The 264877-nt window shown below is 40.4% G+C and overlaps 18 protein-coding genes across 35 annotated transcripts in view; 7 read left to right on the forward strand and 11 right to left on the reverse strand.

Annotated features, from left to right (window-relative positions):
* The window catches only part of LOC122765483 (diacylglycerol kinase zeta-like), an 80733-nt gene extending 59970 nt beyond the window's left edge, over nt 1-20763 (reverse strand). For 4 of the 6 annotated variants that reach the window (XM_044019741.1, XM_044019740.1, XM_044019742.1 and 1 more), the window contains exon 1: nt 4789-4860. Coding sequence is in view for 2 of the 6 variants with exons in the window: in XM_044019745.1 (XP_043875680.1) it covers nt 19696-19814; nt 20148-20276 (248 nt within the window). In the remaining 4 variants the exon portion in view is untranslated. Of the gene's footprint in view, nt 1-4788; nt 4861-8747; nt 9885-19695; nt 19815-20147 lie in introns of those variants that run through there. The other 2 variants (XM_044019745.1, XM_044019746.1) reach the window with 2 other exon arrangements.
* Nucleotides 20764-26613: 5850 nt separating this feature from the next.
* Nucleotides 26614-28947, forward strand: cryaa (crystallin, alpha A). The gene is made up of 3 exons (XM_044048965.1): nt 26614-26959; nt 27170-27292; nt 28011-28947. The coding sequence occupies exons 1-3, from the start codon at nt 26762-26764 to the stop codon at nt 28218-28220; spliced, it is 531 nt and encodes a 176-aa protein (XP_043904900.1). The 5' UTR covers nt 26614-26761; the 3' UTR covers nt 28221-28947.
* A 3130-nt stretch (nt 28948-32077) lies between these two features.
* Nucleotides 32078-33505, forward strand: LOC122765239 (trace amine-associated receptor 13c-like). Its single transcript, XM_044019394.1, has one exon. The coding sequence runs from the start codon at nt 32078-32080 to the stop codon at nt 33107-33109; it is 1032 nt and encodes a 343-aa protein (XP_043875329.1). The 3' UTR covers nt 33110-33505.
* A 7414-nt stretch (nt 33506-40919) lies between these two features.
* Nucleotides 40920-56198, forward strand: LOC122765454 (vascular endothelial growth factor C-like). The gene is made up of 8 exons (XM_044019705.1): nt 40920-41967; nt 46553-46799; nt 47554-47744; nt 48279-48409; nt 48503-48606; nt 49756-49890; nt 52569-52770; nt 55531-56198. Exons 1-8 carry the CDS (start codon nt 41866-41868, stop codon nt 55640-55642), a joined length of 1224 nt encoding a protein of 407 aa, XP_043875640.1. The 5' UTR covers nt 40920-41865; the 3' UTR covers nt 55643-56198.
* Nucleotides 56199-59074: 2876 nt separating this feature from the next.
* LOC122761524 lies at nt 59075-72678 on the reverse strand. Its single transcript, XM_044016767.1, has 10 exons — nt 72396-72678; nt 70058-70203; nt 69285-69366; nt 69074-69209; nt 68522-68724; nt 68265-68401; nt 68022-68163; nt 67636-67917; nt 62168-67541; nt 59075-60235 (listed from the first exon to the last, which is right to left on the reverse strand). The coding sequence occupies exons 1-10, from the start codon at nt 72519-72521 to the stop codon at nt 60225-60227; spliced, it is 6639 nt and encodes a 2212-aa protein (XP_043872702.1). The 5' UTR covers nt 72522-72678; the 3' UTR covers nt 59075-60224.
* Nucleotides 72679-73764: 1086 nt separating this feature from the next.
* Nucleotides 73765-83380, reverse strand: LOC122765284 (cystathionine beta-synthase-like). The gene is made up of 15 exons (XM_044019451.1): nt 83259-83380; nt 79641-79944; nt 79176-79282; nt 78808-78942; nt 78248-78327; nt 77421-77625; nt 77227-77318; nt 76995-77120; nt 76431-76515; nt 76222-76327; nt 75991-76068; nt 75762-75896; nt 75513-75621; nt 74981-75065; nt 73765-74278 (listed from the first exon to the last, which is right to left on the reverse strand). Exons 2-15 carry the CDS (start codon nt 79934-79936, stop codon nt 74148-74150), a joined length of 1770 nt encoding a protein of 589 aa, XP_043875386.1. The 5' UTR covers nt 79937-79944; nt 83259-83380; the 3' UTR covers nt 73765-74147.
* Nucleotides 83381-84820: 1440 nt separating this feature from the next.
* Nucleotides 84821-93040, reverse strand: LOC122758265 (splicing factor U2AF 35 kDa subunit-like protein). 3 transcript variants are annotated; one of them, XM_044012304.1, is made up of 8 exons: nt 92972-93040; nt 92103-92190; nt 91683-91749; nt 87637-87686; nt 87219-87317; nt 86870-87003; nt 85270-85362; nt 84821-85182 (listed from the first exon to the last, which is right to left on the reverse strand). In XM_044012304.1, the coding sequence occupies exons 1-8, from the start codon at nt 93013-93015 to the stop codon at nt 85017-85019; spliced, it is 741 nt and encodes a 246-aa protein (XP_043868239.1). In that variant the 5' UTR covers nt 93016-93040; the 3' UTR covers nt 84821-85016. The 3 variants fall into 3 exon arrangements, with proteins under 3 accessions (XP_043868239.1, XP_043868230.1, XP_043868249.1); XM_044012295.1 differs by having other exon boundaries at nt 84821-85185; XM_044012314.1 differs by lacking the exon at nt 92972-93040 and adding an exon at nt 88781-88850 and having other exon boundaries at nt 84821-85185; nt 92103-92170.
* An 864-nt stretch (nt 93041-93904) lies between these two features.
* On the forward strand, nt 93905-99076 carry LOC122758254 (B- and T-lymphocyte attenuator-like). Its single transcript, XM_044012282.1, has 6 exons — nt 93905-94329; nt 95173-95487; nt 96777-96824; nt 96946-97068; nt 97163-97197; nt 97300-99076. The coding sequence occupies exons 1-6, from the start codon at nt 94224-94226 to the stop codon at nt 97558-97560; spliced, it is 888 nt and encodes a 295-aa protein (XP_043868217.1). The 5' UTR covers nt 93905-94223; the 3' UTR covers nt 97561-99076.
* A 138-nt stretch (nt 99077-99214) lies between these two features.
* LOC122758279 lies at nt 99215-102771 on the forward strand. The gene is made up of 6 exons (XM_044012324.1): nt 99215-99543; nt 100562-100876; nt 101395-101421; nt 101739-101801; nt 101907-101999; nt 102156-102771. The coding sequence occupies exons 1-6, from the start codon at nt 99474-99476 to the stop codon at nt 102272-102274; spliced, it is 687 nt and encodes a 228-aa protein (XP_043868259.1). The 5' UTR covers nt 99215-99473; the 3' UTR covers nt 102275-102771.
* Nucleotides 102772-105848: 3077 nt separating this feature from the next.
* On the reverse strand, nt 105849-121926 carry LOC122758234 (poliovirus receptor homolog). Of its 3 annotated transcripts, none has more exons than XM_044012271.1 (8): nt 121741-121925; nt 119860-119925; nt 119580-119742; nt 117872-118195; nt 117175-117504; nt 115187-115468; nt 113191-113292; nt 105849-107917 (listed from the first exon to the last, which is right to left on the reverse strand). In XM_044012271.1, exons 3-8 carry the CDS (start codon nt 119668-119670, stop codon nt 107913-107915), a joined length of 1134 nt encoding a protein of 377 aa, XP_043868206.1. In that variant the 5' UTR covers nt 119671-119742; nt 119860-119925; nt 121741-121925; the 3' UTR covers nt 105849-107912. The 3 variants fall into 3 exon arrangements, with proteins under 3 accessions (XP_043868206.1, XP_043868198.1, XP_043868190.1); XM_044012263.1 differs by lacking the exon at nt 105849-107917 and adding an exon at nt 110306-110341 and having other exon boundaries at nt 119860-119922; nt 121741-121926; XM_044012255.1 differs by lacking the exon at nt 105849-107917 and adding an exon at nt 110306-110341 and having other exon boundaries at nt 121741-121926.
* Nucleotides 121927-124073: 2147 nt separating this feature from the next.
* LOC122785485 (OX-2 membrane glycoprotein-like) lies at nt 124074-129676 on the reverse strand. The gene is made up of 6 exons (XM_044051310.1): nt 129585-129676; nt 129386-129475; nt 128449-128700; nt 127182-127511; nt 125762-125858; nt 124074-125257 (listed from the first exon to the last, which is right to left on the reverse strand). The coding sequence occupies exons 1-6, from the start codon at nt 129619-129621 to the stop codon at nt 125209-125211; spliced, it is 855 nt and encodes a 284-aa protein (XP_043907245.1). The 5' UTR covers nt 129622-129676; the 3' UTR covers nt 124074-125208.
* Nucleotides 129677-133470: 3794 nt separating this feature from the next.
* Nucleotides 133471-160675, reverse strand: LOC122761290 (prolactin receptor-like). 4 transcript variants are annotated; one of them, XM_044016483.1, is made up of 11 exons: nt 160112-160675; nt 159813-160007; nt 153320-153593; nt 143958-144067; nt 141871-142000; nt 140071-140240; nt 137669-137847; nt 137442-137595; nt 136712-136799; nt 136374-136443; nt 133471-135339 (listed from the first exon to the last, which is right to left on the reverse strand). In XM_044016483.1, the coding sequence occupies exons 4-11, from the start codon at nt 144046-144048 to the stop codon at nt 134674-134676; spliced, it is 1548 nt and encodes a 515-aa protein (XP_043872418.1). In that variant the 5' UTR covers nt 144049-144067; nt 153320-153593; nt 159813-160007; nt 160112-160675; the 3' UTR covers nt 133471-134673. The 4 variants fall into 4 exon arrangements, with proteins under 4 accessions (XP_043872418.1, XP_043872409.1, XP_043872402.1 ...); XM_044016474.1 differs by having other exon boundaries at nt 143958-144063; nt 159786-160007; XM_044016467.1 differs by having other exon boundaries at nt 159786-160007.
* A 76-nt stretch (nt 160676-160751) lies between these two features.
* LOC122761313 (dynein light chain Tctex-type 3-like) lies at nt 160752-164249 on the reverse strand. Its single transcript, XM_044016504.1, has 5 exons — nt 164085-164249; nt 162814-162855; nt 162081-162204; nt 161811-161888; nt 160752-161266 (listed from the first exon to the last, which is right to left on the reverse strand). The coding sequence occupies exons 1-5, from the start codon at nt 164109-164111 to the stop codon at nt 161193-161195; spliced, it is 345 nt and encodes a 114-aa protein (XP_043872439.1). The 5' UTR covers nt 164112-164249; the 3' UTR covers nt 160752-161192.
* Nucleotides 164250-166537: 2288 nt separating this feature from the next.
* On the forward strand, nt 166538-174987 carry LOC122765337 (NLR family CARD domain-containing protein 3-like). 4 transcript variants are annotated; one of them, XM_044019533.1, is made up of 13 exons: nt 166538-166607; nt 167803-167934; nt 168020-168133; nt 168316-168399; nt 168570-168692; nt 168924-168977; nt 169629-169707; nt 169820-170024; nt 170806-172612; nt 172695-172868; nt 172973-173146; nt 173678-173724; nt 173815-174987. In XM_044019533.1, the coding sequence occupies exons 2-13, from the start codon at nt 167843-167845 to the stop codon at nt 174402-174404; spliced, it is 3543 nt and encodes a 1180-aa protein (XP_043875468.1). In that variant the 5' UTR covers nt 166538-166607; nt 167803-167842; the 3' UTR covers nt 174405-174987. The 4 variants fall into 4 exon arrangements, with proteins under 4 accessions (XP_043875468.1, XP_043875467.1, XP_043875470.1 ...); XM_044019532.1 differs by lacking the exon at nt 166538-166607 and adding an exon at nt 166615-166743; XM_044019534.1 differs by lacking the exon at nt 166538-166607 and adding an exon at nt 167587-167669.
* A 2287-nt stretch (nt 174988-177274) lies between these two features.
* On the reverse strand, nt 177275-190857 carry LOC122765469 (carboxy-terminal domain RNA polymerase II polypeptide A small phosphatase 1-like). The gene is made up of 7 exons (XM_044019726.1): nt 190018-190857; nt 183445-183593; nt 182121-182216; nt 181844-181900; nt 181352-181444; nt 179542-179727; nt 177275-179429 (listed from the first exon to the last, which is right to left on the reverse strand). The coding sequence occupies exons 1-7, from the start codon at nt 190088-190090 to the stop codon at nt 179301-179303; spliced, it is 783 nt and encodes a 260-aa protein (XP_043875661.1). The 5' UTR covers nt 190091-190857; the 3' UTR covers nt 177275-179300.
* Nucleotides 190858-191551: 694 nt separating this feature from the next.
* LOC122765468 (striated muscle preferentially expressed protein kinase-like) lies at nt 191552-244082 on the reverse strand. Of its 2 annotated transcripts, XM_044019725.1 has the most exons (41): nt 243551-244082; nt 226414-226512; nt 223798-223948; nt 221945-222796; nt 221369-221754; nt 220616-220762; nt 219872-220054; nt 217102-217250; nt 216262-216350; nt 215952-216127; nt 215676-215862; nt 214792-214865; nt 214365-214523; nt 214096-214285; nt 213456-213685; nt 213227-213346; nt 212478-212582; nt 211659-211865; nt 211444-211567; nt 210839-211011; nt 209734-209846; nt 209468-209636; nt 207765-207864; nt 205753-205953; nt 205209-205266; nt 205049-205126; nt 204765-204937; nt 204632-204658; nt 203547-203699; nt 203394-203436; nt 203207-203272; nt 200277-202926; nt 200028-200195; nt 198545-198667; nt 197582-197746; nt 196162-196819; nt 195381-195620; nt 194355-194578; nt 194172-194247; nt 193529-193678; nt 191552-193108 (listed from the first exon to the last, which is right to left on the reverse strand). In XM_044019725.1, exons 1-41 carry the CDS (start codon nt 243930-243932, stop codon nt 192877-192879), a joined length of 10050 nt encoding a protein of 3349 aa, XP_043875660.1. In that variant the 5' UTR covers nt 243933-244082; the 3' UTR covers nt 191552-192876. The 2 variants fall into 2 exon arrangements, with proteins under 2 accessions (XP_043875660.1, XP_043875659.1); XM_044019724.1 differs by lacking the exons at nt 223798-223948; nt 226414-226512; nt 243551-244082 and having other exon boundaries at nt 215676-215859; nt 221945-223556.
* A 3460-nt stretch (nt 244083-247542) lies between these two features.
* On the forward strand, nt 247543-250227 carry inha (inhibin subunit alpha). Its single transcript, XM_044019522.1, has 2 exons — nt 247543-247836; nt 249219-250227. Exons 1-2 carry the CDS (start codon nt 247563-247565, stop codon nt 249947-249949), a joined length of 1005 nt encoding a protein of 334 aa, XP_043875457.1. The 5' UTR covers nt 247543-247562; the 3' UTR covers nt 249950-250227.
* Nucleotides 250228-250555: 328 nt separating this feature from the next.
* LOC122765456 (gap junction gamma-1 protein-like) lies at nt 250556-260189 on the reverse strand. 2 transcript variants are annotated; one of them, XM_044019707.1, is made up of 6 exons: nt 259869-260189; nt 259683-259770; nt 253803-254075; nt 253475-253703; nt 252719-253384; nt 250556-252229 (listed from the first exon to the last, which is right to left on the reverse strand). In XM_044019707.1, the coding sequence occupies exons 3-6, from the start codon at nt 254040-254042 to the stop codon at nt 252216-252218; spliced, it is 1149 nt and encodes a 382-aa protein (XP_043875642.1). In that variant the 5' UTR covers nt 254043-254075; nt 259683-259770; nt 259869-260189; the 3' UTR covers nt 250556-252215. The 2 variants fall into 2 exon arrangements, with proteins under 2 accessions (XP_043875642.1, XP_043875643.1); XM_044019708.1 differs by lacking the exon at nt 259869-260189 and having other exon boundaries at nt 259683-259862.
* Between the last annotated feature and the right edge of the window lie 4688 nt (nt 260190-264877).

The raw sequence follows: 264877 nt of genomic DNA on the forward strand, positions 1-264877 counted from the left end.
ACCTAATAAAATGAATGTCAGCTGAGGTTGCTCTATTTTAGGAATATGTTTGCCGCTCTATTATGTTATTAGCCATTGTTGCACCAGTTCCGTCATAGCAGTTACATCCTGTCAGATTATGTTTTTGATTAACCGTGAAGTTACAAGGTAGTTTAATACAACAAGGTCTCTTACCACAGTTTTTTAATACTAAACATGTTTGAGTTAGTGACTGAAATGTATTAATCAGCAATAACAACCAAACTGCTGCTCTCCTACTCTGTACTCATTACTTTATCACAGTCACAGATTTCGGGCCAATTTTTCTCATTAAGGTTGCTTGAATTCCAAGTTTTACAATAACCTATTGGAAGGAATATCTTTAAGTTGTCTTCTCTTCAGGGTTGATGGCTAAAGGAACCCACTGGAGCCTGTATTAAGCTAAAACCAAAGCATGCTCGTGGTATCAGGCCTAGTTTCTAGGTTTCCAAACATGGTGTCACTGAAGTGCTTGGCTAAATCTAATAGGCTTCTCATAAAATGATTACCACTAAACCAGATTTCATCCACTAAAAATGGATGGTAACGTCAATCAAGAAGTAAGAATATAATGGCAAAACACCAGGGGGCGACTCGGCTGGGCTGTCATTCAGACATGGATATATGGGGGTTACAGCCTGAGCCATCCATCCATGGAGGACTCACAAGAATACTTTTGTTCTAAGATTAAAAACAACAACAACAACACAAAAAAAGTAGTGTAAGACCTCAGCCGAAAGAACAACCAGCTGACACTGACCTTCATGGAAAGCAGTGTGTGCTTCTTTGTGACACTATCCAGAGCTCTGTGCCTTTGTATTAAATATTTACATAAACACAGTAGTGTAATATGCAAATGTTTGGACATGAAAACTGCTCCGCAGCCAAATGTACTGACACCAAACTTTCCAAAGAAAATGAGAGCGGTGGGAGGTTTAACACCTTCACAAGGCTCTGACATGTTTATTGTAATATGACATATAGTATTATCTGTCGACAATATATCAGTTCCAAAATGGAATGTGATGTATGCCTCAGCCTGCTGCTTCTACTACACACAGGACGAATGGAAAGGTTGAAGCTCGGTTTGGCCACAGGCTCTGACCTTCAGAGTAGATGTTGTACGCTGCTGAATGGAGCTACTTTCACGCGCCACTCAACTTGCATGCGGCAAAAATAGAGAAATATTCAAATCGTCAACAGCAACTTGAGCAACAGTTCTCCTCCTTTGATAATGCAGTTCTTTCGGCGATCAGTGTTTTTAATTCGGCGCTAGTTTGCTCCGGGACTATTCAGATTTTGTTCACAAGTAGGTAAGAGTCCGCCACGTGAACGTGCTAGACCAATGCGGTGACTGCTTCTTGTAAACGGAATCCAATATGGATCCATGGTTTCAGAAGGTAGTAGCGACGATGAGGAAAATACAAGTATAAACATAAAGAACAAACATGCAAATAGACAATAAGGTGATCTAAGAAAAAGTGTCTTAAATGCTATTTCTATCTGGGCATAGCCTATGTATTTTTACAGGTTACGACCCATAAATGTATTTGCACCCTCCATAAATGTGTATATATACTTCCCCGATCCCTCCGCTTACAATATTATTGCACTGTATTCTAAAGATTTATTCTGGCATTGGTATTTCAGCAATGGATATGCTCTCTGGAGGCTTGTTTATTTGGGAGATGCAGGCGTATGGATGATTTCCAACAGTTTTCTTACTCACCTAAATGCATTTTCTGTAAGTATCTTTGAACAAAACCATCTGGTAATTTACTAATGTAATGGATGTGAATAAAAAAAATTGCCACTTGGGGATGGTTCTTTCGCAAGTTTATTATCACAAGAACCACAAGACGACTTGTGAAACCGTCATCTTTGTGAGCAGTTAGAGCAGATGTCATTTAGGTTCTTTGGTGTTATCTCAGCATACTGTATGTATGGTACAGAATGAGGGTGAACACTGATCAAACAGGAAAAAAACACCATCTTCATGTATAATAATTGGGAGAATCTACTTTTGGAGATGACAGTTGAGTATTTTCCTCACCGTCACTACAGCTTTCTGCGACCACAGAGTGATCCATTTGCAAAAAGCAGTCACCATATCGGTTCACCACTCGTGAACAAAATCTGATTACGCCCAGATCGAACCAGTGCCGAATTAAAACACTGGTCACAAAAAAAGTGCAGGATTATATTATAATTTTCTTCCTTCTACACAAACAGATCTTGTAAATCAAGTAAGAATTATGTATGAATGTTTAAATGCAAACTCCCCTAAGAAGGTGCAATACATGCAGAAACTGAGAAAGCAGAATGGAACTCCATTATTCATTTGATGAGTTACACCTGTAATTTTCCCAGCGTTACCCATCTGCTGTGCAAAGGGCCCATTTTCTACAACAACATAGAATTACGTTTAACAACAACGTCTTTCTTACATTCATCGTCCACCATTATTGGCTGCTCCACCACTGGTGATCAAATTCAAAAATAAACAAGCCTTTTTCTTAACTAAGTGTTTTTTCTGAAGTACATCATGGACAGGACAGTTGCCTGGCTGTTGCCACTTCAACTGAAATTAATATTTGGGATGGTAGAGCCATAATATTCTCTATTACGCACTAAAACTTGATCTAAATTTCTCTCATACTGGATATGGTGCGTGTTTACCAGGCCCACACATCTTTCCTTTCCTTTCCCTCTCAGGTTGGAGATGTTTTTACTCTAAACAGAAGTTCTTATTAACAACCGCTCTCTCTATTATCAGTCTAAATGGGGACATGTTTTTAGTCCAAACACCTAAAAAGGGATAGTTCATGGTTTCTTGACGTGAGATAGTATAAGGCACTGACACATACCCAGCGTACCAGATTTTAGCCACTAAACAAAAGGCTGATCTATTACAAATCTATCTTATCTCACAGTTAGACAGAAAACTGATGCTTGTGACACCCTGTAAACAAACTTGACACTCTCCTGAACCAAAGTCCAAAGAGGAAGTCAGTGATTTTACATCACAGCACACAGGAGTTGTTGATCCACTGCTGGTTCTTTCAATAAGTTCATATTTGTTTTTTTTATTTCAGTGTTTGAAATCCTTCATTTGGATTTACCTCAATGACTCAAACTTACCAAATAAGGCAGCAGTAGACCAGCAGCTCATGAGTCCCCATGAGGTAAAAACACACATTTTCTCTATGGACTTTGGTGCTGGATTAAGTCACGATCCGTTTACCTCTTCTTAAAATTAATTACCCACTGATTTATTTAGTTGTGTCTTGTCATGCTCTTCTCTTGGGCCTGAGCCAAAGTTAAAAAAGCATAAAACACCATTCTCCTTGTACGTCTCCCTTAAGTCCTGAGAAAAACATCTGTCTCTTGAGCTTCTCAAAGCTCCACTGCGTTCAGAATCTGCAGTCTGCTACTGGACTGTTGCTGTAAGCGCTGCTGAAATACCAGTGGTGTGTTTATACCAGCATTCAGTCATGTCTGGTCCTGCTGTTATTACAGATAATCACAAAATTTCCTCGACATGTGTAAGGACTCGCTTCTTTTGTGTGTGTTTTTTTTCCACCGCTGAAGGAGTAAAGCAGCCATTCCCAAACATAGGAATGCTGCAGCCCTATTTACATTTGGGAAATTATCTGTGACAAAATTCACACGCACGTTCCTTTTTCCACCTAAAAGCCACCACTGGCACACAATGAAGAGACCCAGTTTGAACACGAGTGGCCTACAAACCCAATGACACCTGTAATTCTTGACTGTTGATGAAGAGATCAGACCATAGAAGAAGAATTTTAAAACAATTTAAATCAAAGGCTTTACTTTATTTCTGCCACATGTGGATCTTTTTCATTGCTTTTGATAGAAGTTGAGAAGTATTCAACTTTCCAACAGCAGCCATGCCTTTACACAGCCACTTTCAACTGCTTGTCTCATAAAATCTACGTCTGCTCACAGTCAGACAGTCTTTTATAACTATAAACTGAAGTTTACGTTGCTTTCTAAAACACTCCCTGCACCAAACTCTGTAGAGAAAATCAGTGATTTTACACACTGAACACACAGGAGTCATTGAACCACTGCTGTCTCCATCTGTCTCCAAGTGAGAGGAAGAAAATACTGTCATATACTGTACATTTTCTGAAGATATTACAGACTAAGACAAGAATACATTTTATTAGGTGAGCCTCTTTTGGTAAGAGGCTAAAATCTGTTTTTCCTTGTGTCCCCACTGGCAGACACTCAAGTTCAAGTGAGGCTTCTTGTCTCAAGGCTGGTTTTGGTGCAGAGAGCATGCACAGCATTCAGCCCTCACTTAATATAGATCAGTCACACCTCACGCAACCACACAAAAAAAGGAACCATCCAACAATAATCACTGTACGACGGAAGGATATACCAGCAACTCCGGTAAATGCTAAATGCATGGTACACCATAATAATACAACTTTGTGTGCACTGACACTTCCACAAATGATTTGAAAACTAAAGCTGTGACAAACACTGATGTGTTTCCATTGACATGTGAACCACTGAGGTAACACGACCTTTGCAATGGTAGGTTTATTGTCATAGATGAAGAGGAACACAGCACTGCATCAGACCACTGACTAATCTGTTCAACCAAACTGGTGATAATCCAGCACAACATGAAGCAGCACCAGATACAGATTACTACATCTGCCTGCTATATTCTAGTCTAAACAATCTACTTTATTGTCATTGTACTAAAAGATTAGGAAATAAGAAGCCGACCTGAAAAAGAAAGGAGGTCTATCCATCCATGCCTCCACTCTTGCCTCGCACTAAACCACGGTCAACAGTGACATCGTGAACAGAGCAGAGAGAGAGAGAGAGAGAGGGAGAGAGAAAGTGGGCGTGACCCAAACAGGGAGCAAGCCTGAGGACGAAAATAACTAAATGCACTTCCTCGACAAGCTGAGTGCAGAACTGTCTGATGAATGTTCACACACATGCACACACACACACAGTGAGAAAGAGGAAACGGAAAAAGGCCCGTGAAAGAGCAATAGCGACGTGACACCGCTTTCATGCGGCACTCTGTTTGCGTGTAAGTCAAAAAGGAATGCGGTATTCTAAATAGATGGGGATTTAACTCAGTAATCATTTCATCACCTACTGCATTTGTGCAGTTTTAACAATTAAATCTTTAATCTTATTCAAAGTTTTTTTTTTTTAAATTACTATGTTTTCTTTCCCGTTGTTGTACAGTTGCACTCCCAAGAGCACAATTTAGACTCCGTCGAACTCTGCAACACTTTAAATTTTAGTTTGCTTTGACCTTTACTCGCCTCCTGTTCCTGACTGGATGTAGCCAAAACAGGGTCAGCGGTGTCAACCTGAAAAATGTGTCACTTAACACTCTGCTCTCATGATGTCCCGCACCGGTCCAATTTTCTTGTGTCACAACATCACCATATTTTGTTACGCAGTGTGACTGTTAGTCACCGTCTTTATGGAGACGTTTCTCCTCCAGCTGCTGAATCACATCACTAAGCCAACGGCTTCCTCTTTGATGGTATCGAGAAGTCCATTCACTACCAAAACAAAGAAAAAGTAGCACAAGCATGCGTGGAGACAAATAAACAATGATATCATGTAAAATGATAGATGGAGTTGTGACCACAAGCCAAGGACGGACGACTCAAACCTTTAGACATTGCATGACTCATTAATTGTCCAGTGTGTGATAACTAGTTAGATTTAATGGTGAGACTTCTCCCCTGAAACACAGACTCTGGCTGGTCTATCTATTCACACTGCTGTAGAAGCATGATGGCACAAGATGGCGACGCTTTTTTATTTATCCATCTATTGTCCTTATTTCCAAAAAATAGAAAGTCAAAGACATAATTCATATATCCTTTGAGTGTGGGTATAGCTTCCTTAATGAGACTTGACTTGAGTTGAAACAATTACTCGATGAACCGATGACTAAATTAATCGCCAATTATTTTGATTAATGATTAATCGGTTTGAAGCTTTTTTTCATTATTAAAACAAGATATCTGATCGTTTCAGCTTCTTATATGTGAATATTTTCTTCACTTTTTGCTTCTTCCACTGATCAACTTTTTTTTAACATTTTTTCTGACATTTTATGGACCAAACGATATCGTGAAAATAATCAAAAGATTAATCAATTATGAAAATAGTCTTCAGTTGCAGCTCTAGACTTGACGTATCTAACAACATGTCTTGACGTCACCAGATAGTTTTTTGGAACGGGTGTTGCTTGAGGAGTTTGTAGGCCTAACACTGAAGAAGAACTTTAACAAGTGATTGAGACCATAACATTTCATGTGAGAGGTCTTTTTTTTTTTTAGGACACAAAACTGGACACTGTCCCTTTGATAATCAAACCAATGGCAAACTAATAATGAGCACAAGCCTCTGACCACAGCATGTGAACACGACACAACATCTTCTGTCTTCTAATCAGGCCCCAGACGAGGCAAATTAGTTGCAAGTGCTGCACAATAAGACTGTGCTCCCCACCCGTGAACACTGACAATGGCTTCATGGAGTGTCTGGTCAAGCTGAAGGCACAACTGTCACCGTTGTTTCTGTTGGCATGACAACAGCAGCCAGCCCCTGTTGCTGTGGGAATCGTGTCCCCTGTCCACATGATGACGAGCGACCCGCTGGCAAGGTTATACACACAAGAACACACACAAATATGATCCTTATCCTGCCCTGATTTACCGGTACAGCAGGAAATAGCACAGTGGGAAAAACCCAGGCCAGATTCTTTCTCAAATGTGTGAACTGCATCTTTAATAAGATCTGACGCCTTATCAAATTAGCTTCTTATCTAAAGTCTACAGATGTGGAAAGGGTGAGAGGTGATGGTCTAGTTCGACGTCACCACATTTATTATAAGTGAGCAAGGTTAGAGTCTCTACAGCAGTCTAAATTAAGGTGTGTGTGTGTGTGTGTGGTCTCTGTACAGCATTATTCATTCAAGTGTGTTTACACATTCACATTCTGGAGACGTGCCTTCCTTATTGGGGAAAAAAACTGCAAGTCCACATAACATACATCATCTAGTTTTATGGTTAGGGCATGTTTAAAGTGCTGATAAGATTAGGTTTCGATTAAAGCTATAGTAAAGTTGACGGTAAAGGTAAATTTAGATTAAGGTCAGGTTTGGTTTAAATTAAGGTTAGGTTTATAGTGAGGTTAAAAAAAGGTTAGTTTAAAGTCCCTGTAAAGTGATAAAATGATCACTTCTGACCACCTTACCTAACTTGAGTGATTAAAAAAGTTACAAACAAGGTTTTAAGTCTGGTCCACCCTCTCAAGTGGGGACCAGAGTTAGCGAACGTCACAATTTGTCAGTCTTTGTATAGAATATTAACGTAAACTCCCGGGTAACCCAGACACCCAAACCCCAAATGCTCCCCGGGCATAGACAAGTGTAGCCCCCTGTTCCCCTGAGTGACGTCAGTGCCTCCCAAAATGCTGAAATCCCAGACAGCAATTGTGGAAGTCCAGAACCTGGTCCCGCTCACAAACGTTTATGTAAAACATACAACAAGCCATATCCTTTACTTTATTATAACCTGCACATGCAAGTTTGACATGTGTTCATTAAATTAGGTCCTTGCTTGTATACAAAAAAGTAAAATTACAACATAAATAAATCATTAACTACAGCTCTCTTTGAAATGTATATTGGAATTCACTGAGAGATTTGGGACTTATTTGGACGGTTGAAAATACTGTGACACCCCAATGTTGAACTGATGGTGGCGCCAGTCATTAGCGGCACCTGCAGCCTCACAGCAGCACCTCTTTCTGTTCAACTTCATTTCCTCAGTGTCAGAGCTTTTCTGTGCGTTTTTACATCCAGGTAACAGACATTTGCGGGACATAGACATCTCAACTAGCTAGCACAACAAAGGCAGTAGTGTAGAAGCAGGTGCAGTGACTCACTTGTAAAAGCATGCTGAGGTTTTTTTTTATTGACACCATGTTTGAGGAGGAGTTGAGCTCACTATGGCTCCTGTGTGTCTACTGGAGAGAAACTATTTTCAGCTTTAACTCCAGAAATATTTACGAGTACACGCTACACATGTCATTTTTGTTCTCGGCCACTATTTTCTAACATATATAATGTGTGAAGACAAGAAATGCTGAATTTGCTTACAGGATATTTAAGTTAATAGTAGGTCTAGAATTAAGCGATAGTAAGGTGAGGTTGAAGTTAAGTCCTCCACTACTGCCTTTGTTTTGCTAGTTAGCTGAGATGTCCATGTCCCACTAATGTGTCTTACCTGCATGTAAAAACACACAGAAAAGCTCTGACACTTCATCTAAAAGATGAAGTATCTAAAAGGTTTATGTTAGGGTTTGGTTAAGAGTAAATTAAGGTTACATAAAGGTTTAGTGTAAGTTAAGATTTAGGTTAGGTTTCAATTAAGGTTAGGTTAAAGTCTAGCTGAAGTTCAGGTTTAGGCTAGAGTTACAGTAAGGTTAGTCAGATTATGATTAATATAAGGTTAGCTTTAGTTGTATGAGTGTGTGTGTGTGTGTGTGGTAGACAGACAGACAGATAGTGTAGATAAAAAAGGCTTGCACATTACAGCCTGTCACATCAGTTTTTTAACCAATGGCTCCCCCTGCTGGTCACTGTCACAGATTTGAAGCCATTTCATGCATCCTCTCTTCTCTCTCTCATTCCTTCTTACCTGCGGGTGAAGATCTTGAGTCCAGTGAAAGACTTGGAGCAGCCACTCAGCATCTCCTTCTCCTCCTCCACACAGAGCGGGGGGTACGGCGGAAGGAGGGTGAAGGAGGAGCGGCGAGAGGTATTAGAGGAGGAGGAGTCCGAGCTGTACTCTCCATCAACTTCTTGTACAATTGAAAACACTTCTTCGTCGTCTTCACTCGCCACTCCAGCCTCCTGTCCCAGGTCCATATCCATGACAGACAATGTGTTCAGTTGCAGAGGTCACATGACCTGTCATATTCTGGCAGGATAAGCATTCTGAGCAACAAAGATCTACAAAAAAGAGTCTATTTCCTTAGATTCCCAGAAGAATTCTTGCTGTTTGGAGGTATCCAATGTATACGAGTCTATAAAAATGTGTTTAGCTTCCTCAAACAAGACACTCTGACCACAGGTGCTTCACTGCAGTCTATTCATTTGATTGCTGTGACCTCCGACCTGTACCACTGAGGCTAAAATGTGTACACTGCGCTCCAAAATCTAAAACCAAAGGCAGAGACTTTACTTAAACTGCTAAGGAAAGCACTGAAAACCTGACTTGTGTTGAAACAAAGTCGCACTTAAAAAAGTTAACACACACGGTAAAACTAAGAGACGAACAATGAGCGCTTTTACTACACTTTTATGACATCAAACATGGCTGCCCTACACAGGAACGAGGCAATAATCCAAAGGTCTTTTTACAAGACGCACAAGGTGTGTGTTTGTGTGTGTGTGTGTGTGTGTGTAGTGAGGGATTAGTGTGGAGTCCTGAGGGAGAGATAATCCCCCCACATTCCTCTCCACGTCTCCGCTCCGTACGAGCGCTGTCAGACACAGCACTATTACTATCAGTCCACACTCTTCCTGTGACTGTCACTCACTCTTCTCCCTCTTCTTTGTTTCCTCTTGCCTTCCTGCCCCGCTTCGCTTCTCGCACTTCCTCTTCGTTCTTGGCTAAGTTCAGCTTGTTAGTGTCCTCCTCTTCTTCTTCTTCTTCTTCAGTTTCTCACAACAGTCACCTCCACGTGAGGCAGACCCGGACACACACACACACACACTCACACACACAGTCTGGACTTCAGCTGCACTGCTTGCCCGGCTAAAACCAGGAAGTGCAAACTGACAACAATGAGGGCCTCACTCTTAGCTGCTCTACCACATGCCTGACTGGAAATCTCTCACTTACTTCTTCTGACTAACTCCTCACATATACTTGACATTAGATTATATCCAGTAAAAATCTGATACCGGGCCACAGAAATGACATAAAACATACATTTAGGGTACATATGTAAGTGTTTTCTTATAAAATAGTTTGATTTCTGTCTGAGGTTTTGGGCTCTTAGATAACTTGACGGCAACTTTCTCGTGCCAAGATTGCAAAATTGCAAATTTTTTTGTAATAATATTACAAAGGAACACAAACTTTAGTCTAATTATGAAATCATTTTCGTATTAAATAAATCTTAATACAAAAACAGAAAGCTGACGCATATCTCACTAAGTATATCTTCTTTACACTTGAAGGAGGTGGAAAAGGTTAATGCGAATGACTGCAATGGAAACAGAGTCAGTAAATAAAGGATTATGTTTAGAAATCACATGACTGTAACAACAACACTCAGGCTTCTATATTTTGCTGCACTGGGAAAATTGGGGAAGCAGCAGACGAGAGGAGGGATGTGTGAACTGATGGAGAAACACAACATTCCTTGACATTTAGTGCTATTACTGTAAATACTTTAATTGTATCATTATGTTGTGCCTTCTTATCCTGTGATGCACCACCTACAGCTTATCTTGGTGAACTAACTCCCATTACTCATTTCACAGCAGTGGCTAGTGATAGTGAACCTCCCTATCTTGAGTGATATAAAAGTAAATAATTATAAAATAACAAATTAATTAAAATTATAAGTCATTAAAACGAATTAAAATTTACAGTTATGAATTACAGTTTTATTTAGTCTGAAGTCAATTATATTATATACTATAATTTGATTATATAATGAACATAATCATTAGTTATAAGCCATAATTTGAACACTTGAACACACACACACACACACACACACACGCAGGCCCTTCTCTATGTGCAACCACATGAGGGTGCTGTGTAACAGAACTTGCAGCTCTTCCATTTCCTGTAGGATTCAGTATCCGCCTATTTAGGAGTATGTATTTTTATTTACGGAGAAAAAAGGAGCCATTTGGGAAAAAATGACTTAACTATTGCTTAAACTGTTGATTATTTTCTCGATTAAGCATTAAGAATGTGTTGTTTGGGACATACAATGACAGAAGACTGTAATAAATATAATGCCCAACATTTAAACTGATGACATTTTGAAACAAAATGAACATAAGTGTCACAGAGGAGCAAAGGAAGCAGAATGCATAAATGGGTTAGAGATGAGTAAATTTGGATACTGTTCTAAGTGTTTTCCCAATTTTACATGAAGGTGAAGCATTCTCATCACATTTCATCATGGATGGAGGCATTAAAAAAAGTTATAATATTACGACTGGATTCTCCAAAGCTCAAATATTTTCTTCAATATGAGCCTACTACTCCATTATACTACTACTCCTTCATATTTACTCCAGTGATATTTGTTTTCTGATAACTTGTGAGGCAGAATGTTGCATATAGGGCCTTCAACTGTATCTTACTGACAAAAAAAAGAAGATGTGTTTTCAATATCATATCATGGGTGTCCAGACTACTGCCCACTGGCTAATCATCACCCTCGGTGAAATGTTGTAGGGCCCGCAGCTTCGGTTTTGCCTTGAAATAATTTTTTTTTTCTTTTTTTCACTCCTGCGCATCTTAGATTTGGTTACATTTCCATTTAAAAATGATAATTTTGACAATGCAAATTACATTTTTATAAAACAGTGCATTTGTATGTAAATGTTACTGTTAAAAAGAAGGAAAAAAAGGCCCCCAGTAACCTTTGGACACCCCTGTATTATATAGTATGTATTTTTGGTGTGTAGGCGCAGAAATCAAAGTAAAACAACATTTGAAAAATGGCTATTATTGCTGTTATAGTCCAATGTGTTTATGGTTCCGATCCACCTTGATACACAGAGTGCATCTTAGTGCTTTTATGTCTTTTGCACGCACGCACACACACGCAGACACCTGTCTCTTCCTCTGGTTATCACTGTCCCCTCTCATCTGCCGCCCACTCTGGATTTCCATGACAAACAAAATATCACTCGACAGCACGACACACAGTTTAGAGAGAGAGGTCCTTCAACACCCCCCAACTGACCTGATTTTCTCTGTGCCTCTGCGACTGATTAAAAATTGTCACATTAATCCTAAACCTGACCTCACAGCAAACAATGTTCCTAATGAGATGGAGAACACAGCACAGCAAAGCACTAAGCCCTTTTCTCTCATTAATAACACTGGAGAGACAAACATGTGATACAAGACATGAGCAGGGTGATGCTGTGGTGATCACAGCTAAAGATGCAACCGTGTCTAAAAATATCACTAGACTTTGTTTTATTGATCAAACTGCCAAAGTAGACTTGATTTTATCCAAATATATGGTTTAATGTTTCACTTTACAAATGTAATTACAGTACTATAGGAATCATACATTACATTATTGTCATTTATTATGTATTATTAATATGCATTATTATGTCATTTAGCAGACGCTTTTATCCAAAGCGACTTACAAGGGAATTGAGTTACAACCTGCCAAGGGTGGAGTTGAACCAGTGACCATGATGTCTCTGCACACAGGGGTACCGGTCTAAACCACTGAGCCAATCCACCCCCATTGAGTCATAGAGTTGCTACTATTATTATACAAATTATTTTCATTATTGGTTGGTTGTTTCCTCAACTCATATTTTTGTAGTGTAATAGATTAATAAATTATAACTCAACTCAACTCAATAATATATTGACATTGAAAATGAGCAGAAAATTCTCTTACATGTCAAAATCAATTAAATTACCTTAATGTTTCACAAAACAAGGGGTGTATGTGTGTATGTATGAACAGAATTAAATCATATTTATTATTGCTAGTATTAATATTATTATTATTATCAGTATCAGTATCAGTAGTAGTAGTAGTAGCAGAGCAGTTGTGGCAGTAGAAGGGGCAATTGTAGTGTAAGTAGTGGTAGTGGTAGCAGTAGTAGTTGTAGTAGTAGTAGTAGTAGTAGTAGTATTAGTGGCAGCAGCGGCAGTGGAAGTAGTGTCAGTAGCAGTGGAAATAGTTGTAGTAGCAGACCGAGGTCAGCAGACCGTAGGTTCCGGGAGTGACTCTGACCTTTTGTGTCACCTACAACCACACTTTAAAAGCCTGCACTGTCTCTTTAAGCTTGCCTCGTCTGTTTTGGGGTACCATTAAGGAAACAACTTAGGCCTTCTTTAGACTGCAACTCAAATCAGATCACAATTAAGTAAATCCAGAGGGATGGAAGTTAATTGGAGGCACGTTAAAGGATCAACGCGGTGGAAGACAATAGTTGGATAGCGTGGAGTACAACAATATTGCATCTTCCAACATCAGCCTCACATCATAATTAAGTTGGAAACTTTCTAATCTTAATCTGTCACAACAGTCCAACTGGATGGATTCTAGGGAGAGACAGAGTAAAGACAAGATGGCAGCAGTAATGCAATATTCTGGACACCAACTGCTGTGAAACACCACCACTATAAATAACCAGCTGTAACTAACTAACAGCCCAGTAGAATGAGCAGGGAAGCAGATTAGCTCGCACAATGCAATGGTCACGGGCAGTTCAGCAGTGTGCTGCTCCTGTGGTGTCAGTGTTTACAAGGTTTTCCACTGTCGCCCACTCAAACCAGGTCATCAGTTCACTGTGTGCAGCACAGTGGAGTTGTGTTGTTACTTTCACACTGGTAGAGGAACACAACTGCTGTATTGTATTGTACCAAAAATACATTTTTAAGACAAAAGATTAGAAAATTAATGAAATAACAGCATATAGCAAAATACGTTGGAGTAAAAGAGGCTAAAATATAAATTACAGGAGATATAGATAAAGACATTTTCAATTAAAAGCCAGATAAAAAGTCTTGGGTCTGCTTTGAAAATGTTAAGGATTAATGCTACTGACAGAGAAAAGGAGACAACAAAGGAAGCACCATGACACCGACACAAGCTCAGCATGTTGGACACAGATCTGACCATCAAGACGGTTTAAGTGCAAACGAGGTTTTTGTTATGAATTCTCTGTCGGCTCAGATGCAGAGACACCAAGGTCATCACTGAAACCAAATGTCCTCTGTGTTTTTTCAGCTTCAGTCCCAGCACATCAACAACTCAAGGAAAAATGAATATTCAGAAATGTTTTTGTCCAAAACAACATTTTCTTAAGTGGCTAAAATATGTTTATGCTTGCTGGCAGCTATGTTTTATCTGAGAGATGGCATGTGTTTCTCGGGCTTGTTCTGTGCATTGGGGGTGAACACATCGCAGTTGGCGCTGACTATGCAACCACAACTCAAAAAAACCTGAACTGTCACTGTAAGTGCAGGATTAAAAGGTATTCAAATGAAAACAGGAGCTCAGGAGATTATATGAATGCATTAAATAAAGGAGGAGAGTAAAAAATTAAACATAAATACCCAACAATCTAGCTTGGATGGACCCACTAACTGAAAGTAATTTTACTTTTACATAAGTATGTGCTGATTCATTACTGAGTAAAAACAAAAAAGCAATGCAAAATGAAACCATTTGCTTCTTCTTTGGATAATTTAGGGAAAGAAATATAATTAAATTTATACATTTACAGTTGACTGTTCTTTTTGCACGACACAGAAAAGAGTGTCCAACTGCTGTCAAAAGATTAATTCACTTTTTGTGTGGGTACATTACAAATAAGCTATGGTTTTAGACCAGTAACTTTACTTGTACTTTATTAAAAGTCCATCAAAGTATTAAGATAAGAGATAAGTAGCCTTTTATTAGTCCCACAACTTATTAATGTATAGTGTTAAAGTCCAAAACAGGTCAAATTGTTGTCTTTTTTGGGTTAATTTATGTTTCATCATCGAGAATAAACAAGACAGGAAACTCTGAGTTTGAACATCCTAGAAAACTGTACATTCACACTGAAAACTACTGAGTCTATAAAGAGTTGGGACATTTCTGGGTTGTTGGGCTAAAACTCCTGCTATTTTGGCTTTTTGTCTTTGCCATCTGTGGACGCTCCACCATCTGCCGTGCTAGTGTGCTACATTATGCAACTTTTTATTTTTGGCTTGAGGCAAGAGAAGTCCATTGTTCTTCACCCACTCCCACGACTTCTGCCGGTCAAGTCAACGTATCAATATGTGTCGATCATGATCATCGCGTTGGGAGCATCAGTGTGTTTGTTGCCCGAGGCGGATGCAGAACCACCACAGACAGTATGGGAAACGCAGATAATGGAGACAGTTAAAGACTTTTTTTTAGTTGCTGCCAGACGTTTAATAGCATTAAAAGAGAAATAACATCCTCCACAAAGATTATGTCTCTCCTTAATTTATACACCCCATCCACTACTGTCAGCTCTCAGGTCAAAGCTACGGCGCCCAAACACTGGAAGTTGTGTTTTTTTTTGTAACTGCAATATTTACACAACAGTTTTTGGTCACATTTTGTTGCATTAGTTATGTATATGAGGTCATATTTCCTGTATTTGTATGCTCTCTATAGCTGTGCACGAACGCAGACCAACAAAATAAAGGTCTGTTTCCATTAATGCTAAAAATGTAAGGTAAATGAGTTTGAAGCAGATTTTTACAGTCATCACAGCACTATTATAAACCATGGGATTTTTTAACAGGATAATTATGACATGAAGTATTCATGCCGCCCCATGCCTACTCAGTGTCATCATGAAAATTAAAGATAATTACAACTTCCATCTCCGCTGTCAACCCTGAACCTTCTGGAGTCTTCTAGCTGCAGCAAAAGATGTAAACTTAACACAAGCCACAGCATTTCCTGACAACTGATGATGATTCCAGTTTCCCTGAAGTACAGTGTGTGGGTGCTGCTGATATCTCTTTCAAATCCTGCATGCTCATCGTGAAGTTCAGGATGTTCACACACACAGGTTTGCGCAGCAATCCTTTTAAGGACACTGCATTGAATTCCATTCATTTGGACAGCCTAAAACTGACCTAGAATTCAGAGGACCGGGTTTTGGTCTCCATGAAGACTACTGGTCCTGACAAGGTCCTTAAGAGGTAACAAATACAAAAACAGAGAGAGAGAGAGAGAGAGAGAGAGAGAGAGGGAAAGAGTACCAGTGCCACAGATACAGCTGATCTTTACATAACAGCATAGTGAGTCAGGGAAATTGACAAATTTGACAGCTGGCACCACCCCCCAACAACTGACACGCACAATAATCCTGTCTGGATTACAGATTATATTGAGATTTTTCCTTCTGTTGTTTGTGACATAAGAAGCCGTGTGATGCCCAGCTTCACCGCGTCTCTGTCTGACCTCAAACATCCAGCCTTTCAAGGAAAGATTCACCTGAAATCTGACACAAGTGGAAGCAGCTGAGAGACGGGACCAATCATTTACTTATTTAGTTCAACATCTCACATGCCTAATACTGAATCGCACCTCCTACCTATAATGAAAACCAAAGAATACATTTTCTTTCAGAAGTTTGTAACATATTCAAAGCTCCCTCTCCCTGCACCAAAGTCCAAAACAAAGAGAAAATCAGCGGCACACAGGAGTTTTTGATCAAATGTTGCCTCCCTCAGTAAATTCAAATGTGTTGTTTTGTGACTGGTGTTTGGAATCCTATGTTCAGATTTACCTTGGTGACAAAACCTACTAAATGAGGCAGCAGTAGACCAGCAGCTTCTGTTTTCCTGCAAGCTAAAAATGTTGATTTTCTCCATGGACTTTGGTGCAGGACAGTGAGCAGGTTTACAAACATCAAAATCAGTGCGACAATACCGTCTAGCTTCGTATTACGTTACTTTCTGAATAATTCAGTCTGCGTAGCTCTGTTTGTCTGAGACAAGAGCAACAATTAATCAATTAGTAATCAACTACAAAATGAATCTTTGATGATCAAATAATCAGTGTTTCTTCAGCTTGTTAGATGTAAACATGTTCTGCTGTGTTGACAGGAAAGCGGATATTTGTTTTTGTGGGTAAAGCAAGTCATTTGAGGACATTATAATTAGAGGTTTGGGAAACAATCTTGTCACATTTTTAAATGAACTGAGAAATAATCATTGTCACTGTTCTTACAGAAACCAGCAAGGTACAGTGTGTCCAGCTTTAATTTAGCAGGTTTGAGAGGAGCAGGGACGAGGACAGCTGTTGAAAGAGAGGCCCGTTTATGAGAAGTGACCACAACTAGATTAGCGATTCACACACCCATGGTGACCAAGGCAACGGACAGCCCAATATTTCATTCATAGAGATGGCAACAGCAACAGCTACAGCATTAATATTTAAAAAAACAAAAAAAAAGAGAGGACTGCAATGTGAAAAGAAGTCTTTCTGACTGGAAACTGAAGTACAAGTACAAGTGTATGTATAGTACTTAACTCATTAGGACAAAGGAGCTGCTGGTTTAATGAAATGAAAACACTGAAACATTGAAATCACATTTGAACAGATTAAAAACTCCTGTTTGTCATGATGTAAAATTGCTGATTTTCTGTATGGACTTTAGTGTAGGAAGTAAGTGGTTCACAATGCAGGGGCTTTTAGTTTTTCAATATTTGAAAGTAGCATAAATTTGAACTTTAGAGGGATACTGGCTGCGCTATTACCAAGCATCAGAAAAGGCTGTCTAACATGAGATAAAGTGGCAAGATATTTTTGACTTAAGATGGTGTAGGTGGTGTATTTTATGAGCTGAGCTTTTAGTTAAAGGGTAAAAATCTGTTGGTTTATTGTGTCTTCTCTAGCAGCCATTTACTTTAAGCTTGAAATTCAATCGGTTGCATTGAACTGCATCGCATATAGTGTGCACGTCACTCTGTCTGTGACCAGCACACTAATACTACTCACAACGGACAGTGAGTCAGCCACAATAAAAAAAACATGGCTAGAACTGTACAATCCATTATTTTTCCTATCAAACTATTTAAATCAGGAAAATTCAAAACTGTTGTGTAACTTGTAAATAAATTAAAATCCAATCTGAGGCGGAATAATAACATCATGAAACAAAAAACACTTACATGTTGCTGCTTTAAGTCGCAAACAAAAGGCAATATCTGTAGTTTAAGGAGAATGACCTATTTATTATCTATACACTGTATGTAGCACGCGGTATCATAAAAGTAACTTTTATCAGCGATATCGGAACCACCATCATTTAACATGAGCTCAATTATCAATAATTTTGTTTATATCAATCATATCAAAACAGAATAAAATTGACCAAGACCATGAACATAAAAAAACCAAACAATCTGAGTTGAGGTTCACACATTCTCACTGCACATTTTGTATAAATAGCAGTATCTGTGTAGGTTGTGCTCATGTATGGTTTTACACGCATGCATTTGTTCTGCTCCAGTCCAAGGACTCATCCAACACAGGGAGACTGATAAAGGTAACCAGGCAGCTTTGATCATGTGACCTACATATCTGGAGTCACATGGTAACATGTGGTTGTATGTGAGGTGGGTGGTTAGAAACATTGATCGGTGGAGAGACTTGTGAACACCTACCGAAAATCTGTCAACCTCAGTTGATTTTTGTTGCATCAGTCACACATCTGTTGTTTACATACAAGCACAGACATACATGCGTAAATGCAATAAGTGATGCTGCTTGGGTTAGTTCTTTAAAATAGGGTGCTCGAGGTAGGATGCAAGAGTTGGGAGTTTGCACTGCAATGAGAGGTAGTTAGGTTGCTATAGTTAGGGTGCAAGGATGAGGATGCTAGAGTTGGGATGCAATAGATAGGGCTCTAGCACTAGGGCACAAGAGGTATGTTAGGATGCCATAAATAGAATCATGGTATTAGAATTAGGAAATAAGGGTTGATAGAATGCAAGAATTAAAGTGCTATAATTAACTAGTGTTTGGATGCAATTGTTAGGGCTCTAGCATTAAGATCAAGAGTTAGAACACTAACATTATATATAACTAGAACCCTGGAGTTATAGGTGCTAGAGTTAGGGTGCAAGAATTAAGGTGCTACAGTTGGGATGCAACAATTAGGGTTCTAGGTTGCAAGATTAAGGTTGCTAGAGTTAGGATGAAATATTTTGGGTGCTATAGCGAGGATGTAAGAAACTGTAACTTAAAGTAAGTGTTAACATTGTTTTTGGTTCATAGCTGATAGTCAAGTCATGGCATATGTCAACCAAACAGAAAGTAAATGTGGGTCACTGTCACTGTCTCCAAAGGTCTTTGTTTGTGCCTGTCTAGACTAAAACATGGCATGGCATTTTCAAACTGAAATGGAGCCAGTTTTTATGAATTTGAGCAGCCTATTAGCATTAAAACGATCTCTCTAGTAGCAAAATTGGTTGTTGTTGCTAAAATAACGATAAAGCAGCAGCATGCATCGCACACAGTAATCCTCAAGCATCACATCACAGTGCTCAATAAGAACGTTAGAGTCAGGATGATGGATTTGCAATAGTTTTTGCGTTGACAAGAGGATAGACTTTGGTGTACATTAAACAAAGGTTTAATGCCTGGTCATGAAGTAAAAGTCATCTTCACAGTTTCACTTTGAATGAGATTTTAAATATGCATGCCAGCTCGTGTATGTGATACATATCACACACAAGTGTAGGTGGATACCATCACGGAATGCAAGTCAATCAAGCCAGGAGCTGGCTGCTGGAGTGGAACATTCAGGTCAAACTGGTTGACAGCAACAGTGGGCCACATTCCACCTTGTAACTGTACAGTTTCTTTTCCTACCTGTAAGACACCTGCTTTCTGAGGGTCAGCTGGAGAAACTCCTCCTCCATCTGGGACAAGGACAGCTTCTTCTCTTTCTCCACCTTTGCCGCGTCCACCACCGTGGTCTCTCCTGGCACCTACGATAAAACCCAAGCAAGGTCAACGCACTAAAACATTTCAGGAAACAAGGTGATATTTTCCAAAAATAAGACAGCATTCACAGCATTTCACAAAACACATGTCACAACACACGTTTAGCAAAACAGCATTTCACAGAATACTTCCACATTTCACAAAACGTTGACCACCAGAGAAACCGCATAGTGCAGCTTTAATACCACTTATATGAGCTTTAACACAGTATAAGTGCACTAATGGAGGACAGGACACAAACTCTGAAGACGACGTCCTATATATATAAAAATACAGTACTTTGTTTACACACGTAAAATATGACAACACAGCCTCACCTGGCTGCTGGTTGGTTCCCGCTGCCTCGGGTGCCTGGGACTCTCGTCCGCGGCGAACACGTCCTCCTCCTCGGACACGTCCTCCAGTCCAGGCCGCTCCAGCAGCGGAGCAGCGGAGTCTCTCATCATCCCTGCGGTTCTCTCACCGTCACCCGGTGTCCTGGTTTGGGCTGATTGTTGACACTCTGAGCTGCTTCCTGGATTTTTTTTCCCCCCCTTTTCTTTTTTCTTTTTCTTTTTTTTTTTTTACAAGTCCCTACTTGGTGCGTACGTGTGAAAAAAACGAGGCACAGCTCAGTCCCGCGTCCTCCGTGGATTTTAGCTGTGGACCGGCTCCGCTGCGAGGACAGCGGGTCACTGTGGGGGGAAGTCAACACAGTGGATGGAGTGAATAATGACGTCCACGCGAGCTCCACGCAGCGACGAAAATTCGCAGTGACAGGTGTCTGAAGCGAGAAGTCAGCTGTGGACACTTTCTCTGTGTGTGTGTGTGTGTGTTAATACAACTACTCAAAACGAATAAAATGACAGGATCCTGCAACAGCTTCGGTCTGATTGGACAGCAAGGTGAACCCGCCCCTCATCTGTTGACAGCGCAAACGACTTGCTAATAATATCAATTATTATCATTATTATTATTAGAGAATGATGGTGCGTAACAGCGCTGCTAATGAGTTTTTTGTTTGTTTTACATTTTATCATTCCATATATATTTTAGTTGCCAACCACCAGGGCCGGCCCAAATCTTTATGGGGCCCTGATCTGAATTTGATTTGGCCCCCCACCACCACCTAGGACAGGGGTCTGCAACCTTTAGTATGAATAGAGACATTTTTTGTTTTCTCTCCACCTGAATAAATTGTATATTTTTATATACGGATTGTTGCATTTGTGAAATTTAAGTATCTATAAAAAAGAAAACTGTTGACATTGCAATGCTGTTTATACCCACATTTTTGGGTACACAGAATTTAGATCTTGTCCTTCCATTGTCTGTGGAAAATTCATGAAATTAAAAGTAACCCACTTTGGAATAAATAAGAATTTGTATTTTATGTAGTTCATACTTTGAGAAAACCTGCCCGGCATAAACTGTATGTGGATCCAAAGATGGACAGGACGCCAAATATTTCAAGAGTTTGGTGAGGTTTTCAATTTCACATTTGATGAAGACATTGGCTGTGATGCAGAAAATGTTTAAAAAAAAACTCGAAAAATTAAGGTGAAGAGGAAAAGAAGAGGAAAATAAACTGCAGAGGGGCTGAAGAGCCACAGATTGCAGACCCCTGACCTAGGAGCAGCCTGTGATTGACTGTTATTGATAATGTAACACTATAGATTGCATTAATTATATTATAGCTGTGTTATTTATTCCAAACCAGTGGGGGTTTTAAACATTAGAGGGTAGAAAAATCACAAAAAAATGCCTAGATTTAATTTGCACATTCATGTTCAAAGTGAAGCATTAAGTGTGGTGATACTGAACTTGAATGGAGAAATTTAGTGCATAAGTAAACTAGGAACAATGCGCACTAAATGTGCAATTTTCAACCACTGCTATTGTGTAAAAAATAGCAAAGCAGCTGCTTAGTTCACATATGCCTTGAGCCAGCTGTGCTAACCTCCACCATAAGCTCCCGATTTCACTTATTCCGGCTTTTCCTGTTATATTCCCCCATTGAAAAGGAATGGTAGAGATAGAATCGCGGGGCTTTTCTAAAAAACTTGGGGGTTGACTTTTTTAGTGGAACAAAGCACACAATGGATGATACAGATGCCTTGCAATGAAAGGCATCTAAAAATAACTTTAACAATGATGACGACGACAACAAGAGAAAGCAAGGTCACTCATTTTTCTAAAGCGGTGATACACTCCCGTGTTGGATGGAAGGTTATTAGGATAACACACGTTTTGTTTGTATTTTTCTGGATTTCATGTCTGCAAAAATCTGTCCTTTATTTTTTGAGTTATGTCCAAAGATAGACAACCGTGACTGATGATATAATATCCTTGACCTTGACAGTTCTCAGGCCTCAGTTCTACTTTTTGCACCCTCTTGCAACAACCATTATTAGCTGAAACACTTATGAACCATGATGGCAATAAGATATTTTGAAGATCAAGTACTTATTTATTTATTTTTTACAGGTACCCACAGCAGATACAACTTATATAATGACTCCCGTTTCTCAAAGTCGATGAACTGGGGCAATTAATTCAAGCAGTCACAATCAGCCCCCTGTAGAGAGTAAAGTGGGGTTTAGAGTTTCACCTCACTCTTGCTGCTTGATTATGAAGGACGGGCTGCTCAGTATGAGTCACTCTTTTATTCATGGACTCACATAAAAGAGAACACCCAGTGGACTCCAGTACATTCTGCTCCCTGCATCGTCACCCACTCGTCCTCCTCGCCCCCTTGTTTTGAGGAAACTTTCCAGCAAATTTTTTAACAAGACGATTTGGCAATAAATTGGAATTTATATGGACTCAAAAATTAACTAGTGCCGGTTTTTTTTTGAAGTACGGTTGTATAAAATGAATGCATGCTTATGTCTACAGCATCTTAAGAACGCTGTTAGAGAAACTTGAGTTTGCTCTCCACACCAAAGTCCATACAGAAAACGTGTGATTTTTACATCCCTACACACACTAGGTTTTGATCCACTGCTCCTTCCATCAGTGAGTTCAAATGTTTTATTCTGCTTCTTCAGCGTTTGAAAACTTTATATGGATTTCTTTAAGTGACACAATCTTAACAAATAAGGCAACAGTAGACCATGCGGCTCCTGTGTCCCTGTGAGTTAAAAGTATTGATTTTCTCTATGGAATTTGGTGCTTAGTGGTGAAGTGAGCAGTTCACTGCCAGTGAAGTAAATTTGTGTGGAAAGCAGGATGGTGATTTACTCCTGTTCTGCCTGACCAAAAGCTTTAATTGGCAATGACATAAACCTACTCATCCAGGCTATTTATTTGTACACAAGAGGATACCACACAGTTATAATGATGGCTGACCTTTGGACCTCATCGAAAATGTGTGCTAAATGTCAGTGCTACGTTTTTTAACTGTGCACTGTGTGCGAGCCGTGCTGCCTCACAGTTGTGCAGCCTGTTCAGGATCTGCAGGGAGAGCACCAGGAAGCCTCCCACTGCCTCCTCCGAGCTGCTGAGCTTGTTATCGCGCACTAAATATATCACACGGAACATGAGTAACAGAGAGACTATACCTGCTTTCATAATGTATGTAGAGATGGAGGATTTATCCATTTACCCTCAGCCTTTACAGCAGCAGGGGATGTTTACAGTTTACTGTTGATGTCATTTTTTTTGTTTTCTATAAACGTGTCTCAGTGACAAAATATTTACCACTGCAAGCTGAGAAGTGGTTAAAGTGATAGTTCAGGCTAAAATCTGTTGCTCCTTCCCAACTGGCAAAAGGAACTTTAAAGGGACAGTTCAGACTAGCAACAATCACTGATAGCATGAAAGAAAAGGCAGAGTTTAAGGCACTTCCCAGTGGATCTCCTGATAAAATCCATCCACCCACAAATCAAAGTTTGTAAACCATGTACTCTCTCCTCCAAAGTCCATAGAGAAAATCACCATTTCACATCCCAGCACATAGGAGTTGTTGATCCACCACTGCCTCCATCAGTAAGTTCAAATGTGTTATTGTGGAATCCTTTGTTCAGATTTAATTTAACCATATGTGGCAGCCATAGGCCAGCAGCTAACATGTCGCTGTGAGCTAAAAACAGCAATTTTCTTTATTGACTTTGGTACTACCTGAAGCTGCTGTGTGACCCATGGACACCGCTTTTGTCCCCACATGACTGGTTATTCATTTAAAAAGTGAACAGCTACATTTGCATAGAAGGCTTCAACTTGCAAAATGCTTAGGTTGGTTTTTCCATGGCTGCAAAAAATGACGACCTCCTTCAAACAAGGCCCGAGACATATCACAATTATGGGTGAGGAAATCCAGGAGTCCATTTCCACTGCACAAGGCCTATTTGTGTCGGTGGAGACCACTGCTAATGTTATTACTGTGAATAATCACAGCAATGAACGTCCGTTACATAAGCCTGTATGTGTCCAGGAGGCGTTTGTCACTGATGCTGCCAGCAGGGAGTCCTTCAGCAGTGAGACACCTTCTTTTGTGAATAAAATGTGCAGTATGTTATAGTCACAAATGAAGAAATATCACAGCTGAACATATAGAGCTGTCTGAAGTGAAATCAGTGGCTTCTGAAGCTTCACGTGGCTCTGAGAGATAATGAGAGTGCAGTGTGGAAGTGATATGATATCCGTACAGCAGGGGGCAGCAAAATTCCAAGTTCAACCCCAGATATCCAAGGTTGTCATGCACAGTTAAAGGAAACATTATGTCTACTGATTTATTTCAGCAAGCCTACAATCACACGTCCATGCAATGATAGCAAACACAGCCAGTAAGACTTAGCAGGGGGCAAACCATTGCATAGAGATTATTCAGAATTTGAATTTTATGAATAAAAAATAAATAACATGATTCCTTTTGTCATTTTCTGAAAAACCTATTCTAGTGGGCAAGAGAATAATATAGTGACAAAAAGCCTTTAATCTTGGATGATAATTAATAATGTTGCACTGTGCAACCAGTTTAGAATTAAATAAAAGTTATTATTCCAGCTTTAATTCCTCATTCTTTTATCCTTTCAAATTTTTCAAACAGGGGAAAAGGCAGTAAATGAATAAAAGTGAGACTGTTCACTCTGCTGGTGCCAGGTTGTTGGCAAAAACAGCTTTTCAGAGCCACGGAAGGACTGAACACACAGCCTTTGTTCGTCCCATTGATAAAAACCCCAAACTGCTGATGTTGCTGTACGGCAGCCAGTGTAACTGCATCGATGTCTGGTCTGCGGCAACGAGCAACCATTTATACCAACACCTTCTACAAATTGGCCCCGAAACTGCCCCAGCCGCTGCTGCCCAGTATCTCTGTGCCTGTACGAGCACGATGCAGCTAAGCCCCTGTGCTAACTGACCAAAGCCCTGTGGGATTAGACTAATGCAGGCGGCGGGAAGCCACTGGTTGTGAAACAACAGGCATGGGAAGTAACCATCATCTTTAATTAACTATCACATAACTGTTTTCACACTGCCCTGAGGTTTTATATTTTTCTGTGTTTGTATAAGTGTATAACTGCTTTAAAAAGAAATAAAACAATTTAGCTACAATCTGCAGTCTCACCATTAGATGTCACTAGTGGCGTGTTTCCACCTAGTGGACCGGTTCGGTACAGGTTTTTGTTTTTTTTTGCGTTTCCATTAGGAATAGTACTAAAATAACCAGCCCCAACTGTTTGATTTTTCGTTACCCATCCCTTGGAGTACCAGAGCAATGGTACCCAATAGTACAGATGGAGCCAGACCCACGAGAGTCAGTCGACTGGGTGTCAGAAAAGCGGACCGGAGTTTCTTCAATGCCCGCAGTCTATTGTCATTCAAAGCTTGACGTCTAGTCGAGACATACAGCCACACACCGAGCAGAAAAAAGCTGCTGGATGTCCTACGTTATTGTCCATTGCGTTGTTGTCTGTTTTGTCGCGTTCAATGTTGTTACGTACTACAGGTTTAAGTCAAATATTAATAAAAACATTTCCTTCCCAAAACCCAGTCTTGTATAAAGCACCTAAAAGACATACTTGAGTAAAAGTATCTCACCAGAAATGACTTTGGTAGGATTTAGAATGTAAGTCCCTTTTTATAATATTACTTAGTCTTGAAGTGTATGACGTTTACTGTATCAAAAATAATTTTCTGATATAAAATATAGTTAAGTTTTAGAAGTAAAAGTATTAAAAAAGTACTAGTCTATATGTGCCCTTGAGCAAGACACCACATCATCAAGACTAGAAAATCCCTATATAAACACAGACCATTATCAACTCCTCTTCTTCTGATTATATGTGGTTGTCACAAATTATTAAGATAGTGAGAGGAAATGTAGTAAAGGTACAACTTGCTAGAAATACAAATAATTAAGTAAAGTACAGATACATGAATTTTGTACTTAATTCCAGTAACAAAGTGTTTGTACTTCATTACATTACCACACTGCCAAAACTTCCAGTCCAGCCCCACAGGAAGAACATCACAGCAGAATGATGTCATGATGTCACTGACAGACAGACTGCATTATCACTCAGGTGAAATCCCTCTGCATCTTTAGTTGGCTTCCCAGCCTCATTGTTTCTGTCATGCGTTCCTTCAGCGGGGTTTGTTTTGGCAGCTCTGGGTGTCTGGTGTGTGAGTGGCACTGGGTCACAGCAGGGTCTGGACCCAGTAGTGCCCCCCGGCTTCCACTATCCTCACCCCGGATTCTGCTGACGGGGCCCAACCCACCATGAGATAATGTCATTCCAGAGGGATCGTGGCTAAAGCCGCTCTTTCTGGCTCTCAGGTATATAAAGAGGAGGCAGCTGGAGAGCAGAGGACAAAGCAATTTGAGAACATTCTTCAATTCATTGCTTTTCAATCCTCAGTCTTCTCTCTCTCTCTCTGACTCACCTCACCTCCCTTCCCTTCACCTGCTGGACTCTGAGCCGAGCAGGTCAAAGTGCCTCCTGTCACTATGGACGTTGCCATCCAGCACCCGTGGTTCAGACGCGCCCTGGGCTCCGTCTACCCAACCCGACTCTTTGACCAGTTTTTTGGAGAGGGGCTGTTTGACTACGACCTCTTCCCCTACGCCACCTCCACTATCAGCCCCTACTACAGAAACTCAGTCTTCCGCAACTTACTGGATTCTGCAAACTCCGGCATCTCTGAGGTAACAACGTCTTCAAGCTAAAGTATTAAGTTATCTTCATATACCTTGCTGACTTTAGAACCTGTCCTGTTCTTTGTGCTGTTTCTTATTACATTTCTTTGTATTTATTCTGTTCTACATGAACATAACTGTCCAAGAAGGGGAAACTTTAAGTTAGGAGTCTTTGGATGACGATGATGATGATGCAGTGTTTGTGTGTGTGTTCCTCAGGTGAGGTCTGACAGGGAGAAGTTCACAATCCACCTGGATGTGAAGCACTTCTCCCCTGACGAGCTCAGTGTGAAGGTCACTGATGACTATGTGGAGATCCAGGGAAAGCATGGAGAAAGACAGGTAGTGCTCTTCTTCCCTTTAATAAACACCTTTTTTTTTTTTTAAGGGTAGAAGGGACAGTGTGTGGGCAGCTCCATCAAAAAGTAATGTTACCTTGATTATGTCCTGGAAAATACAACACAACTGCTCAAAGATAACAATGTTTAACAGAATATAATCAAAGAGGAGGATCAACATTCCACAACTTAGCCTGTGATATCAGTGATCAGTGTTTTAGCAAATGATTGATTTGATGTTTTTTTTTATATATATATATATTCTCACATTCAGCTGGAAGAATGAGACCTCCTAATTGTATAACTTTAAAAGCTTGTAAAGGGGAGAAATGGCAGAATAAATGCTGGGTAAGTCCCAGTGCTGACTACTGAAACTAGTGCCAGTCCATAAACATTGCAGAATAGCTGTATTCCTACGCTGTTATGGACCAACTTTTCTGCTGTATCTGGAGAACACACCTGGTGTTCAGAAGGCCTTGTTTTGCTGAGGCTGCTGTGGAAACAAGGACTTTACCGGATGTATGAAAACCAAACTATTAATGTGATTACACTCATAGGATGTATATACAATTCCTGTCAATAGGCCTTCCTAAAAGTTACACTGCAGCTTTAAAATAAACACAGACTTTCCTTCTTGGAGTGAGCTGTTCCTTAAAGAAAAAAACAAACTTCTATGTTGCCACTGTTGCCTCCATCACTGCATTAAGCCTGCTGTTTTCCAGGACGACCACGGTTACATCTCCCGCGAGTTTCACCGCCGCTACCGCCTGCCCTACAGCGTTGACCAATCAGCCATCACCTGCTCCCTGGCCGCCGACGGTCTGCTGACCCTGAGTGGTCCAAAGGTTTCCGGCGGGAGTGAAACTGGCCGCAGCGAGCGCAGCATCCCCGTCACCCGTGACGACAAGACCAACACAGCACCATCCTCTTAAAGGCCAGGTGCTGACCAGGGTTGCTGGAGAAGCCCACGCCTCCCACAACAACCCGCGTTGATTGGGACGGATGATTCTTCTTCTACGTTTCACTCATCCGAGTCCCCCTTGCTTCACTTTCCCCCTTTTTATAGATTCCTCTTAGCACTGTATCATTAGCATTGTTGTTTTAATTTAACAAACATCTCTTCACGGGGGGTAGTTAAAGGTCCAGTGTTTGAAAATTAGCGTCATCTAATGGTCAGACTGCAGTTAATGGCCAACGGAGGACGATTTCATTCAGCGACACGTTTCCCTCATAGAACTACGGTGGCCTTCACAGGTTTGAGAGGGCGGCCTCGATAAAGCAAGAGCATTGTCAAAAGTACATATTAAAGGCAATGAAAAGCAATTATACGCAAACATATTTGGGTAGTGGGGGAGTACATTTGGCAATTAAATCTCCATAAATGTTACACACTGGGCTTTTAAGTGAATGGCGAGGACGAGCTTCATTCTGCTGATAGTCGTTGATCTGTCAAACATTTCTTGTCCCAGATTTGGCAGCAGTGAAGCTCGCCGAGCTTGTGCTGATTCTCTGAACCCTCTTTTTTTTCTCTCTCTCTCGTCTTCATCATATCCTGTACTGTATTCTAGGCCTTTGTTCAATGGAGACCATACCTGCTCATTACTGAGAAGTCCATGCTAAAGAAACATACAATAAAGGTGTACAATTAACAAAAAGCAACCCCACGGTGTCTAAGGTTTGTTCCTTTTCTTATCCTAAAATGTAATAATAAAGATCGCGCAACATTATTAATGATATGTAGCCGCAAAAAGAGTTAATGTGTTCGATATTCACTTAGAACAATAGACCTGCTGATAAATACATCACATCACATACTTTGAGACTTCATCCTCCACCGTATGGAAAATAGTTTCTTACATTTGTGGCATTGATACCTTACCTACCCTACAATGCAGTATTAATACTTAATACTTATTAATACTTATAATAAAAAACACCTCTTGAAATACAAAAGTATAATTCCATTTGCTAAAGGCTATTTCTTGCATTACAGTAACTTAGTAGCTTTGTTTTTGTATTTTCCATTGTAATACATTGCGTATGCTGCTATACTGCATAGACACAATATCAAGAGAAATAATCGTCTTTTTATATTAAAACTCGTGAAAAGATCAGCAATAACTAAGCAAAACTAAACTGATTATTATATGCGACGGTAATTATGTGTAAACAGATAATATAGATGGGGTTTGTTGTAAAACATAATTGGTCTCCTCTCCACCATATTACACAAACACAGACGGTAATACCTGTGAGATCAAATTATAGCTTCTCACCCAAAAGTTAGGTAAGCTGACATAATGTTTAGTTACAGTTAGAGTTTACATGAGTGTCTCATTAGCACAAAAGAGCAGGTTCCTTTTTCTTTTTTTGTTTTGATGCCTGTGAGGCAACACCTCTAACCCGCCGAGGCGCCGAGCCAATCAGAGGTGTGAAAAAACATCAACTGGAATGATGCAACAGTGGGCAAAGGCAAAACAACAACTTTTTCCTCACTAAAATACTCACTAAAATACTTTTAGAGCAGTTTTCTTGGTTTTACACACAAAAGAAATCTAATTTAAATTCTGAAAATTAAATTTTTTTTACAAATTTTATTAGTACATTTATTAAACATGTACAACAGCGACCTTTCGAGTTTGAAAACAGTAAAGGCCCTGGTATACTTCCGCGCACATGCCACGCTCATCACATTTCGCTATGTTCCTGTAGCATCCCACTTCACCATCGGGTGACGGTACAAGTCTGGAGGCAGGGAATAGGACGCAAAAACGAGGGGTTTTTGTTCCCGTTTTTCATAAGGGTATTGTAGGGGTACCGCATTTCCGATCCATAAAGTCAGCCACTGCATTGGGTGAGTGGCAGTGGGTGGAGCAACAGACCAAAACACCAAACGAAAGCATAAATACAGTTTGCATTGTTGTCAGTGAAGCCGGTATTTTCATTTCGAATGTTTCCTAAATCTCTGTTGACACATCATGGTCATTTTTACAAAATAGCCCCTTCAAGAACCGTCCTTAAAGTGCCAACAAATGAAGGCAACTGGACTTCTGTTCCTGAGGACGTCTGGCCTCTCATCCAAAAGGTTTCTTCAGTTCTGATTTTAATGTATGTTTAAAAACCCTTGGAGGAACCTTGGGGTCATTAACATTACAATCATGTGAGTTGTTGAGGTGCCCTCATGACAGCATTGTAGGTGGCAGACAATTTGTGTCTTAAACCACCTCCTCTGCTCAAGGAAGGTCACTCAGGAAGGACATAGATGGCTTCCTTTACCCCTCTGTCAAACCATCTGTCCTAATATGAAAATTGGCATCCTCAAAAGAGTATCCCGTCCCCTTTAGATGCAGGTCTATGTCTGAGTCTTGTCCCACAGAGCAATGATGTAAAGATGAAGATTTCCTTCATCCACAGTGGCTGTCTGAGGTTCTTTGTTGTGCTTCTTTGAGGATTTAATAAAATAGATAGGGCTTTTGTGATGTGTGTTTGTTCCTTTTGTTTACCCTCTGCCCTGGAGGGACTTTTCTCTGCCTGGTGTTATAATGCTCTGGCTGCACATGACTCTCTCTCTCACGTCTTGTGTGATTTGTTTTATGTCAAGACAGAAGGAGGCGGCAACAAAAACTGATGTAGTTAAGTAGTAAAGTGAGGCGCCCATTAAAAAGTTCCAGAAGTCAATACTACAGCTAAAAACAAACCTAAAACCTAAAAATCACATAAGTGATTCTTGTCCCAGTTCACACAGAAACGCTACGTTTGCAGCGTACAAATAATGTGACATTGTTTCTGTTCACAAATACCAAACAGAGGCATAACAAGAATAACAAGCTGGAAAAAAAGCACATGTCAAATCAAATGCATTTATGTTCGCCTTCTAATGGCCAATGCAACTCTTATACCTACTTAGTGACATGGATTTGATCCACGATCACATGATTCTTTTTAGACTGCTGCAGTGGACGATCAGCGCTCAATCCAGTGACCTCATGGTGAGGTTACATGCATTTTAAGTCTTTCATTTCAAAATACCACCACTTTCACTTCTGTTTCGGCCTAATTCAGTTCAGTAGCCGAGCCCACCCTGCAGATTGTCTTAACCAGTGTAAATGCAGCCTTAAATTATACACTGGAGCTTTTTAATGGCCATATGTATCATAATATGTTTGTTTTTCCCTCAGGTGTCTATGTGACCTAAAAATAACAAATAGAATATTTGAGAGTGAAGGGACAATGACAGACCATAATGTCATTCTTGGTTTGGTTCAGGCTGCTGTAGAAGCATAGCAGCACAAGATGGTGGCCTCTGTAAAGTAGCATGTATGTTCTTTTGTGAACGGACGTGTGTATAACCCTGAACTTTGAACTTTGAGTAGGCCAATGTTGATATTTAACTCATCTGAGGCTATTCCATGGGTAAATTCAATTTATGAAACAAGTATCCATTGCTTTCACTAATATAAAGTATAAATGTATCTATATTTAATCCAGAAGCTTGCTTTGTTCTGAATTATACGTCATTTGACTGTCTGAGCCGTGACGTATATTCAATTTCTGCCAATAAATCCTCCTAAAAGAGAGACACAAAACTTGACCTGTTATGAAATGGACAATAATACAGTTATGAAACTAAATAACATATGAATGTAAATCAAGTTGTAGGAGGGAGAGATGATGATGATGATGATGTAAGTGGTGGCATCAGTCACGCAGTGTTGGAGGAGGATAAATGAAGAGCCTGATGGTGGACCTGCATCTCTTCTCTCTCCCTCCCTCCCTCCTCTCTGATCTGATGGAGGACACCGGAGCCCCCCTGCTCTGCTTCCCTAGCATCAACTCCTCCTGCCGCCGCCGGCTGCTGCGGCCTCACTCTGAGACCACGCTCCTCTATGCCCTGGTGGCCTCTGCCTCTCTGCTCACTGTGACGCTCAACCTGCTCGTCATCATCTCCATCTCTCACTTCAGGCAGCTGCACAGCCCGACCAACACGCTGCTCCTGTCCCTGGCAGTGAGCGACCTGATAGTGGGGCTGCTGGTGATGCCCATCGAGAGCCTGCATTACACTGAGATGTGCTGGCTGCTGGGGAGCTTCATGTGCGCTCTCGCTCCTTATCTGTCCTTCTGCCTGATCTCCGTCTCAGTGGGCAACATGGTGCTCATATCCATAGATCGCTACATGGCCATCTGTGACCCACTCCTCTATTCCTCTAAGATCACACTGACTAAGGTTAGGATTTCAGTGACAATATGCTGGGCCTGCTCTATCATCTACAACGGCCTGATTCTAATGGACCACATCACGTGGCCGAACAGGTTCAGCTCCTGCCATGGAGAGTGTGTGGTGGTTATTAGCCACCTCTCAGGCACCGTTGACCTCTTTGTTACATTTGTGGGGCCCTGCTGTGTCATGATTGGTCTGTATGTGCGGGTGTTTGTGGTTGTTGTTTCTCAGGTGCGTTTGATTCGCTCACACAGAAGAACAACAACAACAACAGCAGCTGCGGCTGCAGCAGCGGCGGCGGCTGCCAGTCAGAAAAAGGCCCCAACTGCTAAGATATCAGAGAGGAAGGCAGCCAGGACTCTTGGGATTGTGATGGCTGTGTTTCTAATTAGCTTCTGCCCGTATTACTACCCGTCTTTCACAGGTCAGGACATCTCATACACCCTGTCCTACATTGCCGGTGTGTCCTATGTGATGATGATGAACTCGTGCATGAACCCGTTGATTTACGCTCTCTTCTACCCGTGGTTTAGAAAAGCCATCAAACTCATCGTGACGCTTGAGTTTCTGAAGCCTCACTGCAGGGACATCAAGTTTCTGTAGACATTTTCTTGTACAGCATAGTTTGTGAGGACACATACAGACATAACCCTATTGTAACTTTAACCATCACAACTAATAACCTAAATCAGGCCAATTTTTTCCGACTTACACGAAATGTCCTCACTTCCTGTAGTTTAAAGGTTTTCTTGGTCCCACAGCTCAAAAACTCTAATTCCAAATATTGAAATTACTTCTCTTTTTTGTTGATATTTATTGAATTTGTGTGTCATGCAATGAAGCGCCTCATGGATTGACAAGATACCAAACATATTATCATTTCAAATAATGAAACAAAAGTTAAATCCTAAAACTTTTTTTTTCTGTATTATAGTACATCTTTATTTTCTGAACCTACTCTTTGCTTTTTCTTTCACGTAATAATCGAACTTTGAATTATTTATTCTAACTTCTTATCGTTATATTTGTAATATTTGTATATCTTTTAACTTTTATATTATTTTTAGATATATTTTTAAGCTTTTTTTTATCAATTGTCTTTTTTATCCGTGTTGATGTCTTACAATTCTGTCTCTGTGCTGTTTTTAAATGATTTTCAAATACAAAACTGCCTTCCCTATAGCAAAGCTCATATTTACAAGAAATCAGCACACATTTAAGGACATTTTTTCTAAAGAAATAAACACAAAAAGGACAATACAACAAAATATGAACCTCATTTCTAAGCTCACAGTAAACTCAGCTGTGCATGTATGGATTTTTTTTTTAACTGTATGTGACTATAGGTTATTTATGTGACAGTAATGTCAACATTTTGGTTTATTACGCCATATATCAACTGATCTTTACTTTTCTTTATACGTGACAAACATGTTAATATCACAAAGTAACTTGTTCTAAAAATGATAAGATACAATTTATTAGATCTATATAAGATTAACTGTATATAAAAGTAAACTAAGAAATACTCCAGTGTCAAGATACACTGCTTTTTCTACATTATTTAATTCTATAGATACTATCGTGTGTCATTGTTGTAAACATTTAAAATGTCTTCATGATTTCTGAGTGTCTAATATATTAACTTGCATACTCTATCTTTTTATGGGTGTGGTTACAGGTATCTATCACAGCCTCACATACATTTTTCTTGTATTTATTGGTGTGAAATAAATTTAATTAATATCATAGAAATGAAATCAACATTTCATCTCATTCCCCCAGAGATGAATATATCAAAAATAAAAATAAAAAGCATTTGATTATGTGTGATATATCGCCATTAATTTCTTTTATAACTCAAAAGTAGTGCTATTTTATGACTTCAAAACTTTGGTAACCTTAATTAAGATTTAAATGACAAACATTCAGTTTCAATTCTGCACTTTATGGTGTAAATAAAATGTATGATTACATTACTATTCATTCAATCTTATAGCAGTACCTCCCACTCTGTTGTAAAGCCACAAAGAAATACTACATGTACATGACATAGACCTACTGTATGAGTTTATTATATGACATTTAATAAAGACTTTTATTAGATGAGTCAGTTTGCTTTGTTTCGTCTCTTTCTGTTTCATATTAAAAGTATAAGTCAAACATCTAATAAATAAATAATAAAATCATACACATTCGGATGGCACAGTACGCCATTTAAAATTTTCATTATAATCCACATGATAAATGTCACATATATTTTTATGTGACACAAACACATACTTTTTTTTTATTTGTCATGCTATAGTAAGTGTTTGCTTTAAATTAATGAAAAAGAAAAATACAAAAAAAAAAGGGTAATATCCTGGTCGATTTATTTGAAGCTTTATTTTATCTATATTACGTCAATTTACTTTGTTATTTTATGTTTTGATTAAACGTATTCTACTTTTTATTTGTTTGTATACCTACTGTTATATTTTACTCAATTGTAGGCTACTTCGTCACTTATCACTTTACATTATTTTGTATGAATAATTGTGATACAAAATAAAGTTTGATTGAGTTACACTTGAAGTGACTCAAGACTGAATCTCTTTTTCAAAGCTAAAAAGTCTGCCAGCAGGTGGCGCCATTTATCTTGACCATGCATGAAAGGGACAATACAGCTTAATGAAAGAAAGAAAGAACTCAGTCCACATTCTTTATTCTTCTTATGTACCAAACTGTTTCCTCTGACAGTCGAGAGGATTATCTTGTGTTAATGTAACTACAGTATGTGGTCGGTGGACTGGTAAATGCTATTATGGGGTAAACAAAATGAGAAAAAAAAATGGGCTTAATTCCACACACTTGGCCTTGTGAAGCCACAACAAACATGGGAACTTTGGACGGTGGTGTTTTGAAGAGATCTGGGGAGTTTGGTAGTTTACTTTTTCACTTACTCTTTTGAGAAACTGTGCTACAGTGAAAGTAAATGTGTTTGAAGTCACAACATGGTTTCATTTCTCCTAATTTTAAGCTCCCAAACACATGGTGGTTTTGGGATTTTCTTAGTTGCCCTGAAGAAGAAACGTGACACCTCTGTTCCTTGATTAACTGTATGTGGAGGCTGGAAGCAGCAATTAACATCAGAGGGTTTCCGACGAGCCCGAGTGCTGGTGATTCAGCCAGAGAAAAAGAGAAAGTGAGAGGGAAGATGACTAAAGCTGCTGGATAGTGCAGATGATTTTAACCTCAAACATTCATCATAAAAACTCAGCTACAACCCAGTCTGAGTCAGACTCACAACCTGTTCAAGGTCCAGTGACAACTAATGTTGAGACTACAGATTATGAAGAGTCTGAATGTTTTCGTCCATTCAGATTCTGCTACAGAATCATGGCAGCACAAGATGGCGGCTTACATAAAGCAAGGCCCTTGCATTTAAGAACATAGAAAAAGATTATTATTGATCATCTATTGATGATGAACTGTCACTGTTGCGCTGTGTTCAACGCAGATTTATCGACAGCTTTACAGACAAAGTCAATTCACAGATGCAATTGAACTGTTATAAATATCATTAACAATTAAACGAAAACATTAAATAATTTTGTCTAAGTGTTAAAGTGCTGACAAAATAACGTATGTAAACACATAATGTATCAGTCAAAATGGGTCAAAGGTCACTAATGCTTTAACTTTCTCACTCAGGGACCTTAACGCTTACTCACCTGTCCTCATCATTCATTCACCTGTCCACATCATTCATTCACCTGTCCTCATCATTCACTGCCAAAGATTCCAGTGCATGAATTTTCCTTATTTATTTTTTTACTCAGTAATGGATGTGATTTAAAACATAGCAAAGTACAGCACTAACAAAGTTAAAGTAAAATTACAATTTTAAAAAAGTACTTTAAAAAGTATTCAGACCTGTTCAGTTACAGTAACGCAAGTAAATGTAATTCCTTACTTTCCACCTCTGGCAATAACATTGAGTTTAAAAGCCTCTTATAAAGTTAATTCAAAACAAATCTTGTTGTGTTCAGGCGAGGCCCGACTGGGTTAGCCAAAGCAGAAAACAAGCCCAAGGCCTTTAGTCGGTTGTCAGTAGATTTAAAAGCTTTGTTTATTTTCTTTTTATTCATTCAATATCAATAAGAAACTCTTGTGCTGTTGGGAAAGAAAGGAAATGCCACGGCTTCACTGGGTGTTGCCGAACTAAACGTTATCTTCGCCAAAGAGGCCAAAACTGTGCGTGTGCCTGATGTCAGCAGAATATGTCACAATTTCTTTTCTACTTAATAATACACCAATCACGAATGTCTTCAAATGAGGCCTGTAGTTTGGGATATTTTGCTGATATTGTGAGTGCTCTATAAAAACCTTTGTTATTATTATGGTCAGAGGAGTAGCCTGACAATCTGGGAAACGCCTTATCCTCAAACGTCACTTTCCATGTCATGATTCTGGCCTCAGACCACGACTATTTACAACAGTGTTTTCCACACTTTTTATGTGGGGACTCACTTTACGATCACAACACAATCACGAACTGTGACAAGTTTCTTTACTGCAATTTCTGTAACACTTAACATTACTTTGAATAGGTAAACCAGAGGTATGAAAAAATGAAATAAAAAATCTCCCACGATTCATCTGTGCCTTTCCGACCCCGTCTCTGGAAATGGCAATGAGTTGATGGAGAATGCCAGAAAAAGAGCCTCCAGTCCAGGAGCAGAAGCCAATTCCAGTGCAATAACTGTCACACAAAGACAGAAGAGGAATAATTTTTCCATAATTTTGGAGCACAATGGCTCTACTGTGTGACTTGTGCATCTGTTTGGAGCAAAGAGCGTCTTTATCTAGAGCAGGGCACAGGATGTCGACATGGAAGGACGGAGACTGAGGACTGACTGCTAAGCAAGGACAGATGGGGGGGAAATAGCGAGCATAAGTTATTTTCCTGGTGTTGTCAGGTGTTAGAACAGTATAACAGTAACTCTTGGTGGTAATTTAACACTATACGAGTTAAATAAACCCAGAAACAGTCTTACATTAAAGTGACATTGTAAGACTAAAAGAGTATTATTATTATTATAATAATACAGATGGTACTGTATGGTGAAGATGCAAGGAGTAGATGTAGAGAATGTGAATGAGTTTAAATACCTGGGAGCAACCACCCAAAGCAATGGACGGTGAATTAGAGAGTGCAGGCAAGGAGTAATGTACGACAGAAGGATAGCAGCTAAAGTGAAGGGAAGGTCTACAAGACGGTAGTGAAACCAGGAGGTGTCAGAGTTGAAGATGAGGAGATCTTCATCAGCTCAGGTCGAAACAGTTTGGTAATAAAGTACTAACTGTCAAGGTTGAGATGGTACGGTCACGTACAAAGGAAGGAGAGTGGTTATATTGGACAAGGGATGTTGAAGATGGAGCTGCCGGGCAGGAGGAAATGAGGAAGACCACAGAGAAGGTTCATGGACGTTGTGAAGGAGGACGAAGATAACCGGTGTAACCGAAGAGGACACAAGGAAGAGGATGAGATGGAGACAAATGATCCACTGTTTCAGTTATGGTGGAAAAGCCTGTGACAGTTTACGTTCTAATTTTAACTTCATAACCTCCTTGAGTGCCATAACTTAGAGAAAATTGATTATTTGATGGCTGTTAACAATGATAGATATATATATATATATATATATTAGTATTAATAATATAAAAAAGAGTCACTTTTTTGGTTGTGTTTCTATTTCATTACATTTAAATATTTTATTCATTGTCCTTTCTCCAAAACAAGGGCTTCTCCAACAAATGACATGATAACACATACTGCATAATTAACAGGATTTTTCTTCTGGTTGGTTTTCCCAGTCACATTGTTGCCCAATAATCCTTTCCTGACGGCAGTCTTTCGGTCTTTTTTCAAGTGAACAGCATAAAGCCTGGCATTACACACTCCTCCACCTCCTCATCTCTAATTCTATTCTCCAAACTCACGTGATGAAATGGAGAAAGCAATGACTGGAATGTGGAATTTGGTTGCACAGATTTCAACACATAAAAGCGTAGTGTGCAAGCAGACACTTGCCACCGGGTGCGTGTGCGTCTTTAATCCCTTTCAAGGCTGGCAGTGACTGGCCCAAAAATCGGATGTTTTCTCATTCGAGCGTTTCCCAGACACACCTCTTTCTCTCTCATCGTTGTGTCGTCCTCCTCTCTCTCTCTCTCTCTCTCTCTCTAACTCCCCCCTTCCTTTACTCTACTCTCCTTTATCTCCTGATATGTCATTTTTTTCACAATTCTATATAACTGCTTGCCCTGGGACAGAGAAAAAACATACACATATACTGTATATAACCTATATCTATATCATAATAGAGACAAAGCTGCTCACCTCTTACCCTACCCTCCTCCACAAGACACAAAGCCTTGGGGCAGTGTAGTTAAGGAGGTATGTAAAGTCTGACTCTTTTAGGACCTTGAACAGACAAACCAAAGGAGAAGAGGTGAAGGGGGGAGGGACAGAGACAAAGATGGAGTAGATGGAGGCGTACAGGCAGGTGTGACACCATTTTTGTTGTCTAATTCCTGCACGTTTCTCACACAAGTCACATAAGCATTAACGTCTCAATCACCACCCAGATTTATTTATTGGTATCTTACTTAAAATAGAACTAGAAAATACGGAAAATGGGCACACTAAATTAAAAGTGACAGTTCCCACTGGTAAACTCTTGAGGAGACCGTCTTGAAGTTTAGGTCTGTACATACTCCTTACATCTCCTCTCTCTAAATCATCACATCTTTTTCTCGAGGTGGCAAAAGCAAGAACAAAGTTACTTCTGGCCAGGACATTTCAAACTTCACGAGAAACTCGAGTGCAGAACTCCTGGGAAGTCCTCATAACGAGAAAAACGTTCTGCCCAAATGATGATGTCAAGAACAAGCTTCAAGAACTCCCAAACGAGGGCTGCGAGCAAATAATGACGTCATTCTTTTCTCGGAGTACTCACAGGCCTTTAGTCTTTTAATTTTTTCTCAGTCCAGCTCATCCCCTACTGCCAGTAGTATAGTATATGTGATAAACACTGTATAGCCACTAAGTCGCTTTCACACCCAACAGTCCGCCAGACTCGGTACGATCGGGGACTTGCAACATTCAGCTGGTCCGAGTTTGCTTTCACACTTCAGTGAAACGTACCAAACGTTTTTCAATAATGCATTCACCTCCTCGCCTGAGGCGGCGCTGTATCGAGAATTACTGAAGGAGAAGACAAACAATGCAGGGCAACTTCCACTACATAAGAGCAAAACATGGAGCTACACCACATCAGTCTTGGTGTGTTTATTTTTGTTTTGAACATACGACACATATACGCTGCAACAATGGGCTCAGCCATTTCTCCCAGCTATCGCTCTACACGCACGTATGTTTTGGTTGTGCTTACCCACAATGCCCTGCGCTGTAGTCCGCTACTGTAACAACTCAGGCTTATGTACACTGAATATATTTTACTCACTTACTTTATCCAGATATGGTTTAGCTTGACTATGTCATTTAATTGGACCGCTTCCTTCGATTTAGTACAATCTCAATCAGACTAACATGATTACATGTTTTTTAAAAAGCTAGTTTTAGTCGGACTAACAAAACCATTCAGTTTTCATTCGTGTTATCAGCATTTTTCAGGCATATTCCAGGGAGCACTTTGTGGAACAAATAGCTTTACATTAAAACATTACAATGCTATATTTGGTGTTGGACTTGGTAATTTTTGGCATTTTCTATGGGATGATGATATTAAAAGTTGGTCTTATACATTAACATTATATAACACATAAACCTGGCATTGGGTTAGGGTTAATTCAGCCATTTTAACACAATGTTACCAAACCAAAAGTAATTTGGGGTCCACTCCATTTAGGTTTAAAAGAGTCATGATCCTGAAGATGGAGGTCCCATTTAATTACCTTACCTAAGACTTTTGGACACACACACACACACACACACACACACACAGTCTAGACATTGACACAGTTATTGAGGGCAGCTGATATAAAGCAGAAACAGCAAAGACAGAAACAACAAAGATATTAGCAGTTCATATAAAAGGCACTTAGAGCTGCAGTGAGGCATTCATGTACATTCATCACCACTGGCTGCTACTGAACACATGCTTTTTTAAGTGTCAAAATGGCAGCTGCTCCTGTGACATTGAATTACAGACACAAAGATAAGGAATGTGTGAGAAACAGAAGAGTGATAAAGGGCGTGGGTGGATAATCTGATTGAACAACTGGCAGTAGAACCTGCCTGCTGCAACCAGCAATATCTAAAGAGGGGGCAGTATATTCAAATAAAAATGCAAGATTCATCTTTATCAGATACACTCCACCCACCAGACAATCCTTTCTTTCCTTTATTTCTTTCCCTCTCATTCACTCCAGAAGGACATCCATGAGCAGGATGCACGTTCCCTCTGTTTGGACAAGAACTTAATACCTAAAGCTTTTTTCTTGACTGAACCTCCTGCTTTTATTGAAAAAAACTAAAGTGCAGAACAGGATTTTTTTTCCCCTTTCCTCTTCTTTGATCAGAAAGCCTGACGGAAAAAGTTGTGACGGATTTAGAAAGTAGCAAAAAAGGAAGAAGAAGAAAGAAGGAGACGGTGTGAGTGCTTTGCCCTGAAGGTTCGTAAGGAAAAAAAAAGAGAACAGAGACAGATATAAAGCCAGAGATAATCTGAGAGGGAGACAGAGTGAGAGCTGGAGAGACAGACAGAGAGGGAGGGAGGGAGAAACACAGCTGGTGTGTGAAGGGAAAATATAGATAAAGGAAAGAAAGGAGGTGCACCAGTGTGACGGGCGAGAAGACTGAAGAGCACAACCAAGGCTGCGGAGAGAAAAGGAGCACTAAATGAGACAATCAGCAAATAAAAGGCAGCAATTAAGATAAAAATTCAAGTTCAAGGTCAAGACAAACACAAAGAGCAGTGGACTCGGATGCATAGTTGAAAGAACATCCCATTGATGGTAAGAATGGACGGACAGCAGAGCAGGAAAGACTTCCCCTGAGGAACAAGGGAAACAAAAAAAAGGAGGCTGCTGCGTTTGAAACAGAAGAGGAGACGATTTCTTCATCATGATTTATACAGAAGAGTTCCTAAATTCAAACGACCTGCGCCAGAAGAGCAACTTCGTCCCGGGATAGAATGAAGAGAGGAGCGAAGAGATACCTGCTGAGTCTGTGATACCTTCCTACTCCTCAGACTCTTCCACTTTCCTCTTCCTTCCTGTCTGTCACAAACACTAAGTTCTTCCTCCTCTGGCCTGATATCTCCCTCTCCTCAGTTCTTCATCTCCTCACTATGTGGAGACCAGCTTTGCTCCTATGGATGCTTAATATCAGCAACTTGTGCTCCGGAGACGACTACACAGACTATTACTCAACTGGAGACATGGGCACTGAGGTGAGACGTTTGATTCCTTCATCATCCAGAAACATGCATGCTTGGTCTGAACGCTGGCATTTGGCATTGACTCCAAACCAAACAAGGAGTTTCCACTCATTCTTTCACTTCATCAATTAGAATCAGCATTTGACTTCATCCAGGCGACTATTAAATAAGCGAGCAAACTAATTGAAAGCAGAAGATCATAAAACACATTCAGACCAATGTAATTGACGACAATTACTAGATTTTAACCCAACTGTTGACCATATACAGTGATCACAGCTATCAAAAACTAGTTTTACCACACATACCAGTCCAGTATGGATCTTTTGAGGTTAGTATGACTACTACATTTAGGATTGCAGACACTGAATATACTACCTCTAAACGCTCTAAAATGAAATAAAAATATTACCATCTCAACCCACCGTGTCGCCACAGTAGTCCGCATGGACGAAGCAACAGAACTTGCGTTTCACATTTTGAATGTGAATGTGAATGTGAAAGCTTACTATGCTATGCTACTAATCTGCCATCTAACCAATGTTCTGTGTCCACAGTGCCAGTGTGTTAGAATTACATAAAATCTCTCTGCTCTTGTTTCGAGCAAGTTAAAGATAAAGCCTGATTTGTAGTACAGCCAAAAACTAGAAGGTATCATCAGCATAAAAATGGACATTGCAATACTGAGATTGGAAAAGGCGACTTAAGTCTAGAGTAACTACCAGGAGGCCTAATTAGGCTGTGTTTCCACCAAGTGGAACAGTTTGGTTCAGTAAGGTGCATATTTTTTTTGCATTTCCATTAGGAATAGTACCAAAATAACCAGCCCCAACTGTTCCATTTTTCAGAGTAATGGTACATTATGGTACTGGTAGAGATAAACCCATGACAGTTAGCTGATTGAGCAACAGAAAAGCATCACTCCCACAACAGCCACAAAGCGAGCAGAAAAAAACCAAGATGCTCCATTGTTGTCTGTTGTATCCCATCACGCGACATATCTCACTGATTTGGCCATCGGGTAAAGGTACTGTTCTCAGTTGAAAGCAGGCCTGACTGAGGGCTTTCCCAAGCCCAACAGGTAACTACGGTGGCCTTTGCATACCAGAAATGATGTAATGCTTTTTTCTGCTGGGCTGCTGTAGAAACATGACAGTGAAAAATGGCAGCCTAAGTAAGCCTAAGGCTTATAGGCTATATAAAAGGCTTATTGTACGACTACAACATAATCAAAACTATTTTTTATTTGACAGTGAGTATTCATTGATGTGAACTCGTCTAAATGTTAGACTCTGGACATTTAATGTATTACTGTAAAAAGTTGTAGAACGAATGCAACCTGACGATATTTGCATTACTCATGCGTACTGCATGTAAACTCCTCATTTCACATCAATTTCTTGAGATAATTCCCAACATTTGATCTGACTGAGCATTTCATGAAAGCAAAATTCACTCATTGAGGTTTATTTACATATTTGCTAGTTAGTTAACCAGTAAACAGAAGGGAACTTGGTCTGTTGAATTCTGACAATAAGCCACTGTGATTACCGCTAATGTCAAGACTTATTTATTCTTTAGATTGTGGCATCAAGACACTACTATTATGATCTTTTAATTTGAGCCTCATGGAAGAAAATATTTTGAAGGGCCTGGCTTGTTGTCATTAATTTAATTCAGTTGCGTAGAGAACAAGCTCTCTACATACAATCTTAATGCAGGAAGACTGATTGACAAATTCATGGGTGTGTGCATGTGCCTGTCTGTGGGCCAGCAGTGTCTAGCAATGGACACACCCCAGTGCAATAAATTAATGCCTGGTCCATCATGAACTCATAGTCCCACAGCAATGACCTCATGTCATGTGACCACCTAGCACAAAAGGGGGGAAAAAAACACAAAGGGAAAACTAACTTTCAGTTATTATTTAGAGATTCTCCAGTATTGATTAATGCTGCGGGCGACATCCACAGGATGTTACCGCTCCTGTGCAACTCTTTGTATGTCGACATAATCTCACACCACCTCCTCGCACGCACCAGCTGTAATCAGCTGATCACAGCCACTCTCTCACCAAGGTGGTCCATTTCAACCAGACGCCCTCCTTTCTAAAACCTAGCTTTAGTTTTTACTTAGTTTTTGAAATTAGTTGTTTTTATTAGGTTTTACAGCAGGTTTGCTAGTTTTTATTTTTTGTAAATACTTAGTATTAGTGTAAGTTTTAGTTTTTTGTAATATGAAGTATTTGCCAGGTGCAAGATGCAAAAAGGTTTAGTGCACCAGGTAAAAATAAAATAGCCATAGACTAAAGACACTCGTGAACATAACTTAAATAATAAATAATATACATAACAATGTACCCTCATTAGACACATCACCTAGCTTGTGAGCCACGAGTCTCTGAGGAAAAACATGAGCAAAATTAAAAACAAATAAACCCCCAGTTTGATGATCAACTAAACCTAATTAACTACACAATAAATTATTAATAATAATAATTAATAAAAATTAAGTTATGTTTAACTTACGTAGCCTTACGTCCCACATTGTAAACAAAAACTAATTGAAAACCTTTTGTTATGGTGCAGTCTCAAATACAACCCTTCAAAATTGCTGGCAGAGAAAAACTAAATTCATATACACAAACAAAAACTAAGCACATTTCTATTACAATTTTAGTTTGTTTTGTAGACACACAATTCAGTTTGACTTAGTTTTTCTTTTTAGATTTCTTTGCAGTGTAGGCAGTTAGCAGTGCTAGAGTACTGTTATTTCCACTGAAGGGACCTACATTCTCTCTGAATTGTCCAGTTGTCTTCAAGCTTGGAGAAAAATGTCTCAACCACTTTTCAGCCATTAAACGCACTAAATAATACGCACACATATAGATTTAAAGATATGAAAGGGGAGGGAAAAAATAAACATAGAGATAGATAGGGAGGTAGGGAGAGATGCACGGCGAGGTTGATAACGCGGAGGTCTGGTTTCTGTTTAGGTAATACCAGCTGTGCCAGTTTGCTCCTCCTCAGCCTGGGAAGTTAAACAGCATTAATATGTGACACTCAAACTCCCAGCTGACATTTCGTGACCCCATCGGATGATACAGCAGCTGCTATTAGCAAGTCCATTATACAATTAACATTTTGTCTTTCATGTGCTTTATCTGTACGTAGCGTAAAGTCATCATTCATAATGGCAGCAAAATCATTATGATGATGACTCACAGCAGGAACGGTTTATAGACTGATATTCCCAGCAAACTGCAAATTTCTTGCATCGACCTGATCGACCGCATAAAAGGACTCACTGTACACCAATCATTATGTGGGTGTTGGCTGAGCTGACAATCTCTTTATGCTGCATTTAAGGACTCCTCGGGTTCAACTGGTCATGGAGGGCAGAGATTTGGCACAAAATTTAAAAGTGGCTCAGATTACAGCATCTGCAGGACACCGCTGGAGCAAGCACTTTTTAATTTTAATCACTTTAATAGCCTCAGGTGAAGCTTTTTTAGGTGCAGAGTTTAAAAAAAAAAAAAAAAACAGGGACTGAGGCATCAAGGAAACAGAGTTTGTGTTTATGAAGGCAACAATGAGTGTGTAGGTGAGATGACACGGAGACCCATAATAACAACAGTAGCCAACAGCAACATGTTACAACACATTGGCAGCTGAGGTATTCACTGTTTATCCAGCTCAAAGCAGCAACGCTGATGCTGTCAATTCTCTGCCATCTGTCTAATATTTTTCTCCCCAAACAGCAGAACTCAACAGTACGACCTCAATATGAAACATTTTTGAAATTAAAATAGATGAAACAGCCAAGCACAGGAAACGACCCACCTTTTGATATGTTTATGGATTCTGTTGTGTCTCACTGTGAATTTATATCATCATTTCTATTTTCCCCAACCCCATTACAGCTCTCACCCCTGGACAATAACTGAGGCTTACTGAGTCTAAACGTCAATATTTTGTGCATTCGTTAGTAATTTAACTAGAGAAATGTCACTAAATTCAATAGAAGTCAGTTACATGAGTTCTCACAAACTTTAAGTTCATGAAATTAACTAATCGAGCAGTGTCTTGGAGACAGAAGTTACACACTGGAGCTTTAAAACAAGTCCACTTTATACCAAGTTTACACCGTATTTAAAGCTACAATGCCTAACTTTTGGTCATTTTCTTATTTCTTATATTCTGCCTCTTTCTGCTCTTCGTGAACATAAACGGTCGAACATTATTGGTATGCTGTGCCCTTTATTTGAAAGCGGGTTCTGTCAAATACTATCAGACCTATCTGAGGGAGCGTTTGTGTGTATGCCGCAGCAGTGCCGGGGTGGGCGGAGGCATTTATCCCATCAGATTGCAGAACGACGGGGTTCATTGAGCAGTGGAATTCACTTCTTTGTGGCTTCAGTCATTCTCCAACCTTTTTGCAGTCGTCTTCCTTTAGTAGCTCAATGTTTCTGTTGCCAACTGTCTTCACATAAAGCAACTCACTTCCTGTGTGCAGTGCAGGAATGTAATTTCATACATAACTTACTGGATTGGTTTTATGTAATTACATTGGTGTGGGGGTTTGTTTTGTCTTCCAGGCTCCAGTGTTTGACAACCAGCCCAGCATTGAGACGGTAAAGACTGTGGATGAGCTCCTACAGCTTCTGTACCCTGAATACAGTTTGCTTCAGCGCTGCTTGAGCAGGAAATCGTGGCAGTCGTCGTCCCCGTCATCCCCCTACGTTACTAGCACCTCTGCGAGTCCCGCGGCCTACTCTAACGATGACGACCTCTGGGGTCAGCCACGGAGCGGTGCTCTTTACAAAATTGACGGCACCTTGGCAGGTGATCATTCAGACAATGACACTTGCAACCAGACGGGTGGTATCTGAGATATAGTATAGTGAGCAAGTTTAGGGGTTTTGTTGTGGGGTTGTACGAGGTCATACGTGCATATATAATATACATATACAGTATTGTTTTGAACCACAATGCACCAAAGTCCATTGAGAAAATCATCAACGTCATCACAGCTCACATGTGTTGTTAATCCACTGTTGCCTGCATCAGCTAGTTCACATGTGTTATTTTGTGTTCCCAGTGTTTGAGTACCAAATAAGGCAGCAACAGACCAACAGATCCTGTGCACCTACAGGCTAAAAAGGCTGAGCGAGAGAATGTCAAAAGTCATATATTCATTTATATTGTCTGTCTATACTATGAACAGTGTGTGTAGTGCTTTGTCTTGCCGTCTGAAACTTAATGAGCTGCTCACTTCTCGGAGATATTTCTCTGTCGTCTACTCTGTAAAAGATCCTCACATCTGCAGGATTATATTTGAAACTTTCATGTTTTTTAGTCTCTGCAGTGAACTTCAACATCACAGCAGTGGTGATGTAAGCAGAGAAATCATGTTCACAAAAAGCTGCCACACAGGTGTCATTGCACAAAAACAATGTTTGGAAACTGCAATAAATTGAGAAAAGAAGCTGGAAAGACGACTGGAAACGTGAAAGCCAGATAAATGTTTCCCTGTTTTTGCCCCAACTCTGAGTGCCAAACCAGAGTCAGTCAATTTCACAATCCCATTTGTTTCCAGTCATTCTTGAGGAGATCAAGCGGACCTCCTGCCAACCCAGAGAGGTGTGCGTCGAGGTCGCCAAGGAATACCCAGAATCCACCAGTCAATTCTACCTCCCTCGATGTGTGGCACTGCATCGGTGCGGTGGATGCTGTCCCAACGAGGCCTATTACTGCACAAATACAAGTCACTCCTTTGTAAATAAAACAGTAAGTTCTGTTTTTGTTCCCCTCCCCTCTCTCATTTTGACCTAGTTTATCTCCTTATGTTGCCTCAAGGAAGAGGAAAGAAATCAATTTACACTGTTATGTAAGAAGCATGTCTGTATTAAATCCCACCCTACTGTAATGGGACACACTGGCTGTGAATGGACACTGATAAGATACACTATTGCACTAAAGCTGGTTACAAAAAAGGTTATACATTTAAAAGATCTTGTGACACCCTGCCACATCCCTGCACTGCACACAGGAAGTGGTTCATCTTGTGATTACAGACAGAGGCAAGGGCAACATTGTGCTAGTAAAGCAAGATGACAGGAAACAGGCTGGTTATTCAGCAGTTTGATGGTATAAATGCATCTTGTGTCCCCATCCACCCCTGCTGCTGTATACGAATCGCTCCCTCTGTCAGGTCTGATAGTATTGTATGACAGAGCTTAAAGAGTCATTCGCATTGTTGTAAATAGACAGCATATAACAAGTGATAAAAACTATTCTGACCTTGACTTCTCTTCCCCTCAGCTAATGGAACTGTCCCCTCCCCGGATGGAACGCTCCGCCGTCATGGTAACCTTCGTCAACCACACCTCGTGCGACTGCCTCTCCAAGCGGCCTCTCCACTCGATCATAAGGCGAGCCGCAACAGATCACCTGTGAGTAGAAGCGCAGACTGACATTTATGGTCCTTCACAGCCTATTTATGAGTCAGCGTTCGTGCAATGCGTAATGTTTGTGTTGATGTGTAGGTGTTCCCCACCCGAAGTTCCCTGCACCTCGGGGTCATTGTGGGATCCAGTGAATTGTGTGTGCGTTCCTGCAAGTACCATCAACTACTCCGAGAGAGACACAGGTGATGTGTAAAGAAGGCAAAGCAAATCTGTCTGTGAAGTTCATGTCATACCAGTGACCAGAGCACAAGCCGAATTCAAAGAGCACACAGAATTAAAGCAATAACAAATGCCATATTTCAACATTTTCCTGCCAAGAAAACCCAATAACCCTGAATATGCTGACTTGAGGTCTTGAGGATTATGTACTGCTGTTTAAAGTTAAGTAAAGATAAGTCAAATTTCTTTTGAGGATGCTGATATTCATGTCTGAATCAAGAATGACTTTATTCTTTGATGTTAATGTTGGAGGATCACTTTTGCTGTAATTTAAGAGGAAATTCAGAAAAATCACTGCAGGAAAGGAATGGCGATTGTTTGGATGTTTTTTATAGTTTAATGACCACAGTTTTCAGGGCTATTGGGAAAACTAGGGAAGTAATGACCATCTCTAACACGTGTAATGCAAAATCTGCTGATTTCTTTTTTCACAATCCAAAACATGAAAATGACAATAATCAGTTAAAGTTAAGCAAGAAATCAAAAATGCCTGTGCAGCAAATACAATAACATAATCAAAATGAGGCAGGGCAATGCTGTCAAACATTCTCTAAATTGGGTGATTGGATTTATATTGGTTAAAATGCTGAAGTTTTATCTGCAGTGTGGCTTCACATTAAAACCCCCTTAAGCAGCGGTTTTTGTTTTATGTATCAGATTTCAGCACTGACATTTTTCCCCCAAAAACCACCACACCACAGCCACATGATGATGACTCCTGGTACCGTAAATGAAATTATATGAAACAAATCCCGCTCGAGGGAGAGTATATTTAACTGTAATGTGAGGAGCCAAGGTATCTTTGCGGCAACTCACTTGTACTATCATGTAGTGAACCACATCTCATGCCATGCTCATCTACTTTTCATTTTTATCATAACAGAGTGAACAATATCAGACTGTTTACAAGAACTTACCAAAAGTAGATGATATAGAGATAAAGATTCTGATCTTTTACAGAAACTGTGCTCAGAGTTTAATAGCAACAGCAGATACGAATGTAAACAATCTGGCACCTAAAACACTGAACTGAGATCATATGGCTAAAACAAAACACAAAGAGGGAGGAGTACAACAGTTACACTGACATTGTTTATCTCCTTGACTTCCAGATGTGATGGACTCAAGTCTGCTGGCTCTCTGTGGGCCAAAGCGAGTTCTGCAGGAATCCACCTGCGAGTGCGTGTGTAGAAACGGACTCACCGAGGACAGCTGCGATCCAGGCTGGAAACTGGACCGCAACACCTGTAAGAAAAGCCACAGTTACCATCTTAAAATATAGTGTTGTATAATCTGAATTTCATAAGTGTATTACGTTTTCAGGAACTGCAGATGCAAGACACAACATGTGGGTGCAGTGAAGAGTATTACCAGGATGGTTCAGGTTTTTGGAAGTGTGGTTAAATAACATGGCTGCTAGGCAGGGACAGAAGTAAATACTATTTTTAGCCACTTTAGAAAAAGGGTTGACTGATAAGATTTATGCCTACCTATGTCTATAATATCTTAAGAATATTTTTGCCACTTTATCTCACTTTTAAATAGCCTTTCCAGGCAGAAACAAGACTCTCTCACACCAAAGACCTTTGAGAAACCCAGCGTTTTTAGCCTGTGTGCTAAAATCGCTGATTTTTTCTATGGAATTTGGTATGAGGTGAGCATTTTGTTCAGTTGCTGAAATCAGTTTTCACTTCTGTCCCTGCTGGCAGCCATGAGATCAGTAAAAATGAGCAGCAAATGGCAACACTTCAAAGCTTGAATTATCACTTTAAATGTGAACAGCCAGGCTTACAGTTGACCCTTTAGGAGTCGATCATGACAGTTCCCCTCCCTTTGTTAATCAGTTAACACACAGCTGAGCAGCAGAACAACAACACGGTCACATGTTCTTCCATTTTAAAGTGGATACAGAGCCCATGTGGAGGTAGAGCTTGAGCTTTATGCCAATGGAATTGGCACGTTTAAAGAAGACTGCCACCAAAACATTGAGGTGCAAGTCAGTGCAGGCCAGAGTAAAGGTAGACCGCCGCATTAGCCGCTGGTTGTTAGCTGTGGCTGGACGCCAGGGAGGGCAGGAGTGGCAGAAAGACAAACAGGAGCTGGTGTCGGCTGAGCCTCTAACTGGAGATGAGATTAAACTTAAACAGGAGCGTGGAGAAAGACCAGGACTGGAAGCACTCGTTCCAAAATAGAGGGAGTTATAACTGGACACAGATGAAACATAAAAGGTGGAGTAATCACACAAGGGAATCAACACAAAGACATAAAGGAATACAGCAAAGCTTTCATTGGCCACGAATCACACAGATGGAAAATCTTGACAGCCTTTGGCATTCACAGACAGAGAACCTCTGCAGGATGGTCTGGACAGGAAGCTGGGGTTGGATAACTGGTTTGTCATCGATGGCCAATTGTACCACTTCGACATCAACACCGTTGACATTCAATGGCACAAAGATTAAATCCACCATGGGGAAATGGATAAATGGACATGGATGAATTTACAGGAGGGAGAGCTAAAGGGAACCAGGGGCATGTAAAGCACATCATCATTGTGTTACATACAACACATCAGCACACAGTCTGTTTGGAGGGAGAATTTGTGTTGTTTTGAAAAGATATCTATGCTGAAAATATGTTCTGCTAGAAGTGTAGATGCTATATGAATAGAATCGATATTCTTTTCCCTCTACACTTCCATTGGTTTAAATTTTTCCCTTTAAGCCCGAATGTACCCCAATTGGGATACGCAGAGAGGCTCTGGGTAAAAATATTGTGGAATACTGCACCGTACACGAAAGAATACCGTATAGTGATGTTGCACATACTGGGATACAGTTTAGTCCTGCCACCTTGTGTTCATTTCTGGAATGGAACATATATATGATGCTTGAACTTTGAAACAAAGCCATAAATTGAGTTATTGAACACAAATATGGATACAAACATGAAATAAGTCGTTTTATACCTGAGAAACAACAAATGGCATCATTCCAAAGAGATACTCATCCCGAGAGTCATTTTCATTTACATTACATTTATGCCTATTTTGTAGAGAGATCAACTTGGATGTCAAGATGAGTTTTGTTTGAAAAGCAGTTGTTTCCAGTGTAATTGAATCATTAGAATCAGTTCATTAAAAATATTTGTCCAGTACTTCCTCCATGACCGGAGCACAGACTCCGTCTGACAGTAACTGGACTGAAATACAGCAGCAGGGTTTGTGACGCCGCTCAGCAGTGCTGTCGCTAAATACACCAGACTCCTCCGTTAAATACTGAGATTTTAGACATTTCCCTGGTAATTGTTGGAGATTAACCCACAAGTCTTTTTAACTGATCTACAGTTCTTATGTCGGACGTCTCTTCCTCTGAAGGCACTCTGACCAATCAGTGGCCGGCAGTCTGGCGACGTCATGCATAGTATCGCCTCAGCTTGCTTGGAACCTCGCCAGAGCAGGTACTAAAAAAAAAAAAGTAGCTGGTACCAGGCACTATGCTAGTAGGGAAATGCAACTTAACTGTGCCGTGCTGTGCCGAGGCGAGTCAAGTCGAGCCTGTGGAAACACGCCGTAAGAATCCAAGAAAGCAAATAACGCCAAATAATGATCACCATCATTCTTCTGTTACATGCAATGACAAATCGCCTCTCTTGCGCTCAAATAACTTTTTCTGATGTTATTACTTTGGTTTCAAAGATCGGTTTACTGTAAATACTCACCATTTATGAGGAAAGGGCTGTCAGTCAGACAGCAACTGAAGGAAAGACAAAGGATAAAGGATTAAACAGAGGGACATGTTTGGGAGTTTATGGAAATATGTTACAAGTAAAGACATGATCACCACAAACTTATCGCAATGCCTGTTCCCTGAGAGAGGTGCACAACATTTGATAAAGCCTGGCCTTGCTGTCATTCTTCTCTCAGGTGAATGTCAGTGCGAAGGTCAAGGTGAAGGGAAGTGGTGCCCCGCCGGCCAGCGGTGGGATGGAGACCTGTGTGGCTGTGTGTGCGCCGCAGATTGTCCCGGGAACCAGCCGCTGAACCCCGACACCTGCCTGTGTCAGTGCAGAGAGAGTCCACAGTCGTGTCTGCGGCAGGGCAAGAGGTTCAAGCCCAACACCTGCAGGTAGGCCCAACAAAAAGGTTTAAAAACATGATCAAACCATCAAGTGTGCATCCTTGCTTTAGTGTTCCTGAGCAAAATTATTTTTCAGCTCAGCGTTCTGACCTCCCTGTGGAGACGGACAAGCTAAGAGAATGTCTCCTTTGGGGGATAGAAGTAGCCAAAATATCCAACACTGAGTTCCTGCCAATTGAACTCACTGTGCTCAAGTCAGAAGAAAAACAAATCAGCAATATATACAAGTTTGTGGTCAAAATTATATTTGTTAATTATAGGAGATGATTAAATGTGGTATTTACTCTATGATGCCACCATCTACTATAGCTTAAGCATACGTTTGCCACCTTTTATCATCATTTGACAGCCTTTTCTGGCTGGAAACACAAATTTGTCAACCACTCACTCTTCACACCAAACTCCATAGAGAAAATCTGCAATTTTACCTCACGGCACACAGGAGTTGTTAATCCAATGCTGCCTCCATCAGTCCAACCTGCTTATGTGTTATCTTGTCACAGAGTTTGACATCCTAAGTTCACGTTTAATGAAGTGAGAAAAACTTACCTAGCGAGGCAGCAGTTGAACAGCGCCTCCTGCAACACTGAGCTTAAAATGCAGATTTTCTCTATGGACTTAGGCGCTGAACACCTGTTTAACTCCAGTGGGTAAACATAAACAAAGTGGAATATTTCTGATGAGTTAGATTTAAACCAGTTTAATGCAGTTCCTTTAATCCCAATCACACACTTCTGTGCTATGATCTTCTGTCCTTTTTCAAGGATTTTAGAGGTTAGTTTTAGGACGATAATTAGCAGAACGTCCAGGTCTTAAACACTGTGGAAAATAGCCTGTAAGTTACGATAGATTTATCTGATACAATATGGGATTGTTAATTAGACGTAGAACTTGAGGGGGCAACGCAATCTAGTGTTGCACGTAATGAAGGCCTCTCTACAGCTAGTACAAAAGTAAGAGTTCTGTGCAGTTGAGTTACCTGAACCCTTTCAGTGACTTTCAGTGGACGACTGGTCCTGCGTGCTGCGTTTTAGGCACAAGCTCTGCATTGTTGATCTTTGGGGTACAAACAAGTCAATCAATCTGAGAGGAGGAGGAGGAAAAGACTGAGAATCATAGCCGAGAAGGCAAACAAAATCTCAATGGACATCTCAAACATTCCAGAGGAAAAAGTTCTACATTTTATTTCGCCAACAAGTCTCCACATGACCTTTTATGGACACAGGGCATCCTTAACATCCAACCACAGTCTCAGCTGCATGTGTGTTGTGGTTCCCACAGCCAGCATGCGAGGGATCAACCTCCCTCTGAACCCAGAGGCCTGCAGAGAGACAGAGAGGCCGGCTGAACTTGATGACAGTGAGCAGAGCAGAGACATTAGACAGGCAGGCAGCCTCAGAGACGGATGGAGTGACACCGTCTAAGAAAAACACTTGTCCAACGTCCGCTTTGATATGATTGATTTCAAATTGTGGCTTTATATTTATGAGAAAGTTCACAGAATTCACACACAAGTCATCTTGGAGGGCAATTTTTTAAACTTTCTCAGCTTAACAGCGATGACATAAACTGAGTCGTAACTCAAACTGAGAATATATTTCCTTTTTTGTGAAGTTCCAGTCAGGGTCAGTGTGTGAAAACGAATGACATCTAATAGTAAAACTGCAGAGGACTTCTCCACTCATCCTTCAAAAGGTAAATTAAGCACCAGTAAATGTTTGCATACAGGTCATACAAGTGGCCAGAACAACTTCCCATGCTGAAAAGAAGCTCCCCAAAAAAGAAAGACTCAGAAAGAGAGACGCAAAACAATGCAATTAAACACAAAAATGGAGGTCATGCTGAAAATATTAGTATTTTAACAACCTGCGGATGAAAACTCAACTTCTTTTTTTCCTACCTACCGCAGAAATGAATTTCCATGCTAACTTTAGCATGTAAAAAAAGAATAGAAAAGGATAAAAACATAAAGACACACCCAGCCACAACAGCTACAGTTCAGAAAGCACATGGAGATCACAGGTGCTGCGATGGAGGCGGAGTCAAGCTTTAGGCTACTTTTGAAAACACGACACATAATGGGAGCTTTCACTTCTAATGCTAGGTTGGCATTATCAATTATTTAACCACAAATTCTCAACTGCACGGCAGTCACTGAAAGATTTCACCGCGCTTCAATTATTAGTTGAGTTAAATACATTGTTTACCCCTACATTGATACATTTTATAGTTAATCTCTAGCCATCTACATATGGTTGTATGGATTTATGACTAGCTGCTAAGAGCCAGTCCAGCTCTTTGATACAATGTGAGAAAATGTTATTCTTTCCCCTCATTCTGCTCATTGTTTTGTCTATTTTTTGGTTGAACTCCACATCTGGTCACAGGAGGCGGTGCCACAGAAGACCATACACCTACTGTGATTTTGAAAAGCAGCGTTCCCAGAATGTGGCCTTATCCCTGCCCTCTGTGGAGAGATCCTCTGTCTCTTGCACACACACACACACACACACTTTCTTTTGATGCGTGCACAAACAAAACTTAAATCAGGGTTAATCCAAAAGGGATGTGAAAGATCTCACTGATCAATAGCAGACATGCCAAGAGAATATTATCTTTCCGTGTCTTCCTCAATCTTTCGGTCGCTCCAATAGTCTCAAACCGCTTGCACTCGCCTAACTTTTCTGTCCTTCTACCTCCTCTGTCTTTGTCACTAACAGCTCCCTGTCTTCTTGTCCATCTGTCCAGTTGCTACAGGTTGCCATGCAGGAATCCCAGACGCACGTGCTCGGCTGGGTTTTACTACAGTCACCAAGTTTGCCAGTGCATCCCCAACTACATGAGGCCCGAGTGGAATTAACCAATCACGGCCGAGCGGGACCGCAGACATTTATTGCCCTTTTGACCTGAGGCTTGGCCTGAAAACAAAGGCGCGATAGAGCAGAAGTGGCTCAAGAAAGGAGGACAGGAAGGAGCAGCCACACATTCCCGTGTGTGTATTGGATTACAGCAGATTACAAGTGGCACTTTTCCGGGGTTTTTTTCCAGTGCGCTGCCTGTGCTTTGACACGCCTCCGAAAACAAACTCAGTGCAACAAAAGAGAACGGGAGTGTTTTCGAATGAAAAAAACCGTGAGATACTTGACTCTCTGTCTGTCAGCTGGCCTTCTTCCTGTCACTCACAACACCATCTCCACTGGAGTCACACTTGACTAAAAGCCCAACAGCGAGAGCAGGACGGGACCAGTAAGACTCAGCATCCACCTCAACAGCGCTGCGACGTGTTGGAGCAAGAAACACAAAGCGTGTGAAATGAAAAGTGGAATGGGATAATAATAGGCCCAGTTCCCTTGAAGTACTGAGATGAATTATCTGTAGGAGAGGCGGAAGGATTTATTTTTGCAGAATTCTTCTTCTTCTTCAAAAAAAGAAAGTGATGTCGCCGCGGCCTAATGTTCACTCTTTTTGGAAAACAAATGTTCAAAGAAATCACATTTTTCCACTAATATTAGTGAACATGGAGGGAATCCCATAATAAAATGGTGTCTCAGATCAAAGTCTTAGCTGGAGGGGCTTTACTATATATATTTTACAGGCGAGTCAATGTTAAACACCAAAGTCTGTTTGATTCAATGCTAATTTAAACCCTTCCCACAGATTTTTTTGTATTCCAGTTTCTACTTGCCTCTACTGCAGTGCTGCTCTTTTCCTCCACATGTGGCTGAATCCAATAATCACAGTGGACATTCAACACTCGGGTGCAGTTTTAGGTCGTCTGCTAATTTAACTTTTCAATGTAATATATACATCTTTATATATTTTTGTACATATTTAATAAATCTTTTTCTCATATTTAAAACAGTGATCATCATAAGGATGGAATTGCGTAGTCGTAAAATGCAGTATTTAAGTCACTAGCCACTAAATAATGTTCTGGAATCAAAGTCATTTCCATGTCGTATACTCTTGGTTTAATTATAATGGAGATATTGATTTTATTTCTAATGGTCAAATTTTGCAGGCACTGTATACTAAATCATTTAGACACCTTAGCTTGATATCTTTTAATCTACTGGTTCAAAAATACACAAAATTTTAAAATGAAGATTTACTGCAGCGTAGCGATGATTGTCGTGCCTGTGCGATCCTGATGTACAACCAAATTCTTTGAACGTCATTGCTCTGATTAAATATTTAAAGTAGTTTGGAAGATTCAATGTTTGTGTCCCTTTTTGTTTCATTATTTTAATTTCTTTAATTAGATAAACTCATTTTTATAACCCTAGAACAGGGGTCTGCAACCTGCAGCTCTTGAGCCACATGTGGCTATTTATTTTTTCTTTCAAAGTGAACACCTCTTATTTAGAGATGACGGCGATAAATTAAAGTGTTTTAATATTCTGTGCATCACATCCAATGTCTAATGTCAATGAAATATAAATCTAAACAGAGGCCGGAGCTTCCAGACACTCAAATCATGCGCTCACCTCACATTAGCTAGCTAGCTAACTAGCTAATAGATAGCTTAACTATCTGGAACTCTGTTAATTTAGGTCATGTGAATGGCGGTGGATATTAATTCAACCATATTTCTTGTTAAATATGATTCAATCCGTTGAATGACTTTGTCAAAATCTGTTTCCACTTTGACAATAAAGATTTTAATTTAGCAAATTCTTGTAAAAACCCTCCTTTTACCCTTTCTCTGTAACAGAATCCTCAATAAGCAACCATGTAAACATTATCCAGAATAAGGTCAGTAAATATACTCACCGTGTGTCATGGCAGGCATTTTGCCAGGTCACAGTCAGAAAGCCACAGGTGTAGATAATCAAGTTAACGACAGCTGAGGCAGAAACACCTGTGCTTTTCCTGCTCAAACACGTCAAAACGGCTGCCCTGCAACAGCCTGATTGTTAATCATTTGACAATATATTTCAATCTTTTGTCACAAGTAACTCATGTTTAGTGTAGTAGTGATGACTTTCATTTTCTGTATTACATTTTTACTGAAAGCTCTGGGGGGAAAAACCCACATGTGAAATGTCCAGGAATATAACACATAATCCAGTAAAAGTAGCCGTTTCATAGTCACATTGCTCGCGTTTCAAATGACAACACGGTGAAAGGGAAAACCTCCAGCCCTCAGGACGCAGACACACACTCACACGTCTATGAGCGGGAACTTGACTCTTCCTGCGCTCGCATTTCCTCCTCACACTGGCATGGAAAATAATGGTGATTGTATTTCCTGTCTGACCCCGTGACCTTCTGTCTGCATTACTGCCCCGACTCTCGTATGTCTGCTTCACCAGCTCAGAGTAACAGACGAGCAGCCTCTGTGACTGGAATCAAGAAATTAAATAACAGGGATTTTAGCAGTTCCATTTAAAATGATTCAGAGATTCCTGTGATGTTTCTGGAAGACAGAGCCCTGGGGGGACAGTTGATGTAAATCCAGGTTTCCTGGATACCGGTGTGGGCTGAATTCCTGTGTAGTGTTACCACCAACACATACCAATGTATGTTTCATACAGCGGAAATAAATTTTAAACTCTGAACAATGAGAGGGAATAAAAAGCCAGGTAGATTTTGAATTAAGGTCTATTTAAACCACTTTAAACCTCATTTTAACTGTTGCAAGACCATGTTTAAAGTTTCACTATGTAAGAAAAGAATGCTTTACAAACACTAACACTAATATGCAGATTATGGATATAATCGAGGGAGCAGCTTCAGTTGCTGGCATGTAAACCTTTTCATTCATATTTCAAAGGTCTAGAGTGTAAGAATTAGTGACACCTAATGGTGAGATTGGAGATGGTAGCTTATCTACGACAACTCCGCTCGAGATGTCATGTTGGCTTAACAAGCTTCCACTGGAAGCAAATCAATTGTTATGCAAGTAAACAGCAAAAAAATCTAAATCTGGAGGAAAAAACTCTGAAAGAAAATGCTAAACCTATTGAAAAAGTAAACACTACAAAATCACTGTGGTATATTCGAGTTTTAGAAATAGAAAATAAAGATTAGCCCAAACATACAATTTCTGCCAATAAACTCTCTTAAATGTTACATACTGGATCTTTAAAGTGATATTCAAACAAAATATTTAATTTTGCTGTTTAAAACGTGCACATTTGTTTCACAACACACTGCAAATAAAGTCAACAGAAGTTACAATTTGAAATAAGTTTTATTTTATCTTCAAGAACAAAATATAAACCCAGCGGCAACAATCCCTCCCATTTCTTTTCTTTTTTTTTTTATAAGCCATTGAAATTCTTCAAATATTTACAAAAGATAGAAAATAAAACAAATAAATATAACCTGCTGCTGCTCCAAGTAACACTTAAAAGTGTGGTAGTTTGGACTTCCACATCCCTGTTCCTCTCTCTGAAGGAAAACATTCACCCTTAAAAGAGAAATCACAATGTTTCCATGGTCTTGGATAATTCACTCAAGATTAAAAAAAGAAAAAGAAAAAAAAAGAAAGAAATATTGAGATTTAAGTGAGAACATAATCACAGAAGCAGGAGCATTAGATGGCGACTAAAAGACATGAACATGGGAAGTGAGAGAATTTGAGTGGGATACTGGCTCATTAAATGGTCTGTAGCTGTTATTGCTAAATGAAAACGAGGCTTGATGAACGTGACTGGAAGTCAAAGCATTTGTTGAGACTATACAGCGATGAAAGCAGCAGAGCAACATCCTCATTGTTTAGTAAAAGGGAACTTTCTCAATGTGATGAGGAGCTTGGAATTGGTGCACACTGACCCCTGCTGGTCATTAATGATAGGAGAAATCCCATGTATATTCAAACAGGAATTATACATAAAAAAAAGAAAAGAAAATACTACTTACAGCCATAGCAAGTTAAAAACATGAAACTTTCATGCTTCTTCCATTGTGAAATCTGCTCAAGAATCAAAGCAGAAACAAACATTTTATGGTGAGTGCAAAAAGCAAATGTGTCATTTATGGCTTACTGGTGAGAAAAAGAATGTATCCTAGTGACAGCAGGAGCAGCCTTCCATCATCATTGTAAGTTTTTGTTTTTCTTCACAGCTTTCCAGAGTCCAGACTTTAAGCCATGACGCTTAAATGTCCACACCAGTCGCAGCTGCTGGAAACAGCACGGTAGTTCCAGAGCAGGCACTTCAGTACTCGCTGTCCGTCTCGACAGTCTGACTGGGGATCAGTTCAGTAGTCTTTGTTTTTAAACCGTGTTCTGGCCGCTCCCCGGCCTAGCATTACAGTCACATGCAGCAGCTAAAGTCAGGGAACCCATTATTGTCGTCAACTTCCTGCTGCGATCCTGCCCATGATAATAAGCAATTCTCAAGAAAGCAATCAAGAGGAATTTGAGGTACAATGCATTGAGGGGCTTTTGTGCAGGTCCACTGCAAAATAATCCAAGCCGAGTGAAGCAGACCTGCTCAACTGTTGCCTGAAACAGAAAAAAAATATGGTTTTATCAACAGAACTTTTGTATTTTCAATTATTTAAACCATGACACTTCGGGAACCCTGAGTGATGGTCACTAACTGTCCGCTAGATTCGGTACGATTGGGGACTTGGTCGGAGTTTGCTTTCACACTTCGTATGAACTGAACCTTTTGAATAACATATTCCCTTCCTCGCTGCATCAAGAATTACTGAAGGAGAAGACAAGACAAACAAGCCACTCAGAGATGGCAGACTTCACCCCATTCACGCAACAAGCCTCTGTCAGCCTATACATCTAACAGACTCAGTGGCGCAACGGTAGAGTGTCTGACTCCAGATCAGGAGGTTGTATGTCCGAATCAATGACAGGGTCAAAATTCTAAAAAAAAGTTATCGTTCTAACAAGACTCTGTTGCTCATATTGCAAGCAAGTGTGGAAGCAGACACACACACACACAGACCACCAAAAACAATACTCTGTGGGAGGGAAATAATGGTTGTTATAATAGACAGATAAGGTAATATTTTCATCTTCCTTCAGAGAAACACCCTTTAAGGGTGCATTCACACCAGCTCCATCTTAATCGAAACACTAGCTTGTTTGCTCGGAAGGTCTAGTTTGTTTGGGGAGGTGTGAATGCGCAACCAAACTGATGTGCATCAAAGAAGCAATCTCTCAACCAAAACATACTCGCGTGTATAGCGATAGCCAGGAGAAAAATGAGGTAAAAGCTCTGAACAAAAATATGGTCAGACGAAAATACAACTGCTGGTAACTATTAACCAACAGATGAGCGAGTTTTCTTGTTCATTGTTCGTCTTGTCTTCTCCTTCAGTAATTCTTGACGCGGCAACTCCTCAGGTGAAAAGAGGAATACGTTATTCACCGAAGTGCAGCGTGAAAGCAAACTCGGACCTACTGAATGTTGCAATCCCCATTTGAACATTGTCCCCAATCTTACTGCGTCCAGAAGACTATTAGGTGTGAAAATGATGAACTGCTGCAGAGTGTTAGTTTAGGGGTCTCTGAGCAAAACAACTACATACGCACTATTTAATTTTCATCCAAAAAAAGTGTAATTTCCATCTGCCTTCCACACTATAACAGTTTTTTTTAAGCCCTGAAAATGGAAGAGTTTGAAAATGCTGCCGACTCCGTTTTCAGAAAACTCAGTGGCTGCATTGTGTAACAGAGTTAGGGGCCTGAAGCGTCTAAAGACATAAAACAAGCCATTGGTCTTTTTAACCAACCAGAACACATGAGCTGCTGAGGTAGCTTCCGTTTACTGCAGCCTCACTTACTAACTACATGAACCTAAGAATAAAATCAAAAGAAAGAAAATGGAGCTTTATTTGTGTGCATACAAATATAGCTATTGCCTTGACCAACTAGTCAGTTCAGGAGATTCTTCTTGATGGAAGTTCAAAGCTGTTTGACCTACTTCTTTGACCAGAGTATCAAAAGACGCTCTGAAACTCCCAAAATGTTGTGCTGTGTGTTACAATTGACACGTGTTCTCACGGTGTGCGCATATTCTTTTAAAACAATGTATTTGTTCTGGGAAAAGACACATGTGAATGGGCCCTTACCAACATTCACTTCCTGACTTGCTTAAAGGCTTGGGTTTAAATAAAAATAAAAATCTCTTTCTTTCCTTTCCAGTTTCATCTTTTCGAGCTGCTGTTGTTTATCTTTTAGAAGTCCAAATCCAAGTAAACCACTGCAAAGAGAATCAACTTCCTGTTTACTCTCTTGAGCTTTTCTAATCGGACAATGCTACTTTCAAAGACAGTAGACGGATAAATAAAATGCTTTCTGTATACAAATATGTTACATCACATCTACAGGATGTTCTTCTCAACACCACTGTTTGAATAAAATTGTCGATACAAAAAAAAAAATCTAAAAACAGACTTCATAGTTCAGACTTACCCTCATCATCAGAGTCGAACCCAAAGAGTTTTGAGCACTTCTGCAGCTGCAGATGTTTCTGTAGATCCTCGTTACTGGTAAAAGTGGCAAAACAAGTGGCACAGCGTTGCCGCTGCGGCGTCGCTATCTCAGGAGGTGGATTTATCCGAGACGGCTGGAAAAACATCTCCTTTCTCCGTTTTGGCATGGTGGTGAACTTCTCGTCGAGGTAAGCCGTCGGTGGCGGACGCATGAAGGGCTTCTTGCTGTACAGGGAGAGGGCTACCGTGCTCACTGAAGTTTTGACAAGTGGAATTTTCAAATTCACCTCCTCTTGAGTCTTCCTCTGTTCACATGCAGAACTCCTCTCAGCGTCCTCTTTGACCTCAGTGAGTGGTTGGATTTCAGGTTCTGACTTGGCAGGCTCCTCAGAAGCTGACGGAATTTCTTTGCGTTTTCTCTTCTTCACATTCTTAGCGTCACCATCCACATGATCACTCTTGCGTTTCTTGGCTTTTTTGTTTGGGTCAGACTGCTTTGCTTCCTTAGATTTCTTTACTTTTATTTTATCTGTTGTCATCTTCCGTGATTTCTTCACTTTTATTTGATCTGTTGTTAGTGTCTGTGTGTTGTCTTCAGTGGCAGTGGGGGGACATGTCTTTTCAGTGGAGCTGCTGGAATCAACAGAGATGGAGGGACCAGAGGTGGTAGGTGGTTCATCCTTAATGCTCTCTTTGACATCAGTAGTACTCTGTACCTGTGCTGCTGCTTTGGCCGCATCCGGTTGTTGTTCTTCACATTTTGGCTTCTTCATCTTTTTTACGGCAGGCTTCTTGACTGTCGTTTTATTACTTGCATCTTTCTGCTTCTTTTTTCCTTTACCCAATTCTGAAGAATCGGTTTTCTTCTTCCTGTCCTTTTTAACAGTGAGTGATTTCTTTAATTTGTCCTGCTTGGGTTCCTTCTGTATTTCCACTTCCGGCGCACTTGCCTCATTTAAACCAGGGTCACTCATGTCATTTTGTGCCGACTCTGTGTTTTTCACCTTTGTGTTTCCATTCTCATCAGAGCTTTCTAACGCAACAGCTTTAGCATTGACCTGCGATGCCACAGATAATGCCTCTGCTGGCTTTTCTGATGCAGACTCTAGTTCCTTCAGGGGACATTTTTTCTTCCCCGCCTTTGTGCTCACTTTGCTCTTTGAAAGCTTTTCTTTCTTTAAAGCCTTGACTTGAAATCCATTTTCTTGAGTGGAGGACTTTTTCGTCTTGTGCCCTTTCTCAGTGGTTAATGTCTGGGTTTTGCTTACTGAGGCAGATGGCTCAACAGTTGTGGATTTATTACGTGAACCCATTTTTTGTTTAACAAGTTTCCTTAGTTGATTGAGGACTGATTTGTTGCTCTTTGATTTATCTCCAGATTTTTCTGTAGCTTTGACGATCTCTTGCTGTCCATCGTTCACATTTGAGGTTGTTTCTGTTATGGATGGGCATGAACTCTGAGGATCCTTTTGCAAAAGAGATTTTTCTTTGTTAGTTTCATTATTTTGACTGGTTGAAGTGTTTTCATCAGGCACCGAGTTCCTTGATTTCGGAGGACGGCCTCTTCTCTTCGGACATTCTGAGTTCACATTCGCTTGTTTTTTCTTTAACCTGTGCTTTAATTTGCTGTTGCGTCTTAATGATGATGAGATGACTGTGTGGGTTTTGGGAGCTGCTGTTGTTGAATTTGTCACTTTTCTTAATGATTGCCTCAATCTCAGATTAGGAAAAGAAGGCTCTTCTGAATCTTTGTTGGAAAGATTTTGTAGGACATTTGAATCGTTGCTTTCATTTCTTCCTTTCAGCTCTCGTCTCAACACAGATCCTCGAATTCTGGGCAGAGCCTTAACGTGTTTCCTTGACAGGTTACGCTTTGTGTGTCTCCTTAATTTACGAGCAACCTTTAAACTCAAAGTCTTATTTACAGCAGTGTTCAGAGCACCATCTTTTGACTCATTATCCTGTTTCTTCCCCAATCCCACATTATTTTGTTTGTCCCCTTTTTGCTCACTTGTGATCTTGTTTGGTTTAGTGGGTTTGGAGGCGTAGTGCTCTCTTTCATGTAGGTTGAGTGCCCAGAGACATATAAATAGTTGAGAACAACCAGGAAGACAGCACACTGCCTGCAGTGGACTGTGTTTCCTGGTGTGACGTCTCATCTCCATCCCAGTTTTGAATCTGGCTGTGCAGCCTTGATGAAGGCACGGATGCCGAGGAACCATCTTGTGTCTCTCAACGTGGTGCAGAAAGTGTTCAAAACTCCACAAAACCCTCATGCATATCGCACATTTGCTGTTACTGACACGAAACGCCAGTTCTAATGGTTTGACCTCATCATGGTGATTCTCCAGGGCATGGTACAGGAGTGCAACACGATTTTTCGCCAAGTCTGTGGACCAAGCACATTCATCCACAGGACAGCTAACTTTCTCTTGAGGCTCCACATTTTTGACAGCCTTTCCATTTTGTTTTGTAGCTTCCTTCAGAAACTGCAGAGATTCTGCCTCTTCCCCGCTTTCAGTGGAACAATCTACCTGAACTGCAGATCCAGAGGAATTCATCCCTCTAACCTGGTTTTCTGACAACTTGGGAAACTCTGATGCAGCTCTTGTTGTTTCTTGAGTCATCTCCTGCTGTATAAGTGGCTGCTTGGGTTTTGGTCTTACATCCTGAAGTTTTTTCTTTTTGCCAACATGTCCATTAACTTTATGAACAGGAAGTTCACTATAATTTGATGTGTTTTGTTTGTGTTCTTGCAATGATGATGATGCTTTTTGTTGCTTTTCTTGTGATGATGTGCTCCGTTGCCTTTTCTGCGATGATGTGTTTTCTCTCTTTTCTTGCGATGGTGTGGTTTGTTTCTTTTCTTGCGATGATTGACCGTGCACTGGCTTGTCATTCGATCTCAACTTTCTGAATCTAGTTGGGCTTGAATCATTAGGACTTGCCAATTTAGGAAAGACAGCAGATTTTCTCGGCCTCCCACGACTTCGACAATCAGGGGACATATTTGGCGTCTTGTGTTTGGCAGAGGTTTGGGGCGTGGAGATGCCTTTGGTCTCGGAGACACCGTTTTCCTGGTTTTTGTTAGCAGCTGCTATGGTCCTCTTTAGTTTCTCTATATGATCAGACAGGTGCATCATGGCTAACAGGTCATCTTTGAACATTGTCCCACAGAACATGCACTCATCTTTGCGATAATGGAACATGGCATGTGCAACAACACGACAGCCCTTAAAGTCCTTGTTACAGAAGGTGCAGCAGAAGTCCAACTTGGATTCCTCCGATTCTGGTAGTGTTTCCATTGCCTCACTGTTTTCGGGTATTTCTGGAGCATCATCTTCCGTTTCCTCCATCCTTTCCTTGAGCTGCACATCAGCAACTGCAGAACGCTCCTGTGTTGGTACAAGGCAGCTAGACGTAGTCCAGGTTTTGTCAAGTACTTTAGCTTTACTTCTAGCCATAGACTTCTTGGAAGCACTATTTTCCTGAGCAGGCCGTTTGCCATTCTCCAAATCTCGAGCAAGCACCTCAGGTTCAAGTTCAGTAACCATCTCTGTTACTAACGTCAGAGAGGATATGCCATTCATACTGTCCTGGTTTGAAGACAAATAAAGCGCACCAGCCTCTGATACCTTATTGAGAGTAACCACATCTCCCCGGATGCTTGTGTCCTCACAAGGTCCATGTCCTGAGTCTGTGGGGAAGATTTTGTCAGTTTCAGCCTGTGAGGAATCCGATTTCTCTTTTTCTCCATCTCCAAGAACATCCTGGGACTGGGAGGTCACGAAATCTGCAACGCCAGTGTCTGAATTGTTGGCTGCCTTACAGACTGAAGGAATTTCATCAGTGTTCATCTTTTGATTGCTGTTTGCAGCTGTGGTTTGTGAAATCTCAGCTGACGTGGTGATTACTGAAAGACCTTGTTCACTTTGAGCTTTACAGACCTTCTCTAAAGCTGGTGAATGTGACACTTTAGCTGCAGACGTTTGTGAGGCAATGGTAACTTTCATCTCAACAGCCGGTTCATCACAGAGCTTTCTTGCTGGCACTATGGTTTGAGCGTGGCGGACTGTATCTAACACCGGGGCTTCTATTACTTCAGCTTTTGCTGATGTTTGTGATGCATTAACTTCTGCAGGAGACTGTTCATGGAGCCCTCTTGCTGAAGTTATGGCTTGCAAGTCTTTTTCTTTGCTAGGTTGAGGGACCTCACCCAACACTGAAGAGTTTGTCACTTGGAGCAGCGGAGCCTGATCTGGAGGGACTTTTTCTAAAAGTGACAGTGCTGCACCACCAGCTCCTGTTATTTTACGGGAGGCAGTTCTACTTTTTAACTCGTGTTTTTTATAGCGGTGTTTTGGTGGATCTTTAGGAGGACATCCCTGTACAGAGGAGCGTGTGATAGTTGATACCGAGCCATGGACATTTAATCCGTTCCCTTTTCCTTTCTGCCGCCGAGCATAACAGTGCAACTGTTGTACAAACATTGGTACATCCCGTGCTCTAAGGATAACCTCTTTGCGATGTACAGCCTTCACAGGTTGCGATGTGGTGGAAAGCTTCACTGTGGGTTTGTAAAGAAGCACTTGAGGCAATCCTCTCAGTCTGTTACAAGAATCTTCATTAAATGTGCCCATCAGTTCATTGTCTGGTAAGGACAGCTCAAGAATGACTTGAGGGGGAGGATCTGGTTTAGGACAAACAGAAAATCCTCTCTGGTGCTTGTTCATTTCCATTGCCTTTAAATGAGAGTTTATTGATGGTTTGTGTTTTGCAGTGTTCTTCTCCAGGTCAATTTCTGACCTCTTTACAACAGCGGATTGATGATGTTTCTGGTGCTTCAACCATTGCTTTTTGATCCTCTGAGGAGCCCTGTTCTTTTCAACAGTTCCTGAGTCTTCCAGAAGCCACTTGGGCGTTCTAATCCTTCGTTTTGGTGGGTTCTTCTCAGAGAGTCTTGTTGTGCGTCTATGTTCTCCATACCTAACAGTGACACCATCTTGTATCCTGTCCAGCTTCCAAAATGAACGCCTCAAAGGTTGAGATAATGATTCCCTCCGAAGTCGTGACCCATGGGTGCCTTTCTTCTTTGCAGTATGATCAGTATTGCCGTCTTTATGGTGTCGGTTTTTCTCAGCTGCCTGAATTTCCTCTTGACTTCCTTTCTGACATAATGATCTGCTTGACTGAAAAGTAGACTCTTTGGTGCAATAGCTTGGGATCCATTTGTCCTCCATGATCTCTTCAAGGGCAGCACCAACCACCCTCTCACTCATTAACTTCAAACAATTGGTCCGCAAAGCAATGAGGTTCCAAAACTCTGGGTCAAAGTGGAGGTCTTTCTTCAAGATCTGAGGAGAGACAGACAGACAAAATAATTTTTTTGGCACAACAATATGGAAAAATGACAAGCAAGCATCATTACTAATCAGAGCGATCCTTTACCCGCAGCAATTCAAAGCGAACATTGTTTCCAATGAGGCTGTATTCCACGTGGTATTCCTGATCAGGATGCATGTAGAGAAGATAGACCCTCTTGTAGGCTTCAACTGTGCGTTCCAGGAAGAAGACGAGAAGGGCACATAATCTGCAAACCTCCAGGTCGTTGGGAAGCAGGCCAGCAATGGTTTTGTAGATGAGGGACTTGGTGATGACATCACAGGGAAGGCATGACTCCAGGGCATTAGCACAAAGCTCCACACAGAACTGCTTACCATCTTCACCCAGCTAGCAAGTCACAAACAAAGGACAAAAGATTTTATTAAGTCTAAATTAAATCAACTTATAAAAAACAAGAGTATCATCAATGTAGAGAACACATAAAATGTCACCTCTTGCAGTACGGCCCTGATGAATGGAAAGATTGAGTTAACATTGGTGGCGGACAGCATGACCTGACCAATCTCCTCAAGTAGAGCTTGCTTGGATGTATTCAACCGACAATGAAGTTTGCTCCATATGAAGACAAGATCACTGCAAAGGAAAAATACAATAGTTTTCTTACTTCTGTATAACTAGGCAGCTATGGCTTCTAATTCTTTTTTTCAGTAACATCAACATTTTAGCTTACTTACCACAAGTAGTACATGTCTCCTCTGCTGAGCTGCTGGGAGAGAAAGGCTCTGCTGAGGGCGAGAAGCAGGTTGTCCTTTTCTTCGCACTCCAAATTACAGATGATGTGAACTGCATCTTTACCATTTATATCATCCACCTGAAAAACAACAGACGCTGCTACTTCACTTGTATCTGCCGTACAGTTGTGTAGTTCCCAAATGCATTTCAGACAGAAACATTACAACAAATCTTTAAAAATATGTGACACGCAACCCACCTCATTTCGTAGGCGGTCATGCTGTGAAGTTTTGTAAAGCCACGTGAGGTAGATTTGGAGGAAGAACGAGTGTTGTCCTGCTGTGGGATGACGGGCACAACACTGAGCCAGGGCCATGGCTCCACTGACGCGTTCACAGGACAAAAGGTAGCGCACACGGAGCTCGAAGAACACTGGCAGCTCCGAGCTGATGCACTCATCCACTGAGCAGATAAGTAAGAATCAGAGGAGTGACAGACATGAACAGTGCATAAAAAGAACAACCACAGAGACAAACAAAAAAAAAGAAAACTGAGAGAATTTATTATTTATATTGGGCTCTGGATGAAAAGATAAACCACTTAATGGAGATTGTTCCCCTCAAGATTTTAGGTTTTCTAGTACCAACTGATGAACAGAAATCTCTTATCAACCACAACTACATTGTAGATAAAACAGACAACAATAAACTGACTTTCTGAAATTCACATTAAATAATGGAGAACAGACAGTAAATTTATTGCATTTAAATGGCAGTGGAAAAGTGTTTTACGTGTTGACAGTGTTTCATACCTTCATTCTGAGGTAAACTGGACTCACTGAGGATTGCCAGCAAGACCTGACTGGCCCACGGCCCATTGTCCTGGACCATACGCGCCACCTGAAGCAAGTGAACATTCTGATGCCTCGCAAGGACCACACAACATTCCTGGAAAAAGTAAAGTGGATTTAGCACAAAATTACACGAAAAATTAGACCACACACCACCTGCTCTTTTTCTCACCTGGAATGTAACAGTGAAGCTTTGCAGTGGCTCCTGGTAGAAGTCCTTCTGGTCAAAGAACAGCAGCAACTCAAAAACACTCCTGTGAGGACATCAAAATCCATTTGCTCTATCAATAGATTGAATAGATTTTGCAATTGAACAGTGAAAAACAGCTTTATGACTGTTTTGTTAAGTTGTTTATACAGGGTTGTGATAAAGAATCGGTTGAATGCAGTTTAGCTGAGTGTGTGGGCGTGCCAGAATAGAGTGAGTGGTTGAGCGAGAGAGAGAAAGCAGCACATCAGAGTGTGTCTATTAACTTATACATTCTTGGTTCCCTCAGGTGTGTTTTCTGCTTAGGTGGTGGAGTAAATAGGTAATTCCTACAATTAATACTACAGTTACTTCTTCGGCTCAACCCAAAACAAGTGTGGTGCAGCAGTGAAAAGGGTTCCCTGTCGAACAGTTTTTTTACTGCATTCATGTATCTGTGTTTGTCCCTTCGGCGTGAGGTTGTTTAACAGATAACTGCACATATGTCTGATATGTCAGTTCATTTACAGTTAGATGGATAAATCAAACCGTGTGGGAGTACATCACATTTGCAGATAGGACAGTCTTGCACTTTGGTTCTTATAGAGGAAGCGGATTCAAATGTTTACAATTACTTGAGAACACTTGCAGAGTGAATGGCTCTGGCTTTCATTATTAAATTATGGTGGGATAAATTAAGACGACAACGGGCTGCAACAATGCAGGTTGAGTTAAGAATAAGGTCTGCGTGTACTCACAAGGCCAGACTACTGAGTGTGTGGAGCACATGATCACAGTTTAATGTGAAGAAGGTGGAAGCTCGAGCAAAGTAGCAGAGAGATGTCTCAAGGATCCTGAGCTGAGGCAGTGGCACCTGCCAGCGAGAGGTGAACTCCTCCACCAGCTGCACAGAGAAAAGACAAAAGGGAAACAAGTCATAAACAAACACTGTGTGTCATTTATCATGTCTGGGTCTACTCTAATACCACATGTTTTGATTAGTCAGCCTGGTGGAAATTGTGCAGCAACACCATGAAAAGCTATTAATAGCCAAGCATTGTAAAATACAACTGCAGATTATCAGTTTGATGATATTGTTTTGGTAATCCTTTTTCAAACATGTTAATGTTTTTATGTGATGAATATGATATATTCGGGGGTTGGATTGAGTCCAAAAGAATGACTGTCATTAATCAGATTAACTGTTAACTGCAGCAATACAATTAGCAGTGGTAGGAAAGAGCCACATTCTTCATTATGTTGTCAAATCAGTGGAATGTCAACAAATTTGGAATATAAGCGGCACATATTATTGCCCTTTAACAGCAGAGATGCAAGGATCAATGTTAGTCCCATGGTATTGCCCAGACACTACATCTCGTTTCCAAGTAAATTAAATACTCACAACCTAACCACCTGAATTTAAACAAAACGCAATTATTTTTGGTGCCTTTCATATGCAATACAAGTAGTTGAGCAACTAAAATAAAAGATTTTAAAACAATTTGCTCAACCATTTTACACTGTAGTCTATGAATGTATCTCAAACTACTTTGTGTCATTGTGAGATTTGCTATCAATCTCGCACAAAATAAAGTGAATGATTTCAATCCTTTAACATTCTGATATTATGAAAACATCATGGTATAAATGTGTTGTTATCTATTATGATGGTATCAATGCTTGCTGCAGATTTGTGGCCTATACATCCCAAATGCCACTCTTACATTGGCTTGAGAACTGGGGCCATTTAAGCGCAGTGAAACCAGTCTGAGACGTTTTTGAGCTCTGTAACACGGCGTGTTATCCTGCTGGGAGTAGCCGACAGAATATGAGTACACTTTGGTTATCAAGAGATGGACACCGTCTGAAACAACACTCTGATAGGCTGTGGCCTTTTGACAATGCTCAAGTGGTACTAGGGGGCCCAGAGTGTGCCAAGAAAATGTTCTCAACACCATTACACCACCAGCAGCAGCCTGAACTGTTGATACAAGGCAGCATCGATCCACACTTTCATGTTGTTTATGCCAAAGTCTGACATGACCATCTGAATGTTGCAGCAGAAACAAAGACTCAGACTCTGCATCATTTTCCATCTTCTATTGCACAATTCCAAGCTCGGAGCTGACAAGAGTGACACTGAGTGTGTTCTTCTGCTGCTGTAACCCCTCGTTCCTGAAGGTTTGACATGTATGTCCAGAGAAGATCTTATGCGTACATTGGTTGCAACAAGTGGCTATTTTCATTATTCTTGCCTTAACCTGTCTGGTCGAACTCTGGCTTACAAGGCACGAACGGCCACTCACTGTATATGTTCTCTTTTTCTCGTACCAGCCTACGTAAACGCTAAAAACAGTTGTACTTGGAAATCCTAGCAGATCAAAAGTTTCTGAAACATTGGTACCAACAAACATGCCACGCACTTAAATCACATTCTCCAACATGCACAGATTGCACTACAGCAGTTTGTGTTGACTATGTCCACCAGAGTAAATGTTACAAATTACAAAAATGACAAATTTACGTTAGCTAGCAGTGGAGCAACACTAAATACAGTGACTGAATGTGGCGTCTAGTGGCTGGTTACGTGCTTAAACGGATCATGAAGAAACAAGTTGCGCTTTATAAACACGTACATGATAAGACAGGCTAAAACTCACAGCACAGTCTTTGGTTAAACATGAGTAAGAATGTGAACAGGCTCACTGCTAGATAAATGGTTGTCAAAAGTTGGTCCATTCAGTTGCTCAAGATAGCAGGCTAACTGTTGGGTTAGCTGGTCAGCTGGCTATGGCGAGTAGCCGAGTTAGCTTATTAACTGTACAATGAACAACACATTACACATGTATTGACTCCAACGCTACGACAACATGATCTGAACATGGGTCCGTGTTGTTAGACATAACATTCAAATGACGTTACAGTGATATGTTAGTGTTTTAGGCTACAAAACGCCAGCTAGATTGTTGCTAACAAGGCTAAGTGCTAATGGTAGCCAAGCAGCGACCAGTTCTGGGGGAGGGGAGTAGGCTAACATAAACGCTTCTATCTTCGACAACAAGCCTGTCACAAACTTCAGCTTTCGCTCCTTACCTTGCTAAAGTCGGCGCAGAATGGTTTACTCTCGTCTCGCAGGTCATCACTTGAATATCGGCTTAATAAACTCTGTAACTGTGTTTCTAGACCCTCTATCTCGAACTCACTGCCCTCCTCCGCCATACTGCCTGTCTAGGCTTGCGCGTAGCAGCAGCAGCTACCACACAACACATACATCTCCACCGTCAACCAGTCGCTTTGACAGCGCTGATTGGGCGCTGCGAACGTGAAGGAGCTCGCTTCTTCCCAATACCGGCGTCTGCCGAAGGAGCGCTAATTAGGGCGGAGTCTTAAGATCCACTGTTAATCAAATGCTTCTCTCATTATGCCCCGCCGACTCGGTGCTTCAAGAACGTCATTACGTGCGCCGAAAACCACATGGCAGACACAAACACAGTGCGCAAACGACTGTCAATATTTGCGTTCACGTTCCATTGTAAACAATTGGAAGAAAAAAATGAGTGCAGATAATACATTTTCCTCCGTAGAATATATTACTAAAGAGATGGTGCAGTATATGAGGAACAGAAACATGAAATGAAATGAAATATTCAGAAAATATTTCGGAATATGTAAATAAATAAATGAGGAACAGAAACATATATGTGTGTGTATATATATATATATACATATATATGGCATGTATAGTTTATGCCAGTATTTTTTTATATATTTAAATATGTCTAACAAAAAGATGGAATTTCAATGTTGATAACATTTATACTTTGCATGCTCACATAATGTATTTCCAGTTATGACCAAATGGTAATCACAATTATTTTTTGATCAATATGAGATAGTGTTCAATTATTGGCAATTGGATCAATGTGATTGTGGAGTAAAATCATGTTTGTGTTACCCTGCTTAAAACAACTCATTTGTTCAACATAAAAAGGATTTAAAAAAAATACTGTAGACAGTTTACATATACAGTAATTTATTTTAATTATGTGAAATCATTACACATTCATGAAGAGGAAAAAAAACTATTTCATATAAAATGATTCTGCTAGACATATTTACTTTATAGATACATAACTGGCTCTGCTTTGAAAAAGGAGAAAGAAATACCACAACATAGTTGTGTCATGTGATTAATTTGCAAGTTTCTTATTGTCTACGCTCTACCCATCTTCTTCCAATAAGTTCTGGAAAAAGACGCCAAGACCCGCCCTCCACCGTTCGAAATCACAGTTCAAAGTTCTTAGACACAGATTGAAGTTGCCCTTCCTTCTCATCCTTAATCTCTCCACCCGTCCACACATCCTCAAATGTAAAAGCACCACATAACGAACAGATCACATTATATACAGCAACTCTGCTTGTCTTATGTTGATAAGTGAGATGAATTCTGCCATTTTTTTTAAACTGTAGTTTCTAATGTTTGATTGGTAAACAAGGCCACAGAGAAACATGTAAACAGACAAAGGGTTCTAGTTTGAAGACCCCGATACAAAACAAAATCCTCCAACAAATTACACATTTACAGAATATTGATTTGTGCACTACAGGCAGATAAAATAAGAACTCAAGTTGAAACGCCTCAAATAAGTAATATCACAAAATGACTGTATGCATATGGTTTCTTATTCATGTAAGACTAGTTTCTATGGTTAAAAAAAACAAACCAAAACAATCCTTGTAAATCAGAAAGTTAACAGGACTCATTTTGTCATCTTCTAAAATAAATCAGTCATGCGTTTTGTGATATTGAAAAGAGGACGCAAGTGTGTGTTCTTTATCTAACGATCACATATCATCAAAGGATTCTGACATGGATCGCTCTCTCCTTTCCCGCACTGTGACGAAGTTGAGGAGGTCAACGGCCGTCACCACGCCGAAAACCATCTTCTTCAGACTGGGAGAGCCGTCTGTCAGGTCTGGGGGAAGGACAGGAGGAGGACAGGTCACTATGACAACATGTTTAGCTGTGTACAAATCTCCCATTCACTCGTGAGTCACTACACCTGCTCATACAGAAAAGCTCTGACATTTTATCTAAAACTCTCAGAGATGAGGAAATGCAGTCGAGAAGAAGAACAGAAAGCAGAGCAGACTCCTGCAGTGAGGCTGCAGGTGCTACTGATACTGATACAAAAACAGAAGAGAGAGGGAGAGAGCGGGTGGAGGACAACTGCTACACTAGCACTGTTTATGTGCAGAACGTCATTAAACCAAAATGGCGAAAAATGTTTCTCTACATGTTATTGGAGTGTTTACGTTCATATTCTGTACAAAAACTGACGAACTGCAAAATTAGCAGACTCTGGTCCCCACTTGAGAGAAGCCCACAATAGTATGTGAGTGAGTGTTTGCAAGAATGCAGTGGCCACGCCCCCACTTTTTTTTCCCCCAAAAATTACTCAAATTTAGCAAGGTAGTTACCAACACATTTTTTTGTGGGGGGACAAAGTCAGAAGTGATATACTTTTAATGACTTTACAGGAACACAAAACCAGATTTGCATGTAGACACTGGGTGGTGCTAAAAGTCACACTACACTGACTTTGATAAGCCCTGTGAGTGTGTGTGTGTGTACATGTCCTGTATTTATAGATGCATTCAAATGTTGCCGTGCTTACATTGGATCTGTTCGTGCACCACCAGGGCAAAATGGTCAGTTTCCAGAATGCGGGAGAGCTTCCCTAAATTATCAGTCAGGCGGATCTGTGACAGAAAAACAAAAAATAAGGTTTGTTGAACAGAGAATACGTACATCGTAGTTCCCACACCTCAGTCCTGGAAAGTCCTTGAATTTGATGTCAACCAATTCCCTCAAATTAAAGACCGAATGTGCCGACACAGCTGATTTGCTCTTTTTATTAAACGCCCACAACAACACTAGTAATTGCGACTTGACATTTGTTCTGCACAGGCCTAGTATTGGCATTTACCTAAATATCAACTTAACTTCTTTCTTTCACAAAATTCAAGCGCTTTCATTGACCCATGTCTATTTAGGGCAGTTTTCAAAAATGTTCAAGGTCCTGAATAGTTTTTTTCTAAATTCAAATACTTTGAAGGATATATGGAAACCCTGAATAATTCAAAATTTAAACTAGCAAATGCACAAGTGGGTGTTTTGTATGTGAAAATACCAAAGATTTAACACACCTGTTTGAACTGCTTGTAGAGCACCTTGCTGACCGGGTCCGACAGCTTGATCTTCCCTGCCAGAATCGAAGCCAACACGTTCCCCAATGTCACCATACCAAGAATTAACCTGCAAACACATACACATACACACACACACACACACACACACAGGGGTTTAAGTGTGAGTGGAGAGCACAGTGGAGCAAAGGTCTGCAGATATGTAGTATATAAAGTGTTTAAGTGAGACAGTTGGCACAGAACGCTCACCCAGACTCATCCACTACTGGTGCCTGGTCGAAGCCTTTCTCCTTGAGGATTTTGATCGTCTTCTGACAGGTGATTGTGGGCAGGAGAGTGAGCGGGGCCGACAGGTTCAAACCCTGCAGCTTCAGGTTCCACCACCTATCAAGATAAATAAAGATAAATGAGTGTGTGTGTGTGTATGTGTGCGGCAATTTAGATTAGGAGAGAAAACAGTTTTTTTGTGTACACATACCATGGTTTCTTCACCATGAGGTCCTCCTCCCTCAGGAAACCCTTGTCCACCATCCACTTGTCACTCAGGAACTTGGACCTTGAGAAAGAGAAATGACACACTGAATAAATATTTGATAATAAAAAATAACTAATAGTTGATCTCAATAGTTACAAGTTACATGCCCTTGCTTTAAGTAAACAAAAATCCCATTTAAGCAAACATCATCTGTTTGTTGGACACAATTCTCACATGTAGTTACGGACGGAGTCGGGCAGGAGGACCACACAGCGCTGGCCCTCCTTCAGCTCTTTCGCAACCTTCACCGCTGCCGCCATGGCTGTTCCAGAGCTGCCTCCTGATGAAGAAACGTGCAGAGATACGAGTTGTATTTAAAAAAAAAAAAGCACACAGGGAGAAGTTCTGGCTTCACACGAGCGGAAGACGTGACGTGGACTCACCGCACAGCAGCCCCTCATCTCGAATCAGCATGCGAGACATGTCGAAGGATTCCTCATCATTGACTTTTTGCCACGAGTCAATCACCTGATTAAAGTGAATATTGTGTGTAACTGCATACAAGTTCCATCAGTATCAAAATGTCAAGTATACTTTATTGTCCCCCCACGTTTACACAATGATGAGGTTCTGATGATTTCTGTTAGTTTTGTTGTTTGTTTTTGGAGCAAAGAAACTAAGAAATATTCACATTTAAGAAACTCAATCAGAAATCTTGTTTTAATCATGAAAAAAAGCTTCAAACCAAAACAAAATAGTTGACAATTAATTTAGTCATCGATTAATTGCTTCAACAGCCTATAATTCAACAGCCTTAATTTAATGTTTTAAGAAAACATATCAACTAAAAACTAATGAATAAATGTTATCAGTTTTTGTTGACTAAAATTATTAAGTGCATAAAATGTGACTAATTAGGATAAGCTGCCAAACTCAACACTGCTTTTGAGCTCGGTAAACATGAGGAAAATACAGGTGGTCGGGGAAGAGAAGTCACTTGAACTCACTGATCTGTCGAGCACAGTGGGGATGAAGTCGTACCCAATGCCCTCGACCTCGTACTGGGTCTTTTCAGTCTTGTTAAGCTCTTCTGGCTCAGCCAGGATGGAGCCTTCTGGGTCAACCCCAACAATCTGCACACAAAACACACCATTGATAAAATCGTAAGTGGCTCAAGTGCTACTTTAAACTAATAAATAAAAAGCGTTTCTATTTGACGTGTGGACAGAGGCGACTTACTTTGATGTTGGGGCACCTTTCCTTCAGCTTGCGGGCGATACCTGTGATCGTGCCCCCTGTGCCTGCTCCTGCTACTAACATGTCCACTTTACCTGGAGGAGGGAGGTGAGTGTGTGGTAGAATGAACAACTGAAAATCCAAAATTCACTAAAACAGTCAAATCTGGAGGAAAAAAAAGCCATCGTGTTTCATACCATCGCACTGCTCCAGGATTTCTTCGGCAGTGGTGTCGTAGTGAGCCAGTGGGTTGCTCGGGTTGCGGTACTGGTCCAGGATGTGGGAGTTAGGGATCTCGTTCTTGAGGCGCCAGGCAACACCGACGTGAGACTCTGGGGAATCAAAGCGAGCGCTGGTGGGAGTACGGACGATCTCGGCTCCGAGGGCTCTCAAGACATCCACCTGTGTGGGAACAAACCACCGGGATAAAACTTTCAACAACAGTGGATCTTTGTAAAAAGTTAGTCAATTAAGATCATGCTTGATTACGTGTTATGACTTAGAACACAGAGCACTCAAGAGCTAATGTATTAAGGTTACATAGCAATGTCAATTTTATCATAGGATGAAATACCTGAACAGGTACTGAACTCAAACTTCTTGACACCATCTAATGTCTAATGGACATGAAAACACAACAGAGTCAGAGACTCATTCTGATGGATCACTATTGACACTGGTGAATTTGTCAGTTAGTGAATCTTTTTCCTGCAATAAGCAAAACAAAAACTAGAAAAGGCAATTTTTTAAGAAATTGCAGTGATTGCTGCTTTCTACCTGAGCTGAAGCTAATCCGACATGCTGCATTGAAGGAGAAGTTGTTCATAGGTTCAAGTTTCCAATGGAATGTTAGGAGAGAAGTTGAAAATTAGTGATTAGAGGGAAAAAGAGGGATTAAAAGGTAGGAACTCTGAATACATCCATTATGGCTGTTATGTGGGTTATAGTGGGATTGTTTACAGCAATCTCGCCAGTTACAAATTACAAATGGGGCACATGTGAGGGTGTGATCGATTAAACTCACCTTCTCCATGCTCATTTTCTCGGGCATAACGATTATGCAGCGGTAACCTTTCACTGCTGCAGCCAGGGCCAGTCCAATACCTACACAACACACATGAATGCAACACAAACACTTGAGACTTGGATTTATTGTCCAAAAAATGTTTAATGACTACTTCTGCCCCTTCTATCTGGCAGTTATTCAACCGTTTAGGAATTACAGCACTGAGAAGCTGACGTCAGAAACATGTGAGGCGCTGGTGAATCTTGTCTGCGACTGGACGGTCGTTCCACAAGTCCTGAGGGCTACCGTAATGACAAGTATATTTGCGCAAAGCTCTATTTCTCTGCTTTCTGGTATCCATCCATCCATCCATCCATCCTCTACCGCTTTATCCTCCATATGAGGATCGCGGGGGATGCAGTGTCAAACTAAAGGTGGGGTCACACCCTGGACAGATGGCTAGTCCATAGTTTTTGAATTTCTGAGATATTATGACGACAGGATTGGTAACAATAGGGTTAAACACTAAATTCTCTTTGCAAACACGTGCAGTCTGTGCACAGACAGCGGTTAGTTACCTGTGTTTCCAGACGTGGGCTCTATGATGGTGTCTCCAGGTTTGAGGAGGCCAGCTCTCTCAGCGTCCTCCACCATCCGCAGGCTGATCCTGTCCTTAACACTGCCACCGGCGTTGAAGTACTCGCACTTGGCCACTGAAAACACAAAAGAAAGATTTGCTGCATTTTCTTACATTCAAACAATAATAACTGCATTCACCATTCAAGTCAACTAAAACCTTATTTGTTTATTTGACAATAACAAATGTGGATTGTTTCTAACAAAATGCCTAGTGCATGTTTCTGCCAATAAACCGTCCTAAATGTTACACACTGAACTTTGACCTTCTGCCTCAGAATGTGACATCATTGAGTGCTGGGTGACTCACGCAATTCACATCGAAGTCCAAATGCTTTGGGGATTTTATTGATGCGCACCAAAGGAGTGTCACCGATCCTGTGCAGGATGTTTGGGAGAATGGCTGGGGTAGTTTCTCTGGGAGGAAGAAAAAGAAAAATATCAGCCAAAATGTATGAAACTGAAGACAAATCAGTGCAGAGCAGGTGTGTGTTTGCAGATCCACCAACCACGGAGATAAAGACTTCCTTTTGTGTAGCAACGACACATGTTTCACTAATGTGAGGACATAATGACATAGTGTGCGAGTTATGCCTGAGTTTTTAGTTTGAGCTATTTTGTTTTGCAGGAGTCAGCTCATCTGTACATGACTCAGCTGTCCATCAACAGTGAAGGACAAAGAACATTAAATCTAAATCTTATACTTTATTTTTTATGCTGACCTGGATGACTGAGAACACAGACATGTTTATCACAAACTATATATCTGACTGACCTCCGAATTTGTGTATGAGGAGAGTCGGCTTTCGATGCTCCCAGTCTCCAAGTGCAGCGACTGGGAAGGTCGGGCCGGATCCATTTCCTCTCAGGGGAGGCGTCCTTTGCGTGGATCTGAATGGATCCCTCCGACTCCTCTGCGTCACCCTCTGCGGGCATGTTCTCAACACCTTTCACCGGCAACGAGCCCTCACGGAGTTTGGAGTCGCCGTTGGTGTGGTTGAGCAGTTTGGCGGCGTGGGGACACACAGGAGCCATGACGGTAGGCTCTTTAGAGGAGGGAACTGATGGCATGGCTTATCCTGAAATAGGATGGAAAACGTTTGGTTTACAGCTGTAGTGTGCAACTCTTAAACAAATGAACAAATGTCCATTACATTCAAACCAGTGTCAAATTGGTTAACACAATACTGATTGAGTCCATCAGCACGACACAACTTTGTGTTTCTCAGTAAAGCAGTGTTTTGTTTTTGTTTCCCTTTCATCCCTTTCATGTGATGCTGTACACCTGAGAATACCCCTGATGTTTTGCTGACTGGGAGGCATTTTATTTGTTTTATTTTGACAATTATTTGGGGTGATTTGTTAGACTTAGGCAAACTAAATAAAATGGATGACTGTACGGCTATCACAGCAAGTGCAAGAACTTCTTCTCCAGACAGTTAATGAACAGTCATGAATAAATATTGACATGGTTTACAATATCAACAACAAGGAAGTATTGAGGTTCTAAGCCAAGCAAAATAACGTTTTGTTTTCATAATCATAACACTGATCCTTAAGGGATCAGTTTTTAACTAGACTGAAGAGTGTTAGTCATAAAAGCAGCACAAAGCATGAAAAAACAAAAAACAAAAAAAAACACTCAGACACTCCCATCAGTAGTTAATGCCGAGTCATATTTGCACAGTCAAATAGTTACCTTGTCATGCTTAACATGGACATTTGGCAGTCTCGCCCTCCCTTTGTGGACCAATAAGGTTTTAGTTTCAGCCACACACCCATATCAACTCATAATTTCAGCAAGATAGTGCTCAGGAAAACAAACCAGTCAGACCAGTCAAGCCTGCGGTCTTTGCAGCCACGTGGGGAAAACTGGACAAATGACTAGTTTATAATGGACTTATTCTTTTATTGTTCAGTCACTGGGAATCAAGGAAAAGACAGGAAGGTTTGCAGACACGTACTGTAGCTGCAGATGGAACCACTTTATACTAGAGTTATAGTCACGAACACACAACCAGAGACCAAGCCGTGACCAAAACCAGAGTGTACCAAGGCCAAAAATAGATCAAGACCTTTAGAGACCATGACTGAGTGAAGACCAGAGTGTACCGAGACCAAGACAACCACGACACAATAATGATGACGATTCATGCAAATACAGCAGCTGTGGTCTTATCCTGACCCCTCTATGCCCTCAAATGTCCAAAGTATGAGGTGAGCTGTTGAGACCAAGACCAGTCTTGAATACTACAACACCATCGTTTTATCAGTGTTTGTGGATTGTAAACCTAAAACAACACAGTCACTGGTTATGATGAGCTGTAAAGAGTCATAAAAGTCAGGGATATATAACTTAAAGTTATACATTATCCAGACTGGAGAACAGCTGTTGTATCATCCAACATCTCTCTGGTGGTCCAGACAGACCCTGAAGTGGACTCCTGTTTTTAAGTCTAAAAGATTAATGAATTACTGAGTAAACAAAACAATTTTCGTTGATAAAACCTTTGAAGAAAAGGAGATCAGCTGCTTTATGACTTTATGACAGGATACAAGTGTAATATTTTGCTATATCAGCTTATGACTCACTTATTAAAGTTCCTTAGAGCTGCTGGTTAAAATGACTTAGCACATCGGGAAACATTGGAAAAAAAACACCACAATATTACATCTGGCACACATTTTAAAAATTAAGGAAAAGCCTACTGGCTGTCATCTGATTCCATCAATATCACAACACTGTTTAACTAGATAAAAGCCTTCTCTACTGCCCTGGGCTCCTATGAACCGTTGCTTAAACACTGCACAAACACAAGAAGCAGATGTTCAAAGCCTGAATTAAGACAGGTCCTCACAGTAAAGTCAACAGAAGCCATATATGAAGAGTCCTGTTGATGTGAGTCATGAATGAGACAACAAACATGTTCAGACAGTGCTGTGTAGGAAAAACTCAACGTTCGGGAAGGAAGTACTGTGAAGACAACGAGATTTTTGTGATTTGTATTCTTTAAGGTGGCCTTTCTCTGTGTTTCATTTTCTGTCCACATGATTACTCCACAATGTGGTAATGGGATGCATGGAGGAGAGGGGGTGATACAGTTATATGTGATGGCCTCTCATGGCTGTACAGGGGGCAATTTGATCCTGCATGACAGAACAAGCAGGCCAGAGAGAACACGGCAGTTAAAAGAAGTGAAACTTCTACACTCTGGCTTGGCGAGTATTTAAAGACTTAAGCGGCGTAAGAAAGCAGCACAAAAATCACCTGATCCGAGTCTGGCAACTTCAAACCGAATCTGATTACAACAATCCCTGAAGTATTCTCACCATATTAGACATGGTTTAAACTGCTCAGGTTATTCCTAATCTCTTTTCCCATGCTATTCCCCAGGAGAAAGTGTTCATCAGATAACTGCTTTTATCACAACACAGACAGCACAGAGGACAAGAAGAGTGGACTACAGATTTTCACTCAGCCATAACAAATGGTGGAACTAAACGTGAGCTGCAGAAATGCTGACGACAGACACATGAGTGTGAACGTGTACACTTGAAAATCAGCCACTTGGACAGTGAGGTGAATAAGTTTGACTAAAGGGAGAATGGACGGTGTACAACACTAACTATTCAGTTAATTTATTCATTTAAAACTAATTTTAAGATCACATTTATGTAAAAAAAGCTTTTATTTCATATTTAAAGGAATATTTTGAGCACTGCTTTTGCCATTCTGCACTAGTTTCTTAAATAAAGGATTAATCAACATGTCAAAAATACTTTTATATAAAAGAAATAATGTATAAATGACATAAAACGGGTAATTAATTGAAACAATAAAATAAAAATATGTAGCAAGGTCACGAGGAAAAGCAAACATTAAATTATTCTTTTTATAAACAGTTGTCCTAACAAATTTCCCTGATAATTGGCCAATTGTGTGTTTTGCGACCACTTTTATCAACGTAAACATACAGTATGGTACAAGTGAACCATTTCCGACTGTCTCGATATGAAACAGAAACATAAAAAAGACTAAATGATATGACAATGACTAACGAATATAACCAGTTACGTTAAAAGGAGAACCTAACAAAGCTAGTCGTAGAGACATGTACACGATATACTGAGCAAACATGTAAACCGCACAGGTGTTCTCAATTTACAAACAATAATGACATAAAAATCTGACATATTCTGTCTGTTACGACTTCAAAGGAGAAACATAAGCTAGAATCAAGTGAGTAAGCAAATCTGTAGTGTGCAACGTTGCATCAGAAAAGCATCCGCGGTGCCGGATTCAAACACAAATTCCTCAAAATACAGCGTGTCCAGAGCGTCGTGTTGACATTTTCCTCGGCATTTTTCTTCCCACTCGTGTTGTCCCACTCACCTGGTGCAGAGAGATGTCGAGAAATCCCGGGAGAAGTAGTCGACACGGAGGCTCGTCAACGGTCGGTACCACACAGCGGAATGAGCAGAATCGACAAAGACTGAGGTTTTAATGACGACACACGTGGACGGCACCGCGCAGGAGGAGGTGGCCGTGGGTAAAGTTCCAACACGCTCTCCCATTGGCTACAGCGAGGGCGTCTGTTCTGACCGGGGCAGGACTCTAACACCGGGAGGGGAGATTTGGGGAAACGGGGGGGAGAAACGCAGTACCATGACTGGATGCCCTGACCACCTGTTTACTCTTCACTGACGTCACGAACAACACGTACTTTAGGGCCTGTGACATCTTGACCACTTCTCATGAGTGGTTGTTGTGGGCAAATACAGTCGTGGTACTTTTTAAATTCAACTTGTTAACATTCTTTTTATCACATAGACATACAATTTGAAATGTTAATGCCATTAATAAGTTTGATTAGGTGCTAATTTGAATTTATACATTTATATATCTGTTCACAAATTACCTATTGTTACAACTGGTTTAAAGGTCAAAGTGTGTAAAAATACTGACAGAAAATTAACATACTACATATATATATATATATATATGTTTAAATTAATCTTCAATTTAAAATAAAGACGGTTCGGTTTTTGTAGCCTTAAAAATAACACCTGCATTCCATTTGACATCAGAACTCGGAGGTGGGGCTAGCCATTATAAGCAATACCAGTCGATGACAAAGCTGGGATTTGGTGGGAAACAAATGCAACACGGGTGGGGTAGCTCAGTGGTTAAGACTGGTACCCCTGTGTGCACAAGGTTAAACTCCACCCCTGGCAGGTTGTACTCAATACCCTTGTAAGTCACTTTGGATAAAAGCGTCTGCTAAATGACATGTAATGTAATGTAATGTAATGTAATGTGATATGGACCATAAAAGTAGCAGTGTTTGTAGTTGTAAATCCCAGTTCCGACATCAACTGGAATGCATACTTGAGGCAGAGGCCTTGCTTTAAGGAGGCCGCTGTCTTGCGTGTCGTCTTCCTATAGCAGTGCACACTGAAAAATCAGCCAGAGTATGCGTTTCTTGTTTTCGACGGAGCTGCGCACTGTGCAAAAAAAGAAGAAACTGATCCTTTCTGGTAAACAAAGGCCACTGCAGTCTGCTGATGTGCTTTTGAAATGAATGGATGAGTCCTACATTTGTTGCAATCTGCAGTCTCACCATTAGATGTCACTAACTGCAACAGACCAAAATCTTTAATCAGAACTCGTTTTTTACGAACAAAAACAAACAAAACAGGGTCAACTTTCACCAGAAACTGAATATTACCCTGTAACAAATATTAAGAGGTCCTTTTAAAAGGTGTAGTATGTAAGAATTAACACACAAGCAGATAAGACCTTTGTGTACCTATCCCTTTCCCTTGAACGTCAGGGCTCCTACTATTAATAAGGCAAAAAAATATAAATAAAAAGATAGTTTAGTTAACAAAAAGTACACCGCTCCTTTCTTAGAAAACTTCTTCTATAAACATACATTAAGACTGAACCGATTATCTTTTGAAGCAAGTGTTGCCAGTGCAGAGTTACAAATCTGTTTTTATTGAGAAAGCGACACAAGCTTGTCTTTAAAAAAAGGGAATAAAACAAAAAAACTTCCAACAATTCACCAAAAAGAAAATGTTTCTGTCATCACTGCTGGGGTTAACAGGAAAAGGACTGATGGGAACACCGGGACAGTTTTGACTTTGTTCAGAATCTTCCAGAGCGTTCCCGGTCCCTCGACCTCCTCCTTTCACGTCCTCCTCCACCTCCGCCACCTCCACCACCTCCACCACCTCCGCCGCCTCCTCCATTCCCTCGCCGTCGATCCCTGGAGCGGGAGCGTCGTTCCCGGGATCGTGAGCGAGAGCGGTGCCTGCTTGGAGCGAGATGATTGATTTATTAAACAGACACTTGAGGTGTGCTCAAGCTGAAATCTTTTTAACTTTAAAGACTTGTGCACCTTTTCCTGCGGCGACCATACAATTCCCTACGAAGTTCTCTTGATATGGGCTTTAGGTGCATGAAGTTGCAGAAACCACCTCTGGTGCACTCTCTGTGGATAAACAGCACATCAAGCATTAAAAAATGTTGGCTTTGTTTTATGTGCGACATTTTAAACACTTGGACAGAAACCTGGCTCTCCAGTTGCATATGCTGGAGGAGGTTGGGAGAGCAAACAACTCCTAATCTAATAGAAACTCATCAAAGTTTCAAGAAAGTTATATTTTATTCATTAGGACAATTTGCCTTCATTTGAACAATGTTTTGTTCAGGTTTTTCTGTTCCGTCATAAGAACTGTGTCAGTGGTGTACAGTTCACATTCCCTGGCAATTTGTAAGATGAGCGCCATTCTACAAGGAATACAAATGAAGCCAAAACATTTCTTCAACTCTTAAAGCTGCAGTGCATGCATTTGAGTGATTTTCTGTTGTCAATGTTAGGAGAGAAAGTGTAACAGTATATAAAGTTAGGACCATATATACTGTATTTGAACAAAGACACCCATTTTGTCATTTTTCCTCTGTACCACTTCAATGAATTTGAAAAGAAACAATTTGTTATTAAAGTGTAAAGGGATTTTTCTTCACCATCAGAAAAATTCTGCAATCCACTTGACTGCAGACCTTTATCTGCTTGTCACAGACCATACCTGGCCATGACATGACCTGGCTTTTTAGTCAATTGCCCAATTATTTTTGAACACTGGAAAATGGAAAATAACGTAATAAAATAATAACTTACAAAATCTGAGCTACACCTCAGAGACGGGCACAGAGAAAGTTACATAGCTTTCATAGTCACAACATTAGCTTATCTGTGCAGCATAAAAAGAGACACATATAGAAGGAGAAGCGTGGCCTCGGGGCCTTGAAGCAACAAGATTCTCAAACAGGGAGTAAATCAGTTCATGTGTGAATAATCAGTTTGTGTGAATGTCTAACCTACACATGGCATATACAGTATGGTGAAACAAGCAATATAAGGAATAATGATAATTTTCCATTACATATATAAATAAAGAAACATGATACGAACCAATTTTGTGAACCGTTCCAACCCTACTGTAGTTTGGTGTTCTGTAAATGGGTTGCTGATGCAGTAACAGCATTTTATTCTGGCACACGATTTTGTAGGAAACTGCTCCACCAGTTTATTTTTGTTTGTTTTTTTTTGCAGAGAGGCCTGAAATTGTACGTGAATTTTCTTTACATCGTCACCAATCTCTTGACAAACTGATCATCTCTTGTTATTATCTTGACACATCTTTATCAGTTTAAACACTAACAATTGGCTTTTGTCAAATCTCTGTTTTTTATTGATGTATTTATGTTAACTGCCTATTCTAGGCAAATTCTTTGGTTATTTTATTTTCCTTGTGGCTTGATGTACATGTGCTCTCTAGACCCAACAAATTTTTTTATTTTTGAAATTGTTTGTATTTAAATGTTGATGAAAACATTATCTTGGACATATTTTTAAATGTTTATGCTTAAATCAATGTACTACAAGTCTGTATGGCAGATTTCAGCATCACAACAGTTTTGCAGGTGTTACTCACCCCATTTCATACTGACGACAGCAGGCTTCCCTGAAGTCAGTGACCGGCGAGAGCTCTGCATGGATGGGTTGAGCATTAAACCAGCGGTTGTTCAGGTCCATGACTGCTTTCTCTGCATCCTCCTCACGACGAAACTACACACACAGGATAATCTCACTTAGGACATAACTGGAAGCTACTAAAATGACAAATACATTCACCCTCATAAGCATCCATCACATGAGATGACCAACATAAAAAGTTGTAAATTATAAGGTTGACATTCAATAAAAAAATGAAACTCAAACCATATCAATTCTCAATCATATTAGTTCCTACTCTTGTTAATACACTTCTATCCATCACCAACCTTAACATAGACATTGCCGACAAGGTGGTCACCCAAGTTATCACACACATTCATCTCCTCCACCTCTCCATACTTCTCCTCCATCTCCGTGAACACCTCCTGTGAAGAAAATAAGAGAAAAAGATCAAACCACTGGAATCATCTTATTGATTTTGTTTCCCTCAGATCACCATCAAATGTTTAAAATTAGTAATATTCAAAACGTTCCCACAGGCAAAGTGTTTAAAAGGGCAAATTCTGTTGAGCAAATATTTGCCTGAAATCCAAATGAGGGATTCTTGCAAAAGCCACATTTGGACACAAATGTCATGTTGCACCTTTTGTTGGAAGTGTGTTACGAAAGGCAGATAGAGTAGTTGTGATGTCCTGTCCAGCAACGTGGAACAAGGACAAGGAAAAAGCACAAACGGTCACTCACCTCGAAGAACTCATCATAGTGCTCCTGCATTTCCACATCACTGACAGCGCCTGCAAAATGTCAACAAGGGAGAGTCAAGACAAAGCTGGCATTGCATTCGGAGAAAAGTCTTTCAATTAAATACCTTAAATACCTAATTGAGAAAACTAACAGATGCTACAATATTTTCACTCTAATAATGTTACCTCTAAATAAGGATGTGAAGAGGCAAGATTCATATTACTGGATGCTACAAGAGTGGCCTCCTCTCCTAATACAATTTTACCTATTTCATTTGAGGAAAATAAGCCAACTATGGAGACTAAATCCCATTTTAGTCTCCATAGTTCTGTTAACTTTAAGCGAAACATGACATTTGCCTGTATGTTTTTCCACTAAAGCATTTATGCAATGATGTGCATAGGGGCTAGGGCTGAACAATGAATGGAAATCGTAATACGGCTTGCTACAATTTTTCAAATCGCAGAAGTGCAATATTTCTTAAAGCCAAAATGTGTAAAAAATGACCTTTTTAGATTAAATATTGTCCTGGCCTATATACATCATATTCTACAGACTGAAGAAAACATCTTTGTTTTTCACAGATCTGCACAAATATCTCACAGTAATGATTTTCAATATGTAACTCAAATGAAAATGAAAATAATAATGCGAAAGGTACCATTCACAATTAGATATTTCTTCCAAATGGTTAAGCCCTAATAGGGGCCATGATGAATATAATGTCAGTTATTATTCACTAGTTCATGAAAACCCCAGGCTATTACTTGAAGGACGAGGTTGATGACAGCACTGGCAAAAATCTGCCTTTATGAACAAAAGTGAAAATTGTGTACTCAATGTGAACGTGTGTAAAGCAGAGAAGACAGGAAAAGTGGATTAATTATGTCTTTTAAAACTGTCACAGCTGTTCCACGTTAACAAAATAAAGGATTTGTTTTTTTTGGTACATACTGTGCACATTACTGAATTAGGCCAGTAAAACATCCAAAACAGCTACAGCAACTAAATTTTTTCTAACTCCAGGAAAGAATATGTTGCATTTGATGTCTCCTACACTAAGCCAGATTTATGATGGGGACATGTGACACAGTAGATAGAGTGGTCAGTGCTGGAGGGTCCTGGAGATGAAGGGAAAACTTACAGTGAAAACCATCAGCAGACTGGGCAGAGTTTTCAAGGTAATGAAGGTAAATGTTCAAGAGGGAAATGGTCTGAAATACAAAACGTAAACTTCTGTAATATAAATCCAACCAAATAAAGAGCTGGGGAGGAAAAAAATGTGATTAGATATTTTGCTTTCAGGAAAATGTACTCGAGCTAAAATATGTGAGACATAAAGGCATCTTAGAAATAATTGCTATGGAGGGGAGGCCCATTGTTCCCCATAGCTGTTTTTAAATTGTGTCCCTCTGGGAAATGTGTGACCTAATGCAAGTTTTAACGTGTCTTACATTGTGTACGAAGTATAACATGCCTAACAAAGGTTTTGGAACAGATTCAGAATAGTACGAGGTGCCATCCTGTGTGGAAAAAGATGAAAGATCTTAAGTCTCCTGCCATGACTTATGATGATGCGTAGATTTCCCGCCCCTCATTCTTGGTTCTTGCTTGTGAGATATATCAGGGCTCTCCTTTGTTGTACAGATCTATGTTTTGCTGATTTGACACTATGAATCTTCATAGAATTCTAACAAAAAGTTATATATATATATATATATATATATATATATATATATATATATATATATATATATATATATATATATATTATATAATGATATATATAATATATATTTTCCTCAGTAATAGTTTTAATTGGCACTAGTGTATATATTTTGGAAACTGTCTGTCTATAGTGTACATTATACGTTCTATTTTTTTTATAGTTGTAGTTTAGGGTTCTAAGGGTTAAATCTAGGGTTAAAAATCACTTTGGCGAGCGGTAATAAAAACTTACTAGCCAGTTTAGCCGGTGATGCATGAGGCAATCATCCACTGTTCTCGCTTTCTGGGCAGTACTGACCACATAACTCCAGTGTTAGCTTCTCTACACTGGCTCCCCGTACAGTTTAGAATTAAATTTAAAATCCTCCTCCTCACGTACAAAGCACTTAATGGTCAGGCCCCTTCATACCTGAAAGACCTAGTCGTACCCTATCACCCTAATAGACCACTTAATACAAGACCACAAAATACAGGTTTACTTGTGGTTCCCAGAGTCTGAAAGAGTAGAATGGGAGGCAGAGCCTTTAGTTACCAGGCTTCTCTCCTGTGGAACCAGCTTCCAATGATAGTTCGGGAGGCGGACACTCTCTCTGTATTTAAAGTTAAACTTAAAACTTTTCTTTTTGATAAAGCTTATAGTTAGAGCTGGTTCAGGGAAACCTGGACCATCTCTTAGTTATGCTGCTATAGAACTAAACTGCTGGGGGATTTTGCTGTGGTACACACACATTCACTCTCTCACACTCAGAATATGATTATGACTTTTTATATGTCATGAACCTTCTCTCTTTCTCTCCCTACTTTCCTTCCTTCCCTTTCTCTCTCTCTCTGTATTCTCATCCTGCAGGTTGCAGGATCAAGATCCAGTTTTCGAGGCTACGCTTATCACCACCATTATTATTATTTTGTAATTAAAAAGTCGATATCAGTAACTGTATAAACTTGTAACCTGATACAGTTGTTGTGTATCTGCTGCTGGTCTCCCTCTCTCTCTTCTGTCTCTACCTCATCTCCCTCTTGTCCTTTCTCTCCCCCCATTTTTCCTTTCACCCCAACCGGTCGAGGCAGATGACCGCACATCTCTGAGCCTGGTTCTGTCAGAAATTTCTTCCTGTTAAGAGGGAGTTTTTTCTCTCCACTGATGCCTAGTGCTTGCTCATTGTGTGAACTGTTGGGGTTCTCTGCTCTCTTTGATGTTGTCTATGTACAGTGCCTTGAGATAATGTATGTTATGATTTGGCGCTATACAAATAAAATTGAATTGAATTGAGCTGAACTGAATTGAATAGAATTGAATATATATATATTTATTTAATTTTTTACCTGAGGTCTCTTTTTTTGGCTGAATGGTGATAGAAGAGATCATGTTGGTGTTGTGTGTTTTGCCTCAAACATTTTTTGAATTCATGCATGACGATTTTTTTATTTGCTGAGTAATTAATATTTGCGAAGAGTAATCCAACAAGCCTTTACATTTTCATGTTAAGTAGTGAATATGTGCTTGTTATTTTCATAATCTATTATAATTAGGACTAAACTAGATGGATGAAAGGGACAAACTGCCGGAGGCAGTGTTTAAATACAGAGACAAAAGTGTAAAAACTTAACCACAGAGGCTGTCTTACACCATTACACACCTACCTGTATGTAAACTTGAGATTCAACTCGACTAAAACCTTTTCAGACATGAACTCTGAAGAGATGAGTCGTGTATGAATGACAATGTCTGGACCAGTTTCCCAGACATTATCATTCATACAAGATGAACACAGTGGGTTTTCGGGTGAGATGTGCTCACAACAGCAGAAGAATCTTTGGAGGATCAGGCGAGGGAGTGGTTCATGAGAGTATGCAATTGGTAGGATATTTGCTTATTCAGGTGTGCTGATTATACTAGAGTTTCTCCTGCTGCAGTCTCAAATTTCACATCTCATATTATTTAGAGATTAGTGTTTGAAAGTAACTATGCTGCACTTGACTGCATAATACAAGTACACACACACACAGACTTGAATGTACTATAATTTTATCTGTTCTTACAGTCTGGTTTGTGTTTCTGGGGTCTCATTTGTTAGACTTGTGGAATCACACTGTGATTTATATTGTCTTGGGTATACAACGGTGAAAATAGACAGTGGGGAAATAAAGAAAAAACAGCCGTTTATGCTTGTTGATGGTGGTCGATATTCACAGAAAACTGACTGATATCTGGGAAATAATAGGATGCCAACTGGGTCTCCAGCTAACTGGGCTGAAGCAGTACCTTCAATTATGTCGTCTATTGACATGTGAAGATAAGAAATAGTTTTTTTACTTACAGCGAGAAGCATCTGCAGTCTGTGCACTATTCTGGGGATTTCGGTAGATGTTTTGAATCAAGATGGTCTGTGGAGGAACGGAAGTTACATTTCTCTTACAAAAGAGGTACATTTCGTTGACAATTAACAAAACGTTAAAACACATGATTGAAAACCAAACTGCTGGGAATGAGATATCGCAAAAGAGAAAGTCACCAACAGCACACAGTTTTTCCTTGGGTAATTTGCCAAACAGATGATATAACAAATGATGATATTCATGGGTACCTTTGAAGTACTGTATTAAAATTTGTATTTGTATTACTTATCTATAATATCAAATAGTTGAATGAGTTGCATTACCTATTAGAAGGGTTATATAGGTCTAATAAGAACAAAACAAAACATGGACTTTGGTGAATAGCTTAACAGGATCCTTACCTGGCTGAAGGTTGGTTTGTTGTGCAATCTCGAACAGCGGTCTCCATGTCTACAAGCTCCAATTTTAAAATAGAAGGAACAATTGACCCTGAAAAATAAGTAATTGTCTTAATCTATGTATCACGAGTGTTTGGTGCACCAGGACAGAACAGTATCATGACTTTGTGCTTCACAAGTTTACGATTCCTGATTTAAAAAACCTGAACCAATACAGGGCATGGTTGCTCACAGACAGAGTGCTGTAAATATGTACTAAACATTATGTTACATCCTTGAATTGGTCTTGCATGGATGAAAATAGGCTACATTGTTCTGTTAAAAATCAGTAAATATAGAAGGTTCTGTTTGACTAACAGAATTACTGCTTTGAACAACTCTGCATAGAACGTCACATTCAGTTATAAATTTACAGTATCCAGACAACAAAGTTTACTTTTGTAATTTGCCACTCTTTTGCTGCACTCCAATGATGCAACGGTACAAAACAAGTTGACTGGACGAGGTAGCTTCCCAGCTAACATCTTGTATTAACCAAGCTACATATTCCCCGTCTGTCTCATAACATAAAAAAGTCTTAAGTACTTATATGTGCACAATTTAACTAATGTGCATTGCATAAAGTGAGCCTTATGGTGCAAACAAACAACAAACAGTCGCTATAAGTTAGCTAAAGCGCCTTAATGTATTCCATTCAATGCAGTTAGCTAAGCGTTAGCTTACTCCTGCTAATGTAAGCTGTTTCAAAACATTCAGCGGTGCTGCGTTGACCAAATGACCCCGTCGCCAAAGGAGAAGAACAGCTGCAAAAATAGCTTTTATATAACAAATTGTTTTGGAAAATAGTGTAAGTAATTTAGCATAAAACTTACTTGTCTTTCTCTGTGCCGAAAATGGATGCCAGGTACTCCGCCATTTTCGGCTCGTCGGAAACGTAACGTTGTGCGTCATTACGTAAACGGTAGGAGATTGCGCAGTCGTCACAACGGGAGCCGACGAGCTTACACTGACCTCTATACGCCTCATGTCCGCGCTGTTGTTCCAAACAATATTAATATTCTTGGACTGTGACTATTCTTATTCTTTGGACTGAAGAAAAAAACATCCATAATTTATTTTATCAATGTACATCACAATCATTTGGATCTATATTCAACATAATACAAGGAGAATAATGAGAATTTTTTTTTAGTACATTTTATTCATTTGAAGACAAGGACATGGAACAGCTGATTTTGACAATGGGGAATGTTTTGTATTCACAGGAAGTGGACAGATTACACATATGAACACCATCTGAGACATGAGTGTGGGTGGGTGTGTGTGTGTAATAAACAAAAACGCGTCATCATCGCTCCTGGGCAAAGGGCCCATTGAATTGATTTAATGCTGACATCATGAGGAATAAAGCCAAGGTAAAGTTTCCTGCAAGAACATTATACGATTGGTTTGTCTACAGTGAGTCACCTGAAATGCTGAAGTGCTATTTAAAAACCACAAAAAAGTGGTTTTATTGGTGTAGAAGCAGTCCACAGAGTGATAAGAAAAAACACATGCAGATACACACATCAACAGAGTGGGCATTAAAGCGGTCAAGAGGCCACAGCATCCTTCATTTCCCCCTGAGTGCACTGTACTATAACCTCAGATGAAACCACAACCGTGCATAGGGCCACAGCAGTTTGCAGATGCAGACAGCAGATAAAAGGAGGGGAGAGAGCAGAGGAAGTCAGCTAAGAAGTAATGAAAAAGACAGAAAGGTGTACAGGAAATGGAAAAAAAGTGAGTGTGAGGTTGTAGTAACACATAACATGTCTGCTTCTGCATCTGTGGCAGTCATTTTGTGCCCCACAGGGACTGTGGGAAGCCCCCTCCACCTGCTTTATTTCACATTATTGGACCTGCTGCATTTGCAGAACCAAGACCACCCACTTTCACTTACCTCCACTGCATTCATCAGCCCTATGCATTCAAGGAGGAAAAAGGAGGTTGGAAGGTAGAGAAGCAGACGGCAGAAAGAGGAAGCAGCATTTAACAACCAGCAGCTCGGAACAGTGCTCATCTATTTTGCTTAATGATGCACTTAGATGAACATAACCCTCTTGGACTGTCTGTGACGGGAAGATGACAGGAGGCTTTTTGAGTGTCCCCATCATGAGGCCTAACATTTGCTGGAACTACTTGCATGTGTCCATCTTGGTAGTGCTGCTTCTCACCGCGAATACCGACAGTAAGTTGTTTTTTGTGCCGTTTCAGTATTTATGTGGCGTTTCCGTCCATTCCCTTTTTTCCTCCGAAGAGTGAGTGCTTGTCATTCTGCCTGGAAAACGTTTTTATCCAGTTCTCTGACAAAAATGATTGACGCTGGATTTCTGTGAGGGCTGTGAAATTAAAAGTGCGGAGTTCAGATTTTTTAATTCTGCCTGAGGTGTCTCACTAAAGCTTGCCTTTAATTGTTTTAACCCCGAATGTCAAACGTTCAACTGACATATTTTAGGAGAAACTAGTTTCAATCACAACAGGATGATATTTTTCACACATGTGGGATGTTGATGGAAACAATCAGCTTTTTCTTTCTCAAACTAAGCAGAAAATAAGTCAAAGTAAGTTAGAAAATGACTCACTTCACCATCCACCCATTAAATGATCTCAATATTTACAGCCAATGGCAGGAAAGGTGTAGGATGCATGTTTTACCATTTTTCTCCACACTTGATCACATATTTTTACAGAAACTGAAAATGATTGTTCTTATTTAGACATAACATAACCTTGACATTTGGCATAGTTGTGTGTTTTCCTGGACAACACTACGAGTGTTTATGGAAGAACTCTCAAACCATGCGACATGTCCACAAGTCCAACAAGAGCAGCAGCTAAGTGGAGCTTTTAGTGAGACTGCACTGTCAATTTATGTTTCCACGCTCCAGTTTAGCATTTACGGTAAAATTGACACAATGAAACCGTGAAACATTGACTATACAGAAGTTCAAGTTCACTTTCAGTTCCTTTAACTGCTGCAAAATTTGTTCACAAGGGGGAAAAAAAAATAATAGATATTTTCATCTTGCAGGTGAAGGCTCAGACTGTTCCCCTGATATCAGAGTACGTCGCCACACAGCTTACGAGATCCTTGTGGGACGAGACCTCGTCATCAACTGCACAGTTGTTTTCTGCAGCAGTCCACCACCTGCAGTATCCTGGTTGAAAATGCATGTCCCCGTCGATGTCAGCAATCAGAGTCACATTAAAACAGAGTGGAAACTCTTTAAAGAATTAGAAGGCGTGTCGTATTTGATATTCCAAAAAATACGCAGTAATGACTCAGGTCTGTATCAGTGTCGAAGTGCGAGCGATATGGGTCACGCTATCAACGTCTCAGTCCGTGGTGAGTTTGAACCACGGCGACTTCATCTATGTTCACACAGTGCATTACACCTTTCTTATTAAAGGTCCAGTGTGTAAGAGTTAGGGACACCTGATGGTGATACTGCAGACTCTTAAAACTACAAACAAAGTCAACACATTGTTGTGATGACCACTTATGGGCGTGTTTCCACCGCCTTGGCACAGCACGTTAAGTTGCGTTTCCACTAGCACAGTAGCAGGTACTGTACTTGTTTTAAAAACCTGCTCTGGCGAGATTCCAGGCGAGCTGAGTAGGTATTATGCGTGATGTCGTCAGACTGCCGGCCACTGATTTGTCACAGTACAGAAATAGTTTTAATTAACTAATTCTAATGATTCAGTTACACTGAATTACTTAATTAATTAAGTCACTAGTCACTCGTTTGTGTGTGTTTGTGTGTGTTTCATGCAGCTGTGCATGTTGAGTAGGTAGGTTGCAGTGGAAAACCAACCTAAACTGTGGCGAGTTGTGACGTGTCGTTACCCGGAGTTGTACGACTATTTCCACCGCTACTTCAACCATTATTGACAGAAAATTATTGCCTGCCTCTTTTCTTCTCTTCTGGCTTAAATACACAAGCTTCTGGAGACATGCAAGCTGGCGGTCTCCATAAAGCAATGGCTTTGCCTGAAGTACATATAAAAGGCTTACTCTTAGGCTGTGAAAGCGAAAGGGCTTTTATTTTAAAGAATAGGGTTATTAACACCGAGTTCGCAATTCCTGCAATTACGTGACGGAAAGCTGAGAAGTTGCAAGTCAAAACCGACGTGTGGTTATTGAAGTAATTTCCCTCGCGTTGTTGCAGGAAGCCAGCAAATCAGAGTCTTTGTCACCAGAGAGGAGAGTTGGAAAAACAGGTGTACATACAGTAGTTTCTATTTATTTTTGGGCCTGTTTCTGCACATTTAGACAAACATAAGTTATTTTAAATGTTTTATACTGTTCAAATTTCAAACTTCGTGTACAACTACAGTGTATTTTCGAAATAAAACTTTGTTAATTGTTAATGCACCATTTTACCATGTAGTAAATTGTAAATATAGCTGCCAAATATTGAAAGTTATTCTGGAAAAATGGGCAAATGCACTTCGTCACAGGACATTTTCCAGAAGGACATTTTGAAAATGCACTTGTGGGTAAATGTTACACACTGGACCTTTATCTGCTGTCAAATGAAAAGAGGAAAGTGCAACGCTGCAGAATTTTCCAAAATATTGCAGTGTTCAATCTTGATATCATTCAGACTATAGTCATGTATTCTTTTACAGGTGGTGGTGGTGGGGAACTTAGCAATGTTACATGGAAGAATAACACAAGTAAGACAAGTTAATTTATCGTGTTTTGCGATTGCCTTCCACAGCATCAACTTTCATTTGAATCCTCAAAACATGTCCTTTATTACACAACTAGCATTTACTGTCAACCATTTCCTTTCAGACAGCACAGACTTCCGTGGAACTTCACCAGAAATATGGATGTACGTGTACTCTGCAGCTGGGATCGGCGCATTTGTTTTCCTGGTGATCGTTGTATCCGTCATATTAATGCGAGGCTGCAAAGGTGAGATGCTTTTTAATTCACTTTAAAATAATAGTGTCACGCAGTACGCAAGGGGTGAGCGTGTAAATCTCACATGCATGTCTTTGTCATGCAGGGAAAACACGGAAAGAGGCACAAAGTGAAAATCAGGTAAGACACTGAACATACTTTAAACTTGTACACCTCGCGTCCCGTGTCTGTTCTTTTAAACAGTTCAGTTCTTTTTCCGTTCCTTTTTTTTGATTTGTGCAGTACGTGGCAGTCCCCATGGTCGAGGAACTATCCCCAAGACAGAGTCCCTCTGACCAGTCCAATGTGTCAACGCCACAGAGACACAACAAGTGCGCTTATGGAGAGGTCAAACAGAACAGAGAGAGGCCGAGGCCGGCGGCGGAGGACGGGGGTTCTGTTGTGTATGCTGCGCTAAACCATCATCTGCCACCGGGGGCAGCTCCTCGGCCACAGAGGAATCAAGAGGAGAGTTCAGTATACGCAGCAATTCGCGTGCCTTAGAGACAACCAACAATCACCAGATTGAATGTTTTCGGCTCTTATAAAAACCTCACACTAGAGGAGCACGGAAATTTCATATTTTACATTTTTTGTTAAATCTGCTCTTTCATCTCAACATGCGAATACTACAGCACAGGCCGTTTCACCTGGTGTATCCAAGAATTGGGACTAATACACTTCCAGCACACTTGCACAGACGATTATAGCTCTGCTCAAGTGTGGCAGAGTATAATGTATTTTCGTGGTGTCACGGTTTGCCATTTTGAATGTTTCCAAAAATGTACAGGAATTAAAGGTCCGGCGTGTAAGAATTAGTGGTGAGACGGACAGATTGTAATGCAATGGACAACTGCTCTGCTCAGTCCTCTCTTACCCAAGTGTGTCAGAGATATACTGTATATACGGTGTCCCTTGCATACTAGAAAGCACAGCTCTCACACTCTTGCTGGTTTGTCCATTCAGGCTGCTGTAGAAAAATGGTGGCACAAGATGCCTGCCTCCGTAAAGCAAGGCCGATGTCTAAAGTACACATGGAAGGCTTATTCTATGGCTACAAAATGTAAAGTGTTGTTTTTATTCTTATGCAATTGTATACTTGCTTATCAGTAGTCTTCTAAATGTTATAAAACTGACCTTTAAAGACACATAGCGAAACTTTAAGTTCCGATTTTCTTTTAATCGTCCAACCCGTGGACAAATTAGCAATTGCAATATGAAAATGTTTTACCCAGAGTTGAAAGAAAACAATAGCTTTACAACCGGGAGAAGACACCAAATCAGGCACAGAGGGTATACACAGGTGTGAAAATAGGTGTGTGTATTTTTTGTATTTTTTAAAAAAAAATTATGGCAATAATTTAATCTTGTGAGAATTATTCCAGCTTTCTAAAGCTAAAGCACACAAAAGGCCAAACGCAACACTCAGTCCAGTCAAACTGAATTAATTCAACCACTTTTCGGACCCATTTGTAACTAATGTGGCTTTAAATTAAGAGTTTCAGAAACAAGTGTTTAAAAAGCCTTTTGTTTACATCGTATCCAGAGGTCCTGTTCACATTAAAAGGAGTTTTTGTATATGTGGACGACACGTGTATCCAAAGTAGAATATATGCATGTTTTTTTTTCAATGAAACCTAATTGTATGGATGTAGCCTTGGCCCAGTGCTACTCACATACCTGTGCGTGTACATGTAAAACAGCTAATATACCGTACTATACATGTCAGACCACATGAATGAATCATCAGCTTTATTTGTTTGTTTGATTTTTACAATTACTGGTTGTGTGTATTAAACTTTGAAAAAAGAGAATGTAAAAATAATTATCTAAAGTGGGTGTGCAGTCAGATAATATCACATGACCATGATTGCTTGATTTAAAGTGAGATCATGCATGACATAACTTTGCTGTACTTTGTTTTCTCTAAAACATTTTAATGTGCCATGGAAACAAAACCTGGATTTGAAAATCAGATTTTCACATTTGCAGAAGCTGTAATAAAGGTGTGTGTGCTCCAGGTATTGCTCATCATTTAGGGAGCCTCAATCTGTTTACACAGTCTTATGGGGACAAAAAGCAACTTATAACTTAACAGCTATTTGTATTTAGCTTTGTACTTACTAGATTTACTAGATTAAAACAAATACTACCCCATGCTAGTAATACAAAGCTAAATGCACATCGGTGAAATATTCCTTTAAGGTTAAGGTGAGTGTAAGTCACCAGGAAATGAATGTAAATCAATATAATGTGTGTGCGTGTGTTTGCATTCAATGCATAAACTGTGATGGAGATACACATAACCCTAAAAGCAACCAGACCAATGCAATACAAACAGGAAGTAAAGTTAACCACATGACATGAGTGATACATAGACTGACAGGACCGATGGTTGCTCTTTTAGTGTTGCCACTATGAGCCCGGTCTACCTGAGCCTGTTTTATGTCTCCGTCTTGATGACTGTTCATCCTTGGGAAGCAGAGAGTAAGTTCAGTCTTTGTTTTTGTGGCTATAGTGTGTTTGCCAGTATGCTGAGTTTCTTGCTACAGATGCTTTGTTTTACTTGAATTCTTGTGAAAAATGGAGGAATTAATGGGAAAAAAAGAAAATCAGGATACACACATAGTTGTTGGACAGCGCTTATTTGACTGTTTATTCGTTGTTTATAAAGTCTAATCTTCTTTTTTTAAATCCAAATAAAATGAGTTTCCGTGACAGTGGACACACCCACTCATGGAAGCTCTTTGTTCTTAAACTTGTGTCCATTTATTTAACTTTAATGCAAGCTTTGCTCAGTTTAATTTAGTTTTTAGCAAAGAAATTGAAAAAAAGAAGGAATAATCATAAAGTAATGTGATAATAAAATATGTGGCACAATGTAAGAGTATTTTATTTACAATTGTGAAATGCACTGTATGTGGAAAAACAGAATTTCAAAATGGCAACACAACGTGAAACCACTCAGCTCAGAGCAGAAAACTGCATTCACCTCAGAGACCACAATACTTTCAAGGCTTGACCTGAATACAACCATTTCTGTGCATTTCAGACTCAATCCCATAGGCAACATCATTTTTATATCGCTATATTTTCTGTTTCAATCATTTTAAAACACTATGCTTTTTGTTATTTTCCTTTGGATAGGTGAAAGGTGCACCACAACACAGTAAATGAAGGTTTAGCAACATACATTTTATCATTAGTACAATTTTTCCATGCATTTCCTCGATTAATCATTATACATTTTGCACGTGAACTGATTCTGTTGGAATTCAGAGACCATGTGACATGTTCTGAAAACTCCAGATCAGATACAAATAGTGAATTGCAGTTGAGATTTAATGGAATAACTCGAGTCAGGCATGTACTGTAGATCAGGTTGACTACACTTTCAGTTCCTTTTTGCTCATGTAACATGTCTTTTGTACATTAGGATCTCCAGTATCAATCATTTAACGGTCTATGATTAGAGTATACATATGTTGTCATATCTCTCCTGCAGGTGAAGGCTCAGACTGTTTCCCTGATATCAGAGTACGTCGCCACACAGCTTACGAGATCCTTGTGGGACAAGACCTCGTCATCAACTGCACAGTTGTTTTCTGCAGCAGTCCACCACCTGCAGTATCCTGGTTGAAAACGCATGTCCCCGTCGATGTCAGCAGTCAGAGTCACATTAAAACAGAGTGGAAACTGTTTAAAGAATTAGAAGGCATGTCGTATTTGATATTCCAAAAAATACGCAGTAATGACTCAGGTCTGTATCAGTGTCGAAGTGCGAGCGATTTGGGTCACGCTATCAACGTCTCAGTCCGTGGTGAGTGTTGTCTCTCCACACAGCAGGGCTAAGGCTGGGTATCAAACTTCAATATTTTTGTTGTATTAACCAAACTTTGGGCTGGGTATCACACTTCCATACTTTTGTGGTACAGACTAAATTTCGGACAGGGTATCACACTGCAATACTTTTGTGGTACCAACTGAACTTATGCCAGGGTAACAAACTCAAATACTTATGTGGTATTAACTTCCTAGCTACCTGTCTTCCTACTCAGGGAGTTAATCTCATCAGTGTCACTAAACCAATGAGCACTGACTGACATCTAACAGAGCTTGTGATTGGCTGTCAGAAAGGGAAAAAAGTAAATATTTTTGACCATATTGTGTAATGATTTGTTGTTGTTGTTGCCATATTACGATATCAATAAGGTATTGGACATTTCCACTCAATACCCAGCCCAAAGCAGGACTGTATCTCTATGACTGATGTAAGAAAGAAACAGAACAGTATTTCTCACTGCTCGTCGCAACTAAACAATCTGAATATTTTTTTAGGTGACATCAAGTCCACTCTGGAATCAGGTAGACACTTCATTTGCTCACTTATAGTTGTATCATCATAAATACATTCATGCAGAGAGTGTTGTTTAAATCAATTAAGATACATCAGAGTTAAAATACCAACTAATTTTTTTTTTTTACCATATTGTTTAATGAATTTTCTTTTGATAAAATGGATTTCATATAATTGGTATTGAAAAAGGTATAATTTCCAGGAATTATTATCAAAGCCATACTACGATATCAATAAGGTATTGGCAGGACTGTATCTCTATGACTGAAAGAAACAGAACAGTATTGCTCAAGTCTTGTCACAACTAAACAATCTGAATGTTTAGGTGATATCAAGTCGACGACTGTTAAACCACAGTTGAACTATAGTTTGTCCACTCTGGAATCAGGTAGGCATTTCATTTGCTCACTGCTCATTTATAGTGGTATGAAGAGTGTTTACATCAATTAAGATACATCAGAGTCAAACTCCCTCTCTCTCTCTTATCCATCAGCTCTGTGGCCATGTGTGTACCGCGCTGCTGCAACCATGGTGTTCTTCGGCATAGTGGCAGCGATATGCGTTACATCAAAGCTACAGCGTACAGGTGAGGCCAGATTTGACTTTCTAACTGTGGTAATTGTTTTAATCTCTGTTGTCAGGCAACAGCAAGCTCTGCAGGTCTCCTGGTGAAATATAAGTAAAATACTATATAGTTGTGAAATCGGTAACTGATTTTTTTTTCATCTGTGGTCTGTCCAAGGGGTCTGCTGTGTGGGACAATCCAGGAACAAGCCAGACCTGAGCCTGCAGCCTTCCCATGACCCCAGGCCTACTGGCCACGTATATGAAAACGACATGTTTCAAAATAGATCAGCTTAGGTTCATGTTCTCGTCATTAAATTTCAGAATGACACATTTGCATGATGTTTCCTATGTAAAGGTGTCAAAGTTAGCGCTTCTGTGAGACTGAGTGACTGACAAACTGACAAACAGGAAGCAGAATTAAACCACACGTCACACAATGGAAGAACCAATGCCTGTGAGGAAGCCAGATTTTGTTTTTTTACAGAGGCAGACACATAGACTCGAGTTCAGGTACCGGCCAAATTTAAACGGAAATAATGTTTTACTATATTTAAAAAAAATACAGTAAACAAAAAAGACAAATCCTCTCATTTTAAAAGATCCAGTGTGCAAAATTTAGTTTAAAGTTATTTTATGATTTAAAAGTTGTTCTGCTGTATTCTTTGTTTATTACTGTTAGTCATTTGTGACCGTTTTAAATTGCTCTTCGTTGTTTTGCCTTTCTTTGTGTGCCATGTAATCGCAATACATTAAAAGTGTGTATTTCACGGATTATAAGCTTTCAAACAGCACTATATTATGCCTATTTGGAATTTCTGTTTTAACATAAAAACACAGGAGAACATACAGGGGGAACATTTACTACAGACCACAGATTGTTCTAGTTGAGCTTAACACAAGGTCAATTATCTATTACAAAAAAAAAACAACCCACTGAATCCAGGAAGTGATACTTTTCAGTTCAGGCTGAAACCAGCGCGAAGTTCCATTTAAAACTGAACCAACATCCTCACAAATGAGCCCACCATGAAAGTGACATTGCAAACCACATGCAACGTTATTTTATCTATTTTTAAAGGTCCAGTTTGTGGTGTTTACTAGCGGAAACTAAATATATTACCCATACATATGATTGTATTAGTTTACCGTTACATTTTTAAATGAAAACGGAGGCCGATGTCAAGTTTCTGAACACTGAGACAAACCAGCGAGCCTTTTTGCATTTTGATGGTCGACATTGACGTCCTTTGCGGTATGCCAAGGGCACCGCAGTTCACTGACAAGTGTAGGAAAAGGAGGGACGAGCAATAAGACGAGAAATGATGAGGATGGCCGGATGATGCGACGTGCTCCTGGTCTCTATCTCTCCTCTATCTTTCTGATCTTATTATTTTTATTCTTGTTGGCTTTCTTTTTACTAATTGAGATAATGTATATTATGAATCTGTGCTATACAAACTAAATAAGCAGCTGCATATATAGCGCCATGATTTCAAAGTAGTTGTGGCAGCAAAGCAAAGCCGTAGCAACAACACTGATATCTCTCATTGCTTTTTCGATCGTGGATGATGACAGCTGTGAGAAGTGGTGGAGCAGCGTGACCTGTGGGATGTGCTATCTCTGTGGTTTTGAAATGTTCTGAAGGGGAAATCATGCACATCACACGAGCGCATGCTCTCACTCTCTTGCATTTCACACATAAGTTACCAGCACCGGCAAGAAAGTGCAAACAGGGTTGTTGTGGTGATCAGTCTTGATTGAATGGATATTGGAGGACTAGTGTGTAAAAATTGGTACAGCAACACTATGCAACTTTCTAAGCAGGGCCGTGCTTCGGGGTTCGCCTAACGTTGAAAGAAGAAGTGTGAAGAAGATGTATTACTAAAGTTGAGTTTCGGGCAATCCCAAACGCCACACGTCGCATTGGGATTCTAACCCATGGCCCCCGAAGAGACTGGAGACCAGCCCTCATCAAGCAGCGTGTCCATCGTTCCTCCCCAGAGAGACAGGTTGAGATGGAACGTCTCAATTGCAGTGATGATCAAAGAGTTTTACACCCCCTACGTAGCATTGAAAGTAGAACAACAGCGTAACCAACCACAACGACACTACGTCAATTCAGAGGGGTACAACTGCTCGCATGCAGGAATAACAGAAGTAGGAAGTCTACATTGCAATTAAAATCTCTTGTAAGTAAGACCTAGAGCAGGGGTGTCGAACTAATTTCAGTTCAGGGGCCACATACAGCGCTGGACGAGTAAAATAATAACATAATAACCTATAAACAACAAGAACTCCAACTTCTTCCCTTTGTTTTACATTTAATGAAGTGTCTTTTGGCAAATGTAAAATATAGAACTATATTTTCAGTCATTTTCACAAATTCATCCTGCGGTCTGGATTGGACCCTCTGGTGGGCCAGTTCTGGCCCGCGGGCCGTATTTTTGACACTCAAAAATAGATAAAAGATGTAATAATATGTTTTATTTGTCAATGAGTTAGGGGAATGTAGGGTGCATACAGGGAGTAAAAGGGAAGAGCTCACTATTCTACTTTTAAAATCCCTTCATGGGATGAAGAATTCCAGGTTGTATTCAGACAGGAGATCGTTTCAGGACCAGGGATTATCGTACAAGTGGCTCTGCTCAAACAGGGGCCACCTTTAAACTTGAAACTGAGATTGTGACTGCTTTGAAAGAGTGAAACCGTGTGACTCAGGTCGGTTGGAAACTTTGGAAATTGAAACGCGCCAGTGAGGGACGGCCACACGAAAAGCGGTTTTGAAGTGCAGTGATGGGACCTGAAAGCAGAACTGGTGATGTGAGCTGATGGAAACCACCAAAAAAAAAAAGACCCACAGGCCCACAATTAAAATGGACATGAGACAGCAGTACATAAAAATAAACATTAAGCTCCATTTAGCCAGTGAATTTTAGAATCAAATGACTGTTTATAACTATTAAAATACATTACCCAGCTTCAAAATCCATGTTGATGGTTCAGGGTCAGAGCCAGCCTGGCAAGTTCCAGAGAAATGCCGACATTACAGTCTGTTAGATAAGACTTTAGACGTCAAACACTGTGGCGACAGCACATCCAGCTAAAGTTATTTTCAGGCTGTGGTCAAGGGAAGACCTAAGGGAACACTCGAGGATGACATCTAGTGTTCTGAAAAAGCATAGAAAGGTGAGCAGATGCATGTTTTTGATGTGGGACTAAAAAAAATGACTTTATAGTCAGTTCACTCACTGTTTTCTCCAGATAAGCCTCGAAAGGTTTGTTTTTCATCAAATAATTTGCAATCATGACATCAGGTGCTACTCAATGGCTCCAAGTTGCAAAGGAACCATTTTCCCTTTCCTGTCTTTGTGAGGTTTGTGGAAAGAACTCCTTGTTTTATGGTACATGAGCGACATTGGGGTGGAAAAGGTTACAATGGCTCAAAAAAAAAAAAAAGACACAAGAAGAATTGAGGTTGCCATTTGAAAGCTCCAGTTATTGGTTTCAAAAATGTGTGTATGAATAATGTAGGGAACATTAAAACAATTCAATCCATTTGACATCTAAGTGGAAACAAAAACTGGCTGTTAGTTAGTTCGAGGCTATTTTAAGGCTTTTCATTGTTTCAATAGATTGTGAAAGACACCATTAAGTCACTCGCAGTGTCTGGGGGTGCAAAAGCAAAGTCACTGGAGTGGGCTGCTGTGGAGGAAATGAGTTTCCTGTCGATGTAACTTTCTGTTGAGGTTACTGAATCCACCCACAACCCTTCATGTTCATCACCAAGACCTGACATAAGCCACTTACAAAACTGAATATAAGAGAAGATACAGATTATTAGAAATATGCAACAAAAAACAAAAGCAGATAAAGTCTTGTTGTTTTATTTGTTCCAGCTGGCACTGATTCATCAGCATCAGCCCTGGAAACAATAAATACTGCTCCGAAACAAAACAGGACAACAACAAAAAGACAGAAGTATTATAATAATAATAATAATAACACAAATAAGAAACATTTTTACAGCAGTAGAGCACGTTTGCATCATCTTTATATACAGACAGAGAAAAGACTTCAGTGACAGTAGATGTTAATGTGTTATAAATGACATTTTCTACTAAATTAGCTGCAGCCCATGACAGCCATGTGGTGCTATTCACTGCAAATAGAACTCTGAAATACTGTTAGAGTGCAATGATACAAAACACACACACACACTTAAGACACCGTCTCACACACACATGCACTCATCACGGGATCAGTTTGGGTGGTCGCGTTCACCCCCACACAGCACGGCGGCTGTGAACAATAAACCTCTCATTCTGTGAGACACAAAACAACTGCTGCATCTTTTCAGCTCAGGAAAAATTGTTTTTTGTTTTTTTTTTTGTCTGGGAACTAATCAGTTGCTCCCTGTGGTGTCTTTGAACCACTATTTACACCAAATAACCAAATAAACATTTCTGCAACACCACTGCTTCACGCTCAGTTAAAAAGTGCAAGTGACATATGTGGCAGCAGCTTGTTTACATCCGTCTGAACTGTGGAGGTACAATAGTATTACCGACACCTGTTTCCGTGGACACACCTAGGCCACGCGAACCCACACTGAATGATATCATATTGTAGACCACACTAATGGAAACCACAGCGCCCAGAGACCAAGATGAGACTTTGAGGCACCGAAGCAGGGCGAGACAACTCAAGACCAGTGTATGCATGCGCACTTAACAGAGATTAGCTACAATCTTAAATAAATTCATAACAATTTACAGGATAATGAATTTATCTAAGATTCTCCAGGGCCAAATCATTTAGAGTCAAGGTTTGACTAAAAAGATGTCATTAGATGAGTCAAATGTCCAGGACTAGGTGGGTAACCAGCTAAATTTGAAGTATTATTTTAAAACTTTCATAGAAAGCGGGCTCAGTGTGTCAAAAGGTTAATCTACTTATGATGTGCTAGTATCAGTGTGACATGGTACTGGATCGTGTAATGTGGCTGCCAGCAGTGACACAAGGAACAACAGATGTCAGTATCTTAACATAAAGCACGTTGAATAAACTATATAACTTGAGAGTACTGCCACTTTTAGACAACTTTTTCCAGCTGGAAACTGATGTTTGACGTCTTCCTCTTCCACACCAAAACCCATTGAGAAAAAAAACAAGAGATGTTAATCCACTGCTGCCCCATCAGCCATTTCAAATGTTTTTCTTGTGTGATTTCAGTGATATTCTTACATAAATATTTACCTAAGTGACCAAAACACTACAGTAGATCAGCAGCTCCCATTCCCTCTGTGAGCTGAAAAACATTGGTTTTCTCTATGGTATTTGGTGCAGAATAAAAAGCAGTTTAAAAACTTCAGTTTCAACAAAAATATTCTTAAGATATCGTAGAATTAAGCAGGTGTAGAGTTTGTGAGGTGAGCCTTTTCTTAATTAGCTGAAATGTCTTCTGTCCCTGTGTTCCGTAGCCGTGTTATCAGTATGAGTTCAGTGGTCTTAACCAACTTTAAAGCAAGCAATAAATGTTTATATATCACACTGTTGAGTGCTTGAGAGTTAACCTGATCACACTCACACACACTCACATATACAGCACATGGACAGCAACAGTGGTGTTTAAGGTTAGAGACCAAAACTGTGGTTATGATAAATTGAGGGAACATTAACTCACAAATGTCCTCAATGAAATTAGCAGTTTTTCTACTGTTAGCATTTAACAAGGTGATTTTAGTTCTGTTGACACTGTAGTGAATGTGTGTCTGCTCTAGCAGTGTCGACCCTGCACATGGCAGCAGAGGCACGGTTAGAGCTCTGTTCCCTTCCTGTGCACACTGAGCTGGACGGCACATTGCTGTGTGCAGCGAGGTCAGGCCCAGAACTCAGCTGGACACTCATCAAAGCGGTGGCGACGGGATCCAAATCAGTCTGGACAGAAGAGACAGACGCAGAGTTAGACACATGGTCAGTCTGCCACTTTTGTCATCAGGCCATCATTCTCTCTCCTGGTTAAATAACCATTACATAGTGTGGAGAGGTTGTGTTTGTGTCCCTGTCCCTGTCCTGTTGAAAAATTAACGATGGTCCCACTAAGAACAAACCAGATGGCATTGTCGCTGCAGAAAGCTGTGTGGTAGCCATGCTGGTTAAGTGTGTGCCTTGGATTTTGAATAAATCACCCAACAGCGTCACCAGCAAAGCACAGCGTATACGTCACACCTCCTCCTCCATGCTGCACGGTGGAAACCACACATGCAGGAAACCATCCGCTCACCTTTTCTGCGTCTCACAAAGACATGGCAAGAGGAAACAATCATCTCAAGTTTGGACTCTTCAGACCAAAGGACAGATTTCCACTGGTCCAATGTCCAGACCTTTGCGTTTCTTGGCCCAAGTAATTCTCTTGTTCTTCCTCAGGATTGGCTTCATTGCAGCAACTCTGGTACACGCATTCTCCTCTGATCAGTTGATGTTGACATGTGTCTACTACTAGAACTCTGTGACGCATTCACGTGGGCTCTAATCAGAGGTGCTGTTAATTTGTAGTTTCTGAGGCTGGTAACTGTGATGAACGTATGATCTGCAGCAGAGGAAACTCTCGGTCTTCCTTTCCTGGGGCGAACCTCACGAGAGCCACTTTCATCATCGTGTTTGATGGTCTTTGCAACTGTAACTTGAGGATACTTTCTTGATTGACTGGCCTTCATGTCTTAAAGTAAGGATGGACTGTCGTTTCGCTTTACGTAGCCGAGTGGTTCTTGCCATAATATGGATTAGAACAGTCATCAGACAGGGCTGTTCACTGTCCAGACCTTTATACCAACACTACCTCTGCACAACAACACACTGATCATAATCACAAACATATTGAGAACCTCTGGGAACTCCTTCGAGACTGTAGGAAAACATGTGCAAAGCTGTCATCAAAGCAAAAGGTAGCTACTTTGAAGAATCTTCTCAAATATATTGTGCTTAACTGTGTTTACTACATAATTCCATGTGTTCCTTCATAGTTTAGATGTCTTCAGTATTAATCTACAATGTGGAAAATAAAAAGGTGTCCACACTTTTGATTGGTACTGTATATACACAGTCTATTTAAAACTATCAGTTGTATGCATACACAATGCACGGTTTTCTATTTAGAGTGAGAGGAACACATCCTGCCATCTAGTGGGCGGAGGCTTAACTACGACACAAAACCACCCCGAAGAATATTTGAGTTGATACTCGTACTATCTTTTTTAGTGGATCAGTATTTTGTCACACCGCTCAAGCCTATTGAGTACAGTATACAATTTTAAAATGTCTTCTAAAATACACTGTGAGCAAAGGATGCAAATGTGCCTCCCCAGCACTTGCAGCACGTGACTGAATCTGGCTGCTGGATTTTTAATTCCATGTAAGATACTGGTGTTTTGCTGGGAGATGGAGTTTTCTAAGCAAAATGAAAGGATGAACGCATGAAATTCTAAAAAAAAACATGATTGTCCAGCGAGATGTCACCACGTTACGCACAATATTATGTGAATATGTATCAAACACGATCACACTTCTTGATAAGAGGTGCGACTGTGTAGGTGTTTTGTATTTACTTGATATGACTCACACAGAAAAAAGCCCAACACCGACATTTGAATGCCCCCTTTTAAATCCAAGATGACACACACACACACACACGAGAATGACACAGGAATTCCACAGTGGTGATTAAGTGGCTTCGACACCTCCATGTACATTTTGCAGCGGTGTGTGTTATTTAGAGGTGGTTTGAAAAAGTGCATAGTTCTGATGGTAAATCTGACATTTTGTGGGCGCAGCTGTGTGTGACAGATAACCCGGTGAAATTTTTTGGTCTTTGTGCAGTGTTTCGTAACCCACAATTGTGAAGATTTTAAGGTTATACAGGGATTTTTCTTTTTGCAGTGTAGTGACCCACTGTTTGATTGATTTAAAGGCGACATAGACCGGAAGCTCCAATTAACGTTGCATTTGTGTGTGTGTATCTGCGTCATTACCTTGTTTATGAAACCCTAAAGTTTCAGAACAACAGTTCAGCCACTGCTGAGAAAATAGTGTTGTATTGTTTTCCTGGGCTCTGCGAAGCGGATCAGCACTTCCTTAATTTGATGTCGTCATCAGAAATCCTCACCACTCCTCTCACCACTGTAGCGCCTCCTGGTGCGGGCACTAGTCCGGGCACATCCGGTTGCGTACATTCAACCGCAGAAGAAGAAGAACTACTCTCGCTGTAGCTGCTGAGATGCAGAGCATCCACCGTGCCAGAAGGGGAGCTGTGTATCTGAGAGCTGGCCTATCGATTACGTCACTTCCAGGTACCTGGCTAATCACCTGGACAGTAGGACAGTAGGATTAAAGATTACAAGGTGTTTTATTTTTATTCTTTTTGCAGTGTAGTGACCCACTGTTTGATTGATTTAAAGATTATAAGGTGATTTATTTTTATTCTTTTTGCAGTGTAGTGACCCACTGTTTGATTGATTTAAAGATTACAAGGTGTTTTATTTTTATTCTTTTTGCAGTGTATTGACCCACTGTTCGATTGATTTAAAGATTATAAAGTGATTTATTTTTATTCTTTCTGCAGTGTAGTGACCCACTGTTTGATTGATTTAAAGCTTATAAAAGGTGATTTATTTTTATTTTTTTTAAGTGTATTGACACACCACTTGGGTGGTTTTAAGGTTATTAGGTGACTTTTCTCTTTTTGCAATGGAGTGACCAGCAGGTGTCACCTTCATCAGTCTTTCCTATTTTAATCTCCAAGGAATAATCAGTAACCACAACACAAGGACCGATCGTGTTAGTGTGCCGGACAGGATGAGGTGCCTCCCTTGTACTTCCTGCGATGTCACGGCTTGAAAGGTGCCACTGAAAACATTTGCTTTCATGAGTAAAAGGATTTCTAATCTGTGGTCAGCTTCCTGCACCACCCACGCTATACCCTACAGTCTGGGCATCTCCACCCAAGCCATGACAGAAATCATAAAAAAAACACAGACACAAATAAACCAGCAGCATTTTACTGGAACAACCTCAGGCCCTGGCCTTTACTTCCCAGCTGTGACTGAAGGGAGCGTAGGCTCAGCTCAGCCCACTCATTCAGAGGAAAACCACAGAAGCCATTTTGTGGTCAGCTCCTAGTTTGACCTCAGCCACAGACATCACAACCTTTCCTCACAAAATTCCTCTGCAGACACACTTTAAAATATTTGTTGACACAAAGTTTAAAAACCAGACAGCAGAGGATCTCTCTAAATCGTCTATTGGTCACAAGATCTGGTCAAATATTTAATAGGGGAGATATGCTTTGACACACATTGCATCACAGCTCCTCTGTTCATCTCAACAAAACAATCTGCATCACATCACACTAACAGCCTGTGCTTTCCGCCGATTCTGAGCCAAGACTGGGGAATACAGTATGATTGTGTCTGTACAGTCAAGTGTGAGAGGAGGCGTTGTTATCGACTGGGCAGGCTTTCAACTCTGGCCTTCGGGTTCCTCCTTCCTTGTCACCGCTCTTCTAATGTCTTCCTGCCCCTCTCTCGCTCGTCTTGCAAGAGATTAAACTGAGAAAGAGTCTTTTTTTTCTGGCTGCGAACTCAAGACAATTGACACAACCACTTGGTATTCTAGTCAGGAGCCACAGAGTTGGGAAACAAGGAAATGTGGGCAAAGAAGCCCCACTTGCAGAAATAAATAAACAAAAAAGCTATTCTCGCAGCGAAACCAACTACAATCTCTGTCCACAAATAACCGAGTATGTCAATCACGTGCAAAAACATTGTTTTTTTTCCTCCCCTCAACTCTCGACAATCTCAAACACATAACTTTAGTCCGCTACATGATTGACACCCTTGTTGTTTGCAACCCATGGACGATATGAGGCCACGAGGAAAGTAGGACAGCAGAAGAAGTACTGCGCTCTGGGCTTTCTTATCGCACAAAAAAACAAAGACGAGGAGGAGCTGAAGGAAAAAGGAAACCCATTAATCACTGTCTGATCAAAAAGGGAGTATTTTGGAAACTGCTTTGGAGGAATTTATGGACTCATTGGCATTTCTGTTCAATAACGGCACAAACAGACCTATACTAACAAGATAAATTCTGTGTTGTCAAATTGCAAAGCATCGTGGGACCATCCTAACCTTGTCACATCAGCATCGGCTCCTGTTTTTCTTCCTTTTCAGCCACAGCTTTGGCAACGGCCACCACTTCTGTGATTGCTCCAATAAGTTCCCCCGCTGCTCTTCGGTGGGCAGAAAATTTATGATTAAAGGGAAGTGGGCCGAGGTCCACACGCCCCATTACGCCACTGGCACTGTGTTGTTTCCATGACACCCAGAGAAGTCTGGAGGTCAGGGGAGTGCGGATGACACATGACTGAGCATCCACCCCGCCACCTCTGTGTGTGTGGAGAAGTAGCTGAGGGTCGAGTCCGTCCGTTTGTTTTCAGATATGTGAAGTATTTCACATGTGATGGTGTTTTTGGTTCACTCTATAATGTATTGTTTAAGTTATTGCAGATGCAGAAGATATGGAGAAATTATGTCAAGGGTTTCTCTCAGCCTCACTGAACGACCTGACAGCAGTATTTACGGTCCTGGTATAGCCACACTTAATCAATTAAAACGAGCACTGTTAAATATCAACAAATGTCTGTTAGATTCAAACTGTCAAATTAGTTCAGACAATGTTGATTAAGTCTATGAGATCTCTATTGAGATCTTGGGTCTTGGTTCTTTGGGTTTGTCCCCCCTTGTTTCATCTAAAAATACTGATAACTGCAGATTTGTGGGGAAAACATGTTTTTTTTGGGTCAAACTTTCTGACTGGGCTACAGTATTTCTTGGGGTTAGAGCTCATGACACACTCATAATCACTGCAATGACAAGAGGCACTCAAAACTTGGCCAGACCACAGAGAAAATGTGAATGCCCTTTTTTTTCTCCCAGGAAATGATCATAGAGATGACTACAATCTTAAAATAGCCAATTTTAAAGCTCTGGAAACAGACAGCCTCCACCTTCACATCCTCTCAACACAGTATTTTTGATTTCATGGTCTTTTCATCTCATTTTCTGTGACTGCCCACCCCTGCAGTTCCTGTTAAATGCAACATGGAGGAGCAAATGTGGGATTATTTTAAGTTGGAACTGCGGCGTTTTTATACTCACCGTCGGTGCAGACAAAGTGCTTGCACAGACACACGCACAGACAGAGGAGGAGCACCGCCGCCACACCGCACACGGAGAGGAGGATAACCATGGCTGTAGGCACTGCAGCACACAAACACACACTTAGTCACTCGAAAGGAACTCTGTGTGTTTAAAATAACACGTAAAGTGTACGACATGTGGTGTAAAAATGTTGAATGACGAGATACGAGACATTTTTGCTAAAAATAAGCCTCACCGCATGCTGCGACATTACAGGACTGAGGGACCCCAAAGTAGCCACAATAACCAATGACAAAAACAGCTGAGAATACACACATTTAGAAAACAAGTATTGTTTTCCCTGCTCCTCATCACTAAAAGACAGGACGTGCAAGTATTGTTTAAGAAATGTATTCTTTTTCATTCATGTATACTATTGTATATCCTGTAAATAATAAATTTGGTCCAGGTTTTCTGCAGTGTTGTTATATGGAGCGCTATATGAAAAGCTTCGGCAGTCAGCGGTCGACCACGACCGGCCAGCTAAGGTACCGACAAGAAAACGCACTCTGCAAACTTTGGCAGCAGTTAAATGTGTATCCACATTCTCATGTTAATGCCTTGTAGTTCAAAAATGATGAGTACTGTTTACATTAGGGGGAAGTGTCAGTTTAAAATGCTCTCATGATAGTTTTTGTTGGTTTTGCAATATTTTATAAAGTAAGTTTAAGTTGATAAATAAGATCTTGTTTTTGGCAATATTATCATTAACATCTAATATACTATTAACAAAAGAAAGCTGGTACAACTGGCCTTTGATGCTTTTACAAACACATTTTTCAGGATTGCAAAAAATCGCTAATTATCGTTATCGTCAAAATATGTCGGGATATTGATTTTCATCAATATCGCACACCCCTAGGTATGGACATCGCTGAAATCACGGCCCACAATGATGTTGGTCCTATTCCGCGACTGGAACACACACAAACACACTCTAACCACTTAAATAAAATAAATAAATAAATAAAATCTATATCGGCTAAAGTCTATCTTAACAATATGTTTACTATATGGGTTTTCCTTTGCTGTTAAACATTCTGTTCTGGCTAGAAACTGAAGTTTGTAAACCACTCACTCTCTTACACCAAAGTCCAAGTGACACATGTACCTAATGGGGCAGCAGAAGACCAGACACTCCTGTGACCCCAAAAGCTAAAAATGCTGATTTTCTCTTAGACTTTGGAGGATCTTACATTTTATTCAATATCAGGTACGTTTCAATATGTTTTTGATGTAAAACATCACTGTATTTATTCAGGAACTAGTGCAGTGCCTGTGCAAAATCTGTTTTGGTGCGTGTTTTTAGTAATTGTTGGTTTGGTGTGTTTGAGTGCTCATTGTTACTATTACACAGCAAAGGTTTGGTGACATTTTTATTTGTGTATGGTAAAAAGCAAATACTGATAATGACATAATGGCATACAATAAATACGGAAAATGGAACTATGTGGTTGCATAACAGTTGGTTGGTTGTCACCGGGATGCAGAGCTAGAGTTCAGTAGGGTGATAGGTGGAGGAAAGAAGCTTCCTCTGAACCTGCTGGTTCGGGTTGCGGAGAGACCTGTAACGCCTCCCGGAGGAGAGTGGGGTGAACAGTCTGTGGTTGGGGGCACTGCATTCGTCACCTGCCTCAGCTTGACGGCGCCTTATCTGACGTGCAGCGTCACTTGCCAGTTGAGCACTGCGCTCGTCATCTGCCTCAACTTCGCCTTGTCTCACTCACAGTGCCGTGTGAGCGGCGAAAGCCAATATGTGCTTCTTTTACCAATATATTTGACGGTATCTTTTAGCCTTACTTATCCAAACAACGTCAAACTTGACACTGCACTTACTTGTGCCCGTAGCAAGACACCCGTCAAGTGTGCAATCAATCAGAACATTGGCTCAAGAGATATGTGAGTAACAGACAGACACACACTAAATGGCCCGACATTAACGCACGTTCCTTACCATTTGTCGTGACGAACACCGTCAGAGGATTCTCCAAACCCTGGTGGTGCACAATGCACTTGACTGTATCACTTAGCAGTTCAGAGTGGAACAAAATCGAGCTTGTCACTATCGTTGTGCCGTCTCCCTGATCATATGCAGATGATATGGGTGGTCCTATTGTCCGGTTGTCGCTGGCAAGGTTCCACGTGATGTCCGCTGCGGGGCGGGACTGGGCGGTGCAGTTGGCCTCGGTGACTCCTGGAGAGGAGGTCACGTGGTTCACCTCTGGTTTGGGTAAAACTGGAGCGAGAAAGGTGATGTTTATTCACTATAATTCTGATTTTTAAATCAATTAAAAAGGTTTTTCAAGGCTTATTGACATCAGGAAACTACAGTGGCTTATGCTAGCTTGCTAAATCCAACAAGACGTTATGGCAGAAAAGAAGCCAACAACAGCTACTGCCAAGAAAAAGGCTGATGCAGAGCGATCCTGGGTCAGCTCTACAGTTTTCTAATCTTTTGAGTTTAAAAAAACATAAAAAGGGAGTCTGAGGTGAGAGATATTCAGCTGCAACTTCACCATTAAACATCGTTAAACTTTACACACTGCACCTTTAACGAACCATAAAGAGATTTTTTTTTTACTTTCAGTCCAAGAGCAATGATCCACAAATCAATCGCTGTCAATGGAAAGACACTTGTTCTTCTGTTGTCGCTATGGAGATGGACAGACTGAGCACGTCCCCGGTCAATGTCTGTGCCCCGAGGACATAATGTCACAAGTCATCCTGGAAACAAAACCCTGACAGAGGACAGCAGCGAGGAGCGTTAACCAGCTTTTTCCGTGTGTTTGGATGTCTGCATCTTAGGCTTCGTCACTTCAGACAAATGCAAAGCTTGTTAAGGATAGCGGGGAGGACACACACGCACACGCACAGGCACACACGCCTTGTGTTCCTCAGCCATCAACAAAATTCTTCCCCTCAGTGACACATACTTCTGTCAACAATCTCACTCACACTCACTCTCTCTTCACACCTCTATGGGACGATAACAGGAAAAGAGAGCACGCCCCTTCTCCACAGAAGGTCAGTCCAGTAGCTCAATGACCCAGTGCAGCAACTCTCACCTCACCACTGCTGCTGGGTTTGTTTATAGACACTGCATCCTTTTCCTGCATACACACACACACACACGCATAGACACACACAAACTAGCACACGTTTCCTCTCAGACCACACATACACATACACTCAAGTGCAATGAACAACAACAACTGAGAAGGCATTGTTTATCATCTCATTTAAATTCCAAGAAAGAGTGGTGTCACCTTGACATGACTCTACTACAGTATATCCATGATCATGCTGTCAAACATATGTATCACAGTGGTTAATACAGGGATCAGAATTCAGAAACAGAGCCATCATTGTTGGGTATTCTCGACTTTGGTTCAGAAAATACAGAAGCTTTGGAAGAGGTTAAAGGCACAGCAAACAGGATGCTCAAGTATTGTGGATTAAACTCAACAGTCAATGGTTTTTCTAGTGATTCTGCTTACTGTAGCTTCAGAGATAAGCAAACCCCTCATGAAACACCAGAGTAAGGAAGGGAATCTGACTTGTTTATTGTGTCACTATGGGGGCAGCCCATAGTCAACAGGTAAGGGTCAAAGGCTTGGGTGCCTCTGGTTAGGTACCCCATCTCCCACTGCTCCCCGGGTACAGATAAGTGCTGGCCACGCCTCCTTGGCTGTGTCTTCTGGTGGTTTTTAAAGATAAATGCAATAAAATTCTATTTTCTGCTCTAACCGTAGTATCACAAATGTACCAAAACTACACAAGTCCTTTAATTATGTACACATTTTGTCCCCCATCCTAAATGCTTTTTGAAAGATCTCGTTATTTTTCCTTCTTTAACTTATTTGGTTAAAATGTGCTTAAAAATGCTGCAATAAAGCCAAATGAATTCCTTTTTTAATTGCTGTTGTTGGACATGTGACTCACCGTAGACAGAGAGGCAGGTGTTGGCTCTTTTGCTGCCGTCTGGGTATGCGTGGAACTCACACGTGTAGCAGGCCTCGTCCTCTGTCCTCACTGACTGGATGGTCAGTTTGGTCTCGCCCAGAGTTTTACTCAGGCTGACACGACCCTTGAACTGCTCCTCAATCTTATAGTAGTCCCTTTTGTTGTAGGAAGCCATGGTGGTGGTGTCGCCCTGCTCCGCTGTCTTCCTCCACATCACCTGTTCCACCCTCTCCGGGACACTGTACTGGCAGGAGAATGTGACAGGTTTCCCACTTATGGCCGTCTTGTTGACTGTCGGCCACACACTGCCTGGGAGAAAGAAAGTGCTCCAGGTGTTAAATGTCAAAAAAGACAAGGAACAGTAACAGATCATAACGTTACATTCTCAGTGATGCTCTTCAATGTTGAATAAGTATCTCTCCCATTTGAGTCTGTATGATAGGACCTCCACGGCAGTCTGAACCAGGCCTATGTGAGTCTAAGGGAGTCTTTATTGACAGAACAAAAGTTCAACTGTCATGTGAAAGTTGCAGTGAGTTCATTAAGATAACACAAAAAACGATTCATCGTCTTAAAACATGCTCGTAATGTCTCTTTAAATTATCTAAAATCTAAATTTATACTTGTGTAAAAATTCTCTACAGAGGAATCTGAAGCTTCTCAAATGTGGACTCACTGGTGACTCTGATGCACGTCCGTCCTTCTTGTGTGCCTGAAGGGTAAACATCAAATATGCAGCGGAAGCAGCCCCCGTCATCATCAGGCAGCACCCTCTTGATGGTGATGTAGCTGGCGTTGTCGCGGGGCTCGGTGAACTGCACACTTTGGTTGTGGTGGGTGATGCGGAGTGGTTTTCCTGGCTGGTACGCCAGCAGGAGCTTGTCCCCGTACTGCCAGCGGACTTGCAAGACAACGTCATCTGGTGCCATGGTGATGTTGCAGCCAAGCACGAGAGGGCGACCGGCTTCTGCGGCCAGGCTGGCAGGAGTGATCACTTCACCTAAGCACAAGCAGTTAGACACAAACCAGGTTTCTGTTAAAGCAAGAGATAAGAGTGGACAAAATTCAAGTCTCGTAAGAGGAATAAGAGGGTGCGACTAGAAAATGTATTTTCAAGAATCACATTTTCTCTTCCCATTCAGGTATTTAATGCAAATGATAAATAAATGTGGATAAAAACAGGCTAAAAACATAAATACATCCTGTCAAAAAGAAGATTAAGCAGTCAGAGAGCGTGTAACTGGACTGCACTCCTCACTCACACACTGGTCACGTTAATGATTTATGTTTCTCTTTAAGCCTGTGGTTGCTGAAGCACTTATGTGATATTCAGGTGATTTTTCCTTTTTCTGATATCCAATTCAGTGATTTTGACCAGTAGTGGGTATCATATTGGCTCATCCTTATTTTTCTTTGCTTTAACCACGTGAGGGTCACGGGGGCAACATAAAGACAAACAACAATCCACTCTCACAATCACACCTACAGTCAATTTAGAGTGTCCAATTAACCTAATCCCCAAATCTACAGGTCTTTGGACTGTGTGAGGAAACCTGGAGAACATAAATCAACCTAAATGTTACGCACCGGACCTTTAAAGTCTATTTATTAAAAGGGCCAGTATATAGGATTGAGTAGCATCTATAACTTCTGAAAGATACATTTTGCAACCACTTCAACTCATGTGCAACTATAGTGGCATTTTAAAAAGTACAGTGTGTAAAATTTGGCAACATTTATTTTCATATTGCACCTGAATATTCCTCAATTCACTCTTGTGTTAGAGACGCTATGTAGCCTTCAGTTCAAAATACAAAATATGTTTAGTGTTTGGTGGACTTTTGTAGAAACATTTTGTGAAAAACAATAGTTAATACCGTCAGACGGTGGTGTAGTGGTTAGCAACTCGCCTTGCAGCGAGAAGACCCGGGTTCGAGCCCCGGTTGGAACAAGGGCCTTTCTGCTTGGAGTTTGCATGTTCTCCCCGTGTGTGCGTGGGTTCTCTCCGGGTACTCCGGCTTCCTCCCACAGTCCAAAAACATGCAATGTGGGGAATAGGTGAATTGGACACTCTAAATTGACCGTAGGAGTGAGTGTGAGAGTGAATGGTTGTTTGTCTCTAGTTGTGTGTGGCCCTGCGATGGACTGGCGAACTGTCCAGGGTGTACCCCGCCTATCGCCCGATGTAGCTGAGATTGGCACAGCACCCCCCGCGACCCTCTGGTGGAGGATGAAGCGGTTAGATGATGACTGACAATAGTTAATACAATCACGCACTGAAACTTTAAGTAACATAAACAAACAAAGTTGAGTTTGTCCTCTCTGGGCAGTGCAACATGGCGGACATTGTGAAATCAAAGTGGGCTTTGATCTGCCGAACATACCATGAGTCGTGAAAACGGCTGCTCCTATGATCCACAGCAGCAGAAGCAGCAGACAGTGGCGGTGACGCAGGGGGAGAAAAGGTCCACACATCGCACAGTGAGGTTTTTGATTTTCCAACTCACTCACTCACTCACATCCAGGCTGCAGCTGCAGACTCCCACGCTGTCACAGAGATTTAACAGCTTTAGATGCAACCTAAACCTCTAAATGAAACCTTACATGTAAGTCACAACAGCTCGTGGCTACATAAAAGGTCCTCGTAAAAGAATCAAGAAATACCTCCAGTGTAGTGACTCGATGAGCTGCTGTAGGTCAGCACAGCTGGATCTTCATCTTACCTGTCTGCTGTGAAAGGGAATATGCTTAATAAATGCATTAAAAAGTACAAACAAACAGTCTGGATTAAACTGCTTTTTATGCACATGTGTAACCAACACTGTGGTAGGTTCATTTTAAAGCTTGTTGCCATGGCAATTCAATGTGCAAGTGTCAACAAAAGAAGCTGCTGAGTCAAGAAACACAACCTGTGCCTGGGGTCTAATTGGAGATTTTACATGTTAATCCACAGCGTGCGCCCTGCCCCATGCAAACCCATAATCACCCGGATGAAGTCTAGACAAGCAACCAAAGCCTGAGCTTCAAGACTGAACCCAAACGCTTATGCAATGCAGGGTGACGAGGTATTAGTCACAGGTGATCACAACACGCGTGAGTACACAGTGAAACACAATTGTAAACACAAGCTGAACCATGGTTGTTTATCTATAAAGGTCTCACCACTCATTGTTAAGAAAACAACAGAAGAACGCAACATGTAAATCAACTCAATGATCAAATCAGTCCTCCATAATAAGAAATCAGACTCTGTACAAGTGAAGTGGAGTGGACGGGGGGAGAAACCACATCAAGGACAGGTCCAGACCCCAAAGCCTCATGGGTATAATTCTGCTCTTTAAAAAGGCCAAACATCTGGCTTCCATTGTGCAGCCTGCTCCTGTTGGGCAATATGTAAAAGACTTTTCCACTACAAAAGCGCCACAGATGTTTGACAAAATCTGATTAAATCAATTAACTGCTTCTCTGCTGCTCTGACAACACATCTGCCACAAGAGTTTCACTCCCAGTGGACAAAATATTATGTGAAAAGTGCAGATTTGTGATAATAGCAGCATAAAGCTGATTGTTTTACCACTTATACATACACATGCTTTATTTAATCAGGTAAAGGCTCATTGAAATTGAAATCTCTTTTACAAGACCGACCTGGCCCCGAATGCAGCATGAGAATTATGATTAAAACAATGACGATTATCACACACTGTGGTAATAAAACACACAATTGCATCTGTGAATAACTAAAGAATAAAAGGAACTAAAGAAAAAAAATCATTGAGCAAGAGGGCTCTTTAAAATCCCTTAAAAAGGATTAAAATCTCCCCAAAATGATCACTTCAGAAAGTTGAAGCTCCATTTTGTCCATCATTAAAGCAACAGTAGCGTAATTGCTCTTCCACATGAGGCAGAGTAAGTTAATTTGTCCATGTACATAATAAAATTATTATAAAAACACACAATAGCAGGAAAAACTCAAACTTAAATAAATTACTTTTAAATTTAGAATCAACTAGGTCTGTGATTTAGACTCATTCGGGTGAATGAAACGTGTCCATCTATCAGTCGATTCATTAATTATGTAGAATGAATGAAAAGTATATTTGTAATAAACCATCTTTTCCCACATAATACAGTATAATCTGTTCATGTAACTCTCCCTCTTGTCTGGTTGACCGCATGGAAATCATGATAAATGGACAAAGCAATTAAAAAAAAAAAAAACAATACCCTCTTTCCCTCAAAAACTTTAATCTAACAGGTGCAACAAGGAAATCCTTCAAATTAAAATAATAAGCTAAATCTAGAGATTAGGTCAATTAAACGTCCATTCATACATAAACTGGTGAATTAATTAATTGGTTAAATGTCCATTACTCTACAAATACTGTTTTATCATTCATGATCAAAAAAAGAGTAACAAATGCAGAAACAAACAAACGTCAAACATAAATTAATTGACACATCATCAGCTGAGAGCTCAACACGGCGTACTTGTCACTTCATTTAGCAGGAAACGAGAGCAAAACAACGCGAAATCAAACTCACCTGCTGACAGAAGAGAGAGGACACAACAGGACAGTTGTTGGTGGTGAATGTGCGCAGGTAAATGAGACAAATCCACGCTTCAAACTTTTACTGCGACAGCGTCGAGTCTCTCGCCGTTGCACGTTACTCCCTTCTGCTGCTGCTCAAACTGTGTCAATCCTCCCTCACACGTGACATTCGAGAAACAGCGACGCCCAGTGGCCTTTATGCGCAGTGGCTCCAGTAGAAATCTGCAAAAATGTAAAAAATTCATCCAATCCATCAATCACACACTTTTTTTAAAAAAAAGTTGACAGATTTTTTTTTCTGGTTTTCTGGTTACATTACACCTAGAGCACCAAAATGTGTTCATAAAAAAAATAAGCTATAAAGATTGTATGTATATATACATACAGTTATATATACACACGAGTTATTTGCGTGACTTCCACGTAACAGCAGCAGAGCCTGTTTCTTTTAAACCTCAGTAGATTGGATGTCTAATTAATGTCATAAGTAAAGCCTGTATGTGTTTATCCAACGAATTTAAGAAACTCTGCAGCATCGTGCTATATATATTTTCCTAATATCTATATATATCATCATAGCTATCACATCAAAGGTCCACTTGGTCGACATTACGTCACATGACACGTCCATCTCCTGTCTGAACACTGAAGGATACACTTGGAATTGGAAGACCATGAAATCATGTTATATTTGTGGTCATTATTCTTTCTGTGTGTACAGTTCCATCAATAATCATAAATAATCAGAGTGGTTTAAACGGTGTATTACATAAAGAGACTCCATTTGAAAACTAAGTTGACAAGTCTTCACTACACAGTATAGAACTGAAATGCTATTGTCCCCATACAGGGAAATTGTTTGTTGTAGTGAGGACTACTGTATTCTTGCACTAATCACTAATACATAATACAATTTACCTATGGTGGAAGAACCGAACTTTCCTCAGGCTCTAACAACAACTAAATCCAGCCCAGTTGTATCTTCAAGTTCATGTTGTAACACCAATAAATAGACAATTTGAATAGCAAGTCGGACAGTGCCGCAGATCCCTGACCTCACTGTCACGTACGAAGTGTACAAACCGCCAAGATGGACGCCAAATTCAAAATGGCCGACTTCCTGTTCAGTTGAGGCCGTGGTCCCAATTTACTTTTTTGTTATTCGTGCCACGACAAGTTGTTCCCACCAACTTTCGTGAATTTAGATTGAACTTGCTCCATCCACGTTTCGCCTTAGGGGGCGTTATAGAGCCCTGGTGCAACACACGGTCAGAGCGTATGCCAATATCGTATTTTCACCAAACCTGGTCTGAGTTTCAAGAGTTTGTAAGCACGTCAACCCGCTCTAATATCACCGGAAAGCCACGGATATAACAATAATAACACGAATCTGAAGGATAACAACAGGTTCCTCGCACGTTCATGCTCCTAAGTATATGTATGCTCGTGACTCACCTCAGTATGCGGTTCCTCCCTCAGCTGTTCCACCTGATTCCGCCGCCTGCTTTCTCATTAATGTGACGAAATAGGGACATCCCGTGGCCATACTGTGCAACTGCACCTGAAACTCAAAGATGGAATAAATGACATAGAAATATAGTTGCATTTGCTCCATTGCTGTCTAAGGAGCCTCGGACATGACATGGGGAAAACAATAATAAATTGTGCCCACGAAATAGCTATAACGTGTGTTTGTCCAACGAATTTGGACAAACACACAGATGGGTAAGCAAATCGAGCGCACCTCCTCTAAGGTCAAAGGTAGAGGCAGCCGAGTGGCTAAAGATACATGATGGACAGAGATAGAGTTTTATTTTAGGCTGGGAATGAGCTACAATGACATTCTGAAAGCCTGTCATTGCAAGGAACCATTATTACCGAGAGGCATTTAAACAGAATATTGACAGGCATGACTCTACCGGTGCAGGTACGACAATAACAACACAACACCGCTCGATTTGCTTACCCAGGTGTCCAGGAATGATAATATTATTAATTAGTATTTCGTGCACACATTATACCTACTTCGTGGCCACGAAATAAGTATAACGTGCGCACTTTATACTTATTGACTTATTACCATGTCATGTGTAGCTGTCAGGAACACCTGGAGAAAATAAGTCCAAATGTAATACAGACTTAGACTGTCACTATATTTAATAACATAGTAATGGCAACTGTTTAACAACGTATATTTCCAATACACTGTAGTAGAAATGCGCAAAATCCCTACATTTTCTTTACATTCCTTTCATGATTTTGTTTTGTTTATATTCACCAATATTTAATAAAAAAAAAAACCTGATTTAAATTTGTGGCATCCAGAACTGATTGTTTAACAGAACCTCAGTTAAAAATAAGTTGTAAAAAGCCTAAACCCTAAGCACAGCTGGATTTCATTTGATTTCATTTATTTATCCTTGTAGTTATCCTTACAGATTCATCTTTACATAATTTTTTCCATCAGGGTGGAGGAATAGTAGCAAATAAATTATTTATACACACACACACAATTTTATTATTTTCAATTTACACTGCAGACAATGTGGAAATATGCAAGTTTACTACACATTTTATTTCTCATATAATTACGATTCACAGAGACAAAAAAACACCCCCCACAAGAGAAATCACTGAGCACACTTTATTTTAATTACCATTTAACAACAAATAATACAATTACAACATAAATACGTTTTTCTTTTTATGGATGAACATATATATTATATCACAGGCTTTAACAGGCATAGAACTCATGATATATTTTATATAACAGATTTTTCACATTATATAGTTTCATTATTGCATGTAAATTGTGTCGACCTCATCATAAAATAAAGTTAAATGCATGGAGATTAAGTCAATTATTAACATTTCCAGGCATATTTTATATATTATTAATTATAATTATTAAATGTTATTTGCATAAAAAGACGCATGAAACAACTATGTTGAAACTGTTAAACACTAAAGCATACAGGACGTGGGTGTGCAAACAAGCAATAAATAACATTTAAATCTCACAGAAACGTCTATAGTGCAAACCTGCAAGGTAAAGTGCGAATAATAACCCAAGTGAAAATCACAGAAGAATTATATGTGTTATGCTGTTTACGCTAATGTCTCATATGCACTAGCTTTACATAAATGTCCTACTTTATTGATCCTGTTCCTGATTCCTTACTTTTTTGTTTCTACAACAAAGTACACTAGATGGCACTGTCGTCACAGGAAAAGTAGATTTGTGAAAATTGCACTGGACAGAGGTCACTGTTAAAAGTGAATAGTAGAAGAACATACAGATCTGAAACTTGTAATTCATTTTACATTCGTCATGTCGTCTCTGTGGGAAATGTCTTTGAGCTCAGTACACTGTCACATCACTGAAGGTTAGACACAAGATATTATGTTTTTCTTTCACTTTTTTATAAAATGCTCACGTGTTTCAGTGTCCACCGACTCAATATAACTCCAGATCCTGACACATTTTCATTCTGTTACACTTAAACCTGTCAGAGAGAGGGATGGAGAGAGAAAAAAAGACATCAGGTATTGTCCTTGGCAGGACATTCGTCGTCCCACATACTGGCTGACCTATGACTTTTTGAATATATGATAATAAGGTGATCCATGGCCCAGCTCGATTATATCAGAGAACTCTTAACCTCAGACTATCCAGCCGTGCAGGCCATGCTGACTCCACTGCTCGTTTGATTAGAATCATATTTACACATTACGTCACATATTATTTGATATGTGAGTATATGTCTCTTGACTGTTTATATATATATACATACATACATACATATGTATATATATATATATATATATATATATATATATATATATATATATATATATATATATATATATATATATATATATATATATATATATATATATATATATATACACACATATATGTGTGTATATATGTATATATACACATATATACATATATATGTATTTATATATATGGCACCATATACATGTTTATATAAAGAAAATCTCACCTTTTCCACATTGTTGCAGCAGCAAAAGCAGCAATGAGGGATATCAGGCTCACAGCTGTAATGATTATTGCGAGTCCTGACGGTGACAGTCCTTTCACTAGAAAGAGAGAGAGAAAGAAAGAAAGAAAGAAAGAAAGAAAGAAAGAAAGAAAGAAAGAAAGAAAGAAAGAAAGCACAGTGTTACTTTGGTTCAGAAGAAGGTAGCCTCGAGCTAACCTCACTTCCTCAAAAGGGTAAGGTTGGAAACTTCTAGAGAAGCATTCCCACATGTATACTCATATTATTCAAGGATAATTTCCCCCTCCCTTATCGACAATACTCTGGAGACTCATTGAGGGAGTTTTCTTTTTCTTCAGCATGAAACCTATCAAGTGAAACTGAAACAACCCTGGGCCAGCAGTGATGCGCTGTTTACACTGAAAGTGACTCAAAACAATGAGATTTACAGTGTGCACCTTCCTGTTACAGTATATCATGTATTGTGAGCATCACCGAATGACGAATGCTGGGAAACTTCAAACAATGTGGATAGATTTTGGTCACGTTCCACATAACTTTACTTTTACTTCCTCTTACTGAGAAATGAAAACCTGAGACATGACAAGACAACAACAGCATGCACTGACGCAGGGACTTCCCGTGGTGCATTGCTCACAGATGACTCAAAGAGCAGAAAGCATCTGAAGATAAGATAAGCATTAAGATACGATAGATACTTTTATGTTTAGACTACAACTATCTACACAAATCACGTGAGAGAACAAAGACAACAAGCACTGGACATCATTTCATTATGTTTCTTTGTCATATTTAGACTTCTCTTTTATGATTGAATTTGTTGTGAGGCTCCACGTGTGTCTGGCTAGTGCTTTTATGCTTGTTTTGTGCACTTTCGGACAGAAATTAATCAGAAACTGGTCCAGCCCTGATGTGTGCGACACCACAGGTTAAACAGGAAAAAAAAATGCTAAACAAAATTTGGACCACCACCCAAAGCCACAGCTGCCCTAAATAAACAGCTGTGAAAATGATGTAAAACATTTTTTTTTTATGTTTCTGTAATGGTTAATACACCAGTATGTAGAAGCTCTTTAACCAAAATTATATCGTTAATGCTAATGAATGCTAAAATGTTCTTAATATTGTTCACGATGATTATTATTTCTTGATTAAGATGTCAAATTATAGTTATTTACTTGCATTCCTTAACAGAAAAACTAGTTTTAGTGGTTGAATATTATGCTTGAGCACTGTTAAACACTGTATGCACCTGTATACATACATGTGCATGCAATACACCTGTGCATCATGCACAACTTGTCCCTCACTCCACTAAACAGTGTCCATGTTTGCTTAAAAATTAAAAACACAGCTGCGGAGGCTGTAAAACAGTAAAAGAGAAATGATAAAAAACACGTACCATCATTAACTTTTGGATGCTCTGCACGTTCTAAAACGAAAGGAATCTTCTCCCTCCTCTGTCCCGGCCGTCCTGTGTTCAGCAGACAGTCCACGTGTCCGTCCCAGTCCACGGGCAGCCGCAGAGTGATGTTGTCGCTGATGGTAAACGTGTGGTCACTGTTTGCGACCGCCACGGTCTGTCGTTGCTCGGAGTACGTGGCACCAGGTGAAATGTCCCACTCAATGGTTGGCGCTGGTTTGCCTGTGGCAGAGCAGCTAAAGCTGACCCCCACGTCCTCTCCGTCCCGTCCACTTCTGTGATGGAACTGTGTGTCCACGCTGGATATTCCTTTGTGGACAATTGAAACGTGTCTCCAATGTGACTCCTGACAAACTGTCAAACTTTACAGTTTGATCACTTAAATGCCTCATGACATGTAATCATCAAAAACATCAAAGATCTTGAAAAAAAAAGGGTCACAAAATAAAAGACAAAATTCAAATTGAAATGCAAAACCTTTGTGTTACTCTACTCTTTAAGGGTCCACTGTGTAAAGTTAAGGAGAGTCTATTGGTATATGTGAATAATCACTATAAAAGGTCTTAGAATAAGCATCTTCTGCTTAAAGGCCCTGGTATAATTCCGCGCAGGGTACTGCGAACCGTCAGCCAGTTCGTGGGTCCCCAGGTCGAGGCTTAGATGACTATCCTTGGCGACTACTTCTTCTGCTAATGAAATGTTTTTTCTGCTCGGAGAGCAGGGCTTGCTTGGAATGGGCACATTCCTACCAATAGAAGAAGAGAACGATGCTACAGCTCTCTCGGACACGTCTGGTTCGAGCGGCTCCGTGGGGCAGGCCTTTAGGCCTTTAGGCAATGGCCTTGTGTCAACAAGCCAGCCATCTTGAGTTGCCGTGTTTCCACGGCAACTCAAGCCCAAAAGGCGCAAAAGCCCAAAAGGACAGTGTAGTGGGATAAGATTGACATCATTTCTGGTACTTAAGAGTCACCATAGTTCCCCTGATGTGATTCTGAAAGAGTTTTTCAATGACAAAGAATGGAAGTATGACTGAGTCATACTTGGGGAGTAAGTACTTGGGAAGACTCAAGTACAGAGAACTGAGAATTGAGAAAGCTCTGTTTAATCTAATCTGCAGTCTGACCACGAGATCGCCAAATATTACACAGTGAACCTTTAAAATTTGACACCGGATTCCTGTAAAGTCAAACTTCACCCTCAACTCATCTAACCATCCATCCATATGTATGACAGTGCTGCAGTTTACCTTGCACGCTGAGGCAAGTCTGCTTTCTTTTGGACCCGTCAGGATACACATTAAAGGAGCATATGTAACAACCCTCATCCTGCCACGACACATTCTTCAGAGTGATTGAAGTTGAGTTGAGGGACGCTTGCGTGAAGACCACCTTTCCCTGATAAGGCCTGTTCACCCGCTGCCCAAAATGTTGGCTGTAGGTTGCCAGGTTTTCTATTGGCTCATCTTTCATGAGCCTTTGCCATGTGACCTGCAGCACACCTGCCGGGAAACAGACAGTATGAGGTAAATCAATATTGACAGTAAAACTGGTGCCGCTTATACTGGTGAGAGGAAAGTTCAATAGTAATCAGTCTAGCTGCAAACTAAGGACATGTGCTCATATATATATATATATTTTTTAAATAACAGAAAAAGTCTTCAAGTTATGAAAGCTAAAGCTGAAGTTTTAATACAAACAATCAGACCATTCATTGTCAGCTCCACACAACTCTCTCTGTGTTTCTCAGTCTAGTGGTGTTTAGATCTTATACACTTATAAAGCGAGTACAGTCAGTTAAAGTACATTGAATAGCCACCAGGGGCACACTTTGCTGGTTGTTGCACTTAATGTTAACGTCCGTTAACATTTTTCTATGATGGTCTATGGTTAGGTCTTTTCTATGATGATAATGGTCTCAATCACTAGCTGTCCTTCAATAGAACATGATGCCAGTTTTGTAAATGATGTTCCCATTTTGAGGAAAATTGACTATGACACATATATAAGTGGACGCCAGTGTGATTAGCAACGGGTATTGGCGCACGAAAAAAATTCTGTACAGAAAGTCTCCCTCAGTCAGCCAAAGGGTGGCAGAAATAGCAACAAACACTTGCACACCGCAGCTTTAAGACACAGTTACACAGTTTCACAATAAAAGTAGAGCATTTAAAGTGTGTTCCACACCTGTTTGGTTGTCTACAGTGCATTTGTAATGACCCTCCTTGCCATATTCAACCACTGCATTTCCATATCCCTTGAGTTGCATGGCTGATGCTAAAAAAATAAATGCACAGTGAATGAAAGCAGACTCAAGAAGAGGTCAAAAGTAACATTTCTCCTTGTTTCCACAAAGCTACACTGAATATAAAAGGGAATCTCTTACCTTTAAAAAGCAAAGCAAGTATCAGGATATACAACATCTTCCAGTGCAGCCTTTAGATTGAAGACTGGAGACAGACTGAAAAAACACTTGTGTTTTGTCAGCCCTTTAAACTGAAAAACTGAAACTAAAAGTGAAACTAAAGGACATGCCTCACCCACCTCATCTGTCTCCTCCTCACCTGCCTCATCACTGCCACACTTACCTGGACCATACCCCTAATCCTATATAATCCTATTTTCCCTCTAAACAATCCACGAGAACAAAGGAACACTGGCTGTGAGTTTTATGGACGTTCACTCAGTTAATGATTCATTTGGTTGATACTACATATTGTTTGAAGATTTACTTATTGTTTGTGTTTCATTATACTAGATTCCTGAGTTTAATCCTTTGTTAAAGAGAGGAAAGTAAGAGTGGATGCATTATTGATGTAAGTCTAAGACAACCTAATTTCTTATTGTATATTTGATACTTGCTAGATTGTAATATTTCCTTTATCATTTTCATATGGACAAATCATCCACCATTACCCCTCATCACCAACTACCGTTACTTGGAAATAAAATATTGGAACTTGGAAAGCTGCCTGGATCCTGTGTTTAAATGTGCACCCAACATTTGATGTTCAGTGAATCACCGCCACTATAGTGTACAGTTTTTTTCAACTGTTATTACTACTGTTATTACTACTAGATGCAAATACAACAACGCAGGGTGGAGAGAAAAGGACGACGTCTAAAGTCCTAAAGTAATAACCCTGTTTTAACTTTGAAATAAACCAAAAGATGCTAATTAAAACAGTGAAATACAACACAGGGTGGCACAAAAATAGGAAAAGGCTATAGAGTCAAGAGGTTAAAACCTCCTGTGTTGTGCAAATAAAACACAACACACGGTGGAATAACAAGGAGCTAGTTGAAGGCTAGAGTTAAAAGATGTCTAGCGAGTTTAATAACCATTATGTGATGCAGAAACACATTTCCCATTGTTTCACTAACCTGTTACATGGTAATTAGGCTACTACAGAAAAAAAAACAGGTACTTCCCTGTGAATGATTACCACATAATCTGTCTTCTTGATAAAAATTAAAATATGAGTTATTATTGCTCTGGCTTATGGTTGTGTAATTGCTCTTTAACTGTCATTATTGCTTTCAGTATTGCATTTATTGACGCTGTTAAACCTTTATCAGGTGACACAAGAAGCAATCGAGCTTTGTGGATGTTCGAATTAAGCTTGCGTTTCTGAACAGCATGTTGAATCTACTGCACACACTTTATTAATAAAACTGCCGTGTCTGGATGAAAATACCAAACAGGATTATTAATAACATGTGGAAAGTACCCAGCTATCAGTTGAAAAGACACTTGATAGTGATATGTATCAGGTAATTTGGTGTCAGTCTCCTCGATAAGAGTACCTGCGTTACATGTGTTATACTTTAAGGTACAGTGTGTAAAATCTAACGCCATCTATTGGTGAAGTTGCGTGTTGCAGATTGATATCGCCTTTCCTTCCAGGTGTGTGGGACAACCTATGTAGCCCTTAGTTTGCATGAAAACTCAAAAGTTGTTCAGTTTAGCCTCTGAGGAGCTGACAATCTGCCCTATAAGAAAATGATCTTACCTAAATGTTACATGGGTCAGTATGGCAGCTGACTCATTTCCCACAAAGTCCCCACAGGTCAAAAAGGAGAACTGAAAAAATGTAAACAACACATGCAGCTGTCTGTGCGAAGAAGGAGTCTTGTGTACTGTATGGTCGCGGTTGCAGTGGGGTTTACTTCTGTTGTGCATAATCACGTAGTTCCACTGTAAATATACGGGAATCATTTCTTCAGTTCACATAAATGAACAATATTGAGTCTTTTGAAGTTAGTGAGTTCATTTCTCACGGTGAATTCAGGAATTACCCCACGCTTTATTCTGCTCTAGAGAGACTTCTTCGTAAAGGAAACAACACATACTCACATATCGCATAGCAAAAAGCTCTAGCTAAGTTAATAAATCATCTAATAATGACTGTATAAGTACGGACCTTTAATATAAACATCCACATATTTTCTACTACCTGAAGAATTCAGGTAGCCACTAGAAAGGTGAACTAGGCAGTGAATATTACATTTTCCACAAAATTACAAATGGAGGGGAGAAAATATGTCTCACACGCATCTTTGTTCAATAAAATATCTTCCCAAAAGCTAAATCTTCTTGGGTTTTGATATTAATATAAACATTATTTTAAATGTGTTATTTGTTTCCTCTAGCCTGTAATTTCCTCATTCCTTTCCTCATGCCACTCCCCCAGTTCTGTCCAATCTTCATTTCCTTCTCAATTTCTTGCCTTAGTTTCCCCCAAAAAATATCCATTTACACTGTCGAGAAAACATTTAATCTGATTATACTTTCCTCTCTCTAAATGAGTGAAATAATCCTGATTTCACTATCAAAAAATACACACACATACACTCACTTGTGACATGTCCACTCAACACAATCACAACATTATCTCCTGATCCTGAACGCAGCTTGTGTTTTTCTACAGTCAGCTGATAATCCGCACATCATTTAAATCACATGGTCTATAACAACACCCGTTTATTTGGAATAAATTGGAGAATAAATTGGAGAATAACTCAAAGTGCATTTATCTGAACTGAGAAAGTAATAATCAAAGTCTGTGTTGAAGTGAAACATTTGACGAGAGGGTTAACTGTCACAATAAACTTCAGTCATTTTAGAATAGAATAGAATATTACAGAAATACTTTTTTATTCATCCCCAAGGGGAAATTGTTTTCCTGACATGGAACACTTCCACACATGTATGGCACATTAGCCGGTCGAACAGAGGAACACATACTGCATTGTGAACAAAAAGGCACACGAGGAGGTCACATGACAAAATATCAACAAGAAAATAGAGACGGCTGGTCAATAGAGAGTTTAAAGGGCAGGAGAGTGCTACAGGAATTTGCTCCACAATCTCATCCCTCTCATTCTCAAGTTCATTAGGAACTACAGTGGCCTCAAGGTACCAGAAAGTAAAAAAACATTTTTTCAAAGTCAAAGATCTTTCGTTAACGTAGCCTGTATATAAAAATGGATGTAGTCTTCAGGTTGTAAAACAAGCCTTGTGATTTGCAGGCACTGACAGGTGTACACTCATCCACTTTCCTACAAATCAAGTAAGAAGTAGGTTCATACACATTCATTCAAACGGAGTCCTTTTTGCAAACAGTGCACTGGCCCCCTAGTGGCAAATTGCTACCTCCATCATAACGTCCTCGGCTTCAATTTTCAACCCAGCAGACGACATCCATTTCTTTTATTTACAGTCTATATTTCCTAATAGAGACAAGGCAAGATCATCTTCTAGTATTCTGGGTACATTTAAGTATGCTGCACTGAGGATAAATGACATGCCTCCTTTTAAATGAGTAGAATGACAGATTCAAAGATCCATTGTTGACTTTTAGAAACACCTACTCGTTTAAGACCATCATTTCCTACTTCTTTGTTGGTTTATGCATTGGGTTTATGTGGGCTGAGCCATTCTTTATTTGTGCAGAAAGCTTCTGCTTTAAAATGCAAAAACACATGTACGCAAGATGGCAGACTCCGTAACCCAAGGCCCTTGTCTAAAATAAATATCATTTTTTTATATCAATTTTTCTAGGGATACAAAAAACAAACCTACTCATGGGTGATGTTACAATGTTACAAACTAGACCATTAATCCATCTCTGAGTGGTATAACAAACACAGTTCACATAGCACCACAGGGACACTTAATGAATTACAGCCATTTTAAGTATATTTCCTGAAAGCAGATCACTATATATATATATATATATATATATATATATATATATATATTTTTTTAGTTTACAGTATTTCTCAGTTGGCAATGCAAAGCAAGGAAAAATGTCACCACAGAAAGTTTCCACAACACCTGAGTTTACAGCATCAGTTGAGACAACAAGCAAAGGAAAAAACAAAAAAAACTCACACAGCATGTTTAAAGCCACCAGCGTTCAGTGGGACAATTAGCAGTTTAAATAAAATCTAATATGAGGTTGGAGGTTTAGGGCGAGGATCTTAAAGTCTAACATTATAATTGCAGATTCCATGTGGCACAAGTAGAGGTTCGTGCCAGGTGTTCCTCTGGACTATAATGAGCTGGCACATGCGAGTATCTCAACATGTAGTGTACAAAAACCTAAAAAAAAAAATCAGAAATATGGTAATATTAACAGGAGTCTTTCAGGATTTAAAATGTAATTTCTATGCGAGCTTGTTTAGCGACGCAAAAGACACACAGAGGTTTGTAAGGAGACACCGTCTGGGGTGGACGGTTGTGAAAAAAAAGAAAAAAGATAACTGAGCTTTTAAGGGCACGATAAAGTATGACAACAGATATAAATAACTTGGAAACTACCAGAAAAATGGTAACATTAACAGGATTTCAAATGCAATTTCTTTGTGAGTTGAACAGCAACTGTTTGTATGGCGACACATAGAAACCACAGCAGGAAAACTAATATATGAAAAGCAGCTTATTGTCTTGTGTGAAACACTTGGTTAAATGCAGGATGGGGGAGGCTAGCGGTCGCCTCGCTGCATAACCAACAGAGCAACTGGAAAGAGGAACATGACTTTGCAGTTTTTCTGTTTTTATCCTGAGAAAGATACACAACCCTAAATGAGAGGTTAGACAGATACTGTTTTTCTTCTTTGTTTGTTTTATACAGGAGGCAAATTTACAACCCTCTCCTTTTTGAATTTTTACGTTCTTTCACCCGCAATGTCATCGTGAAAATCTTAAAATCTCGGTCACCCGTGGCTCTAACAAACCACAGACTCAGACTGTGAAAGGTATTAACGGCTTCTGTGTGGGATAAAAGACTCCAAAGACAGAAAGGTCACGGTCCAGAGTTTGTCACCTCAATGCAACACGTTATTGCAACAGAAACATTCTCCTGTAGAGTTCGTTGAACTGGGATTGGGATATTTTCAAGCTTCAAAGCTGATTCACACCGTTTACCATATTCCAGCACATCCCGCAGTGTTCATCATAGTGCTAAAGTTTAGCACTTGTTGTCAACGGCAACAGGCAGCAGAGGGACAGACGCCTCGCTCATCTCGGCCTTGGCGTCATCCCTCGATTTCATCAAACAGGCCTTGGCGTGGTGTTCCGCTAGCTTCTTCTTCTCCTCCTCCTCTTCCTTTTCACCTCTGTTTGAACCGTCGCCGGGCAGAGTCGGGAACTCCCTGCAGTACGGCATCGCGATGTACGGCACCAGATGCAGCTGACTGCTGTCGTTGACGAGGTGGACACAGGTGTACAGATCGGGCGGCGTGCGGCGGGTGGCGACATCAGGTGCGGCGAGTGAGTCTTCTTGTCCGATCACGTTGTAGTCCTGCAGCTCAGGTCGAGGCAGGGCAGCGGGGATGAGCAGCGGTGGAGCAAAGGCTCCGGGATGTGAGGAGCAATAGGGCGACAGACTCTGCACGTATGACGCTGGGTTTTGGTTCACGAACTCATGGCGAGCAGCGACGGGCTTCGCGTCGCACGGAACGATCAGAGACACTTTCTCCTCGTCCGTGGAGTCTGCAGGAACACCGGAGTCTTTCGGTGCGGTGAGACAAACGCTGTCCACACTGACCTGCTCCCAGATTTCCTTGGTGTAGCTCGGCGGTGTGTAACTGTGGAAGTTACTGAGGTGGAAGTTGATTTCATCCAGATGCCCCTTCTTTGGGTGGACGTGAGGGGGTGTGGGGGAAAAAAAAAAGGAAGAAGAAATGACAAGAGTCAAAAGGAGAATAATTTGAGGGAGGGGGATTGAAAGACGGCAGCAAAGGCAGACATAAGAGGGAGGAAAAGAGCAACTTGATGCAAGGGGAAAACAGGAGAGAAGAATGACAGAGGAAAAGAAAAATGGCAAGGTCAGATGAAAAGAGGGGGTAGGTAGGAATTGAAGAAAAGAAAGTAAGTGAAGGATACATAGAGTGGAAGAAAAAGGAGTGAAATGCAGAAAAAAAAAGTGTAAAGAAAACAAAGGGAGGAGGAAAAGAAAAGGGATTATTAGGGAGATGAGGAGGAAGGAAAGGAGGAAAAGATGAGGATGAAAGAATAAATATAGGCGTCAAAATGAAGAGTGCAAAGGGTTTAAAAAGCAACAGCGGGCAAATGGGATGGAGGAGAGAGGAAATCAACAGAACAGACGAGAGGAGATGGAGAGACAACAAAAGGAAAGTGGGTGAGACACGGGTGAAAGTGGCAGGACGGCAGGCAAAATACAGACGGAACACAAAGTCAAATCAAATCATAAATGATGGAAAACAGTACTGTGTCTGTTTGAGTTCCTCTGTTTTAAATTTTCACAACAATTCCAGTGCATTATTCATCCCATCTGGGCAACATATATGTGAAATAATCCCGGACCTATTGCACATCTCCTGTAGGTAAAGATTGAATTGTGTACCGTGTCATTACTTTTATTTTCTCATTCTTATTTTACTCCTATTTTCCACAGTCTCGTCCACCTCTGGATCTTTGCTGCTGGAGCAGATCATCAGTAATACGGGGATCAATAAAGTCTAATGTAACATCATTTAATCCAATCTAATAAATGACATATTTCAGTGATATGGAAGGTCCGCCGGAGGCAGATGATGATCCAATAAAGAAACGCAAGGTATTTAAACAAAAACAAATAATAATAATCTGACCAGAGCAGTGACACATGATGGTCTGCACAGTGATCCTGTTCTCCTATATCGTTACCTTAAGGAGCTGAGGGTCGATGCCCAGGATCCGAGGTTTCGGGATTGGCGGCAGGAAATACTCCTTTAACCTGAGGTGAAAAGACATTTTTGTTTAAACCTGACTTTTTCATAAACTAGTCGTTGTCGTCCTGGGGACCTAAAAATAAAGCAATACAGGAGGCCTCAAAAGTGGAGTTTAGGTTCTTATGGGTGACGTCGTCACCACAGGTTTTCTGCTTGTACATTGGGTTGTATATTCAATTATAAATTCCAGACCATGATAGATTTTGGTTTGGCTGTATAAATAAACAGACTCTAATTAAGTCTCTCATAATCTGCACAAATGTTTTTTCTTACCTTCTACTCTGTGGAACAAAACCAAAGGCGATAACCAGCAGAGCCATGACACCAACGCCCGTCACCAGAATCAGCCCCAGCAGTTTTCCTGCACAACATTGGAAACAAAAATAACATCCCCTAATGAGTCAAGTAATGATGGACTGTGGCCACCTGGTGGGGCATGGTGGTACTGCAGTTGGGCCGTGAGAGGTTATGCACAAAGTACGCTTCAAATGACGGTAAAATATATGTGTGTGTGCTTTTCAAATTGCTTATTTCACATGGACAGATTATTGTGGACAATTTCTGGATGATTTAAGGATCACTCTGTGTCCTATTGTGTATTTCTGACAAAGAAAAATGAAATAAATTATTTGAATGGAAGTCACCGATGCACTGGTCTTGATCAGACTTAAGGTTTTGGTCACCCACTTCAGATTTTCAGAATTATTTCATTTCATATCACATCAAACATGAAGTTATGCAAGAATCGATTAAAAGAAAAGCAGAACATCTGAACAACAAAGCTGTGATACAGTTTTAGCAGGAAAGCCGGTCAGAGGTGTTACTGAGCTGATTAAAAAAGAGTCAGTGCTCACTGTGATGATGTGGTTTTCAAACACTCATCAATACTTGAAAATACAGAGAATAACTCCACTAAAAATAAACTGAAGTTATGTGCAAGTGCGTCACTGTTGCCATGGAAAACCCTGTGTGTGTGTGTGTGTTTGTGTGCGTGCACGCGTACCTGCAGGTGTCTTGGAGGGAATGCTCATAATCAGCGTGAGGCTCCATTTGCTCCACAAGCCGTAGTTCTGTGAACGGCAGCGCACTCTGATCACGTAGTCGCTGACAGGAAGGCCGAGCAGCGTCACATGAGGCTCGCGCAGTGGGTACTTCACCTGCGGCAAGCAGAGGCATGGTGAGCACTTTATTATTAGGAGCACAGCGGTGCACAACGTCTCCTCTCCGTACCTTCCAGTTGTCGGGTTCGGTGACGCGTCTGTACTGCAGCTCGTAGAGCAGCGTGATCCAGCCGTACTGGAGGTGCGAGGGCACCGGGTACTGCCAGGACAGCTGTGCACTGTGGCCCATTTCGTGGCCGCCGGCGTCTGTCAGCGAGTAGGTCAAGTTAACGGGAGCTTCGGTCTGAACTGTGAACGACACAGAGACAAAAAACAGCTTTCAGTAAATACAAAGATACCAGAAGACGTTAATCGAGTTCACACTGAGAGATGCTTTGAGTTCACTCAGGGCAGGCTACGGAAGTTCAGTTTCATTTCTTGTAAATAACAACATTAGATAGACTATGTGTCATTATTATTATTATTATTATTAACCCTTAGAACACAGAGCATTTTGGCTGCTTTTATCCATTACTATGCTAAAACATACAGTATATACAAAGGCTATAAGAATGTGTAACACAGAGTGTGTTATATCCTTTTTTTCAGGACAACCTACGCAAAAAAATTATTAATTTTCACCAAAATGTTTAAAATCAGATTGAATATGTGAAAATTTGGAAATACGTCAAAGTTCACTTGGCTCGTTTTTATGAACAAAAGGAAAGAAAAAAAGTCAAATTTTCTGACTGCGCAATTATTGCTACTTTATATCGCTACTAAAAATGTGACACAAAATGAATCATAACTTTGACTCAACAACACATAGGACGACGTGACCTATAAACACACACCCCGAGGATGTCCATATAAACAGGGTTAAAGCGAAAAATCCAAATTAAAATGTGGATTAAAAATAGACTGCGACTGAATTTTTACAACCTGGTAAAAAAACGTGTAGCACATTTTAAAATAACTACAAACTGGACCTGTTTCACATTTTGCCAACTTGCATATTTAGATTATCCTGTTATTATGGTACTCCTCCGAGACACAAATAAAACTAAACATTAGATATAATTTCAAACACTTTCTTGTTTAAGAATAGAAATAAAACTCTAGACACTAGAAACAAACACGACTCCGTCACATATTGTGACACACCCTTGGAAATTATTATTCTGGTACAAAATAGTACGATTAAGCACTGCCCTAGTGCTACTTCTATGTAGCTTACTCCTCTTTTGTAAGTCACTTTAGATAAAAGTGTCTGCTCAATCCTTAAATCTAAATGTAAATGCTGTATACTGTATAACAGTGAGCACTAATTCATACTGCACTGTATGTATGGGTGTGGGTTACAGTGCCTGCAGGAACATGATAAGAATATTGTCCCTGACCTTCTCAAACAACAAAAGATTACTTCAGCCGTCATGTGGATGCACACGTGAGCAACACGCGTGTTAGTGCTGCGGATAGATCGCACATGACGGGGGACACAGAGCAGAGTCGTCTGTGGAATCTGGATAATAACAGACAGATATTTTCAATCTACTCTACAATTCAATTTAGTTTTTGCGAAGCATCCCTCAAAGAAGACGATAAAGGGAAGGGGTCATCAGTGTTTGGGGTAACGTTACTTTGTAATCTGTTGCGAGGAGGACAAAGTCATACAGTACAGTTATTTGCATTTGGACATTTTGTTACGTTTCTGGTTCTATTCCAGAATTGAATTGGCACAATCATCTGTCAGGCCTGAGGGGAACCACACATTTTCATTACATTTATATGACACACATGCTGCTCTGAGTCATCCATTGTGGTGATTTGAAGTCTGGCTGAGAATATATCAAAGATTTCAAGCCTAAGCCTTAGTGCTCACGTGGCACGTACCTGGTAAAGTTATGATTCATTTTATATCACATTTTTAGTAGTGATATAGAGTAGCAATAATTGTGCAGAAGTCACAAAAATAGACCGTTTTTCTTTTCTTTTTGTTCATAAAAAACGAGCCAAGTGAACTTTGAACTGTGATGTATTTCCAAACTTCACAAAAAACAGCCAAATTGCTCCGTGTTCTAAGGGTTAAAGATTGAATTGCGCTGAATTATTTAAAAATAGCAAGACTAATCTTATATTTTTCATAAAGTATACTCACTTTGAACAATCAATCACCATAAATAATGAACATTTAAATGCTCTAAATGCTCCTCTTTGCCCTCAATAAAAGGCAAATGGAAACAGGGAACAGAAATGCTAGTGGCGAGTGGTTTTCCTTTGAAATGGGTGCAGCGTGTGTTGTGTTTGTGCCACGTGAAACAAAAAAGAAGACAGTGACCTTCTGCTCAACAAAGCTGAGATTCAGCAGCTGTTGGGAAGCATCTAATTATGTTCTTCAGGAGGGAGTCTGTGTTTTTAAAAACACTGACTGTCAAAGCGACTTCCGGGTTGAAGTTCACTGAAATTCGCCAAACAGCGAATTTTGTTCTGGTCTTGGAAACTAAAGCTGAACACACCCTCAGCAGTCGTCACCTATATCTGCCACGTCCAGGCAGTGCTGCTGGGAAGTGTAGTTCCTCTGGGCGGCGATGGCGGTCACGTTCATACAGTAGACCTTCCAGACGTATGTGTGGCGTTTGTCAAAGTGGCAGCTGCTGGGACCGGCGGTCGTGTAGTCGGGACATTCGAGTGTGGGCCCCTTTCTGTTCACAACACAAAGAAGAGGTTTCCATTTTGTTAATTTGACTGCACATTCTTACTTAGATAGATTATTATAGATAGACCATTTCACTAGTTCTTATTCAACATCTTCCCATCTTTTATTTTATTTTATCCAGCAAGCTGAAGCTGAGTAGTGGTTTGAGGTTTATTTTTGTGGCTTTTATTGATTAGGCTGATGCCATTTTGACACTGCAGATGACGAGGTGTCATCTGCAACCAGGCTCCTATTGGACAGCACCAGCTGTCAATCACGCTGGTGTAACATCATTTACAAAACGGAGTAAATCATGGTCCATTGAAGAACTAGTGGTTGAGACCATTAACTCCTCAGGAAAATGTTCACTGATGTTAAAACTCAAGAGAGAATTAGAAGCTCATTTTCCCATAGACCTCGCCGGCTGTCTGCCAATTTCATCTATGACTTAATACAGCCAACAATTTCAGAAGAAGAAGAGAAGGAGAAACAGAGGAGAAGATGGTGGTAATGCAACAAACTGCTGTAAAACATCAAGAGCAAACAAGGTAAGGGTTTAAAACCAGGAACAGCCAAAGACTGGTTCAACTTAAGTAAACTTTTGCTGTTCTGAAAAGTGCATATTATCATTTTGTAGTAATGGTCAAATATAACAATATTTTACTTAAAACAATACCAGATTCAGTCTGCTTTTAGGTTAAAACTCATTATTGCTCCTTTTTAATATTTTGATAATTTTAGGCTTTAAGTTCCAACATGTGGTTGCAAACAAACTCGCACATCCCTGAAGCAGAACAAGACAACAATCAATGAAACTGTCAGTGATGACGTTGTAATGGGTCAAAGGCACAATCCAATTTGTCCCCTTTACAGGCAGCGGTCTCTTTTGGGGTTATGTGTGCCATCATGTCCACAGGCTGTCTTCTGTCTGACGCCGAGAGAGACAAATATCGACGTGTTAGAAAGCTCGACAGTGACGCAGTGATGCAGGGGAAATTTAAAGCTGTAGTGCATAACGTTTGAGTATTTCCAGCTACATTCAAACTACTGTCAAACGTGTGACACGTTTGTCATTAGAGCAATTTTATATCATATTTTTTAAAGAATGACTGTTAGGGCAAGACGGACAAACAAACATATAGCAGCAATATGGCTAAAAACACTAAGATGAAAAGATTCAGAAGTGGACTCTACTGCAAAAAAACTGACATATAATAAAACTTTCAGGTCCCGATTTTGGCTTCACGTGATTATGATTGTCCGATAGAACATGCAAACGAGAGCAAAGAAAATTACACACTCCCTAAACAACTGCTGCTGTTCACTGCACCACGCAGCTCCAAGTTTCAGTCTAGGCAATATACGACACATAATTGACCAAGGTGGGAGCCGTTTCTGCATGCATGTGTGAGATCGGGGGCTAGTAGAGATTTAAGCTTTGGTTTCTTTTCAGGTCTAATGAGGGGAAATATTTACGCTCCAGCTGTGACATTTTCAGAAGATTCTTTAAAATGTCTGGTGTGAACAGAACCAAGACTAAAAGGACCCACAGAAGAGAGAGGGAGAGAGAGAGTTTTATGCAGTGTTAATATCTCTGCACCATATGACAATAAAAGCAGATAGTTTACTGAACATACTCTATGTTGTAGGTGAGGACGTAGGTGACGTCCGTCAGGTTGTCCACTGGGAGCCACCAGCAGGTGAAATCCTCCATGCTGGGTGAGCGGCAGTTGAAGATGTGAGGCCTCGTTGTTACGGCAACTGCCTCTGTGGAAACATGAATAAATCACGTGGGTGAACGTTGATCTTGCTGAATAGTAATTGGTGTATTCCTGCAGGCACACAGCTCAGTCAGGTAAATGTTACAGAGAGGCAACTTCACAGTCATGTTGTACATCTGTTCTCAAAAGGTTAATGATGTAACAACAGCTGCTTCAGTGTCATAACATTGAACATAAAGGACAAATAACCAGATAATAAATAATAATATGAGACACCGTTTAAACCAACTATTCTACAGTTATCCAAGCTCCGGCTCTCACTTCTACAAAAGTCACGTAATTATTTCTTCCAAGTGTGTTTGACGGACTGTTGCGCCAATGATTTAGAGCAGCAGTTGAAAATCGATCACGTCCGCACGCTGTGAGGGGGGAAAAAGTAACGTGCTGTGCACTATTATGAAGTGTTAATCAAAGTGCTTTATAATCCTGAACTTAAAAGAGATTCGATTTAAACATTTGGTACACCGAGATTTATTGTCCAGCTGGTCATGAAAAATGGAAAAATATTAAAAGGCAACAAGAATGCACAGAGCTGCAGTGTGAGGGCCACACAGAAACAAAAGGCCTGTTGTGTTTGTTATAAGAAGCTCAGTGAGCTGCAATGCACAGACCTTCTCATCATCAACCACCACCACGAGAACAGACGCACACAGGCCACAAGGAAAAGCTGATCACAATCATGCCATCAGCCGATCAGGCTCATCCAGTGCAACAGATTTACTGCAGACTCTGCTGTGCCAAACACCACACATTTACGACAAATAGACACAGATTTAACACAAATAGATCACATAGAGGCAGGAAATGACCACAAAGACATTAAAAATTATCACAGACAAAAATGATGACAAATAGACACAAATCGACAAACTGACCACGAACAGAGACAAATTTAACACAAATAGAAATAAATCCACCACATATAGACAGAAAATTACCATAGAACGGACATGAAATGACCAGAAATAGATGTAAAATGACTACAAACTGATAAAACTGACAACAAAGGAACCTAAAGAGACGAAAAGTGAAAGACACATAAAAGGACTACAACGATAAAGAAAAAAAAAAAAAACATTCATACCAACAGTATGAATGAATATCTAATATTCTGATATTTATTTGAAGTAGGACAGACCTTTCAAATCAAAGCTCGGAAAGTGAGGCTTTCCTCTAAAATAAGGTATTAAAATACACCAATTCCTAGAATGAATTGTATCACTGAAAAGCACCAAACAGTCACATGGACCGTTCCAATCATTGCTAACAAAAGGTGTATTTTCTAAACAATATTCAAAATTAAATATACAATATTTTTTAATCAATATTTTATTTGCAATTTGTGTATTTTGATTGGGTAAAAAGTGTTGTTTGAAATCGAAATGCATAAAAGCAGAGAATAGTGTGGAATCCAGACGTCAGTGTTGTAAAATAATAATAATGATTCACTCTCTCCCACTGCCGACGTCACTGAGCTGACAACAAACGCAGCTGCTCGCCGGCTGATCCTGACCACACCAGACACTTCCTGTCAATTTAATTGACATCACCGCCACCACTTTCACTGCAAAGTCACCAAACTGATCAATGGAAGTAATGATTACAATTCAGATGTACACCACAAGACAATGACTTGTTTTGGTCCAGTGAGGAGTAAGAATTAGTGACATCTAGTGATGAGAGTGCAGATCATAAACTTACTGGCACTATGTGTACGACTGATTTACTGAGAAACAAATAAGACAGATGTGTAATGAACAGTAAAAGTAGCCGTGTTTGTACGACAGCCATCTAGTAGTCTCTTCAATTTCTGCCAACAAACCTTCCTAAATGTTGTAAAATGGACCTTTAATTAACATGTTTTTTGTCCAGTAGTGAGAATTTGTGCATACGTTTTTGTTCACTTCATTAATTCTTTGGGCTCCAGTGTTTCTCTCACTCACCGTAATCCAGTCCTTCTTTGTATGTGATGTTCTGAGGGACCGCCGCGCCGCAGCCCGCCAGAGGAAGCAGACAGAGCAGTGGCCAGAGCATCCTGCCGTCTTCCGTCTTCCTGTCAACACAAAAACAACATGAATTCTTCAGCTTTGCATCTCTGACAGTTAGTGCTTCTGCTCTACCGCATCAGAATGAATGCATGTATGTCTTTAGTTGGGCTAAAGGAGTCGGTCACGGTGAAATGAGCAAGGATACACGCAGACGTGGCTGCAGCGATTTCAGTCATCTCAGCAGCTCAGGTATTTTTTTTATTAGACTAAAACATGCAATCAGTACAAAAAGAATCATTGAGGCAATCAACGTGGATGTTAGTTTCATATCTAACTAGGTTTGCAAAATTGGAAATTTTGCATAGGAATGAACAGGAATTTATGAGAATGAATGGGAATAAACTGGGAATTTGCAAAACACAAGGAGACTTTATAGTAAAGTGTAGTTGGTAAATAATATTTTGTAGGAAAATCTTAAAAGAATCAGATTAGATGAGAATACAGTTAGCACACTACTTACTGCAGGGCAAGGCCGGTTTTGTATTTGAATATGACAGTTTCCAAGTTGCAAAAGTTAGCTACACACATGGAAATGTAGTGACCCTGTGATGTGGCCCGTCATCTACTTTCGTCCTATACACCCTGTTTCTATGTCTTAAGTAGTCTAAAGTAGTAAGGAAAATGTTATATAAATGAATTGAATTGAGCACATGCTCAAAAGGACACGTCTCATGATCCCTCACTGTCGAGACGTCCACCGGCAGGAACATGTGACATTTCCGATTCCACGTGCAGTGACGTTGGAACACTTCTCAGTGAAGCCACCTTTGCAACAAGGATACAAGACAAGATGATTTCTCAGAAACTGTACCATTTATCATCTTTGAAACCAGTTAACAAAAGGGACTGATTCAAGCTTTTTATTTATTTTTCCTTTCTTAAAAAATAAACTTTGACCTGTTTAGTTCCCACTGCACAACATTTGTGATGACATCTGTTCTTCATTTGACAGTAAAGGAGTACTTTTTTAATGAAGTACTGGACATAAAACAGTTAAAACCATCCAAATAATAACAATCAATTAATAGCATAAACATCGGAATATATTCAAGTTTAGTTTCAATTGCTGTTGAAGAAAACTATATTGTGATATTATTGAAATGTTGCCCAGCCATATTTCTTTTATTTATGTTCGTTATGGTTATGTGTAAGACTGAATCAACGGATGAAACACAGATGGAAAAATTAAACTTCCTTCACACAAAGAACATTAAGTTAAAATAACTGCTTTAAGATACTGATATTGCTCCATTCATTTGTACTTCACTTTACTGTTTCCGTCTTTAAATCTCACAATTAGTGGATCATATTCATATATTATATTCATTTAGTAGAATGTAAACAAATGATTATTTGAAATTATTTATCATATTTAATAAACTTAACATCATCTAAAAAACACATACACAAAAGGGGGACCACCACTCAACATTAATTAGGCTTCTGTTCATCAGACTGAGACCATCTTAAGGCTTTGACTGACTAAGGCTGAAAGCTCTTTACTGTAAATAGCTTAATCCAGCCATGGAATACTCTGTTAGAGACACTATGTCAGTCAGGGTGAAGGGTGAAGAATTATCCCCCCCCCCACACACACACACACACAAGTACAGACCACCTTCCTCTCACAGAGGAAGCCATTTCCTGTTGCTGAAGGATCTAAATCCCATAACCAACTGCCTGCTAATTAACTATCATGAATCAGCCTTTACAGCAAGAAGTTCTCCCTGTTGCTGCATGAGTTTCCTCCAGATTCTCCAGTTCGCTCCCACGGTTTCTGAGATTAGGAAAAGTGGACACTGTATGGTTGTTTATCTCTATGTGTACCCTTGCTTCAGCTGGGATTAGCATAAGCGTCCCCCATGATCCTCACATGGAGGATGGAAGATGAGTGAGTGAAGTTCCACAGAGATAACGTCCACTGCAGGACACAGAAAACCTTTAAAAACGCTCCAGGAACCAGAAAACTTCACCTACAGCTGGAGAAACAAGGATCTGAAGTCAAATGTGGGACTATGCTGATGCAGGAACTACAGAAACAGGGTCACTTTAACTAACCCGGACGATATAAAAGCCTTTAATCACTGGGTGACTTTTTCAGGGACCAAGAAACCAATGTGGAAAGTTAGGAACCCAGAAACCCAAGAGTGAAATGTAACCAGGCCTATATTTAGATCCTGAAAGTGTAGGTGAAACTACTTTTCTCTATAATGCATTTACAGTAAGAGAAAGCAGTTCCAGTTCCAGCAGCATCAGCGTCGACGGACTTCTTACTACGAGGGCGTCTTTCCCACTCGTGAATTTTCTATGAGCACATCATGAAAAAGCCAATTTTCACATTTCCCCAGTGGTGTGATGATGGAGGTGACGACTGTAATCCATGCAATAGTGCTCACAATGTTTATTTTAGACCCAGTCGGGTTTGTAATCCATCAGCAGCATCTGGCAGCCTTCAATCTTCATGTGACGCCAGCTGTGTGCAGGTTCCTAAGAAGGTGATGGGCTGCTGTGAGCTCATCCTTTGGTTCAGGCAGAGATGGAGACTATTAAAATGGATCCATCTCAATTCATCCATAAATTAAGGCTCCTGTTTCAATGTCTTTTCATGGATTACACTGGGGTTGCATTAACTCATACAACCAGAGCAGCTCATAAATCAGCTTTATGACCTTGGACAATGCATGACCTTACAAATCCTTGAACCCTCAGAACAGAAACAAGTTCCCGTACAATGTGTAATACAGCAAACACAGGTGACTAAACACCGAAGGCAAGGGTGTACAGTAGTAAAGTTTTAAATGAACAGCCTTTTATCACAATATGGCCAATTCTGAGGTCATTTCTTTCATTTACAAGAGCCTACTAAAGGACTCAGCCTACTCTCTGTGACATAAGCATTTTGGTCCTAATGAACAATAGAGTTTGTGACTCATAAAAAGTCATAAGTACGTCCAATTATTCTCATCGAGTTATACAACAGTTATCTGGAAAGCACTTTGGCACAATTAATTATTGCAAAATTGGTTGCTCGTTGTTTTCATTTGTGCTCGGCTAAAGTGTTTTGATTAAGAAACAGAAGCAATAAAAACCTTTCGGAAGGGAAAAGACTTTTCCCACGTATTTACAACCAGATTAAACCGGTGGCATTAACAGACCTGTTGTGTGAAAATAATGAGGCTTTATTTATTATTTGGTTGCTGTTGAAGGATTTCTCTATTCAAATGAAAAGGTCCAGTATGGAGAGTGTAATCGTGCTTTTGTAGCACTGGGGTATAATATTTCTGGAATCTTCCTCCTTTATGGTATGCCAAGGCCACCATAGCTGTGTATACATTTCCCCTTTTTTTGTCCCAGTATGTATACACAAACACGGTCATTTGCAGAAAAATAAGACTAAGTAAAACACCTCCTGCAGAACCCGTTGAGCACAATCAAAAGCAATTACAGACACGCGTCACATGCACACAGCAGCAGCTACAATCCAAGTATCATTATGCTAATATGATTCCCCTTTCCTGAAAGGTTCATCTGATACATGAATGTAGCCCCCGTTCCCACATTTTTCTCACTATCTGATCCTCGGTGACCAATCACAACGCATGCTTTACCTGTTGCCTTGACAACTATACGGCCTAACCATACGGCAGCCCATTGATCCACATTTGTGTGTGTGTGTAGGCCTTGCCAACGGCCCCCCGCTGCTTGTGGGGAGCAAGACCCTGACAGGAGTTGTTCCATGATGACCCACCTGCTGCTGGGAAATCAATATCACTGGGTCCTAAATGCAACGTACTGCAATGCCACAAGTGCACACACACACACACACACACACACACACACACACACACACACACACACACACACACACACACACACACACACACACACACACACACACACACACACACACACACACACACACACACACACACACAGGGCATGTGAAATTACTGCAGTAACTGCCGTTGGAATTTTTCCGATAGCACAAACCGTCACGTAATTACCTTAATGCAAAGTGCACTTGTTCATTTACATTTAACCTTTAGCATATAACCCTTTATCACAGAATGTATCGCAGGCGACACACTCTGTGATAAAGGGTTAAATGTCTTGTTGCAAGAAGAATGGGGGCCTGTCACACTGACTTTTTCCAAGTGGCGAGAATTTAAAAATTCAGAAGCATACAAAATAAAACGACGACAGGCATGGGCATGGCTCCACGGCTTGGGTTTAAAACAAATACATATGGCCAGGGACGGGGAAGGGAGCGGGGAGTCAGCGGGCGTTAGACAATGGATGGATGGAGACATAAAAACAAGTCCTACTCGAAAATTGTAGGGGAGCTCTGTAGAGACTTGCAAAGTTCCACTTTAGCAGCAAAAACTGTTGAAGTTGAACAATAATATGCTGTTAGGTAAATAATTATGTTGTCAGACATATATAATACATGGGAAATGAAACAAAGAAATTAGACTAAAAAGGTCCTCTGTGCAGCTTATTACATGATACTGTTAGATGACCTCTTGTAGTCAAAATAGGTATATTTAGTTGTAGTTTTACAGATAATTAACAATAATAATAATAACAATAATAACCAAAACTAGTGTCATCTCCATTAGTTTCAGCCCCCTGAAGATACAAAGAATTAAAAAAGAAAGGATCTGAATACTGAAAGGAAAGGAAAAGAATACTCTGAGAGTCGAGTGTGATGATGGATGGAGATGTGTGCATCTCAAGGTTTCATATGCCCCCTACTTTTGTCACAGAGCACTCACAAAGCAAGAACACATAGAAATACAGAAACTCATGACAGAACACACATAATTTAAATTTTTCACATTTTCAATCAGTCATACTCCAGACACCCTCCATGTCGTTCCCTCAGGCTGCAACCACGGGGATCTTTCCAGAACTCAACCTCTGAGAAACCCAGCAAATCCTCACGAGCTTCCAAGATGATGCAAGTAACCGCATTTGTAGTTCTAACAGCAAACTAAAGGCTGTTTGAGGACCGTGGGTCTTAAGAATGAACTCTACACTCACCAGCCACTTTAATAATAGGTACACACATTCAACAGTGCACAAAGGCAAATACAGAGGGAAGCTATCCAGTGAGCAGCAGCTATCTAGGAGTAAATCCCTGGATCACACCAGGTGCCATTTTAATGGGTCCTGTGTGCCTAATAAAGTGGCCAGTGTGAGCGTTTGCAATGACGTCACTTTCCCACATGGCAGCGAGGACAGAAGAGCAACAAAGACATTTCTCTCACACACTCTTTTGGACTTTGTGACCACGGCTTCAACTGTCATGAGCAGATACAGCAGTGATAAGTCTTATCAGTTTAGGACGCATGTTGCTCTCGAGCTCCAGTCGAGCAGCAGTGAGAGCATCCACCCATCGCGGGCAGCACACGCAGCACCGCAGGCAACATGCACACATGGACAGGAAGCTCTAATCTGAACCGACAGGAGCATTTGATCCAATCGGAGTCACATGGCATGTTGTGCATAAACATGGCAACATTGCGTAACTCCGTGCGTCCATATTGACCTGTTACTAATTAACTGATGGAGAGCTGTCACATCACGCTGACACATTAAACACAAAAAGTTAACAAGAGTTAATAAACAGCCCACGCAGCTGACTTATCTGTCAAACCACATTGTTTTGGTTGCTATTTATGGTTCCAGCGATACTGTATCATGCAATTAAACATACATTTGAACATCTGGATACACAGGAAGTCATGCAAAGTTACATAATGTCCTGTTAAGTGTTGGGACCAAGTTCTGAGCCGAAAACCTGATGAGACGACAACAGACGGTGACAGTGGAGGACGTCTGTCTGTCCTGGGAGAGGGATTCTTCTTCCTGAGTGTTTCCTCACTTTATGTGAGGGTCTAAGGAAAGAGGGTGTCATTCGCTGTATTGACTGTAAAGCCCTTTGAGGCAAATTGCATTTGTGATGTTGAGCTAGTGTATATAAATAAGATTGACGTGACTTGACATCCAGTCGCTGTTTTTATCTTTTTAGACTGCGGGCATAGATCTGCCACTTCTATGGGACATTTACACCGATCGCAAGTGAGTGACGTTTTTTTCTGTCACCAAATCAGCTGACTGTTGTGACCTTACCCTACCATTTTCACTCTGGTACCCCAAGGGAAGGATGCGAAAGAATAGAATGGTACCATATTGTACTAAACCATTCCACATCAGATACTGGCCTAAATCAGTGGATTGACATCATAGAACCAGATACGACACAATCCATAAACACTAAATAATATATAAATGCTTCACTGAAGACAACATGCTCTAAAAAGAGATGGCCGCACCATACTCATGTGACAAGGAGTCTTATTGACAGAAAAGCTGTTTAATATATTGGCACCATAGTAGAGCTGCAACTAACTTGGTCCATAAAATATCTGAAAACCTTAAAAAATGTTGATCTGTGTTCGTCAAACCTGGAAATGATGATGTTCTCAAATGTCTTGTTTTGTCCACAAACCAAAATGATTAACTTTTAATGATTTCAGTGAGCAAAGAAATGAAGAAAATATTCACATTTAAGAAGCTTGAACAATATGAAATCTTCTCTTAGTCATGAAAAAAGCTTCAAAGCAATTAATCGATTATCAAAATAGTTGTCAATTAATTTAGTAATCGATTAATTGTTTCAGCTCTACACCATAGTGAGCAAAGTAAAAAGATTTTTTGATTTCCAGCCAACCAAAACACACTGCACACAACTTTTCAGGTCAGAGGATGCATCCACAGAGGAAGCATCCTGAGGACAGATTGTGGACACTTCGAAATACTAAATGAGCTTTTGTGTGATTAGAACAGAGGACGCATTCAGGACAGTGGTTAATACTAGGTCAACGCGTGGTCCAAAACTTTAAATGTGGTCAATTTAATTTAAATACATGATGCCTGCAGCAACATATAACTTTGGGGGGCGGGGGGTCATATGGTACATGGTTCGACATAAAGAACTTAATGTATGTTTAAATAGATTTTCCACTTCAATGTGCAACAGACGTTGGACGAGTACAATATATGGAAACTATTTTCTGCTTCCCCCAACCATTAAAGCTCATTTCATACTGAAGTGAACAAGATGAAAAAAACAACTGCGGAGCTTATCCACTCGTCAGACTCAACATCTGACAAAAAGCAGTGTTGTCCTACAGTTAGGGCTGTAATTTACTTATAAATTAAATGAAATTACTGCTGGTAAATTACTGCTGCTCGAGTGCAGCTAACAGAGACATTCTGATCAGTATCAGAATGTCTGATCAGTACAAGGACAAATTCTTTGAAAATTGTTTCCACACCACTGAGTAGCATTAGCAGAAACGAACAAACTAGAGCGGATACGTCAGCCAAGACATGACAGTTCCCTTAAATCCAGTCACAATACAAGTTGTTTTTCCAGCAAGGCTGCACACAGACAAACAAAAACACTTCTTCAGTGGTGTTTGTCCGGACCCTGCACAAAATAGCTTTAGAGTAATTCTCCTGAAAAACTACTTAGGTGACATCTTTCTCTTTTTTTTTTTTGAAAGATTCTAGTTTTATGTTCACTGAATAGATGAGTCAGTGTGAATGTTAACGCAATAAACCAATCTACATTTACAAGTCAATCAGTGGAGTATAATTAGCTGTAGAAAGTCATTACAGTTTCCGGGCACTCTCAGCACTACAAGTGACAAACAGCCGCTTTCGCCAGCGCTCAACTGGCTACTTTTCCAATTTGTTTTCCATTAACCAAACATAAGGACTGCAGCATATTGTCAAGTAATTATGGCTGTTCACGTTTTGCCCCAAGGTTAAAAATACACTTATAATGAGAAATACATGTTTCCAGTTTAAGTCATTTGTCCATGAGTCATTTTTTCTCTTATCTCTTTTTACAAAACCATAAAAAAATGCTTCTAGAGTATTTAGTGTAATCTACCTTTAGCCTTTTGCCGATAACTGATATACCATTATATCAGGAGTGCTCCAATATTGTACATCTCTAAATTAATGTTATTGGTAAAAACCATGTTTGTCCTGCTGAGGAATATCTGCTGTGAAAACGGCCTCTTACACCAAGTTTATTAAAGACATGAGTTGAAATCACTGACTGCTTGAGACCAGAAACTATCAAATGTCAATAATCAAAAATTAAACTACAGGTCAGAAGTAAACCAAACTTTAACTGCTAGTTTCCTTTGGTGATAATATGATGGTATATTAGACAAACTTTATGTTCTACAGCGGTTTTTCCCCAGTTTTCTATATTTCCTATACTTTTTAAAGATGAAAATCACAGTCAAGAGCAAATGTGTGCATAAAGTAACAACCCAATGTCAGTTTTGGCACATTTGGTAAACTCATTGTTTGGTAAATTAATTACATCTTCTTTTTATGCATTTTTATTAATGTGCACTCAAAATCTTAATATAAATCTTTACTGAAAGACTAGGGACCCATATGTGGGTCCCGACGCAGTCTTTGGGACTCACTGGCTTTCTCAAGCTACTCTATGGTTAAATCAATTAATTTTAATTGATATAATGTTTAAACACACTCATAAGTGGAAAAATGACTTGTTTATTATGTGGTCAAAGTATTTTAGGGAGGTATTGATTTAGCCGTTTATCAAAACTTATATTTTATGATTTATTACAAAACCCAACGTGTATGGTGGCATCTACGCTGTGGTCTGCTGCTCAGAAGAACCAGCCCAATCCAGGACTGTCCTCTGGACTTAACTATGACGAAGCAGAGGTCAGATCCATCATGGACAACACCTCTCACCCTATACCCAACACTGTGGGAATGAACTCTCACATCCTTCATTCCCACTAACACCACACCACATACTGTACCACCAACAAAAATATCAAATATACAGTAATTCACCTGTTACTCAATGAGGTCTGTCAGATTTTGTGCAACACAAACTGTTATTCTGTGTTAAACTTTATTTTTAACTTAATGTTTAATACTTTTTCACATACTTCCATAATATTGTTCATATTATTTGTCTGTTTTGCTTATTTTGTTCATGACCTGTGACCAAATATAATCTAAAACACACACACACACACACACATATATATGTTTGAATGTGTTGAGAAGTACAAAAACTCCTGTTGAATGCATCTTTGTTCCCAATTAAAAACTAATTAAAGAACTTAATTACGTTAATGAGGCGCACCTGTGCACGGGCGCTCCGTGCACGTGCAGCTTAATCTTACCTCTTAAGTGAATTAATCCGTAGCTTCAGATTCTTCTGCAGAGTGATTTCACGTCACAGATCCACAGCTGCAGCTTGGACCGGGACCAGCCAGCAGTCGGCGGGTTAGTCCGGTGAAATCCCAGTGGAAGAGTCGGCGTCGGTGATGAGCTGCCTGGTGTTGCGTTCACTGACCCCTGTATGTGGAGCTCAGCAGCCTCTCCTCTCTAGGCTGGGCGGATTTCTCTCTCCACCTGATCCCAAGCGCCATCTGGAGCACCAGGACTCCTCCCCCTCTGAGGTGAAACCACGCCCACATGTGCAGTCAGGGAATTTTTCTTCTTTAGACAAATACTAAGACAGAAAATATACTGTACATTTTAAGCATCCATACAGTACGATGGATGAATTAGGGCCAAACAGAAGAGAAAAGAAATTGAATCTTTCGAGAATAAAGTCATAATATTAAAAAGTTATAATATGAGAAAAAAGTCATAATATTACGAGAAAAAAGTTACAATATTATGAGAACAAAGTCATAATATTACAAGACTGAAGGTGTAATATTACGAGAATAAAGTCCTAATATTACAAAAATAAAGTCCAAATTTTAAGAAGTCATTATATTACAAATTAAACGTTTTATTCTCGTAATATTAGGACTTTATTCTCAAAAGATTCTACTTTTTTCTTTGTTGTTTGGCCCTAATACTCTGTCGTAAGTACGTATACAATTTATGTGAAAAACAAATATTACATTTCAACTGAGAAATTAAATACCACACTTCAAACTAATTAATTAATTATAACATTTAAATTAATGAACTAATCCATATCACATTTTTATTAAAACATTGTGGCATTGTGAATATTATCAAATGTTCTTTTTGCAGTCTTTTTCTTGCACATGCAGATTTTCCATCATCAAAATCAGCCAATCAGCTTTTGGTTTAACGGATTAATTGATGGTGTAGAAATATCCCTTGTGAATGTGTATGGAGATGAACCTAAATTTATTAGGACATTGTTTAATGTGATATTTAAAGGTTCCTTGTCTAACATGAGCAGAATGCTTAAATATCAATCTGTAGAAGCAGGCCTTGTGGATGTACGGAGAAGTAAGTTTCCAAGAAGCACTTCCTATTCAGACATACATCCTATTTTAGGATAGATTTTTTCTCTTTACTCCTAAAGACAGCCTTTCATAGAATTGTTAACATTGAAATATTGCCTATCACCATCTCTGATCATGCACCTGTTCCCTTGAAATGGGACAGAGGACAGAGACTAACAAACAAACAATGTGGAGACTTAATAATAAATAAAATAATGAAACTGCACCTGTACTCGTGTTCAAGCTATTATACGTTGGTTTGTTTGTTGTTGTTTCTCTGTCTGTCTGTTTCCTTACCATACTACTATGTACAGCTGTAAATGTAAAATAAAGTTATATTATAATGCACTAAAACTAAACTAAATAAAAGATAAGTTCAAAAGAAAAATACACTCATGGGATGATCCTTTTTTTTAAAAAGCAGAACAAACTAAATATTTGTTACTGCTTGAGGCCCTCTATGTCACTCTTATACACTGTGGGAAATAATCATATCAGAAAAAACTGTGTTACTTTGCTTCATGGAGGCAAAGATAATCAGATTATCCAGCAGATGGATGATTCAAGAGTGTGTCGCCGTGTTTGTTGACTGCCTCACCACTGACATTTTCACCAATGAGAACAGCATGACTGCTTCATAGCCCCGAGAGCAAAGGAGCATGACTCAAATTAGCCAGAGAGCGTCCTCTTCTGAATGATTCATCCAGATCCAAGGAAGCAGTGACAGTATGCATGTTAAACATGCAGTGAATGTTTTCTGTTAAGTGGTTAAACTGTTTCCTGGAACTGGACTCTGACATGATAACAGTAATCGAACTTAGGTCAGGTTTTTTGAAATGAGGTTCTGTGAGGTATTCATACACCAGCAACACTGACTTTTGCCAACAGGGAAAGTCGTTAAATGTAATTTCCTGACATGTTTGCGCCGAAGTCCATAGAAAATCTGTTATTTTAACATCAAGGCACACAGGAGTTGTTGCACCAATGCTGCCTCCATCTGTACATTCAAGTATGTTATGTTGTAATTTCAGTCTTTGACATCCGTCCTTAAATTATACTGTACCTAAATCACTCAAACTGACCAAATGACCAACAGCTGTGTCTCCATGAGCTAAAAACACAGATTTTCTCAATGGGCTTTGGTGTGGGAGAGCTGTGGAACCCACAGCATAGGGACTAAATCAGGAAGTTGAGGACACATTTTTAATTTAGTGATGTACAGGCAAATAAATCCTGTTCATGCAAATATTCAAGCACAGGTGTAAATGTCAATCAAATCATGTCAGCTGGAATTAAGGAGTTAATTTGCTTCGGTTTTGTCCTCACAGCCATAGAAAGACATGAGTGCACACACACACACACACACACACACACAGATATTATGATCAAGCCCTGTTCTGTGGGAGGGAGTTCATCTATTATTCAAGCACTTTGTAGCACCACTGCATGTTAACCATTGGGATGGTTAACATGCAGATAAAGCGTTTAGATTCATAGAGCAGAAAGAGACATCTAAAATCAAAATGTACTGCACAATGATCCAATATTTACAAACACAAACCCCAATTAAACCTATTAACCAAAGCCCATAGAGAACATCACAGGTTTTAGCTCACATAGACACAGCAGCCTCGGGTCTACTGCTGCCTTGCTTGATAAGTTTGTGTCACTTACATACGTCATAATGAAGGATTTCAAATATACAAAATAACACAGTTGAACTTACAGATGGAGGCAACAGTGGATCAATAACTCCAGTTTAGCTTCATGTAAAAATACTGGTTTTCTTTGGTGTGGGATGCACACGAGAAAAAATTGAGCCTAAACTGAATTATCCCTTTAAGATATAGAACTTTACAGTATGTAAACATTCTTTATTTTAATTTTAAAATCATACAGCAACTATCTACAAACACAATCAGTGTTTTGAAAAAAACAACAATAAGCTGATGTAAGATTGTGTGACACTGAAATTAGACATAAATACACGACGTATTGACTTTATAATATTGTGCAAGCTAACGTTGAATCTCTGTGCCTCTGCAGACGCATATTCAAGGAACGCAGAGTAAACTCTGACATTATTTTTCCTCATTCGTGTTTTAAATGTCAAGTGTCCCAAAGTCCAAAAGCTTATGGCGTCAGATCACTTGAGTCTGAAACTCAATTTACTGTATAAGACAAAGGAATGCAGGTAATCCTTACTGTTGAATGGCATGGTATTTCCACTACGTTTTTAGTCCAGACTGTTTTTAGTGTATCACTTTGTCCAGACATTGCTAAAAAATAAACAGGATTGACTTCAGTTTCCTGGGAGGATAAAAAGTCTTGGAGGGTTTAAAAAGTATATTAAATGAAAATATTAAAAATGATCTCTTGTCTGCTTTGGGCAGTGACTTTAGTTATTAAATGTTTCAGGAAATCCGGTTCACCTTAGTTTTTCATTAAAACTTTAATTTGATTTTACATGCAGAATACACTGTTTTACATTTAAATATTAAGGGAAAAAATATGTTGTGAGAGTCAGGGAAACAAACTGCTAAGACGGGAGAAACTGCAGAATGAGAGAACACTTTGATTATGTATTCATAAAAGGGTCGGCAGTTGTGTCACAGTCACCATGCAACAGATTTAATCTAATCCCTTTAGCCCAGATTAGGAGAAAAAAAAAATCAGAGACCTTTTGTCTACATTGCACACCATGTGAGTGTCTAACCTTCACATATGCTGTAAATACTCTAATCCAAACTTTTATCATTTCAGACAAGGTACTTTTCATTATCCCTGTGCAAAGAGAGTCATTACCTCATGAATACATGGGGTCAATGATTTAGCAGCGATAGACATGAATGTAAATTATTTAAATGCAGAATATATACATTTGTGATGAGTTGGTTTTTAGTTAAATGTCATTGCAGACACAGAATGTTGTTATGAATATGTATAGAATAAGCCTATACTTTTGATTTTATTCTGCAGCTACTGCCCTTAATGGTCCTTAAAGGTCTGTACCAGGACATCCTGGCTTCGTCTCCTTCGCCTGCGCCCTTAGTTGACCGCATAGTGCCTTATCAATGGACCAATTGGAGATCACCAACCTACATTCAGAAGGGTACTGCGTGCGAGAGTGAAGAAGTTCGGGGATGGTCAACAACAACAGAGACATTCTGATCTTCCCTTTTGAACTATGAGGCGAGTTAGTCCAGAATCTAGAATGATTGGGAAGCACATGCTAGGTACTTGTCAATGATTATTAAGTTGTACAACACCTATCCACTACAATGCAATTTACATTTATTCCACAACTGATCTTGAATTATCATATGGAAATACTAAAACAGGAACCCTGTAATATAAAACAGCCTTTCTGTTCATTGAGCTCCACTGGCTACCCTTAGCTGCCCCGCATCAAATTCAAATCACTGATGCTAGCCTACAAAGTGCTTCATGGGTCTGCTCCCACACTACTTAAAGTAGTAAATGTCACATTTTTGAAGACTTAAATAACTGTGGCTGTCCCATTTTCAACCGCTACTGATCGCTAAATTGTTCAGATGTGTAATTCGGAGAAACTGATACTTTCTTATACTTGAACTCAAATTGCATTTATTTGTGTACCGTCCACACTTCCACGTCACTTCCAATAAGTTATTCATACAGTCTTTAAACGATAAAATCCCACACATGTCGGTCAAAAACGGTTTGCTTCCACAAAAATAGCAACACCTGTGATCAGTGACATGTTCTGGCCAGCCTCGGACTTCACCATTATGCCCCCTGGTGTTCAGGAGGAATAAACCCAGAAAATACAAATTAATATATGGCTCCTACAAGACTCTAAGTAGAAAATTTAATTATGCAATTAACATTTGCATGTGAAGTCGGTTGCGCTAACTGTGTGTTCCACTTACATTGGAAGTCAGAACAGAGAGTGATGTCACGCCAGAGTTGAACGGGTTAGTTAGCTAGCTAGCCACTGTTAGCAATAACAGTTGATAACAACATTCTACACTGTAATTATCAATGGCACACTAAAATGACTGTAGATATGATGTTATGACTCCTAACATGATTCCTACAACTCTTAACGTAACAGCAATACATTTAATCACAAGAAAATGTGTGTGTGTGAAAACGCTGTCCTATAGCTTACAGTCAGAGAGAGAGAGAGAGAGAGAGAGAGAGCTTTATAAAACTATGGCAACAACTCAGCATCCACAGCGTATCCAAAGATATAACTAAGGCACAGGGGTGTGTCTGTGAGTGAGTGAGTGAACATGAGAAAATGCATTATTCAATTTTAATGGCAGAGTGACAAACATGAGATGTGACAGAATGAGTCCAGTGCTATCGCTCTATCTAGCTATCTCTCTCTCTCACAAACACACACAAACCGACAATTAAATGAATTCATTACAATTCACTGATCAGATTTTGCCACAGATCTTGGTTCTTGTTCTTGTTGATTATTTTCATTTCCTGTGTTATTGTTCATGTTTTTGTATTTATCTTGAATTACTCATAACTGTTACTCAGAACAACTGAATTTGAACCCAGATAGAATGTCTTTGGACTGTGGGAGGAAACTGAAGAACCCAGAGAAAACCCACGCACACACCCGGGGACGACATGCAAACTCCATACAGGAAGGCCCCTTTAATCTGTTGTTCTACTCTTAACGAGCATCTATTTCTTTAAACACAAATAAAGTAAACAAAATTCTAGGTCTTGGTTCTCGATGTCACCGCGATCCAGACTGACAGAGAGTAATGCCTTGCTCACCAGCAGCCTTGCAGGCAAAGGGGTAAAACACCATTTTAATTTTTTAACCTCAATGGGTGTCACATTATCTACATGGTTAAATCCCAAAGGATGATCAGATTGACTATAATCCTGAGTTGATGTTGGAAAGCACTAATGCTAAGGCATCGTTGGCCTTTTTAAAACCTAGATAAAACTGATTAAAATTATGTACGTTCTGAATTTTTATCACATTTTTGAAAGGAAAATAATAAAGAATACAACTTCTGTCATAAAAGCTTGTCAGATAAGCTTCTATACCAAGTTAACGGCAGCAAAATTAGAAGGATTCAAACTGGACTGTGTATTTATAAATAATTAATCAAGCAAAAATGCCAGTTATATGTGGCTGAAGCTTCTGAAATTTAACAATTTCTTTGATGTTTGTTGTTGTAAAGGGATTATTTATGGAATTTGGCCTTACACCTACATGGTGCCACATTGAAGATGGAGGACGTGAAGAGTATTTGTCTAAATATTGCACAGACAATCGAATTGATAAAAAATTAAGGATGGGAATCTGGTCAAACTGGTCAAAATCACTGGATCGGATAATAAAAATCCCAAAACATACCTGGTTGTACAGGTGCTGATGCCTCACCTCCAAGACTCGGGAGTTGTAGATGGAAAGAAAACCACTTCAGTATGGAGGTGAATCGGTACATCTTCATTCAGTATCCCTCTGTGTCCATGCAGGCTCTTCACCCTGACCTCTGACCCTGAGGAGGACAACGTCAATGCCAACATCCACGTCACAGCGGGGGAATGGCCTCTGGACTCGGGCGTCGTATGAAGCCTGCAGGGAGACAAAAAAGCAAAAACCCAGGAGACCTGGTCACTGCCAAAGAATGACAACTGAGGAAGTGGATGATAAAAGACAGAAATTGTACTGGGAATTACATTTAACTGCCACCAATGACTCCTTCATTCACCACTCCTTTGAAAAGCTGCCAATTACAGCCCTGGGAGGTGTACTGTGAGAGTCTGAAAGAGTGGAGATCATTCAGTATTATTGCAATAAGATCCTTTAAGTTTAAGTGGCACCTTTTTTCCTCCTGACTTGAGGCCAGAATGTGACATATTTAATGACTAATTTCCTTGTCAGTAAGACAACTTGCCATATCAGAATCAGTTGAAATTTGGTAATTTCGCATATTGCTTAGAGATGTTTGAAATGTATACTGCATGTCTCAAGTTCCTATATGTTGCAATTTTGTTTGTTTTTTTGTTGAGTTGTATGACCATGGCAGTGAGGGACAGCACATAAAAAAAAACGGGAATTGGCTTGACTTAGTATTGATATATTACGGGCATAACAAGTACATACCAGGAGCCATACAGAGTTATTTTAATGTTATGTCATGATTTGGCTTCACTTAACACAGAGTCTTTTCTATTTGGAACATTTCTACTGTTGGTAAAAACTACATAATGTGAATGAGGTATTTAAAACATCCTGAAACACCTTAGTGCAAATTCTCAGATCCACAAAATGACCAAAAATCATTAAATGTCTCAAGAACAAGATAAAATAGTTGCATTGACTGTTTATCTGCCTTTATTTGTACATAAGAAATTATGGTTTCTCATCTATCAATCAATCGTTTATTTCTTGCAGCAATCAGCTCCTCAAAAGTGCTTAATCTTTCTCTGACACAATGTTTGGAACAGAAAACAGGGAACAAAGTAAATGTGTTGCACACAGCTGCTGCTGCTGCATAATGACAGCCTTCTGTAATAAATAGAGATTCCAATGCAGTGATGTGAGAATATAAATACATTGATTAGATATTCATTGGATCTGAGGGCTGAAAGATCTGAAGAAAATCCAGGGGGTTTTGTCTCTGTTCTTCAGGTCGACACAGCGCTGTTTGGATGTGGCACTTGGTGGCCCCCTGCTGTTCACAGGGACACACTGCATTCTTCTTCAGGTGTTGGTGGCTGTTTTGGTCATCGGTGTGTTCTTTTGTGTGTATGTGTCCTATACGACAGCGACGGCAAACACACTGACCACACAGTACATGGTGCGGTTTTCCCATCTCACTGTACAGCTCCCTAAAAAAGACACAAATATCAAGAGAGGTGATTTTTTTAGAAACTGATCTTTGTAACAGGTCCAAGAAGGAGCAGTTCAAATATGATGTGCAATGATTTATTTAACTTAATCCAGTTGTTTTCAAGCAAATTAAGACGTTGTTGGTAGGTGGTGGGCAACAAAACATTAACAACACCGACACAGTCAAACATATTTTGCAGAGGACATGGAATAATAACGTGACCAATTTCTTTAACGAACCAGTGTGTAATATTTAAGGTTTATTGGCAGAAAATTTTAAATAAGTCTGTTTATGTATATATATATATAAAAAAATATATATTTTGGTTATCTTAGATACTTTGGTTTATGGAAGCCACCATCTTGCACCAGTATGATTCTACAGCAGTCTGAATGGATAAACCAGCCCAAGCATGTATTTTGGGTTTTAAAGTGTGTGCCTATGATGCAAATAAAGAAGAATGACATCCTCTCTGGGATGCCATGGCCATAGTTTGCCGACGTGCGTGGAAATCTCTATCAAGCAAACAAATTCTTCTTTACCGTCCATGGTGGTGTCCCAGTAACAGGAGTTGGCCGTGTGAAGTCCTGCTCCTGTTTTCTGCATCACAGCGCACGTCACTATACAGACAGACAAGGACATAGATAATTTCTTATCACATTTAGTGTTCTGTAAGTGTGTTTCTGAGCCACAAGAACAAATAAAGGTTGAATTTAACAGATGATAGTAGCTCCACAAACTACCAATAACATATTCTTGGCATATTTGAGCACAATAATAAACTATTAAAACAAGATCAAATTCATTCATACCAATGTACTTGTATGGTTTCCCCTGTTTGACCAACTGTGTGAGGCAGCGCTCCACAATACCAGCAGTCCATTTGTTCACCTGAGTCTGACTGTAGTCTTCAGCACCAACAATGTTCTCGATGCACTGAGGCAAACACACAAACACAGTGTTGCAGAGGTTTACAGTCATGTGGAAGTCACTCGAGATGCTGCTGTTCAACCCTGAGGACGTTAGAATACAGAGCAAACACTGTCCTGGACTTCAAAGGACATCACTGATAAAAAAAAACCTGAACACGGCAACACAAGTGAAATGTAGTCAATACCGCAAGTAATTATGACTCGTAATTATGACGTTTGTGGTGCGTAGGCCTAGTCTACACACATCACACAACGCAGGGTGCATGAAACAGTCGGTGGTGTCGGAAACTTCTTTCTTACACAAAATGCAAGCACTTTCAATGAACTAGGTCTATTTAGGGCAGTTTTCAAAAACTTTCAAAGATTTCAAGGACCCTTGGGAACACTGCTTAAAGGTGCAGTGTGTGCTCCTAAATGTGACCCACTGGAAAATGACGAAACAAGGCACAATGGAAAATGTAATATTAAAGTATAACATCAAAGTAATATCTTTAAAAATATGAGAGAAATTGAGAGGTAACACTTCTAAATATTTGACTCTTTTTATAAAGATTAGGAAGTAGTTAGTATGGTCCAACAGTGGAAAAATGTGTTCTCCATGGTTCAACATTACCTCTTTGACAACATTTTCAGCCTCTTCTGAGTTGAAGGAGCCCTAAAAAAGAAAATCACATATTATGAGTTAGTGCACCATTTTATAAAAATATCACACACACACACACGTACACAAAACAGTGTGGCAAGCTTATTAGCTAGTTTGCATACAAATATATTTCACATGGTCAATTCAATTTCTTCCTAGTCCAAATAACATTTCAGATATCCACATTAACGTTCTTCCCATGTGCACCTGTCATTCAGTCACCTGCTAAGTTTGAAGCCCATCAAGTCAAGTGTTGGACAGTTATGCAATGAACAGACACATAGAAGTTCCTTGAGTTTACAAATAGATAATGGTTTCTCATTAGCAATATCTTTCAGTAAATTGTACAAATTAATCATGACGATCTATAAATTCCATTTTAATTAATCTACAAATTCATACTCAATACCTTCAATTCCCCTGGAATTATGACTAGTCATTATTAAATTGTAATTATTTGTATTGTGGATAGTCATAATTCAGCTGTGAAGATCAATCTACATCTACATCTACAATCAAATGAAAGACATCTGTAATAACAAATTAATGGGCAAAGTGACATCTCAGAAAGAATTGTGTATACCTGAAATGTTTATTTAGACAAAAAAAATTAAAGATATTTGCAGTAAATAGAGTGCTGTAATGTAACAAAGTAAAAACATTTCCTTACTGTACAAAATTACACTTTACTTTAGCAACTTTTAATTTTAAGCCGATACATTTTATCCACTTTTTTTAATACTTTCACTTCTAACATTCTAGTACATTTTATATCAGAAAATTACTTTTGATACTTAAGTAGAATAAACGTCTTATACTACAAGACTTTTACTTCAGTAACATTATAAAAAGTGATTTCGACTTCTAGCAAAGTCATTTTCTGGTAAGATACTTGTACGTTTACTCAAGTATCCCTTTTAAATACTTTACACAAGACTGAGTATATACACATAATAGCTTTAAACTGTTATGAGTTATTGATAGACATTAACACAGACGCAGCTCAGCGTCAAAGCCGTGTAGGATTAATGCAGGATATTAACGTTAGTTAACAAAAACATAATACTAAGATAAGCACCTTCTGTGCTAGTATATATAGAAATACTATAAATTAGTAATATAGTAATAGAAAGTACGAGTCTGGTGGCATAATAGCATAGGTTAACATTAGTGTGAGGGAGTGGCTATCGCCACCCCGATAAATGAAAAATAATAACAAATAGAGCGATTCGAGTACAAACCTCGTTGCCGTTTTGGTATTCCTCCATCCCCGTGAATTACAGTCGGTTAAAAGTGGCAGAAGTGTTTTGTTACTATGTTAAAAATGAAGAAAACGCGAAGCTAGTGGGAGAGAAAAAAAAAATCACAAAGCTGTCTGTGTGAGACTTCCTGTCGGATGTAAACAGTCAACGACGGCCGACAAGAGCGCCGGATCCCCGGTGAGCGTTCTCTATCTGCTGGATAGTAGAGGAACTGCAATACCAAACTGCTGCCTCATCCCCCTTCTTCATCTACTTACTTTTATTTTATAAACCTAAATATTAATCTACATCCTCTCAATCAGCTTTGTTGTTTTAAGAAACTGACATAACATGCGATAAACTCTGGTACAAAAACTCTACTTTTTTGGATACTTTTTTGATGCACCTGATTGTAACTATGTTAAATGTTGATTTAAGTTTGTGTATTGCATATGGATTATAACTCAGCATTCTTTGGTTACTGTGGAATCTTGAAGTATCCATGGAGGTATTGTTGATAGTGTTTGTTGTTTATTTGGGCTAATGTTGAAATTATGCATATTATCAAAGCCTCATATTGTAATTTCTCTCTCTTTATTTTTTTGGGATGTGCTTGCTGCAGATCCTTACACCACACAGCCATAATCTAAAACTGATTTAACTGATGTGATTAATATATGTCCCTCAATTTTCATTAAATTCCACGTTCTGTCCCCTCTTCTCCCCGGCAAACAAAGAAAAGCCAATTCCATTCTCCATTCCCTTAGATATCGTCTATCATGATCTCCCTTCCAAATGAATTACAAAATGGTCTCCAATTTTAATTCAAATTACTTTATCATATTTTGTGCTTCCTCCATCATTTTCCCCATTAGCGCTTCAATCAAAATTCTTCTGAGAAAACTCAAACATCTAAATTTGGATTATTTCATGAAGTGTAGACTCCTGAATTCCAGAATTTTTTTTGCAAATATCTTCAATATGTAAAGCTTTATTTTTTGTGTTCTTCTGTCTTACAGGTTATCATCGATCTTAACCATTTCCACTTCCCTTACCTCCTTTTTTATTTCCCGTTTGGTCCTAAACTGATATGCTCATCTTCCTTTCCAAAGTTTTAGAATGAATTTGAATTCCTCGCTCCCTTAAGATTTACTCTCCTTTCTTAATCTGAGCTGAACTCACTGTCCTCTGTCCAGTCATCAAACTCCATATGGTCATCCTCTTTATCTACCTATACCATCTTGATCCAGTCACAAACCAGTTTATATATTATATAAACATATTGTTGAACAGTATGGAATTGATTAAAGCATAATTAAAAGCTTTTAAAAACAACTAAATGTTTCAGTTAAGGTCAAAATTTAAATATAGGCTTCTATTTTGGGTTTATATTAATTTGTACATCCGACTCCAGAGGAATCAGTGCCTCCCCAGTCATGAACCTCACTGCACGTCACTGGTACTATCCTTGTGGAAATTTAACCACAACTTAACCGTGCAGAGGTGAGGCAAGTCGAGCTGGTGAAAACACACCATAAAAAATCAAGGCAGTGTTTGTGTTTTTTTTACAGTGTTTACTTTCTTCCCTTATACTTTCTTTTTACAGTGTGATGCCTCACTGCCTTGTATTTTTTACAGTGTTTACTTTCTTCCCTTATACTTTCTTTTTACAGTGTGATGCCTCACTGCCTTGTATTTTTTTACAGTGTTTACTTTCTTCCCATTTTTTACAGTGTAGTGGAAAGCTGTTTGACACCATGGATCCGAATGAGGAAGAGAAAGAATTAATTCTTGAGCCTTTTAAATTTATTTAAATTTATTATTTATTTTAATTTAATACAAACGAGGGTACTTGGCATGCTCTGATTACAAAGAGTACAAGAAAAAAAAAGAAGTAAAAATTGTGGAAAAAGTTGTTGTTGTTGTTAAAACACTAATAATTAAATCATTAAAAAAACAGCTTAGAAGATATTGGTTATCTGGGTCATGTAACTAGGTGTTCAGTAATTCACTTTGAATACACAAAGCTAAGTTCATTTAAAATCATCAACCCTCACACCCTCCATGTGGTCCAACAGCACAAGGTAAGAACGTAGCACAAACAATATTAAGCAATTATTAAATGAATTATGAGGTGTTATAATTGCAAACAAACATAAGATATGCCTTTATAAAAAAAACAAGTAAATCAATATGTAAATATTTTTGTTCGTTTTTTATCTTGACATTTTCCTGAGTTTTTTCACCTTATACAGTTGAACTGGAAAGATATACAGGTTTTTAAAAAAAATCTCTTTCATTAAACACATGGATACACATAAACATATTTACATTGTAAACATAAAATAAAGATCCAAGAAACAATGGGAACGAAAAATACGTGCTTCCGGTATGGTCGCTTTTATTTTGAAAGGCTTCGAATCAACTTCTGGTCCTGACGAGGAGCCCTCACAGTGCAGGTCTGCAACGAAGGGTCCTGACAGTGCAGGTCTGCAGCTAGACTGTCTTGGGAGCCGTTTGACAGTGAGTAGACACATTTTTTACAGCGAAGAAAGTTTATGTCACTTCCTCGTGCATAGTGTTTGTTTTTCCACTTTCTCTGGTTAAAATGCTGTTAGCGTTGCTAAACCTGACGCTGAACGGATGCTTTGGCGCAGAGGTAATTTTCGACCCACTTTTTAACCTGTCATGTTTTTGTGGCGTTATTAATGTATTGTTGTGCCATAACTGGAAGGTCAACGGGTGAACTGACCACGTTAGCCGACATTAAATCCATTATATCCGCCATGTTGTGAGTGTATTTGAGAGGTTTGGAGTAGCAGCAGTGCTGTAGGTCCGTGACTCCTATCAGAGCCACAACGCGGATTGAGCCTGACCGGACTACCGCTGGAGAGGAGCAGTGGTGGTCAGTGCTCTCCAGGATGGTGACACGCATAATATAGTCCATTACATGTTATAACTCTGCATCCAAAGGAATGCTTACGTTATTATATTGCAAACGTGTGTTAAACAATATGATGCTTAGTGTCTAAACAAATCAAGTATAACGTAGTCTGTTGTTTAACCATTCCGTTCCAAAATGTCATTATCTGGTGATAGGCTAGCTAAGTCTGGCTTTTCAAGGACCAGTGTGTAACTATTGACAGAAGGGTTATTACATTTTTACCCACTTTTTAGTAATTTAATGTTTCTGTTATAAACCCAAATGCGTACGTTTCACGTTCATATGTGTAAGCTAACAATGTTAACAAAAAAGAATGACGTTCCTTATGGTATGTGAAGGCCAAGCTTAGTTTTTAGAGAACCAGCTAATGAAAGTGTAAGAATTAGACACGATTAATTCCCCTTCATTTGACCCTTAAATAGTGTTTTTGTAGTTGTTTATTTTCTGTTAGTGCTGAATGATTTGGTTTTTGTTTTTAATGTGGCTAATCTAACACATATTGCAAGTGAAGTTCCTTTTTTAAAAAACAAATTTCAGTAAAATGTTTTCTGCGTTATAGATTTAAAACAAGATGGACCTTCACCCACATTATACTGTCAAAAATACGAACTACTTTAATGCAAGAATGACAAGTTAAAGAGGTGAAGTGTAACCCTAACCCTATGATTGTAAAGCAATTAATCCAATTAATTGTTCTGCCCTTTTTTTGCACTGATTTGATGTTGCAGAGCTTTGGATGAAAGGATGATTTATATTCGGATGTGCTATCCACAGGTGAATGTACGCAGAGTATGTGTGAGCTGATCATCTCGGGATGATGAATCAGAGCGAGGATAGAGAGGAGGGAGCTCCTGCCTCTGAACCTACTCTGTGTGGGGAACACGAGAGCCAGACCGAAGCCCAGAGGTGACACGAAATCTGTCCACAACTCAAAATCAGCTCTTAGGTTGTAGCTAGACAAACTGAATGTCCCTCCGTCTCTTTCTTGTAGGAGTCAGAGACCAGACTTCTTTGTGTCTCCACGAAAACATAAACCTAAACCCAGCTGTGTGTCCTCAAACAGTGACGCATCAATGGACCTGCCTATTTTCTTTGCTAAAAAGAAGTAAGTTCTGTCCATGTTTTTAAATGGACTATATTTTTAATTACGTCATTTGTCATTACTATGAACAAATCTTACTTGACAAATAGGTGGGTATTTATTGAAAACTATGGTTCTCAGAGGGTGAGGTGAGCACTGTGGTTGTTAATAGAGAAACTTAATTTCCCTTATGTCTGTCTTTTCAGGATTAATCTGTCATCTGAATCCAGCGGTGTGTCTTCAAACAGTGTCCAATCTATGGAGCCACCAATATTCTTTGCTAAAAAGAAGTAAGTTCTAACTAAATTTTAAATGTAACCAGTCTGAAGTGACACAGAGACATTAGACACGGAACAAGTACTGGTTGTGCTTGTTTGGCATGTGTTTTTGTCGCAGAAGGTGACGTGGGCACTAAGGTTGCAGACAGAGGAACTGACTTTCACTGTGACTGCTTATTCAGGACTTGTCTGACACCAGAATCATCTGTATCTGGACCCAAACCTAAACCTGAACCCAGCTGTGTGTCCGCAAACAGCGACAAATCTATGGAGCCACCAATATTCTTTGCCAATAGGACGACAAAGTAAGACTTTAAAATTGCAATTTTAGTTGCGTTTCTAACGCTGGTCAGTTGTTGTAATTGTTCCCCCTCAAACTGAATTTATTCAAATGAGCATTGTAATCGTCTTTCTTATTTTACTCTTTCTTTATCTCCTGCCTATGATGTGTTAAGATTGTTTGTCGTTTTAAACATGCATTTAAAAGAAAAAAGGCGATGTACTGTAAGGAAATTTGTTTTTTCTTTACATGTTAGGAGGCCGGGACAACCTGCAGTGAGTGACGACGTCCCAACTTGGAAACATCAAAGGTGATGTCAGAAATAAATCCTCTTCATTCCTTAATCGTCTTTTACATTTACAATCAGACCCATTCACACTGGTCTGAGGTAACCCAGACTGATGACTTTAGCTGCTGGTGAAACTGAGCAGGAATGCGTGTATTTATTCATGCTAAGGGCATTAGTTCCTCTTTCAAGTTCACATTTTTAAAACATTTTCCTCCATTTCCTGCATACAATGTACAATTACAATTTAAGCCAATTATTTGCCACAGTTTTGAGTCAGTCCGACCCTAAAATTAGTCACTTTTAAGGGTTGTTAGTTGTGCAATGAATGAACTGCTGTCAGACACTCATATGATACAATTTCTGACATCAGGCTCAGATTGAATTCCCCAATGCCGGCACCTTTACTCTTACTGTAACTGTTGCAAAGTGCAGCTAAAAACCATGGTGACATGACTCTTGGTCGAGTTGTGGTAACAGCGTTTGTGCCTCTGTTATGTTTCCTCCTCCTCCTATCGCAACTAACACATTGGACACAGCCACTGTTATTAGCTAGTTATTTGTTATTGCTGAGAGCATAGGTTGTGAGTTTTGACTTCATATTGCAGACAAATTATGGCGCGATTTGGAATTAAATAACATCAATCAGCTTTTTTCCCCATTGTTCCTCCACAGATTTGAGTGGGGGTGCTCCGAGGTTCCCAGTGGTCAGTCTGCTCAGCTGCCTCAAACACAGCTGGACTCTGTGTTTATGGTCTGTACCGCTTCTGCTCACGATAACCGCCATGCTGCTCTTTCAGTGAATCATCAGAGTGGCTCTGATAATCATTTTTGCTCTATAATTTTGTTGTTCCGTTCCATTCCAGATGCTGGAAGACAACATGGTTGCATTTGTGAAGAGTGAGCTAAAGAGGATGAAGAAGATCCTGAGTCCAGAATGCTTTGGGGGTGAGGTTGAGGAGGTGCTTGACGGTGAAAATGGGGGGAGCAGCAGAGAGGCGTTTCTGAAGATCACACTGGACTTCTTGAGGAAGATGAAGCAGAAGGAGCTGGCTGAGTGTCTTGAGAGTGGTAGGAGGATTTCGTCCAAAGAATTCTTGTCATGCAGAAACTTACTTATATCATTAGACATAATGTTTTACGGACATTAAATGATCACACTTTGATTAATCCATTAGTTATTTGTCTATGTTCTCAATCGTCTTGTTTTTGATTATTTAAAACAGAAACTATTAATTGATTTATCTCTGCAGCCGTTATTGGTACCGATATCTGGTCTTTGATACTGATTTCTGAACAATACTATTTAGATACCAATTACATTAAATTGTGAAAAAAAAGAGATAACAATAAAATTCAGGATGCTGCAATCTTAGTGGCTCACTGATGCTGATAAGAAAGTCTCATTAACACATTATCAGGTTTTTGATTGTTGACAAAGGCTGTGATTCCTAACGTCATATTATAGTTTAATCTATACATTTTAACATACTGTAATATCATATTGTCATATTTTTCCAAATCTGTTCCTTTGTATATTCAATGAGACATGCGTTTTCTGATTTACCACATAGTTTTAATCATTTTCTTTATTCTAATTCACATGTCCATAATTATTCAACCAGACAAGCCAGGAATCTTTATCTCCATGATAGAAGAAAAACACTCGAAATCAGATTGGTATTCTATTAAATCCCGTTGAATGATCATGTGGAATCAAAACGTTTGTTGTGAAAATAAATGATAAAGATTAACTCCTTTTCTGAAATGTGATATCGAACGATGAAGTATTAAAGTTCAGTACGCAACCCTGCACATATTTATAGATGACTTGTCTCGTTTGTTCCTTCAGGATCCCGTGCTCCGCTTTGTCAAGGCAAACTTAAATCTAACCTGAAGAGGAAGTACCAGTGTGTGTTTGAGGGCATCACTAAAGCAGGAAACCCAACCCTCCTGAACCAGATCTACACAGACCTCTACATCACAGAGGGAGGCAGCGGAGAGGTCAACGAGGAACACGAGGTCCGACAGATCGAAACGGCCGCCAGGAAACTGCACCGAGCGGAGACGACCATCAAACAAGAAGACATCTTTCACGCCTCACCTGAAAGAGATGAACCAGTCAGAACGATGATGACCAAGGGAGTGGCAGGCATCGGGAAAACTGTTTTGACGCAGAAGTTCACTCTGGACTGGGCCGAAGACAAGGCCAACAGAGATGTACAGTTCATGTTTCCGTTCACTTTCCGAGAGCTGAATCTGCTGAAGGGGGAAGAGTACAGCCTGGTGAAACTCATTCATCACTTCTTTACAGAAACCAAAGAAGCAGGAATCTGGAGTTTTGAAGAGTTCCAGATGGTATTCATCTTTGACGGTCTGGACGAGTGTCGACTCCCTCTGGACTTCAGTAACACAAAGATCCTGACCAATGCGACGGAGTCCACATCAGTGGACGTGCTACTGATAAACCTCATCAGGGGGAAACTGCTTCCCACTGCACGTCTTTGGATAACCACAAGACCCGCAGCAGCCAATCTGATCCCTGCTGAGTGTGTTGACATGGTGACGGAGGTCAGAGGGTTCACAGACCCACAGAAAGAGGAGTACTTCAAGAAGAGGTTTCAGAATGAGGAGCAGGCCAGTGAGATCATCTCCCACATAAAGATATCACGCAGCCTCCACATCATGTGCCACATCCCAGTGTTCTGCTGGATCACTGCCACAGTTCTGGAGAACGTGTTGAAAAGCAGAGCGGTAGGAGAGCTTCCCAGGACCCTGACTGAGATGTACATCCACTTCCTGGTGGTTCAGTCCAAACTGAAGGTGGTCAAGTATGACGGAGGAGCTGAGACGGACTCACACTGGAGTCCAGAGAGCATGGAGATGATCAAGTGTCTCGGGAAACTGGCTTTTGAGCAGCTGCAGAAAGGAAACCTGATTTTCTACGAATCGGACCTGAGAGATTGTGACATCGATGTCACAGCAGCCTCCGTGTACTCGGGAGTGTTCACACAGGTCTTTAAAGAGGAGCAAGGTCTGTATCAGGACAAGGTGTTCTGCTTCGTCCATTTGAGTGTTCAGGAGTTTTTGGCTGCTCTCCATGTGCATCTGACCTTCATTAATTCTGGAGTTAATCTGATGTTGCAGGAGAAATCAAACTCCCAGATGCCTGAAGCAAGAAAACACGAGTCTGCAACGACACACTTCTATCAGAGCGCTGTGGACGAGGCCTTACACAGTCCTAATGGACACCTGGACTTGTTCCTCCGCTTCCTCTTGGGTCTGTCAGTAGAAACAAATCAGACTCTCCTTCGAGGCCTGCTGCTGACACAGACAGGAAGTGGCTTGTGGACCTATCAGGAAACAATCGAGTACATCAAGAAGAAGATCGAAGCGACGCCCTCTGCAGAGAAGAGCATCAACCTGTTCCACTGCCTGAATGAAGTGAACGATCGTTCTCTCGTGGAGGGGATCCAGCAGTACCTGAGAGCAGGAAGTCTCTCCATGTGCAAACTGTCTCCTGGTCAGTGGTCAGCTCTGGCTTTCATCTTACTGTCATCCGCTAAAAACCTGGATGTGTTTGACTTGAAGAAGTACTCGGCTTCAGAGGAGGCTCTTCCCCGGCTGCTGCTCGTGGTCAAAGCTTCAAGCAAAGCTCTGTAAGTGTTCAGGTTTTTTTATGTATTCATCATGCCAACAAGATTAGTTTTCTTCTTATATTCCTCACCATTGTCCCTCCAGAATGAGTGGCTGTAACCTCTCAGAGAGAAGCTGTGAGGCTCTGGCCTCAGTCCTCAGCTCCAAGTCCTCTAGTTTGAGAGAGCTGGACTTGAGCAACAACAACCTGCAGGATTCTGGAGTGAAGATGCTGTCTGCTGGGCTGCAGAGTCCACACTGTGCACTGGAGACTCTCGGGTTAGACCAAATTCTGTTTTTTTTTGTCAAATCTTTAATTCCAGACTTCACATTAAAAGGCAATCACAGGTAAACATGCGTCTGGTTCACTGTCATCTTTGCAGTCTGAGCGGCTGCAACCTCACAGAGAGAAGCTGTGAAGCTCTGGGCTCGGTCCTCGGCTCCGAGTCCTGTAGTCTGCGAGACCTGGACCTGAGTAACAACAACCTGGAGGACTCTGGAATGCAGCTGCTGTCCGTGGGACTACAGAGTCCTCACTGTGCACTGGAGACTCTGAGGTAAAAACTCTGAGGGGTTAAACTTTGATTTACCTTAGTGGTTACAAAACGACCAAATAGAAAAGATTTTACATAACACAAATAATCGGGATTCCTCTCACCCTGAGACCTGATGGTTAGTTTTTAAAAAAAACAAACAAAAAAAACAAGTTTTTATTATGAGCTTTTGAATGATTAACTTATTTTGTGCTATGACTCGGTGATAACTCTTAAAGTGTGTGTACCTGTGTGTTCATGGGGTTATTAGCTGCTTCCTCTTGGATGCAACCTTTGTTGCTTGCTGTAACCATAAATAAATAAATAAATGCTAGAACTGCTTCCTGCATGGCTGTTAAAGTTGAAGTGTTCAGATGAAGTACTTGTGACTGACGGGTATTTGTTGGGCTCAGACTAAATCTAGGACCCATGTTGGGTTCAGGTCAGGTTTGGCCATTATTCCCTCCAGTTTTGGTCCAATTAGGACAGAAAAATGTCAATTTCTGCCCTTAATTCGCTTCCTAATCTGTCAAACACACAACTCTCTTCTTTCAGGCTGGAGCCTGACACTGTCCGTTGGTTGAGGCCAGGTCTGAGGAAGTGTAAGTGATTTTAGATTTGATTTTTTTTTTTTATGATTTAACGATGGAAAATCCCTCATCAACACCTGTCGCGTCTTATCTCTCCGTCAGATTTCCTTGAGCACACCTTTGACACTAACACACTGAACCCGAACCTCCAAGTGTCTCACGACTCCAGGACGGTGACATACGTGGACGACTCCCTGAGGTATCCCGATCACACCGAGAGGTTTGACGAGCGGCCCCAGCTGCTGTGCTCCAATGCTCTGACCGGTCGTTGCTACTGGGAGGTCGACTGGAGCGGCATCGCCTGTGTGTCGGTGAGCTACAGAGGAATCGTGCGCAAGGGAGAGGGCGACGACTGTTGGTTTGGGAGGAACACTCAGTCCTGGGCTCTGTACTGCTCTGATGTTGAGGGATGCACGATCACACACAATAACCGTCACGTCTGCTCTGAGGGCAGTTACCTCGCGTATCACGACAACGAGCTCACGACCAGCCCAGTCACCTCCTCCTTCACTCGCCCGAACAGAGTAGCGGTGTTCGTGGACTGTCCTGCGGGGACGCTGTCCTTCTTCGCCGTCTCCTCTGACTCGCTCATCCACCTGCACACCTTCCACACTACGTTCACCGACACTCTTTATGCTGGGTTTGGCTTCTGGAGCTGGTCTGGTGCTTCGGTCTCTCTGCCTGCAGTGTAGCTCACACAATTTACTAGTTTTGTTGGTGAAAATAGTCGCTGAAGAGACGAGTTCACCGACATATTGCCTGATTTAGGTGTTGTCTCGTATATATATACACACACACATATCTATAGAGGTGAACAGCTTCGTATCCTGCCCAGGGGGCGTTACCATGTCACTACCGGACCAAAATCTACACCCCCACTTAATGACACAGGTATTTTGTATGAAATGAACAAAATGTTCCATTTTAACTCGAATCCATCCACAAGTCTGTCCTTTGACAGCAAATTCAGCCTTACTTTTCCTGTACTGTTGCAAAGCAAGCATTCTGCACTTTCCCTTTTCCTCTTCAAGGAAGCAGCTGAATCTCAGAACTCAGGCACCGGCTTCATCATAGGCGTTTAACTCGGAGCATTTTGCTCTGTTTCCATTGGCTTTTTAATAAATTTTAAGACACTTAGAGAGCCTCGGTGCTAATTTTGTCCTTCACATCGGACTTGATCTCCGTTTTGCACGTACCAGAAATCATTCAACATCTCAACAGGTTTACACGTGACAATCAAAAGGCAGAAAGGTCGGACTTATGCCTCCATAACTGCTTATGAAAAACTAACTACAGTTCACCTTATGGCATGACTAAGTCACTATTCACTCGTGTGTGTGTCGCGTGTAAAACGAAGTCACCGCAGTGCCACGCAGCGATGACTATTCCCACGTTGAATGGGTACTAAGCCATACTGTGCTGTGCTCCTGTGCCACTAAATAGATCTAGTTCACCTTATGTAAATATAAAAAGGTAGATTATATTGAATAGCCACTAGGGGGCAACTCTGCTGGTAGCAAAAAGAAACCCCCATGAAAGGAAGTCTGTGGTAAAATGAGCTTTGACTTGATCTATAACATCAGTAAACACTACTGACAAACAAGTCACTGCACTAACTATCTAGTTTCAGCTCTTCGTACATAGGAAATGGTGTTAAATTTGTAAATAATGTTCCCAATTAGAGGAAAAAGTGGACACCAGTGTGATTGACAGCTGGTATTATTCAGTTGAAGCCTGGTTGCAAAACATGGTAAAAAATAGGTTTACTTCATTCCATTGAAAAATGATGTGTGAGTGAGTGAGTGAGTGAGTGAGTGAAGGGCCATACCTCAAACCCATTGGCTTTGATGATTAAACATCCCGAACTCGACTGAAGCATTCCAAAAATGAAAATCCGTGCTTCAACTATCCTCTGTTTGCTAACGTCGTGGCTGACTGACAGAAAAGCTAATATCATATGATTCCATACGAGCTTGATGCATGACGACCACGGTAACACACAGGAAACAGCGTGTTCATATTCACAGCATACACTCATGACTCGGTGGGTCCATGTTTGAAGCAGGAAAAGCACAGGTGTGACTCATCACGTTAACGACGACTGTGTTCAGGCAGTCAGGGGCAGTTTCAGTCCAAAAAATGTCCTTTTAAAAACAAAAGAAAGTGCTTTTGCCCATTTTTTCCCCACCAGAATACTTAGAACTTTCAATATCTGGCAGGTATTTACAATTTACTGCATATTTAAAGAGTGTAGTAACAGTTTAAAGTAAATATTAACATTAACATAGTAAGATTCAAAAAACAAACATAATTTAATGAATTGAAGAATATGCTATGTTGTGTCGACACTTGGCCCAAAAGTAATTTTTCATCCACTCGTTAATTCAAAAGAAGGTTAATACATTAAAGTGTCATTAGTTTGATTATTTACACCTGTGCTTCTCCAACTATGACCTCTCAAAATGGCTGCTGTGTTAAGCACTTGAAACTTTTTTGAAAAATTGTTACTGTCGTTTTTTTTCCCAACATCATGCTTGTTTCCTTATCACAATAAAAGCACAAAGGTTCAGGTCAAACAAAAGATGGGACGTAGTGATGGTGAGATGAAGCCTCATGAGGCATTGAACCACTTGAGCCAATTGGTTCGAGAAAGGGTTCATTTCTCGAAGCTTCATGTGCACACGAAACCACCTACTGGCCAAGTGTATAATCACAGGCAGCTGTATCTTTACCACATAATGTGTGATGCATTGAATTTTTGTGTCTGTTTTGTTTCTGTTAGAAATGACTATGAATTACAAAAAATGTATGACCAAATAATTTCTATACATATGTGTTTAATACATTTTTTGAATGTATTCTGTGTGTGTAAATCTTCCCAAAATGGTAATATCATAATATGACAGGTTGTGCAATGTTTTTCTGAAAATGGCATGGGCGTAATCAGGCAGAGGACAGTGAAAGTGCTTGTGGAACTAGGAAAAGGGCACAGATTATGCTTGTGTAACTTGGACAATGATGAGCCTCGCTGACTCCAAAACTATCCAAACTCTCAACTGACAGCAGCTCTCCTTCAAAAACCCACATTTTGAATGGAGCCTGAGGGGTCTATTTAGCTGTAAAACCTCGCGGCAAAATCCGAACCACTTCCCGAAGCAATCACGTGGTACAGCCGGGCAGCGAGGCTTCAGACGTCATCATTTTTGGCTCCTCCCCTAAATGAAGCAAGCCTCGATACGCGCATCGCAGAAACGCCCCCTCCCCTACTCGGCACACGCTTTTGAAGAAGTTTGAAGAAGAGGTTCACAGCGTGACACGTCAATGACTGGAAGACTTTAGGTCTCAGTGTCTCAAGTTTTGTTTTTGTGTTAAGTTAAAGCTAATTGGAACAGAGCCAACACCCTGAAACAATGATGACAAATTATTATTAAAAAGGTGTATACAGTTCAATATGTTAATAATTAATTTATGGGATCAGTTTCTGTGTGAAATTATTTTGAATGCTAATGTTCTTTGTATTTAGGAGAAATAATAATAAAAAAACAAGTTACATATACTCCAATGGACTTTGACCTTTTATTTTAGGATTTCTGTCAATTATTCTCAGATTTTCATCATTGATGGTGTGCACAAATATTTAGTTGCAGAGAAGAAGGAAAAAATACTTGATAAAACAGCACTTGGACCAACTTTCGTTTAGCATTTATGGGGAAAGAAAATGACATCATTACATAAAGTCCATAATATATAATTTGGTATGATAAAACAACGAAAAGGTCAAAAAAAAGAAATTAGGTTACATCTATTGAATCATGAGTACAGTAACGTGAATATTCCATATATTAATGACATTTGTTTGCTTTTATTACTGTGCAAAACAAAATATACATATCTACTGAATGTGTAAGAAGTACAGTATCAGCAAATGGGCCCAACGTAGTGACACGACACTTGTTTTGCATGTTATCAAATGACTGAAAGTTCCTATAAATACTCAATCTTTGCCAATGGATAAAAAATAAAACATGTATCAACCTAAGTGAGACACGTCATAGATGAAAAAATACACATGAGCCTGTTGCGTGCTGAGAGAGGCGACATACTTCTTTTTTTTCTTTTTTAAGTCAGCTGCTGGTGTTTCTGATTCATACATGTATTAATACACGAGGTAAGCGACCGAGTGTTGCATGAAGAAAAAAAATGAACGTGTGAGTGTAAATACTGTATGAGAAGACGACTCCTGGGCCGAAAAATCATTAAAATCAGTAATTATTTAGAGAAGGAAACAGACTAATTTTGATTGAAAAAAAAAAAAAAGGTGTTAAAACATAGAAAATTAACAAGATAAGCTCTCGACACGGTGGACCTGCTTAATTGTCGTTCCTGTTCTGTCGAGGATCATTCATCAGTGTCAACACGCGGCATTGTCAATGCATGCGGAGAGTCTGAGGCTGCTCCTTAGAACTGATCGATTAAGCAGCACAGACTCCGCGTTTATGGTAACTCCACATCTGCCACCCTAAAAACAAATAGCCTCTCACTCACACAAACACACACAAATGGGTGTTAAACCTTCGCTGCAGCCGCATTGGAATCATCGCACAACGGTTTAGTCACGAACAGAGATCATACAGGAAGTTTAGGTGGATTTGACCTTTAAATCTCGAGCAAATTTAAAACAACACCTCACATAATCCTCGAGACACACACATACACTCTCCGGCTACACACATTGTGTTACAAAGTCCTGAAATAGTTTCCAGCGTATGTGTACCGCTTCATTAAAAAGGAGGAGGAGGAGGAGGAGGAGGAAAAAACTTTCTTGACTCACTTTGCTCAAACACAGTCTGTAAATGCTGTGAGAAATTCAAGTTTTGTGTGTGTGTGTGTGTGGCTTTAAAACAAGTAGAAACAGAGCCTCTGTTACGACTCAGCATTTTTTCTTTTGCACAGTCCGTCCTGGTCCTCTCTGTGTGTCTGTGACATCTACAACACAGGTGGAAGCGTTACGGCTCGTCAATTTCTATACCATGACGGGAAATCCACGCTCCTCCGCCGGTGTCACGTTTGTTTTCCTTTCGCAAAGGTTTTCAGGAGAAAGAAAGAAAGAAAAAATCCTTTCATTATTGTCCATTTCAGGCTTTCACTTTCACTTTCGAATGGGTTGTTTATTTTTAATTTTCTCAGAGTTCTTCCTATGCAGAAAGTTTAATTTCGCTCTCCTACATGAGGACATTTCCTCCTCGTTTTATTTGATGCTGGAATATCATAATAATCCTCATGGATTATTGTGTTGTGGTTTTTTTTTGTTCAAAAGTTGAACTTTGTGAAGTCCAGTGACACATGTCCTTAAACATTCATTCATCCATTCACGCACATAAGCTGCTTCATGTGGGGAGGGGGGGGTTTGTTGTTGTTGTTACGTGGTCATTATTCTGTCTGGCCAGCAGGTGGCAGCCAAAGACTCCCAGACAGAATCTGTTTTTTGTTGTTTTTGTTGTTATAACATGGAGGAGGTGGTGGAGCCGAGTTGTGGTTGGCAGTGACACTGGGTTCCGAGCGGAGGCCGATGGGACGCGGAAGCGCCGTTAGCTCGCCGTGCCTTGGTGCTTGAGGACCGTGTAGATGTCGTCCACTTTGCTCAGCCTCTCGAAGAACGGGATCAAGTCGAGCAGCTCGGTGTCGGACATGTCGTCGAACCACGAGGCCACGGGCACCTGTGGGAGAATTCAAGAAAAAAAACAAAACACAAGGATTTGTTTCACCCTTCACTTCTTTTGTGGTTTCACTGAAACAAACACAGAACAGAGGGCACGACAGGACACTGACTGCATTGTCGGGGTGGAAGATGTAGGAGGCCGGGGAGTTGTCCACGATGATGACCTTGTTCAGGTCGCGACCCAGGCGGCTCAGGTCCTTCACGTAATTTCCCCTGTGGAAGACGCACGATTCCCGGAAGAGGCGACAGCGGAAGGCGCCCCATTTGTCCAGGAGGTCAGATACAGGGTCTGCATACTGTGAATACAAAGAATAATAATAATAATAAGAAGAAGAAGAAGAAGAAGAAGAAGAAGAAGAAGAAGAAGAAAACTTGTGCACCTTTAAAAGGTCAATTATTTTCAATCGACATGCAGTGATGATGATTGGTTAAGGCGGGGTTAAATTTCCTGGTAAGCCAATCAGAGGCAGAGGTGGGAGGGCATTTTCAAACTAGAAGCACATCCGCTGCATTTCTTTGTTCTACTATTATAAACATAGTAATGATCTACAATGACGTATCAAATGTGTTGGTTGTCTTGTCTCACACTGTCCCACAGCAGCATTAAAATAGTGTAGATTAGTGTACAAGTTCATAATTGTTTATCATTTATTGTATTAAAATGAATCATTTATCCAAATTTGACATTTGAACATTAAAATAAATGTAACTCAATAGTTAATTTACATGGAGACTAGTTTCTTTCTTGAGAGAAGTAACTACTAATGACTTTTTTTGATCCAATCCAATGCTGTTATTTTCATGGAAGTTTAAAATGAACACACGTTATAATAATTAAACATTAAACCTCAGCATTAACACTGAAAACATGTAGTTTGTCCATTTTGGGCCACTGTAAAAAAAATGTGGTGGACTAAAATGGCCGCATAAGTAGAGCTGACTCCGCTCCTGATGCAAATATAAAAGGCTCATTCTAGAGAAATGAAAAAATAAATGTGTTTAAATCAGGTGATTGAATACCAAAAAAACATTACACACTGGAGCTTTAAAGCAGCACAGCGTTGTATTTCCTTACCTTAATAGTAAATAAACTGCACCATTACCATTTTCAGTAAAGCCACTATTTCAATTTAACATTTCCTGAAACTCTAATGACACATTATGGTCATTTTTAATATCATACCACATATTAAACACATACTGTTTTGTTTCCCCCAGGGTTCTCCAGAAATATGTTGTTATGAAGTGAATATATCTTAATTATTGAGTTAAGGAAATGTCATCACATGACATCATTACAAATAGATAATATCTTATCGATTAAATTCACAAACAAATACAAGACTTAGCCGTGAAATAGACTCACAGGGGTTGAATATCAACACTTGACTATGGTTTTGCATTTCAAACAGCACAGGCCTGTGGTCACATGTATCTCAGCCAATTAGTTTTGTTGTCAGTATTCTGTTCAGTATCCTCTGTTTCTTAATAATCAGGATTTTCTGCAGTTACAAAACTTCATGAATCCTTCCCTCTGTGTGCTCTCTCTCTCTCTCTCTGACATAATTAGCCAAACTGGTTTTAGGTCTATAAAATAACACAGACAATGGGGAAGTTGTGTGCGTATGTGGGTGTGTGTGTGCGTGTGTGAGAGTGAGTAGCAGTGACAGCTGGAGTGTGAGACAGCAGACAAACTGTACTATAACTCCCTTCTTTCACACTTCAGACGACATGAGATCACCGACAGTGAGGCACAACAGAAAAATGATGTGTCCGACCGATCCTGCGCCTCCCCCTGTGCACCTGCCCGAGTCGGTCACATCTAAATCCACGTGCTCTCAGCTTCCACTTCCACAACTATGTCGTGATCGGTCATGGATTTTCAGGGATAATCGTCAGCGGATAATTAGCTGCGCAAACCTTGGCTAAGCTGGCGGTGAACAGGACGCACTCGAACAGTTCTCCCATCCTCTTCAGGAACTCGTCCACGTGGGGCCGCTTCAGGACGTACACCTGGGAGACACAGCAGTTGTCAGACCAGCAACACGTTTGTGCACATCCCATAACTGCCCGAGGACACAGCACACTATCTAGTGGCTGTTACTTATGGGTCAAATAAAAACAACAACAACAACAACAACAACAACTGTATGATACATTTTCTTCAAGTTCCTCCACGTAGATTCTTCTCTCTGCAGCGTCGGGAGACTGGGGGCAGCGTTCCTGAACCAAGTCATCCGGAATAGGCTGTGCTTGTCTGAACAAACCTATCCTGGATTACTTGAATCAGGCCCAAACCCATGGTATGTCTTCCAGTTCCTGGCAGCCACCTCTTCAACTCTCTCTTTTTTTTTAACACTGACAGCACCTCGCACACTCATCAGTGAACGACAGATATCACAACAGATTTACCTGGTGTACTGTTCCATCAATTTCCACTGGAATGATGAAATCGGCATTGTTCACAGGCTGAAAGATAAGAAAATAACGTGTTTTTTGTTGCAGGTAGCGACGAGCTGTGCGTACTGTACACGGTGGAGCGACTGTTTATTCTAAGAACCAGATAGTTCAGATTATTTGAACCATTTGCCAGCAATGACAGAAATGTAGATCAACATAATTAACCCCCTAATTAAATATGAGGAAGAGAGATTTAGCATTCCTGGACATCACACATACACACTCTCACCTTAAAAGAGCTGTGGACTAGCGTCTCGTCCAGGTCTATGACCACACAGATCTTCCCAGAGTCTTTTGACTTCACTGGAGGCAGCAGCGGCTTCACCTGGATGTGAATCCGACACAAAACACTCATGAGAACAACAGCACATATGTACGTACAGCCAGAATAACAGGTGGTTAAGGTTTGAAAGTAATTCAATAACAATAGTATTTTGTAATAATCGGCGCGTCAACTCTCAAATGAACACAAAACTGTGGCCACGAGACTGACGTGTTGTAGAAAATCTAATAAGTTCTGGTGGTGGAGGTTGGAGGTGAACCAAACCTGAAAAAGCTCCCTTATATGTATGTGACAATTCAGGGTTTTTGAAGTGTGGTTTTATGTGTTGACTGTTGTTTCCATGAACCAGCAGGGACAAAAATGGAAAAAAAACTGATTCTTGTTACATCACAAAAGGCCCTCCGAATAAATTCTACACTTGCTTAAGTTACAACTAACGATTATTTTCACAATGATCAGTTTCTCAAACCTGGAAAGGATGATGCTCTCAAATGTCTTGTCTTGTTGTTTTGTCCAAAACCCCAAAATCATTCCGTTTGAATGATTTCTTTGTTATGATATTCACATTTAAGACGATGAAAAATCTGAAAACCGATTATCAAAATAGTTGACGATTCATTTAGTAATCGACAAATAACGGATTAATCGAGTAATTGTTTCCTACTTACGTCTACGATATCTTAAGAGCATGTTTCCTCGCAGGTAGATGGCCTTTTTTCCAACTGTAAACTGAAGGTTATTATCCGCTCACTAAATCAGCTATTTTAAATCGTGCCACACAAGAGTTGTTGATCCACTGCTTCCTTCATAAGCAAGTTCAAATATGTTATTTTGTGACTTTGGGGTTTCACACACTTAATTGTGACACAATCCTCAGCTGGGTCATGGAAGAGTCAGCGTTGATTTGGTAAATTCAATTAGATCCACCAGAACATCGTCTATGCTGGGTTGTGCTATAATATATTGTTGCGCTGCATTTGGGTCAGTAAGTCAGTTTTTTTCTCTCATGTTTTGTGTGTAAATGTTATTGCTACTGTATAATGTGTTTAGCTTTAAGCTAAAATCTGGTATTGAATGATAACATTAATGTTTCAACTGTAAACTGACCTTTTAAAAGTAAATTAAACAAGTAAACACGCCTTTAAATCAATCCAGAGTGATGTAATCCTTTGAACCACAATATCTAATCAGTCAGCTGTTGTGTCCAATGGGATATTTGAGTCAAATTAGCGCGTTTACTGACTAAGATGTAATGTGGGGGAAAACACACCTTGGAAACAGTTCCATTCTCTTCAACCAGCAGAGGGGCGTTGTTGTTGACTGGCGTGGGCTCGGGCTGGTCCCGACACAGGCAGCAGAAGAGGCTGGAGAAGAGGCCTCCACTCCTGGGCTTCTTAGAGGACAGAGAGGGAGAAGAGCCTGCAGAGCAGAGGAAAAGGAGGTTATTTACAAAAAAATTCAAATAATAATCAAACTTATGCAACCAAGTATATTTACAGATCAAATGAGATGTCCAAAAAAATCGTTTTTGAATTGTTAATTTGTTTTTTTAAAGTGTAGTTCAATGACCTGCAGCTAACAAAAAGTCATTTTTAAATTGTTTATATTGTAAAATGGATAGTGTTTCTGTCTTGTATTTCATATTATCGTTCATTATACTTTAGGGATGGGAATTGAAATCACTGGATCAGTTATGGGACAGATAACAATGTAAAATCTGATACAATACACTGTAAAAATGTAAATTAAAAAAAAATCAGCAAAACCATTTTAGCAGAGTCATGTTTGGGCTGTTTATTTCTTCTATTTGGGAGAACAATATTTTTTACACAGTTGGGGAATTATGTCTTTGAAATGACTCGGCATAAATGTGTTGTCAACATCTTCATTGGTATCGGTATACTATGATATCAGTATCGGTATTGGACACAAAAAAAGTGGTATCGAGACATCCATATAAAATTTCCCTGCTGTGTTGATTTAAATCTCTCCTACTAAAAATACAGAATATATTGTTTTATTTCAGGCCAGAAAAACCATAACAATATTTTGACAAGCAAATGAAAATGAGAAAAATCTGTAGTAAAATACATTTTGGGCCACAGGAAATATCTCCTCATTCTTTTTCCACGTGCAACATACGTTTATTATGGAATGTGCCGGACACACGAGGGCAGATGTCACATGACTGTTCATAAAATAAAATGAGAAATGCATGCATCGGCAGTACACGTATGTATACTATACACGTAGCAACATGTGGGGTAACAGCTTAGGGTTACATAATGCTATTTTAACTAGAACTATAAAGACAACAAAATGAAAAGTAACAATGATACTTGGAATTGTAGTAGAAACATTGTAGTCTTATTTGAGTTGTTTATAATGTTTCACATTGAAAGGATGTTTTTTTTCGTTTTGTCATAAAGCAGAGGTGGACCGTGTTCCGGATCTGCACACAGACACGGTCTTATCTGGACCTGCACCTATAAATCATTGACAAGACAACATGCTAAAAATAACTGCTAAACTGGATTTACACATTTTCATCAAACGAGGTCAGTGTACTGAACTAAATATCTTCTTAGGGGAAGCATCAATAAATGACATCAACTAAAAAATGTTTGGGGATTTATTTTTAGCTTAAAGATCAATTAGCAAGAAATCGAAAAGAAAAAAAAACATGCTGTTTATCTTTATTTCTACGCTGACAAATGTTTGTCTGCGTCCCATAAACCTCCGATTAACGCTGGTCCACACTTTTGTGGACTTTGTTTCGGTCTCTTTATTTACCGCGCTCCCTCTCCCTGTCCGTCCGGACGTGACTGCTTTACAAACGCGCAACTCCCCCCCCCCGTTGTCCGTCTCTTACGCCTCTTTTCATTCGCTCTCCGCTGCTCCAGCATGCCGCCATTTGTGGATTCAAACCCCGTCTGACCCTACACTGGCCTCTGGCGCGCTCAGGCCAAAAAACAGGAAGAGGAAACAGGCGGGTATCAGTGGAGGAAGCTGCTTGCCATCGTGTAGCAGTGGAGCAGGAGTCAGTGGGTGATTAGTTTTTCATTTTAGCTTAATTTGTTGCCTTTTCCAGCAGCAGGTAGGGGCACATATAAAATAAACCATGAATCAAAGGAATCTGAATCTGGTGTCATTAACTCCCTAATATCCTTATTACTTTACTTCCTGGTTTCCCTTTTCTCTGCCTGCTTCACTCTCCTTCTGTACGGCCTCCATTATTTCGAGCTTACACTCCTGTGTCCTCAGTGCCTTCCTCAAGACTCGAGTCACGTCTCGGTTCATGCCTTTTATCACACGGCAAAAAAATGACTACATGTATTCTGCAAAACACAGAGCAAGCATTGACTTATAAAAAAGGGTCCTAATATATCGTTTGTGGATGACATGGAAAGATAGGGCATTTGGCTAAGAAGGGATTATTATTAATATATATATTGTACATCACCTGACTGATCTTACAGATGAATCATGAGCATATGAAAATCCTGTATGTCACTTACTGTAATTGTGGATTTGCAATCCCACCCAGAGGGTATTTTTATAGATTATATAGATTAACCTTGGTTCACAGTGAATGACTTTATTTTAAAACATGTGTATGACAAACATTTAACGGTGCAGAGTGTAAGAATTAGTGACGTCCAAGTGTGAGAGCGCAGACGGTAACAAATGGAGGAGAAAAGGATATTATTCTTCATTTGCATAATACACTTCCACATCCAAATGGAAAAACATGCTCTGGCTGGTTTGTCACTTTGGGCTGCAGAGAAGGCTAATTCTACGGCCATGAAAACAAAACTACTTCTATGTAAAATGAATTATACAGTTGTTCACATACTGGGACTATCACTTCAAATCCATTCAAACGTGTTCCATTTCTAAATATACAGCTTTGAAGCTCATCAGATGGTTTAAATAGTTACTGCATAGTCGGGCAGAGGTCATTGTGAGTAGAGTTTGGCCTCAGATCCACTTGAAACAATCAGTAGAATAAGACAGTGATGTTATGTTGTATCTTCTGAGCTTCTTAACAAAAGCATACTAAACTGACCGCCTGAGTGGACAATCACAACACCAAAGCATCTGAAAAGTGTCGTGTGGATGTATTTTTACAACTGCATGCTACTGAATACGAGCCAAAAATATTTATGTCCTTTAAAAGAAATCTGCTATCCTCAATATTACACCTGATCGACATGGAAATGAGGGGACATTGAGCTATATTTGAATAAGTATAAATTACAATGTTTACTATCACATACAGTAGATAAATACATTTTAAAAGTTATATTAAAGCAAAAAACTCCAAACAATCTCCAAAACACAAGAAGAGGAAGCCAACGAATGCAAGCGCAATAGTGAGGCGGCATTATGACATCACTGTTTTCTGAAAGTAGCATATTGGTTTTAAGAAGCCGGAAGAGTATAACCAGTAAGTACATTTACATGCCTTACATTTACATGTCTTAGTCAGACTAAAGCCTTAGTCTGATTAAGACAACTTGCTGAGTACACATGCAGAGGAGAAGATTGACTCATTTGCCTCTGCCTCTGTATCTTGTCCTTTATGTCTTAGTCTGACTAAGATCAGACTTTTTACAAACTGTACTCGATCATGAAGTGAACAGTTTTTATCATGTGAAATATGTCAAATTAAGAACGATTAAACGCAGTGTCAGCAGATTTCAGGAGGCCTCAACATGTCGCCTCCGGTCCTGCAGATAATGAATTATTCAGTCTACATTTTATCACAGCATGCTCATGCTCACATTCACAATCAGGTAATCAGATGCCTTATCAGTTCACTGTAAAGCCCGACTTCCAGTCCTCCTCGTCCTCTCCCACTCCTGACCTTCAGTCGGGCCGTAAATCTGGATAATTTGTGTGGCGTCTACAAACTCACGACAAATAAGAATCTTCTTCTCTTTGCTTTCTCTCTCTAATTAACTCCAAATGCATCTAAATAATAAAAAACAAATGTGACTGATGCCTTCATCAAGGAACTAAAAAGGAAAGGATTCAACTATTTTAAGACTTGTAACTAATTTAAAATGAATAGTCTGTAAAGTGGATCTTGGGCTTTGATGTGTCAATAAAATTTCCCAGTAAAAAAAAAAGACTAATTGGCTTTTTAAAAAGATTGGTGAGTGTCAGTTGAGCAAACCTTGCCTCTCTTGGGTTAAAAGGAAAACACAGACAAATGAGCCACAATTCATTAAGATTTACAGTTAGTTTGAAATAATAAAAAAAAAGTCTTCAAAAACAAAGTACAGACCCTAGCTTCAGTTGGACCCATCCCAAATTTGAAATCCTTAGGTCAAGCTTCACCCTCAAACTAAGTTTCACATTCTTAAGAAACACTGCTAATAGTCACAAAAACGCCACCCCAAAAATACATGACCTGATTCAGTCCTAAAATCATCTTACTGCGGAAGACTCAATAACAAAAACTGTGTTAACGCAGCCCCGACACGACAACAAAACCACAACTTAAACAACTTTGTTTTCATTTAATTGCATTTAATGAGCAAACCCTCTTCACTTCAGGCCCAACAGAACACACACACACACACACACATAGAGTCTGAGGCTGTGGGTCAACATGAATAAACACCCTTTAAATCTCTGGGGACGAGGTTACGTAATAGATTAGTCTTCTACAAAATACTGCTCGAAGGCCGCCGCTCAGCTGACTCTGATCATCTGCTCACATACATCGTGTTTAATCTTCAAATTCAAAACACGGTCCGTATCATTCCAATATCAGACAGGGAAGTGGCTGCAAATCTCCTGTTCTCCTGCTGCTTTTTCTCAGGGACGACAACAGACAACAAGGTCCCCTGATTATTCAGTAACCTGCACTCACACACACACACACTGTGAGGGTATGTCACTGGTTTGTGTACAGTAGCAGAGCCATGGAATCTACACACAGCTGATAAAAAAAAAAAGAGGTTTCACAGAGATAATCAAAATCTCACAGGACAATGATTTAGTTTAGAGAGAAACAGCAGAGTTTAGGGTTATTTCTTTTAATCTCAAAAGGTAATTCATCTAACATGTGGGGAAATTATCTAGAAATTAAACTATACAGGTAAACATAGGCCAAGAGATTACATTTAGTAAATATCTAGTAACTATTTTATTTTATTTTTAACAAACGTATTGTCACAGTACCAAAACACACACACACTATTACAGTATTACAACTGCGACAACTCACTGCTGCCTGCTGAATTTGCACAGATTATTTATTTACCGTTTTCTTTATTTACATGTTTGAATGTTCATTTATTTTAGATGCATCTACTGCTACTTAAAGTTTGAAAAGTATTTATCTTTATTATTTCTCTGAAAAAACATGAATCACCTCCTAGATATAAGACATTTTTGGCCTAGATGACAGAATTGTTGCGTTAAGACAGTGAGAAATATGGGCGTTATATAGTTTTGTTGGGAGATTATTACTAGGAGAATCATGACATTGTTATTGCCCCTGATTTAAGCTTCTTGTAAAACTTTGGTTAAGTTCATCTGTCATCGTGGTCTAGCTTCTGTTTTGTATGTTAGTTTATGAATATTCAATTTTGTTGTTGTAGTGTGTGTGTAAAATACGTTTTATGTGAATAGAAAGAAAATATAGATTACAGAAGGCCTGATATTAAAAAAACAAACATGTATTAACATTGCAATGACTGTATGAATTATAATAAAATAAACACATATTTGAGCAAACAGTGCTAATATCTTTCTCCATTTGGTTTTAGCTGCTAACATTGAGCCAGACGGTGAGTAGCACTGCATTAAATGCATCGTTTCCATTACAACAACTTGCTTTTATGACAAAAGCACTGTCCATAATTGAATTCTTCTGTTAATGATTGTTCCATTTTCTATATGTCTTAAAGAAGTGTTTGATCGGCTGCCATTTTGGGAGGAATGGATAAAGTTATAAACAACACAAAAGTTGTTAGTTAAACAAAACTTAATATTGTCTTTGTTTTCGAAATTAATTAAACTGTTAATTATTTTCTCAATTCATCAGTTAGTGTTTGTTCCAAAACATTTCACAAAGTTTATCAAACTTTTTTCTCCCCCAAACCTCTAAACGGAAATGTTCTTAAATGTCTTGTTTTGAACCAAAAAAACAATATAATTCAGTTTTAAAGATTTCTTTGTTATATGGAGCAAAGAATCCTGAAATACCTAAAACTCAGAGAGCTTGTTATAATTGTTCAAAGCAATTAATCGATTAGCAAAAGCTGACACAAATGGGATATTAAAACAAGTTATATAAATATTATATTTATCTTAACATATATATATGGCACTAGTGGCAAGAACGTGAAGGTTTTCAACAAATAAAAGTGTGTGCTAGATTATATATTTAAGATGATAAACGCAGCAATTGTTCTGTACTTGATGACTGATGTCATACGATATCACCACCACAACCAGTTGGCGGATAATTTAAAGGTTATTGTGCTTTCATTATTAGAAGAGTGTAGCTGTGTACATGGTGCACGAGCGCGTCACTTCCTCCACTCTCATCACAGGCCAAAGGGCCGCAGCGCAGCAGCCATACTGTAAATGCAGAGCACAGAAAAGTGACAGTGTGTTGTTTTCCCGTCACTTTTATGAACCCGCTGCTCGTGTTTGTGCAGCAGTTGTCTTCCTATTGTTGTTGTGAAGCAGACTGCTGTTTCTATAGTTCCCCCACTTTGGTTCAAAGTTGTTCCCGCTGCAAACCTTAATGTTTGTTTGTCTGTCTGTTCCTGTTCTGACATAAAGTGCGGGATAAAAAAAAAAAAATGCAGTCACTCACCCCTCTCTGCCGCGGCTTTGTTGCCCTCTTCATCCCGGCTGACTTGTGTGATCACTGAGGACGGATTGTCCATCACATCCAGGTCTGGTCCAGAGTGCTGACCTTACACTTTAAAGTTAGACACAGCTCGCTCACTCGGCGCCGCATTAAAACAACTTAACATGAAGAAAATCGGAGTCGAAGCGCCTCGGGAAACATCGCAACAATTCGCCTACAGCGCGTCCATTACTCTCCGGCTGTCGTCGTCCACTCGGCTGCCCGCTCAACTTTGAAGTCCAAAAGTTACTAAACATTTGTCAAGGAGTTGGCAACTTTGATTCAATATGGTGCTCGACTCCGCTCACAATTTTCAAGATACAAACATGGAGGTTTCAAGGCTCCCCGTTTCACTTAAAGTGGCACAGTGAAGGAATGACCGCACACTGCACTCTATCTCTGTAGGCGCCTGCAACTTTGACGACGGTCCCTTAAAGTTGCATGGAATAAAGTTACCCAGAACTTAGCTAAGCTAACGTGCTAGCTGCAGTACGCGTATTAGTCGAACATACTTGTCTTGGCGCGCACCGAAGGACACTTATCACCCACTTTTGCATCGTGAACTATATGTAGTTCTTCCAAACGCCGTCTTACGAGTGAACATAGCTGACGTTGGAGCTTTTAAAGCGTCATTTATTGACAGACTAGACTCAGCAGAAGTAAAAGTGGTAACTTTTAAGACATGTCAGTACGTGTAATGAGTTCCTTTTACATTCTGACAGCCAACTATAGCCATGTACAGCTTTGCTCGTTATGTAGTAGCACACACACACAAACAACAACAAAAAAAGAGTAAGAACTAAACTTTTAGTGGGAGTAGCCGTGAAGAAACGCCCAGTTTGGGTCTCCTTGAAACTGCCTTCGGTCAGGGAGCGTCTCACAAGTGTTGTCTCTGGGGCTCCTTTCTGCTCAAATATTAAAAATAGCTTTCCTCTTCACTTAGTTTGAATTTTATTTAAAAATAATACAGCTTATGAAAAATTCAAGTGACAACATTTATAAAAATTCACCATACTAATCAATTATTAAAGTACTTAAAGATGAATTAAGTAGTCAATCAATTATGGATTCATTGATTTGTTTATATTATTTTGTATAATTTGTTAATTAATTTCAACATCTAAAGTTAAACTTGAAAGTGTGAATAATTAAGATGAAATAGTTCTGATAATACTAACATTACCAGTAGCTGCTTTTTGTCACAAAGACTAATGTTGTCATGAGTACATTCAAATTAAGTAAATAACAACAAAACTATATAATGCAGACACAATAATAATGACATAAATATTGTCAGAAGACAATCCTGCTTATTAAATAGTATAATAATATTGTCTGTCACACACATATGATTGATGGTGGACATATTTATGCTGTAAAACATTTTTAAACTCACACATGACTTTAATTTTTATGGGACAATAAGGTCAGAGCAGGAGTATTTGTATTACTTTAAGCGATAAAAACTGTAAAATCACAAATTTTAACAGAAACAAGCTCATTTCCCTAACGGTATCAATAGTTTATTACATACGTACTATGTCATAAAAACATTTTCAAATCTTCCACATACAAACACCGCAAAATTGGTACATTTACAAATCGTCAACCGTCCAAATTCATACAAAAAAAGAAACTGTGAAAGAGCAAATACACAAGACATTCTATTATTACAAGGACTGTGTGTACTGTATGTATGCCTGTATAAATGTATATATAAGAATCTATATGCATGTCTGCTCTTATGCAAGTCCTAATACTATATATTTTTTTTGCTTTATTCAAATAATCCAGGTGTAACATTTACATGATAAATGTTTTCGATGTTAATTTGGTTTAGGCACTAACTGGGCAATCGTGACTTAAGCAACCAGACCAACTGATGGGTAACACTGAGAAACAACAGCACAGTAATTTACTTTTAGTGTGGCTTTTCAAAAGAAAACACTATCTACATCACAGACTGCTTTCCAGAGTTGTATCACAGGTAAAAAGTTGAGTTTTAAACCACAGAACGAGACGTTTCACCACAAAGTCCTAACTCACCCTAAAACACATCATTTTCACTGTGTGAATCCTAACACCGACCACAAACACACTTCTTCTTTTTAAAAAAAAATCTTATTGTTTTTGGCTTCGAAGCCAATTTGAAAAGTGAATCAAAAATGCTTCCTCGCACTCGCACACACACACAAATACATACACACATGCAAATAAATTAACATGGAAAAAAAGTAAACAATTTCAAGACAAAAAAAATATATTTTTTGGACTTTTAAAATGTGTAATTTAGCAGCTTAAATCATGATACATTCACATGAGTTGTTTACTACTAAATTTCGTGACACAAAGGCAGTAGTGCAGTGTGGATGACCAGTGTTTTGTTGAAAAACCAAAGATTAATGTGCACTTTAAGAATTCACCGCACGACTGAGAAATTGTGCAATCGATAAAAACAAAAAAAAACAAAAAAAAGCCCCAGAACAGCCCGTGTTCTCTCGGTGGATGAACAGTTTGTGAATCATTCAGACGTCACAGCAGTGTGCTGCTCTTTCCTCTCCTCTTAGTGTTGTTGTTTCACCTCAGGATCCCATTAGTGTTGAGAGCTCAAACCTGTTCTACTGTTACTACAGCTTTAAAGCAGCTGTCTTGCACATCTCCTGTGTGCTCCTCTCTTTTTTGCAGGCTGACATTTTCCACACAGCACTTATTCACAGAGGAGCTGAGATGCATCGAAAGTTGATGTTCTGCTTCACTCTCGGCAGAACGAGGCGCCGCAAACCCATGTCCGGTGCGGTTGTTCACTTGCACCGTCGCTTCACTTCAGCTGGGAACACGCGCCGCAGTGCCAGGCGTCGGGGGCTGCGTCGTGCTCTGGTAGGTGCGCAGCAGCACTTTGTGCTTTGTGGCGTCCTCCGTGCGACTGCACTGCTGTTCCACCAGGAACTCTTTGAGACGGTTGGAGGTGAAGGTGAGTGTTTGTCTTCTCAGCTTCATCAGGTAGGAATCCTGAAGCCAAGCGTGCATGAAGCAGTCTCGTATCGTGGCACGAGCCCTAGAAATGCACACACATGGAAGTGATTGTTTAAGATAAAGACGGATATTTCTGTATATTGAGAAGAGAAATGGGGATTGAGCGGTCTCGCTTCTCTGGAACCGGACCAGGGACCTGCTGCTCAAGGCTTCTGCACCCCTACGCCCACAGCACTTTCTCGTTGGACTACCCTGCACCAAAGTCCACAGAAAATCAAAAATCTGTGGGTTTTTTTTAGCTCAAAGTGACTTTGGTGCAGGAAAGTGATTGGTACAGTTTACAGCCAGAAAAGCAACTTGTGTAACTGTGAGACAAGCAACAACGATATTCTTAAGAGGCTGCAGACCTTATCATAGTATTTAGGGTTAACACCTCATTCAAGCCCACTTCAATAAACATTTAATTGTACATTTGTTCACTCAAACGTTTCTCGGCACTTACCACGGGTAACTGCTCAACATCTTCTTGAGGAAGGCAGAGGCACTTTGGGACACATTTGGGTACAGTTTTGTTGAGTCAAACTTTGCCATCAGGATTTTGGATTCAACCTTTAGAGGGTCTTTATCTTCAAAGGGCAGTCGACCACTAAGCCTGGTTGTTAAACACATAGTATAGATGGAAAAATTAGTAGTTAATTTGTAAAATGTGTCAAAAACAATAAACTGAGTGCAATCTGTAAATTATCACATCTCTGATGTCATTGTGTTTTTAAAGGGATAGTTGTTATCTCCCTGATTACATGACTGCCAGAAGGAGCAGAATTTGGCCACATAGCAAAAGCCTCACCCCATAAAAACCTGCTTAAATCTATATCTTAATAATGTGTTTATAACATTAAAGTGCTCACTCTCCCACACCAAAGTCCATAGAAAAAAATTCAAGTCACAAAAACGTTATCTCAGTGATTGAAATCATTCATTTGGGTTTCCCAAGTAAAAAAACTCAGTAAGTAAGTAGCCCCTGAGTCCCCATGAGATAATAAAATGCTGAACTTTGGTGTGAGAGCGTGAACAACTTCCAAACTTCAGTTTCAGGCCAGAAAAGGCCGTCTAACATATTCTCAAGATATCGTTTTTTTACTTACATAACGTAGGCGACAACCCCAACAGTCCAGATATCTGCAGGAGGACCAACCACTTCTCCTTTTACCATCTCAGGAGCTTGAACCATAATGTGTCAGAATATTGGAAAGTAAGAAGAGTAAAGCATGTTACAAATACTGCTTGCTTCAATATAAATTTAAGTCCTTCAAAGGTTTTGTCCTCACCCATGTATTCCAGTGTTCCTACTCTGGAGTCCCGCTGTCTGAGGCTGAGGGGGTTGAAGCTCTGGGCGCTGCCAAAGTCCACAAGCTTGATGGCGTTGAGGTTGGTCACCATGATGTTGTCGGGCTTTAGATCAAGGTGGAGGACACGGCGGCTGTGGAGGTACTCGACACCCTGTAGGATCTGGACCAGGTGCCCCACCACGTCGTCCTCAGAGTAACGGAACCTTAGGTGTGATTTGTGCAACATTTTAGTTTTGTCTTCAAACCAAATTATTCATTTAAATATTGTCTTCTGGTTTGAAAAGAGAAACACAGACAGCAGGACTGAATCAGCACCAGGGGGCGACCCCACATGGTTGCAGAAAGAACTCCGCTTGAATAGAAGTGTATGTGAAACTTAGCTTCTACTTCTCACTTGATTTATAATGACATTTTCTTGAGGAGTTACCCATAAGAATATGAACTCTGATTTTGAAGCCTCCAGAATCGCAGTTTGGCCGCCAGTGCATGTTAACAACTTTAAACCACATGTTGCCAGCCGTCCATCACACTGATGTCCACTCATATGTGCCGCACTTTATCGTCTATTTTCTTCTAAATGGGAACGCAAACTCCAAAATTGACATCATGTGCTATTGTAGAAGATCCGAAACTAGTGTTTGAGACCATTAAGTCCTCAGGGAAATGTTTAAGGATTTTATAATTCAAGTGAGAAGTGGGAGCTCATTTTCACGTGGTACTTCTCTCTTGCAACCAGTGCGTTTGCCCTCGGGTGGCTATTTAGCATACTGTTACTTCCTGATTTACTTCATTGGGAAAACTGCAGACTGATTTTAGTGACTACGTTGAAAATAAGCACACAAACTCAAAACAACTTTACAAAAAAGTGTCAAAAAAGTAAACAAGAAAATATTCAATGTGTTTATTCTCCATTATTATTCTTCCTATTCCACCAGAACTCCCTTTGTAAAGAGTAGATAAGAAGATCGTGTTTCTAAGGATGTGGTAACGTATCAGCCATCTTACCTGTCGATGAGGCTGTACAGCAGCTCTTTACCGGTGCAGTACTCTGCCACCAGCACCAGGTAACGCGGTGTGACATAAGCTTCGTGCAGTGACATCACCTTTTCATTGTGAAGGGACTTAAGGATCTCGTACTCCTTCAGGATGTCCGACTTGTTCTCCTGACTGTAGGGAATGATCTTTGCCATGAAGATCTTGCCTGTCGCATTCTCCCGGCACTCGCGGATCACTCCAAACCGACCTCTGGCAGATAAAAAAAAAAAAATCAAAACCAGAGTTTAACCATACAAGGCTGTGAGGAAAATAATATGGATTTAGAAAAGTGACATACAAATTTACGATGTTAAGTCACACAGATCGATAAACCTGTCCCAGAAAGGCAGTTTCAATTTGGTGGGAGTTCTAAAAGAACACAGGGCTATAAAATGTAATTAACTTGTTTTATGTGCATCAGCAACTCCTCGAATCTGTTTACTGCAGATTTCTCTGCAGACTTTAAAGACTGCACTCAGAAGATCTGGGGGGGTGAAATCAAATGACGGTTCATTAACTGTTCAGACTGAACACAAAATATACAATAATAAAGCTGCAGTGTGTAACTTTTGGTGGTTTTGTTGTACTACTCCCACCTATTTGTAAACCTCTCCCCTTGATAGTGCAATGGTTTGTTGTCATATGATATAAAACTTTATTACCTGAGAAGTTACTCTCAGTGTCAGTGAGCAAATAAGCAAGTGTTTTATAAGACACCACATAATCAGGTTTTTCCCAGTGTTGTTCTCACCTGGCTTTCTCATCCAGGAAAGTGTAGGGTTTCTGTGGAACCCCCTGTCGTAGAGCAGTAGAGGGTGTGGTACGTCCTGATGGGGTACCCCTGGTGGGGGTACTGGACCCATCACCGATGGGGCTCAGGCTGGATGCCTGGAGAACTTGGGGGGTAAATGAGACAGGAGTTGGCGCCACACGAGCAGTGATGGTGGCGGTGGGAACATATGTGGGCACAGAAGCCACTGCTGATTTTGTGGGGGTCAAGGGTGGGGTGACAAGAGGAGGTGGGGGTGATATGAATGGGGTCTGGGTCATAGGGGTCACCACGTTGACTGGACTCTGGGGTTTGGGGAGGACAAACGGCGGAGGTGCCTTGACCGTGGGTGAAGAAGGAAGACCGGAGCTTGTTTTTGGAGCCTCTGCAGTTGCCGTGCCTGACGATGCTGGTGAAGGTTTTTCTGCAGGACTGGGAGGCAGAGAGGACGCAGGTATGGGCGGGACCACCACAGGTGAGGGGTCTTTAGGAGAGGTGGACGTGGAGGTGATGGTGGGGACGGTTATCCTGGGAGCACTGTACTGGACTGGTTTGAACAGAGGCCCGATCACTGAGGAGGTGACAACTGGTGGTGTTGGGACCGTTTTCACAATGGCTACAATGGGTGATACACTCTCAGCTGTGAAGACACAAGTCCCCTCTCAGTACTGCATATTTAGGCATGTATGAATAGACAACTAGCAAGCTAAATAGCTTTATAAATCATAGCTAGCATGGCTAGATAACATTGAAAGGTGAAACTGAAGATATGTATGTTAGTATCTGTGTGTAAGTGCTTTAGAATACAAATCATTTGGTTTGGTAGCCTTTGAATAAGACTTTTAAATGTACTTCTTGCTGTACAGCAAGTTGTCCTGCCTAGTTCCTACAGCAGCCCAAATGGACAAACTAGTGAGAGCTTGCAATGTCTATATGAATGATAATTATAATTATATATTATGTCATTCTACCATATATATTTGTATACATTGTTGTTCTTCTTATTATGCCGTTATTTGTCTGTTATGTCTTTTTTTTTTTCAAATAAACCTTCCAAACAAATCTAAAATTGTTTTACATACCGAATTTGATCCCATCATTGTACATTTCTGAGGCAAAATTAAACATTCCTGTCGGCGTAAGTCATTGATTACTTCATTTTCCCACCAGAAAAGATTAAACCTAGATTAAAATATGGGCTGATTTAATACAAAGTTTCAGCTCACATCAATGTATTTACCAAACAGACTTAACTGACACAATTCGCTGAGAAACAGGGATGATAATGTTTGTGTGGTTATTAATTTGTTGTTCACCAACTTTATTTGTCTAAATAAAGTTATAATTCCCTGAACATATGTGTCCATCACCTAACTCCATGTTTCAGTGTGTATTACAATACCTGCTGAGTCCAGGCAGACTGGAGCAGACTGGTTGCTGTGTGGCCCCTGTCCAGCTTTGTTGACGCAGCAGACGCGGAACCTGAAGGTGCCACATGCTGGCAGATCTGTGGCGTTGTAGTAGCAGTCAATTACACCGGTCGCCACAATCGTCCACTTGGAATCTCCTGCAGAACAGAGGACACAGCAATGTAAGGAGTGCATCTGATACAATCTTCATTTTATTCCTACATTGCAATTAACACAGTTTAAAAGCTAAAGGATCCTGAACAATACAAAGATCAAGCATCATCAACAAATGACATTACATTTCATTACACTGGAGGTCAGTGTTGCAGATTCTCAAATGCTCTGGCAAACAGAAAGTGTTAAGACCCATAGGCAGATAACATGTAGTTCACATGTACAACCACTAGATGGCAACACTGTAAAACAAATGACAAAACACTTCAAATGACAATGGAAAATGTGGTGTACTGTATATGTGTTTGATGTGCTTATTATTATTATTATAAAACCGACTTATTATGTGGTGACCTACATCAGTGACATTCTGGCACACATGACCTATGCCAGGATTAAATCTGCTCTAATCCAATCTGGAGGGACCATAACATTTAATTAATATTCACTCAGAGTCTGCAAGGCCTCTTCATCCACCTCACTGTGACACTGGCGATTCCTCGCTCACAATGACAAACAGCTTTGACAACAGTGTCTACACAGACACTGCTCCCTCACAGAACTGTGAGGGAGCAGTCCCCCCTCCCCGAGCGTCTTCCACTTAACAGTGCAAAGCCAAACATTGTCTGAGCTTTTTTTAAACACCGCAGCTTGAATTATTTAGTTTAATTTAACATTTGCTCATGGTGGTGATACCACATCAAACACAGGGACTGTAGCTTAAAAAAACACCAAAATGACAACGTACTCAAACATCAGCCATTTTCTACACACTCACTTACCTTCTGCTTTCCTTTCTAGCGTGTAGCTGCACGGGGACTGAGTGTCTGCTGGCTTCCATAGGACCAGAGCTGTGTTGTTAAAAGTCTGGGGGACTTCGGGGGTTCCTGGACGTTTTGGGACACCTTCAACATCATAAGCAGATTGAGTACAGTCAGGTCAGTGTACACTTACATGCTGAAACACATTACAGACTTGTGGGCAGATGTGCATGTATACACAAAGTAAAACCAGCCCTGGATAAACTAAGTTATAAAAAAAAAATTAAGATATTCCTGTGGGCACAGTATGTTTTATTTTTGTCTCCAGAGTTCCAACAGTTTTTCGTTTGTGTGGTTTGAGAGTGTGTGAGTTTCCCAGTGACGTGCATAGTTTAATAAGATTATAAATTGTTTTGTTGGATTCATTCGCCTGTGTGCTCGGCCGCACTTCTGTGTGTGTGGAGAAGCTTATAACATAATAACGTAATGTTTTATTTTTGTTCCACTGTCATTTGGTGGAAGGTTTTTTACCACATTTACCGCATTTGATTTTCTGTTAGGGATGGTACAATACCATTTTTCTTGTCTGATACCAATACCAATACTGATACTGATACCACATCCGTGGGTATTCAACGTCTCAAAAACACAATGTTCCAGCCAAATAACAAATATTATGCTCCAATAAAGACGAAAGATGAAACAATTCACATTTCTACAGTCTTTGCTGAATGAGTTTTGGATCATATGTTTGCCTTTTATAATAATAATTTGTTACTTAAATTTATAACTGATAATTTAATATCAGATCCAGTGATTACTTAAGTATTGTATCAGCTTATCCCTTCTTTCTGTCATTAGGGGTTGTTAATTTAAATTAATAGATTTTTCTAAACAAACTTAACTTCTATGATTATGATTATTATTTATTTACTTATTTATTGTAAAATATCACAAATTAGGCTAATTGAGATTCAAGATGTAGAGAAATTAGACACTTATAAAAGAACAAAACCTGTGAGGTCTTTGTAGCATGACACAAATACTGTCAGCCCTTCATTCTACAAACTATTCCCCATTTAGTCTAAAATAAGCTGTCTAAAGTAAATTTTCACACCACACACAGTCCAGAGGCATAAACATTAATGTACAAATGCTTTTGACTGCATCTGACATCAAACAAATAGTATATTTTCCTGATTTGTTGGTATTATATGTTTAATATTAGATGCTAATACAATTCTGTCTGAGATTAATTCACTTTACATATTCAAAGTAAAAGAGTGAATGAATATCATTACTGTATATCCATGAAAAGTAAAGGAGCTGTACCTCTAGTTGTAAAAGTTGTAAAAGCAGCTTTGGAGTTCATGGGTTAATTTCCCATAGTTTTCACTATTTTTGCATTATATATATATATATATATATATATATATATATATATATATATATATACTCTATATAACAAAATATAACAAATAATTACACAAAAAAACTAACTTACAAGCTATGGATAGTGTGCAGGAGGTGGTGATGGTAGCTATAGGGTTGGTAGCTACACACTCATAAATTCCAGTGTCTTTCCGGCAGGACTTCATGATGGTAAGTAGCTCCCTGCCATCAGGGTGAGAGACCAGGCTGATGCGGTCATCCACCTCCAGTGGATTGCGATCTGGAATAGAAGAATTGTCATATAATAGGCAAATCAACTGCAGCTTCTGCTGTAAACTAAAGTAACACCAAGGTATGATACCTTTCTTCCATGTAATTTCCGGATGTGGACTTCCTGCTGGAAGACAGCTGAGGGTGACAGACTCTCCCTCCAACAAGATGTGGTCTTTCAGTTTAATGTGGAACACAGGAGCAAAATCTGAAGCAGAGCGGATGAACTGCTGACTGTTTGACAAAGCCCCCTCTTTGGGGATGGATGAAGACAGATCAGACTGGGAAGGGGTTTTTTCTTTCTTGCTTCTTGTCAACCCCCACCTGTCCCACCGTGAACGCCTGTCACTCTCTGAGCCTTTTTCGGAATGGAAGCTAGACACGGATTCATTTGACTCCTTGGACGCACCAGTGCCAGCCTGTTGTGCCAGTTGATTTTCAGGGATGCCCATTCCTTGGAGTCCACGTCCCTCCGATTGGGAATGACGATGGCGCGTAAACAAGGGTGTCCTCTTTCCCTCAGACTCTCCTTTTCTCTCCTCAGACTGACTACGGATCTTTGAGGATAATCCTGCCACTTTGTTCTCAAACTTCTGTCGCATTGCGAGGATAGGGGAATCTGTGACTTTTTTGGAGTCCTTTTGCACCAAGTCTTTTTGACTTCCCTCAGCATCTTTATTCTTTCTCTCCTCAGATTGTGGCCTAATCTTGGCAGAAATTCCTGCCACTTTGGACTCAAACCTGCGCCTCATAGCAGAAACCGATGACTCCTCATCTTTTCTTTGCTCACTTTCTTCTACCTGCCTCTGTGGCCCTGTGCTGCTTGGCTCTTTTGTATCCAGGGACTTGCTACGCCCAATGGCCCATGAAACCCTCTTGGTTACAGCAGATTCCTCCTTTGGTTTCTCACCCTTCTTGTCAGCGGTCGTCGATTTCTTTGCCCGCAAGGAAAATCTCCCAATTCGACCAAGGCCTGTTTCCTTATCGTCTTCCCTTAAATCCTGAACAGATTTAGATTTCTCTTGTAGTCCCTTGGCAACCATTTCAAGTGGTGCACCCCTTGGACCTGGCCTGTAAATGTCCTCACCTCCCTCAACCGCCTTACGACTTAATAACGGGGATTTCTCCTCTGATTTGTTCCTGGTCAACTTTCGGAGTCCACGAGTCAAAGATGACTCCCGTTTCTTAAACCTAGCTTCAAAGACGTCTTCTGAATCAATGTCTTTGATATCTGTCCTGAGCACAAGCTGACGGGTGGCGGTAGGAAGATCAGTATTTGATGATGAACAAGCAGGAGATTGGTCAGGAGTTGCTACCTTGGCGTATACTGCTGGATGTTCAGGCAATGTAGGGACATCTGTGCATGTTGTACCATTTGGCTTCCCTGTAGCTGCAGGGTCCTTCGATATTGGGGTCTCAGCAGATTTTTGAACTGGCACTGTGACAGCCTGAATGGTACTTGTAATAGCAGGTGAAAGTTTGTCACTATGTAACTCCTGCTTTTCTTTTCTACCAGCCGCTTCATCTTCCTCCTCTACCACAATTATTGGAGTGATTAGAGAGGGTGATGTGGACTCGGTCTCTACTCTATGTGCTTGTTCTAACTGAGTTTTGGTCCTACTCTTTGTCATCCTGTCTATGTCTCCATGTTCTCGCACACTGTTCTGTTGGTCCACTCCTGGTCTTGGAAGTGTAAAGGAAGTCCTCTTTGTTGGGGAAGTAGAAGTAGACTCCAGTGTTGCTTGTTCTGTCAGTGCTGACATTGAGGCTGCCTCCTGGAGCTTTTTCCCTTCTACGCTAGCATTGCTCATAGACGGGATCTCTAAGGGAGCTCCAAACCTGCGGTGCAGTGGCATGGGTTCAGAGTCCCCTTGAGTGAAGGAGGAGCTTTTGCGAAAAACTTTGGTCTTTGGAATATCCTCCACAGGACTCTCAGAAGATGCTGCTCTGGTGATTGTTGATGGTCCGGCTCTAGATCTCCTCAAATTGCGATCAAGAGACTCTGTTTGCCTCTGTTCCTCAATACCAAGTGTTTCAAACAAGGGTCCTCGCAGGCCGCTCATCTTTTTGTCGATGTTTCCCCCCCTGAGCAGCCGCTGTCTCATCAATTCTAATTTTAGGGCATAATCCTCCTGGCTTAACTTTGCTGCCCCAGGGCTTGGGCTGCGATTGGGTAGCTCCATAGAAACTGACTTTTTCAGACTGTTACTTTTCTCTGAGTCCTCATTGCTGTCTTCCTTTTCTGGGTCAATGTGGAGAAGCAGTGCTGAATCAGCAGAGCTTCCCCTCCTCATGGTACCCCTCCTTGCTTTTGTCTCTGATTCATCTGACTCCACACTCGATCCCTTTTTAAGGCCAACTCGTTTTGTCTCCATTTTCTCCCCTTTTGGGGTTTCCCCTTCATCTGCCAACCTTTTTGTAGCCCCTCCTCTTGTGCTTGCTAGCTCCATATTGTCCTGCTTTCTTTTTCCATTAGCTGCAACACTGGGCCATCCAGTGACATCTTCATCCCCTGGGATCTCATTAAGGGAGACTCTGGAGCCAGAGAACACCATGGACAATGGCATAGGAATGAAGGGAAGCTCATCTACATCTGCATCTGAATCAGAGGAAGAGGAAAGTTGTGGGGAGCCTTCTTTTAAATGCCGAGCCACGGCAATAGAGACATGACTGGATGAGTCGTTCAGGACTTCCGGTATGGACCGCATCACCATCTTGGCCTTGTAGCTGATGAGGGAACGCTGAAAAAAGGTAACAAAAGGACAGTATAAGATGTTAATTTCTTTATTTTATGTGAATGACTCTAAGCTGAGTCAATGTATCACAAATTGAATCAAATTAGAAAAAGATTTTGTGAAAGCAAATGAGGATTTATGCGTTTCCAACCATGGTGACGTGAATACTGAAAGATAGTTCACCGACAAATGTTTACACATACCGTTTATTGATAACTTTTCCACCTCAATCAAGCATAAAAACATTAATGCGATATTACAAGAGTTTTTAGGTGCAGTGCTTTACCTGCCATCTTCTTCTTGACAAAACCTGCTTTAGCATCGCTGTACTGATGCTCTTGTTTGTTTGCGACTGCAAGGCAAAAAAAGCACACCATTAAACGTAGTGAAGCTATAAATAAATGTCCAATGACACTTTGAAATATTTGATGCTTGGCAGCATATGACTTGGCGGCAGATGAATGACAGCTCACCTTGAACCAAGGATGACGAAGGCACTCGATGGCACTGGGCCTCCTGGGAGGAGGAGGAGGAGGAGGAAACATGCTCATGACGACGCAGTTTTGACACCGTTAAATGTGAACTATGGTCAGCCAAGTATATATGAAGTAAATCAAGATGCTTACAGTCTGTCCACCACCAGAAGCTTGATGACAAACCCCTTTGCTTCTTTGCACAAGTCAGAAAACATGCTCTCCTCAAACGCCACATTGTAGTTACGGATGTTTAAGGCACTGGCCCTGTCGTTCTCACCAGCGAAAGGAGACACACCAGTCAAACTGCAAAAAAAAATTAACAAAAACAAAAAAAAATCCAGATATATTTCATTTTTATAGTGCAGCTTTATGAAATTCTGATACATTATAAGCAGTGACTTTGCCCAGAGCCTTGGTGAGTCAGCCTGGAACACTTGATTTTACTGATAACATTGCTGCTAGCAGGGACAGAAGGAAAAACAGATTTAAGAATCCACTCCTGGTGACCTTTAGACAGCCCTTTCCTACTAGAAATTAAATTTAGTAAGCTTTTCTTTATAGTTTGACAGTTAGCATCACAGCTCATGAGATTTAGTTTGTGGGCTATTGTTAAAAGCTGATTGTCCAAAATGGTGGCTCAACTCCTGATATAAATAACAATGGCTCATTCAGGAGTAATGAAAAACAACAATTCAGTTAGTGTAAGTTAACTACTTTATATTCAATTTCTGCCACATGAAACTGGACTTTAAGGTGGCTAAAATACATTTATCTTCTATCCATGCTGTGTTACAAGTGATCGCAAATTATAAGATGTTATAATAATAATAATAATAATAATAAAAAACACATACAGTATAAGAGAACATGGATATTGTATAAAGAAATGAATGAATGGATTGGCAAGCAGGAAGCTAAATAAATAAAATTATGTAAATGCTGTTGAGTTGTGGAAATTGGGGTGGAAATAAATAAGTTTATACTTACTCCTTTTTGAACATGTAAATCGATAGATTTTGTGTACCAATGAGGTGGAATGTGCATCTGCATTTGTTTTCTTTTGTCTGTTGTATGTTCAAAATAAACGAATAAACAAATAAATAAATAGCAAGTGTCCAGGCCCTAAGCTGCTTCATGGAAACGGTGGAAACTGCAGTGTGCTCAGTGATGTCGGTGTTGATAATGTGTCTACACATAAAAATTTGAACTCTTCATTTAAGATCAGCTGAACGTACCAGAGGTAAGTGATGACGCCAACAGGCCTGTGGGAAAGCAGAGCACATGACATTTTAATAAAGGGGGAGCGTTGGGTCTGCACTGTGTGTAGTAACTACAGTACTTCTCAGCTGGGGTGAACAGGTGGCTCACCATATGTCTGTTGCCGTGGACACGGGAGTTTGGTTCACAATCTCTGGAGCGACGTATTCTGGCGTGCCATACTTGCAGTAGTACTGATCCGAAGCCTCCAGTTTTATTGCATTTCCAAAGTCACAAATGCGAATCTGGTCACGGCCAGGACGCGCCATTAAAATGTTTTCTGGCTAGAAGTGAATGTGCACACAGAGGCCACAATGTTAGTTACTTCACACCGAAGCATTTTTGGTTCTATAAATGTGCTACACCACTAGATGTGGGATGAAAAAAAAAAAAACCTTTATATCAAGATGGGCGATGTTTTTTTGGTGAAGATAACCAAGTCCTTCCAAAAGCTGCTGAATGCTACTGCGTATCTGTGGAGGAACATCGAGGGAGTGAACTTCAAAGCCGTGTTACATAATGATGGTGCAGTGCGGTTGGCAGAAGCACACAAACCTCCAGCTCCATGACTGTTGTTTTTTTGGTCATTCTGTCCAGGAACTCCTCGTGACATCTTTTTCGCACACAAGTTGAGGAAAAAAAAAGACTGAGTGACTTGACTGCACGGATCAGAGTGGGAGATGCATGAGAAATGAATTATAAATGAGCATAAAATCTCCCGCACAGCCTATTCTTTAGCTAATTACACTTGTCGGTGATGAGTCAGAGAGTAAAAAAAAGCTGTGCTGCGCTTCATTCATGCCCCCCGGGAACAAAAGACATTAGGATTAATGCTTTGGATCTTTAGTGTCCTTGAGATGCATTTAAGTGCACTTTTGGTTGACAGTGAGGCTGATAAAAGTTGAAGCTGCTGCAGGAAACAGCAGGACCTTTTTTGGCATAAAGACATGTTTGTCCTCAATGGAAATTTCTCTGTTTGTTCTGACATTTTCCAGATTTTCAGCTATTTACATTATAAATGTACACTAACACTATAAGACATCATTTAAAGTACAACAACTTGTATCACTGGAAACAAAGACTGCGTTAAAAGGGATACAACTCTGTGATGAGCACCACCACGTCCTTCTTCTCAAAGGCATCGTGGAAATAGAGAATTTTCTCGTTGTCCAGCTCAGACAGAAGGTCCATCTCTCTCAGGGCCAGAGCTTTTCTCCGTCCTCGGGCTGAGATGAACTTTGCTGCAAACTCTGCCTTTCCCTTCTTCTGAGTCACTCTCTTCACATAGGAGAAGGTGCCCCTGCACAATCAAATCATGAATGACATTGTGGTCTCAAAAGTCTCAAGTCTTCTCTGACAACCTTTAACAAGTCACTGCCTAGATTTTAGAATTTCCACAGCAGCCATTCTGAAAGGTCACAGTTGGAAAATGTGATGGTGCGAGTGGAGTCGGAACTTGGAATTTACAAGGTCATCACACCAACCTCCATTAATAGCATTAGTTCTGTTTAATTTTTAACTGTAGACATGATGATGCATGGTTTGTATGCATAAAATACCATGTAGAGTGCTGACTGGTATTGCTAACCATGGCTACCCAGACATAATTTTTGCTTTTCCGACTTCCAAGTTCTGATGTAAATGGAACACAGCAATAAAGACAATATCATACGGACTGTGCATTCTCTTTTGGAACTGGGGAATTAATTTATGTTCTTTATTCATAAATAAAAGTCAATCTTTTGTGCAAAACATACTAATGGGGATTTAAGAAATGCCATAAATTGAAAAAGAGTAATGTGCACAGTTTTACTTGTTAGCATGCCTGATGCTGATGGTGTTTAAAAGGTGTAAAAATAAGACGACAGGCACTTCATATCAACAGAACACTCAGCGTTGCTCTTTTACTCCACTCCAATAATAAATTCCTCTTTGCAAGAATAACCACTAATTGACTTTTACTCTCTTTAGATGCATTTCTGTGGGGGGAGGAGAAGTAAACACCTGAATCTGAATTTTCTTTCCGTTCTGTTTAATAACCAGCTCACATCAGCCTTTGGCGTCATTACTGTGGCGTCCATACTGCTCTACAGCTCAAGGTAACCACCCGTCTCCACCGAGTCAGATCCAAACAAATCTTAATCTATTCTCTCCGCTCAGGCTGGTGACTCATCTGTCTTTAATGTCTACTCTGCTGTTATGCAGGCATGACTCCCTCCCCTATGTCACCCACAAGCCTCAGCTTTGATGCAGCGTGGAATGTCACTGTGTCCAAGTGAAGTTATATACATAATATTAACATAAATTACATTTTTTATACAACAGTATTTACATTGTTCTCCAACAAATAGTTCTGACATTCATGGATCTAGTCTTCCGGTTTCCTTGTTCAAGCTAATCAGGTGCCTTGAGATAATGTATGTTGTGATTCGGCGAATAAAATTGAACTGAAGTGAATTGAGTTGAATGGAAGTCCATGGGAAAATGAACTTCTACCTTTCTCTTGATATATAAAACATCTCAACATATTCCTGAGGAGTTAATGGTCTCAATCACTAATTTCAGTTTTTCTAAACAAGAACATGATGTCAGTTTTGTAAAATTATTCTCTGATAAAGTGAAATAGATGACAAATACGGCACATGTAAGTGGACACAGTGTAGCTGACGGCTGTTATCGTCCAATGGGTGACTGGTTGCAGGGGATGTGTGTGAATTTCAGGTTGCAAAACCTCAACATGACGCTGGTCAAATCACAAAAAGGGTGGGTAACGCTATGCACAATTGACACTTGGGCCTAATTAGCATAATAAACAACATATTTTGCTGTGTAACTTGCTCTAGTGACAGATATTATGTATCTATTAAATTCTATAATCCACATTAGTGTCGCACAAATAATCACATAATAATCACAAAATAATCAAAATAACAATACAACCAAATGCAGTATCCCAATCCAAAGTGTGTGTGTTTTTGTATTGTTTTTTTTTTATCCAGCCTGCTATCCCCTAGTTGTTTTGCTTTTTCTTAATGTGTAAAAAAAGTCCAAAAATAAAACCCACAAAAAATGTCACTGTGTGTGTGCGCAGGGATGTAAGACAACACTCACCTCCCGATCTCTTTGTGGATATCGTAGTAATCCGTCAAACGCCTCATCTTCCTCAGAATGGTTCCCTCATCCTCCATTGGCTCCTCTGCTTCTTGTCGCTCTGCACGGAGCAGCAACATCAGCATTTTATTATTTTTTGCCCCCTCTTTCTTGTTTGTTTTAATGTGTACGTGTTTGGCTGTGCATGTGTGCCAGCACACTGACAGATGGTTTCATATTGTAGTCCCACAACACCTTGTGGTCTCGGCCATATGCTGCAGATTTAGAGATGCAATATTCAACAAGAACTAGCTCACAATAGCATGTGTGTGTGTGTGTGTGTGCAGTGCATTAGAAAATCAGTGATGTGGACTGGGGAAATCATGTTCGTTTATGAATCCGAGTATAGCAAATTAAACCACACCCTGACAGCTTCAGGTAAATAACACATTGTTACAGTGAAAGAGAATAGACAGATGGGAGCCTGCTGCGTGGCTAGTGGGAACACAAAATGTAAAAATGGGTGTTTAACACTTAGAACACAAAGCATTTCGGCTGCTTTTTTTTTCCCCATTACTATGTTAAGACGTACAGTATATACAGAGGCTACAAGAATGTGCAATAAAGAGTGTCTTATATCCCTTTTTCAGCACAACCTCTGCAATCTGATGAAACATTTTTTTTCATTTTCACCAACTATATAAACACAGCTGAGCAAAAAGTACTCAAAATGTTAGAAGTCGGATTGAATTTGTGAAATTTGGAAGTACGTCGGGATTCACAGTTCACCTGGTTCGTTTTGTTAAACAAAAAGAAAAGAAAAACGGTCTATTTTGTGACTTCTGCACAATTATTGCTACTTTATATTACTACTAAAACTGCAATTTAAAAGGAATTCTAACTTTGACTTAACAACACATATGTGTTGCCCGAATATGTGACATATAAACACAACCCCCCATTCCCACAGCAAATTACCATGGGTGCCACGTAAGCACTAAGGGTTAACTCAAATTCCTTCAAAAAGCATCAGATCGCCCTAAAACTCAGTCAGATTGCAATTTTCAATGATGATAAAGAAGAATCAGTGGAGTGGATACAAAAGGGCCTTCACACACCAGATCTCATTTAAAATTGATAATTTTTCTAATTATTCTATGGAAGCATATTGCATGTAACTGATGAAAGCTATGTTTTTACTGTCACAAGGTTGTAGCTTGTCTTTTTTCCGATGGTGCAAGTGAGTGTCATGTGACTACCTCTCACTGATTGCAAAATTATTGATCATTATTGATTGCAAAATCTGTGACTTCCAGTGTCTCAAACCCAAAACAAAGCGATAAACTGGATGAAACTAAACAAGCAGGACATGTTTGTCTCCATTAAGTCGAGCTCTCGAGAAGGAAATGGAAGCTTCTTTTAAAGTAACTCATTAATTCGGGAAAAATGGAACAGAAATGATATTTAATGAAAGAAAAACAGAGCAGAAATTTAGTTATTGTTTTCGAAAAAAAAAAAATATTTAGTTAACTCAGACAAATAGAGCTGAGATGACCATTTCTGGCAGGAGAAAGCTTATCTTGGTAATTCAGCCTAACTTTTTTTATTGCAGGTAAATGCAATATGCTTCTGTGATAATCCTCTTAAAAAGTGCTGAACCTGTTCATTAATGCTGGCTGTGCTGGTGCGTGCAGTGTTGTTGTTATTGATTCTGGACGGCAGACCTGTGTGGACTGTGAGTTCAGCCTTGCAGGAGTTGGAGCCGGCCAGGTTCTTGGCTGTGCAGGTGTAGACGCCGGAATGCTCGGGGCGAGCGTTGAGTACGACGAGGGAATATTCGGGGTCATCGTAAACGAATGTGAAGTGGCTGCTTTCACTGAGAAGCACGTCATCCTGCAACAGACCAATCATTTCAATGGCTTCAGATGACTTTTTTTCTTTCTCTATATATAGTCTCTTGTGTGTGTAAAAGGAAACCAAATTTTTCTACCTTATACCACAGAATATCTGGATCTGGTTTCCCTTCAACCACAACAGCCAGTCGACACGTCTCCCCCATGTGCACATCCACATCCTCCATGATGGTTTCAAACTTGGGTGGCACTATGGATGGGAATAATATAAAAACACAGCAGCCAAAACATCAGACTTTACATTTAATTGACATAAATACTGATAAAGTAAATAAAATACCACAGATTGCATGAGTGAAATAGTCTTGACTGTCTTTGTGTCTGTCATTAATGAAGTATACGATGAAAAGTTTTAGTATTAGTTTTTAGTATTAGGTACACCGCTTCAACTTCAGCCAATCACATGGCAGTGACTTGGTGTATTTAGGATAAGCTGCTGAAACTCATACTGAGGATACAACGCTGATTTGAGTGATGTTTTTTTGATGTGAGGATTTTCAGAAACTGATGATCTACTGGGATATTCACGCACAACCATCTCTGGAGGAAATATCCAGTGAGCAGCAGTTGAGAAAATGCCTACCTGATACCAGAGGTCAGAGGAGAATGACCGGATTGGACAGCAACGGACTGTCAAAACAAACTGATTTCAACCAAAGTATGATGCGTCTGACACACAATACACTGACTCTTGAAGGAGAAACGACCACAGCAGTTGCAACACCTTCCGCTTTGAGGTGTCATGTGTTCCTAATAAAGTGGCTGAAAGCTTTATATTCGCAGCAATCACAAGAAAAGAAGGATTTCATTTCAAAATAAATTCGTTTTGGAGAAATTGTGTGTGTGTAACAAATGTGTGTACATTATATGTACACAAATTTTATATACACTTTTTTCCATATGTGTACATCCCACTTTCATTGTTTATAATATTGCTATTATTGCATTTGTATATTTTTATTATATTGTGTATTCTTATATCCTATTCTAGGAAGTTTGCTCCCAACCCTGCTGCTGTAGCAAGTGAATTTTCCCAGTGTGGGATCAATCTCATCTAATCTAATCTCATCTAATCTAATCTAATCTAATCTAATTTAATCTAATAGCTAAAGCGACTCTCCCTTGTTGAGGGGGGGGAATTACCCATACACACAAGCGTTTCTCTGCCTGAATCGCACTGACCTGCCAAAGCTAGCTGAAGCGTACAGAGATCGCTGCCAAACTGGTTGCTGGCCGTCACCACCAACTGGCCCACGTCTGTGCTCCTGACCCTCTGGAGCTTCAGCGTGTGCTGATCGTCGTCCGGCATGCTCATCTCGAACAACCCCGGCCTGTTGACCAGCACCACTCCCCTCCTGGAGGAGAGAAGGAGGCAGAAGATCACAGTTATTAGATGTGTTTTCCTTCCCCAAAGCTTTGATTTTACAGAAGAGATTCATTTCTGGCTGAAAACAAAACCTCTCATCTCAACCTGATCCGTTCTAGATTTTATAAATCTATAAAATATGAGGTCCTTCCTTTTATTATTACTTTTTTTTAATAGTTAATATAATTTTATCTGTATTGAATTACACTATTTCAGATCATGTATTGTAACTTCAAAGCAGTATTATTTAGCTCCGGTCCTTTTTTTTTCGGATTTAATTTTCCAATTAATGAATCTTTTCTTGTTGAGAATAAAACTCCATCCCTTTTTTGGATTTTCTGTTTTTAAACAAAACATTTTGCAGATACTAAATTGCTTCTATTTTCTTTTCTTTTTTCAAATGAGACGTAGAAGAACAAACCTCTTCCAGGTGATAACTGCCTGCACATGATTGAGTGTAATGGTGACACTGGCAGGTTGGTTCTCCACCACATACATGATGTCTGGTTTGTCCAAAATGACCGGTGCTTTCCTCAGATAAGGCCCTACACACAGGTCAAATACATTATTATACAGTTATATAAGGGAATTTTTGCACCAGTGACGATGATTGAAAGCCTTGTGCAGTCTTGCTACCTCTATCCAGGAGCTGGACCAGGTCAGTGGAGGGTGACGGTTTGCTCTGTGTCTTGCCAGTGGATGTCAGGACTCTGAAAGCGTAGCGAACCCCCTTAGACAGTGAGGTGGCGGTGTAGCTGGTCTCCTTCAGGTTTGATGCAATGACAGACCATTGGGTCGAGCCCAGAGGCTGCTGCTGGACCACATACAGCAACGAGCTTGCGTCTGCAGACACATTATGTACAGTGTTTGTGTGAAACACACGGAGAAATGCTTCAAATGACGAGCAAAGCGGGGTTTTATGAGAGATTCTGGGAATTACCTGGGAATTAAAAACACGAGACGAGTGTCAGTGAATATGCATCTGGTTATTTATCATATTGGCGGTTCGTCCACACTGAAACAGCATTTTGGGAGACCTAAAACTGTGGAGACTGTTGAGATTGAGACACATGGTCAACTGCACTGCACATCCACAGCTCGCTCTTGTCTGTGTGATCAGTGTTTCTCTCTCACTCTCCCTCTGTGTCTATAGTCAGACAGTTGACTCTCCACCCCGCAGTAAATACGGCTAGATAAAGCTCACTCGTGTAGCAGAACTGACCATTTCCTTCTCGGAAAGCACCGGTAGTTAGGGTTATGCCAGAGAGTCGTTGTTGCTTTTTTGAAAAGCATTTTGAGTCATTTTGGGGAGTTTCATGTGGATAGAGACATTGAAACCGTGTTTGCAGGAAAGTTTTTTAAACCGGCAAAGAAACAGATTGTTTGGACATGGCCTAAGGCTACAAAAACGACATTAATTTTAAAGCCTCAATTGGCAAATGCCAGTGACCTTACCAAGTGAAGGGTCAAGTCTCTTTGGTCTCTTCCAGCTGAGACTTATCGTTTTCCCTGTAATGGCTTCTATCACTGGAGGACCATCAGGTGGATCAGGAACTATATCTGTTTTTACATAAATAGATATTTAATCACAGACACATATACCAAAGGTGAAAATAGTATCTTTACGCTGTGTTTTTTTTCTCAGAAAGACAAAAAACAATCAAGTAAATTGATTCTATTTCTACAGAAACACAAGCTGCAGCTGCCAGGATTATTTTAATTCTCCAGACATAGGTTTGTCTTGGCTGTGGATTCACAATTTACCTGCTCCATGCACAGGAGTCTGCATTTACACTCCAGATAATATAGTATACAGCTACATATATGCAGCTCACACACGGCGCTGTTGTGAAAAACCAGTAGAAAACAGCCTCTATGACAAGATGACCACCTCTTCTAATACTTTTATTCTATTTAAAGCTGCAAAACATAAGAACTTAGTTCAAAAGTATTGCTTTTTTATGAATTAATTTGTCTTTTTTTTGACATACTGACATTGTTTTGTTGGTTTACATGAATAGAAGTTCAGAAAAATAGGCATTTTTTAAAACCAGGTACAGTATGTACTAAAACATTTTTTGCAGATTCATAATAAATACAAATATGTCCTAATAAGTATTGAAATTTGCCTCAGACTGTACATAATCATTTCCATTTATGCCATTTCTCTTTGAGAGTGTCCTTGCCGATGCAAAATGTCTTACCTGAAACATATAGATGTGCATAACAAGCTGCTTTGCCCACTTTGTTGGAGATGACAGCTTTGTAGACGCCCCCATGAGCATGACAAGCGCTCCGAATGACCAGATTGTGGACATCCCTGTCTGAAGAACATGCACACACACACACACACACACACACACACACACACATATTTATTTACTGCCCCAAAATGTAGGTGAGCTTCGATTTGTAACCATGTTCTTTGCTTACACTGGGTCATTTTCCGCTCTTCGCTGCTCTCAATCCGCTTGCCGTTGTGGTACCAGGCGATGGTCGGGTAAGGCAGACCCGCCACCATGCACTCCAGCACCACCTCCTTCCCTTCAGTGACGTCCATGTCGGCGAGGGGTTTGACAAAGTCCGGCATGGTCCTCCTCTCCACCTCACCCTCCACACCCTCAGGCTCCTCTGGGATGGACGGCATCTTTTCCAACTTGGCCCTGGAGGAAAGAAGGAGAGTGAGAATGACTGGTGAGATTGAAAGAGTTACTTAAAGTCACTCCTTTAAAAGGCTTTAGAACCTGCACCTGTCTTGGACCAGACATGGCGGTCAGCAAGTGAAGGCCACTGTACCACTTTTTGTTGATATGAGTCTTTTTCCAGGTGGACACTGACGTTTGTAAACTGTACTATCACTACACCAAAGACCATTAAGAAAATCTGTGATTTTTGGATCATGGCACCCAATGGTGATCCTGAAGCTCTCTTCTTTCCATGAGCTAAAAAAAACCTCTGTTTTTCTCGATGGGCTTTGGTGTGGAAGAGCTCACTCTCAGCGATGTGTCAATACCTCATTCATCAGACATGAACTACACATTTGAAATGACACAACAGATCTTCAACGTCTTACATGTGAGATGTGATGGCAGCCCGTGGTTCTAGCACGTACAGCTCGGCGGTACATTCGGCTTTCCCGTGGACATTTTGAGCAAGTGCCGTGTAGAAGCCCTCGGTGTCACTGCTGACGTGGGTGATGACAAGTGAGTGACGGCCACCCTCTTGAAGGATGTGAATATTTTCACTCTCTTCCACTTCCGCATCTGTTCATTCGAACATAACTGTGAGTCATGGAGAAAACCTCACACACCTGTTTATCAGACACAAAGATGAGATTCTTACCAAAATGCATCCATTTGACTCTGGGAGCAGGCGATCCGCTCACCTTACAGTCGAAGCGGGCCGTGCGGCCCTCGATGACCTCCAGGATGTCCAGTTTACGCGTGAACAGAGGCTCCTTGGAAGGAGTGACCCGCAGGTTTGCACTGGAGGTCAACTCCTCTGTAAGTGCAAGTTTGAGTGTCACTGATGTGTCAATTTACAGCGTTTAAACTTTTCAAATAACGGACGAAATATAGTATGAGAAACTGAGTCATAATCCATGATTACTCTGCGTTATTGTGAGTATTTTATCAAAATCCATTAAAAAGGAGCAAACAAATTTAACTTGATAAACTAATAAAGATAAAGACACAGATATCAGCTCTTTGGCAGAGTTAAAATTCATGTTCCATGTTAAACAACAGTGATGATAGTGTTTGTGCTTCACCTTTGGCAGTGCTGAGCTTGCAGGTGTACGTCCCACTGTCATCCTCGTGTACTGAATTCAGCAGTAAGCGGCACCTGACAGACGACAACACAGCAGCCTTTGAAAAGCACCCATCAAAGAAGAAATGGATGAAAGGGTTTCATTGACAGAAAGGCCAATGGATGGAGCTCAGAGATGGTCAGTATTAGGACAGCTGATGATGCACAAGTGTCTACCGCTAATGAGGGAGATCACTGGTTGGCTGTTTAGTTCCAGCAGAGGGCCAGTGTGAATCAATATTTACGAGTCTCTAACTGCTTTAATATAAGAACATTCAGAAACTAAAATGTTTGATGACCAAGTGACAAGGTAAGGCAAACAAATGGTAAAGCCTTGCTTCGGGGATATGTTCTGTTTTTTTTGCAAGAGAAAAATATTCAAATTTCCAGAAAAATATCTCACTTTGTCTTAATTAGACACTATAGCTTACTTTAAGCTTTAATTACTAGTACTAAAATAAGTGTGAGATCCCAAATGCTCCTGCTTCTGGTTTGTATGTCCACTACTGAGGATGTGTCAAATACAGACTTGAAATTCACTACCATGGAACAGTGTAATAGAAAAAAATCTAAGGTATAAATTCTTGAAGTCCTATATTTTCAAGGCACATTCATTTTGAAGCTAGTTTTAATTATTCTAAGTAGAATTTGCTCACTCTATTGGCAGATTTTTTTTTACATCATTTTTTTTACATCAATATTTGACAAATGTATTATAGAGCTATTTTTTGCCATGTAGGTCTTTTTCGATGGCAAATACAGGTCACTGAGGCACTGTTGCGTTTGCTCATCTAATGTCATTGTGTAATGCAGTTGGAACAGTGTGTCGTGGGCTAGTGGACGCACCTCTTTCCATCAAAATGCATCTTGCAGTTGAGGAGCGCGGGCTGGATCAGTTTCCCATTGGACAGCCAGTCCACATCCACATCTGGAGGTCCCGTGATGTAACACTCAAACATGGCCGACTCTCCTGCCCTCGCAGCCACGTCTTTCACCTGCCGGCTGATTCCCAGCGATGTGTGCACCGTGGCTGCTGATCGAAACAGAGATAAAATCCCCGTGTCACAAGGTATTTGCGACAACATGAATCATCGTCACAGGGATACGTTCTTCATTACACACCTACGACCTCCACTCTGCACTCAGCCTGCTTGCTTCCGTACTCGCTGATGATCTTGCAGACGTAAAGCCCGGCGTCCGACCTGTGAGCCGGGCTGATTCTCATTTCCCTGGTGCCGTCGTTCATCTCTCGCACAGTGAAGCGCCCTGCCGTCCTCACCGTGACTCCATCTCTCAACCTTTTCAATAGAAAATGGCTGTCACAGTCGTTTACACTCAGGTCTTTGATAGCGGGTGAAGGGGGTGAAAAGAGAGCGATCGCTTCATGTGTCTCCTAAGATTTGTGATGAGGCTCTTAGAAAAGGAGTCATACCAGTAAGTCATGGGTCTGGGGTGCCCTCTGACCTTCGCTGAGATGATGAGGTCTTGACCCTCAGTGATTCCCTGATCACATGGTTCCACCTTTAATAAAAAAAAACAACATACACTGGTTATCAGAGGAAAATGCACAGAACCTGCAGCTGTTTTGGTCATTTATTGAATTATTTGTTTCACTTTTCAAGTAGAACGTCTTCTATCTAAGAGATCAAAGTAATTGTACATGAATAAAAATAAAACAAGAAAAAAGAAAGAAAGCAAATAGTCAAATTAACAAGAGTACAATGGAAAACACACAGAAGCATTGACAAAACTTTTTTTTATAAATTCTACCTCTCAAAAAACATTCAATTATTCTTGTTCCCGCCCACCAAGCTCTGCTGCTGTATACACACAAATGCTCCCTCAGTCAAGTCGGAGAGTATCGCTGAAAAGAGCCATTTTTCAAATGAAAGACACGGCATATGAATAATTCTCCATCACAAAGACCAAAGGAAGACAACAAATTGCAAAAAGTTAAATACTGCAGCTTTAATTTAAGAAAAATACAACGTATCTGCAGCTACTTTGATGAATTATTAATTATTTGAGTCACTTTTTAAGCAAATCTCCCACAAAGATTTACAAATGTAAAAGATCAAAGTGACCGCAAAGAAAGAAAATTGCCAATGAAAAGTAAGAACTGGAACATAATGAGAAAAATGTCTACAGTATGACAAAACAACAACTTGCATCTCTGGGGAAATTATCAAGAGAAATAAAAATCTGACTCTTTGTCAGGCTTTAGGTCCAAGGGGGAAAAATAATCCAGATTCTTCTTCTGAGACGCTCTTACCTGAAATGAGGGGGGCTCTTTGAAGAGGACACTTTTGTCCTCAACCTCCATCACCTCCTCCTGTGGACTCAGATACTCCTCATCTGACTGAATCAGACTGCCTACTTCCAGGGGAACTGTTGGTTTTCCACGCTCCATGTGGGTCGGCTCTGGAAAGATATATAAAAAAAAATGCGATTCATGTTGGATGTAAGTGTAATAAAATCTAAAGTGCACTGCAGCTACGTCTAATTTACTTAACGCCGGGTTCGCGGAGAGGTAAACTCTGATTTCCACACGCTTTAATTTGAGTAATTAAGTGCAAATTCTCTTTGACTTATGCTGAACACAGCACTGGGGAGAAGCTGCTTAAACCTGCAGACGGGAACAATCTGTCAGTTGCTCTGATATTTACAGTCTTTGCTTGCTTTTCTGGAGATGAGCAGTTGCAGACGAGTGGGCCGTGTTCATTCCCAAACGGAGCAGAGCAGAGGGGAGCTCTCTGAAGTGACCATAGCTGAACAGATAATGAATTAATCCTTTAATTCCCATGGCATTCCGGAGCAGACGCCACGTTTGTGTCTAGACCCCTGGCTACTTTCCATTAAAGTCATAATTAACTCACAGCTGGGTGGAGAAGTGAGACATCCTGCCGCTTGTGTGCGACCCACACATCTGGCATGGGCAGATAAACTGTGTCAAGTGACCAAAAAGGAATGAAATCCATCATTGGGACAGAGTTAGGGACATGACCTTCTTTGAAAAGTAGAGCAAGAGGATGAAAAACAAACTGCTGAAGCGTAAAATTGAAAAGCAGACGACAGAGAAGCAAGTCCACATTCACAGATGTGGTTGTCTATGCAATAAAACGTCACGTTTAGAAACAAAAACACAGTTTACATCAAGTTATTAAGTTTTGGTGCGTATCCGTAGGGTTGAATTGTAGTTACACTGCAGTTATTGAAGGAAAAGAATAACAAAATAACTTACCTAGTGTCACATCTTTGAGCAGCGCCTGTGCACCGGTGAATAACTCCTGAGCGTATTTACATAAACCTGCCAACTCTTACACAACTAACCTTCCCTTTCAGACTTATCCTCTTTTCTCTCCTCTGCTTGCCGTCACTGTCACGTCCAAAATTCTCTTACGGCATGACATTAACAGTTGGAGCTGCTGAACCATTAAATATTCTATAGAACCGTTAGGGTTTTAATGGATTTATACTGAGAAAAGAGCTGGGAAAGCTGGATTATTTTATACATTTATACAAAATGTTTTCTGTAACACGTAAAATAGTACAGTTAAAGGGATAATACTGCTGACACATTATCAACAATGACATTACCAAGTGAACCAGCCTGGGAAATGGCTGCTGATAACATACGTAGCAGATCGCAGGGACAGAAGGGAGAACAGAGCCACTTAATTAAAGACTCACCTACTAAAATCTACACGTCTTCACCACAGAACAGGCTTTTTTAATGCTGGAAACTGAAGTTTGTAAACCACTTCTTCCCCACACCGAAAACCCGAGATTTGTCGATTCACTGCTGCTGCTGTCATGTAGTTCAAATGTGTTATCTTTGGTGTTTGAAATCCTTTATTTGGATTTACCAATGTGCCACAAACTGGCTAAAGAAGGCAAGATTTTTCTCAATGGACATTGGTGCAGGAGAGTGAGCAGTTCACCAACTTAAATTTCCAGCCTGATAACATACAGACAACGTGGCAGAGACATTCTCTACATATCATAGACATCAGTAGGTGTTACTGTATGTGGCTGCAATCTGTTTTTTTCCCTTCTGTCCCTGCCGGCAGCCGTGTTTTCAGTGAGAGTGAGCACACCGTCGGTTTCATGGAAACAGCAGCAGCACACTCTGCAGCACGCTCGGCAAAGTCACTGTTGATAATCCATTAATACCTCATCCGACCACACTTGCAAAACACCCAAACTGTCCCGTTAATCTCCTTCAAACTACGTCTCCCGTGATATGATTCACCCAGCGAAGCCAACCTACTCTGCTCCCCCCGCTACAGCAGCTGAAAATGACTCAGATTATATTCCAATATAGCTCCAAACCCTGTGGGATAGAAGTCTAGTGAGCGAGTCAAAAGAAAACACCAGTGATTGCAGCAGTAATTTCAAACAGGGACACAAAGCAGACTGCAAGTACCCAAAAGAACAAGAGGGGCAGCTAAAAATACTCCTTAGACTCCACACAGGCCTAATATGGCAACGCGGGCCCCTGAGCTGCCTGTGAGACTGTACCGGAGTGAATGCACATTTGTTGACAAAACTCAAGAAGCACAGCTTTCATTTACATGAGCTGAATCAACACAGTAAGAGCGGCATGAGTTTCTCACACTGTACAAAGTATAAACACACGTGAACTGCAGACTCATTTGTTACAACAGAAACCTTTGATTTTGTTTACTCCTGATTCCAGAGCGCTGCCTTTGCGCCTTGAGGCCTTTTGCGGGGTAAGGGCTGCATTTTTCGATCCCAACCAAGACGGGGGCTCAGTGCCTTTAAGATTGTATGGGTTGCTATGGCAGCTATCACAGCCAGAAGCCCTGGCTGGGATGCTGAGCTCCAGCAGGTCTTTGTAGCAGTAAAGACAGCGTGTCAGGCGGAGGAGGGCTGGCAATAGATTAAAGCGACTTGATCCAGCATGTAGAGCATCACTGTCATGAGCGTTACAATTTCTGCACTTGTCTAACTTTGTGTTGCACCCAGTAAAACAAAAGCACACAGCAACTGCCCCCACCTCCCCCCGGACACAGTCTCACCTGACTGGACGTGGAGTGCGGCACTGCAGGACGCTTTGCCCGCCGTGCTGACAGCTGTGACGCAGTACGACCCGGCATTGTTCGGCCTCATCTGCTTTATTGCCAGGCTGTGCTCGTCACCCGCAGCCTTCACCACATGGAAGGCATCGCTCCGTATCTCCGCATTATCCTTCCTCCATGTCACTGAGGAAAAAAAGAGAAGATACATTCACACAGATGAAAAAAAAAACAAAAAACAAAAAAAACCAGCCAATAAAAGCCTCCCACTGAAAGAACAAATATAGCACAATCCACATTTCAGAGATGTTTCAGGAGAAAGGCTCTTTGTTTTGAGGATTATCCATGTTTTTTTTTTATTTGAACAGATTATATTTCTCTCTATATAGCTCTGCATTTTCAGTAAACATGGTCCTGGGAACATACAAAAACAGAGAAAAGGCAAAAGAATAAAATAAAATAAATCACTAAAAAATACTGAAGATTTTATTTATGGATCAAATTCTGGCTTTGAAGGTCCATAATTGAATAAAAATAAGTATGTTTGTATCCTAGACTGTGTATTATTAAAAGCTATTCAATAAACACCCTTTTTTTTTGTCACACTACAAACCCGAAGACTGCGTCCACTTTCTGTTTACGCTCTATGGTTTGTGTGAGTACAACATTTTGAAAAAAAAGAATAAGAATAGAAAATGTCACAAATACTTATCAAATACACACTTTCTCTCTCTCTCTGTGTTGTACCTGTAGGAGTTGGGTTCCCTGTGATGACACATTTGAGTTTGACCTCTGAGCCAATGGCTGCTGCGGTGGCCGCGAGAGGCCTCTCAAACCGCGGGGGCTCAGCCGGATCCTCATCAGCCGACAGGTAAGAGTCATCGGATGAGGCTCCTGGAAAGCAAGCATAAGTTTTTGTAAGTGTGTGTGTGTTCTCTGTGTTTAAGTTTGAATTCCTGAAATGAATTCCTCTATCAAAGTGTACTGACACTGATGCAAGGCAGTATTTAATAAGTTCAACACAGCAGACACTTATGCGTTAGATCCATATCTGTCTGTAGTCATTAGTCGGAGGATAGTTTTGGTTTTTTGAAGAGTACACTGCTTTATCTGTGCAACAGCCTGGGAGCCACACAACACTATCTCACTGATAACATGGTTAGCCTTCATTTTAGCCACTGAACAAAAGGCTTGTCCAATTAAATCTACATCTACTTTCATCTAACAACATCCAAGGCTTTATGTTATCAGCGTTAAATTGCTGTTAGACAGCTTTTTTTCCCAGCAGGAAATGGAAGTTCGTGAACCCCTCACTCTCTTGCATCAAAGTCCATATAGTGCTGCATCACTTGGGAAAATCGGTGTCACTTATAGGTCAAACAGAGTAAAAGTAACTCATGTAAACTGTGATGTAAAATAATCCAGAGTTTTCATCCAGATTTCAGACAAATTTCAACCAAAGAGCCTGTTTTAATTTCTCAGATCATCACTACGTCCTACCTTCCTCTGGAGAGCGGGGTTGAGCAGAACTTCTTTTGCTCTTACGAACTCTGCCTTCTTTCCTCTTGCTCCTGTCTGCAGCACACTCCATCTCCATGGGCTCGTCCTCCACCAGGATCGTGGGGATGTTCACTTTCAACGCAGGGGACGTCCTCCCCACATCTGCCTTCCTCTTCTTTAAGAGGGGGCTGAAACCCGGGCTAGGCGATGGACTGAGTCGAGGGGGCTTGGGTGGACACTGGGAGCCTGTCCTCTCGTTTGGGCTGGGTGACCTGCGGCCGGCTCTGTTGCTGTCCAGCTTGGTGTCTCTCTTTAAATCCATCCCCAGGTCCCTGCTGGAGGACGAGGACTTGGCAACAAGTGTGTCTTTGTCAGCTGCTGTGAAGCTTTTTTGTGTGTGCAAAAAAGACAAGAGATCTGTTATTTAACAACAGCATGGAATCAATAAATAATATATTTAAAGTCATGCTAAAAAATCTTCAAATCCATTTTCTATTATCATATTTTTTAAGTTAGTGACACAAAATAAAGACAAAAAAAAAATGTTGTATTTTTTAATAGTAAAGATCTTCAAACCTGGTGAGGCTTTTCCCTGTGACTGTTGGCAATGGTTGCCCTGGTAACTGGTGAACTGGTGCTGTATCCATGGTAACAGTGTCTTTCCCACTATGTCCTTGTGATGAGCTGTTCACTGGCTTCCCCTGTAAATCTGGCAGTGTCACCTTATCCTTTTCAGGGTCTTTTCTTCGATTCCCCAGATCGATGTCTTTGGTCTGGGGAGGAATCCTCTTTCTGCCGCCTCCTTCCCTCTCTACAACTTTTGCTTCCTCTATGGCTCGCTCCCTTGCCTCCAACTTTTTCACCACTTGAGGAGGAATGGGCTCTAGTTTCCCCACAGGCGGCCTCTCTTTCTGTGACAGCTGTTCTGTAGAGTATGCCTTCTTCAAACTCGGCTTGCCCACAAGCTTCTTGATCCTCTGGAGCTCTTCTGTGAATTTGTTCTGGTAGCTCTGGACCTTCTGGGAGTAGCTCATCTTGTCTTCCAAAGACGAAGCCCGTTGCTTGAATGCTGCTCGCTTCTGAGCCGAGCCCTGAAGGATTTGCTTGTCTCCTTTATCTGGGCCTCCGGTTTTCTTCACGCTGTCACCCAAATCAAAGGACCTTGCCCGTCCAAAGCCTGAAACGGCACCTAATCCTTCTGTCACATCCTCATAAGCACGAACCTTGTCAGAGATCCTGGGCCCTGCACGAGCCAGTTTGGGTTTCATAGCAACACTAGATGACTGGTCAGTTTTAGAGGACCAGGGATCTGAAGGCTTGGGTTTGTCCAGGTCTCGGTTTGGGGTACCGATGCTGTTTTTGTGAGTGGTGGGACAAGACAGGGGGACACGAGAGGAGAGCTCCTGCGATTGGTCAACTGTTTGAGTCCTAAAGGGTTGGGGATTAAAGGGAAATATAGGCATTAAGATAGAGCTCTGGTGCAGTTACCGTAGTTGTTGGAAGAGTGAAAGACAAGCACATGGACGTCCATTTTGTGTCGTTTTGTCTTGTTATGGTTTCAGTGAGTTCTTGTGTTTTATCTGTGCTCTTTAACGCCTCGTTTTCAGAGACACTGTACGGTGTGAAATCAAAACGACTGAGTCGGTAATAGAAAATAACAGCAAATCTGGTCAAACTGTGGCAGAGGAACAAACACAGATGGCACAGATTCATAACACGACCTGCCCATGTTTTAAATTCAAATACAAAAACATCATGCCCTAAAAAAGAACCGGTGGATCACATGATCATCAGCTTGTATGAGAACGTTCATGCTAATATTAGCTTGGATGCAAACCATGCATGTCACAGCAAACCTATAAAGGTATGGTGTTAATCCAGAAGTCAGAGGCTGCTTGGGGGGGGTTACATGCAGTGGGTAAAAAAGTATTTGCAGTCTTTTCAGAAGGAAGTGCTTAGTAACACGCATATCTGCACACTGCTCCATATTTCATAAAAAATTGTTAGACTGAAATCAAACTACACCGAGTCAAAGGAAGGTGTGACGTCAACACTGTTTGAAAAAAGCTTGAATTTGAAATTATGATTAAAAAATTGATTTATAACGTAAGAAAAAAAAAAATGATTGCACATAGGGTCTATGGAGGAGATAATATATCTTGTGTGTTTGGGGTTTGTGGCCAGTCTTTTTTGTTTTGTGAACTCCTTAAAGAAAGAAAAGAAAAGCCATGTGCTATAATGGCATAGAAAATGTTCTCCCTCTGTAGAGGCTGAACATGCTCCCATAGTAGTCACTGCCTACAGAAACACTTTCCTCTGACCCTTGAACAGGTCGTGCCAGGTTAGCGTGAGACGCCCGGATCAGCGGCTCCACACCCAGGTGACGGACAGGGGGGGCCCCTTCGACGGGACCCCCGCCAAGAGCTTGCCTGGCTGGATTAGTGGGGTCCATGTGGGGCCCTGGAGGACGGGAGCCCAGAGTGCGAAGCTCTCGCTCCACGACTGGGTCATACGCGCCAGGGAGGGTGGCTCTGCGATCTGGAGCGTCCGGGTTATAATCCATCAGCCCTCCTCCCTCACCTGTAGAGAGACACAGAAATATACAAACAAATTAAGATAAATTAAATGAAATATTAAGCAGAAAACTACAATATGAGTCAGACTGGGGTTAAAGAAAATTCATTTCATTTCATCACATCTAAGGAACATGTTGCTTACTCATATAAAACATGCTAATATTTCCTATTCATTAAAAAAAACACTCAAATGTGAACCTTTCAAAGAAGTAATGCATTCATTTTGTGATATAGTTTTGGTGATCTGATGACTCATCTTCATCTTCATCTTCAAATCAGTCTCATAAATTACTCTACTAGTCAAGTACTCTGGAACCTGGAAGCCATACATCCTCAGCACAAGGTACAAATACATTCATTCATTCAGTCATCTTCTACCCCTCCACATGAGGGTTGTGGGGCAGCTGACATAGGGTGAAATACAGGGCGCACCCTGGACATCACAAATAGCCTACATATAACATTTAATTTAACCATGTAATATTACTTTTTAAAATAAAATCAATCAAATCTAACTCAAATGTACTTTTTCAGTGACTTTTCACTGAGCTACTTGTTATTTCTAGTGATTGTTTTAATTCTCTTTGGATCTTTGGAAAAACCAACAGATCAACAGTTCCTTGCAGAATCTAACATATTTTTCTTAATTTACCTAATCATAGCCAAATTAAGTTAATCCTTATAAACAGTGTACTTACTCAATATAAAATAAACAATATTTACACACTTCCTTCCTTTCTAATTAAGGTTAATCGAGGATTTCATTTTGTTTTAATGAATGCAGTGCGAATATCATGCAACAACGCAAAGAGCATGGATTGTGAGCTGAATATGGAGTCTTATTGATCGCTTGAGAACAGGAAATGAAACACGAAGTGCAAGAGCTACGTTGTGGAACATATGCACCACTTAAAGACAACCCCCCCCACCAGCCACAAATCAGCAAATGATTGACATTTTCGAGATAAGCAACAGAGTCAGGAATGCTTTGGCAGCGAAAAGAGTCAGCAGTCAGCATCTTCTGTTAACAGAAACCTTGAGAAGGCGATGGAGACGCGGATACAAAAACGACAGGCTCAGCAACAAACAATATCAGTTCCCCGTGAAGCTGAAATAAATCAGAACCAAATTGAAATATGATTTCAACAAACTGAACCACGCATTAACCTGGAATGTTTAACCAGGTATTCTAGTTTTTAGCCACAGCTGAAGGAAGCGGAGTGTTTTTCTCACGAGAGAACAAACGATCCTTCACCTCATCGCATCTCGTATCCCCTATTCTGATATTGTTTTGTGAGGAACGTGATAGAGTACAGACACTGAGTACAGGTAAAGGAAGAATCTCTAGAATGTCTTTGTGGTCGAGGAGAAGGGTGTCTTTGTGACCACATGAGAGCACTGAGATCACTTTAGAAAATTGGTATATGTAAATTTAACCCTTTGACACCGAGCGTATCGCAGAAGCGCACTATGCATTACCGCAATTACGTGACAGTTTGAGCGAATTAAATTATAATTAATTTCCAGCGGTATAATTAAATTCCAGCGGTTTCTGAAAGCTGAGAAATTGCACGTCAAAGCCAGCATGTGGATATTATGGTAATTTAACTAGTGCTGTTGCAAGAAGACGAAGAATCAGTGTCTTTGTCACCAGAGAGGAGAGTTTTTTTGGACATTGAGACAAACACTCAAATAAATGTTATTTTAAATATGTGCTATACTGTTCATATTTTAAATTTAACATGCAGAATCTGGTGTTCATGTACAACTACAGTGTTTTTTCTAAATAAAAATAGTCAACACACCATTTTAACAGGCAGTGAATTGTAAATAACTGCCAGATATTGAAAGTTATTCTGGAAAGATGGGCAAAAACACCCACATTTTCTGGTCCTTTTACAGTTAAAATAAGTCCAAAGGTCCCAAGATTTGAACCAGTAACCCTGCAGTTACAAGCCCTTCCACTTGGCCATGGGCAACTGTGCTAATTCCGGCATATTTACATCAACGCTTTCTGCTTATTTGCTGATTAATGTGCGCTGTCCTAATTCAATAAACTCAATAAACAGATAAATTAAAATAATAAGTGTGTCATTGGCTCTAGTATTCTAGGCTGTTGGTTCCCCTGTGGAGAATCACAGCGAGCTCCAGACCTGAGACAGGTTCCCTGCTGGAAACTAGGGCAGTGTGTCACACTGTTGCATCACACCGCGAGGGATTTATGTATTCTGCTGTATCTGGTTTCATCCAGCACACACGTCTTGGCCCACGCTGATAATAAACATTTAATAAATCAATCTGCACTGCATTTTTATTTTACAGAAGGGTGTTTTAGGCAGCGATGATGCTTTGGTTAAATTTTTTTACTGTATCATTTTCCGCAGGCATTTCGTCTTTGCAGCAATAGAAATGTTGTTATTGTCAATTGTACGACAGCAGTAAATATGAAAGATATTTTAGGTGAAGTACCTGAAGGTCCTCTCCGTCCAGCCTTGTCTTGGTGCCTCCCGGCCCCTTCCTTGGTTTCCATCTGGGGTTCTGTGGTCTCATCCTCTGTCGCCTCAGAGTCTGAAACAAACACACAGACGAGTCACGACAGATGGCAGGAGGAAATTCAAGGGCAGCTAAAAAAAAAACAAAAAACATTCAGGTGATAGGAGGAGGAGAAGAGGGAGCCTGAAAATAACAGAAACAACTGAGGCTCGCTGAAAATGACATTTCACATTTGCTTAGCGGCACACAGCTTGATGGGCCCTTGAAAAGAGCTGTGCGGAGCCCCGCAATGAAAATAAATGAACTGATGCTTCGAGCGTGACATGAAGCCAGCTGTGGCTCAGAAAAAGAAACATGGAGGAGAAGGGTATGAAGAAAATGATCTGTGTTCTGGTCTGAATCCATTTGCTTTGGCAACAAAACAGCAGGGTGAGAAGAGATTCACAGCATCTTTTTTTTTTTTACCTTGCTAAATAAATAAATCTATAACATGACTAATTTCACTTTCTAAAACCATGATTCTGAGCTCAATTTGAAGAGAACAATTTAAAAGTACAGTGTATATGAATCAAGCTTCTTCCAAACTTGTCAATTACAGTACAGTACAGTATATCTAGGACATTTTAATCTGGGGGAACCCACTAAAACCAGACTATTACTTCATTCACATATAGCATTGATATTCAACTATATCTGCATCAAATCTGAATGTTTCAGCCAAGCTAAAATGCTACACTATATTATATTTATCAACTAAATTAAAGTTCTGAAACTTAAATTTTGAAAATGTCCAGTTTATTCCTGTGAAAAATGAAATTTTTTTCAGTTAGAGGAAAACAATAGAAACACACCAGAGCTCAGTGTAACAGTCGTTAGGATTTTGTAACTTCTGTTTGTAACTCACTCTCAATGTGAACAGTTTTAAGGCACTGATAAAATAGAGTAAGATGAAATAAATAAATAAATAAAAACCCACTGAGCACTGTCTGAAGTTGTAAAAAATGAGGTTCACTAAAACACAAACTAGTGGCTAACCGCTACGTTAGCTGCCGAAAGATGAACGTGCATGTTAGCGTTACCCTGAAAATTAGGCTGGAATTAGCATAACCTGGGAGTGAATGTTGATTAAACTTGTCAAAACCCTATTAAAGCCTGAATAAGTGGGTTATTTGACGAGTGGGAAAGGTTTACTACTATCAAATGATGAGAAGGCTTTTGAAGATTTTTAAAAACTCCCAAATGCATCAGGGAACCACATACCAAAAACAAAGCAAAATTCTCTTAAATTAAATTTTATAATATGTTAAATGTTTAAAATGGGCTTTCAATCTTTACTATAAAGTGATTAACCATACACAAAGAGACTCATATATTCATTTTTCGCCAATAAAAACTAGTTACACATGGGACCTTTTTACGAAAATAGCATACTGTAAATGAGACCAATGGGACATGGCCTCATGTGTCTGTGTAGCAGTGAAATTGAAATATTATAGGTCAGAGAAAAACACAAAGCATAATGGTTCTCAGACAGGACGAGGCAACAGACCGATAAAATATCATGTGGCATCTCAAAGAAGCTGAAATGAAATATCAAGAACGACGCAAAGACAGGGAAAGAATAAACAAGGCCACATTACATCAGCAGGGTGAACGAATGAAGTCCGGGACAGAGGGATGAAAATGGAAAAAAAAAAGAAAGCAGGCACATTAATCGAGACAGGCAGGTTTTACCATAGCTTTGCTTTCGGCAGGAGCGGAAAACTTCGCTTCCGTAGTGGCAGCAAGAGAGGGCAGACGGGAGAGCACCGTTACTATGGAAACCAGCATCTCTCTCACCCACACGACCAATCCTCTTCGTACCCATTACGAGTCTAAATATCACCAGCCAAACTGCTGCGAGGCTGACACAGACGTGTTCACGGGTTAGAGGGCTCCACAACCACAAAACAGGTTGCACCTCATCGTGACTTACATTGAGTCAGATCCTGATTAGATGAGAACGCCAGTGGAACAATCACGATTACCTCATTACATCACCAGCTGCATGTGTATTTGTGTGTATGTGTGTGTGTAGATCCACCCAGTATAAATGACTTGCACACCAGGCGAGGGAAATTGATTATGCAGTGTAATTATTTGTGGAAAAAATACAGCCTGAATCAGAATCTAAATGTAATTTGGAGTCAGATCTGAGTGAGGATGCCTCACATATGGATTCGTATTATAAATCACTGAAGCCAGACGTTATTCACTCAAGGATTTTATGCAGCGAGGCAACAGAGTGATTACAAAAATATTGCTTGATGTGGGTGGATGTACAATAATAAAACCCACTCTTGTTATGAGCAGTCAAGCAGTAAAACAACATAAATTCACTGGAAGCAATATCAATGTCCTACAGTGGCAACATTCACGTATAAGAGAGTTATTAGAGGAATAAATCAAAGTAGAACACATGCTTTTGAAAGCAAAAAAAAAAAGAAAACAACAAAACAAAAGAAGAAAAAAAAGCTGCTGATTTTTTTTTAACTGATAAGAAAAAAATAATACAACACAATAAAGCTCATACTGACAACACACCATGGGTGAATCTGCCAAATGTCCGTGTGGAATGTCCAGTTCTCTGAAACAAGACACAAGAGTGCGACGTGTTATTCAACAGCAAAACACAACGCGACAGAGTAAAAGACATCTCGAGCCCCTTCAAAGTGACAGTTCATTATTGACATCAACACTGACTTCACCAAACATTCAATTTTTGTGAACAAGACTAGCCCTTTAACACCGAGCGTATCGCAGACGACGCGTTTGTGCAAGCACATAATTATGCGACTGTTTGTGCTAATGGAAAAACTTGCAACAGTTTCAGAAACCTGAGAGGTTGCACATCAAAGCCAATGTGTGGTTATTACGGGAATTTCCGGCAAATCAGCGTCTTTGTCACCTAGTCTTTGAACATAGTTCATCATTTTTTTGTCTTTTGTTTATCTGTTTTTGCTCACTGAGACAATTAAATACTGTGTTTTTATATGTTTTATACTGTTCAAATTTCAAATTAAACATGCAAAATGTACAACTACAGGGCTTTTTTTAAAATACAACTTTTAGTTTTTCTTCATTGTAAATTGTTAATACACTATTTTAACAGGCAGGTAATTGTAAATAACTGCCAGATACTGAAAGTTATTCTGGAAAACTGGGCTAAAGCACTTCCACACAGGATATTTGTTTAACTGATAACATGGCTGATAGTGAGTGTCCAGCTCACTTGGCAAAATCAGTTGTGATAATCTGACTTCATTCAAAAAAAACCCAAACCCTGAGCTATCTCTCTGTGCAAAAAAAACTGTGAATGATCCCTTACTTTCATTACGCTCCAATTACATTTTCCCAATGTCATCATTCTTGGGAACAGTTTTGCTCAGGATTCTCCACTCAAGGGTAAAGTTCATGAAATAAAAATGAAAATAAGTCCTGTCTCCTTGTATCCTGCCCAGAAATGTGTCAAAATTAAAGTTTATGCTTGTTTTTATACTTATCCTCACTAATATTACAAGTCCAAATACTTTTTTCATTGTAGGCCTATTGTTTATTTGATTAGATTTTTTGTTTATCGATGTTTGTTCCTAAAAATATGCAAATCTAATTCTAAGAGTGTACACAAATGTTTAATGTCGACATCAATGTGTCCTGATGTGTGTAAGTGTCTTTGTTATTCTTGTACACACACCAATACAAATATGAAAAAAAACAACATAAAAAGCAGAGTTGATAAATGTCAACCATGTTCAATTTGAAATCCACAGCTAATAATATTGAATATTTGACCACCAAAATCCACAACAGGGATGGATTTTTAAACTAACACCGATGAGTCAAACTCCACTGACCGTCTGTTATGATCGCTGCTAATAATGAAACAGTGTTTTGTTCAGTCTGTCAATCAGCACCTCAGAGTGACTCAGTGCTTTGCGGTGAATGTCAAAGTGAAAAAAAAAACAAACTCCAAATGAGTCATTTCATTTTTTCATCACACTCGTTCTTCTCTTTCTCTCTCTCTGTGCATTCGCAGGCGTCACGCACTCCGGCACTGTGATTAACTGCTGTTGCCTGGTGGTGACTCTTGTTTGACACACTCCGTCGGTGTTTGTCGTCATCTCTGTTGTCACAGCCTCGGGGGCAAAAAAACGAGCCACGCAAATAACCCATTGGACAATTACTTCTAGAAATCTGAACTCAGTTTGGTGCGACTCCAAACCCCATAGCAGTCATGAGTCTATCAAATCTGCTGCTGGAGGCAGGAGAAAAATATCTCAGGTGTTTGATATTGAAACATCACAGAGTGGAAATCAGCTTTTCTCCCGTGCTCGGCTCTGTGGCTCCATGCCCCTGATTCGCATGTGTCCATGTGTAGCCTACTGACACACTTTCCACTTTCCTCACGTAAAACCTGCTCTATGAATCACTTATTAAATGACAAAAAAAACATCACGGCTACCGGGGCACGATGCATATTTCACTACCCAGAATGTGCACGGTGATAAAGAGGCAGCACGGCAGAAATGTGAAACCTTTTAAAGACACAAAAAGCCGTCTTTTTAGTTCTGATCTTTAGAAATGTCTTATACTGTACTAAAACACAGTACATCCCTCGATCTGGCAACCGGAGACTACATCCTTTGTTAGGTTTCCGTCCCTTAATCTGTCAAATATATTGAAACAAAGACATTCATCCATGCTTTTGCTCCATTAACATGTTCTAGCTGAACTGCATGCAAGAGTATAGTCTCAGTATCCGCTCTAAGATGATTAATTTACCGCTGATGCATGACAAATGTAGAAATTTGCATCAGGTAAAGGGTGTGGCATGATATCCAACAACCCCCCAAAAAAAGGAAACTGAAAACTTGACGAACAAACTATTTTTGATGAAAATATTCACTGGCAACAAAACAATATTCATATACATGAATGGAGACCAAAATCTTTAAGGGATGAATTAAATAATAATAATAAAAAACACAGGCTGTGATATTCCCTGCTTTTTAGATTGAGAAGAGTAACACCAATGTCAAATGGAGGATTTTCTTTCGCCCTCACCTGAAATCTCTTCTTGGACCAGATTTTCTTCATCTTCAAGGCAGAGGCACTTCCTGTCAAACGTGTGAGATTACCTGTGGCATGAGCTCACAATAATAACAACAATCAACACATCTTCTCAACCAGAAAAGAAAAGCAGCCCAGGGTGTGGCAGGAGCCGAGCAGGAAAGATGAAATTAAGAAAAAATAAAGATTCGGCTGCCTTTTTTCCCCTGCGTGGGTGTGTTTGTATTCCAGTTCGGCTACAAGGCAGGGAGAGAGGGAGAAGACAGAGAGAGAGAGCCAGAGAGGGAAGGGAGAGAGCGAGGGAGAGAATGCAAATAAAGCGGAGTCAGGTGTCTTTGTGTCTATGTGTGTGTGTATCCGCTGATGTGAACAGCGTCCCCTCTGTGACGTAGAGGTTTGTCCCTCACTCAGAACAAGACGAGGTGGGGGTTGGAGGTGTGAGCAGAGCAGAGCAGAGGGGGTGTGTTGGGATGAAGGGATGAGAGTAGAGAATAAAGAGGATGGGAGGAAACAATGGCTTCAGCAAAGCATGTTTTTTCTCCCCCCTCCACCCCGTTTACTGAGCTGCTGGAGTGAAAGATGAGAGTGACAAAAGAGCGGCAGAAAAAACGAAATCAGAGAGAGTGTGGAGGCGAGAGCGAGACGGAGGCATGGTGGAGGGAGGAGGGCGAGGGGGTAAAAAACACAGGAACGAAGAAGGGTCAAAATGGCTCAATATGAAAGGGTGAGAGGGTGAAATGTGTCTGATATTAAAGTGCAGACCTCCTGAATACTAACTCCATCCTCACTCACTGTTTCCCTCTATACACAAAATAGCAGCCTTTGGCAAAAACCTGTAACTAATCAATTATTTATCATCAGTATATTCCATATCTACCAGCAGTGGACACTGATAGGGTCAATGTACAGTATACACAACCCTGAGACCATAAAACAATATCAATTAGAAGACCGTATACAAGGGCTTTGAAGACCATGAACTGAAGACTAGATGTGCTTAAGTATAAAAATTAAATAAAGAAGCACAAAGAACGATGTCTCATCCAGTCTGTCCTCTCATAAAAAGTCATCAATCATGTAACTATGTTTGTTATTATTGATCACTGTTGGTGTTTATTTGGAATATAATATATATATACTGTATGTCTTTTCAATTATTTTAACAGAAAAGATTAGTATTATTAATAATAAACATATAAAGCGAAACATCGAAGTGCGACATAACAGAGCAAGCGAAATTAAAAAAAAATGACGAGAAAATGATTAAATAAATAAATAACAAGGGGAGTTACTGTATAGAGAAGATTGTATACCTCACTGATTGCACAGGATTTCTTTTTTTAAAGCATTTGGAAAGAAGAGATATATCACATGGAGGGAGGCTTGAACATGATAATTAGTTATAAAAAATTACATTATTTAAATTACAAAAAATGGACTTGTCGGTTACTCCAGATTCTCTGTAGCATCTGGATACATGTTGCACAAGAGACAATATTGTCTATGTTAAATTTAAATCTGTGATCGATTCATTCATTTGATGGACAACAAGGTTACCCCACAGCCAAGAGCAACAGAGCGCTGACACATGGATTCAAGCTGCACAATGCACCACTAAGGATACCAATATCACAGCTTTCAGTATAAGATAATATCAGTACGATACAGTCATTTACATTTACAGATTTTTTTGTGTCACTCCAACGTGACGAAAACGCCAAACAAAAATGGCGGCAGTTAAAAACACTCGCCACAAACATGGACACACACATCATACGGTTGGCAATCGAGATTTTTCAGGGAGCAACACCTATGTCACAAAGCAACCCATGCAATCAACCATGAGGAAAGTCTGCCTGAAAGGATCTGATTCCAGAAAAATGTTGATTTGCCTGCATTCTGAGCATCACCTAGGCGTTTCAAGTGCTGTTCTGACTTCTGCTGTGGATTCAGGCTCACTGTTCTCCCACATGGGAAGATTTTATGAGACGAGGGAGCCAAAAAATCCATATTGGATGGTTCAAATTGAGTTTAACTAGTTTTTAAAGCCAAGCCTAGATGAATCGATTTGTTTTGATTTGGACAAAAACCTTTGCTCATTCAACACTGCTGATCTACAGCTCACATCACACGTGAAGCTGCACGACTAACAACAAGAAAATCAGGCTTTGGCTGCTGAATGTTCCTGGTTTACCGGGAAGTTCTTCTGCCAAAGCTGCTCATTAGGGCCACAAAACCCTTTAACACTGAGCGTATCGCAGACGACACGTTTTAACATTGTTGGCCCGTTTGTGGACATTGACAAAATGTGTTTTATACTGTTCAAATTGAACATGCAAAATCTGGTGTTCGTGTACAACTACAGTCGAAAAAAAACCTTTTAGTTTTTCTTCATTTTAAATTGCTAATAATACACTATTTTTTAACATGGAAATGCCAGTTAAGACGCAACAATGATCGGTCCTAACAATTGTGGATCATATCGCAGTTTCAATATTGTCAGTCATCATCTAACCGCTTTATCCTCCACCAGAGGGTCGCGGGGGGTGCTGTGCCAATCTCAGCTACATCGGGCGGGGTACACCATGGACAGTTCGCCAGTCCATCGCAGGGCCAGTTTCAATATTGGTTAAAAATAATTATAAAATGATTTTTTTTGACCATATTGTTCAACTCTACAGTAGATAAATTGATTTTTCTTTTTGGGCAAAAGCCTTCATGATTCAAGAGTCTTTATTGTCGATTTTGACAAGTGGACATAACTGCCTTCCACTTTTGACCTCCTCCTTCAAACCTGACGCTCACTCTCACACACGTTAATTGTTCTTTCAGACACATCATCGCTCCTCACACCTCCTCCGTCAAACTGATCTAAAAATAATCACGGGGCAGACCCAGATTTCACTCTCTGGTTTTGCTAATAACCCAGAATCCTTGTTTGCTTATCGGCACAGCTGTATATGCTCGACTTGCCTCACTGAATGGGCAAAGTGCTTTTTAGTGTTGCTCAGTGAAGCATTTTGCCGTTTATGACCTTGTAAACACGGAATCAATGAGGGAGGTTTAGTTTCAGAAGGTGAATGTGGATTTTGATTTAGGACGTTATAGCTGATGATTATCAGCCAGCTGTGAAGAGACAAGACAATCCTCGCCGATATGCTTCCACGAGTGGATTCAAATGTTAAAAGTTCCCCACTCTCGCCTAACCCTGGGTTTGCAGTGGATTGCAGTTTTGCTGTTGTTATTTTAACAAACCACCCTCTCTTCACCCTTCGCCCACCTCGCACTGTTCCTCCATCCATCACTGCTGTGGGGCATTCGGCACAGCAGAAAGTGCAGGGAATCGATACCCGCGCTTTATGCGTGATACGGGATACACCCCCCAAGTCATTTCAAACGTCTGTGGATCAATAAGCCCATCACAACGCAAGATTCCGTGACTTCCATCCAATAGGAGGCCAGATACGGTGGCACGGCGTCATTTCATGCTGCCTGGAAAAAGCTCTTTTATGAGGTGGTGTTTTTATCTGCTCTCTAAAAGCCACAGCGACTCAGCTTCAACCAGATATCACAGTATATCAGCCATTAAAGAAAGATAATTCAGTACCGTTGGTCGTTCATCTTACTCTGGGTCTGGTTTGCTGGAGGGCGTCAAATGAGTCTAAGAGGCCACAGTCCATTGTTGACTAGACACATCTTCAATGACAGAAACTAAATTTGGTTTTGACGTCAAATTTCAAGACAGATGGAGAAATCATAGACAAGAAATGGCTCTTACGAAAACGTTGGACTGGTGCAATTTGGATTATGATGTTGTTTAATTAGCTTAAAACGACAAGAGAGCGAGGAGCGGACTTTGCGGAAGCAGATTGATTTAGTGACAGAGGCTGCATTCTGTGGAGCAGCCGTGATGGATGCCTTCCAGGCGTAGCAACAGCTTTATCAGCAGCACGTCTGGAATAATCTCTGCCCACAGAGGAAAAATGGATCCTGCTATTGTTGCATCACACACTAATCAGACTCCTTTTACACTGCATATTTCAGCTCTTTGTGTAAAAGCACGGACACCACAGTCACACGGTGTAAGAACATCAAGAACAAAAATCATGTACATAATTTACAGTGATTTCCTCGAGCTATTGCACATCTACCTCATGTTTAAAGCAGAACTATGCAGGATTTGTTACCCTAATTTAACGAGTCATTGTGATGTGTTACGGCTTGGTATGAGCTAAAATACTGTATGTGCCACCAGTGACTGAATTTATATTTGAATTTAAATTGCTAAACTTGAATAATTGCATTAAAAAATGATTTTGAATCACAAATTCAAATCACATCATTTGAATTTGTATTCATTGCATTGGTAATCATTACATTCAGTTCTCAAAATTCAATTTCAATTTACTGTGACAGACATCCGGGTTCTAGTAAAGGAAGAGCACAGATACACGGGTCTCCTCTTCAGCACCTACGAACATAGGACACACACAGCACAACTCAAACTGAGAAAAGATAAGGCCTGGCTAATGAAGAAGGAGCTGCTACCTCCTTCAGTTCCTGGGACAACCAAGTGACCGCAAACGAGCATACAGCTGAGGTAAATCAGAGAGGTAAGGTGGAGTGAGGCCATTAAGACACTTACAAACAATAACAACTTCAAATGGATTATGTAACGTACTGGAAGCCAGTGGAGGGAAGCCAGAATGGGAGATATACAGTATGTCCATGCCTCTGAGCTCTTGTTAAAAGGTGTAATGATGATTTACTTGACAAAGCATCAATTTTATTAACCTTCTTTTTGAGCACAGTGAATTGAAACACAAATTCATGCCATAATCCAATGGGATTAAATGAGAAAACAGCCACTTTATAAAAGGTACACCTCTATGCAAATGCTTTTTAATGCAAATATCAGCCATCAGCCAATCACATGGTGGAACAAAATCTTGCTCTTCAGATGAGGAAACCCGTTTGTCAGAAATCATCATGATTTTGACTTTTGTTTTTCGTGAAAATGCCTATAAAGATGTAAAAATGAACGACGAGTGGGCACAAATACACAATGACTTTCATTACCGACACTATCAACCAGTTCCAGCTAATACTGTTTTACATATTTTGCTTTAAATTGCACTAAAATGAGGAGAACAACCACTAATACGTTTGAATTTCTCATCCCTGCCTTTGTAGAACATTTTACAATCCACTTTTATTTATAAAGCACTTGAAGAAAAAAACACACGCGACGTGCCAAAGTGCTGCTCGGTCTCGTTTTAAAATATGCAGAGGACAATAAAACATAAAACGTTTAACACATAAAAGACAGTAATTGACATATATCAGCAAGGCTTCACTGTGGTGGAAAGAACAAAAGTACAGTTTATTTGCCACTAAAAACCCTTGTGTGAGAGGGGGAATGTCAGTGTGACTTAGATGGTGAAGCGGTTTTGTGGATCCCCACATGACAGCAGCCAGTGTTGACAGTCACACTGCAACATGATCCTACCACCTAATCCTGACCAAATCCCTGTGGGTTCATGTGAATGACTGCATACCAATGGGATGGAACACAAACACATCCTCTGCCAGACCAAACAGCGGGTAAACAGCGCCGGCTATACCCCAAAACTATTGCCTCAGCTGCCATTTGAGAACAGAGAACCTAATTAATTGTACCGTGCCTTTTTAATCCACTTGAACCTAATCTTCAGAGAATGTGAAATCACCAAGCAGCAGCACAATATCTCTAATCCAGAGTCTGGGACGATAAGACATGGCGAGAGCAGGCGTGACATGATGTCAGAATCGATTTATGATTCAACTGCAACACAGTAACCCCCAAGAATGCAAAGATACACGTCATACAGTGTGTTTTTAGGTTGTTTGCACATTCTGTTTATAACTGAAGGTTTAAGAAACATCCTGCATGTCCATGGTTACCTGTTGTGAGATTGTTTTCTGAATTTGGAGGGCGGCGTGGCCTTTTGTGTGGTAGTATGAGATATTGGCATATTATTGACACTGACATAAATGCACCTGCACATGCCAAGTCACTGATAATATGGCTTTCACAGGGACAGAGTGAAAAATCAAGAACTCTGACAAGAAACCGAGGTTTGTTCAATCTCCTGCACCAAACTCTATGCAAAAAAATCAGCTATTGTAGCTCACAAGGACACAGAAGCTGCCGTCTACCGCTGCCTCGTTTGGCAATTTTCTGCCACTTAGCTAAACCTGAACAAAGGACCTCAAACACTTAGTGGTGGAGGCAGCAGTGGATCGACAACTCCTGTGTCCTGTGATGTCAAAAATCGCCAATTTTCTCTACAGAATTTGCTGTGGGATTTGCAAACTTCTGTTTCCAGACAAAACAAATGTCTGAAAATGAGATCAATCGGGAAACATATTCTTAAGATGTCATAGCATGCATGGATTTTAATCAGGTGAGCCTTTCCTTGTATTTATTTGTCTGTCCCAGCTGGCAGCCATGTTATCAGAGGAGGCCTAGCTCCCTGGCAGGTCAGTGGAAATGTCAGCACCGCTCACGCAGCCACACTTTCAGAAAATTTCATTATAGAGACTCATTATTGCATTGTAACATTTAAAAAGGAGATACATTTCAATTCATGGACAAACAATTTGAGTATCTATGGCAACTGCTGCCATCTGCACTATCCGACATGTGTGTGAGAGAAAGAGAGAATCCAATTAAGCAACAAAAGAGTCCTCTGCGTTATCTAATTTTCTTAATACAGTACGATCCTTGTCTTACTTCACGCCGCTATATTGATCCACAACAAATCATTTTATAATTATCCTGTTTTGCACTGACACCAGCTCCCACTCACCTCTCTGCTTCTTGCTTTTCGGCCCACTCACGCCTTCCTGACAACTCCTCAAAGCTTTCCGTGCCTCGAGCAGCTCCTTCCGCAACATGGCTCTTGTCTTTCCTCTTTTCCCCCCAAAAAAAGAACGTCCTCAAGGAGAGGCTTCCATGGAGACGCCACTACGAAAAACAGGGGAACCTCCTCGACACGTTACCTTCCTTAGCATGTCTTGCTTTCTTGTCCTTTCCGTCTTCCCACAGTTCTCCTTCACTTTGACTGCCAACTTCACTAGTCTATTTCGGGTCCGGCACAGAACAACCCCACCAGCAGTCATACTGTACTCACCCACTGCACCCCCTTTCAGAGAGCCTGCCCCCCCATTATAGCAGGAGATTAACTACAGTGCTACACAGAAACCGAACGACCTTTGGTGTCCTCTGTGGGTCACTCGACTTGGATTAAAGGGAGTTTTGAAACTCTAGCACAAGCTGGACATGCTGGAGGACACCGACGCTGCTGCCGCTGCTGCACACACGCTAAGGGACGAGATTAAGTTCATTCAAACAGATAAATACTCTTAAACCTTGGAGCCAGAGGTGAAACTAACACTTAAATCTGTGGTGCATAACATTGAAATATAAATATTTACACTCGTGCATCATTCTTCATTCATTCATGCATATTTTGTTGCCCGATGATAATCCGGCGGAAACAGGTTGGAGTATGAATGAAAACTCACGGTATAGACACTTCTTATCTCCGCACACCCCTGCCCTGCTCCGCTGCTGTATACACAAACGCTCCCTCCCAGTCAGGTCTGGTAGTTTTGATGTTCAGATGAACGATGCAGTCAATAAAAAAGATGCAAACATGAATCACCACATTTCAGCTTTAAATTCAAAATAACGTCTGAATGAACGCATGACAAGGAAAAGGAGTGATTATGCGTGTCTACGGAGAATCCTAAGCCTAATTTTTAAAGATTAGCCTGTAGCATCTTCTTAATGAATTCACTGAATTTATTTTTCAATGCCACTCAGCAAATGTCTCTGGGAGAAGCCCAATATCCGCAAATGTAATTACAAGTTTGAAGGACAAACTCAAATCCAGGCAATCATATTATAGTGCTTTTATGGATGAAGAAACCTGACATAGACAACATAGCCCTATACAACTCATTTTTCAGGCTGTGCAAAACTGAGAAAAGTGAGATTTTCTTTTATCTTGTGCCCAAGAGATAAATATTCTGTGGGAAGATTCGTATCTATTTTGTGTAGAGATCCATATTTTGTGCATACACTAAAAAATAATGCTTTCTGGGACTTCAGGCAGCCACTGTTGATGCTGAGTTGCTTTTTGGCTTTTTATAGCTATACAGTATAGCTATAAAGAGCTATAGTTTATAGTAAAGCTCCTTTTCCACCAAGCGGTACAGTTGGGTTTAGTTTGGTACATTATGCAAAAGTTACAAAGGTTGCTTAAATAACTGATCTGTACCATCCCACTTTTTTGGCTCCCTTCTGTTACAAAACCCGGCACAATGGTGGGGCACCTAAAGTCCTTGTAATTGGTTAGGAATCGTTATGGAATGGAGTTTCAAAAACATAAAATGCATCATTTTAATCCTTTAACACTGTGTGTATCACCAATGCTAAGCTTGCACAAGTGCACTTTGCATTACCATTTCTGAAAGCCGAGAAGTTGCATGTGAAAGCTAACTTTGTGGTTATTACGGTAATTTCACCTGTACTTTTGCAGGAAGCCGTTTTTGGACATTGAGTTACTGTAAATATGTTTCATACTGTACTTTAGTTTTTACTAATGAAATGTGAAATGCAGTAAATTGTATATAACTGCCAGATAAAATGGTCAAAAATCACTTATTCAGAGGACATTTTTCTGTTAAAATAAGCAGGACATTTAGAGGCTTATCTGTTAAACAGTTAAATATATATATCGTACATTACGACACGGCGAGAGATGATTCAAGGCTTCTTTTTCAACTAATAATTTAAGTACACAGCAGATCTGCAGATTCTGTGTCATGTTCTTCTTCTCTGTCAAATTTATTGGCTGACCTTACTGTTGCAATGGTGTGATGTCATGCTATTTACGTAGCCTACACACCCCGCAGTGAAAACACAAGCCAGGCCACAGTTTACCATTCCAAAACTAACCTTTGGCGAGCTGAACTGCACTGTGTGAACGCAACATTTGTGCCACAAACCTCATGTAATATAACTTTAAATCATACTCTCCTGTGACATCGTTGTAAATCTAGTAATTTATCCCGCGAGCCGCTGGACTCCTGTTTCTAAAAGGTGCAACAATGACCTTTTTAAATGCTATCTGAGAGGTTTATGCTCCTGCGTCACGCCGTACGAGCATGATCTCCTATCGTAAATGCGGCTTAAAATATCGCAGGTGCTGATTTTTCCAGAGCTTCCATCAAAGTGCTTATCCAGCCTTTAGATGTCACAGACACAGTGTTAGTCCAAGGAGGGTGATGTCAGCGAGGTCACCGGGACTGGTGACACAGCACTACACTTTGGTCACTGGTTGGTTGGATTTCTCGGGGGGTGAGATCTTAAAAAGTGACGCACGTGGTCGACCGTGTGACTCACCGACTCAAAAGCAGCCTTTAAAATGAACATGTGTGCCAACACAAAGGGACCCCCCCACACACACACACACAGAAGCCGCCACCGTCACTGCAGCACACCAGTCTCTCTTTCATCACGCTGAGTGCGATTGAGTGTGACAGCACTGCGTCTTGACCGTGGCGATGCTATTATTATCTGTGATGTCTGCCAGTGCAATCGGAGAAGGGGAGCGCGGCAGCGTCCACACATCACTGGAGCACGAGCCCTGTGGCCGGTGCGGCACATACCACGCCATAAATAACCACAAGGAGAGAGAGAGAGCACAGAGACGACGTAAGAGGGAGGCAGGGGGTCAGAGAGAGAGAGATAGTGTGGAAGCTTGAAGTGGACTCAAAAAATACAATTTTAAAACATGGATTGTTAAGTCTTGAATAAAACTATGTAAATAAAAAAAAGTTTAGGAATAAGATAAATAAAGTTTTAAAGTAAAGCTGTTCAGATTCAAATCTAAAAAGGGGCACATTAAACTTAAATGACTAAGGAAACTGCAAAGTTACCAAACATTATATATATATTTCTACTAAAACAGAATATAGTATATTTAATTATTTTAAAGTATGAAAAGAAAGAAATGAGATAGACTTGATTTGATGTCAGGCCCCCAGGTCACCATTTGCCTGGAGCCCCCAAATTCCCTTGAAACATCCCTGGCCAACAGGTCTGTTTAAGAAGTTACTTTCAAATGCTAAAAAAAAAAACTTTATATTTTATTTTAATATTTTTCTGTAAGTAAAAGTAACACTAGTGCACAATTCACAAGACCATGTTGCTGCGCTGCAAAGGGTTGAGAAAGGATCGGAGCTACGGTGTATTTTTTATTTTTTTATATCATTCATTGTGCAATAACCAAGGAGAGGCAAAACAGCAAAGAGAAGAAATAATTATCGGGATAAAATGTGGCGTCTAAGTGGAGCTGGAAGATATGAGCAGATCAGAAGTGCGAGACAGAGAGGTGCAGAGTGATATGGCAGCTGCTCTGTACGTGCCAGGGCATCGTGTGAGAGCTCAACTGTCAACTTTCTCCACAGGCCCGAGCAACAAGAGCATGTTCAGGAACACACAACGGCACAATCATCTCACTGCAAACTACAAGACACCATTCTACGCTCATCACTCTCACTCAGATGGATGACGCATTGTGTCCACATAGATCTACTGTATGTTGAGAAACTACACCCTTCCAATTCTCATTTCTAGTCAACACTGTGTTCAGAAAATGCACAAAAACTGATTTTAAAGGTCTAGTGTGCACATGTAGGGAGCGTTTATGAAATGACAGAAATGAAAAATACTACCCATAAGTAACCCAGCCAGAGCAGGGCATTATTTCTGTTTTGCAAAGGCTGCTGTCAATCCAAAAACTCAGTAGCCAATCAGCAGGCAGCTTCCTAAGGCCCGCCTGCAAACAAAATACCAAAGAGCAAGTGTATTTTCAAACCATAAAATACAACATTGAATGATTAAATCGATATTTTATTAGAATGGACTAACAAAAGAACTAGGGATGCATGATATTGGACTTTTTGTCGATATATCCGATATGCAATATAAATTGGAAGTGCTGGGGCTGATAACTGATACTTATATGACCTGTATGGTTTTCTCTGTTTGAGTCTAGTATATGCTGTAAGTATAAAACAAGCCCAGCCACAGTTATGGACGCTAGTATTCTTATCCCTGCAAGGCAGAGGTGAAGGGATAAAAAAAAAGACAAGCCATTTAAATCCACTATAATTGCTCATCAGCTGTGAACACGGATGCCGTCACACTTTTAGTTGATCTCATAACAAGCACTACATCCATTGGTAACTCATGTCTATAACAGGGAGAAGATGATACGCGGAGAATGTAAGAGAGGAACGTGAGACGTGATGCTGATCCTATTGAGGCCTTTCGCCGAGATAATTTATGTCTTACACGGTTTGCTGTGTGAATATACGCTGACGGAGCGACCGCCTAGAGCAAAACTTGGCCGACAAAGTCTAATTTTGGAATTGTAGAAAACAGAAAAGACTAAGTTTGAGGTTAATAAAAGTTTACCGCAGTAAATGCTCGTCAGCGTAGCAACATGTCCGTGGATAAAAAGGGACGGGAAAACGGGACAATCAGAAGAACAACCACAAACCTCCATAACAAAAACCCAGTGACCAACGAATTAACTGAATGACTATTAGTGTTGTAAATGGTCTGTATTTATATAGTACTTTTCTAGTTTTGGTGACCACTCAAAGCTGTCTTGTCCAGAGCCAAATAGGCATGTACACTAAGTAAAGCTGGGAATCGAACCCTAGACCTTGCTATTGAAAGATGGCTTGCTCTATGACTGAGCCATGTGAATCATGGAATTAAGCGATTATGAGCTACTCGTTTACCCCCTTTCCTTTTGACTTCTCCCTCTCTAGAGTAAAAGAGATTAATTATAAATAAAAACAAAAACAAAAAGCCTGCAGAAATACAAATAGCTGCACAATCACAGTCAACCATTACCATGTTAGTTGTTTTTGTCCCTACCTTCACCAAGGTCCATGATGGCCAGCACAGCACTGCATGTTGCCTCTCCCAGCTCATTGGTCGCCACGCAGGTATACAAGCCGGCATCGCTGGTGCGGCAGTCTCGGATCCACAGACCCCCCGAGTCCTGGGCCGCTGAAGGAGGGATGGGCTCGTCGTTGTGGTACCAGGTGAGCGTGGGTTTCGGAAATCCTGCCACCGATACTCTGAGTCGGATGTCGCAGCCTGTTCCTACTGCTGCTTTCCGAAGTTTACGGTTGAAAACTGGCAGTGTGGGTTCCTGCGATGCAGCCCCAGTATCTGGAATGACGGGGTCATCTGTGACTTTTGGCCTCTTTGACGGGATCTCCAGACTGCGAACATATCCAGGGACTTCTGCCATCTTGGTTTCTTTCACATTGATTTCCTATACTTTGCCTTTGGCAATTAATTGTGGCGAAAGAACAAGTTTAAGTTATTGAAGGTTTCTTCTGGAAGACTCAATCAGTTCTCCATCATGTCTCTGAGCTCATGGCGAGTAGAGAAGCTGTTGACCTGTGCTTTTGCTCCAGGGACTGCAACAAGCAGAATACATGAATCACATATTAAGTCATTTTTGCACTTTGGCCATTTTTCTAACAAATGGGCTCAATTTAGACGTAAAATAGCCACAAAAAAACATTTATTACAACAAGAAACCTCTTGCAGTTGTAAATATAATGCTGGTTTTCAAACTGGGGCCATGGAGTTTGAGCTGCAGCTCAAATACAGATGCTATTAAGTTGCATTTTTGGAAGGGTAGGATCCAGGGGTTTGGAGTACGACCCATTATAAAGATCTCTGCCTCTTTTATTTAATTTGCAAGAGCTAGAAAAAACAATGTAGGCCAATAAATTGCTTTGGAAAGACAGATATGAGTAAAGTATTCTATAATACAGACTGTGTGTCCTTTTGATTCCAGACACAACGCAGACATGAGTATGATTCAGGAAGCCTAAGAAAGAGCTGTAATGGGATTTGTGCTCTCTTTTGAATGTTGACCTTTTTTCTAAAAGTAAAACAGTACTAAATGGTTATTCCTGATTTGATTTATCTGGCACAAGAAGATACACAGAGATGACAAAGATTAAATAAAGATAGGTAAAAACAGAAAAGTCCATTTGACCTCTTTGAAGCCTTCATGTAAATATAGAATCCTACTGCAGGAAATACATTCACTACATTTAATGCAAAAAAAATATTATTATTGTCACAAAATATAATACAAATACAATAATATGTAATAATAAACAGCTTAAACTGAGGGGTGTTTTAGTTTGGCTAATAATCTCCATGTGTTCATGACTTTTTTGGCGTTTAAAATGGAAATTAGCAGACTGATCAAAGAACATGTGCAACATCTGGATTTGCTTCTTATGCTAATCCACAATATTCCACTGATATTCTCATGCGAAAGCGTTGCCTCAAAGAGAGTTTATCCAGAAATAGAAAGACATGCTCATTACCTCAGGAATCCCTTTGGACATCCCTGCAAAGTCCGAGTTAACGTAACGAGATCCATGGAGCAAACTATTTCATCTCAAACCGTGTGCTGAAGGCCGCGTCTCTCTGTGTGTGTCCTTCTGTGAGCGCGGGACTGGAGGTGTAAGTCCACCAGAGATCATGGAGCATTAGTGGCCGTGGCTCCTTTCAACGGCTTCGACGGCTCAGTGGAGAAGTGACAGAGACAGAAGGGTTCTGGCCTTTCTGCTCCAGGGGGTTCTCAGGACCTTTAAGCCTTGAAGGTTTTCACAAATACAAACAATATTAGGCTTTGAAGTACTTACTGTAAATCAGCTCATGTTGTACTGTATGTGTTCTTTCTCTCTCGCCAGTCTCCCCCCGTCTCACTGCTTCACCCCCGACTCACTCAGGTTAGGAACGACAGCTGCACCACCACAGACACAGATAGGTCACATTTCTGAGGCCATGTATGACCTACACACACAGACACACACACACGTTGCACAGCTATTCTTCTGAGGACACTGCATTGACTTCCATTCATTTGGACAGCCGAAACAAAACAATCGTTATCCATTACCAGTAAATGCTTAATCTTAAAATAATACTTCAACGGTTTGCATTTAGCGTTGTATTACTAGAATAGGGGTAGCATTTTTGAAAAATTGTGCTTTCTAACCTCAGTTTCCCCTGAGTTGAGAAATATCTTCATTCTTTTCTTTGCTACGTGCCCACCAGTGACACTTAGCTGTTAGCATAACTGCTAGCAAAGATGGCGGACACTGTTTACGTTCTCGGAATTAGCATAGCAGTTTAAAGCCTCAGACCACTGGTGGGCACGTAACAAAAAAATTAGGAAGATATTTCAAAATTCATTGAAGGTATTTATAATACAAAAATACTACCCCAAATACAAAGCTAAATTCAAAATTGGTGAAGTGTTCCTTTAACCTTAAGCTTAACCTAATCAAAATTGAAAACTGAGCCCTAAATTTAGCAAATTAGGACCAGATTTGGTCTCCATGGTGACGACTTGTCTTCTGTCACACACACATACACAGAGAGAGCGATAGATAGTTTGGTTGATAGCCTTATCTAAGTGTGTGTGTGTGTGTGTGTGTAGGCTAATTCTAATGTCTAACTGAGTGGACGTCAGTGCAGAGACCTTAAAAAGGTATGTGTGTGTGTGTGTTCTTGTTCTAGACACTGACCTTGTCAGGACCAGAACCTGGCAGAACCTTAATTTCTGAGGAACTGGTTCAGTTGAGGGCAAACATTTGAATAGCGCTGACGGTTGAGGTTGGGGACAAGGCCTTGTTTAGTCTGTCCAAACGGATGGAAGTCAATGCGGTGTCCTGACAAGAATAGCTACACAACCTGTGTATGTGTGTGTGTCTGTGAGACAGAGCGACAGTTGCAGTTGCTATAAAAAGAGCGTCTGGCAATAATGACATTGTGATTCAGTCAGTTATAGAGCCGTGATACACAGAAATAAAACAGATGGTTAGAACGATTGCAGAAGACATAATTAAAGTTTTATGTTTAATTAGATCCATCTAACAACATGACAGCGCGACAGTAGTTAAAAGTAAGTTACAGTTGAAATCACGCAAGTATTAATATTACTACAATACATATAATAGACAAATATCACACAAATAGCCTTACTGTTTAATTAATTGTTTGAGTCCCGTGAAACAGATCAGAGAGGTCATGTGGGTAGAGCCCTCTACTGGTAAATACAGTGTAGTGCTTACATAAATTAATTTCCAATTAATTAAATTAATCTTTAAAAAAACGCACACAATTTGTCTTTTTAATACTAAATATCTTTCAAGTTGTTTAGGAGCTTTTTTTTCCAACACAAGTACCAAAGTAAATCTGCTCTAAATAATAAATCACTGAGTAAAATGTCCTTGTGCACAGACATTATTATTATAATGATGATTTTTTTTCTTTTTTTAATTTCCAGAGACAGATTTTCAATCATTCAAGGTCAGTCAGATAAAGTAGTCTCCCCCCTAACAGCAGACAAAAAGGGTTTTGTACAGTGGGAAAACAGGTGCATGAGGGTTGTGTGTGTGTGTGAATTATGCTGGAATCTTATCAGCTACACAAACTAAACAGATGGATTCATAATGTGAAGGAATTGTCACTAAACTGCAGATAAATGTTTGTACAGTGACATCCCAATTCTGTTAGTATGTTTATGGTACTTACGCAGAATCCAGAGCCAAACCAAAAACCAACTTCAGTGGTTTGTGTGGATGTATGTGCACCAAGTGTTGCTGCAAAACAAAAACGAAGAATTAAACACACACACACACACACACAGGGTGCGATACTGTGTGAAACGGCTACAAAAACAGATAATGCAACATCCCAAACCAAGGTCATACTTTCCTATCTTCCACTGGTGTGTTGGCAACAAAAGGCCCTCTCTTGCAGACTTCGCTCACACCCAGATAACTTTAGAATGGACACAAACATTTAAGTGAGAATCAGAGAAGTCACAGTTCACACTGCAGTCATGGTGTGCCGCGTTCTCCTCCTCAGCCTGGCTCTGACTCTGGCCTGCAGCGGGGAAGAGCTGAGCAGAAAAGAAGCTCTGGTCTGGTTCAAAGGCAGGGTGCTGGAGGGCCTCGGCCTGGACGAGCCACCTTTGACCCCTTTGCGGGGTCCCAACGTGGACGGGGTGAGACACGTGCGCCGGAGGGCCGACAGGGCGAGCAGGACAACGCGGGGGAATTGTCAAACCGGTCCAAACCAGGAAAAGACTCAGATTATTCTCTTTCCCAGTTTTGGTGAGAGGCTTTTAAACATTCTTTTTTCAACATATACATAAGACACTTTTTAATTTAATTTAATCAGATATTTAATATCCGTTTCTTATTGTCAGGTTGATATAACCCAATTTTTAATGCAAACATGAGAGGTGTTCATGTTGCAGGTTCAAACTACTGTAGATTTACATCTATTTATAATCAATAGGAGTGAGGAAGGAAAGACCTTTACTCAAAGGTTAATTAATTTTTTATTTATAGAAAAGGTCACCTCCTACAAATATTGAGACACATGCCACATGAAGAGAAGTTGGCTTTTTTAAAGTACATATTGACAGCTTATTGAAAAAAACAACAACCCTGAAACCAAAGCTGGGTTTTTTTTTATAGTTTGAAGCAATGTTGTTTTCCCCCTAGAGGCAAGAAAGAGAATTGTACAGTGTTTTCGTTCTTATCTGTGTTAGATTATGGTTGAACAATGGCAAAACATCATTTCACTGCAGACGCTGTCTTCTTTAAACACATTCAAAGACGGTTTTATGGAATGTCATAAAACCGCTTTTTTTGAGGGGTTCAGATTAAGGATCTTGTTGGAATGACCTGTATACAGTACTTCTATTGGCAGCATTGTTGTTATACGTTTATAATTGCTTTAATATAAAGATAGTTTGGATTTTAGAGCCTTAGAACAAGGTTTTAAACAGTATGCGCTTTAGGCAAGGGCCTTGCTTTAATGAGGCTGCCATTTTGCTTGGCCATGTTTCCCTATGCAGCATGACAGACAAAGATATGAGTGTTTGTTTTGTGTTTTGAAATGGAGTTTTACATCATTTTTAGTATGCACATAATTAGATTTGCGTGTGTCATGCATGTGATTAAAACAGTTTTAAAGGACCAGTGCGTAAAAAAAAAACGTGAGAAGAAATGGACTACTACGAGATACATGGCAGTGAAAGAATCAAACTTGTTTTTATGTTCGTAGACACAATGCCTAGCCCTATCCTTAACCATCACAAATATGTGACTAACCCTAACCCTAAGGGAAATCTGATACTAATCCTAATGCTTAAACCAAGTCTTAACCCAGAAAAAGCCCTTTAAAGTTGACAAAATGCAGTCACGATGATATCAATACACACACAACCCTAACCCCTGACCTTAACCATAACCTGTTAATGACTAACCCTAACCTAACCACAATTCAGATCTTAGTCCTAAACTTACCCTGTTAGAAATGAGGTTCTGCCTCATGAGTACCGGGGTTTGGTCTCCAACTGGTCCTAACGAGGTCAGAACAGGTCCTAAAGAGGAAACAAATACAAGCGCGCACAAACACACACACACACAGAAGTGGGTTAATGACAATGAGCTTCTCTAACTTCTCTCTGATTTCACTTTGACAGACTCAAATTGTGCCAGATCCGATTCTCGTGAAGAAACCACCAAAGGACTCTTCACGTACTACTTCCAGCCTTCCACGAACGTGCAGGCTGCAGTTGTCACGTCGGCCAACTTCTGGTTCTACACGGGCAGAGAGGCCACAGTCAACAATTCAGCCCCACTCTTCATTCTCACCTCGACGTGGCAGCTTGTTCCACCAGCTGAGAGGAGCTCAGATGGTTGGAGTACGTACCACCTGGAGGAGACGATGCTGACCTCTGTAGCAGAGGGACCTTTTCTCCTCCAGGTCCGCTGCCTGGCCTGTCAGTGTCACGCCAACGAACCGGACAAAATGCCCTTCCTTGACCTCCGCACCAGGCCTCGGTCTGCTCGCTCAGCGCGGCACGCGTCACTCAACATTCCGTGGTCTCCTCTCGCCATCAACCTGCTCCAGCGGCCCTCGCAAGAGAGACCGGAGCACAGCGACTGCCAAAGGGCAAAGGTCGAGATCAGCTTCGAGGAGCTGGGCTGGGACAACTGGATCGTCCACCCGGCGGTGCTGAACTTCTTCTACTGCCACGGGAACTGCTCGGCCCCCGACCGGAGCACGGCAGCACTGGGCATCACTCAGTGCTGCGCGCCAGCTCCGGGCAGCATGAGGTCACTGAGGGTCACCACCACATCGGATGGCGGACACTCGTTCAAGTACGAGACTTTGCCCAACATCATACCTGAGCAGTGCACTTGTATGTGAAGATTAAACCTTTGTAACCCTGTTCCCGAAAATCCCCAATTTTTTTTATCTGCCGTTTCTTAAACACCTATTATTTTTAACAAGTAAAACAGCCATTTTTGGTTAAATTACAATTTCATTTGACACATTTGTGTTATTTGATGACCCATAAAAACCCAGTCTACAGACAAATGTTATTCATTACTTTTGGACCAGTAATACCCTCAAGATCAGATCATCCATTTGCTTCTATGCATTGTGGGAAAAAATGTCCATTAACAGCACATTTAAAAAAAAACAAAAAACAAACAACTAACCAAGGATCCCTTTGTGTATGGCCAGAGACTTGTTAAAGACTGTTATTGTAATTTGAGCAACACAACACCCATTATTTTACCATATTTAGCTACAATCCAAGCTTTTGTTATGCATAACCTTTAGAGGGCAGTGTTGGCCTACATTTAAACATTTCACACATGTAACCAGATTTTGGATTGTGTATAAAACCTTTGTGTAAAAAAGAAAAATGTGACTCTTGTGATCTGTAAACATGTCAGACCTTTAGACTTGATCGTCAAGTTCACAAATCAAGTGAAGACACAAATGACAGCAGAGAGACAAAACAGATATTGTTCAAATATATTTATTTACTCTGAAGACAAAATAATCTCTACAGTTACAAAAACTACAAAACTTGCAATAGAAAAAAAAACAAGGATAAACCACTGAAGTACCCATGTTCAAGATGAACTGCTGTACCTTGCGACAAGTCGCAGAACTGGAAGTGAGATGATTACATGAGAGCGCGGCATCAAAACAGCTCCTTTGGCAACGTGAAGTCGGGAGTTTTTCCAGCGACGGATCATAAAACCAACTGACAGGCGACGAAAGAGTATGAACTCTGCACATACAAGTAAAAGCTACTGATCAAAGTCTCACAATGAAGTGAAGATGGTGGGTGTTTACATGGCGCCAGGCTGTGTCAGCAGCCAGCCGTCATCCTCTCCTCAGCTGGGTTTTTTTTTTGTTTTTTTTGTGTTTGTTTTTTTTGTTGTTGAAAGAAAGCATCCGTGTTTGAGAACAGAGGAGGAGCAGCGGTGTATGACAGGGATGGAAAATATGGCTCACCAAAGAAGAATGTAAATTTTCAAAAGTTTTCACTGTTGACAGGAGCCTAGAAGACAGATGATTCCAGCCGGTTAACAGAAAGAAAAAACCCTAACAAGAAACTGACATTGAACTTATTACTCTGCAAAGGAAAACAATATGAACCAGCTTTATAGAACACAATTGAGAGGAAGGGAAAAAAAGAAGATTGCTAACAGTTAAGTGCCTACTTCTCAGCAGTCCTGTGGAACATGTGGCGTTTGTGATGCCCACTCTTTCTAGACATAAGCAACTCGTCTATAAATGGGGGTGATTATTATTATTATTATTTTTATTATAATAATAAAGAAAAAAAAAGGCACTGGTAAAAAAGAAAACTGATGGTACAAAAACTTATTCTTGGAACATTTGTTGCTCATTAAGAATTCAAGCATTCCCCAGGTAAACATTTTTGGCCGATTGGAATAAACACACAAGTCCAAATATCTGTCAAACAATTGTGAAATGTGTGGCTTCTGACAAAAGAAACAATAACTTCCAAACATCAAATCGGTTTAAATTAAACATGACTCATCTGGTGCAGGTTAGGCCTGCTGCAAACACTCCAGAAATGACATGACCCACGGCTGTGTTGTTTGAGATTTCCCTCCGAGGCTAAACAAGCCTCGACACATTGACATTATTATCCGGAGAAGCCTCTCTGAAGCTGGACGAGTTTGAATCTGAAGGCAGCGCTGAAGACGGCCCGGGATTACTTTATGGCCACAAAAAAAATACAGGAGCGGGTGAACGAGCAGGGTGTAGACCAGGTCTGAGCTGGAGGCGCAGTCCAAGTTTGGACGTAGGCTGGTGAAACGGAAATGAGATGTGGCAGGCTTTCAAGTTTACAGACGTGGAGATGAACCGTGCGTCACAACACGGCTCGGTCTGCATTTTTCCTCTTTTTTTTTTTAAACGGACCCCTAATACTGAAAGGCTCATTTCTCTCATGCCCCGCGCACGCACACACACACACACACAAACACGCATGCGCGCACACACACAAACACGCATGCGCGCGCACACACACACACACTTTGGTCTCCCCTCAGTGGTCTGACTGCATTCCCATATGTGCTTCCCCCATGTGTTTAAGGCCAGTAGGAATGGAAGAACAGACGTTTGGGGGCAGGAAGCACGCTCAGGCATGTATTCCTGGGAGAAGAGGAGACAACACATGACTATTCAGCATGTTATGTTCACTGTAATCTGGAGTTTTTAAAGACTCTGCATTGGATAACATGACATTTAGCCCACTCCACTTTTAAGCTGTGAATTTGAGCTCTGAAAATCACAGAAGACACTTGTTTGTTTTACACTAATTAAGACTTTAAATGGCCTTTTTTTGTTGTTGTTTCCAAAATCATCATCATTGAGCTTCAGCAGTATAGAGCAGAGGAAAGTGGTCAACCCTGAGCTTTAGAGAAACTGTTCCATGGAAAGTCTGGCATCTTTTTCTTCAATGAAAGACTCCAACTATTATTAGATTGCGACTGTTTGTTAATCTGCCAAAAGACTAACAATTACCTTAGCACCAGAGGAATGCATCTCCAAACATTTTTTTTCCCCCCTTTGAAGCATAAATCTTCTTGTTTAGATTTCTTAAAAGTCAAGAGCATACTGCGTCAACTGTGTCAGCGTTACCTTTCTCGGTCGCCTCTCCCTGCTTCTCCTGGGCGAAGTTTAGGCGGTTCTGCTCGGCAGCCGTCTGGGCGCCGGTGTTGACCTCCGGGCTGCTGCTTCGTGACGGGCTCCCCTCGTCCCTCTGGTAGGCCAGTTCAAGGTGCTGGTGTGCCAACTTCAGGTGCCTCCTCAACCGCTCCACTTCGTCCCCAAAACTCTCCCTCCCGGAGTCGGCCATGGGCGAATCCCTCAGGTCTCCTTTTAGTTTCTCCTTCTTCATGGTGGCGTGGTAGCCCGGTGGGGCTGTCGGCAGGGCGCCCGAGGCGAGCGGCCTGGCGCCGCGCAGGCCGAGGGCGGCGCGCCTATTGCGGAAGGCGTCGCGGATGCCGCCGATGCCCAGGTGGAGGATTTCTAGGACGGTGAGGAGAAGGCAGAGGAAGGACACCACGTACATGACCAGCAGGAAGATGGACTTCTCCGTGGGGCGGGACACAAAGCAGTCCACCGTGTGCGGGCACGGGGAGCGAGTGCAGATGTAGGAGGGCATCACCTCGAAGCCATAGAGGATGTACTGGCCAAAGAGGAAGGCGATCTCAAAGGCAGAGCGCCACATCAGCTGGCACACGTAGACTTTCATCAAGCCGTCGCGCATGATCCGCCGACGACCGTCATGTTTTTTCTCTGCGCCTTAAAAAAACAAACAAACCCAAAAACAAAACCCTAATTAGATTTATTCCCTCGGAACAAACACCAAGATGAACCGCTTTGTGACTTTACCTTTTTCTGCTTTGTCAGGCTTCTCTTGTTCAATTTCCTCGGCGATCATTGGGTCTTCCTCTCCATTGTCCTCTGCCTCCTCGTAGTCCCGAACCGCCCCACGGCTCACGATAGGCATCCTCCTCTTCTTCAGGTTCCGACTCGGCCTGTACTCCGTGTCTTCCATGCGGGCGATCTTGTGCATGGCGAAGCCCAGGTACATGATCGTTGGCGTCGTGATCATGATTACCTGGACACACATATACAAAAATACTCTTTATAATAGCTCATAATATAATAATAGAATTTCTCTCAACAGTATTTGCCTATAACCTGATGTGCTGCTCACCTGGAAGATCCAGAATCGGACGTGTGAGAGCGGCGCGAAGGCATCGTAGCACACGTTCTCACAACCGGGCTGATTGGTGTTGCAGATGAATTTGCTCTGTTCATCGTAGTAGATGGTTTCACCCCCGACGGCGGTCAGCACGATGCGGAAGATGATGAGCACCGTGAGCCAGATCTTCCCCACGAAGGTGGAGTGGTTGGAGATCTCGTCCAGCAGACGAGTTAGGAAACTCCAGCTCATGATGCAAAAGGTGATCGGGGAGCTAAAGCAGCTCTGGATAGGGCGAGAAAAGAACAAAATATGGGACATTGTGGGAAAAGTGAGTGATTTTACGTCATGAAGTTCAAATATGTTTGTATTTCAGATCCTGTGTTCAGATTTAACCTAGTGACAAAACTTAACAAGACTTTGTCGTTTGCTGTGGCAACACTAAATACCATCAGTCTGAAAATCCTCAACTATGTCTTCAAGGTTTTGCAAAACCCCACAGGTGTTATTGAAACACTCATTCCTGGATGAACCGAAATGAACATGTGCAAACTAGACAAGTTCACACTTTCTCCAAATTAAAATGCAGCAGGCTGGAATTTGGTGGGTGAACCTGAACCTCACAGGACTGAGCAATAAAACGTGGCCACATGCTTGGGTTTAATCAGACGTGTGTCAGCGACACAGAGCACCCACCAACTGACCCCCTGCTGGCCGCGGCGCGCTAATCCCGGCAGCAGTTTGGGGTCGGACTTGCATTCTTCCAGCGCTCCGCCGCGCCAAGCTTGAGCCGCTTAATCAAAACATCAAAGAGTCACCGAGGAGACTCTGCTGTGGCTTTGTGTTTCTGGGGGCTACGGATTTATCACCTGTCGAGAAGCCAGAAAATGATCCCTCTAAATTCATTACAAACCACGACCTCGCACTGGAACATTAACACGATAGGGCAGCAAACAACAGTGTTCAGAAAAGCTTGATTTATTGGAACTTATGGGGGGAAAAAAGTACATTTTTATTTATGATGTTAATGTAGTTTAGACGTGGCTCCTACATTGTCTAATGACGGTCCTAATGACTGTCATTAGACAATGTAGGAGCCACGTCAGAGCTAATGGGAGAACACAACGTCTTTGCCAGGCTGCTCGTTTTCCCTCAGTGATTCAGGAGGAAAAAAAAGAGCCTGCAAGCTTCAAGCTTAAAGTCAGGTCACCTGAAAGGTCTTTGCTGCACTGAGGGAATACGAGGAAAACAAACTTTTTTGCTGAAGAAACTAGAAACAAGGAAGCTGGGCAGACACGATTCATTCAACACGCATTTTAAATGATCAAAGGGCTAAAATGAGCGATAAGAAAGTCAGACTTTTGTGGAACCATTACTTCTCAGATGTTTCCCTACCTGACACACATTCATAGTTCCATGATCAACTTGAATGTTGCTTTAATGTCGAAAACAGTTTTTAATTACTGAGTCAGAACTATGCAACGTTGAATCATTTTTGAGAATAAACTACAGGTCAAATGTAGGTCCATAAAAACACATAATGTGCATCCCTTCTTGATTTACCACAAATGAAAACAACCTTTGTGTCAATAAGACAACTTTTAATAGAATTAATAGTTTTTCCTCTCAAAAAACAAGTCGCTAAAGCCTTACACACACACACACACACACACAAAAAAGCATGTTAGATTTCATAAAAACAGGCTGTGGCAGAGAGAATAACGAGGATTTCATGACTAATGACAACAGGACTTAGGCGTCTTAGGGCAGTGGAAGAATCTAGACACGCCTGTGTGATACTCAGGCCCTCACACGCCGTGTTACTCATCAATCCCTTAGCAAAATCCTTCCTCCACACCAGCACGCTCAAGATGCTGACACATGGTGAGTGCGACTTGCCCAAGCCTGACCAGAAAGTGCATATTTTGTCAAAAAAAGAAAGGGAAAAAAAAGAAGAAGTTTGGACCGTCATCAGCCTCACCAGAGTCAAAAAATTATGGATCTTGGAACGACTCAGACCCAAAGAATGTCACGTTTCAGGCACTCAACTTTGAAGAAGCCAGCTTCTTAAAAAGAGAGAGACGCCATCGCTATCTGTGGAACAATCCTGCGTTTGATCTGCAGTCACGTCAACGTTTTTAAAGCGCTCGATAAACTCAAAAAAAAAAAGGACTTCTTGACCCCGAGTTTGCAGCTGCGGGGTGACGTGACAAAAATGTATCCTTCTCCTTATTTCCCAAAACACAAGTTGGAAACAATTAAATGGTTACATTTTGGTTTGTGGAGCCACTGGTGTTCAGAAAAAGTGCCAAGTCAGTGCTGGTCAGCATATTTGAACAGCTCAACACTTTTGGCTGCACTCGTAAATGAGTGCTGAGGCCCACGTTACCTGCATCTGGAAGAGGTCGGCAACTAACAATTATTTTCTCTCCACCGATTCGTTTAATCCAGTACTTTGTTTGGTGTTCCCAAACCTCAGAATGATGATGTCCTAAAAAATGTCCTTATTTTGTCCACAAACCGACATGAATCTGTTTTAATGACTACTTTGTTATATGGAGCAGATAAACCAGAAACATTCACAGAAGCTGGGAACTCGGAGCGCTCGCTTTATCTGGAACTAAATTTACTGCCACTAAGAAAGACAAACATGCAGCAGTTTGCCCAGTGACGTGCGGTGAGGTTCATGACTGGTGAGCCGCTGACTCCTCTGGAGTCGGACGCACAAATATACAAACTTACATTTCAATTTTGACCTTAACTGAAACATTTAGTTGTTTATTGTGCTTTAATCAATTCCACACTGTTCAGAAATACAATAGCAAAAAGAAACAAGAATATTTAATACATTTAATTGAAAAGTTTCTTTTCGCTGATTTTTTTTAAATTGAAAATCGTGTATGGTCTTACCCTTTATTTTTATATTAATATCTCCATCACTGTTCTAAAAACTGCCCTCGCAGCGACGTGCACCTGACCCCCCTTGTGCCTATGGGGGTTCAGCACTGCCCCCTATCAGTGCGGTGCGGTACTTTCTGCCTCACCCTGCGCATTTACAGCCGCTCAAAAAGACTAAATGCATTCATGAAATGTATTAGACTGTGGAACGTCAGCATGTGTGTACATGTAAACAAACGTGTATGTTGGCGATATAAAGAGAGGTAGCACTGGGCATGCACCAATTGCCTGCATCAGTCAGTGTGCAGCAACATTAAAGAGGACAAATCACCGAGTCTGCCACTTAATGTCTCTGCAGACCGACTGCAGGGCTGAAACTATTCGCCTACTACGTTAATCACCAACTCGGTCAGTTCTATTACTCAATAAATCATATATTTGGTTCACAAAATTTGATGAAAAACTAAGATGTATAGAAGCAAGCCAGAAGATATTTTGCATTCCAGTTGAAATCACACAAGTCAAACCAGTTTATTGATCATTACATTGTTTTTTGCAGCAGTTTTAGTGTTAATTTGCTTATTTAATGTGGTTTCTTTGCTCCTCTGCAACACTAAACTGAACAGCTTTCATTTGTGGACAAACTGAACTGATTATTAAACTAATCCTATGGGCAGAGAGGCAGAAACTGTTTAGCTGTTGTTGGTATTAACTCCGTGCAGCAGGTGCTGCTGGTTCAAAGTTCCCACTAAGGCTTAATGAAAGGCCTCCAGTGTGCATGGGCTAAAGGGGAAACATTAAAAGACTCTAAAGATCTCCTCTTTCTCTCCACCCACAGCAGCAGATACACTAAAAGTACCTTTACAGCAGCAGACACTGTCAACACACCGTTAAAAAACACCCTCACTGCTTTGTGCTGCTGTTCTGGATAAACGCACAAAGGGAAACTAAACAAAAAAAGGAGTTGGCTCGTCACCCAACTGCTGTGATGGAATGTTAAAAAAAGAAAGAAAGAAAGAAAAGGGCATTCACTTCATTACTTAAGTACATTTTTGGGAACTTGGGACTTTGACAGCAAGAAAATATCTGTAATTTCAGCTACAACATGTTCACACTGTTTCTACATATTCAAAAAAAGGAAAAGAGTGATTGTTGATCCAGGTTACAGCGCAACCACATGCACAGTAAATCTGCAGCACTCGGTAAAGAACACTTAAGACTTAAAACAAACATGTCAAGTTCCAGAATTCAACATTTCACAACACTTAAGATCAATACAGATTGATATTTCTGTCTGTCTGACGGTAACCACAACAATGGCCTTTCAAATGATTTCACGATCATAATTTATAGCATTCTTTACTGTTCTTGTACTCAAACGTATCTATTTCCTGTCAGTTAATGACGCTGTAGACCACCTTTTCTTTTTTACCAAAGTGCAGATTCTCCTCCACTCAATCCTCCCTTTTCTAAGCAACTACGTGGCCTTCACATACAAGGATGCCATTCTTCGTTTACAAGTGAGCTTCTGCTCCGTGGTTAAAGGTTAAAGTGCAAGCTATGGTTTGGGTTTTTTGTCTTTTGCTTGTTCAGGCTCCCATAGAAACGTGGTTGCCTCCGTCAAGTACACAGAAAAAGGCTTAGTCCATGAAAATTTAAAGCCATGATGATACATACATTTATGCTAATAAAATGACTCATTTAAAGCGTTATAATCACATTGAAAAGACATGCAAGCTAAGTTTTTTTTCCTGCTATTTAACTTAATTAAAGGGGAAAAGTACATTGTACTTTTACTTAATATATTTGCCTATTCATATGTACATTTACTTGAGTAAAATGCATGAATACTTCCACCACAACTGCCCACCCACTGTCTAAAAAAAAAACAGTGATAGACACCTCTTCTCATAACTACGGTGGCCTTAATGACCCAAAAGGGATGCGTTTACTTCATGTGCAACCTGGCATCACAAGATGGCCTCAAAGTACATACAAAAACCTTAATCTGAGGCTATAAAACACCATTTTAAAACACATTTATGGGCAGCAAATGCAATTTAAGTGTTACAGACTAAGTCAATTTAAAACACCGGCTATAACTTTTGAGAAGTTATTGCAGTACATTTGACTATTTTGAGAGCATGTAATTGTACTTTTACCTCAGTAAAGAGTATTTGACTTGGACAAATCCTTACAGTGCCATCCTCCTCCAAACAGCTGAGCAGAGTGAGCTTGCTGTAACACAGTAGCTTATTGACTTGCATGCAGGATAAAACCCAGCTCAGCTCAGTTAATGACCCTTCTCTGCTGCAGGAGGAGGAGGAGGAGGAGGAGGGATGGAGAGGTTTTTTTTTCTGGACAAAGCAACAGGAGAGTTAACATTCCTGGACTAACCAGGAGCAGGAGAGCTGGATTTTTAGGGTTCAAGGAGCAGACAGAGGGCACATGATGGAATCAACATACAGGGCCCTGAGCATCACTCCACTGTCACATTCACACTTCTAATCCACTAGGACATGTTTCTATTTCTGATTTAAAAAAAAAAGAAAATCAAAGGGACAAAAATGATCCTCAACAAGCTCTGCTGAGTCAGACTGGCTGTTTTGGAAAGTGTGGCATTCCTGCAGGAAAACAAAGCGCTGCCAAGCTGCGGCAACAACTAACAAAACAAAAAAGAAAGAACAGAAAGAGATGAAACCATCACAGACACACGAGGAGCAACATTAACTGTTTGAGTTAGTCATTAAACAAACAAAGGAAAATCACTGACAGACTTTTTTTTTTTTTTACCAGTGTGGGTTTCTTTCCTTTTCTTTTTTTTTGTTTTGTTTTGTAACCTCTTGTCGCGTTAAAACGCGCAATTTTAAAGGGGCTTTCATGAAGCCACGTGACCCCACAGAACTCACAGTACCTTCACGAGAGTGTTTTTGCCGTTTCAAATTTCTCGGTTCGGGGCTCAGAATGTGTGAAAACAGGTCAAAACTCACTCACCTCTCATGCGTCAGGAGCGGAATCCAGCCTTCGTCTCAGCTCGTGGATCTTTCGTGAAGTTCTCCCAAACTAACTCGAACCGCTTTATCTTAAAAAAATAAAAAAATAAAAAAATGTAAAGACACTGAACTTAGTCTCGTATACTCCGGTGTCCAAGCAGACACACAAACACACACACACACACACCTTCTGCGCTCCGCGGCGCGCGTCTCCTCTCCTCCTCGTGCTTTAATTGCTCAACCAGGTTTTCCTAATTAACGCGCGGGCGGGCGCGCGCGCGCTCCTTCACCGGCTGTGCGTGCGTCCGCGTCCGAGGCAGCCGTCACAGCCCGCGATGACCCCATGCATGTGTCGGGGTCCAGGAGAAGAGGACAAAGGACGGACCTGAGCAGACTGACTGACTGCTCCTGCTTCTCCTCCTCCTCCACGTAAGTCGGCCTCATTCACAGAGAAGGAGGCCCCACTCCTGAAACCTGAGACCCACGACGCCGACTACCGTTCGGCCTCTACGACAAAGCAGCGCGGGGATCCTATTATTCCCTTTTTATTGTATGATGATGCTCAGTGTGACAGTGTGGAACCTCAAGTTCCCATGGAGACGGCGGGAGGAATTTCAGTCCACTCTTGAGCCACGTCCCTGTGCGTAAACTTCATCATAACTTTATTTATGTGGCACCTGGCAGCTGCTCGTCAACGAGAAATAGACACACAGGCTCCATAAAACAAGAGAAAAAGATGAGTTTTCACATATATATATAAAAAGAGCCATAACTAATAAAAAATATCAGCCATAAAAGTGACTTTCACTTTGAAAAATCATGTACTTATATGGCAAGTAAGTAACAAAGGCACACTGGCTCAATAAAACAGACAACACAACGAGATCTACTACATTTACCACCGTTTTTATAATCAAATGTGTATAAATAAATAAATAGAAAAACAAATGTTTCTGTAATAATAAATATCATTTATGGCACCTGTTGCAAAGTAAGAGAGACATGGGTTCAATAAAATAAGACTTAAGATGACAGATGATAGAAAATAGCCATAAACAATAAAATATCAGGGTTTCATCTGTAATAATAGTACTAATAAATATGTTTATATGCCACCTGGCAAATGTTCAAATGTGAAGTAAGAGAGACACACTGGCTCAGTAAAACTAAGATTTCACAGGAAGAGCAGTTCTAACCGCTAAATTATGAAGCGTAAATGTGAGTTTTTATGATTAATGTGTGTTTAGATACATGTAAATGAATATAAAATACATATTTCTGTATTAATACCCATAATTTATGGGAAGAGAGAAAGACATGTAGGTTCAATAAAGAAAAAAAAAAAAAAAATAACGTAAAATTAGCCACAAGCAAAGGAAATGTTATCCACAAAAGTGAAGTTTCTGTTGTTTACACATTTTTGTGGCTGCAGGTTCAACAAAAATGGCTACCTTCAATTAAAAATGACAACAATTCACATCCAATAATGCAACTTTCATTCAACTGGGCCTACATGGGAAACTGTGATAACCCTGCTGACATCACTGGGATACAATTTCAAAATGATTTTGTTTTAAAAAACAAAAAGGACAGTGAATGCGCCAAAACCTGCGTGACTGCAGCTGCAGCACAAGGTGGCCCGCCATCCCAGAATTCAAGTGTGGACAGCACTGCATGGCGTTGAGAGGGGAGGAGAAAATTCCGTGCTGTCATGCACATGTGCAGCTGTGGTGCTCCGGCTTCATAAGGAGGACGTGAGATGTTGTGGAGGAGGCATGTGAGAAGTGGAGTCAGGCCAGATGTCCGCCTCACAGCCAAAAGGCCAGCACTGCGTCCCGACTTCTCCAGTCCTTCTCTGCCAAAACACAAACCTGTGACATGAACTCATCCCGTGTAGTTGTTATGACTCGAGGATTCCGGCACTCAAATGTAAATAAACGTTGCATTAAAGACGCTCCACATTTCAACAAAAAAAACACCAACAACATTAATAAATAACACATGGGCCAGCGAGAGTGTGGAAACTGGTCTCAGATGTCATTTCATTATCCATTAATCAGAAGTGTTTTAAAGCTTCCAACAAATAAACAGAAAAGCATTTGTAATCAACAGAAAGACACTAATATGTCACAAAGTGACACAAATTACACATGAAAAGGAGACTCGAGGGTCCAAATGTGTCCTTAATAAGGCATCGCATTGTCTTTTCTAGCTTTCATTAAAAGGTCCAGTGTGTAAAAATTAGCGCTGAGAACTACGATGTACTTCGCAGACAGGACGTCCTTCAGTTTTATTTGCGTACTAAGCTTCTGCTACCAAACAAATGCTCTGGCTTAATTGTCCATTACACTACAAGATGACTGCCGCCATTAAGCAAGGCCCTGGCCTCCAGTCGTCACACTGCTAACATAAGCAGATATAATCATCAGGGTTTGAAGTTCCAGAATGTGCTCGAAACTAAATAATAATGTTACACAGTTTCACGCTTTACTTCGGTCTCTCTTTAAAATGATCGTTTAGGACATAGAATTTAGTTTAGTTTTTCACAAGTTTCAAACTTTTGGACATTTCACATTTTCTTACATGACACAAGTAATTCTTGTGTAAATATAAGCACAACCTCTTCACACATGAGGGGTATAGTCTGGCCTAGAGGCGTATATTCTGGCCTAGAGAGCTATAATCTGGCCTAGAGGGGTATAGTCTGGCCTAGAGGCATATATTCTAGCATAGAGAGATATAATCTGGCCGAGAGGGGTATAGTCTGGCCTAGAGAGATATAGTCTGGCCTAGAGGCGTATATTCTAGCCTAGAGAGATATAATCTGGCCTAGAGGGGTATAGTCTGGCCTAGAGGGATATAGTCTGGCCTAATATTCTAGCCTAGAGATATAATCTGGCCTAGGGGTATAGTCTGGCCTAGAGGGGTATATTCTGGCCTAGAGAGATATAGTCCGACCTAGAGGGATATGTTCTGGCCTAGAGGGGTTTGGTCTGGCCTAGAGGGATATGTTCTGGCCCAGAGGGGTATAGTCTAGAGGCATATTCTGGCCTAGGGGTATATTCTGGCCTAAAAAGTATAGTCTGGCCTCGAGGGATATAGTCTGGTCTAGAGGGGTATATTCTGGCCTAGAGGTTATATTCTGGCCTAGAGGGGTATATTCTGGCCTAAAAAGTATAGTCTGGCCTCGAGGGATATAGTCTGGTCTAGAGGGGTATATTCTGGCCTAGAGGGGTGTATTCTGGCCGAGAGGGATATATTCTAGCCTACAGGGGTATATTCTGGCCTAGAGTGGTATAGTCTGGCCTAGAGGGGTATATTCTGGCCTATGTGGTATAGTCTGGCCTAGAGGGATATAGTCTGGCCTAGAAATGCTTATTCTAAACTATTTCTACTTCAAAAGGGATTATTCACTTACTCAAATGTGCTTAAAGGTGGTAGTATATTCGATTTCTGCCAAAAAATGTTAATAAATGATTCACATTATGATAAAAGAAAAACATCTAAATCTATTTTTCACTTTAAATGACTCATTCACACTTATGTATCGGATTAAAAATGTCACAAATCTCTCAGAGAAGAGTGCTTGTTCAAAGAGTTGACACGTGTGTTATTGTGAGTTCTAAAATCCCCAGCAGTTTGAAACACAGCTGTAACAGATGAGTTTCTTATTAAAAGCTTTGTCAGAATTTTTCCCCGCTTGTATCCTTTAATGCCTCGGATTCTCCGGGATTTGTGCACCACCGGCTATGAAATAACTGCCATTCGACACCAGCACCTGATCTTTTTGACTCTTTGTCTTAAATGGACTTGAAGAAACGGGATGTAGAATTCTTATTTGTATTTCATATTTGTTTGTGTGCGTGTGTGTCTGTGAAGAACATTAAAACCAGGCTTCTTGTCGCCGCCGCCGAGTTGAACCTACTTCCGGTTCTGGGATGGAGGGTTTGTCGGCCATATGGGAGCAGCTGAAGGTGATCCAGGTCTGAAAACAAGCATGTGCACACCACATGTCCAGCACTGATGGCTGGAGAAATATTTACACAGTCAAATTGCTTAACATACCTCTGACACACATAGCTGAGCCTGGACTCAGACCGAGCTGCATTTGAGGAGTGGAACTGGCACTTTGGTGTCAAGTACGTAGAGCGATCCAATAAACAAACATTCCCGACTTCTTCTGCAGCTTTTCTCGGCATTCCTCCTCTGCTGCAGCCACAGGACAAGCCGTGAATAATCCACTGAAGTGGAAATGAAGTTTACAAGGCCAAACTGTTTTTCTTATTCAAAGAATTAGTACACGGGGGAACCAACGTCAGTTCAAATTTGAATGTATCGTTACAAGAAAACACCTAAGAATGACATAATGCGTAATATGGAAATGAGACATGCTTACACTATATGAGCATGTACATACAAATATACACACACAAGTACTTGTACAATGTTCATATTAGGTATTGTGAACACTATTTTATATATATATATATATATATATATATATATATATATATATATATATATATACATACATACATATATATATACATACATATATATATATATATATATATATATATATATATATATATATATGTTTAACCCTTTAACACCTGAGCCTCAAAATGTCTGTCTGGACTTGTTTTTGGTTATCTTAACCATAAAAGGGCCAGAAAATGTCCTGTGACTAAGTGCTTTTGCCCATTTTTCCAGAATAACTTTCAATATCTGGCAGTTATTTACAACTGGCCGCATGTTAAAATGACGTGCGGTGTGAAAGATAAGCTTTAATGTTCTATATCACTATATTGTCCCATTTTGCTATTTGTGGCACGCGAATCACTTCTCTTTCGCCAATTTAATCTGATTTCATCAAGTCTTTTTAAATCTTTACTCCACTTGCTTCGTTTTCGCACCAGTCGACCAAAACAAATCCTTGTCTGGTGTTTAAAAAAAAAGGAGCAGATTCTGAGTAAAAGCATCACCTACGGCGCTGGTGAATCACTGACAAGTTCCTGCAAGTGATCTTTCTGCTCATCAAACATCCGTCTCCACAAATGATTACGAAAAACACGAGACGTGAGCATCGAGCAGGTGAAAGTGAAAAAAAACCTAGCTCTGTCACGTCCCCTAACATCTGGTTATGCCACAGTGGACCACACACACACTCACACACACACACTCTCATTGACATGG

The sequence above is a fragment of the Solea senegalensis genome, linkage group LG2 (genome assembly GCF_019176455.1).
Source record: "Solea senegalensis isolate Sse05_10M linkage group LG2, IFAPA_SoseM_1, whole genome shotgun sequence".
In the NCBI taxonomy this organism is placed as follows: domain Eukaryota; kingdom Metazoa; phylum Chordata; class Actinopteri; order Pleuronectiformes; family Soleidae; genus Solea; species Solea senegalensis.

What these genes read in the sequence shown, in the direction of transcription:
- LOC122761313 (XM_044016504.1), bottom strand. Translation starts at nt 164,111, where the DNA reads ATGGAGGAATACCAAAACGGCAACGAG. An exon ending in AATACCAAAACGGCAACGAG is followed by an intron (nt 162,856 to 164,084) that starts GTTTGTACTCGA and finishes TTTCTTTTTTAG; the next exon opens with GGCTCCTTCAACTCAGAAGA. An exon ending in CTGAAAATGTTGTCAAAGAG is followed by an intron (nt 162,205 to 162,813) that starts GTAATGTTGAAC and finishes TGTTTGCCTCAG; the next exon opens with TGCATCGAGAACATTGTTGG.
- LOC122765337 (XM_044019533.1), top strand. Translation starts at nt 167,843, where the DNA reads ATGATGAATCAGAGCGAGGATAGAGAGGAGGGAGCTCCTGCCTCTGAA. An exon ending in ATATTCTTTGCTAAAAAGAA is followed by an intron (nt 168,400 to 168,569) that starts GTAAGTTCTAAC and finishes CTGCTTATTCAG; the next exon opens with GACTTGTCTGACACCAGAAT. An exon ending in AGCTGGACTCTGTGTTTATG is followed by an intron (nt 169,708 to 169,819) that starts GTCTGTACCGCT and finishes GTTCCATTCCAG; the next exon opens with ATGCTGGAAGACAACATGGT.
- inha (XM_044019522.1), top strand. Translation starts at nt 247,563, where the DNA reads ATGGTGTGCCGCGTTCTCCTCCTCAGCCTGGCTCTGACTCTGGCCTGC. An exon ending in TATTCTCTTTCCCAGTTTTG is followed by an intron (nt 247,837 to 249,218) that starts GTGAGAGGCTTT and finishes TCACTTTGACAG; the next exon opens with ACTCAAATTGTGCCAGATCC.
- LOC122765456 (XM_044019707.1), bottom strand. Translation starts at nt 254,042, where the DNA reads ATGAGCTGGAGTTTCCTAACTCGTCTGCTGGACGAGATCTCCAACCAC. An exon ending in TCCGATTCTGGATCTTCCAG is followed by an intron (nt 253,704 to 253,802) that starts GTGAGCAGCACA and finishes ATGTGTGTCCAG; the next exon opens with GTAATCATGATCACGACGCC. An exon ending in GCCTGACAAAGCAGAAAAAG is followed by an intron (nt 253,385 to 253,474) that starts GTAAAGTCACAA and finishes TGTTTTTTTAAG; the next exon opens with GCGCAGAGAAAAAACATGAC.
- LOC122765468 (XM_044019725.1), bottom strand. Translation starts at nt 243,932, where the DNA reads ATGGCAGAAGTCCCTGGATATGTTCGCAGTCTGGAGATCCCGTCAAAG. An exon ending in ATGCATTTTGATGGAAAGAG is followed by an intron (nt 214,866 to 215,675) that starts GTGCGTCCACTA and finishes GTCGTCTGTCAG; the next exon opens with GTGCCGCTTACTGCTGAATT. An exon ending in CAACAGTCATGGAGCTGGAG is followed by an intron (nt 205,127 to 205,208) that starts GTTTGTGTGCTT and finishes GTTCCTCCACAG; the next exon opens with ATACGCAGTAGCATTCAGCA.
- LOC122765454 (XM_044019705.1), top strand. Translation starts at nt 41,866, where the DNA reads ATGTGGAGACCAGCTTTGCTCCTATGGATGCTTAATATCAGCAACTTG. An exon ending in ACTCCTTTGTAAATAAAACA is followed by an intron (nt 47,745 to 48,278) that starts GTAAGTTCTGTT and finishes TCTTCCCCTCAG; the next exon opens with CTAATGGAACTGTCCCCTCC. An exon ending in GAAACTGGACCGCAACACCT is followed by an intron (nt 49,891 to 52,568) that starts GTAAGAAAAGCC and finishes TTCTTCTCTCAG; the next exon opens with GTGAATGTCAGTGCGAAGGT.
- LOC122758234 (XM_044012263.1), bottom strand. Translation starts at nt 119,670, where the DNA reads ATGTGTGGACCTTTTCTCCCCCTGCGTCACCGCCACTGTCTGCTGCTT. An exon ending in GACGTGCATCAGAGTCACCA is followed by an intron (nt 117,505 to 117,871) that starts GTGAGTCCACAT and finishes TCTTTCTCCCAG; the next exon opens with GCAGTGTGTGGCCGACAGTC. An exon ending in CACCTGCCTCTCTGTCTACG is followed by an intron (nt 115,469 to 117,174) that starts GTGAGTCACATG and finishes TTCTCGCTCCAG; the next exon opens with TTTTACCCAAACCAGAGGTG.
- LOC122758254 (XM_044012282.1), top strand. Translation starts at nt 94,224, where the DNA reads ATGACAGGAGGCTTTTTGAGTGTCCCCATCATGAGGCCTAACATTTGC. An exon ending in TATCAACGTCTCAGTCCGTG is followed by an intron (nt 95,488 to 96,776) that starts GTGAGTTTGAAC and finishes ATTCTTTTACAG; the next exon opens with GTGGTGGTGGTGGGGAACTT. An exon ending in TACATGGAAGAATAACACAA is followed by an intron (nt 96,825 to 96,945) that starts GTAAGACAAGTT and finishes ATTTCCTTTCAG; the next exon opens with ACAGCACAGACTTCCGTGGA.
- cryaa (XM_044048965.1), top strand. Translation starts at nt 26,762, where the DNA reads ATGGACGTTGCCATCCAGCACCCGTGGTTCAGACGCGCCCTGGGCTCC. An exon ending in CAAACTCCGGCATCTCTGAG is followed by an intron (nt 26,960 to 27,169) that starts GTAACAACGTCT and finishes TGTGTTCCTCAG; the next exon opens with GTGAGGTCTGACAGGGAGAA. An exon ending in GAAAGCATGGAGAAAGACAG is followed by an intron (nt 27,293 to 28,010) that starts GTAGTGCTCTTC and finishes GCTGTTTTCCAG; the next exon opens with GACGACCACGGTTACATCTC.
- LOC122765469 (XM_044019726.1), bottom strand. Translation starts at nt 190,090, where the DNA reads ATGGACAATCCGTCCTCAGTGATCACACAAGTCAGCCGGGATGAAGAG. An exon ending in TAGTCCACAGCTCTTTTAAG is followed by an intron (nt 181,901 to 182,120) that starts GTGAGAGTGTGT and finishes CTTATCTTTCAG; the next exon opens with CCTGTGAACAATGCCGATTT. An exon ending in TTGATGGAACAGTACACCAG is followed by an intron (nt 181,445 to 181,843) that starts GTAAATCTGTTG and finishes TGTGTCTCCCAG; the next exon opens with GTGTACGTCCTGAAGCGGCC.
- LOC122758265 (XM_044012295.1), bottom strand. Translation starts at nt 93,015, where the DNA reads ATGGCGGAGTACCTGGCATCCATTTTCGGCACAGAGAAAGACAA. An exon ending in TTCGGCACAGAGAAAGACAA is followed by an intron (nt 92,191 to 92,971) that starts GTAAGTTTTATG and finishes CTTATTTTTCAG; the next exon opens with GGTCAATTGTTCCTTCTATT. An exon ending in ACTATGATGAGTTCTTCGAG is followed by an intron (nt 87,318 to 87,636) that starts GTGAGTGACCGT and finishes TTTTCTTCACAG; the next exon opens with GAGGTGTTCACGGAGATGGA.
- LOC122765284 (XM_044019451.1), bottom strand. Translation starts at nt 79,936, where the DNA reads ATGCCATCAGTTCCCTCCTCTAAAGAGCCTACCGTCATGGCTCCTGTG. An exon ending in AAAGGTGCCCCAACATCAAA is followed by an intron (nt 77,121 to 77,226) that starts GTAAGTCGCCTC and finishes TTTTGTGTGCAG; the next exon opens with ATTGTTGGGGTTGACCCAGA. An exon ending in CCACTGTGCTCGACAGATCA is followed by an intron (nt 76,516 to 76,994) that starts GTGAGTTCAAGT and finishes CACTTTAATCAG; the next exon opens with GTGATTGACTCGTGGCAAAA.
- LOC122758279 (XM_044012324.1), top strand. Translation starts at nt 99,474, where the DNA reads ATGAGCCCGGTCTACCTGAGCCTGTTTTATGTCTCCGTCTTGATGACT. An exon ending in TATCAACGTCTCAGTCCGTG is followed by an intron (nt 100,877 to 101,394) that starts GTGAGTGTTGTC and finishes ATATTTTTTTAG; the next exon opens with GTGACATCAAGTCCACTCTG. An exon ending in TTTGTCCACTCTGGAATCAG is followed by an intron (nt 101,802 to 101,906) that starts GTAGGCATTTCA and finishes CTTATCCATCAG; the next exon opens with CTCTGTGGCCATGTGTGTAC.
- LOC122765239 (XM_044019394.1), top strand. Translation starts at nt 32,078, where the DNA reads ATGGAGGACACCGGAGCCCCCCTGCTCTGCTTCCCTAGCATCAACTCC.
- LOC122761524 (XM_044016767.1), bottom strand. Translation starts at nt 72,521, where the DNA reads ATGGCGGAGGAGGGCAGTGAGTTCGAGATAGAGGGTCTAGAAACACAG. An exon ending in GCTTCACTGTTACATTCCAG is followed by an intron (nt 69,210 to 69,284) that starts GTGAGAAAAAGA and finishes TACTTTTTCCAG; the next exon opens with GAATGTTGTGTGGTCCTTGC. An exon ending in CAGTTTACCTCAGAATGAAG is followed by an intron (nt 68,725 to 69,073) that starts GTATGAAACACT and finishes TTATCTGCTCAG; the next exon opens with TGGATGAGTGCATCAGCTCG.
- LOC122761290 (XM_044016483.1), bottom strand. Translation starts at nt 144,048, where the DNA reads ATGCTCTGGCCACTGCTCTGTCTGCTTCCTCTGGCGGGCTGCGGCGCG. An exon ending in CCTGGACGTGGCAGATATAG is followed by an intron (nt 137,848 to 140,070) that starts GTGACGACTGCT and finishes TGTCGTTCACAG; the next exon opens with TTCAGACCGAAGCTCCCGTT. An exon ending in TCGACCCTCAGCTCCTTAAG is followed by an intron (nt 135,340 to 136,373) that starts GTAACGATATAG and finishes GTCCACCCAAAG; the next exon opens with AAGGGGCATCTGGATGAAAT.
- LOC122785485 (XM_044051310.1), bottom strand. Translation starts at nt 129,621, where the DNA reads ATGTTGTATATCCTGATACTTGCTTTGCTTTTTAAAG. An exon ending in ACTTGCTTTGCTTTTTAAAG is followed by an intron (nt 129,476 to 129,584) that starts GTAAGAGATTCC and finishes TTATTTTTTTAG; the next exon opens with CATCAGCCATGCAACTCAAG. An exon ending in CACTGTAGACAACCAAACAG is followed by an intron (nt 128,701 to 129,385) that starts GTGTGGAACACA and finishes GTTTCCCGGCAG; the next exon opens with GTGTGCTGCAGGTCACATGG.